Raw genomic sequence first — 288,358 nt, forward strand, 5'->3', positions numbered from 1 at the left:
TAATTAATCTCGAGCTACAAGCAATCAAAATCCAAATCTTTAAATTTATTTTCAAATTTTCCCTCCCTTTAATTATAAAAACCACCCAAAAATAATATTTCCATAACCCTGATGTTTGTATTAATTTCGCAGGTCACAAAAAATGCTACAAAAAAACATCTTGTCTTCATCAAACCCCTCAAGTTACATCCCACGAAGAACCGCGATCAATTTAAAACTTAACCCAAACAAATCGTCCCTTGATTCCAGCTGTCAAGTCTCCAGTCACCAACAATGCCATTTATTTCAGCATCAATGCTAAATACTAACTCAACTCAATACAATAGCAGACGTTTCCGGTTAGCACAAAGTTAGCCTATCGTCTCCAGAAACATTCCCCCACCTTGGGAGAAAAAATATCCGAGGTAGAGAATAAAAGAGGAGTAAAAATAAAAAAAAGTCGATAGCAAATGAGTGAACAGTGACAGTGAGGGTAAAATATAAGAGGTAGCAAGTGTAGAATCTTGAGTACAGTTTGAGCCAAGGGTGGAGTGCAGCAACTAATGAGACATCGCTAAAGGGCATACGCGTAAGGACTTCACCTGAGACTATGACCCAGTCTAAGAGTAAAAGAGAACGAGGAAAAAGTGTAAGAGCAAGAGAGGAGAATAGGGGAGACAGGGGAAGAAGGGAAGAAGGGAGAGACAGAGGATGAAGAAGAAGAAGCAGAAGATAAGAGGAAGCACAATTAAAACTGACGCTCCTAATGGCAAGTCAAACGCGACGACGCTCTAGTGGATTCACTTGACTTTCCAATGAAGCGATTGTTTCATATTCTACGTGACTCCTCTCCTCTATGACCTGGAGCTCACATGTATGTAAGCTTACAACTTATATCCATCCCCCAGCTCGAGGATTCAACTTCTAGACGCTAGTGTGACGGAAACGGGCTGGGGGAAAGAGGATGAAGATGAAGTCGAGAGGATTCGAGGGCTGATCCTGTCTGTCAGCGACAGACGTCTACTTTTTGGTGTTGGAGTCATTGCTATTCATTAGGAGCCATCGGGGAAAATGGAGGGAAAAGTTATTTTTGAAATAGTTTTTTGGGATTTAAGAAAAAATTGAGATGGAGAAAAATTTTTCAGGTAAAAGTTGCAGGAAATTTAGGGCCTTTTGGAATGAGTATAAACACCATGGGGTTGTGTGGAATATTTTGGGTTTTTGTCAAAAGTGAAAAGGAGGGAAATTTTAAAATAGACGAATTTAAGATTAGGATTTTAGAAACTTGTAACTGGAGATTGATGAGAGTAATTGCAAAAAGTTTGGGATGAAAGTTATAGAAAATTTGATGCTCTTTACAATGAACATAAACACCATAGGGTTATTTTCAATATTTTCCAAAAAATCTGTTCCGCAAGATAGGAAATAAATTTTCCATCGAAAGTTTGATTTTCAATTGCCCATAACTCGAGACTAATTAACGCAATTACAAAAAGTTTTAAACAAAAGTCGTAGGAAATTAATCGCTCTTTGAAATGAACACTAACACCATTGGTCTATCTTCGATACTTTTTTGAATATGACCTCAAAATCGTATTTTACTAAAACTTCACTTTACTTAAATATTTAAATACTAATTTAATGACTCAATTATTTAATTATTAATTGACAAAAACAAATTAAAATTCTCTTAACTGGAAATTCTAATAAAATTTTGCCATAACTAATTTTTCAAATTCTAATTAACGTTTTTTTTCTGCCAGAATTTTATTAAAATTTTTATTTTTTTTTTTTCAAATTCAAATTTCGCGCGCAATTTTAAATAACTAGAGGGCGCGGTTCAATAATTCATAATGGCGGCTATGGAACACAACTGGCAGCTGAGACAAACAAAATTAATGAATTTCACTAGTAATTACATTAATTAAAATAATGAATCAGTTAATTAATCAATTTTTTGATGAATTTGAGATAATTAATTTATGCAAACGATAAAAAATTAAAAATATCGAAGGTAAGTAATTTTTGTTTCTTTATTTTTATTCATTATTTTTTTTTTCTTTAATTAAATTCATTACTCAGTAACCGAGTAATCAAATATCAATTTTTAAAAAGAATTTAATTAAAAATCAAATTAATTTTAAAATAAAATAAAAAATTTAATTTATTTTTTTTTTAATTTCTCATTAATTTTTAAAATTTTATTAAAAATTTTCTGTAATTAATTTTTCTAGCCTAAAAACTTAATAATTTTTTTTTAATTCCGCGCGCAATTCAAAATTTTCCAAGCACGGTCTAGAATAATTAAAATTCATCAAAAATTTCAATTAATTTTCTAAAATATTTTTTTCAAAAAAATTGATAATCAAAATAAAAAAATTTTTTTGCAATTTTTAAATCCAGTCCCTGCAGTCCTCAGAGTTTTCCAAATGAATGGAAAATTAATAGAGGGTCCAACTTACCCGGTATAGAAAAAAAAACTAGAGGTCAGGAGAAAATAAAAGAAAAATTTACTAATTATAAAAAAATTGTCTAATTTAAATTAGAGGGAGAGAAGTAAAAAGAGAAAGAGGAAGAGTAGAAAGTGGATAAGAAAAAATATAAAAGTTGGATCTTATGTTATCTACAATTCCAAAAGAATGACATGAAGGAGATGGATAAAGATGGAGGAAAATAATAAGAATAAGAATAAAATAAAGAGTAAGAGGACGTTGGATTGAAGGAGGGACTGGTCGAGTGTGTACTGGACTGAGTACTGAGTACTGAGTGTGCATACTCTTGAGATGGCAAAGAATAGTTGGCACACTTGCTTCTTGCTACGATGCTACCGTCTACTTACTGCTACTGTATGTATAGATCAAAGACTATTTTTTTTAATTCTTTTTAATTTTTTATGCAAAATTACGCGATTTCGTTTTTGTTTTTTTTTTTTTTTTTTTAATAAAAATTGAAAATTTAGAGAGAAAAAAAAAAAAAAAAGAAATGGGACTAGGCTCATTTTGTAGGTGTGATGATTGGCTACAATTTTTATTTTTGGTTGAATGACTTCCGGTGATTGGTTTTCGAGATATCGAATTTTGAAGCCGCGTTCTTTTGATAAAAATTCAAATTTTTTTGTTGAAATATTTTTTTTTTAATTTTAAAAATTCATAACTTTTTTGGAAATTAAAATTAAGAAACAGGATTGGTCTCATTTTGAAGATTAGACTTTTAGCTACAATTTTTATAGGGAAGATTTTGATCTAAGATTGATAGCTTTTGAGATATCGGCTTATATAGAGAGAAATATATGAATGAAATTTGATTTTTTGATTTTTGGATTGAATTTAATTCATAACTTTTGAAAAAATTGAAAATAAGGAATTTTTAAGGTCTTATTCTACAGCTTAGACCTTTAGCTACAGTTTTAATTTTTGTTTTATTGACTTCCGGTTATTAGTTTTCGAGATATAGATATATAGATAGGGATAGATTTTACTAAAATTTAAAATTGGATTGAAAGTGAAAGTTTAAAAATTCATATCTTTTTAAAAATTTAAAATTAAGAAACGGGATTGGTCTCATTTTAAAGATTAGACTTTCAGCTACAATTTTTATTTAAAACATTTTGATCCAACATCAATAGTTTCTCTGATATTAATTATAAAACCCAATAGTAATGTTTGGGAAAAGAAATTAAATTTTTCGTCTCCCAATTTCTAAACTTCAAAAATTCATAACTTCCAAACTTATCAATATTAAGCTTCGTCTAAGGTCTCATCTGAAAGCTTAGATTCCCAGCTACAATTTTCATTTGAAAAAAATCTTGATATGACCAAAAACTTCCGAGATATCGCCTCATATACATTCATATATATTCCAAAAATTCAATTTCCAAATTTCCAATTCCATCTTCAAAAATTCATAACTTCCACACTTATCAATATTAAGCTTCGTCTGAGGTCTCATTCGCCAACTTAGACCCTCAGCTACAATTTTCATTTCCACATAATCAACTTCCGCCCAATAGTTCCCAAGATATCGCCTCATATATAAAATAGATAAAAATAAATTTAAAAAAAAAAAAAACAAATGAAAGTCTCATTAGTCTATCGCCCGCCCCTTAAACTGAAACTCACACGAGTCACTCTTAACAATCATCAAGTCACCTCATATACATATATATATATATATATACAACAACCCTTGTATTTTGCCCCAGGTTAGTCATCAGATTCATTCTAAAAAATACTTGTCCCATTTTTTGATTCCTTTTAAGCATGAAACCAACAATAACTAGACAATACACGAAAGCTTGTTAACAATGAGCACCTAGTACTCTACATGTGACACCTCAACAAGAAAAATTACAATCCAGAACCCAGTGGTAAATAAAAAAAAAAAAAATCTAAAGTTAAAGTCTAGAGTCTGGATCTTAAGAAGCTAAAAAAATCTCAGGCCAGTTTTAATCAGCCCCCAGAGCTTGAGTTTGTTCTTCATTAGCCTCTGGCCTAGGCTATATTATTGTACCGGAAACAACTAACAAATTACGTATTTACTGGGCTATTGCCGCGCAATTAGGGATCAAAAAAAAAATTAAACTCCTTTTGTTTGGACCGACAAAATTTTTATCTTCTACAAAGACCAGACTTGGACTCGGATTGTTTTCATTGCAAATATATGCTCTTTACGAAAGGCACTGAAGAAGGTAATTGTTAAGGAATTGCTAATTGTTAGACATCGTTGACCTCTGCCGGACTAATATTTGAAATTATTTTTTAAAAGTTTGTTTGATTTTCATTATTATTGTGAGCTTTTAATGTTTTTAACTTCTGGGGAAATTGAGATTAAAAAATCAGACTGCAAGGGATCGAAAGCTGAGATTTCAAGCTTTAATTTGACCTGTAAGTTGATGGAATTTTTAGGATTTAAAGGGGATTTATGGGAATATATAGAAGTATTTATATTAGGGTGTTTCAAAAAAAAAAAAAAAAAAAAAAAAAAAAAAAAACAATTTTTTTTTTTATGGTGTACAAAAATTGAAAGTATAACTAAAAATAAAAATTTTGGCACCAATTTGGGCTCCGAATAATGATATTAAGGTTTGCCTCAATCCATTTTTCTATTTTCCGTTTAAATAACATGGGAAAAAACAATTTTTTTTTTTTAGAATTTTCTAGCTCCCAAACTAATCAACGAATTTATATGCACAATGCATTTTTTTTGTAGGAAATTGAACGCTCTACAAAAAAAGTCTCTTATCATTTTTTGATAAAATCCACTGTTCAAAAGTTATTTAAGCTTCAAGTCAAATTTATAGTAAATTTTGAGATTTTTTCACTTTTTCGGGGAAACTATCAGTCTTAACAAAAAACATCAATAGAACTTTCGGTAGATAAGCTTATTTCTTACCAATTATTTTCAACAAAATTTTTCGAAATTCTGCATTGTTCACAAGTTATTTGCATTTTAATATCAAGCTCTTAAAAAAAATGGATTTCTGATTGATTTTAAGAGATTGACATTTAAATGAAAATAACTTGTGAACAATGCAGAATTTCGAAAAATTTTGTTGGTAATAATTTGTAAGGAATAAAATTATCTACCGAAAGTTCTATTGACGTTTTTTGTTAAGACTGATAGTTTCGCCGAAAAAGTGAAAAAATCTCAAAATTTACTATAAATTTGACTTGAAGCTTAAATAACTTTTGAACAGTGGATTTTATCAAAAAATGATAAGAGACTTTTTTTGTAGAGCGTTCAATTTCCTAAGAATAATGGATTTTGCATAGAAATTCGTTAATTAGTTAGGGAACTAGAAAATTGAAAAAAAAAATTTTTTCTTGTGTTATTTCAACAGAAAATAGAAAAATGAATTGAGGCAAACCTTAATATCATTATTAGGAGCCCAAATTGGTTCCAAAATTTTTATTTTTAGTTATACTTTCAATTTTTGTACACCATAAAAAAAAATTGTTTGTTTTTTCGAAACACCCTAATATATATAAAGAAATTGTGAATTTTTGAGTTTTGGGAAGTTTTAAAAATTCATAACTTCTAGGGAAATTGAGATTAAGAAATGGGGTCGGAAGGGCTCGAAAGCTGGGATTTCAGGCTTTAATTTGACCTGTATGTTGATGGGATTTTCATAATTTAAAGGGAACTTATGGGGATATATAGAAGTATATATATGAAGAAATTTTGAATTTTTGAGTTTTGGGAAGTTTTTAAAATTCTTAACTTCTAGGGAAATTGGGATGAAGAACTGGGACTAGGAGGGATCAAACGCTGATATTTTAAACTTTAGTTTAACCTATAAGTTGACCCGTTTTTGTAAATTTAAAGGCAAGTTACGGGGTTATATAGATGTCTAACTCCAAATTTTTGGTCATTATTATAACTTTTGAAATTTTAAAAATCCATAACTTTTTAAAAATTCAAAATTAAGAAACGGAATTGGTCTCATTTTAAAGAGTAGTCTTTCACCTACAAAATTCATCTAAATCATTTTGATCTAACGTTAATAGATTCCCTAATATACATTACCAAACTCAACTACAATGTTCAGGAAAAAAAATCAAAATTTTTTCCCGCCCAATTTTTGAATTTAAAAGATTTATAACCTCAAAATCGTCTTCTTATAAGTCTCATTTTAAAGATACGACTTCCAGCAACGATTTACATTTTTCTATAATCGACTTTCAATAATTACTTAAAAAAAAAGAATTAAAAAAATTTTTTACTAAAAACTAAAACAAAGAACGTGAATAATAAATTCCGTAATTTATTTCTTCGTAATAGCAGTTACAAATTATAAATAGCTCTTAAAATTGCACAATTAAGAACCGCATTTGCACGTGGAGTAATCTTAATACATAAGTGCATATTCCCTGTCTTTATCTATAGACAAAGATTTAAACGGATGATAAAAATGTCAATTTTTATTCTCTTCTCATCTCATCTCTTTTCTCAATTTTTAAAAACTCTCTTACCCCATATTTTATTATTGCCATTCTCGGCTGTCATTACCTCACTAATCTAACCGCATTAAATAAAAATATTAATATAAACGTTTATATATTTTTTTCTTTTTTTTTTTCGCATAATTAAATACGACGAAATAATAATTCAGGCATTTATTAAATTATTTAATAATACACATAATTGCTCTGAATTTAGCAATATTTCATTTGCATTTAATGCCGTTGCCAGACACTCGCTTATATATTTATATATATGTATATATTATTATCCGCATTCTCCACTGATAATTCTACTGCCATAACCGCTTGCTCTTATTTATTATGCCTGAAGTTTGAATTCGCCTATTATTCACATATTTTTTAATTACATCGAAAAAAAAGTATAGTAAAAATTACAATGCTATAGTAATATTTACCAGTTAATACACAGAAACAAAATTCTAGCAAAATTTACGATAATAATATCGTAATTTGTCCTATTAATTATTGTAGTGGTGGACTAGACTTTCAAAATCGTAATTTTTACAATGTGGCGTTGGAAATTTCATTTCAGGAGGTTCGACTCCCACATGAAAAAGCTTTATATGTGAAAACATATATGATAAAATATCTGAATATTATAATGTGATATATTGTACGATATATAAAATAATATTAATATTTTTGCCGTGTTAATATATGATAATATATTGAATAAAAATATATTGTTAGAATATATTACTAATATATTTATCAATATATAACTTTTTTATGTATGTTTTACATATATATTTTAATGTATCTTTTTTTATATTGATATATTATATTGAAAGTAGTATATTAATTAATATATAGTATTTTTTGTATTTTTTATATATGTTTTCCAGTATATTGCAAAATATATGGTTTCCAGTATATTGTAAAATATATGACACTTTTTTTACTTTTCTTAAGTTATTGCGTTAATTATTCAGTAAATGCAAGATCAATGAAAAGAGAAAAAAATAATAAACTTGACTTTTTTTTGTGGAATTGTGTAGAAATTGAAAAAATATATTGAAAAAATAAAATTTTCAATATATTGCGAAAAATATAAGTTTTAATATATTGGAAAAATATAATTCTAATATACTGCGAACCATATATTTAAACATATAAATTCTTTCATATATAATCAATTATATAGAGACCATATACCACTAATTAAATGGGTCAAAATATATGGAAGTATATATCAAGTTTATTATATTATACTTATAAATTATATATATACTATCCATATATGGCAAGAATATATTGAGCATTATATGAGATAATAGATATAGAAAAATACAAAACATTATATATGCGTAAATATATTATTATAAATTTATCATTCAATGTATGTAAAAAACATATATTTTTCAATATAGATATTTTTGCGCTATATATTTATCACATATTCACCATATATTTTTTTATATACTTTTAACAATATATAATTTTTCTTTGCGGGTACTCTTTCAATGAGTAAAAATCAATCATACTTACGAGTAAAAATTACACCTAGCGGCTGTCTAAATAAATTCTCTCTAGTTCAATTTTTACTCGTCGGTTATCATAAAAAGTTGATGATTCAATTTATAAAATTTATATTTAATTACAATAAAAATTACAATGAATAGGCTGAAATTTTTATGAAAAATTAAAAAACCATCTAATTGCCTGAGAATATGAATTAATATACATATTTTGAAAAAGAAAAAAAAATGACTCGTATTGTGTTCAAAAGAAAAGATACAAATTTTTTTTTTAATTTTAAAATAAATATTAAGTTAAAGAGAGATACAGAGATCATCTTTTTTTCCAAGCCTACGTTTGTGTGCGTAACATGTCAGTTGTCGCGAGCAAAATAAAAGGCATTTGATCGAAGCCGATATTGACCGAAGATTAACGGAGACTACTGAAATATTACTCTGCGGTTTAGAGTAAAAATTACTTCTATAGATTAGAAAATTTATTCGAGTTAGAAACAGTTTTTCATGGAAAAATTAATGGGTTTAAAAGAATGGAATATTGGAGAGCAAAAATTAATCGCATGGAGTAAAAATTAATAGATTAAGATGAGATATTCACAATAATCGATTAAATATAAGTCTTTTAAAAAATTACTCAATAATGGAGTAAAATATAGTCTAGCAATGTTAATATTTAAACAAAAAATTTCAATTTAAAACAAAAAATACCAATTTTTTGCAAAGGCCCAGGATTACTCGAAATTACAGAGAAATTTTTATCAAAAAATTCTTTCTAGAAATTTTGAATTTTATTGTAATTTAGCCTTATCTATAAAGATCGATATCTCGGAAGCTATTGATCCTAGATCAAAATATTCTGTACAAAAATTGTAGCCCAAAGTCCCTTCTTCAAAACGAGTCCAACCCCGTTCCTTAATTATAATTTTTTCAAAAGTTATGAATTTTTTAAAAATTCTATAAACAAAAAATTTGAATTTCCATTAAAAACCAGTGGCTACAAAATTTGATATCTCGAAATCTATTGATCGGAAGTCAATCACCCATGAACAAAAGTTGTAGCCAAAGGCCTCACCTTCAAAACAAGACCTCAAACGGGCCTTAATATCAATAAGTTCAAAAGTTACAAATTTAAAATGAAAAAATCAATAAATAATTAATCTACTATTAAATAATCTTAAGGTTCTGACAAGTTTAAATTAAGCGTGAAAATCAATTAACGGTGTTTAGTCACCGATAAACAAAGGAGGTTTAATGACTAGGTAATATATTGATTAATGGGTGGTTAAGGAACCGTACAAGCACAAGCATTTACTCAAAGTTTATCCAAAAGCATCTCATCTCCCAACCACTTTCCTCCCTCTTATATTGTACTATCCATCTATAAGTAACGAGACTTGGTACTTGGTTGTTATGTATGTTAACGCCTCAAACGATTATCGAGTTTACAAGGCACCTGTTAATTTAACGCTGACAATACTTGTCCCTTTACTATCACGTACTAATTAATCTCCGGCTATTATCCAAAATAATTCAAAATTTTTCAACTTATTTTTTTTTAAAAGTCGTAAGTTTTTAACTATTCAAAATTAAGGGCTAAATTTTTTTTTCAATTGAAGTTCTGACCTTCGGCTACAAATTTTCTTTTTGGGTGATTGGGTTCCGACCATTAGTTTTTGAGATATCGAATTTTTTAGTCAATCTCTTAAATTGAAATTTCAAAGTTCTGTCGATTTTTTTTTTAACCGGAAATTTGAATTTTAAATAAAACCGCCAAAAAATAATTTTGAAAATTTTTTAAAATTACTGGATTATAGAATATTTAATTTCCTACAAAAAAGGTCCTGAGAGTCTAGTCCGTAAGTCTAATATTCAAAAAGTTCCCGCCTTTTATTTCAAATTTCAAAAAAATACAAAATATTTTTTTTTGACTTTTTACATTCCGATCCCTATAACTCTCAAAATATCAAATTTATTCATTTATGGAAAAGGACCTTTTTTGTCGACAATTAAATTTCTTACAAAAAAGGTCCGGAAAGTCTAGACCCTAAGTCTAATATTTAAAAAGTTCCCGCCTTTTATTTAAAATTACAAAATTCATTTTTTTGACTTTTTACCTTCCAACTCCCATAACTCCTAAAATATCAAATTTATCAATTCGCGGTACAGGACCTTTTTTATCAACAATTAAATTTCCTACCAAAAAGGTCCTTACCCGCGAGCCCGTATCTCTGATATTCAAAAAGTTACAGCCCGTAAACAAAAAAATTAATCAAATATCAACATTTCCACCCTGCAAATTTCAATAATTATTTAAATTAATTAATTTTTTCTATTCATTAAATTCTTGAAAATTAATTCCGCCTCCAAAAAAAAAATCCTCATTGCATTAATAAACTAAATCAATCACTTAAATTGAGCCAACTTCCAATTAAGTAAAAAAAAAAAAAAAAAGTTGAATAATTTTTTTCCGACTGCGCTAAATTTTTTTCTGCATACAATAAATAAAAAATAATCTGCGAATACCATAACAATAAATCCTGTCATTTTGTCTGATGTATTTTAAAGAAAATGCTTAAAACCCATCAAAATAAATATAAAAAATTGTCAAGACTTGGAATCTTTAAATTTATTGATGCTAATTTTCTGTCACACTATTTTCTTCCTTTCATACTAGACACTACAGACTAGGACACTAGACTTTAGACTCCAGTCTAGGCAAGTGCTTTAGCGGCAACGCTGCGGAAAGCTTCTTAACAAAAAAATAAAAAAAAATTCTTTTTACAGAAATTGTCAACTATGTAGAGTTGCATGCATCTAATTCACCAGATCTTTACATCTCAACTCTGAAAATGTTGAAATACCGTTGTGACAAAATAAAAAAATAGCGACGTTTCTTGGTGAGACCAAAGCTTTTGTATAAAAGAATTGCTGAGAAGGGGATTAAGCTTATGGAAAAGCTTTTCTCTAGTACCGACGACAATGTGAGGATGAGGATAAAGATGAGGAAGAGGAAGCTGATGATAAGTACATGTGTCTTTGCAATTACTAATTTTTTTTAAAAACATTTTCTGCTTATTTTTTTTTCGCGCCAACTTTTTGGGATTCTTTTGACTGTAATGGGAAAACTAAATGAGTGGTGGAAAAAAGTTTGGGACAAAAGTTGTAGGAAATTTGATGCTCTTCAAAATGAACACGTATTTGATTGGAGAGTCTTGGATATTTTGGTGAATATGGCCCAGAAATGGGAAAGAGGGAATTAAAATGATTGAGGATTCGATTAGAGAACTTGGAATTCAAATTCCGGGTTAAGTATGAGAAATATGAGAAAAGTGTATAGTGTAAAAGTTGTAGGAAATTAAATTTTCTGTAAAAAAGTTCCTAAGAAGTTTTCAGCTCAGATGAATAGTTTGGGAGTAATGAGAGTTTAAAGATAGAAATGATTGTGGGGGAAATTTTTTTTGAGTTTTTGATAATGAAGGCGGTAAATTCGAAATTGTGAGGAAATAAGTGGTCGAAAGTTGATAGTGGACATATGAAAAATGTCGCTGAAAGTATAATCTTTTGAATGAAACCTTAAACGGCTCTTAATATTGAAAAGTTTAGAAGTTATGAATTTTTAAAGTTTGTAAAAAAAACCGCGAAATTTAAATTTAAATTTTCAGTAAAAAGCGTGTGGTTTAAAATTTTAATGTCTGAGAATCTATTGACACTAGATAAAAATCTTTCAAATAAAAATTGTAGCTAAAAGCCCAATCTTTCAAACGTGACCTAAAACGAGTCTTAATTTTCATAATTTCAAAAGTTATGAGTTTTCAAAGTTTAAAAGACAATAATTAAAAAATTTGAATTTTCAGTAAAAAGCGCGCGCTTTAAAAATTCGATATCTCGGAAACTATGAATCCTAGACCAAAATCTTCCAGACAAAATTTGTAGCCGAAAATCCAACCTTTGAAACGCAACCAATGCCGTCCCTTAATTATAATTACAAAAAAAATTACGAATTTTCAAAGTTCAAAAAATAAACCGCGAAATTTAAATTTGAATTTTCAGTAAAAAACGCGCGGTTTGAAAATTCGATATTACGGAAACTATTGACCCTAGATAAAAATCTTTCGAATAAAAATTGCAGCCAAAAGATCAATCTTTCGAACGTGACCTCAAACGAGTCATAATTTTCATAACTTAAAAAGTTATGAATTTTCAAAGTTTAAAAATGAAAAATTAACAAAAAATTTGAATTTCGGACAAAAAGCGCGCGTTTTTAAATTTGATATTCCAAAATCTCGTGATCGAAATTTCATTATCTAAAACATAAAATTTTTTTCCACAGTCTCCCTTTACCAAAATTTCCCAAAAAGTAAAAAAAGAAATTTAATTCCAAATTAAAAAAAAAAAAAAAAAAAAAGATAAAATTTATTGGATTGTTATAACTTGCAACGTAGATCCCCAATGACACTGCAGATGCAATAGGGTAATTACCGTCACCTTTAAACGTTTTCCCCACCCTCTGAACCCCACCCCCGGCACCTCGATTTTCATCCCCTCCCCTTTGCCCCGCGGGTTCAAGAATCGTCTGCATCTTGATCTGAATCCTCGTCTCCATCTTAGTCATGTCTAAATCGTCATAGTCGAGAGTAAGGATGACGGGAGGATGAAAATTGTCATTACGACAACTGCACGACAATTATCACACCGTTCACGATTCCCATTTCCAAGACTCAACAAACGCTCTGGGATTACTCAACGAATCGTCTTGTAACTTTTAACTACCACTTTCTACTACTATTTTAACCTCTTTTACTATTTCATTTTTTTTATTATTTTTTTTTTTTTATTTAATATTACCCCTTACTTACTTACGAGTCATCTAAACTCGCACTCCCGCTCGCGGTAATTTTATTTATTTTGTTTACGGATACGGAAATATATAAATATCAAGCATTTAACTGATTGAAAATTTTTATGCTAATGTATCGTGTAAATTAAAATGTCGGAAATAAAATATTTGTTGGGGTTGGGGTTGAAAAATAAACTGGAAACTTTAAAAAATTATAAGTATTAAAGTTATTAGAATTAAGGGGCGATATGGGTCGTAAGTTGAAGTTGAGACTTCGGGCTACAATTTTTGTTGGTATGTGGTGGGATTTTGGTAGATAGTTCTCGAGATATCGGCTTGTGAAGGTAGGGGGGATTTAAGAGAAATTTGAAATTTTTAGTTTTGATTTTTGAACTTTGAAAATTTCTAACTTCTTTGGATATGGAAATTAAGGGACGGGATCAAGGGGGTTTTGAAGATTGGAGCTTTAACTACAATTTTTGTATAGAAATTTTTGAAGTCAAGTCAATAGTTTTCGAGATATCGAATTTTGAAGTCAATCGTTTCAAATAAAAGTTCGAATTTTTGATTGATAATTTTTTTTCTAGTTTAAAAAATTCATAACTTTTTTGGAAATTAAAATTATGGGGCGGGGTTGGGCGCATTTTGAAGAAGAGAGTCGTAGCTACAATTTTTGTAAGAAACATTTTGATTTAGGACTGATAGCTTTTGAGATATTGTCTTATATAGATAGAAATATACGAACCAAATTTGAATTTTTGGTTTTCAATTTTCAGAATGACTTTAAAAATTCATAACTTTTTTCCAAATTAAAATTAAGAAACGGGGTTCGGCTCATTTTGAAGATTAGACCTTTAGCTACAATTTTTGTTCAGAAATTTTTGATCTCTGGTCAATAGTTTTCGAAATATCGAATTTTTAAGCCGCTGGTTTTGAACAAAAATTCAAATTTTTTTTTTTAACAATTTTTTTCAAGGTTTAAAATTCATAACTTTTTTTCAAATTAAAATTAAGAAACGGCATTCGACTCATTTCAAAGAAGATACTTGTAGCTACAATTTTTGTAGGAAACTTTTGGATCTAGGACCAATAGTTTCTTAGATATCAGCTCATATGCACAGAAATATTTGACCGAAATTTGAATTCTCGACTTTTGATTTCCCAATTGTCTTTAGAAATTCATAACTTTTTTTCAAATTAAAATTTCAAAACGGGGTTGGTGTCATTTCAAAAATAGGACTCGTAGCTACAATTATTGTATCAAACATTTAAGTCCAAGATCAATAGCTTACGAGATATCGATTTTTGAAACTGAAAACATAAAAAAATACCCAGGACCGGATTCGAACCGCGGACTTTTCGCGCCATATTGACTAGGCAGTAACTCTACATTCGAAATAAATATTCGGCGTATAGTAGTAGTCTTGAGGAAGTAAAATAATGTTAATTATTATTGTGGAGGTGGTCGGACAGAGTTTTAAGGTAAAAGTGTTGGTCTGAGTTTTAGTCTTAATTCAGCAATTACGCTAATGGAATGTATATAACAATTATAAAGTGGGTAGTATTCCATTGTGTTTCGCGACCTTCATTGCACGTGGTGGACCCCCCTTACATCAGAAAACCCTCTTACATCGTATCCTCAGAACCAACAGCTAGAGGAAAAGTACCGACTAAGTATTATGGTAATTACCAGCTGATAATTTATGTTTATGTCCCTGTATCCATCGGCTTACCCCTTTTAAACACACCCTGTCTTCACTATTATACCCCAACGCCCCCTAAGATACACCAAAAGTGTATTAGTACATTTTCAGGGACGACAAGTGTTAAAAGGTCATATTTTATATTAACAAAGTATCAAACGGGGGTGGGATTTTATTATTTTTTGCATTAACGGGCTTTGGAATTTAATATCTAGAAAAATAATCACCGGAAGTGGATTTATATTGAAATGAAAGTTGTAGCTAAAAGTATTGTCTTTAAAATGAGACCAAGACCGACCCTTAATTTTCATTTTTTAAGAAGTTATGGATTTTTAAAGTCGCTGGAAAAATTAGAAATCCAAATTTCGAAATTCATCGAAATGTTTCGGTCGATATAAGCCGATATCTAAGAAACTATTGGTCCTAGATCAAAATGTTTTTTACAAAAATTGTAGTTACAAGTCTCATCTTCAAAATGAGCCCAACTCCGTTTCTTAATTTTGATTTTAAAAAAAGTTATGAATTCTTAAAACTTGAAAAAAAAAATTGTTAAAGAAAATTTTGAATTTTTGTTCAAAACCAGCGGCTTAAAAATTCGATATCTCGAAAACTATTGACCGGAGATCAAAAACTTTTTAACAAAATTTGTAGTCAAAAGTCTAAGCTTAAAAATGAGCGTGATCCCGTTTCTTAATTTTAATTTAGAAAAAAGTTATAAATTTTCAAAGACACTTTGAAAATAAAAAATCGAGAATTCAAATTTCGTTTATATATTTCTATCTATATAAGACAATATCTCAGAAGCTATTGGGCCTAGATCAAAATGTTTTATACAAAAGTTGTAGCTATAGGTCTCATGTTCGAAATGAGCCCAACCCCGTTTCTTAATTTTGATTTTAAAAAAAGTTATGAATTTTTAAAACTTGAAAAAAAAAATTGTTAAAGAAAATTTTGAATTTTCGTTCAAAACTAGCGGCTTAAAAATTCGATATCTCGAAAACTATTGACCGGAGGTCAAAAAGTTTTAAACAAAAATTGTAGCCAAAGATTTAAGGTTGAAAATGAGCCCAACCCCGTTTCTTAATTATGATTTCCAAAAAAGTTATGAATTTTCAAAGTTGTAACCAATGAAATTAGCAGAAATTCGAGGTAAAAAAAATAGCTGGTGCTAAATAAATCGCAGAATAAATAGATTTATTGTAACTAGATCTTATTATTCTATCTTAAGTAACAGAAGGACAATAAAACAAAATAAAGTAACAAACTGTGGCCATTAACCGGTAATTAGAAACAGATGCCACCGAATCTTTTAACATAAAACAGCTTTAATTTATTAAGTACAATTATTTAATACCTACGACACTTTAAAACATTTTCTCATATATATAATAACATCCATTTCAATTATTTATCACCAAAACTTTTTTTATTTTCTTTATAATTAAAAAAATCTCGCGGATTTTAACTTTTCAATTTTTTTTTCAAGTTTTAAAAATTTATCTCTTAAAAAAAATGCCTCAGACATTCTTTCAAAACTTCCCCCTACCCTTCCCCACCCATAAAAAAATTTTTCTTTCCGTCCCCAGACTTTTAGAGGCCGCGAAACGAATCCGCGAAAAACCGCGTATTGATTTTCTCATCTTAAAAAATTCCTCAGGCCCCAGAAAATTTTTTTAAAGTTATTCTGGCACTCTGCCTCGATCCTAGAAACTGTCCCAAGAATTTTGAGCCCTTAAAAAATTTTTTACGACAATTAGAACCCGAGATATCGCGTTCCATATTCAAATTCATGGTTTTGAATTCGAGTGGTTGTAACTCGGATAGTGACCAAGCTAGAAGGTCATCATGGGTGTGTTTTGGAAACGTTGATGTCTCATTTGAAGAAGTCAAGACTCAAAATTTTGAAAAAAAAATTATTTTGGCGGCAATGAATTTTTTTGTACCGAAGATCGAAATAAGAGAGAGGATTTTGGTTAAAGGTCACGGCTAATTGGCGGTTATTTGACGTAATAAATTAATTATTGTAAAAAAATGGGTCTGTGGAATGGTTAAGTATTAAATAGACATCCGGTAGGTATAAAAATAATTAGCGATACAGGTGATTTTGAGTTATTTTATATCGATAATTAATACACTTAGTTTCGGCTGGTGGGTTTTAATCGACTATTGCAATTAGTTACGGGTTATATACTTTCACTTTGACTCCTAGGCTCCCTCTTATATATTTTTTTCACTCCTCACTTGACTGAGTCGATTTCAAGGTGAATTTTTTTTTTCTTTACACGAATTTATTGTTCTTACAAAGAGTTCATGGATCCAGGTGTCGATATGTCGGAAATTTGGGATCGAAAGTTGAACACTTAAGAACGAAAATTGTAGTTGGAAGTCTGGATTTTTAAATGAGATTTAAAACGGCCCTTAATTTCTATCACTTTAAAAGTTATGATTTTTTGAAGCTTGAAAAAAAATTGTGATTAAAAAGATTTGAATTTTCAATAAAAAGCGCGCGCTTTAAAAATTAAATATCACAGTTTCTATTGGTCCTAGATCAAAATCTTTCAGATGAAAATTGTAGCCGGAAGACTAATCTTTTGAATGAGACCTTAAATAGCTCTTAATATTGAAAAGTTTAAAAGTTATGGATTCTTAAAGTTTTATAAAAAAAACCGCGAAATTTAAATTTGAATTTTCAGTAAAGAGCGCGCAGTCAAAAATTCGATATCTCCGAAACTATTGACCCTAGAAAAAAACTTTAAAAACAAAAATTGTAGTCAATAGTCCAATCTTTTAAACGAGACTAAGAACAAGTCTTAATTTTTATAACTTCACAAGTTATGAATTTTTCAGTTTCATAAAAAAAACCGCGAAATTTAAATTTGAATTTTCAGTAAAAAACGCATGGTTTAAAAATTCGATATCTCGGAATCTATTGACCATAGAAAAATAATTTTCAAACAAAAATTGTAGCCAATAATCCAATCTTTCAATCGAGACCTGGAACAAGTCTTAATTTTTATAACTTTAAAAGTTATGCATTTTTTTAATTTTATAAACAAACCGCGAAATTTAAATTTGAATTTCTAGTAAAAAGCGCGCGGTTTAAAAATTCAATATCTCGGAATCTATTGACCCTAGAAAAAAACTTTTAAAACAAAAAGTGTAGCTAAAAGTCCAATCTTTCAAACGGGACCTAGAGCGAGTCTTAATTTTTATAACTTAAAAAGTTGTGAGTTTTTTAACTTTAAAAAAAAAAAAACCTGTACTAAAAAACTTATTTCAAAATTCGATACCTCGAAAACTATTAGTCGAATCTCCCCGACTATAAAATGAAAATTACAGCTCAAAGTCATCTTTTTCCTCTCAACTCTGTCCAATTTCCTCATCTCAGTAACCCATGAAGTAATAAATGAAAAAAGTAAATAAGCAAATAAAAAATGAAAAATAAATGAATAATTAATTACTCTGGTGATTAAATAAGGTCGTATAATCTATATATATATAATCGAGTAAATGAAATAAACATTAAACTAGTAGCTGGGGAATTTAAATCTCTTTACTATGAAATTTAACTTGGGCATATTCAGATGCAAGAGTTTGAAATTAGAGCGAGTAGAATTACGACAAATAGAAATAGAGAGAGACAGATAACTAAAAGAGGGTTGAGAAGAGGGGGTTTAGTGGGTGGAGAGAGGAGTTAACGCGTGCATCAGGTCCATCCGCGCAATAAACTACAATCACAAATTACAGAGTCAAATAGTTTCGGCGTTTTCGCGCGGAATGTCGCAATTTCATGAGGCTAGGGTTCTGCAATGTGTGGAGGGCGTGTTGAAGGTTACTGGGGGTGCAGTTGGAAGCTAAAGGGTGGAAATTAACGAAAGAGGGGATGGGTTCAACTAGTCGGGGATGCCGCTGCTGCAGAATACTTAAAGAAAGGTAACAACCTTACGCGCAAAGGCGCTTCCGAGTCTCAATGGAGGTAATGGGTTACTTGTAGCAAGTACAGACTTTTTATCGGGTGGCATGGGGATCAAGGAATTAAATTTTAAGGATCAAGAAAGGAATAATCAAGTTACGATAATTACTACCCATTGATCTATGAGCTGCATTTTTATGAGTTTAACTTTTGAAATTTACTGCGGAACTATAAGATATCAAGGAACGGAAGTAGATGCATTTTAAAGCTAAGACGTTGGGCTACAATTTTCACTGGTCAGTGATTGAGTTTTGACCAATAAGTTTCGAGATATCGAACTTTGGAATAAAAAAGGGGAAGTTTCTATTGACAAACTTTTTTTGAAACTTTGAAAATTTGTAAGTTTTTTTGGAATTATAATTAAGAGACGGGATTGGTCGCGTTTCAAAGGTTAGACTTTTGGCTACAACTTTTGTCTGAAAGATTTTGGTCTGGGGTTCATAGTTTCCAAGATATCGAATTTTTAAACCGCGCGCTTTTTACTAAAAATTCAAATTTTTAATTAACTTTTCTTTTTTAAACTTTGGAAATTAATAACTTTTGAAGTTATAAAAATTAAGACTCGTTTTAGGTCTCGTTTAAAAGATTGGACTTTTGGCTACAATTTTTGTTCGAAAGATTTTTATCTGAAGTCAATAGATTTCGAGATGTAGACGAATTTTTAAACCACGCGTTTTTTTCTGAAAATTCAAATTTAAATTTAGCGGTTTTTTTTATAAAACTTAAAAAATTCATAACTTTCGAAGTTATGAAAATTAAGGTTCGGTTAAGGTCTCGCTTGAAAGGTTGGACTTCCGGCTACAATTTTTGTTAAAAAAATTTTGATCTAGGATCAATAGCTTCTGAGATATCGGTTAATATAAATAGATACATTTTCTAAGGACTAAAAATTCTAATTTTTTTCCAAAAAGAATCCGAATAATTTTTTCAAAAATTCATAACTTTTGAACTTATAAAGATTAAGACCCCGGATTGGGCTCGTTTGAAAGCTGACATTTCACACTACAATTTTCACTTTTACAAATTAAACTTCCGATCAATAGATTTCGAGAAATCGAATTTTCAACGCTCGCCTTACTAAAAATCCAAACTTTTCATTTTGAATTCTTTTTTAAACTTCAAGAAGCCATAACTTCCAAAGTTATCATTATTAAGCTCCGTCCAAGGTCTCATTTTGAAGATCATCGTTTCCTCTACAAATTTCATCTAAACCCAATCGATGCCCCGTCAATATTTTCCCAGCTATCGACCTCCGAACTTCCACACCCAAAAATCCAAAACTCCTCAAACTTTTCTTTTCATTTTCAAAAATTCATACCCTCCAACAAAATCAAAATTTAAGTTTCTCACCCCTCCCAATACCTTCTCCAAACTTTTCTCGATTTCCCAACCCGCCAATCGATCTATTTTTGAGCTCAACTTCCCAAGATATCGGCTCCCAAATAAACCCATCGTACTTTTCCCCCTCTAATTACCATAATAATAATAATTAATATTATTATTATTATTATTTAATAATCAACATGTACTCAGGTCTTATATCCGCCCTATAATGGGTCTCGAAGCATCTTACAAGGTCTTAATTGAAAAAAAATCCCGATAACTTTTAACTCAACACAGCACTCATTGCTCATTACTCCGTAATTAGTCTCCTTCTTATCCTCATATTTTATAAAATATACAACAAATATATGCAAATATATATTTATTTACTTACCCACTAAAGTATCTATTAATAAAACCGCCATAATTAAAATTCACATTCAAATTTTTAAAAATTCCCGCGTTTTTTTTTAAATTCCCGCCATTTTAATTCCACTTCGTAATAAAAATAATTTTAAGTAAAAATTGATTGATTGGCTTTTTCTACGTTCAGTAAAGACCGGAAATAGCTTAAAAAAAATATTTATTTAATGATAAAAAATTTTTAAGAGCGAGAATGAAAAATTGCCTTGAAGGTTTTTTTAAATTTATTTAAGAGAAGGAAAGGGGAAAGGGGAGGAGGGAATAAAAGAAACAGGTAGTCATCCACCTGTTTGCTGATGGGAATTATGGGTAAGTCGGGTAAGGAGGATTATGCCAGCTGTTTTGTTACGTCGTTACAATTGTTATTATTTCGAAGCATTAGGGGGATTTTTAGGGAAAGGAGACAGGGGGAGGAGAAGTGGAATGTAGATGATGGTTAATTGATTGGGAAATAATAATAATGTTTAGATATTGGATGTCAATGTCATGGCTCTTTCAAAGGGTCGGGGATATAGGGGAAGGGAGGGGTAAGATGGACATGGAATTATATTTATGGTATATGTAGACACTGTAGTTGTAGTCATTGCTATTTTTTATGGAATATTCCGGAATTAGTGGAGTAGAAAAAAATACCATCGGTTATAAAATTTGTACATGGAAAAAAGAAAAATATTAAAAATTAATAAATAATAGTAAAAAGTGGTATCTGTTGTCAATAATTAGTACTATTATGTGCTTAATTTGAAAGAATTTTTTGATAAAAATTTTGAAACATGAGCATCATTGAGCATCATTTCTTTTAAATTTTGAAACTATCTTAAAAATTTATATTATTCGTGAATTTTCGGATTTTTTTAAAATTCGAATTCTTTGTGAATTTTCAAACAATTAGTAAATTTTCGAATTATAATAAATTTTGAATATTTTATCTCTTGTAAGATAAAATATTTATATTCAAAAATAGAATTTAATATAAAAATTTTTATTAAATAATGTAAAAATTCACGAATACCTCGAAGACAACAATCATTTGAATTTTTAAAAAAACTCAAAATTATACAGAAAAAAAATGATTTTTTTGACACCATATTTTTAATTGCTCCTACAAATTTTTTTTCGGAGCAAGAAAAAATTTCTCGTGCAAAAAAATCCTTTTCTAGTTTTGTTTTTTCTACAGAAGAATTAGTCTAGTAACTAGTCTACGGATTAATTAAAAAATTAAAATTTATGTCATTTTTAAAAATTGTTAGAAGCGCGGTATAGTTCAAAGTAAAAAACAAATACCAACCAAATAAATACAATAAATATATGCCGGCTGTTTTAGATTTTATGAAATTCAATATCCGTATTTATATATACATACATCAACATGTATATTCGTGTTTAAAATGTATATTTAGTATTTAGTAGCGACAATGTTGTCAGTTATTTGTCGGAAATTCGGGTTCTTTGCTCCAAATGAATCATTTATTTGTGACTAATAATTACAGCATTTGTATGCGCTGCTATAAATATCTATACACGGAAAGAATTTTCATATGAATATTGCCATGTTATTTATTATAAAAATTATTCTAAATCGAGTAATCTTGGGCCATTACGACTTTTTACTTTTGAATTACGAAATTTTACTCTTTCAGTGAGTAAAAATGAATCAGATTAATTTTTACTCATACTTACGAGTAAAAATTACACCTAGCGGCTGTCTAAATAAATTCTCTCTAGTTCAATTTTTACTCGTCGGTTATCATAAAAAGTTGATGATTCAATTTATAAAATTTATATTTAATTACAATAAAAATTACAATGAATAGGCTGAAATTTTTATGAAAAATTAAAAAACCATCTAATTGCCTGAGAATATGAATTAATATAAATATTTTGAAAAAGAAAAAAAAATGACTCGTATTGTGTTCAAAAGAAAAGATACAAATTTTTTTTTTAATTTTAAAATAAATATTAAGTTATAGAGAGATACAGAGATCGTCTTTTTTTCCAAACCTACGTTTGTGTGCGTAACATGTCAGTTGTCGCGAGCAAAATAAAAGACATTTGATCGAAGCCGATATTAACTGAAGATTAACGGAGACTACTGAAATATTACTCTGCGGTTTAGAGTAAAAATTACTTCCATAGATTAGAAAATTTATTCGAGTTAGAAGCAGTTTTTCATGGAAAAATTAATGGGTTTAAAAGAATGGAATATTGGGGAGCAAAAATTAATCGCATGGAGTAAAAATTAATAGATTAAGATGAAATATTCACAATAATCGATTAAATATAAGACTTTTAAAAAATTACTCAATAATTGAGTAAAATATAGTCTAGCAATGTTAATATTTAAACAAAAAATTTTAATTTAAAACAAAAAATACCAATTTTTTGCAACGGCCCAGGATTACTCGAAATTACAGAGAAATTTTTATCAAATAATTCTTTCCATGTCTATATAAATATTTATATATATATCTATATATTGAGGTGTCATAAAAAATACTCAAATAAAAATGGCAACCAATTAAATTTTTTTGAGCCAGAACGAAGACAAAAAAATTTTTTTTAATGCGAGGTATAATGGATCAATTTTTTTTTCATACTCTGGGGTAAAATTGACTTATATATTTTTGAAAGAAAAATTTTAATGAAATTTTTTTTTTGGGAGTAAAATTTTCACTTATGGGTAAGATGGGCCAAAATATTTTTTTGAACTAAAAAAAAATTAATAAAATTCACGTGTACACAAAATGAGTCAATAAAAATTATTCGAAAATTTGAAAAAGAAAATAAAAATTGAATTTTTAGTAAAATTTAATTTTAAAAAATTTTATTGTAAAACCCAGGGTAAAATGAATCTAAAAATTTTCACTTGGAGTAAAAGTGAACTCAAACCCGCATGAAAAAGCTTTTTATGTAAAAACATATATGATAGAATATATGAATATTATAATGTGATATATTGTACAATATATAAAATAATATTAATATTTTTGCCGTATTAATATATGATAATATATTGAATAAAAATATATTGATAGAATATATTATCAATATGTTTATCAATATATAACTTTTTTATGTATGTTTTGCATATATATTTTAATATATCTTTTTTTATATTGATATATTATATTGAAAGTAGTATATTAATTAATATATAGAATTTTTTGTATTTTTTATATATGTTTTCCAGTATATTGCAAAATATATGGTTTCCAGTATATTGTAAAATATATGGCACTTTTTTTACTTTTTTTAAGTTATTGCGTTAATTATTCAGCAAATGCAAGATCAATGAAAAGAAAAAAAATAATAAATTTGACTTTTTTTTGTGAAATTGTGTATAAATTGAAAAAGTATATTGAAAAAATAAAATTTTCAATATATTGCGAAAAATATAAGTTTTATTATATTGGAAAAATATAATTCCAATATACTGCGAACCATATATTTAAACATATAAATTATTTCATATATAATCAATTATATAGAGACCATATACCACTAACTAAATGGGTCAAAATATATGGAAATATATATCAAGTTTATTATATTGTACTTATATATTATATATACACTATCCATATATGGCAAGAATATATTGAGCATTATATGAGATAATATATATAGAAAAATACAAAACATTATATATGGGTAAATATATTATTATAAATATATAATCCAATATATGTAAAAATCATATATTTTTCAATCTAGATATTTTTGCTGCTATATATTTATCACATAATTACCATTTTTTTTTTACATACTTTTAACAATAGTTTTTCCATGCAAGAAATTTCACGAAAATCCAAAAAATTCTCGTATGGGTAAAATGGTGCCTGAAAAAAAAAAATTGTTAGAGTCAGTAGATTATTAAGTCACCTCTTCACCCCATAAAATGACAATACAAAGAATTAAAAGAACCGTCACCGTCGGTTGGAGTCGCGAGTAAGAGGCGAGCTAAGACAAGGGGACAGAGTCGTCAGCATAAAATAAAAAGGGGGACATAACATGTAAGTTGTAAAAGTTGTAAGTCCCACGAAAAAGGAAACGAAAGAGACGCAGATGTCGGTGAATAAGAAATTCCGTTCGAAAACTCACTCGAGCGATACACAACAACCATAAGTGGACATCCCAACTCACTTACTCCGACTAAACTCTGCCCTCTTTATTCTTCCTGCTTTATTTCTTCCTCTCTCCCCCCCCCCCCCCCTCCTCACTACTTACTACTTAAGTTACCACTTGCACTTAACTATCGATTCGTGTGCTCACTTAAAAACACTCGGCTCATAAATTTTAAATTTCAAAAAAATATCTCAAGTACCGATAACTCGATGGTCGCTGTCTTTGCTCATCAGTATCTCGGAAAGTATTCATCAAAAATTAATCAAGTGGGTGGTCTAGAAATCGACAAAAGTCTGATCTAAAACATAAGCTCACTTCCGTTGTTCAATTTTTATTTTTTGTATTAAAAAAAAATTAAAGAAACTTAAAATCGAAATAAAATAGAATTTCGAAATTTGGAGTCGAGTTTCAAATCACGATATCGAGGAAAGTTACGGTCGGAAAAGGATTGTATAATAATGAAAATTGTATAGAAAAGTCTGGGGGATAAGTTGAGACTAATTATGAGGCTTAATGACGATAAGATTTTGAGTTGTTGATTTTAGAAGGGAGTAATTAAAGATGGAATTATTAAACCGGTTGAGAGTAAGATGAATTAGTTGCTCTAGTATCGAGAGATGCGATGATTGGGCAGAGTAAAATGACTGGATGGTCAGATCGATTTGATTGGCTGGACAATATACAATCCCATTCTCTTATGGACCGTTCATTTCCCTCTCTTTCCCTCTCCCGCAGGCACGAGAGTTTGTTTTTACATTTGCAGCCTCTGTTGCATTACACGCATCATTATGTCAGCAAACAATTGCGCTATTTGTAGGAAATGATTGATATTCACTTAAATAATTTTAATTATTATGAACATAGTAATTGGATTTCGAAATCAGATTATTCTTTATTTTGGAACAGTAGGAATTTGAGTTTCGGAGGTCGATATCTAGGAAACTAAGGGTCGGATCTTGGTTGGGTAAAAAGGAAAATTGTAGCCGGAAGCCTAAGCTTTAAAATGAGACCTTAAATGTCTCTAAATATCGATAAGTTTAGAAGTTATGAATTTTTGAAAGTGGAATGGAAAAAAATAAAAGTTGAATTTTGAAATATATATGAATCTATATAAGGCGGTATTTCGGAAACTATTGATCAGATTTCGATTTTTTCAAAATAAAAATTGTAGCTGGGGGTCTAAGCTTTGAAATGAAACCTTAGATAAAGCTTAATATTGATTAGTTTGGAAGTTATGAAATTTTGAAGCTTGAATTCAAAAATTTGGAGGATGCATGTCTTTTTGGAATATATATGAATGTATATTAGGCGATATCTCGGAAGCTATTGATCAGATTTGGATTTGGTTTGAATAAAAATTGTAGCTGAAGGTATGAGCTTTGAAATGAGATCTTAAACGACCCTTAATATTGATAAGTTCGAAAGTTATGAATGTTTGAAGATGGATTTCAAAAATTTGGAAGACGCATGGATTTTTGGAATATATATGGATCTACATTAGGCGATATCTCGGAAACTATTGATCGGATTTCGATTACGTCTGAATGAAAATTGAAGCTGAAGGTCTAAAATTTAGAATGAGACCTTAAATGGCCATTAATATCAATTCCTTCAACAGTTATCAATTTTTCAAGTCCAAAAATAATAATTTCTCAAAAATAAAAACTTTCATATTTTTTTAAAATTCAACATATATATAAATATACAACGTATTCGTCAGAGCAACAATTGAAAAACTAGCTCGCTCTAAAGTCCATCCAACTTCAGGTCCAAGACCGACCGTCCAGATCCAGGTTGAAATTCGCCGAGCGCTCGAGTGCTTAGTAGCCTAGACCCGAAATAAAATTAAATTTATTCACTTGCTCTTATGTTATGTCATGTAATAGTGAACACGGTTAGATTATTACTCAGTTACTTGTTTAAATGTAGACATTGCAGTAATAGAACAGAAGTCGCGATGTATAATTCGCGAAGTCGTAGATCGAGACAGAGGTTGGGGCCAACTCATAGTTGGATTTACCCTCAGAAATTGTAATTATAACATTGGTAAGTAAATTATAATATAATGGAGCAACAGAGTAGGTGGATTTAGGTATTCATAAGATAAACACTCGGTTTTACTCAGCACTCAGTGTTATAGTTGTTGATTTGGTCAGTTTCGTATTCACAGTCTCGGCAAACTCGCGGGTCAAAACGTTTTCATAGACCGTGTGAACATTTGGTAACTAACTGCTTACCTTCAGGCATTTTCTTTACCTTTTCACTATTATTTATAAGGCTACATTCATAATATATGACAATTATTATTATTACTTTTAGTTTTTCTGCCAAATGATTTTTTTAATTTCATTTTTTCCCGCGTATTTTTTTTTATTTAAATATAAAGGACATGGAGGGGGGGAGGGTCAGAAATTTGTAATTTTTAGAAGATGGTAGTTTGTTAACCAGAGAGAGAATTAGGATATTTTATCAAAATGGAAATTTGGAATTTGGGAAATAATTTTTTGAAATTTGAAAATTAATAACTTTTGAAGGTATGGATATTAAGCGACGTTTGAGGTCTCATTGTAAAGTTCAGGGCTTCAACTACAATTTTTATTTTTGTTTGATTGAGTTTCGATTAATAGTTTTCGAGATAGCGAATTTTTGAGTTAGTCAAATTTTGAAAAATGAAATTTTTTATCGTAACTTATTTTAAAATTTGAAAAATTCATAACTTTTGAACTTATGAATATTATGGGCCGTATAAAGTCTCATTTTAAAGGTCAGACTGCCAACTACAATTTTCATTTGGACAAAATCAAAATCTGGTTAATAGTTTCCGAGATATTGCCTGATATACATTCATATATATTCCAAAAATCCATGCATCTTCCAAATTTGTGAATTCAAGCTTTAAAAATTTATAACTTCGAAACGTATTAATATTAAGGGCCGTTTAAGGTCTCATTTCAAAGGTCAGACTTCTAGCTACAAGTTTCATTTTGACAACATCAAAATCTGATTAATAGTTTCCGAGATATTGCCTGATATACATTCATATATATTCCAAAAATATATGTGCATCTTCCAAATTTTCGAATTCAAGCTTTGAAAGTTCGTAACTTCAAAACTTTTCAATATTTAGCTTCGTCTAAGGTCTCATTTTAAAGCTTAGACTTCAGGCTACAATTTTTATTTGAACAAAATCTAAATCTAATCAATAGTTTCCGAGATATGGCCTAATATACTTTCATATATATTCCAAAAATCCATGTATCTTCTAAATTTTTTAATTCAAATTTCGAAAATTCATAACTTTTTGATTTATCAATACTAAGGACTGTTTAAGGTGTCATCTCAAAGCTTGGGCCTCCAGCTACATTTTTTATTTACCTTCATCAAAATTTTTCCAAAAGTTATGACGAATTTTCCCGCAAAAACTAAAAAATTTGAAATTTCAAAATTTTTTACCAACCGAATCTTCAATTAAAATTTTTGAGAACCCAAAAAAAAACTTTTACGACACCAAAGTCACATCTTCAAGGTTAAAAAAAAAAAATTACCCCCTTCATTAAAAAGTCGGTGAACCCGAGAAATAAAATGAAGTCTCTGATTCCACGGATTTCTTCACATTCTCGCGTATATTTATTTATAAAAATATATGAAACTATTATTTCACAGTAAAGGTCAATCCTTGTCCGTGACTGGTAATTTTCTTTCTCAATTCAAGGACAACTGTCTTTATGAAAAAGTTTAAAATAGTTGAGAGTTTGCGAATAAGAAAGCAGTTGCAGGAGCAGAAAAACAGAAGCAGAAGCTAAAGTTGAAGCAAAAGCAAAAGCAATAAAACTAAAGGGATTCCCTTATAACCTTCGTATCGCAGATGTAATGACAATCCACCGCAAAGTAATTTTAACAGAAAGCGCATACTCGCCCAACTTTTATCATCCTTATTATTATGATTATTATTTTTTGCCATTAGAATCGTACGTAAAATCTGAAATGAGAAATGAGAAGGATTTGAAAATATTTATTCATTTTTTTTTATTCCAATTCTCATTTCTGTTTGTTTATTTTTTTTTTTTTTTTTTTTTTTTTTTGGAAATTAATAAAGAGACCTTAAACAGCCCTTAATATTGGTAAGTTTCAAAATTATGAATTTTTTAAAATTGAAAATAAAAACTCCAGTTAAGTCCATTCTCGTCATTGAAAAATCCATCTCACAAAAAAAAAAAAAAAAAAACTTTCACTTAAATTTCACACATATTTATAAATGATAATAATTACAGTAATAATAATCAATTACTATAGATAATTATCGTCTAAAAGTAATAACAGTAGTGTATTAAAAAAGACAATGACAAATAATAAGTGAACAGTTATTGCGCGTGACTCCGTGACTAAAAAATAATCTGAAGAAACAAAAAGATTTAACCTGATTGTTCCTACTCTCGATTATTATATATATTATTGTCCTCATCTGTTCACTCACTAGTCACTAAACAGGAAAAAAAAAACAATAATAATAAATAACAAGAGTTAGCGCGTAATAATTTCCATTCGAAAGATTTCTTGTTTATGTTGGGATATAAAAATAAAAAAAAGACAATGAGCGGACGGGAATATTGAATTATCATGTCTTCTGAGAAAATTATTTTTTTTCATTAAATATGTGAGCATTTATTTTTATTATTATCATAATTTTTTATTTTTTACTTATAGTAGAAATTTTTGTCATGACTTGAGAGTTCGATATCTCGAAATTAAATCATGGAATTTCGGTCTTGTTTATGGGAATTTGTAGCCAAAAGCCTCAGCTTTAAAATGAGACGTCGGCGAGCCCTTAATTTTGATTTGGAACCGAGTTATGAATTTTTGAAGTTTGATAAGGAAAAGAGAGAGGAAAATTTTTGACCTTTAAAAAAGGGCCAATGAAAGGTCGATATCTTTATAAGGTCGTGAGCTATGAATTTTTTAAATTTGATTGTTTCAAATAAAGTCAAATTTTGACTATTGAAATATTAAGGTCCGTTAGCGTAAGAACAATAAGGGCTGATATTGAGGTCTTGAGGTCCATTGTTAGAAGCTTCTGTTATAAGGTTGTTTAGAATAAGCTTGAGGTGACTAGGATCTTTCAGTTGATGATAAAGGTCCAATAAATCAGTTCATGGAGCTTTAGGGCCATTAGTAAAAATTTAAGGGCCTTTATGAATTACCTAGGGACCTAAAAATTCATTGACAAAGGTAATAAGGGCTTCAGGAATGACTTTATGTAATGTTAAGGTTCACTAGTTTTAGCTTAAGGATGACTAGGAGGTTAATTTTGTAAGATCGATTGACAGAAACCTAAGAAGCTTAAGAGTCATTTTATAGACTTTGAGGGTTACTAGGATTATTTTTTTAACCTGAAGGTCAATTACTTAACACTGAGCCCTTAAATATTCATTGTTGGCCCGTACATATTTTCGATAGGCACTTTAAGAGATCAAAATTCAATTTCTGTGGTTCTAGATAATTTCAGTGACCTTTGACATCACCCTTAGATACTGAAGAACTTATAACATCAAATTAAGGGCCATGAGGGCCACTCACCTGAGATTCAGGTCCATTGATAAGTCATATAGGTCCATCGAGTTTGTCAATAAAAACTTTAAGCTCGCTTATTGATATTCTAGGACAATTAGGACCACTGACTACAATTACAAACTGAGGGCCGCGAAGAAATGCCTTAAGGATACCAGGATCACTAATTCAGGTTTTTGGTCCACTTAAAGTAGCATTAAGGTCTTCAATATAAAAATTAAAAATTAAGGACCGCCTAGATATGACTTAAGGTCACCAGCATTACTAATTCAGTCTTTAGGACCATCTAAAATGACATTAAGGTCATCAATATCATACATTACAGATTAAGGGCTGTCCAGAATGGTCTAAGGTCACTTATTTAGGCTTTAGATACACCTAAAATAGCATTTAGGTCATCAGGATCATAAAATACAAATTGAGGGCCGCGCAGAAATGGCTTACGGTCACCAAGATCACTAATTCAGGCTTTAGGTCCATCTAAAATGACATTAAGGTCATCAAAATCATACGTTACAAATTAAGGGCTGCATAGAATGGCCTAAAGTCACTTATTTATGCTTTAAGTCCACCTAAAATAACATTAAGGTCATCAGGATCATTAATTAATGCTTTCGGTTCACCAAATCCGCCCTCAAAGCCATCTATAGCACGAACAGTGGGTTCAACTCTACCAATAGCTCCTCTAATTCCTCAAAACCCATCATTATCAGTTCCCCTAGGCTCAGAATCAATCGAAGCCCTCAGCATTCGAAAGATCTCGCGTTCGCGTTCAGAACCTGGCGCCCAACCAAAGTCCTCTCCAGCATTTTCGGAATATTTGACCAGTGTCCAAGTCCTTCAAAAGTCTTAGGGTCACTGCTAGCATAAAAATAATCAAATAAACATAAAAAATAATATATTTCCACCACCGTCTCTCGTTTAGTTCGTACTCAATAAACCCATCTTCACATACTCAACAATTATTCCTCGCTCACTCAACATCTTTAATTGTAATCTCCGCCGCCGTATGGAGTTGGGGAGTCCAGGAGTCGAGTTGTAACACACGGGGTCACGCGTGGACGCACTCGTCTGACCACCGATCCGAAACAACAAACCAACCAACGACCAACGATGATTGTAATCGGTCGTGAGTTTCTTCGCGCTAAAACTGATCCGCTCCACAGCTCACGTTTCCCTCTCCCTTTCCTTCCCCCTTGGGAGTCATACGTTATTTATATAAATTATAAAACTTGTGATTTTAAACATCGATATAAACATATTTACATTAAATGTTGAGGTGCCAGAGACTGAAACAGAAAATTCCGAGTCACTCACTCACGCACTCATTTAATTTTTTTTTGTTTTATAAAAAATGGTCTTTTGTTTGTAATTCAGATCCAGATCTAGGCTTTTATTTTATGGATCTTAAAGTATTTAAAAGGTTGTTTGATTGTTGCACAGTTTGATGTTCAAAGCGAGAGGATTTATCAGAAGAGATGATAGAAGCCAGGAGTTGATGGTTTAGAAATGAGCGCTCGAAAGGGGGGAAGGAGAAGGGGTGAGGGGGAGGTATCTGTCGGAGTGCAGTGTGTAGGCAGTTTTCCTGTCATTACTTGAGGAGTATTTATAAGTAGAATGGAATGATGCAGTGGTGGTGGTGGCAATGGAAATGGCGATGCCGTTGATGGGTGATCGTTGCTGTGTGAGAGGAGCTAGAAGCGATGGTGAGTTGAGATACTGCTCGATTGGGAATAAGGGTTTTGTTTTTTTATGGGATATAGCAATTTTGAGGGAAAGGGGGAGGGGTCAGTGACCCTGGGTGAGTGAGTAGGGGTCATAGTAGTTTGGTAGTTGCTAAATATTGGTAGTAATTATTGGTATTGGGTGTAGTCGTAATGGTAGTTTAGTATTTTTCTGCTCGACGGGGTAATTTAGTAGTTTTAGTACTTGGCATGACAGTATAGTAGTTTAGTAGTTGTACAATAATTACGAGTAGCTAAAAGTATTAATAGTTATTTGGTAGTTATTGTGGGAAAATAGTTTTGATAATAGTAGTTTTAGTAGTTTATAGTATTTGCCGGAGTGGTTTAGTAGGATTAAAAAATTGGGACTACCTATTAGTGCTGATGGTGGTTTAGTAGTTGTTATTGTCATTTTAATAGTTTGCATAGTAGTTTTAGCACTTGGCATAGTAATATAGTAGTTTGCATAGTAGTTTTAGTACTTGGAAATATATTTTAGAAGTTTCAGTACTTGGCATAGTGATTTAGAAGTTTGTATAGTAGTTTAGTAGTTGTAGCTTAGTAGTATTAATAGTAGTTTTAGTACTTGGAATTCGATTTTAGTAGTTTCAGTACTTGGCACAATAATTTAGAAGTTGGCATAGTAGTTTAGTAGTATTAATAGTTGTTTTAGTACTTGGCATAACAGATGTTTGATAGCTGTCATAATAGTTTAGTAGTTGTACAAAAATTACAAATAGATAAAAGTACTAACAGTATTTTAGTAGTTATCGTAGCAAAAATAGTTTTGATAATAATAATTTTAGTAGTTTTAATCGTAGTTTTCAGAGTAATTTAGTAGCTTTAAAAAATCAAAAGTACTAATTAGTACTAATAGCCGTTTAGTATTTAATATAATAGTTTTAGTACTTGGCATTGTAATCTAGTAATTTTAGTATTTGTCAAAGCAGCATAGTAAAATAATAGTTGTCATAGTAGTTTAGTAGTTTTAGTACTTGACATAGTAGTTAAATAGTTTCAACAGTCGTATGTGATTGCAGTTTAGTAGTTTTAATAACTGTCATAGTAGTTTAGTGGTTCTAGTAATTATAGTAGTTTTAGAACTTTTGATAGTAATTTAGTACTTGGCATAGAAGTTCTAGTACTTGGAAAAGTAGTTTAGTATTTTAAATAAAAGTTTGGTAGTTTTAGTACTTCCATAGTAATTTAGTAATATTTGTACTTTGCTTAATAGTTTTAGTATTTGAAATAATAGTTTAGTAGTTCTTGTACTTGGAATGGTAGTTTGGTATTTTTAGTATTTGAGATAGTAGTTTAGCCGTTTTAGTTCTTGGAATAGTAATTTGGTAGTTCTGGTACTTAGAATAGAAGATTAGTAGATTTAGTACTTGCCATAGTAGTTTTAGTATTTAGAATCATAGTTTTGTAGTTCTGGTGCTTGGAATAGTAATTTAGTAGTTTTAGTACTTGGAACAGTAATTTAGTAGTCGTAGTACTTGGTATAGTGGTTTTAATATTTGGAATCATAGTTTAGTAGTTTTAGTACTTGGGATCGCAGTTCTAGTACTTTGAATAGTAGTTTAGTATTTTTAATACTTAGAATAGCAGATTAGTAATTTTAGTACCTGGTATAATAATTTAGTAGTTTTAGTACTTGGAATAGTAGTTCTAGTACTTGGATTAGTAGTTAAGTAGTTTTTGTATTAGGAATAGTGGTTCAGTAGTTCTAGTACTTACCATAGAAGTTTCAGAATTAAAAAAAAAATTTTGAAGGCCAACTCAAACCTCCCTAGGTTCCAGCCTCCCATCATAAACTTCTCATCCTCAACAAAAAAAAAACCTCCCATACCAAAGTTACAACCCAAGCAACACATAAATGCCCATTTACTCTCCGTTCTCCATTGTCGCGATCCCCATGATAATTATCAATTAATTGTCATTATTCACCCGTACCATAATTCGCTAAAAAAAGAGTTAAGTAAAGTTAAATAATACATAAATATTCCCACCGGTGTAGATCAAAAGGAATCCATATGTTACTCTTTTCAATTATTACGACAATTAACGTCTCTTTCATTTATTTTATTTTATTAAACTTATTTTTATTCCTCGACTCCTTTATTTTTATATTCTCAACTAAACTCTTTTATATATCCATCATTGGAATTCCTTTATTTGTGAGAAATAATAAACAGATCCATCCCACTACCACTAAATTATCTCAGAATACAACCGACTAAAGACTCGCTATCATCATTATTATTATCATTATTACTGTACGGTCATACAACAGCTGGATTAAATAAAGACAGAAATCAGTAGTAAGTATAAATATAAAAAAAAAGTTAAATACAAACGGTCGATGTCCCTTCTCTTCTTTATTTTGCGCATCATCAACTTGACTACTGAATTTTTTTTTCCTCCGACCCTCAGTCCGCGGACTCGAGACATTCCAGATGAATAAAGTAATTCACTAAAATTACTCTTTATATTTTAACAATTGATATAACACATTCTGATATTTTTTTGCTAAAGACCCAGACCATGGAGAGAGATCGCGATAGGAGGGGGGGGGGGGGATTTTTTTTCTTTTATCGCGTCTATAGACTGGGTCATAATGATGGGATGGATGTTTTTTTGTGTTTTTGGGAAAGACGAGAGGAAGGGGGAGAAAATTAAATTTGATTTTTTGGGGAAGAGGCTTAGGCTGGGGCGATAATTAAGGGTGTGACCAGAATTTATTATTTTTCTGAAAATTTTTTTATTTTTAGAGATTCAAAAAATTATTGATCCAAAAACTACCTACTCCATCTACTTAATTTTCTATTCAAAAGCCTCCGGATACTTAAAAATCACTCTGAAAATTTCTCACAAAAGATTCAAATTTTCTTCCAAATGGTTGTCCCCTTTTTCACTTTCAAATTAACTTTTAACTGTTTAAAAACTTTTTTTTTAAAACTTCTTTCCCTACTCTTTTGTCCGCCGAATTTCCTATCCAACATCCTCCAATAACTTCAGAATACCTTCAGAACTTCCCAAAAAAAAAAAAATAATTCAACCCTGCCGTTTCAAAAATTTCAAATAATCCTCCTTTTCTCTCCCAAACTAATTTTTACCACTTTCTAAAATTTCTTTCTAAAAATCTACTCTCTCTACTCTCTTCTTCACTAAATTTCTTATCCAAAACCTTCCAATGACTTCAAAATAACTTCAGAAATTCCCCATATATGACATAATTCAACTCCTCTCTTTCAAAAATTCAAATTTTCCCTCCTTTTCTCCTTTACATCCATTCTGAAACTTTCTAAAAATTTTTAATCAAATAATTACCTACCCTACTTTTTTCTCCACTAAATTTCTTATCCAAAATCCTGTCATAACCTCAAAATCTCCTTAAAAATTCCCCATAAATTTATTAATTCAACTCTTTCCTTTCAAAAATTCCAAATTTCCCTCCCTTTTCCAAACTAACTTTCGATTCACTCAAAAAATTTATTTCTATAATTTACTTACTCCACACTTTTCTCCACAAAATTTCCTATCCAAAACCTTCTCATAATTTCAAAATTCCCTTAAAAATTTCTATAAAGAAAAATAATTCAACTCCTCTCTTTCAAAAATTCAAAATTTCCCTCTTTTTCTCTGCCAAAATAAATTTCGACTCACTCAAAATCTTTTTTCTAAAATTCACTCACTCTATCGTCTTTTCCACTAAATTTCCCATCTAAAACATTCCATAATTTCAAAACCCCCTTGAAAATTCCCATTAAAAAAATACTTCAACTCCTTTCAAAAATTCCTCCCTTTCAAAAATTTCAAATTTTCCTCCTTTTCTTTCAAACTAATTTTCCCACCTCCCAATTTTTTTGTCAAAAAATCCCCCCCTCCTCTCCACCAAATTCCTGACCCAAAATCCCCTTCAGCTCTAAAAATCCTCCGTAATGAGCCAAAACCTAACGAACTAATTTAGTCCGTCAGCTGCTCAACACATCGGGTGCCAGTTTGCTGATAAAATCTCTCCGCACATAAAAAAACCTTCTCCACTCACACATATATATATATCTACATATACATATATTTATACATATATATCGATCTCAGAGATCGATATATAGATTTCCAGAAGCGATTGCACCGAACTAGGACTCAAATCACCTGGCGGTCTTTTACTCAATCGATCGACCGATCGCTCCGCGAGTTTTAAAACCAGAGGAGGGACCAGGCAAGAAAACACGTCACGTTTTTATTCCATGCGTGCTCTAAAAGGGTCTTTTTTTTGCCAGTTACTGTAAATGTTTATTATTTTCTCAGGTCTTAGCTCTGTAGAGAGGGAGAGAGAGGGAGACAGTATATATATATATTGTAGCATGTGTATAGTGTATAGTATATAGTTGTTAATACGTCGTCACGCGTCTCTGAACAATGGCATTAATAGGCCCCGGCGAGTTATTAATTGCCAGTACCCGCCGGATATGACTGTCTATAGCTATAGACTCGGCTGTAGATATGTTATGTGTGGATGTGTAATGTATGGATGTATAGAGAGAGGATACCAGTCTCGATTCATTCGTTGACGAGCGATTGTTCCACCTGCCAACTGGTTCAATGTCAAACAATCCAACAATCCAACATTTTTATGCCGATTCTTAGAGTTGTTTTTATTTTTTTTTTATTCCTTCCAAGAGATATTTATTCAAAACGATCTTTCTCACTGTCTTGTACATATAATTTCCTATCTGAAACACTCCCATAACTAGAAAATTTTTTATAAAAAAAATTCGCGAACATTTTCCTGGTAAAAACTTTAAATTTTTTGTTCTTTTCAAATTTTCAATTTTTTTGTTCTTTTTTAATTTTTTGACCTGACTTGTTACAACAAGTAATTAAAAATTTTGAATTAAGTTATTTTGAGATCCAAGTTTTCACTATCAACTCTTTTTTATACTAAATACATAGCAAAAATTTTCAAAACATAAAACAAGCGAGAAACATACATTGAATTTTGTTGTGGCCCATTTTACCCCACATTTTTTAAATTTTTATTTTTAATGGAAAGAACAAATGAAGGTCAAATACCCGGCAAGGAAGTAAAAAAAAGTAAAACAAGTAAAAAAAACAGGATTTAAACATTTTTTTCTTAAGGGGCCCATTTGTCCCCCCCCCCTTTCTCTACATTATTTTTTTGCAGCAATATTGCATTTCCTTGTATACGAGAAAAGATAAATATAAAGAAAAGGAAAGTTATCAGTGCTAGGCAGCAGTAGCTGGAGTAGTTCGGTGCTCGCCACGAGATGGCGCCCAGCCACTTATATTTTCCTTAGTAAGAAAGATATTCTACAACTTTGAATACGATTTTGTTCGAGCGATATATAAGGATATTTTGGAGTTCACTAGAGTATATCCTCTAGTACACTATGATCTTAATATTTACTGTTAGCAGTTGCTTGAATAATTTTTTTCAAAATAAAGAAAAAAAAGTCGTTTCAGATAAAAAATAAATTTAATTTTTTGTGTTACATTCATTTGTTTTTTTATCCAGATTTTGTAAAATGGATCGTGTAATAAAATCATTTCTACTATGTGGTCTCAGATTGTAGTAACTTTGCCATTATTATTGTATTTATAAATGTAACTTATTTGAATACATACGAGCCGAAGTCTTCAACATCTTTCAAATCGTTAGAATTAAAACTTCTTCAAACCTTGCGGTTAACAGTTTTATATCTTCTCGTGTGGCTGTCGGTTAGAGAAAGTTTTTAAAATCCAAAAGTGCATACCTTGAGCATTCATGTGACTGATATTCAAGTGAGTTAGAAGTTTATTACATATACAACAATTTTTCATTGAAATCCTGTATATTAATTTAAATTTTAACATAGTTTTTTGTATCGACGTCTGCGAACAGATATTTTATTGACAAATCGTAATTAGTCGATTTAAAAACGGATAAAATCTGTTCTTTAGTCATTTTTCTTTGTATCGAGAGATTTTTTTGTATTATTTAAGTGTACTTATTATAAATTTAGAAATAATTTTATGTGACGAAATCGCATGCAAAAAATATTAAGTAATTGAGAATTTTTTCCGGAAAATTTCCTATCTGGAACATTCATGAAGCTGGAGCTAGCGACCGTAATAAGTAGCGACCAGCAATTTTTTGCGTAGCCGCTACTTATTACGGCCGCTAGCTTCAGGTTTATAGAACACTCCCATAACTTTGATTTTTTAGGGAATTTTCTTATAAAAAAATTGTTGCTCGCTCTGTCAAAATTTTTAAATTTTCTCCTTTTTTGATTTAAAATCGATTTATTGGATTACAAACTTTATTTAACTAAAAGTTAAGTATCTGAGAATTTTGTCCAGCAAATTTCCTATCCAAAACCCTTCTATGACTTTAAAATTTCTAAAGAATTTCCTTCAGAAAAAAGATTTTGAACTCTCTCTTAGTCAAAATTCTAATTTTTTCCTCCTTATCGAATTTAATATCGATTTTTGGGATTACAAAATTATTTTAACAAAAAATTAAGTAGCTGAGGATTTTCTCCAGAAAATTTCCTATCTAAAACCCTTCTATGACTTTAAAATTTCTAGAAAATTTCCTTCAGAAAAAAGATTTTAAACTCTCTCTTAGTCAAAATTTTAATTTTTCCCTCCTTACCGAATTTGAAATCGATTTTTGGGGTTACAAAATTCTTTTTACAAAAAATTAAGTAGCTGAGGATTTTCTCCAGCAAATTTCCTATCTAAAGCTCTTCTATGACTTTAAAATTTCTAGAAAATTTCCTTCAGAAAAAAGATTTTAAACTCTCTCTTAGTCAAAATTTTAATTTTTCCCTCCTTACCGAATTTAAAATCGATTTTTGGGGTTACAAAATTCTTTTTACAAAAAATTAAGTAGCTGAGGATTTTCTCTAGCAAATTTCCTATCTACAACCCTCCTATAACTTTCAAATTCATAGGAAAATAAAAAAAAATTATTGAACTTTCTCCTTGTCGAAAATTCGAATTTTTCATCTTTTTCAATTTAAGAATTTACTAAGAAGTTTATTTAATTCTCAATTTTGATTGCTACAGTATAATTTAAAATCAATCCCCAAAATTTGTCAAAAATTAAGTTTTCCAAAAAACCATTTCAACTCTTTTTTCAAAAGTACCCGTCATGGTTTTTATTTAACTCATAATTTAATGATCCACACCTTTCAGTCCCTCAAGAATTTTCTCACAAATTTCTCAGCTCAAAAAACCCAAAGTTTCTATTTTTGAAAAAACCCCGTCTTACCCCTCTTTCAAAAGTACCCGTCTCGGTAGTCAGTTAACTCGCTATCAAATTGTCTACTCTCTCCACTACTTAAAAAATTGGTCAAAAAATTTCCCCGCTCAAAAAATTCAAAATTTCAAAATTAAAAAAAAACCATTCTACCCTGTTCTACAAAAGTACTCTTCATGGTAGTCATTCAACTTGCCACCGGATTCCCTACACCCCCAGCTTCTAATTACCTCCAAAAGTCTCAGTTCCTAAGAAATTTTCTTCAAAATCCTGATTCTGTATCTAAAATTAGCCAACCGTCAATTTCAATTCTTCATAAATCCACCGTAAAATATAAAATAATCAGAGTGGATATAAATAATTATGAGGTTGTAGAGTCCCACGGTAACCCTTGAGTGGATGGTAATCCTCGATGATGGATTTGTAACCCTCTTAAATATAAAACTACTCAATATTAAAGCAATAGTGTCACCGCGATTGATAAAACTTGTCCCTTTATATTCACCTAGGCCAATAAAATAAATAATCCACAATGTATATTAATATCAACAACAACAAACATGATTACACATTCACATTTGCACACATACACATACACGCACGCACACAGATAAAGAGTGGGGATATGGTAATTTATTGGGGATTCACATTTATGCTAATAACTTTTATTCTAATCTCAGGACCAACCTGGGAAATATTTTTGTCTAAATTTTTGTGTGCGTGTGTGTCTGCGTGTGTGTCATTGGCACTTGATCCGGATAAAGATTTATTGGTTACATACTTTGTATTTAATGCTACTGTGCTCTATAAAATGAGATAGCAATTGAATGATTATTCAAAATACCTGGGTCCAAATTTGGGCCTCATTATGAATTTTGGTAACGTTAGGGTCTTTCAAGTGGTTAAGGGACTTAGGTAATTTTTTCTACGACTTTCGAAGTCGAATTGCTGATTTTAGGCAGAGGAATTGTCAGACAATTGACCGGCGGTCATTTTTTTGAATTTACCGCCAATTTTCGGGCCAGATTTATTTTGCCTAAACATGACAAAATCATTATTGACGTCAATTGTCAATTGGACAAAAAGATGACAATTTGTATAGCTCGAAAAAAATTAATTTAGGGGGTTTGAAATTTTTTTTTTTAAGGATTTTTAAAAAAAATTGGGAGGATTTCGAAATTTGACAAAATGATCGGAATTCAAAATTTTAGAAAATTTTTTTATTTTGAAGATTCGAAATGACTGAATTTTAAATTTACGAGGTACATATGAAATATATTCTTTCGAAATATTCATAGAAATTCATAATATAAGAAAATCAAACTCTCCCGTGTAAAACAAATTTTTAAAAAAACTTTAAAAAAGTGTTGACTATTCTAAACATTAAAACGTGACACAATGACGAAACTTTTTTAAACGATTTTCAAACTTCTTACAATACACAGAAAATAACAATTGACTTAATACTACAAATTAACATTTCTGTGCAAAATACGTTCAGAAACAACTAATTTTGAACTATTTCTGAATCATTATATTTATTGATTTTTCTCTTGAATTTTCAAAAGTTTAAAAAATGTTCAAAAAAAGTTCGTCGTTGTGTCACGTTTTGAAGTTTAGAGTAGTCAATACTTTTTTATTCTCGTTTTAACAATTTGTTTTTATACGGGCTCCCTTTCTAAAAAATTCAAGTTTTCCCGCGTTTTGATTTGAAATTCGTTTTTGAAAGTTTTGAAAATTTTTTTAACCAAAACTAGATACCGGATCTTATTCAGTGGTAAATTTTCTGTCAACATCCACCGTTTGACTTTGAAATTACCATAAAAATTTCCCATAAAAAAATTTTGAATTCTCCCATTTCTGCAAAACTCAGAATTTATCCTGTTTTATTTCTTTTCTAAAATTGATTCAACCCTTCCTAACCTCTTTTCCATCAAATTTCCCATCCAAAACTCTCCCAAAATTTCAGAATCCCTTCAAAATCCTTCTTCAAACAAATTACTGAAGACTTCCTTTTCCAAAATTCAAAATTTCTCCTCAATTTCTTTTTTCAAACCTAATTTCAACTCTTACAAATATTTTTTTCCAAAAAATTACCTACCCCACCATCTTTGTCAGCAAATTTCCCATTCAAACCTCTTCCAAAATTTCAAAATTCCTTCAAAATCCCTCTTTAAACAAATTACTGAATTCTTCCTTTTCCATAATTCAAAATTTCTCCTCCATTTCTTCTTCAAACCTGATTTCAACCCTTACAAAATTTTTTTCCAAAAAATTACCTACCCCACCTTCTTCCTCAGCAAATTTCCCATCCAAACCTCTTCCGAAATTTCAAAATTTCTTCAAAATCGCTTTTCAAACAAATTACTGAACTCTTCCTTTTCAAAAATTCAAAATTTCTCCTCCATTTCCTCTTCAAACTCAATTGCAACCCTTACAAAAATTTTTTTTCGAAAAATTACCTACCCCACCATCTTCACCAGCAAATTTTCCTTACAAAACCTTCCCACAACTCCGAAATCTTCAAAAAAATTCCTTCTCAAAAAAAAAAAAAAAAAATTCCAAACTCTCCCATATGTTCCCAATTAACTTTCTCTTCCCTCCTACTTATCTGTCCTTTTTTTCTCTACTCGTATTTTTAAATCACAACAAAAAAACTATGTACCGATACAAATAGACTGAAAATGGCTTAAAAGTAAATGGTAATTTGTTTACGTGAGCACGAAACCAGTTCGGCAAACTATCAAAGCTTTTTTTGCCTACGTGCGCTGTCTGCTGATACCCGCCAACGATTACCATATTCCCCCCTCCCCTTCTTTCTTTTACTTCTTCCCTTTCTACTCCTCCCTATTTTTACAATACATGAGAGAAATAGTACGAGACATTTAGGCGACTATTCTGATATATATATATATATATATATATATATATATATATATATATATATATATATATATATATATATATATATATATATGTTCGTTATCAAACTAAGGGGAAATAGAAGAATTGGAGCAAGTTTATTTTACATTTGAGATATTGAAATTATTCATTACATATATGTATATTTATATAAATGTATATATATATTTTTGGTATCAATTTTAACGTTCTATTAAGTCGTGGCATAACTTAATAATTAATTTTTAGATAAAAGTTTGTAAATAATGTTGAATGATTGCGCTATCGAACTTTGAATTATTCATAGCATGGTGTAGACTTTTTTTTATTTATTTTTATTTTTGTTTTGAAGAAAAATTTGTTGTTTAGTTTCCCATAAAATTGACGAAAAAAATGCACCATGGGTTTTCTATAGAAAATGGGAAAAATGAATCTGTAGAAATCCCCATAAAATATAAAAATGTTCCATAAATTTTTCGTAAAAGTGAGAATTAAATTACCCCATAGAAATCTTTCTGAAATAAAAAATGAAACTCACGTACGAAATTCCCCATATAATTAAGAATTCAACTTTCTCATAGAATTTCCTGTGAAATAAAAAGAAATTGAAATGTCCCATTATAATTCCCTATAGAATGGAAGAAAAAGTGCTTAGAATGCCCCATAGAAATAAAAATTAATTTTTCTCATATAATCCCCCATAAAATTAAAAATGAAACTGTCCCATCAATTTTTTAATAAAATGTAAAAATATCGCTCTTTAGAATTCCCCATAAAAATTCTCTACAAAATTCCCCATGTAATTAAGACAAAATTTCCCAATAAAATTCCCCATAAAATTAAAAATTTAACTTTCCCATAAAAAACCCAATGAAGTAACAAATCAATTCTCCCATAAAATTCGCCATAAAAGTACTGAGAAACTGCCCTATATAAATAAAAACAAATTTCTATAAAATCAAGAATTCAACTTTTCCACAGAATTTGCTATGAAATTATGAGAAATCCCCCTTGAGAATTCCCCATAAAAATTATCTAAATGAAATATCCCAGTAAATCAAATAAGCAGGCATCATGGAATTGTCTATAGAAGTTCAGAAAAAAATTATCCATTAAATAAAAATAAAAATTGCCACCAAAAATTCCCTATAAAATTATTAAATTAAATTAAAATTCCCCATAAAAATTTTTTTTACACGCTATTAATTTTATTTTCTCAGTCAGTTAATTTCTTTTCCAAAAATTTTATAAAAATTTTTAACTTCCCCATAAAAAATTGCAATGACAAATTCTTTATTAAAATTCCCCATCTTTTTAAATTTTTATTTAAAAACTCAATTTAAAAATTTTTTTTTTTCAATGTTTAAATTTCAAAAAAAAAATTAAGGCATTGGTACATATATAGAAAAAAAAATTATATATATATATATATGTTTTTAATTTTCAACCCTTAAAAAATCTAGATCTCAAAATAAAAAAAAAAATTCAAAGAAAGAGACAGAGAAATTTTCGAATCGGTAGAGGAATAAAAGCATTAGTGAACTATTTAACCCACAGTATAATGATATTTTATATATATATATATATATATATATATATATATATATATATATATATATATGTAGTAAGATGCCCGACACCCTTCATAAAGGAAATAAAAATAATAAAAAATGATTCAAATTGATATAAGTTGCGGATAGGATGAGGATGAGGATGCAAATGTCCGTAGCTTCCGATCGTAAAGAAATATGCAAATTATTGAGCATGTGCTCGAACCCTTTCTTCTATGTTTTTATTGTCAATGTAAGAATAAGTTGGGAAGCCTTTTTTATACGCGATCATGCCGGCCAATAATAATAATAACAATAATAATAGTAATGGGAGGAGAATAAGAGACGCGGCCTTGTCCTTGTCCTCGTCCCCATCGCCGTCCCTATTTCTTGTCCCCATAGATCGAATATTTGCATACATCCAACTTTATTTCCTCTTATTTTATTTATACAGGGGTTATTTTTATACTGTACTGCACTCTTACCACTGCGTGATTTAAGATGATCGAGTCTATTGAAAATCTTTTTTTTTTTTTTTTTGGTCCAGATGCTGGAGTGTCAGCCTTTAAGAGAACGCATTTTTTTTTTAAATTATCACGTTCCCATGACGGGCTTAAAAGTTTTTTTATTTTATTGAGAGATTCAAAAATTTTTGATAAATAATCACGTGTTAATTGATTAGCGAAATTTTGACAAAAATATTATGTACGGTTCAAAATTATATTATGGGGAATTTTTTTGACTGTTCGTTATATAAAAATTTTTTTATGGTTCTTTTTTTAACTTATATTGGAATTATTTATGTTCTCCGGTACCTCGAAAATTTTTTTTTAATTTTTCCACTCAAAAATTCACAAATTTCAATTTTTTTTAAATTAGCCTTTATGGTACTCTTTCAACTCGTCATAGAATTTTCTACACCTCCTAGTATCACAAAAATGTAAAAAAATATACCCCATATCAAAAATGCAAAAATTTCAATTTTCAAAAAATGTTTTTAAAAGCATCTTTCACGGTACTCTTTCTACTCCTCATTAAATTCTCTACCCTCTAGTACCATAAAATTCGCAATAACCCCCCCCCCTCCCACCCAGTATTCAAACAGTAAAACCTAAAATATTTTCGATAGTTAAAAAAAAAAAATGAAAAAATTTATTTAAAGGGTTGAAAAAATCTATTTAATTACAAGTATGGATAAAAATTGCCAGTGTTTGATTTTCTCATACTTAAGTATGCGGAGGGTGACCCAAATACTTGAGAAGAAGGACCCGATTGAATTCTGATCAGATGATAAATAAATTTTATTAATAAATTCAAGAGTTGCGTCGTCTCTTCTCTTCTCTTTTCTTATAAAAGTGTTTTTACCTGTAGCTATTGTCATATATCTATATATATATATATAAATATATATATTCTATTGTACACGAGGATCTATAACAAAACCCACCTTCTATTGGTTGGTAATACAATAAGCTCTTACCTGACGATCCTGGTGACTTTGTCCTCAATCTTTGATTCTATTCCGGTATCGATTTACGGACTCACCCGCACCCGCAACAACAATTCGGTATATGAGACTTTATTGTGGCCCTTTATGGCCCGTCTTGGGCTACTGCTTTAAGTTACGCTTACACAGGTATTTACAATACCTGTTTACACTTAAGATATTTTTATTTTATATATAAACCTCGAGTCATCGGTTTTGAGTTTTATTTATTTTTTGTGGGAATTTTAAGATTAAGAAAAAAAATTATTATATGTTATGGAATTTTTTAGTAAATTTTTAATGATGCCAGGGTTTTGGATAGGAAATTTGATGGAAAAAAGAGTGGGGTAATTAGTTTTTTATGAAAAAAAATTTAGAAGGGGTAAAAATTTGTTTAGAAAAGAGATGGAAGAGAAATTTGAAATTTTTGAAATGGAAGAGTTGAATTGTCTGTTTTATGGCGAATTTTCAAGGGGATTTTGAAGTTATGAGAGGGTTTTAGATAGGAAATATGATAGAGAAAAGGGTAGAGTTGGTAGTTTTTTAGAAAAAAATTTTGGAAGAGGTTAAAGTTGACTTAGAAAAGAAATAGAAGAGAAATTTTGAATTTTTGAAATGGAAGAGTTTAATTTACTTTTTCATGGGGAATTTCTAAGGAGATTTGGAAGCTATGAGAGGGTTTTAGATAGGAAATATGATAGAGCAAAGGCTGGGGTTGGTAGTTTTTTAGAAAAAAAGATTTAGAAGGGGTAAAAATGTGTTTAGAAGAGAAATTTTTTAAATGGAAGAGGTGAAATAACTTTTTTATGGGGAATTCTCAAGAGGATTTTGATGTCATTGGATGGTTTTAGATAATAAATTTGATGGAAGAGTGAGTGGGATGACTAGTTTTTTATGAAAAATATTTTGAAAGAGGTTAAAATGACTTTAGAATAGAAATGGAAGAGAAATTTTGAATTTTTGAAATGGAAGAGTTAAACTCATTTTTTTATGGGGAATTTTTGAGGACATTTTGAAGTTCAGTGACAAAACGCATTTTTTTTTATTTTCAAAAAATCATCATTTCAATGCTCAAAATTTTCCAGTCTCTTAAAAATATTCGTCAAAAAATTTTTTTTCGACCCCAAATGAAAACAAAATTCATGATCCTCAACTCAGCAGACACTTCAGAATTTTCGAATTTTATTTTCAGCATTTCATTTATAAGAAAAAAAAACTGAAAAAATGCACATGTGGAAAATTAAAAAAACTATACATGCAATTTTTAAAAATATTTTTTTTTATTATTTATCACTCCAAAAAAAATTCTAAAATAATTCCAAGGCTCACTTTACCATCAAAATTTTTAATGTTTTTTTTTAAATTATTATTCTCCCGCCATTTTACTAAAAATTACCCTGTATCCAACTGCATTTCCCATACTGAAAAATCTCAATAAATCCCCTCTATTTTTTCAAATTTAAAATTTTTTCATCCCCTAAATGAAATAACGATCTCACATACTTAATTAACATCAAATTTAAATTAATACAAACACATATATATCATCCCTTATTTATGACTATCAGAATATAAAAATAATAAATCCATATTAATTTATCCATATATATACATATATATTAATAAACGTGAGAAAAAAAAAGTAAAATTAATAATAATAAATTTAAATAATCGTTACGGTTTATTATTTTATTCTTTTATTATTTTAACCCGCTAAAACGCGTTTCCATTGAAAATATCGAGGAGGGGGTAAGGGAGTAACTAAGGGGGTATGAAATACCAGGACCCTTAAATAAAAACTAGAGGAATTATATTAAACTCATATATATATATATATATATATATATATATAATGTATGTGATCTCCATTTGGGCATAAATTATTTCCTGTATTAATTTAACGTCTGTCTATTTTACCATATCGAGAATAAATTAATAATGAGTTTTGTTGAATTAAAATTACTAGAGTGGATGTGATATATATATAGATATTTATAAATGTATATGATGTAACTAAAGAGATGGTAATGGTGCGAGTTATTATGTCTATACCCTCTGGTTTTAATAAATATATGAAGTTGGATGGGTGGTGTTTGGTTGATATTCTGGTTAAATTGGGTGCCAGTCGGCTGAGAAAATTTTAAAAGGTATTGTCTGGTAATGCTAAAAGATAAAAGAATAAACTGGTTCGTTTACTGTTTAGCATAACAGCTACCGGTTAAATTTATTAATTTATTGTTATTAGGGAGGAGAGAGAATGACTAGAGTCTAGTATAGAGAGGAGAGGAGAAATCGGAGTCGAGGCGGGAATTGATGGATCGGAAGGAACTCTTTATTTCAAGTGATATATGTATATATGTATAAATATTAATTATCGAGAGTAAGATCGATCACGTGGGAAAAATAATTTGTGAAGGTTAAATAGAAATTTTGTTAGGAATTTTTAAATTTTGGTAAAAGAGGAAATTCTATTTGGGAATTAAATAATTTTTATTTATTTTTTCTAGTTCAGTTTTTTGTTTTTAAAAATTTTGAGTAAGAGGCTTACAAAAAATCGTGAAAAATTTTTTTTAAAAGTTTGCATTTTTAGTAAGAAAAATTTTTCTGAGGATTAAAGTCAGGTCGAAAAATTTGATCTGATTTTAGTTCACGGAAAAAAATGATGCTCAAAATTTTAATAGTTTGTAGTTTATTTTCGACTTAAAATTAGTATATTCGATACTAATATCAAACCAGGATCATTATATTTATTACAAAATGGCTATTATTTAAATTTAAATTTGATACACAGAAGAGCAAAATTTGAAATTCCGTATATTAAAATTAATATGAGAAAGAATTGATAAATTGGTTTCTACAGTTATTACTATTCACATAAACATACAAAAATTTAAAAAATGAGGAACCGAAAAATTAGTAAACGTACATATTAATATATAAAGATCTAATATACGAATTTTTCATTTTATTATTTACCTCTTATTCGATTTATATATATTGTAAATTAATTTATAATGATGAATAAATGATATTTTCCCGCATGGAAAAGCTATATATTGTTAAAAGTATATAAAAAAATGTATGGTGAATATGTGATAAATATATAGCGGCAAAAATATCTATATTGAATAATATATGTTTTTTACATATATTGGATTATATATTTATAATAATATATTTACCCATATATAATGTTTTGTATTTTTCTATATATATTATCTCATATAATGCTCAATATATTCTTGCCATATATGGATAGTATATATATATAATATATAAGTATAATATAATAAACTTGATATATATTTCCATATATTTTGACCCATTTAGTTAGTGGTATATGGTCTCTATATAATTGATTATATATGAAAGAATTTATATGTTTAAATATATGGTTCGCAGTATATTGGAATTATATTTTTCCAATATATTAAAACTTATATTTTTCGCAATATATTGAAATTTTATTTTTTCAATATACTTTTTCAATTTCTACACAATTCCACAAAAAAAAGTCAAGTTTATTATTTTTTTTTTCTTTTCATTGATCTTGCATTTACTGAATAATTAACGCAATAACTTAAGAAAAGTAAAAAAAGTGCCATATATTTTACAATATACTGGAAACCATATATTTTGCAATATACTGGAAAACATATATAAAAAATACAAAAATACTATATATTAATTAATATACTACTTTCAATATAATATATCAATATAAAAAAAGATATATTAAAATATATATGTAAAACATACATAAAAAAGTCATATATTGATAAATATATTGGTAATATATTCTAGCAATATATTTTTATTCAATATATTATCATATATTAATACGGCAAAAATATTAATATTATTTTATATATTGTACAATATATCACATTATATTATATATATATATTTTATCATATATGTTTTCACATATAAAGCTTTTTCATGCGGGCGTATCATATATTTTAAAACGTCTAATTTTTTGACCCGGGTATTTCAGAAAAAGTTGAGTAAAAAATTGTAATTTTTTTTTTCATCAATTTCCAGTCTGAAAATTTTTGAAATTCATCGCTTATTTTTAGTCTAAAAAAAAAGATGTATATTTAGAGCAAAAAAATATTTTTATGACAGATAAAATATAAATCTTGTTTCTTTGGCTACTGTGGCCATAAATAATAATTTTCTAAAATTCAGTGCAACTTTTACAGATTTAATGGTCAGTTAAGTGTCATGTGGTGTCAGCTTTTCAATACAAAGACCCCGCAGTTTAAATCCCTACTCGATCCTTTTTTTTCTTAAAGAACTCAATAGAATATCCTTTGAGGTCCTCAGCCTCTGCCCTCGTCTATTATTTTTACAACTCAAGTAGAGTTTACGTCACTTTACTAGTTTTTTCTCTCCCTTTTCTCTAAAACTCAACACGTTTCCGGATACCCAACCGTTTAAATTAGTCTAGACCTTAGTCCTTTTTCTTGAATCCCTTACTCTTATTATTATTATTGTTGTATAACAGTAGCTGCTTAAGTTCACCGTTAAGTTTCTTTGTTTTTTGGAAAAAAAAAATTCAGGAAAGTTTTTTAATATTTTAATATTTTTAGCTTATTAATGTTTGTAAGCCTGTAACTTGAGAGGGACTGAAAATTTTGGAAAATTGTGCTAAGGTTTTTTGTAGGAAATTTTGTAAGCTACAATTTCGGAATCAATGAAAATTTTTGTGGAGGCAGTAGATTTTGAGTTATCAGCGATTTTTTAAATAAAAGTTGGAGTATTTTTTTGAATTTTGGGTTGGAAAATTTGACAGTTAAAATTTTGGGAAATTTTAGAAATTTTGAGGATGGAAGAGGAGGTTTTGGGTACGAAACTTAATTTCCGACAGTTTTTTATTGATTGAAAATTTTTCTAAATCCTTTATTTTTTGAGTTAGAACCAAAAAATACAAAAAATTTCTTTTTTTTCACGAATTTCTAAATATTTTTCTTGAAAATTCGATATTTCGAAAACTACTGAAAATTTTTCTATCACTCATCAGAGTTTTTTGTAGGGAATCAAATTTCCCACAATTTTCCACTCAATAAAAATTTTCCAAAATCCATTATTTTCCAAGATATAGTCAAAAAATCTAAAAATCAATTTTTTTTTTTAATTTCAAAATATTTCTCTAAAAAATTCGATATTTTGAAAACTATTGAAAATTTTCTTATTACGTATGGGTCTTTCTCGTAGGAAATTAAATTTGTCACAATTTTCTGTTGATTAAAAATTTTTCTAAATCAATTATTTTTCTCAAAAACTGAAAAAACCCGCACTGACAAAAAAACAACTGGGCCAAAAAATATAAATTGACGTTTAAAAAAATTTTGCATCTGTATAAGTAAATACGTAATGAAATCTTACGAAGGATTAAATTGTTGGTAAATTTGCTGTGATAAGTAAATATTTCGATGTAAAATAATTTAAAGAGTAAGAGTAATAGCTCAGCTAAGAGGATTTAGAAAACATGGATGTTTTTAAATATTAAATCGTGATGTGACTTGAAACCGTTGTTTATAATTATTATTAACAGCATCAGCATCAGCAGATCTCTTAAGTCATCATAGAGTTGCAATTCTTTAACAGCAATTATTTTCTTGGGCATTACAAAACAATTGGGTTGTGTTAGATATTCAGTGTAATATAGAGACTAAAATGAAACGTAAGGAAACGCGGTTATAATGGATGAATAAATTACTTTTTCTGTTATGTAACGCCTCTATTAAATACCTTTTTTAAGTTGTAACATTACATTATATTACATATTTATATATATATTTTATTTAATACATTTAATAATTAACTTTTTTTTCATCAAATTTACTCCTGTAATTTGTGCGCAATTAAAGAGGTCATTTCTCGGAAAATAATGGGTCTAAGAAAAATTTTAATCAATAAAAATTTTTAGAAAATTTTATAGGCTACAAATTCGGTTATTAGATAAATTTTGATAAGAGTGATAGTTAAGGAGTTATGGAAATTTTTAAGGAACTAGTTTCGAAAATTTTAGGGAAAATTTGAGTTTTCGATTTCAAATGGCTGTAACTCAGAAAAAATTGATTTAAGAAAAATTTTAATCAATGAAAATTTGTAGGAAATTTTGTATGCTACAAATTTGGTCTTAACATAAATTTCGATAGAAGTAATAGTTTTTGAGTTTATACCAATTTTTCAAAAAATTTCTTTCAATCAAATTCCCTTATAAAATTTTTTTTTTTCAAATTCTTGAAAAACATTACTTTTCCTTCGCTCTTTCAAAATTTCCCCCCTAAATTTTTTAAATTTTTTACCCCATTTCCCGATCGTAAAAAAAAATTTTAAATTTCCCAAAAAAAAAAAAATTTTTTCCCCTCAAAAAAATAAACTAAAATTCCACTTCCACTCCTCCATTCCTTTTTCCAATCTATTTTCTGCCTAAAAATTTCAATTTCCAAAGAATTAAAAAATTCTCAAAATTTTTAAAATAAAAATTTTTTCTTCCCAAAAAAAAATCCCTTCTAAATCCTCCTTTCCTCCTTTTACTCTCTTTCAAAAAACTCTCTCCCCTCAAAAAAATTATCCATCAAATCGCACCTTTCCAATCACCTATTGAACTCACCAATATTCCCGATAACTCGTCTCCAATATCCTTAAAGTCTCCAATAAATAACCCACGCATGCGCCACCGTCTAAATAATTCCCCAAAAAATTTAAAAAATCATACAATTCCACAAAAAAAAATTCTCCCTTCCCTCCTACTTTTTTCCCTTCTCTCCCCTTTCCTCCCCCAAAAATAAATATAATCCAAATAAATAACCCTTCTCCCCTCCCCTCAATCTCCAGAAATGACACCCCTAGTTTACTTCCCTAGTTCCCGAATTCCTCACCAGTTGGCGCCATCGCACGGACTCCAGTAAATATTTTAGCTCTCTCTCTCCAGTAGGCGGCAGCAAAATTATTGTCCAGACCCGAACTTTACTCTCACTTCTTAAACATTCACTTGTCTCTCCCACTAGTGATAAAATCCCGCCTCTTTTTTAAAAGTTTGAACTTTACGAAATTTAAAAAATTCTTATTTTTTAAATTTTCTTTCACTGGCGGGAAATTTGAATTTTTAAATAAAAATAAGGACAATTATAATGCGGTAGGAATCGTGCGTAAGAGGGATGACCCAGGATGAGGGGGCTGACAACACGCCTCGCGGTAAGCGTTAGTCTTGGCCAGAACGCAGGCCGTGTAAGAGCTAAAACTAAACGCTCTTACGTTTCTTTAAAAAAAAAAAAAATTATTTAAATTTTTCTAAAAAAATTATTTTTAAGAAAAAAATTTTTTTTTATTATTTTTATTACTGTGATTAATTTACGAGTGATTAAAGGTGATTATTTATTTATTTTGTGATTATTGTGACGTGTTGTGTTTATTTTTTTTTGTTTAAAAGAAAAAAAATGAAAAATTGTGTTTTGAATTTTGGAGTTTTAGGGAAAATTTAGAAAATTGAAAAGAAAATTATGGAAATTTTTGGGAAAAAATTGGCAGGTGAATAGGAAATTTAACGGGCTACAATTTTTATGAGAGATAAAATTTTGAAAATTTTGACAGGGAAAAAGTTATGGCGGTTTTTTTAAATTTTGAATTTTTTTAGGGAAATTCGAGTTTTGAATTAAGAAATTGAAAAGCGGAAAACGGTTGTCTTAATCGGTTATAGTCACAGGAATCTTTTTTTACGAAATTTTAAGAGCTACAATTTTTGTTTGAAGAAAATTTTTGAAAAATGAGTATTTTCGGAGTTAGGAGAAAAAATAAAAAAAAATTTCTGTTTTGACAGAAAATGATTGAAAATTGAAAGTTTGATATCTTGGGGAAATATGAAAATTTTATTGCGGCTAAAAGAAAGGTTGTAGGAAATTTAGTGAACTTTAATTTTGGTCCCGAGGAAAATTTTCGGGAAATTGCTATTTTCGAAGTTATGGAAAAAAAATTGGAGTGAAAATAAAAAATTCTGCAATTCAAAGTTTTGGGAAAATTGAGTTCTGTGGGAAGTTTTCTTTCGAAGGACAACTGTCAAAAAAATTTTCTCGGAACTTTTTCATAGAAAATTACTAAATTTTCTTACCTCCAAATTCTTTTATTTATTTTCCGAGTCCGATATCTCGGCAACGAACTCTCGTATCACAAAAATAAATCAACAGTTTCATTTTTCAAATTTCACATTCTTCAATTTCCACTCTCATGGAAATTATTTTCACTCAAATTTTCCGAGTAACAGCTCACAAACCGAAAAAAAAAAATGATCACTCAAAAAATTTTCCCATCGTCAGTTTTTTTCGAAAAAAACCGTCAGCTTTTCAACAGCTACCGACACCTTCTTTAAAATCACTCTACATTCTTCAAAATTAATTTCCCCGCAATTTTCATCTTTTTGAATTTCTCTAAACCGAACATTTTCCGAGTTATCGTCCCCCGATAAACACTCACAAATTTTTCATCAAATTTCGGACACCTGCCCGAAAATCGGCAATATCTCGAAAACTATCACTCCCACAAAAAAATGTCATCAGACCAGAATGAAAGTTTATAAAACAAGCTTTTCAACCCGGCTCCCAAATTTTAAAAAATCTTATCCCAACCCTTTGAAATCTTTGATCACAGTTCTGGAACTCTGAAATTTCGTCTCAGAAATTTTAAAGACGGAATAAAAAAATATAAAAATGACTTTGTTGTAAAATAATTAGCTTACTCATCGAATATCAATATGATTAATTATCATACCGAGTTACTTATTAGATTGTCTCATTGTTTATTTATTGTCTTTTCGATGAGTTTGCTTGAGATTTAAATCCGAGACATTCATGCGGTTCTTGACCATCTTTAATTTTTTTTTTTTTATTATGATTATTATAATGTCTTAGATAGAAATAATTAATGTGATAGTTTTAACAGTAAGATGGTTTATTGTTACAATCGTCGGCTCGTATTGTCATGAGTTGTTATTTTATTTATTTGTTTTTTCTTTTATTTTATTCTTGTAGAGAATAAAGTTGTCGCGGATAAATTTCTGTCTTTATTTTTTTTCGTGATGAGTTTGTTGGCTGGTATTTAATATTTTTTTATCGCGGGTTATGGATATGGAGAAGAATCAGAGGTAGAGAAAGAGGTAGAAGAGAAGAGAGCTATTGAGTACCGTGTGACCAAATAAAATGATGAGTTCAGAGTATTTATTCCGCGTAATTTATTCGTTACTTGAGAGGTGTATTTTTTTTTTTTTATTTGAAATTTTTTTCTTTATTTTTTATTGATTAGAAAATTTTTTTACTTATATGGGATGTAAGTGAAGTGATTTTAGTAGAGAAATAGAAAAAAATAATTTTTTTTCGGAAAATGGAAAATTTTTCGGAAAAAAGAATTTTTTATTTTCGGAAAAATTTAGTCGGAAAAAAGTGACAGGGAAATTAAGAGGGAAATGGAAATTGGAGTGTTGAGTAAAAATTAAGGATATGGAAAATTGAAGGTATAGACATTTGGAAAATGTGAAAATTTTAGTGAGGGTGAGGAAAATTTTTAGGAAAAATTAGTTTTTATTTTTGAGGAAAATTTGGTATCGGGGAAAATTTATTTTTTTGAGAAAAATTAAGGATGAGGTGAAGAAAAGAGTTGTGATTGAGGAAAATTGAGGAATAGGAAAATTTGTAATTTTCTTGGAAAATTGAATTTTCTTAAAAATTTTAATTTTCTAATTTTTGAGAAAATTCAAGATTTAAAAAATGAGATGACTGAAAATTTTAGAAAAAAGTTCGTGACTGATTTTTGGGGAAATTTATATTTTCGCGGAAAAATTAAATTTTTTAATTTTTTGAGAAAATTAAAAATTTTAATTTTTTAAGAAAATTGAATATTTTAATTCGAAATAGTCAGGTGACAGTTGCAGCTATGAGAGGAAAAAATTTAATAGAAAACGTTTTAGTTTCGCAGAAAATTTTTATTTTTTATTTAGGGAAAATTAAAAATATTTTTCATCAGCGGAAAAAATTGACAGTTGAAAGTTTCGAGAAAAAATAATGATTAGAAAAAAAATTTATAGTTGGAAAAAAAGTTGAAAGTGAATTCGTAGAGAAATTCAAAAACATTAAGAAAAAATTTAATTTTCCGAGTAGAAAAATTATTAGTAAGTTGAAAAAATATCAAGGGTTGGAGTTTTCTTAGAAAAGTTAAACGTCAACGGCCTAGAAGAAGAAAAAACAGAACAAGTTTGTGCGGAGAAATTAGTAAATTTTTTTTAGGGAAAAAATTTTCAATTTAAAAAAAAATTGAATTTTTTTTATTTTGGGAAAATTAGAAAGTTAATGTCAATTTTAAAGAAAATTATCGAGTGTCGGAAAATGAATATAATATTGTGGAACATAAGTGAATAATTTTTTATAAAAAAGTTGAAAAAATTTGTATCAGTAAAAAAATTTTTGTGAAAAATTACAATTTTCATGAAAAAGTGAAAAGTATGAATTTTCGTGAAAAGTCAAGTTTTCCGTAAAAGTAAAATTTTGTGAAAAATAAAACAAAAATTTTTACGAAAATGAAATTTCCGTACGAAAAAAAATTCAGTATTTTTTTCGTTTTAATTTTTCTTTTCGTAAATAATATATTTTAAATTTTCCACAAAAATTTTCCTCACGAAAAATTTGAATCTATAAATTTAAAAAACTCGAATTATTCGCGACAAAATAAATCTGAGTCGCGTGTTGTGTGGACTTAGAAAATTTTTATCATCCGCAGTCAGATCGTCGCCTTTTTCTAAAAAAGTTTCCAATTTTTCCAATTTTCTATTTTCAATTCTTTTCATCGTAAATTACAAGTGGGTTTTCAATTACTAATATCTCGAAAAGTTATTATACAAAATTTATCTTATGTGTGTGTTTGAGTTAGCAAATTTTCTGATCTTTCACTTGCGGCAACAAACTTCTAGCTCTCATTGCTCAGTACCAAGTAATAAATTTTTCAAACTAATTTCCTCTAATTTCAAAATTCAAAGTTCAAGTGAAAAATTACCAGACTGAAATTTGTTATTAAAAAAAAAAATATCATACATTCCTCTGTCATAAAATTTACGAAATTTCAATAGTTGAAAAAAAAAAAAATTTTTAGACCAGAAAATCAGGGATTGAAACAAAATAAAATTTTTTAGGAATTTGAATATTTTTAGCGCGAAAATTTTTTTTTTCTGTAAACAGTGAGTTGTTAGAAAATTTCAACATATATATATATATACAATATATATGACCGCAAAGTCTAAGTCCGTTAGTAATTTTGTGGTCTTGTCATAAAAATTTTTAAGTAAAATTTAAAAATACAAATTCGATTTTTTAATGAAAATTTATTAAAATAAAATCACGTAAAAAAAATTTTATATTAGTACGTGTCAGTTTATAAATATATAAATAAAAAATATATACATACAGAAAAATAAATTTTTTTTCAAATTTTCATTCGCGCACAGAAAATTTTTTGACTTCGAAAAAATTATTCTTGAAGTGAAAAGAAAATTTTCTGAGTTGAAAAAATTTTTTGTGCCATGAAATCCTTTTTTTTGTGCAAAGAAAAATTTCTAGCTCCAAGAAATATTTTTTTTCTGTTATATATATTTATATATAATAAATATTTCTCAATATCTTATTGCCAGAAATTACACAATATTATTATTATTATTAATTCAATTTACAAAATAAACGTATCGAAACATTGAAAGTGCGTGCCAATTTACGATTCGGTTACGTAAAAAAAATACATATATAAAATAAATAAATAAACTTACATACTTATAAATAACCCGGAAAAAACACACAATTTTTCATTTAATTATAACAAATATTTTTTTTTTTTTTAATCATCGAATTCCGTATATATACATAAATATATATGAAATTAGTCAATGCGTCACAATAATTACAAATTTTTTCAAAATAGTTCTAAGTGTCCTAAGAAATGAAAGGAGTGTCGGATTTCTACCAATCGCTTGAAAGATTCTGAAAATTAAATTTTCTGTGCGCGAATTTTTTTTCCAAATGTGAAAAGTTCCTTTGAATAGAAAATTTTCCGGTCAGTGAATTTTTAATTGAAAATTCGATCGGAAACGTAAGAAAAGTTCGTAAAAAATTTCCAGTGAAAATTTCATTTTGTGAAAAAATTCGCAGTCCCAATTCTAAGAAAACTATTCTAGAAAATTTTTTGAAATTCTTGAAAAATATAAAGAACGTTTTCTGCTACATTTCATTTTTTTTCAATCGAATTCTGGAAAAAAATAGTTTCGGAATTTTCTTGATTTCAATTGAAATCTCCTTGGAAATCGACTGAAAATTATTTCTGTTTTTCTCGAATATTTTCTCAATAATCTAAAAAATTTTCATCTGAAATTTTCATAAAATTCCAAATTTTTTTCAAAAAATTTGTTAGAAATTTTCAGAAAACATTTTTTATCATGAAAAATCATTTCATTAAAAAAAAACATATCTTACAATTTCTTGTGAAACTGAAAAAAATTCCCCTCATTTCTGTATAAATTTTCTTAAAAAAAAAAGTAATAACTAAAAGCGAGAAGCTTTAATAAATAAATCCATTTCCATCATCAGAATCTCTGGCCCTTTCCATAATTTTCATGATAAAAAAAAGTAAAACAAAAAGCATCTAATAGCGATTGGTAGAAGAAGGAGAAGGTCGGAGGCGGGTAGATCTTTAGACTTTTTACCTCTTTGCCCCGTAGTTTTCCTATCCCTGTCCCCCTCCTGGCTCCCGATGGTTGATCGCCCCCTCTCCTGTAGCTCTCTGGTATCCGAAGAAAGAATAATCACCTCCCTCCTAAAAAAAGGGGTTAGAAAAAAGGAGGGGGGAATAATAAGTCGAGTGGGGAAGGAAATATATCGAGATACAGAAAAGGAACCAGCCTCCGATTCACCGTCCCAATGTAACGTCTTTACCCCGATCCTTTATAATGCCAACCCGTTCAATCTCTCCCCACTACACTGAGAGAATCCCGCGGCCGCGGTATCGATGCGCCCCCTGCTGACTTTCTCTCACTGAGTGGAGGCGGATACCCCGTAGATGGGTGGGGATCGCAATGTGACGTTCATTGGTTGGTGTGCACCTCCTGGTAACCCCTACCGGTCGTTCCGACTCCTCCTTCTTCCCACCACTTTCACTGGCGCCGCCTACTTGATCTGCATCAAACCGTTGACTGGCTCTTAGTTTCAGGTTAGATGCCTGTCCGTACGGGTCACAAAGCCGTTATCCAGTTATCAAGTTATCCAGTTATCCAGTTTATTAGTTATTGGTTATCAGTTATTATCAATTATCAGTTTATTGGAAGCATCTGAACTGGAATTACATTTAAATCGTGCTGTGCTAGTGCCCAAGATAAATCCCAAGTGATTTAACAAAACAATCAGCTAACTGTCATCAATCAAACTGATGATTACCTTAAACAATAACGAGCCCTTCTGAACGAGGATACTAATTACCACTAGTTCCAAGTGTTCAACTCAAGGAATCATCACAACAAACCATCCCAAGTTCATGGCAAGCAAAAATCTGATCATCACGTTTGATCATCAACTTGAAATCAGGATTCCTACCAATCAAAATTCATTTAAATCCGCAGATAACTTCACCAAAAGTTAGCTTTTGTGCTACCAAATCCAGTGATATAGATGTTTCCATGGTTCCAATCATCTCCAATCAAAACACCATTGGAATCCATCAAATCACCTGGTTTCCATTGATGATTATCAGGATTTTGAACCGTCAAAGTTTATCTACACCTGGAACAAAGTTAGTCCCGTGGTAGGAAGCAAAAAAAAACGATTGTTCTAATCACCATTTGTGCTAGGTGCCGACTCCAGCGTTGCACAGGGTGAATAATAGTACTTTTGACGTGTTTTATCGTCAACAAATAGAGGATTACGAGTGATGGTGTTATAAACAGTGTGTGTTGTGATCAGACAGTGGTAAAATGCTACGTCATCGAGTACGTCGGCGTTTCAAAGTGTCTGAATAGTGGTTCTAAGTGGACAATAAATATATTTATTATTAGTTTGTTATTGATTTATTGTAATTATTTGAATATTTAATGGCCACGGCGTTATAAAGGCCGTCAAAGTGGCTTCGTCACTGGGTCTACAGGGGCCGTCAGCGCCTATCGGTGCCCAATTATTGGCATCATCTGCGTCCGCGGCCTCAACAAGCAATTTGACCAATTCGTTGATTAACTGCGATGATGATATTATACCGAGTTATCACGGTAATTTATTGACTGGTGTTAATAATACCATTGTAGCGACATTACAGAATAGTAATAATAATATTAATAGTGGTAATAGTGGTAATTGTGGTGGTAAATCTTCGAATCCGGCGGGATTTAAGCCCGGAACGATGCAGGCCTCGGCTGCAGAGGCCAATTCTTTGGATCTGCAAGCGATGCAGTCTATGGACTGGTTGTTTAAGAAGGAGAGGATTTATCTACTTGCTCAATTCTGGCAACAGGTGAGTCTATTTTTCATTTTTTATCTAAATTCGGTTCAAAATTCCGTAACCGGCATGGGGAGGCAGCGAAATTACGGATATCTCCGGCCGTTGTGAGGCGAAATTAAACTTGTTGGGGATTTTCAGTTAGGAAATTTACCGGGTTGGAAATTGCCGCCAAGTTTGACGAGTTATCGCAATTTGAATCGCAGTAATTCTTTTTTGTAAAAATTAGGTGATTCGGTGTGAAAATTTCGACATTTGTGAAGGAAGTTGTAAAGAAATTTTTAGTTATGAGAGAGTTTGAGTTGAGGAATTCCCCGAATGAGATAATGCCACTAAGTTTGTCACGCTGCGGTTATTAAGGCGGCAGTAATTAATTTTTAAAGTTGAGGTAAAGTTTGGAAAAAAAGTGGGAATTTGAATTTTGATTACTCCGGGTCTAATTTTCCGATTGAGCAGCTACAAAAATTACAAGTGCAGGAGAATGTCTGATCTTTCAGACGCCGGAACGCGTTCGTATCTGTCATTGCAAGTTCTCAGGTTATAAATTTTCAAAACTAAAAATTAACGATTTTTGTAAAATTACACAAAAATTGATATTTCTGACAGTTTCCGCGGTCTGTAAGTCGGGACTTGTACTTATATTTCCACCCCTCAATTTTCTAAAGTCCAAAAAACTCTAAAATTACAAAAAAAAAAATTAACTTTCCAAAAATTGTAATCTTTGATTCATGGTTGTAATTTAGGGCTTCAATATCTCGAAATCTAGACATCGGAACTCAGTCACCACAAAAGGAAATTTGTAGCTCAGGTTTTCTTCTTTGAAATGCCGGCAATCCAAATCCTTAATCTCTGAAAGTTTTCCAGTTATGAATTTTCAAAGTTTCCGAAATACAAAAATATTTGAAAATTCCTTAGTGATCCTCAATTCCGACTTCCAATAACTCAGCCCCTAATTGTCGGATCTCAATGACCAAAGAAACAAAATTGTAGCTTGAAGTCTCCTATTTAAAATGCTGGCAATCCGAATCCTTAATTTCTGTAAGTTTTCAAGTTATGGATATTCAAAGTTCAACGGTCACTATTGCCACTAGTTCAAATAGTGTATTTTCCTTTAATAATCAATCGGAAAAATTGATCAGATCCAAGTTTATTAAAAATAGTGACTCTCTGATCAAAGAAACCTCTCAAGTGTCCAATAATTTTGAACCTGGGAGTTTTTCGCGCGAAATTTCAAACTTCGAGTTTCCTCTTTGATAAATTCCCAATAAATCGGCAGGTAAAATAAAAATATTTTATTTTTTGGCAAATAAAATGTCACAGAGACCTCAAGAGGGTTCGAGGGGTGCAGGGTCTAGGTAAGAGGACAAGGGGGAGGATAAAAGTGGGAGTGAAATGAGAAAACGGAGAGTGCGCGGACATAAAATAAATAAAAGCTTAAGATTATTATTATTCGGCACTGATTGGCCCGTTTCAAAGTGCACTGCGCCTTTCGACCTTTCTTTTTATTCCTCCCCCTCCTTCCTTCCCTCCCCCTGCTACCCTAGAAATAGTGGGAGAATTTTCATTATTTCACTTATAGATTTCGCCATTTTTCTATGCAGTTTTCTTTGAATTTTCACATTCTTCTGTCTCTCTACCAACTATTCTATTGAATTTGAAGCCTTAGTACCCAGTAATTGCAATAAAAATAATTATTTTACATTTTTTTAACTCTCCCATTTTCAAGCCGGATTTTTTTCTGGCGATTATTCGAAAAATTTTTGAGGAAATTTGAACTTATCACAGGATTTCGGAAAGGAAATTTACTGCTCTTTAAAATGACCCATTGAGTTTCTGAAAGTAATAATTATTTGCTGAGTAATTGATTTTTGAAAAACAGGACAAGGAAGAATTTCGATTTTTAGTTCCGTTATTTCAATTTTGAAATTTGAATTACTTGGGCTCTAATTATCGGATCAAATTGATTAAAAAAAAACAATTGTAACGAAAAATTCGATTGAAAAATTGCCGCGAAGTTTGAGAAATTATCATAATTAGGGAGAGAGTAATAATGTTTTGAATAAAAATTGAGTGATTTAAATTTTGAAAAGTTATATAAATTTCCGAATAATTGATTTTTATTTTGATAAAATTTGATCTTTAATACAAAGTAATAAAAAATGATGTATTGTAATAAGTCGAGACATGAATTTTAAAAGTTTAAATTGTAAATTTCTCCCTTTTCCCTCTCCTTTGTCTTGTTCTCCTTCTTCGCGTTCCCCCTCCCCCGCCCATGCGCGGATTCCAACCCCCTTCCCCGTTCCTCACTACTAAAGAGAGAGAGTGAGTTGAATCTGGTGAGTTGGCGAAATTCCCATCTGGTGGCGACACTTTCCGCGGATCAAAGTTTTGTGCGTCGACGAGACCCGCGCGAGCGAGATCGCGGATCAGACCGGAGTAGACAAGAGTAATTGAGAAAGACTGTATATATTATGTATGCTAAATAAGGAGAGAGTATTCCAAAGAATCCAGTTGATGAGTCATACATATATATATTCATATATATATTTTTTTTCTTCAAAAACAAAATTTCTCGACTTTAAAAATTCATAACTTGGCTCCAAATGAAAATTAAGAAATTTCCGACCACTCAATTTTTTTATTTATTTACTCTCTACAAAAAAGTATTCTATGAATTTTTTCGTAAACAGTTTTTGAAATAAAAATTATAAACCAAAAAAATATGACAAGAAAATTTTTTTACTAAAAAATTTCTTTTATTTGAAATAAATATTAATAAATAAATTTTTAAAATTCTTTGTTCTCATTGTCAAGTCTGGATGTATGAGTACAAGAAGAGAAAAAGAATATAGAGACATAAAAAAATAAAAAAAAGGAATTGAACGAATGGGAGAAATACAGAGTTGGAGATGAGTCATCTTTAAACATGTAGATTCATTAGTTTCTTAGGAAGTACATTTATAATAATCGTATCAGCTAATAATCGTGTCAATACGGGCTATTAATAAGAATAATAATGATAATATATATCAATAATAAGCAATTATTTATATTACACATACAGGACTATTGTATTTCAATCTATATGGAGCTGTAACTTTAAAACTAAGAAATTTTACAGAAATTTCAATCAGTACTTCTTTTTAGACAATTTTCTAACAAAAAAAATGAACACCAACTGAATTTTCTAGGACAATTAGAACGGAAGTTATGAATTTTTGAACCAGCCCGCCAAATTCAAAATTTCAGTATTTAAATTTTACTGACATTAAAATAATTAATTACTTACAAAATATCAACCCTACAAAAAAATTGAATGAATATTTGATTGTTGAGAATTCAATAACAAAAATTTTGAGCGCTTGCAAAAGTCTCTAGGATAATTACAAACCGAGTTATCGATATTCAAAATTTGAAAGTTAAAAATCACAGATCCTTTCCGAAAATATCACTTGATTCAAGAAATTTAATATCTGGAAAATTATCAATTTTAACGGAAATGTCAATCAGTGCTTTTTTGTAGAAAATTTCACAACGAAAAGAATGAACTCAAATGGAATTTTCTAGGATGATTAGAACAGAAGTTATAGATTTTTAAAGAAAAAAAATCATGAACTCAATTTAAAAAATCGAGTGGAAAAAAATTACGAATTACTGTCAGACATTTTTAGAAAAAATTTGATTGCATACAAAGCGAGTTATTGATTTTAAAAATAAAAACAAAGTTATGACACGTGTCGAGTTAACTCGCGTTTATTTATAAACATGCGATTTTATTGGCAAGTAAAAAACATAAAAATTGACTTTGGAAGTTAGATTTATTTATTAAAATTGAAAAATGATTATATATATTTAGGCTGTAAGTTTTAAGTAGCGTAAGAGTAGATGTAATAAATTAAATTTGAAATAAACGTTGGCCCTAGTCAGTAACTGTGAAATTTAACTGTGAGATTATTAATTTAAAAGCGTTATTTCTGATATGAGTGATTTAATGTAGTCGAGGGAGTTATACTCTGTGTGTTTGGCTCTCACTGTCGGCCAATGATTCATCCTAATTCCAAAAATATACTCAAACACTGAGACACATTCCATAACTACTGTACATTTAACTTAAAAAATATAAATTGATTTTTAATAATAACTACTTCATACATTAACCTTTATTAATTAATATCTCGGGATCTAGTGGGCCTAGGAAATTCTGTCTAAGCTCATTTTGTTCCTCAGAAAATTCTCTACAAAAAAAGTATCTATAAATTTTTTCGAAAAACTGTTAGATTACGAGTTATTTGTTATTTACGGATTTTAGGAAAATTTTCGGAAAAAATTTCAATGAAATTTGAGTTTCAAACTTTGAAATTCGATAACTCGGCTTGTAGTTGACCTAGAGACTTCTGCATGCGTTAAAAATTTTTGTTATTAAATTTCCTACCAAAAAGTACCCATTGAATTTATTCGTAGGACTGATATTTTTTGAGTAATTAATTTTTTTAATTCCAGTGAAATTTGAATACCAAAATTTGAATTTGAAGTTGGCGGGCTGACTTTCAAAAATTCATAACTTCCGTTGTAATTGTCCTAGGAAATTCTAATAGTGCTCATTTTTTTCGGGGAAAAATTCTTTAAAAAAAAGTACTCTTACAATTTCCCTCTAATTTTCATACTTTTCCCATAATAAATTTCCCAAAATTCCTCCTAATTTTTCCGTGATCTCACAATCAAATTTTCCAAACTTTAAACCTTCATAACTTCCCTCCTAATTTTTGTAAAAAATTCTGCCGGTACTCATTTTCTTCGTTGGAAAATTTTCTAGTTATCGGTCAAAAACCAAAAATAAATCCGAAATGAAAAAAGTTTTAGTATTCCAAAAATAACAAGTAAATAAATTCCTTATCAACAACTCAAATACCTCATGTGAGTTATAATCTAATTAACGTATGCATAGCGTAGCGACATATATGAATGCTGACATTTAATCTAAATAAACATGAAAAATTAACCTAAAATTTTCTTGTTATTAATTTATTTTATTTAAATAAAATAAATAAATAAATATAAACATATGTATATATACATATATATACTATTTAATAGTAATATTAGACAAACTACAAGTATACGAGCCGGAAGGTCCGAAGTTCGCGACCCTAATGTCCCATGAAGCCACGGGTTCGCGTGTTTGCCGCATCTGTTGCGCACACGCAACACACACGCACACATATATAGTTTATCATATACTTATTTGCTCTTGGGTGTCTATATGTTCATATATGTGTCTGGGCATGTTTGTGTACGAGTGTATAGAAGGAACGAGAGAAAGGGGGGAGAGAGTATTTAACGTGCGTGTGGTCAGTGCCAATTTGCGTTCGATAAACTTACGAATTATCTTTGTTAATGTGTTTAATCTTGTAAATATATATTTTTCAAATGTAAAGTGCTCGAAACGTAACGAAATTTTTATGAAGGAGAAATTTGTTTTTCGGATTACTCAAAATTACGGCGAGGAGGAGTTACTTACTAACTCGTATCTCAGAAAGTTATCATCCGATCTGCATCAATAAGGACCCATTTTTTTCAGTAACTCAAGAGCTTTAAAAAAGTATTCTATGAATTTTTTGATAAATTCAATTGGTTCAAAGTTACGCGCATTTTAGTCCTGAGAAATTTTAAATTGTAAGAGGAGCCAACGCAATGAGGTGCAGTTTTGTTTTGAAAATTCATAAATTAGAATCTAATGGTCCAATTAACTCGTTCTTGGTCTCATTATTTTCCTTGAAGTTAGAGCTACAAAAAAGGTATTTAAAGTTTTTTTGATAAGTCTATTAGTTTCCAAGTTATGGCGGTTGTTCGTAATTAGGATCATGTGGATTTTTTACGCGAATGCAAAAAATCTATAAAAGTAAATCTCTATTGTCAAATTAATAGCTTGGACATAGTGAGTTAAATAAGGAGTTAATGATATAAGTATATTTAAACTCACAGTAATGGTTATTGGTACAAAAGTAGAGAATTTGTGATCTATTATATATGTCAGAGTAGTCAGAGTGGGTTTAAGGTGATGAGGACAAGTAGCTCGTAAGTTCGATGAACGAACGTCCTCAGGTTTTCAGACTTCTAAACTCGTTGTAAATCACCGCAAGTGCGTTTATACTCTCAAACAAACTATATTACTATAGATATATATCCCTCGGACTAAACTATAAGTTTATTTAGCTCGAGAGTTAACGGCTCACTTTGAATTCACTCGTGCCGAATCGCTACTAGAATCGCAATACATCCTTATGCTATATCTTTTTCCTCTTTATATACCTATAGACATATACACTTATATATATATATATATATATATATATATATATATATATATATATATGAGCGTGGTGAAAACTATGTGCTGTTTTAAATTTTTTGGAAACCGTCCAAACGACCTTTGATCACTTTTAAATTACTTTTACATTTAATGTCTAGAATATAATCACGTATACCTCGTACTTGATTATATATTTACTTGTAATAACAATAAAAACTTTGTAATAATATTTTTCATGAAAAAAATCCATTAATTGATTTAACGAAATTTGGTGATTTTTTATTTGGCACATGAAGACTCGGTTTGGGGACCAAGAAACTGGTGAATTGAATTCACACCAATAGGGAGTAATATTTAGGCCTTCAGCTACTGAATCATGAGCAAATGTCTTAGGGATCGATATATTTAGATCGAGATATCGAGCGCCGCAGATTAAGCACTGATTTATGAGAATCAAAGTTCCGAGGTCCATATGTCAGGTTCTATGTGTCGGATTTTGATTGCTGGGGGCACATTGGCTTCGAGAAAGAGCCAGCTTTCAAATCTTGGCAGATTTTTTAAAAAATATTTATTAGCAACAAAGTTATGGGGGTAAAAATAAACCAATTTGAAGTATGGATATTTTGGTCTTTTTCGTCCACATCAATTTATGGAGAAAAAATTTATTTAGAGCAATTTTGACACTGCCATCAGAAAATTCAGACAATTTCCGTGGGAATCATGTATAATTGATGAGAAAATTCATCAGAATTTAATGGAAATCTAATAAAAAGTCAAAATCACGGTTCCAATTTCGGACTTCCCAAAATGATTTTTTAAATTTCCGTTTCTTGGGTTCTACTTAACCGATTTGTGAATCAAGGGTCAGTTTTTGAAACGTTAAATGTAAGACTTTTAATAATCGAGCTCAAGATCCAATCGGGGAAGTGGTTATAAGTCTAAGGATAAAATAAAAAACTTTCGTAAATGGCGCGTTCGTTTGAAATTCGGTTGGGCAAGCAAAAATGCAATATATGTCACTTAAATGCAACAATGTAAGTCCATATATATGTATATGTATACATATAGATAGATGTGTAGACATAAATGCAGGCAGAAGTGGAGGAAAGAGGAGGAGACTAGTCGAGGGCCAGTGAACAGCTGTCAGGTTGTGCGTTCGCGTGACAACACACATAAAAACCCCTTGTAACCGTTTCTAAATATTTTCTCTCTTATTTTACTTCTCTTACATACCGAGTATTTACACTCATACCAGTATTACGTTAATATTCATTCACTAGACCACTAATTGCCGATACGATGACTATTGATGATTTTAACGTTTTCAATACCCATTTATTTTTATTTATACTTCCTTTGCATTAATTTCAACCGTCCACACTCTTCCTCACTTGTTTTACAGATTAAACATTTTTTCCCGCCAATTTAAAATTTTTCGCGGGAAATTTGAATTTTTCCAAAACTAAAAATTAATTTTTGCTTTTCTATATCTTATAAACTTATTATTCAATTTTTTCGTTCTTGGTCTTGTTGTTTTATTTATCAAAGGAGCTACAAAAAAGGTCTGATTAATTTTTTTGATAAGGGCCTTAGATTCCGAGTAATCAGGCCTCGAATTAGTTTAAACAAAAAACTCTTATTATAAAGTGATTTTTTTTTTATCGAATATTCTGAGAAAAAAGTAATAAACCTCAGAAAGAGACTCGTGTAGTATAGAGCTTATGGCCAGATTTATAGCCACTCAAACACTGATAATGATTTAACGATAAAATAATAAAAAAGAAAAAAAATATAAAAAATACCGATAAAATCCTCGTGAATAAATAAACTCGTTTGTATTGGAATTGTCGGTAATTAAAGTACCAAAAACTATATCACAAAAGCAATACTATTATTATTATTATTATAAATATAAAAATATAGGAAAAGAACGCACGTTGATAAGCAGCCGGATGCAAACCGCGACCAAGCGTCACTAACGGGTCTCCGCTCTATCGCCGATACAGTCCCATTTTTCGAGGATATTACATCGGTTATAGATTTTTTTTATACTCTTACTCTTCGCACATGTATAGTTGAGGTTTCAAGTATCTAGAGTACTCTCATAAGTATTTTTCTATTTTTTTTTATCGCCAAAAATCGACAGATTTTTATTTTTATGAACTCGAGGCTCCATAACTTTGGAATTTGTGGATTTATGAAAAATATCAAAGAAACCTTTTTTGAAGCTCTTAAATCAAGTAACAAAATGAATCGAAGAATGAGTCAATCGGATCATTAGATCCGGAGTTATAAATTTTAGAAATTCATGCCAATATTTCAGGAAATGTTTTTTGGAATTAATCTACTTGTTTTTGAGTACTGATAACTGAAAAACTAAAGCATTTAGGAAAAAAACTAAAGATGACTTTTTTGTAGCCCTTGAATCAAAGAAAAAAATAAGTCCAAGAACGAGTAATTCGAGCCATAAACTTCTGAGATATAACAATTTAAGTAACTCCTCTTTTTCAAAAATTTCTCCCATTGTCAACTCCTCCATTCAAAAATTCCCATAACGATAACTCCGGCCCAAATTACCCTATATACTTTTTTAACCACATTTTTGGAAACGCCAGTGTCCGCCCTGCCACAAAATTTATTCCAAGGAACAAATAACAGAAATCTGATTCGACTTTAAAATAAAATAAACGGAGCATGTAGAGCGTAATGTGTCTAAATAGACTTAGCGCCAAGTGAATCAAGTTAAAGAGTTTAATAAACTCGGTAATTAATCTAGTATTACAATTACGCACAGACAAACATAAACCAAAAGCTTGACCACTCACGCCAACCGACTAAGATCCATTTTGTGTGACTCCATTTGTCCATTAGTCTGCCAGTTGTCCATTAGGAATCTCGTACATGTTCAGGTACTGGATTGTAATCAACTTTTAATTGGCTTACTGTCTTTTCTTTAACCGGATTCCAGGATTTTCATTAGGGAAACTCCAAAATCTTTTAATTTAATTATTCTTATTGTCGTTAAAAATTAAAATTGCTCTCAATTGCTTTCGTAATTTTTTTCACCACCGATAGCTCGCGAGTTATCGATCTCAGGAGAGAAAATCCGAGTGTTGATTGAATAATGAAATTTCAATAGAGTAAAAAATGTAAAATATTAAATGGTAAAGAATAATAAACAGGAGGGAAACGTAAAAGGGCGCCCTCGAACCGTCGGCTATAATAGACAACGATTGGTACAGATGCCCTGTATGCCCGTACTTGTCACGTCACGTCCGGACGAATTTACATCCGTAAAATGATAGTATGTAAGCATACGTAGTCTCACATCCACTCAACGCACGTTATGTTCATCAAAGAAAAACGTCATTTGTTACTTACGAATTTTATCCATTTTTGTTAACTTTCAAAATTCATTATCTTCAGATCTATATATATATTTTAACTTTTTTTGTAGTGATTTTTAAAGGAAATTTTATCGGCTACAAAAAAGGTATCTTTAGTTTTTTTTCTAAATGCTTTAGTTTCCAAGTTATCAGCAGTCAAATGAAATTATACACTTTCAGAAAAATCGGCACAAATTTCAAAAATTCATAACTCCGGATCTAATTACCCGATTTTTTCGTTCTTGGGCTCAATTTTTTCCTCAATCCAAGGACAATAAAAAAGGTTCTTAAAATTTTCCTCCTAAATAGTCTACTTTCTCAGTTATTGGTTACCAAACACAAATCCTACAAACAGAAACAAATATCGCTTGATAGTGACATTACTAAAATGACAATAATATAGGACCTAATTACCCGATTTACTCATCTTAGGTCTCATTTGTTTCCCCATTTCATATGGAACAAAAAACATATAAACTATTTAGTCATAAGTCGATTTGCTTGAAAGTTATCGCGGGCAAAAGAGAACAATCCCCAAAATCTAAGAATAATATTGTAATAAAAGAATATCTTTGAGGGATTTATAAATTATATCTATTGGTCCGAAGCGATTGAAAGTAATTGAATGAAGCGGACGGGTTATTTACGAATGGAATGGAATAACGTTTTATAAGCAGGAGCATCAGCAACAGCATCAGCATCAGCATCAGCTTTAGAGCCAACACTATCTGTCCATTCATTCTATTCGTCTGTCCCTTCATTCATTCATCATTCATTTGTCCACATATATCTATATATCTATACATATATATATATATATATATATATAAGATATGTATACATATTAAATGAAGGCTGATGCGTGTATAGGCAGTAGTAGCCCATTCAATTGATCGGTGATTGTCTAAATTATAAGATTGCTATACAATGGCTCTCATCTCGACCTATTGGGGTCCCGTTTAAGGTTACGTCATCACTTAGAAGCTTTCGAGCACATATATACGTTAATATGTCATCATCATTTGAGATCACCTACACTGAGGTAATTTTATTTGTCTGTTTATTAAATCCTATCACGTTTCTTTTAAAATTTATCAATTAACGCATCTTTTTATTTTTTATCGACATTTTGGGACCTTATTTAACAAACTAGAGAAAAATCGTTCAAATAATATTTTTAGACCTTAATTTAAGGAGTAAATTGAGCCCAAGAAAGAGCAATTTGGATAATTAGATCCGGAGTTATAAATTTTTAATATTCGTGCTGATTTTTTAGGAGACGTTTTTCGGAATTTATGTCTTTTGTTTGAGTGCCGATAACTTAGAAACTAAAGCATCAAAAAAAAAAACTAGTAAAACCTTTTTTGTAGTCCTTGAATTACAGAAAAAAATGAGCCCAAGAACGAGTAATTCGAGCCACAAACTTCTGAGATATAAAAATTTGTGTGACTCCTCTTTCTCAAAAATTTTCCTATCCAAAATTCCTCCATTCGAAAATTCCAATTACGATAACTCTGGCCCAAATTACCCCCCATACTTTTTTGACCACATTTTTGAAAATGCTAGGGTGTGTTTAATTAATTCCAGCCTCTCCCATTCCGATGGATGAGTAATTTTAAAAGTTATCTTGAAAAAAGCAAAGTTAGAACTTTCGAATCGGTTAAAAAAGAATCGACGTCGATAACGAGTGTCAGCACGTGCGAGTAATTATATCGACTCTTATCACCGACTGGTAACTGAGTAGATAAAAAATTACGGTTATGTTTTACTGGATAAAAAAAAAAATATAAAAAACCAGTAAAATCAATTGAGACATTCAGATTATCAGAATTACCCAAGTTTAGTGTCTCCAAATGCACCCTAATTTAAAGAGTAAACTCCATCAATATTCACCCCGTAAGAAAATAAGGGAGTTAAGAGGCGGCCAAGTGGATAAAATCCGTAAAGAAATCACTCGTAGCAAGATCGAATTTTTATTTCTTATAAATCATTAAGTGGCTTGCTGACGTGTGATTATTGCACTAAAGGATATACGCTTCACTGCACACCCGCCATTACTGCAGTCTTTAATTTTATTTTTATTATTATTTTTTTTTTTTTACTGCCGTTTAAAACAATAATGTAATTACTCATGTGTTACTTTGTATATTTTTTATTTTATTTTCCCAGTTATTGTCTTAAGGAAGCGATATATCGATATGATCATAAGAAACTTTATTGCAGAGCAGTAAATTTCCTATCGAAATCAGCCCTGACGTCTGTAATTATTTTTATTTATAATAAGAAATCGGTAATTTGAAACAATGAGTCATGACCTTGAAAATTAAAATTAGGGAGAGTGTTAAAAGTGGCCATATCTTAGAAACTATTCATTTGGGAGTAAAATGTCACTCGACCATTTTTGTAGTCCAGAAAATTTCCTATCCGAAGTAATGCTTTACTCATAAATTTTGACAGTTTAATAATGAATAATTAGTAATTGAAATTGTGGTAACGATTGAAATGGAGGGAATTTTGGTTTTGGAGAGTGAGGGTACTAAAATCAATCATAGATCTGAAAGTATTGATTTTAGGAAAAATTTTAATGAATACTTTTTTGTAGAGCAGGAAATTTCCTATCCAAATTCTCTTTGAAATTGTAATTATTTTAGTTATATAATGAGAATGATTAATTAAAAATTCTTATGTAACTTGACCTTGAAAATGAGAATTTTGGGAGGACTTTGAAAATCGATTATATCTAGAAAACTATCGATTTGAAAGAAAAAAGTCACTGGATCTTTTTTGTAACCCATAAAATGTATCAACAAATTAATGGACAACAGACCAATTTCTAGAAATTGGTGACCCGAAATCGGTAATCGAAATCGATTTGAATAAAAAATAAATTTTTCCTTGAATTTTTTGTTATAAAATAACGCAAACAGGGTAATAAGTAATGAGAATATTAAAATTTTAGAGAGTAAATTTTAAAGCTCATTAAATTTCCTATCAGACAATGCAATAAAACATTTTGTTTTAAAATAAAGTCATTGAGATAATGGACATTGAATTGTAAAAAAAAAGACATGCGCGATGACACGCGAATCTTGAACAAAAAACTCCGCCCACTGGCTCACAACCACGCCCACACTTTGTTGCAATCTATTGTATCACAATGTAATGTTAAACACACGATAACAATAAATAATGTATCATTGTAACGTAATTATTGGTAATTTTACTTTAATTGCCTATTTTTTACCCTGATCTCCTACTTGCTCGTATTAAAACTTATGTATCTATTATTCTATTGTAGGTAATCTATCATTTAACCACGTTTCCGGTTAGCTAATTTTCTTATCTATCATTTATTATCCTTACAATTTTTTATTTAAATCAATAGTTTTCAAGAAATCGGCATTTTCATTTTTTTTATGAATATTCCCCACACCAATTTATAATTACTCATAACTCAGGCTCTAATTATTCAAAACTAACTTAAAGCCGCTTATTGGTTAGGAAATTTCCTGCTCTACAATTTTATTCTCATGGAAAATTTCTTAAAAATCGATAGTTTTTAAGATATGATCGATTTTAGTACTCCTCCCCCTAATCAAACCGATTGTCAAAGTCAAATAAAATAACAATTTTTGATCGATCATTATGTAGTTAATATAATTACATTTCCAAAGTCAATAGTAATCGGAAATTTCCTGCTCTACATTTTTTTATTGATTAAAAATTCTGAAAAAATCGATAGTTCGCGAGATATCGGTCTCTGAAGACAGAGACTTAAAAATCGGCAAGTAAATAATTTAAATAACGAATTTAAAAAATCAGCAAATGGTAAATAATAATTATAATGACGGTTGGCAGTATGTAAAACCTCTAGAGAAGGTAAAAAAAAATATCGGGTAAAACAAAGACGAAATAAAAAAAAAGTGCAGCTGTATCGGTTGCACGTGGCCTGAAGTCTTCCGATCATTCGTCTAAGCCGTTTCCTCTTTTTCTTATGACCTTTTTACTTTTATTCTGTCTCTTTTATTTTTTACAAATACATATATATCTATATATATACATATATATATATTTTTTTTAATTCCCATCCTTTCCACAAGTCCGACAGACTCCAAAGATCTTCTTCTCACGTCTAAAAATATTTTTATGGCGCCCCCGCTGCGATTTCCTCTTTCATACCCACAGGCATCATGTGTGTTTGACACACACTCGATACTATACTTCTCATATGTTAAATTTTATTATCAATATTAAACATATTTATTTTTAAAATAATATTACAGCTTTTTAAAAATCATTTAAATCCTATTTTCTCAAAACCCAACATGTTTCACTTCTACTACTGATATCTCGAAAACTATCAATTTTTTTGAATTTTTTTATCTCTACTAAATTGTAGCCTGGAAAATTTCCTAACCGGAAATATGGTTTTATGTCAACTTTTATCTACTAGGCCGGAAGTTATTGGTAATTAAAAAAATAACAGACAAAGAATTCATTCTCTTAAATCGAAAATTTATAATAAAACGTTTGAGAACAAATTTCTCAAAAACTATTGAGTTTTTCGAAATTTTCAATCAGTACAAAATTATAGTCCGGAAAATTTCCTAACCAGAAATGTCCTTAAAAGTAATTTTTCATAAATTATAACTTCGTACATATGAAATATAAAATCTATATAAAATTAAAAATTAATGAATTTATTATTATTTTTATTGAAATAATGATAATAATAATATTGATTGTATAAATTGATTCAATTGTTTACAAATGACACGCTCAATCGAACATAAATGATATATATGATATATTTATATAAATATAAAGGAAAAAAATCATAAGAGGAAGAAATAAATCGTTTCTTTTTTTTTATTACAATAGAAATAAATGTATTATTTTTTTTATCTAGTTACTAAAATCAACCCTTATAAATATATATAGATGTATAAATATATATATAGACATTTGTATTGAAGCTAGAGTAGAAAATAAAGACACTATTGGAGTCCGCGTAACATATAAGCGCAAGTGCCGAGTCACGCCTTGACAAACAGGGATCTCAAACATCTGGATGTGTCTCATACTATATGTCTATATATAAACATATATATAGTGCCCCTATACATATATATTAGACCCTCATATTTTTTTAAAATTATTTAAATAATTACTAGTCATTAATTTCGTTAAAGATTGACAGCGGAGACGCAAGAGGTCGATTTAGTTTTTCAATACTTGTGGGAAAATTATTTATCAGAGGAAAATTAAGGGAAATGATATTTTTATAAAGAAAAATTTTCAAAGAAAATCTGTGAAAATTAGAAAAAAATTGTGAGGGAGAGGTAAATTGAGAGGAGGAGGTGAAGGAAAATGGGAAATGTCGGAAAATGTTGGGGAAAATGGTAGAGATTTTGGAAAAGCCTTAGGAGTTATTTAGGAAAAGGAAGAGGTGATGAAGGAGAGAAAATTTTTAAAGAATCTGAAATGAGAAAAATCGAACGGAAAATTGAGAAAATTAATTTTCAATTTCTAAATATATTTTTGTAATTACTCTTAAAGAATTGCATTTACGAGAAAATTTGATCAATACTTTTTTGTAGGAAATGAAATTTCCTACAGAAATGTTCTTAAGAAAATTTTGATGGGGTCAATAGGTCATAAATTACAGCCGGAGGAAAATTAAATATATAAATTAAGAAAATTAATTTTTAATTACTCATTACATTTTTTATAATTACCCTTAAAATATTGAATTCACGAGAAAAGTCAATCAATACTTATTTGTAGGAAATGAAATTTCCTAAAGAAAAGTATCACACCAAATTCAATTCCTACCACTGCTTTAAAAGTTACAAGCCAGTCAACAAAAAAAAAAACTCAAACTGCTTCTTAAGTAAAAAAAGTTTCAAAATAAATATTAATTACCCCGCGAATCAAATTACTCATACAATATTTATTGTAAGAATCCAATTACCAAACTGACTATTTATTTATTTATATTTATTACTTCAAATATAATAGTCCAAGAGGTTGTATGTTTATGAATATCTAACCGATAATAACTCGTATGTTTTTCAACCGGAAGAACAATCACGATTGATTACTCGGAATGAGATTATCGTTATTGAGGACAATCAACACTACGGAAGTTTCAAAAAAAAAAAAATAAAAAAAAATTCTCTATAATTATTTTCTCATTACTTTTAAAATCAATTTAACCGACGAAAAAATGACCTCCAAATTTTAAATAATTTGTTTTTTTTTTTTTTTTTTTTTTTTTTTTTATATTTTATCTTCTATTGAATCAAGACTTAATTTATTTAAGCAATGGAATTTTTGAACATGATTCAATAATTATTATTATTAATATTATTAGTTATTTTTTGATGATATAAGAAATCAAATTTCAAATAACCAACGAGATAAAGAAAGTGGGTTTATGGTCTTGTCATTAAAATTTACTGCTTTATGTATTTGTCTATTGAATTTATATCATTGTCATATTTTTTAAACGTTATATATCTTGTTTGTATCGTGTGTTAGTTAAATAATTACTAATTGCTGATAATTATGATGATGGTAATTATTATTCTTAATAATAATTGGAAATTATTACGGAGATTATTTTATTTTTTATCTCAAGTGGCTGTAACTTTTTAAGTTATGACTCAATTCAAAGTTCATGTGGTATTTTTTTAACGGAAATTTATGCGCCTGTAAAAAAGTACTGATTAAATTTTGTCGTAAGTTCAATATTTTAAGAGTAATTATGAAAAATGTAATTAGTAATTGAAAATGGATTTTCCTAATTCATGTATCAAATTTTATACTGTCTCTAACCCTTGACCTATTAACCCTATCAAAATTTTCTTAGAAACTTTTCTTTAGGAAATTTAATTTTCTACAAAAAAGTATTCTATAAAATTTTCCGTAAATTCAATATTTTAAGAGTAATTACTTAAAATACAATTAAAAATGATAAATATCAATTTTCTTTTGTTTCTATTAAATTTTTCCATTGCCTCTAACTTTTGACCTCTTGACCCACTTAAAATTGTCCTTAATTCTTTTCTTTTTTAAATTTTGTCCTCTACAAAAAAAAAATCCAAAACTTATTCCTAAAATTCATAACTTTTACAACAAACTTTTAAAAACGAAATTTCTCATTTTTTTTTAGTTTAAAAAATTCTTGAGTAAATTTTTTATGTCTATGTTTTTTTTCTATTACTTATTAAGAAAGCGTGCGTTATTCTTTCACGCATCCGTTTCCGGTTCTCTCAATAATAATAATAAGATAATAATCACTGTGACAAGAACAATAAGCGCGCGAACGCGAACGTGCGCACATAAAGCGCGAATTTGGGATTTGAAAAAAAAAAAATTCTAAAGAATGATCGGGTTTAAATTTGAATAAAAAAATCTATTGGATTGAATTTATTGTTATCACAATAAAAAAAATCATAATAATAATTTAGTGTTTAATTATTAACGTACAGCCTGGATTAATTCGTTAATTAAATGTCAAATGGAGGCCTTTGTTTTTTATTTGATATCTGTACAATACGTAAATATATATATACATATATATATATATATATTTGCGTACGTTATTTGTCATTCATTTGCATACAATACTACGATAACAATAAATAAATCAGAAAAAATAAAACCAATTTATTAGTTTTTTTTGTATTTTATTTTTTTTCTCAAAAACTATTCAAAATATGAAAAATTTTAATCAGTACTTTTTTATTCCTCATAAAATTTCCTATCCAAAACACTACTCAAACATCAATAAATATCGATTACTCTCCAATAAATCGACTTCTAAACCACTCAATTATATTTTTTCAACTTTTCGATGTTACCCCACTGTATTTTTGCCTGTAATTCAAAAACTATTAAAAATACAAAAAATTTTAATCAATACTTTCTTGTTCCTAACAAAATTTCCTTTCTAAAACTCACCCTAAAAGTATATTTATCGCATAAACTACCCGAGATATCGTAATTCAAAGTCTCGAAGCTCGAGAACGTGAGAACTAAATTTAAAAAAAATTAATTAAAACAAGAATAATAAATAAATAAAAAAAATTCAAGTAAGGATCAATAAGACGTATGTTCACAAGGTTCGAATTACACTTAAAATTCCTTAAATTTTGTTTTTATTATTTTCTGGCCCGAATTGTTCATTATGATTTCATGAATAGCCAACTCAGCCGTGACTATTATTATTATTATAATATACTAGTCGATTTGAATAGTACTATAATTACATCCTACTTGTAAAATAAAACCATTTACATGACACGTCAACGTCTAGCCTGACTTGTCACCCTATAAGACAATTAAATTTTTTTTCCCCTTTTTAATTTTATTTTTAATTTATTTATTTTATTTTTTTTCCATACACTCGTAGGTTCTTTATCAATACAGATATTCATTATCAATTTATTTTCCTACCGGAAGTGGTATTGACTTGTTATAACGCCTACAGTTCGAAAAATATTTTCTTGGATTTTTATATTTTTCTTTTAAAAATCCATAACTCTGAAACTAATTAATATTAAGAGTTTTCATGAGTTTTACGTCAAAGCTTAGATCTTTGGCTAAAATTTTCACTACTCAATCATCAAATTTCGATAATAAGTTTCCGAGATATGAGCTCGTGAAGAGAAAAAAAATTTTAATGAATTAATTATCCATCTTTTACCTTTTAATCAATCTGTTTGATAAAAACAAGATCTTTGGGAAAGAAAAGGGATAAAGAATAAAGAAGACAATCAGAAAAACAAAAGAAAGTAAAAATAAGGGGTTAAAGGTCGTGGATAATTACCCACATGCCTGCAATACGTTTTACTTTGATCAACTTCTCTGTTTTTCTTTGGATCGGCTATCAAACTCTCCATCCCTACCCTTTCTCTTCCCTTTCCCCCATGGTTTCCTTCCCCAGCATCTTTTTATCTTTTAAACCCTCTTTCATGCTTACTTGTGTCTGTTTATTTTTTTACTGGCCTTAAGGTCCACTGTGATCCTTTTTGTCTATCCACCTTTTAATTACTTCCTCTAATTTTCTCATTCGTAAAACTCACTTTTAAATGAAAACAAACTATACTTTTATTCGTTTCTTTTTGTCTATCAGAGATAACTACTTATCATACCACATTTTTTGATAGAAAATTTTGTCATCTACAAATTTAGTATTTATAAAAAATTCCCTAGGACTCACAGGTACGAAGTTATAACCACTTTCATCAAAATATCCCTAAAAAAAATTACTCAAGTTACCACATCAATTTTTTCAATCACCACGTGTATAATTAGCACACATGAGGAGATTGCGGGGTAGAAAATTTGATTTCCTGCAGTTTTAGTCTTTATAAAAATTTTGCTAAACCCAATAGTTCAAGAGTTATCACCACTTTAACAATGACCTGATTTCTTAACTCGGACTTCGTGTTACCACATCAAATTTGTGAGCTTCTTTGAATTTGAATGTGATTTTTTCAAGTCCTATTGTACTCTCTAGTAAATTTCCTTTCTAAAACCCTGGTAAGATGTTCAATTTTCGCGAAAACTTTCCAAGATACTAGCATTTAAAGTACGAAGATTGAAAAAATTATTCTCTTCAATCCTGATAATTTCTGGTAAAGTAAAATAATAACACAGCATATAGGTTTGAAGAAAATGGATAAAAAGTATCGTCACTGATTAAATTACATAGCATGTTGAATAATCGATAGAGGATATAAAAGGTGGTTGTGTGTGTTGTGTGCTGTATCCTCTTTAGTCTACTAGTCAAGTACCTAGAGGTATATTGAGTAGTTGGGGTTGAGAAATCGTTAACGAATATTACTTTCAATATTATTTTTTGCTTCTTTTATCACCTCATACACTTTTTTATCTGTACCACAATATCATGGCAATAAGTATGCAAGAGAATTCTCAATATTGTAGAATGAAGAGTGGAAGGGGTAGTAGAGGCTGTAGTGGGGGGTCGCGGGGACTAGAAGGAGCTGGGAAGCAGGGGAAGGGGTCGAGGAGCTAGTAGAAGGGACTAAATAGTGAGGAGTGGGAGTGAGATGAGACGCAGTCAAGTGGGTACTCGACGACGATACGTATCGGTGTATTGAGTGGTTATGTAATTTATCGTACAAGTACGCAGTTAAATTGATACATTTTCAATTGAATTTTTCATTTTAATGAATGTGGTAATGAGTCGGTAATTGATATTATGTTTATTCAATACTCAATCTATTCAATCATTTTATACAATTTTTTTTATTGCTGACTTTAGAATTCGATATCTTGAAAATTCATCTGGGAAATTCAGTGAATGAATAGTGACTTCATGTTACCACATCAAATTCGTAGCCTTGCCTGCCCACGGCTGTACTTTTTTCGAGCACTATGGTATTTTCCAGTAAATTTCCTTTCCAAAAACCTGGTATGATGTTGGATTGTCTCGAACACTTTCCGAGATATTAGCATTCAAAATACAAAGGTCGAAAAAATGATGTTTTTGAATCCCCTATCTATACAAGGCGATAGCTCGAAAACTAATTGTCGGAATAAAATCTTCAAAAAAAGAAAATTGTAGCCAAAGAACGAAGCTTTCAAACGAGACCAATGCCGATAACTTATTCTCATTAGTTCCGGATTATAAATTTTTAAAGTTGAGATCGAAAATCGTTAAGGCCAAAAAATATTTAAAATGGATTCCTTTTAGTAAATTAATATTTTTTTAGGATATGAGGTTCCATATTGCTCTTTTGAGTGTATGAATAAATAAAAAAATGAGAGACAAAAATAATTAAATTAATCTGATTGAAAATGTAAATGTAGCTCTGGAAAAGGATAATAATAATAACAATATATATTAAATGAATTTAATATAATAATAATGAGATGATAAAATAGTTAAAGCTGAGTAAGGTCCAAAAGGAGAAGGTGGAGGTGGTGAGTGGGGTGAGAGGAGCAGAGAACTAAAGGAAAACCGTACGGTGGATGAAAGAGAAGAGAAACTAGATGAGATAAAAGTTAAACGAATGAGAATGAGACTGTGCTGGAAGAGTTAAAATTGTGCGATTGATACAAGGACGTAGTTTTGTCCGCATAGAGTGGGTGGAAGTGGGTGGGAGTAAGGGAGAGAAAGAGATAGTGAGAAAGAGGGATGTAGACATTTCGAAAAGAGACGGTTACCAAATGAAAAGCAAATGAGAGAAATGTTGAGAGAGATGACGATCAGGGAGGAGGCTGGAGCCTGAAGGGAGATGAGAGGAAGGGGGGAGGATGAGAAGAGGATCAGAAAGCGGAACGTATTTGGTAGAGAGTCCTAATTAGCTAAGTAAAGCCGTGGCATTATCACTCATTTTCAAACCCCTTTTCCCAACTTTATCATTCGAGCTTCTATCCATCTGCTTTTTGTATTTTTTTTTTTTGGTGTCTACCAGCCGATGTAAGTGTTTAATATTAACAATTATATTTTCAATATTTACTTTAACGTCAGTTAAAAATTCTATTTTTCCAGTAAAAAAAATTCTATTTTGGACCTTATTTAAGGTCCTCCGACCTTAAAAATGACATTTAAACCTTACTTATGATAGTCTAGTCTTTTTTTAAAGTCCCGAATCCTTAAATTAGTATATAAGGCTCGAATTGAAGGTCCTGATCTCTTATTGAGGTCTATTAGCCCTTAATAAAGGACCTCGGCCTTTAATTAGATCAGTTAATCCATCCATAGAGTCTGATGTAAGGTTTGAAACACGCTTATAATAATAGTAGACCTTATTTAAGGACATGATGACCTCAAGGACATGCCCTTTTGAATGAAATTAGGTTTTGCGCCTTATTTAAGGCATTAAGGTCTCCAAAAATTTAAGACCTCAAGGCCCTTACTCAAAAAATGAGAGCCTATTTAAGGTCTATTTAAAGTTATTATTTCGGGTCATGAAAACCATCCTAAGCCTATGAACCTTAAGGTCACGATAGCCATTAGATATCTCTAAGCCATATTTAAGGTCATGAAGTCCTTGATAAAGGTCTCAAAATCTTTTTTAAGGTCATTGAAATCTCATTGAAGGTCATATATACCTTTTTGAAGATCTTTAAACCTTCTCGAGAATTTCTAAATCCAAATAAAGGTCTCACATGCTGAATATAAAGTTGTCGAACCTTATTTAAGGTCATCGAACCTTAGTAGAGGACTCGAAGATCTGGTAAAGGACCTTTAGTTGACTTTGCATCATTTGTAAGGCCATAACTCAAAAACTATTGATTTTATACAAAAAATATATGGGACTAAAGTTGTAGAGAAATGAATAAGCTTTTCAATGCACTACCCAAAGTCTTGAAATTATTAAAAAATAATAGAGATACACCCGATCAAAGTAACGCGTGATAATTTAACGAGAAATTTAATTTTTAATAGATTTAATTAGCTTAATGTATTTTTAAACAAGAATAGTGTAAAAAACGGATGCGTTTACTTTTAATGCAAAACAGTGTTTTTATAAGGGGTAAATTCTTTCCTTTCTTTTGGAAGCGTGTGTGAAAATAAATAAAAAGGTCGGAGCCAATTTGAATGTGTTGAGCGTTAATCCTCGTGTTTCCGAGTCGTGTTTCAGATTCTATGCTTTGCGAGGTGTTTTTTTTGTGTTTTTATGTTTTTTTATGTCACTTTGACGTTCTGATTCATTGACGGGTTTCAAAGAAAATAGAGGGGCTGGAAAATATGAATAAAAATGTGGGGAAGGTGGAAGGATGAAATTGAGATTAAAAATGGTGTTTAAAAAAAAAAAGTCAAGGGGTTCGAGGATGAGATTTAAAGGCCGATGATTAAAATCGTAAAAAAAAATATTATCTATTATAAATTTTTGACTTTAGTATTTAATACCATCTCAAAATTTAAGATACTATTCACTAGTTTTTGATTAAATCTTGAAATTTACACTTATTGCCTAGTACTTGTTAATAAAATTCTACAATTTCTCTTCAATAGCCGGTAATTTTTTTATCGAATCTTTGAAATTTGAGTTAAATGGTGATTCGTTCTAGCAAAATCTAGAAATTCATGATTTGTAGCTCGTAATTTACCATAGGATTCTTAAATTATCACGAGGGACTTGATTATTTTTGAGGAAATCCTAGTATAATTGATTTGCATCTGCTAAATATTGATAAAGTTGAAAAATCTCTTGTTGGAACCTGCTAGTTTTTGATAGAATCCTAAAATTTTTTATCGGAACCTGTTATTTTTTGATAGAATCCTAGAACTCTTCATTGGATCCTGATATTTTCTGATAAAATCCTTAAATTCCTTTCTGGATCCTGCTAGTTTTTGATAGAATCCTAAAATTTGTTATCGGAACCTGATATTTTTTGATAGAATCCTCAAATTCCGCATTTGATCCTGCTAATATTTGATGGAATCCCATAATTCTCCATTGGATCCTGCTAATTTTTGATAAAATCCTTAAATCTCTTTTTGGATCCTGCTAGTTTTTGATAGAATCCTAAAATTCGTTACCAGAACCTGCTAATTTAGTAAAGAATCCAAGAATTCCTAATTAGCATCTGCTATTTCTTCATCGAATTCTTGAATTCCTCAGTAAGAGCTTCTAATTAAAACCAAATCTTTGAAATTCCCAATCAAAGCCTGCTAATTTCTGATAGAATCCTCAAACATCGTTCGCGTCACTTTGCTCTTCCCGCCCAACTCCAGCATTGACATCTCCAGCAACCCTTGGAATCCACCCTACCCATAAAACTCAGTCCCCCACTACTTCTCTAGCCCGCGAAATTCAAAATTCAAAAGTAAGCTTCTCCCCAATCCCAAGGAAACAATAGATTTTTTGACTTTCGTGTGTCCTCACCCTTCTAGCGCCTCTTGGATCGACCGGACGATACGGAAAATAAAAAGCAAACCCCTCGTTACTATTTCTCGTATGCAAAACCTTAACAATGAGTGGTAATAATTTAAAACACGAATAAAATCGATAGCCACTCAGTTTTTTTCTCTCCCGCTTACTTGTATGCTCTCGTGACGGCTATTTTTTTCTTTATTCGTTTCCTGTTTTTCCCGGTGTCTTTGCTTCACTCACCCTTCACTTTATTCACCCTTTATTTTAAAATCAAACGTCCATTCTAAATTTAGATACGAATAATAACAGATATATATATATATATATATATATATATATATATATATATATATATATATATATATATATATATATATATAATATAATATAATAAAAAATTGCCGCAACTCTATTGTTACCACCTTTTTTATTTTCATTATTTTACGTCTATTCTGCTCCGTACTTGTTATCATTTTTTTTTTATTCGTTATTTCAATAATACACCAGTGAATAAAATACTTTTTTGCAGTACCTTCAGTACTTAATTTACTTTTTTTTTTAAAAACAGAAAAAAATGGAAAAGCCGTATAGTGATCTCCTCTTTCTTTGGACGAAACTCGGGAGCAAATAAACATATTTAATTATCATTGCAGTTCGTTGGATAGGAAATTTTACTGGCTACAATTTTTATATCCATAAATTTTTTCGTAAGTCCTTTAGTTTCAAAATTATGGGCATATTTATAGAATAATGGGTAGAATTTAAAAAAACGATTTTCGTTAAAACTTCAATTTTCGATATCTTTGAGAAACATGGTCATAAAAAAATAAATAAAAAATTCATTTGAAAGCTTGTAGTCTCTAGTTTTTGAGTATACAACGATGCGATGCCTAAAAAGTTCGTGGAACCCAAAAAATTGATGTGGTAATCATAATTTTTGTTGTGGTCTAAATTTAGAGGGAGAGCGAAACAATTAAAAAATATTTATAATTCAAAATCCGCATCATCAAAGATCAAAGCATTGTTACTCAGTAGACCAAGTTAAATTGTAAATTAAATATCCCGTTTTGAACATATTGCCAACAACTAAACCATTCAAGCCTAAGTTCCCTCCTCCCTCTGGCGCCCAACTCTCCCACCCGCTTTCACTACTTTCCACTTAGCATGTGGTATTGCCATCGATTCAATGTAAATTGTGACAATGCGTTCTCATTCTGTCCTACACATCATATTTCCCCTCCCAGAATTCATATGGTCCTCGGGCGGTCTGGCGATCCGACACATCGAATCTTCTATTGTTTCGTCGCATTATCAACTTTTATCCATTTTCCCATTGTCTAGTCCCGCTGTGTCTCTTTACTCCTCTCCTCACCCTTTTCTGGCTCTACTAGCTTTTAGGATCAAACCATCACCCGTCATCAAATTACTTTACAATTATAATTACACGCAGTTCTGTTAAATTCATTCAACCGAAAAGATGTCCTCTGTACGACCTTTTTTTTTATTTTACTAAAAAATTCGTCTCGTTCGGAAATTTCAAATAATTATCATTTTGATATTTTTTATAAAAATTCATATCTCCGCTTCTATTCATCCAATTTGCTCGTTCTTGGGCTTATATTTTTTAGTTATCTATACTCTATAAAAAAGGACTCTTTACATTTTTTCATAAACTATTTAGTTTCCAAGATTCTGACGTCTAAAAATGAACCCACAACTTCCTTATCAATGACCTTGAAAAACGATGATTTCGCAATCACCATTTCTCCTAATCTAATAATCCAAATCAATCGTTCTTGGTCTCATTTTTTTCTTTATTAAATGCTCTAAGGAACAAGGCAGTAGACTTCTTTATAACCCTCATAGATTCTGAGTAATCAGTCTTTGAAAGTTGATAAAAAAAAGGGATAAAAATCATAAATATTCAATTTCTTTTGAAATAAACGAGCTCTGGTGTTAAAAAAAATGATACTAATAAATATTTCTTATCTGATAACAAAAAAGAATTGTTTTTTTTTTTTTAATTTAACGCCCCATCATCACCCTCGGAAAATATCAGCGTAAGTTCTGATTAGACGTAGAATTAATGATTCGAAAATCAATACACGGTGTTCCCAGTGGTATTAAGACACTCGAGATAAAGGAGCGAGTGAATAAGAGACCGAATGAGCCTACAAAGAGGGAGGGAAATATTGTCAGGGGATAGGAGGGTAAGGAACGGGCCTGAAATGAGGGAAAATTTGAGCAGGGCGAGATCCAAAGAGACTTCTATACTATTTTGTCACCAAACCCTTCTTCGCCCTTTGATAACTAATTAGTGTTTTACCCCTTCCTTTACTCCTTTCCCTGGTGTACCTCCTCTTCTTCCTGGATCGAGCCACCCGGTTTATCGTCCCCAATCAGTAGGCTTAGTCCCCCGTTGAAAGAGAAAATCGGAAGAAACCCTTGTGCTTCTAGCCCTTTTTGCTTTCACCGCCCGCACGTCTAACTAACGCACAATACTAACGCACTAAACGCTAAAGATGTCAATGACATCAAACCACCGTCTATTTTAAATCAAAGGATTTTCGCGTTCGAGATATACAAGAGTTTATTAGCCTGGTTATCTAAAATTTGTTTTTTTAAAATAACTTACAAAATATTTATTTTTGCTCTAAAGTCTACTTAAATTAACTTGTAGAGCAGGAAATTTCCTACAAGATCATATTCAACAGCTATTTTTCAAAAATTTTCCTCGGAGGAAAATTGGGAAAATGGGGATTTGCTTCTAGATTAGATTCCTGCAGATAACCCCAGAAGTATTGGGCTTAGAAAAAAAGTACAAAGGACTAAATTTGTAGAGCATAAAATTTTCAATATGCCAAGTGAAGCTATCAGACTAAAAAAACGGTATTTAGTCTTTTTTGTGGAAAAATCTTTGAAAAACTCCTTTGATCTCGTAATGAAAAATTAAGCCGCTTAAATATTTTTCTCCCTTCCCTGTAAACTATACCCTGAATATTAAAATCTATGAGGTATGAAAGCGTAAAAAAATGACAAGGTAATAAATAACGTAAATGTTCTTATATTTTCATCAGGATCATCATTAAAATTTATGTTTATAAATAAACACGCTCTGACACGAGTGATCCATGAACATAGGGGAGGCTCGAAACGTATCTGCAGGGAGTCACCCTCCGCCTCATAAGGGGACCACCCCCGATATTGTAATCTATGTCTATGGGGCCCAAGAAGTGAGAAATGTTGCGATATTTAGTTTTTTTTTTTTTTAAATAATGTTAGAAGTTCGCGGGTAAGGAAGAGGAGCGAGGAAGGAGGGGAAGGAAATAAATGTATGAAGGGTGCGGAATATACGGAAAACAATGACGTCTACTCTGAATCTATTCTTTTGTTTTGGGCTCGAGTATTTTTTGTCCACGGGGTGCCATTAGATCCCCGCGTCGGGCCATAAAAATATACCGGCATTGTACGGCTACTCAGGTAGCGATTTCTTTTTTTTCACTCGGAACGAGTGTGGGTAACGCAAACTGGAAACTCATTTGCATTTTCTTCAACGGCCATTGTACGGTTTATTGTATTGCTGTTCTTGCATTTATTTGTTTCATTCGAAATTTTTTATTACCAAAGATATTAATTGAGATGGAACTGAATCAAAATTTTTCGATGCTAATTTAGTTTTTTTTTTTTTTTTTAAATCGATATCTCCGAAACTAACCATCCGATTTACTCGTTCTTGGGCTTATATTCTTCTGTAATATATACACTACAAAAAAGTATTCTATACATTTTTTTATAAACTCTTTAGTTTCCAAGATCCTGGCGTCTAAAACTGGACCCAAAAATTTCTAATTAATGACCTTGAAAAACAATATCATTGTTCAAGGCCATATCTCCGGAACTAATGAACCGATTTTCTCGTTCTTGGTCTCATTCTTTTCTGCACAAAACCCTCTACAAAAAAGGTAACCACAAGTTTTATCATAAATCCTTTGGTTTAGAAGTTATGCTTCAATAAAAATCTAAACAAATAATTAGTCAACCATTCGAAGCCAATTGTAAATTATAGTCGTCTCGCGGTACTTTCCCACCATAAAGATCTTTTTAGCAGCGCAAAAAATATAAAAAACCTGAAGCTGATATGAGAACAAAAAGAAACGGATGGAGTTTAAGAAATCGTAAAAGGAGAAAAAGACGGATAATAAGAGCCAGACAAACTATTTCTACAGATGCTCATCAGTAGCATTGATCCTGTGTTGATCATGTGTTTCTATAGCTCACAATCTCCGTTATATTTGTGTGTATTAAAAGTAAGTTAGTACTTGTAAGTCGTTAGGTGCTTAAATATTTCTCTGTGTTCGTGTGTGTCTATATATGTATCTTCAGTTCACACGGGATACCCTACTCTCAAGAGAGTATTTAGGTATCAAACATACTCCCTTTCTCTCTCTAAACTCTCAACTCTCACTCACTTGCTCTTTAGTTGTGTACACACGCAACAGCTGGCGAGGATCGCCAACTATCTCGCCCTGTCAAGCTCAACATTCCTTTAATCGAGATTCTTTATATTTAAATTATTTATCCACTTTTTTTTTTCGATTTTTTTAAATCGAATTTACGAATTTAAAAATAGGCGGATGCATCTATCGTATAGGAAATTTTGCACTCTACAATTTTGTATTCTAGCATTTTTACCCTCAGATCAATATTTTTGATGATATTCTGCTTTAAATAAATTAGAATCGAAAAATCATAAATTCCGAAATTTTCTTTTCAAAATTACGATTTGTGGGAAATTTTATGGTCAGAAAAATAAACAAAGGTATATATCCTTCAGGAAATTTTACGTTCTACAATTTTGTATCCTAGCATTTTTACCCTCAGATTAATATTTTCAAAGATATCTCATTATGAATAAATTTTAATTGAAAAATCACAAATTTCGAAATTTTTTTTGCCTAATTTCGGATCGCGGAAAATTTTATCGGAAAAACAAACAAATATACTTTTCCTTTAGAAAATTTCAGGCTCTACAACTTAAGTCCAGTGAATTTAAACCAAAAATTTAATATTTCACGAGTTAGAGCCAAAAGTTTAAAAAAATCAAAAATCAAATTTTCCGTTTTTCCAAAATAAAAATAAGTGCTTTGTCATCTTGATAAATATCATTAAACATTATGTTTGTCTGTGATTACAGAGGGCGACATTAGCAGAAAAAGAATTAACAGCGTTAAAAGAAAAGTACGCGGCGAGTGATAATTCAAAGACTGAGGGACAGTTGCCCCAAAATGCATTACCCAGTACTGAGCATAATTCCACTGAAAGTAATTCAAGGAGATCACCGAACAACCTGGATAACGAGCTACAGGCCAAAGAAAAAGAGGTAATTTTTTTATCATTTTGATTTTTTACTTTCAAAAATTGAAAAAAATTTTTTTTTTCATTCTTTCATTTTTCGAATCATCTAAATAGTTCATAAGAAGAATATATACTCGACATACTTATAAATATGTCAATTAAAAATACTTGGATTGAAGCCGCGAGTTGAATTGCGGATACTGAATATTTTAATGATCGCGAATTATTAACTTGCCACTAAGCCATTTTTTATTTCAATTTTGATTCTATGATCGTTGATAATCGTCATGATAATTAGTGAGATAATTATTTGGTTAATTATAAAAAATTATTGAATTTTTATTTCGTAAAGAATTTGCATAATTATGACTTTTGCTGTGAATAAATTATTTGAGAATCGATATCTCGGAAACTAATAGTCGGAAGTCAATAGTGTCAAAAATAAAATTATAGCTAAGAGTCTAAGCATTAAAACGAGACCAAGACAGTCTGAAAATTTTAATTAGTTCAGAAGTTATGAATTTTTTAAGTTTAAAAAACTATGGAGGATTTTTTTATTAGTGATTGAATTCAAAATTATTTTTAAAAATTCATAACTTCTAAACTAATTAAAATTAAGCTACTGAGTTGGTCTAGAATTAAAGCTTAGACCCTCGGCTTCATTTTTTATAAAAACAAGATTGACTTCCGGTCATTAGTTTGCAAGATATCGCCTTGTATAGATAGGGGTAGATTTTAATGGAACTCGAAATTTTGATTTTTGGTTTTAAAACTTTAAAATTCATAACTTTCAAACTAATTGATATTCAGGCTCGTTATTGGTCTCATTTTAAAGCTTACACTTCCAGCAACAATTTTTAATTTTTTAATAATTGATCCCCGACCAATAGCTTCTGAGATATAAAATTTTTAAAGCCGATGCCCGAAAACCGGATTCAAAATTTCAGTTCTCAATTTCTACTTTCCGCTTTCAAAAATTTCTCATTCCCACACTAATACTAATTAAGGCCTCTAATTAGTCCCATTTGAAAGATCAGATCACCAGCTACAATTTTCACAGCTCAGTCATCAAAATCCCCGCATAAATTCCCGAGATACTGAACTCAAAAGTCCGGTAGTAAATTCAAACGCAAAACAGAATAAATAAAATCAATTGATCGCGTCAGAAAAAAAATAAAAATAAATGGCGTAATAAAAATGACACCCAGGTACTTATCTTTGATTTATCCCAGCAAAAACCAATAATATAATGATAAACAGACAATCAGTTCGAAGAGTTCTCGATTCCGTCAAAGAGACTCTCATTCGCTTTAACTTAAATTCTTTATTTTTTTTCTTTTCTGTAATCCCACGCCGATAATCGTCGATTCCCCTTCAAGTACCAGCTTTATTATTTTTTTTGCTCTGTTATCATCGCGGAAAAAAGCCGTGAATTTTTTTCTTTTTTTTTCTATAGATCGCTAGCACAAACAATCGAGGTGTCGATAGACATTTTATATTTTTTTTTGTTCCAACCTCCTTTTATTCTCCACTTTAAGGGCTAGAGAGAGGGGGAGGTGATAAAATGGAATATTATATTCAAGTTAATAATTGAAACATAAAAAGGCAAAAAAAAACTAAATAAAAATTTTACCCTTCATTTTTTTTAAGTGCTCGGACACTGGCTCTTCCGCTTACGAACAATCGCGTGTTGAGTGCTATTTAAATACGTTACTAGTTTTTTTTACCCTACCGCATTTAATTGATTTTTTTTATTTTGTTGATCTGCGTTTGAATTTACAACCGAACTTTAGAGTCCAGTATCTCGGAAACTTATAGAGAGATTTTTACGACTGAGCTGCGAAAATTGTAGCTGGAGATCTGATCTTTTGAATGGGACTAATTAGAGGCCTTAATTAGTATTAGTGTGGAAATGAGAAATTTTTGAAAGCGGAAAATAGAAATTGAGAACTGAAAATTTGAATCCGGTTTTCGGGCATCGGCTTTAAAAATTTATATCTCAGAAGCTATTGGTCGGGGATCAATTAAATGAAAATAAAAATTTTTGCTGGAAGTGTAAGCTTTGAAATGAGACCAAGAACGAGCCTGAATATCAATTAGTTTGAAAGTTATGAATTTTAAAATTTTTAAAACCAAAAATCAAAATTTCGAGTTCCATTAAAATCTACCCCTATCTATCTAAGGCGATATCTTACAAACTAATGACCGGAAGTCAATCTTGTTTTTATAAAAAATGAAGCCGAGGGTCTAAGCTTTAATTCTAGACCAACCCAGTAGCTTAATTTTAATTAGTTTAAAAGTTATGAATTTTTAAAAATAATTTTAAATTCAATTACTAATAAAAAAAACCTCCATGGTTTTTTTAACTTAAAAAATTCATAACTTCTGAACTAATCAAAATTTTTAAACGTTCTTGGTCTTATTTCAAGGCTTAGGCTTCCAGCTATAATTTTCACTTTGACACTATCGACTTCCGACTATTAGTTTCCGAGATATCGAAGTTTAAAACCGACAGAAAAATTTTCTTCCTCTAGTTTCCCAAAGTTCAATATTTTCTAAATTTAAATTAAAGATTCTAATCAAACCAATGAAAATAATTATACATCAAAAGAGGTCTAGAGTTAGTAAATTTTCCCAGCTACAAAAATTTATCAACAATTCAAAAATCCAACCCCTATATCAAAGTAATCGAGCTTCGAACAAAAGAATCGATTGAATTTCTGAAGAACTATTTTTATTAACATCGATTGCAGCTGATATTAAAAATCATTATTATTATAATTTTTTTTTGCGCAATATCCTGAAAGCTTTTGAAGAAAAGTTGAGCCGGGTATTGCCAGATGCGTATCTGGTCACGGCCTGTTGATTATATCGTAATTACTGTTTTAAATGTATTTCAAGAAACACGCGAGGTCTATGTCGCGTACCACCTACTGAGTCGGGGTCGGATTTGTTGTACAGCCCAACTTTATACACTCATCGATATAGTAGGCAATCTTTTCTTATCGGGTCACAAAAGATTTATAGAAACCGCCGACGATGGCGTATCGTCATGACTTTTGTTCGTGGCCACAGTCTACACACGCTATTGCGGTACATATTTTTTTATCATTATTATTATCATTATTAATATGTTTCATAAATTCACATAATTAACAACCTTAATATCAATTTATAATTCGTTGTTTCACTTAAAATTCATTTTTCGACTTATTTTTCAAAAAATGCTACTTTTTATTTTCGACGCTCTCTAGCTCGGAAAATAATCACTGCGGCACAAATTCACCAAAAACTTTTTCATAGGAAATTTAATTACCTACAAAAAAGAATCAGTACTTTAAAACTGTAACTTCAATAGTTTCTGAGTTACAGCGATTTAAACTTTAGTACTTTTGGAATTAAAGAAAAAATGAATTAACTTGATTTTTCGGAAGGAAAATTGATTTTCTGCCTAAAATATAGGAGTTAGAGGAAAAGTGTTCAAAAGTTTTTTGTAGGAAATTAAATTTCCTACAAAATTAGTCTTATGAACTTTTTTCATAGGACTGATAGTTAAGGCGCTAGAGATGAAAGTATAAACTTAGTTACTCTGAAGATTTTCCAACGGGAAAAAGAATGGAAAGATACAAGAAAAATATGTGAGCTAGAGGAAAAGTGCAAAGGAACTTTTTTGTAGGGAATAAGATTTCCTAAAAAAATTTCTTTGACCGATAGATGCCGCGATGAGAATCTGATGAGCTGGAGAGTGGTAAAAATATTTTTTAATAAAATAGTTATTCAGGTAGAGTTAAATAGCAACATGTAGAGTTGAGACTAATCGAAAGGATTCTGTGCTTGAGAGATAGCGTATAAGGGTTTTCTGTCTGGCTCAAAAAAAAATAAAAAAAAACCTGGGAATATTTGCACTCGAGTGAAAATTACGTGGGTAATGTGCCTGGATCTGTTGATAGTAGACGAAATATGGACGAGTACTTACCACAGATGAAATACAGATTGAGGTTTTAGAGATAGAGAAAGAGAGAGAGAGATAAATAAAGAGAACAAAAAAAAGAGCCAATATCGTTAGATATTCATTTCGTAAGTTTCAAGTAGAAAAAAATCCAGAAACCGCGTAATTATTACCCATCTAAAAACGAGATATATTTTACTCTGCTACTAACACACTTTTTTTTTCATATATATATCAACAGTTAATGAGCTTTTCCTCCTAAACTATACGAAATACGTCATCATTGCTCAGAAACTTTTTTTTTGTTATTTTATTTGCCGTGTAAAATTCTTTGATCGACATATGCCGCGACCGATCGTTCACTAATTACAGGCAAAGAAATTAATTACGCGGCTGAAATAGCGATAGTTATAAATTTCTATGGTTAATCGCCGCTCTTGTCTGAACTATCGATCATTTTCATGAGTCTATTAGCTGTCTTATAGGAAATTTGATCCCCTACAAAAAAGGTACAGTAAATATTTTCGATATCTCGAATGATTTTCGAGATATCGATATTTGGAAGTCTAAGAAACTGAAAAATCTCTGAAATTTGGAGTAAGCGGTTCTAAAATAATTCAAATGGCTCTAGATCGTAAACTGTCGGTTTTTTTTAAAAAAAGTATGAGACCGATTTTATAGGAAATTGAATAACCTACAAAAAAAGTCTTTTACATTTTTTCGATATCTCGAATACTTTTCGAGATATCGGTACTTTTAAATGTGAATAGCTAAAATCTGAATTAATCGATTCTAAAATTATTAAAATGACTCTAGCTCATAAACTATCGATTTTATCGAAAAATCTTAAGAGTCCGATTTGTTAGAGAATTAAATTTACTACAAAAAACATTTGACTTTTTTGTACTAGCGTCCATTGCCTCAGAGTAATGAGCATTTAAAAACAAATTTTAGGAGTTTTTGTTGAAAATTTGGAATTTTGTAAAAAAAAAAAATGATAAACAGAAGAGACGAAATTTTGTTGTTAAACTAATAAGACATCTGAAAATAATGTACGAGTATTAAACTATCAGTACACACACTTTAAATGACGATAGACGATGGCGAGCTGATGCCAATGTAAATAAAACATCAAACGTTGTTTTAAAATACGGTTTTAAACATGTTAATGTACTCTGTACACTAAAACAAGTACATACCTACATTCTTACATATATATATATATATATATATATATATATATATATATATATATATATATATATATATATATATATATATATACATATATATTGTTGATATACGATATTTATAATTTGTTATTACACCGTATTAATTGTTTTATTACTATTCAAAGTTTAAACTCATAATTATCGTCGGCCATTTTGTATCAGTTTTTAATGGTATTTATTATGTTTACACTGATATGAAGATTTAATGATAATAATAAAGATAAAGATATCTTTACGCAACATCAATTTTTTATTGTTACTTTTTTAATTTAATTTTATTTAGTTTTTTTAATTTTAAAATTTATTAAAATAGATCCACCAATTTATTAAGATTAAAAAAATCACTTGAATTTTCGACAAATTTTCTTTAGGATTTTCCATGGACTCACATTTCTTAAATTTTCTTCCAATCCTATTTTTTGAAGAAAATTTTATTTTTGACTGAAAAAAGTATCAGTCATTGATTAATTTTCCCAGAAATATTCTTAAAAACTTTCCGCGAAATTTTCCTGAAAGCCTAGCTACTTAAGTTTCGTCAAATTTTCCCATGCTAAATTTTCCCTCTATACGAAAAGTCTCAAAGTAATTGAAGGATTTTCCACAGATTTTCTTCAGAATTTTCCTTGGGACTGAATTTCCCGAGTTTTCTTTTATTCTTAATTTCTACAAAAAATTTGATCTTCTTTAAAAAGTATCAGTAATCAATTAATTTTTCCAGAAATTTTCCTTGAAATTTTCCTTTAAGTTTAACTGAATTTTTTTAAAATTTCCCTATAGGAAACTTATTCTCTACAAGAAAAGTCTCACAGTAATTAAAGAATTTTCCCCAAATTTTCATTAAGATTTTCCATGGGCCTAAATTTCCGAAATTTTCTCTTATTCTTATTTTCTAGAGAAAAATTTTTAAATCTAATTAAACAAGTGTCAATAATTAATTAGTTTTTCCAGAAATTTTCCTCAAAATTTTCCTTGAAGTCTTTGTTTCAGTTTTCTCAAATTTTCCCAGAGTTCATTTTTCCTGTACCCAAAAAATCTCATAGCAATTGTAGAATTTTCCATATTTTGTCTTGGAATTTTCTATTGAGCTAAACTCATAAATTTTCAGGTTTTCTTGAATTTTTACAGACACGGCTTTTAGGAAATTTTGTCCTCTACAGAAAAGGTCTCATTACATTTTCATTTAAAGTCAATAATTTCCTAGGAAAAGCCGAAAATTTACAGCCTTCTAAATTTTATTATTTTACAAGGTCATACAAAAAGAATTTCTTTGAATTCCTATAACTCATAAATTATTAGACCTATGAAAATTTTTTTCATACCTTTTTTGTAAAAAATTATCAGGTCTTCAAAAAAGGCCCGTATAATTTTTCACCTAAAATCAATAGATTCGTCGGAAAAGCTGAAAATAAACATCCCTTAGATTTTACATTAAAGGTCATTTAAAAAATTGTTTCAAACCCCATAACTTGTGAATTATCAGACCTGTGAAAATTTTTACTGATATCTTTTTTGTAGGAAAATGTCTGGTCTACAAAAAAGGTCCTTATAAATTTTATCGTAAAATCAATAGTTTCCGCGAAATAGGATGAAAAGCGCGAGTCGAATAGGTAATTTATCAAAGCATTGGTAGCAGATGTCATTAAAGGAAAAGACGATAAAATGTATGAGTAGAAGGAAGGGTTTTAAATATTTGAGTGACTAGGGATGATGGAAAACGAATAATAACGAAATAAGGGGAAATAGGAGCAGGAAAATGCCTTTAGTTTGTCCGTATTAACTTGCGATTGCCCAAAAGTCTGACGAATTTGTCTGCTGTCTTCTGTCTTTGTTGCGTAGCTTTTGATGCTTTTCATTTTTCGGGGGAGACAGTCCTGGGTTTCATCCCCTATTTTTTTACTTTTTTTACTCTCTCATCCTTCGTCCTCAGGATAATGCACAAACCAAAGGATAATTCTCCCTTTCCGATATACTGACGGAATCTGCGAGGCCAAAAAACTCTTATTTAAAAATTTATTTACTCTGTCTCCGTACCGAGCACTAGCGCAGGTTTTTTTTTTTTGTTTATTTGTCAACTCAACTTTTACTTTTTGCAACTGAAACTCGGGTTTTATGTTTTCTACCACAAACTGAGTTTATAAAATTTTACAGTACAAATTTTTTATTTTTATTTATATATTATTTTATCAAAAAAACAATTCTTGTTATTTTTTTGAATTAAGAGAATTTTTTGTTTAAAAAATAAAAAAAGGGGTAAATTTCGTAGGAAATTTTTTGTTCTACAATTTTATCTGCTTAATTTTTACTCAAAATTGGTAATTTTCAATTTCAAGTCGAAAAACTTTATTTTATTCTGAGCTCATTTAAAAATTTTTAATTTTTCCCGCGAAATTAAAATTCCAATAAATTAGCATTTGTGAAGCTTTGATAGAAATTTTTTTTTCTAAAATTTTGTATCCAAAAACTTCCTTATCAGATTCAATATTTTTTCTAAAACAAAAAAAAATTGATTTCTGAGCTACAGTTCAAAAATTCAAATTTTTCCCGCGAAATTTGACTTTTAAACAATTAGTCCTTGTCTAAATTTTCTTCTTTAAATGTTGTATTGAACAATTTTTATGCTAAACTGAATATTTTTTTCATTCAGAACCAAATAAAATTGATTTTTAAGCGACAGTTCAAAAATTCAAATTTTCCCGCGAAATTCAAACTTTAAAAAATTAGTGCTGCAGATTATCGTTTTGATCTTTTTTGTGTTAAATTTAGTAATTTTAAATTTCCAGACCAAAAAAAAAAAAAAAAAAACAGACAGAAATTACTTCCAAATTCAAAAATTTAAATTTTGCCCGCGAAATTTAAATTTAAAAAAACTAGAATTTTCTAAAAATATAAATTCTAATTAAACTAATCATGATCAATCGATTTTAAAATCTAAAGCTTATATATATATATATATATATATATATATATTATATAGAATAAAGACAATGAGACGTCTCACACTCGAGTCTCTTTTTCACCCTTTCGCAGCCTTTTCGCTTTCGCCACCGCCACCGCCGTTATATTTAATATAATAGACTAAAATTTATACCACCCGTTTTATATATATATATATATACATATATATGGATCGGCATTATAATAATAATAAAAAAGACAGACAGTAAGAGATAGAAGGATGTGGGTTGGGGTATGAGTGAGGTACAAAGGAAGGATTAATTTTAAATATCGTATACTTGCGCTGGCCAAAAGCTCAGCGAGACGTCCAAGAGGCTTAAAAAAGTTATACGTATTTAATGTATTATATACATATATATTTTATATAGTTAATATTATATTTAATACGGATAAATTCCTTTATTTCAGGCAATTCATTATAATAATAATAATTATTTATATTTATTTCATTCAATGGAAATCTTTTCACCCCATTGTTCATTTTTTTCGTTTTTCGAAAATAATTTGTCAAATATCAAACTTTTAAAAAAAATCCATTCTTACCAAATTGTAGAGGAGAAAATTTTCTGTCGGATAAGACCTTTATTTATTTTTTGAAAAATTTTATCAAATTTCGAAATTTTTTATAGCTTTTCAGTACTTTTTTTAGTTTTTTTGACATAACTTCTAAAATATTGAAGTTTTATAAAAATCCCCGGGAACAAAATTGTAGAGAAGGAAATTTCCTATCCGACTACTCGATCGATTTATTTTTAAAAAATTTCTAAAAAATTTTATCGAAATAGTGCTTTTTCCGTATTTTAGCCATAACTTTTTAAATTTCGAGTTTTCGAAAAAAATCATTATATAAAAAATTGTAGAGAAGGAAATTTTCTACAAAAATCACTGGTCATTTATTAAAAAATATGAAAAAATAATTTTTGAAAATAATAACGTAATAACTGTTAATATAATCCGTGAGATAGATCAGAGTAATGCAAAGCATAGAAATGAAATATATATATATATATATATATATATATATATATATATATATATATATATATATAGATGTATATAATGTATATAAATGTAACTATCAAAGTTAGGAATCGCATAGCGTCCATGGTGGCATTTTCCCAAGCAGTAGCGAGCGGCATCATCAGACCAATATCAACCACCCCGGCCCATTTCATCTTTACCCCTCTCCCTCCCCCTTGCCCTCCCACCCCAGCGGCTCATTCTCATCCACCTTTTCAGACAGTCTCAATGCCGTTACTGCCAACGCCTGGTTCATCCTCCTCAAACGGCGTCCTCTCTTTGGTCCCTCTCACAATTTATATTACCAGCCAACCAGGGCCGCCGAAGCGTAGCCCATCTCTGCTATAAGGTGCGCGCATATAATTAATTTAATTAAACGCTCGCCGTTGAAAATCGTCCTATTAGTTTTCCCCAGTACTAGCAACCTAACTTTATACATTTAATTTTCATTTATATAAATCTATTTGCATCATCTTTTGCCTCCTTTTTTTTATCGACTTTCGACTCGCAATTCGTGGTAATTTTTCTGAATAATTTGTCATCATAGGAGGTTATGAGTTAGGAAATTTTCTGGGCTATAAAAAAGTATCGCAACTTTTTTTTCTCCGATTGATAGTTTCCTTAAAAAAAAATTCTGAATGAAAATATAATTTTTTTTAAATGAAGATTATAATTAAACTAGTAGACATAATAAACCATTCAACGAGATCTCGAGTTAGGAAATTTTCTGGATTACAAGAAAGTATTACAACATTTTTCCTCTGATGAATATTTTAGTCACCATAAGCTCTGTATGTTGGTCACAACATTGTGGTCCAAACAGCAAAAGAGTACTACGAGATCCAGTCATCAGTAGTCCAGTTTTAACCGATAACGGACTGAGGTTCGGGCTTGACTAAACACCAAAGGACCACTAACCATTTACTAAAACCCATACACCCTTTCCTACCACCGATACCTCAATATGCATCCGCAAACGCAAATGCCGAAACCCCAAACCCTTAAATTCATTTGTAGTCTTAGTATAAGTGTCCTATCTATATCTCGGGATTCCGGTTCTATTTGCCCAAGATTGTTGGCCTAAGGACATTGGTCAGACAGATTGCGGTTACTTCCGGTTACGTTGAGTTCGACAAAGTCCTAATCCAACTCTTGACTTTATTGATAATTTTTTTTTAAAAATAAACACAACAATATGTTATTTTGAGTCTCTATCAATTTTATTACGTAACGAAAATATGTAGGTAGTGATCAGTTTTATTTCTGTTTATTCAGATAAATAAAACTGGCGCCAATGACCGGGATTTAAATTCTCTGATTATTTAACTTACTAGTCGAATTATTATTTATCGCTTTGATGTAATTCGATCGTCTTCGATGAGAGCTGGGGTCACGATTAGAGTTCCGTAGTTAATGTAACTGATCAGTTGTCAATAAATTGTATAACAGTGAATTTATATCACTTGTAAGTATTTTTTTGTCATTAAAAAAATTATATTAATTTTTTTTAACAAAACTATTAATCAGAGGAAAAAAAGCTTAAATATTTTTTTGTAGCTCAGAAAATTTCCTAATCCTAGACCTCCTTAAACGTGAAATTATTTTTAATAGTTTAATCAGAATTTCTAATTTAGAAAGTAGGAATGACAATCTACCGAAATTAGAAAAATTATATTTTTATTCAGAAATTTATTCTAAGGAAACTAATAATCGGAGAAAGAAAAGTTTTAATACTTTTTTGTAACCCAGAAAATTTCCTAACCCTAGACCTCTTTAAACGTCTAATTATTTCGACCAGTCTGTTGATAGTCTGAAGTATAAGAATCAATAAAATTTTTTTAAAATTATCCGGCGAAAAATAAATCAAGTATATTAGGTCGCGTGACTAAAGTCTCGCCGTGACAGAGAGAGAAATGACCGGACGGTTATTTACATAGTCGAACGCAATTGACTCTAGCCGACCTATAAATGTCCGTTGGCCGTGAGCCGAAGTAAAATCGCTATTTTACTTAAAATCTATCAGAGCTTCTCGATTTACTTTTTATTAAAAAAAAAATTTACTATTTTTAGGTTAAAGTAAGACATTTAAGGCTCTATAACAAAGAACAATAGCCCATTGGGTAAGAACACGTGTACGTGTCACGGAATAAGAGAGGGGTGAAAGCAGTAGTTTATTAACTGTGATCGAACAAGTTCGAATAAGTTGACTAAGACCTTACGTATCAAATGCTATAACCTATAACTCGCTTAAATAAACATGAACTAATGCGATCGGGCCACGTAAGCCGCTAAATATCGTACCCGATGACATCAATACGTCAATGCCATCTTTTATTAATCAATACTTACTACCATTGCTTTGAATTACGATAACGTGTAAACTACCATAGGTAGAGCAAAAAATAAAGACTTTTTTCTAACAAATTTCCTCCCTTATGAAAATTGTCCTATATATTTTTTCAATAGGATTAATAGTTTAGCCGTGGAAGTCAAAATTCAGGACCCTCATGTGGTGACCGCTCCTCCAACTCATTGCTCCTTTCAAAAAATTGAAATTTCTAGTTATCTGTTAAGAATATCAAAAAAATGTATGACATCTTTTTTTTAGCAAATTTGATGAGCTACAAAAAAGATCATGTACATTTTTCCTCTAGGATCAATAGTTTAGCCATAGAAGCCGAAACTCAATGTCTGCATGTGGTGATTGCACGTCCTGCCAATTACTTCAATCGAAAATTTGAAATTTCTGGGTATCCATTAAAAATAGCGAAAAAATGTATAGGACCATTTTTGTAGAGGATAAAATTTTTTAATAAAAAGTTCTTACAAATTTTTTCGATATTTTTGATAGATAACCAGAAATTTCAATTTTTAACATGGAGTAATAGGTTCGACCAGCAGTCACCCTACGAGGACATTGAGTTTCGACTTCCATGGTTAAACTATTGATTTTAGAGTAAAAATGTACTAGATCTTTTTTGTAGAGGATAAAATTTCCTAAAAAAAAGTTATTAGTTATTTTGAGCTAGCAGGTATAGTTTGCAAGCACGTGGGCGCCAAAAATAAAAATTTGAAATTTTGCTATTTAAAGTTTATAATGATAATGAAGCAATTGTTATAACAAACAAATCATACAAAATTAGTTTGATCTTAGATTATAGCTTGTAATATAGCCTGTTGAGAAGCGACACGTTTCTGAGCATAGGTATGTAAAGAGATTAGCCCCTTGGGGGTATAACACGAGTAACCGGCACACATGAGCCTCTATGTACTAACGTACTCACGTACAATACTATCCCTGAGGTACTCTTATAGCGGTGTTTATCGATTATCGATAGCCGCTATCGTTATAGTAAAGGGGACGGATTACCGTAAGAGCAAAAATCTCATATTCGCTTGCCTCCATGGCACCTACACCACAACTACACTTTTTACAACTCATATCGAGGGTGCGAGAACTCGCAATGAACGAACCACGATGGAAAAAAAATATAATTTAAATCAAGGGAATAATAGTGCTTCGAGAACGAGAGCTAGTCGAGTACCGATACAATGGGGAAAATCGATGTACTATAAAAACTCTACTCAAGTAGCTTTCCGATCATCCTGTCCTCTCATTTTTTCTACCACTATCAAACTTTTTTTTATAAATATTTATCTTGGTGATTTTATGAAACGGTTATTATTTTAAGATTTTTTTTGACTCTACCGGGCAAACTATCGGAGATATCGGAAAAAATGTAAAGACTTTTTTTTAGCAAATTTAATAGGCTACAAAAAAGGTCCTGTACATTTTTTCTCTAGGATCAATAGCTTAGACACGAGAGTTTAATTTAGTAATTAATTAACATTGTCATTTGCTTGAATTTGTTAAAATGGTTGTTTTAAGATTTTTTTTCGGCTTTACCGCCAATATTATTGGAAATATCGGAAAAAATGTCAAGAGTTTTTGTTACAAAATTTAATGGGTTAAAAAAATGATCTTGTAACAATACCCTCACATGATTACTCGTTCAACTGGTTACTTCATTAAAAAAATTGAAATTTCTGGTTATCTATCAAAAATATCGAAAAAATACAAGACATCTTTTTTTTACCAAATTTAATGGACTACAAAAAAGGTCTCATACATTTTTTGTCTACGATCAATAATTTAGCCGTAAAAGTCGAAGCTCAATGTCCTCATGTAGTGGTCCCTGGTGGAACCTATCCTTCTATTTTAACAATTACAATTGCCGGCTATCTATTCAAAATATCGAAAAAATGTAAGAGATCTTTTCTTTAGTAAATTTAATGGGCTACAAAAAAGGTCCTATACATTTTTGCTCTAAAACCAATAGTTCAGCCGTGGAAGCCGAAACTCAGTATCCGTATGCGGTCATCGCACGTCCAACCAATTATTCCATCTCAAAAATTGAAATTGCCGATTGTCTATCAAAAATATCGAAAAAATGTATGATAACTTTTTTGTAGCTTATAAAATTTCCTAAAAAAAAAGTCTTCTTTTTGTTGAAATCGAATAAATACTTGAGGCGCAACAAAATTCCAATAAAAATTCATAAGACATTTAAATAAACAAATTAAAATGGTGAATTAATTTGTCGCTAATTTATCGAGGCATCGGACAAGTCCCGAAGAGGGCTGCGGAAAAAAAGTAGTTAAGTAGGGTGTACTTGGGGTGTAAGGTCTCACTTACCCTCCGAGGGTGAGTCGAACCCAAGAAATAAAAAGATTTTTTTTTATTTTCAAAGTCTTAAGATCCTTAAACTTCTTGAGTGTTCTTTTACAGTTTTATTTTTTTATTTTGTACAAGCTGATAATAAAAATGAATAGATTTTATTTTAAATTTCGATTAAATAATTGACAAATAATTTAAATTGAAAGCTCGGTTTTTATAATTAATTTAACGTCAGCTCTTAAAGAATTTAACCTGTCATAAATTCAAAATTATATGGAAGATAAATAAAGATATATTATTTAATTAATATATTACTTAATTATTCTTTACATTGAAATATTGTCGTTTAACAAATCTATTAATAAAAATTCAGTTTGACGGCTTGTAAGTTTAATAAAAATTCACGGATTAATAATTTATATGTACGACGTTATTGTCAATATTATTGGATAAATTAATTGCATACTCTTGTCACTTCAATAATGAATTAATGTCATTATTTTTTATTTTTTTTTTTAGAGTATGACCTAATAAATCAAATCAATAAAAAATTTTACGCTATTAATAATCCGCATTATTTAAGCGGCCTCTAGCGGCTAAAATATTAGTCTAATGAAAAAAATATCAAAGACTTTTTTTTTCTAAATTTTGTCAGCTACAAAAAAGGTGCTATACGTTTTAACGCTACCTCAGTTAGATAACCAGAAATTTCCAATTAATTGACGGCGATAAAAAAGCATTAAAACAATTAATTAATTAATCAATTATTAATTCAACTGTCGTGTCTAAACTATCAATCCTAGAGATAAAAAGCAAATGACCTTTCTTGTAGAGGATAAAATTTCCTAAAAAATTGGCTTTGAGAGCATAGTGCCGCGACTAATATTTTCCGAGTTATGGGGAGTTGAAGATAGAGATAGCGGTAAATTTAAAAAAATAATTATTTATAATTCGAATTAAAGATTTAAAGGGAATATAAAATATTAAGCTGATGTGTAACGTTGCAGAAAATTAATCGTGTCCAATATACCGTGGAGACATTAAGCCTGCGGGCTCAAAGACATCAGTATATAGTATAAATGAGGTGGTTTTAGGGATTGGGATCGTAGCCGGTAATTTTCGTACGATTTTATGGGAATTTAAGAATAATTCAATTAGGTACCGGGGATCACTTTCCGAGATATGCTAATTCGCTCCGAGTTTCTCTGCAGTAAGAGCTCTAAAAGTCGATGAGGGTTGAAAAAAAATATAATAATTACGGGGGAGTCTTACCACCTTCCAATTTAAAAATCTAATCTTCAATAATCGTTGCCAGTGTCCACGATGGGGTGTATTAAATATCATTCTAGTCTTCGCCTTCAGTACAGGTACTGGGTATTTTAAAACCTCATTTTCATTCTCCCTGATTTAATTTTCCTAATAGGGTAAAAGTATCAATATTCAAAATTATTTTTACGCGAAAATTGAAATTTCGCTAACCCGGAAAATATTCAATCGTTTTTTCTTTTATTTCTATAAAACTATAAGAGATAGAGAAAAAGTGCCAAAAACTTTTTTGTAGGAAATTTTATCCTCTACAAAATTGATTTCTTAAGTTTTTCCTCTAGAATTGATAATTTGGGCTCTAGAGCTGAAAATCTGAATCACTAATAAAAAAATAATGGGTTATAATAATAAGTAATTTAAAATTAAAATTGGGGCTAAACTATCAAAGATATCAAAAAAATGTATAGAAATAATTTTGTAGAGGATCAAATTTTATAAAAACAACTCTTTGACCTCAAAAAGCCGCCTCGATAATTAAAACCGTAAAACGAAATCTAAAAATAGGGGTATGGATAATTTAAAAATAAGTGATTATTAACCGTCAATTTATAATTATTAATCCATGCGGGTGGCGTTAATTACAATGACCCGGGCAACAGATTACAGATCCTTTAGCTCATGAATCTAATTTTTTTTTCGTGGGTGTCTTTTAGTACAGTAGCTGTTGTAGTTGTCAATCAAATGAGTCCATTGACCTCGATCGACAACTGCCGGCTGCTTCCTCTTATTCTTTACTCGCCCATCGACTGAAATATTATTTTAAACCCACCAGAGTTCACACCAGTTTATATGTATGAATAAATAACAAGTTTTAAAAAATGAACACATTTATATTTTATTTTATTTTGTATTTTTTACCTACAAAATTACCCATAACTCGTTACCTCGTTATTTATTCATCGATGGCACAAACCCTTTTTTAGCAGCCATCCGTTTCTTTTTTAACTTCTTCATTTTTTATTGATTTATCCGGTACTATATATATTTTCTAACAAAGAATATTTCAAATGACAATAATAATTATAATTTCATATTACCTTTAATTATCCATCAATTGAATGAGTAGTAAAAATACTTGACGTTTTTTTGCGCATAACTTTTAAAATATAACTCGCGGCATATATGAGTCAAAGACTTTTTTTTAGGAAATTTCATCTTCTACAAAAAAGGTCCTATACATTTTTTCTCCAGGATCAATAGTTTAACTGTAGAAGTTAAAACTCAGTGTCCTCATGTGGTGATTGCTCGTTGTACTTATCAATCCTTGTTAAAAATTGAAATTTATGGTTACCTGTCAAAAATATCGAAAAAATGTAAAAAACTTTTTTTTTAGTAAATTTGATGAGCTACAAAAAAGGTACTGTGCATTTTTTCTCTAGAATCAATAGTTTAGCCGTGGAAGCCGAAACTCAGTGTCCTCGTGTGATGACCACTCGTCCAACCAATTATTCCATTAATAAAATTAAAATTGCCAGGTATCTATTGAAAATATCAAAAATAGGTATCAGTTTTTTTTTGTAGCTGACAAAATTTGCAAAATAACAATCTCTATTTCATTGATTTTATAATTTTCCTGTAATTGATAGACTGAAAAAAGGTGGAGTGTCAGTGGGTTGCGTGTTAACGTGAAATTGAGTCGCTGTAAACTTTACCGATTTGTAAAAAAGTTTTAACTCTTTTTATATATTTTTCTTTTATTCATTCTCGTTACCGAGGGTTGAAGTAACAATAGATAATAATATAATTTATTTAAGTTATACGTTTTTTTAAAAAAAAACAATACCCAAACTCTCGAGTTTTGTTTTAAAGTTGTTTTTCCGTTTGGATGGTACAATTATCGAATTGCGGGGTGCCAGTCTCCTTTTATTGTTTTATTTTTTAAAACACAAGACACAATCGGTCCCGAAACCGTGGGAAGACGATTAGTGTCATTTGTAGAATGTCGTCGGCACTTTTTTAGCCTGCGCTTGAAGAACGAGTTCGTTACGAGGTCACCGAAATAGTAAATTTATAAAAATTTTAACGATATATTTTTAACTTTATTGTCGTATTGGGATTATTTTAAATATTTTTTTTGTTTTATTTATTTATTTAGTCTTTCCGGTATAGTCAAGAAAAAAAATGTACATTTGACTTTTTACGATGAGACATAATATAAATCTGAGCAATACACTCTTGAGGGACCCCCGGGCGTTTGTCTCCTGCCGAGCAAACGACGCGGTAGCTGATAAAAACTCCAGAGCTTATATTCTTTTTTATTTATTATTAAATTTCTTTATGGGTTTACAACTGGCTGTCAGTGCACTCATACAGATATACATGTATATATATATATATTTATAATATGTATATACATAAAAATCTTTAACTTTAGGTTTTTAGGAAAAAACTAACTATTATAATTTTAATACGAAATTCAGACTTTGCTACTAGAGATAGAGTAAAGTAAGCATAGACTTATTTTTAGAAAATTTAATTTCCAACAAAATTGATCACATGAATTTTTTCGATAGGATCGATAGTTTGGACTCAAGAGCCTAAAATGTAGAAGCTATATTCAAGATTTTATTTTTTTGAGTGATGGGACAAGAACTGCAGTAAAAGTATACGAGATAGCGTAAAAATGTATAGAGATAATTTAGTAGAGAATAAAATTTCCGAAAAAAATTTCTTTGTGACCATAATACCGCATTCATAATTTAAGCCAGTAACTAACGTTAAAATGATTTTTTGTTACAGGTGAGTGCACTATCTAAATCACAGGTGCAAATACTAAATTTGCGGTCACGGGTAAGCGTAGAATATGAAGTCCATTTAATAATTAATCCTACAATTACCGATTTACCCGGAAATCCGGCTTAAATACCTAACTATTGAATTTTCTAAGTGAAAAATAAGTAAAAAATATTTAGTTTGGATTTAGTGTATAAATCGTGAGTTGTAAATGAAGGCGTCCCTCCAGCCCTTTGGCGCCTAGTCCTCTGCAGCCCTTAATGTTGTACTCTTCGAAATGTGGGGGTACAATATAGGGGATAGGGTGGATGGAATCAAATCGATAGCAGACTAAGATATACCTATCAGTCTAATTGTCAGTACAGAAACGGCCCTGGTGCAGAAGGGGGAGGGAGGGAGTAGCTGGGGAGGAAAGGGTGGAAGCGGGAAATATATCGAAGGGTGCGCGGACACCCAAGCAGCAAGAGGTTGGCTGGTAGTATGAGGTTAGCAGAACGGGAACCAGAATGAGGATGAGGATGAGGTTTTGAGAATGAGTAGGGTGAGGGTGGATATATCTAGCGTATAGCTTAATCACCCCCCAAGTTCTTCTTCACCCTTTACGCTCGGCCCCACCAGTCCTCGTCTCTAGACCAAGCGCAATCCACCCGTATTGGTACCTACTCAGTGAGAAAGCTCCTCCAACGGAGAAAGCTCAAACCGATAAACCAAGTGAATGAGTGAGCGAGTATCTCACTTTTACATCCCCCATATACTGACGCCCTTCTCGCCTTCTGCTTCCATACTCGAGTCGCTGGTGAACCTGATGCAAGAGCTGGCCTTCTGAAGTCCAATAATCAATAATTATACTCAAATAAAGACCGGATTGGGGATCAAATCTCCTGCCAATAGTCATGGAGTCAAACCAAGCTAATAGGGTTCGCGTGCTTTTTATTCGCGTTCTTTTGCTTCAGTAGTAAAAGGGTTAAAGTTTTTTTTGTTTTATTCAGATATTTTAGTCGTTTTCTAGTTTTCCCATGTTCTATCAACTTCTGCGATGCGACCTATTAAAAATTTACACACACCACAAGTCTATACAAATTTTTTAAACTTCTCCCACAAAAGGGTTAAAACCGTGTTCTTCGACAAAACAATATTTTTGAGTTTTATTTTAATTTTTTATATTTTTTCCATATTCCCTGCTCTTCCATAGTAATGCCTATTTACAATATACAAAAAAACGGAAGTCTGAATAATAATCAACAAGTCCCCTAGAAGAAGGGTTCAAAGCGTCTTTTTGGCCAAATTTGATTTCTTGATGTTTCATTCCAATAATTTTGGCTTTTCAATTTTTTTCCGTGTTCCCTAATCTTCCACACTGATTCCTATTGACTATAGAAGCAAACTGGAAGTCTAAAAAAAAATTAAAAAGTCCCCCGAAAGAAGGGTTGCAAGCGTCTTTTTGGCCAAATCCGATTTCTGGTCATTGTTATTTAAATTCATGATTTTTTATATTTTTTCCACATCTCCAGGTCTCTTTTTACTTGGCCTAATTATAATTTAACGTCACCGAAAGCTTATAACCAATAAAAAAATTCTCTGACAAAAGGGTTGCCTTAATGTCAAAATCTTAATCCACTCCTTCTAGCTGCTTTCAGATCTCAAATTGATTTTACATCCGTTTCCTGTAAATTGTGATTCACGTGAAAGGACTAGGGTTTAAATTGACGATGGCAATAGCCCAATCGTAGCATCGATAATCGCTAAATTACCTCTGAATGCCAATCCTTTCATCTATTCTAACGTCTCCTCGTATCTCAACATCTCTAGGTCCATCCCAATTCATATCAAGGGTTTTTGTTAAGACAAATAAATTCATTAATTATTTAAATATTAATGCCTCTAGCAACGCCATAAAAAAATCTTCATACGTATCAAAGTTATCCGCTCATTATACAGACCGGGCACCCAAAGGGACACCAAGTAATGAAACCGCAGCAACACACGTACTCTTTTTTATCCTCGTAACGAGCAAGAGCGCCTCAAAGCGAACAGATATTAAAATTAGAGACAGTCCCTCGGAAAAAATAACCTCTGAAATAAAAAAAAACATAACCTAAAAATAAATAAAAAAAAACCATATCTGAGACTAAAATGGCGATTGAAATTTTCTAACTAACTCGTGCAAATAAAAAATTTTTCTCGTGATATTACGTAACGACATTTGTGCCAATCAATGAGAAAGTTCATTAGACCGACCCCTTTTTTATTTTTTTAAATTTGATTTCTTACCCGGGGGTAGATCTCACGATAGCCAGCGCAGTTGTGTTTTCTTTAACTGATAGTATCGTTGAAAAAAAAAATATAAAAAAGCCCTCGCGTGTCGATTTTATTGTAAACTATTGATTATACTGATCAATAATGATTAAAAATGATAACGAATAAATAAATATAAATATTTAATGACCATGTGCGTGAGTGGTTACATCGAATAATAAAAAACTTTATACTTTCTATCTTGTTGTCACATCAGTATATTCCTCCATTTTACTTTTAATAGCGGCATTAAAAAAAAACAAAGCAACCGAGAATAGCATGACGTCATGAGGACACTGGGAGACCAGGACACTAACTACGACGACATATCCCGAGAGTTTAAACCACCCTATTCCTCCACCCTTTATTATTGGTATTCTCGTCGAGGGTTCCACCTCTTTTCTCATCTCTCGTTAGCCCTAGTCACCCCTCCCCCTTACCCACATATGACTACCATATCCTTCGCCTTCTCCTCCCACTGTTCCTTCTCTTACCCTTTTTTAGAAAAATAAAAAAAAGAAACCCCTATATCAGAACCTATACCCTTCATCATATCCAAGCGTAACCACGACGCTTCGACCAACAAACTCGAGTAACCGTAAGGGGACGTTATTCTCACGTATGCAATTTTTTATATTTTTTTTTATTGTACTGTCATTTGTCTCGAGTTTCTCTCCTAGCGAAACTAAGGGAAGGTGCTTTGAATATATATTAAATCACCAAGTCAAAAAGGGTTGTGACTAAAAATTAGTCATGATAAAATTTTGTAATTTTATTAAAAGGGTCATTTTATTTCTGACCTTTTTAAGCCTCCGTCAGACGACATCGCACTCATTTCTGTACCTTTTTTCGCATCAATACAATTATTAGCTTGTATTACGATTATTAAGAACGTGTTAGCACAGTAGAGATGTACCTGGGAAATCTTAGAACCAATTCAGAGTGATGTTAGGGCTACAAATCCCAGTTAGACAACTTTAGGAACTAGGATGAAACCAGAACATCGTTGGTAGACTAAAAATATTTCTAAATTAATTAGTAAAAATTAGTAACAATGAATAGACAGCGTGAAAATGATGTATTGTTGATGAGAACTTTGAGTTTAGCTGGTGGAAAAGTGGCAGCAAGTTTGTGAAGGAGCGTGATAGGTAAAATGGTGGAAAGGGTCGCGCAAAAAGGCCATCAAGCGAATGAGAATCATACAGAAAAGAGAAGCAACAGCAACAGCAGCAGTACCAGAAGCTGGAGTTTGAGTAGTAGAGCCAGAGAAGCTGTACCAGCAGTAGCATTTATTTCACAATCAGCAGCTCTCGAATCGTTGGCATTGTTGCCAGTCGCTTATTGACAGAATAGCTCGATACGAAACGCTCAGCCGCTAATCTCTGACATTTAATGCGCGCTTCTTGCGCTTATATACGCGAGACGTTTTCACATACACTCTGATCTCGTGTGTCTGATTCTCATTGTTTTATACCCCTCGCTATACATATTCCAATACATACACGTACACATATATTATCTACAATTATTATATTTTTAAAATAATAGCTTGTGCATTAAAAATATCTTAACGTCAACCTTGAGCCGATCTAACTCGCAGAATAATCTAAATTATTCCAAGTGTTCTAACACATTCCCTAGTTCTCTATTATAAGGGTTCCTATTGGAAATCCCTATAAAGATTCCCACATGGCGTTTTCAGATGGGTTCCCATATGGTTTTCTCTAGGAATTCACCGTAGATTACTATAGACTCTTTAATGGTTTCCCACAGCAATTCACACCTTGCCGAATCTATGTGGGAATTCAAGTATCCCGTTTCCTATACGGAATCCCGATAGAGGAGTCTAATCTCTTATGCTTTTCCATATGGATTTCCTACATGGAAATTCATGTACCCAGTTTCCCATATGAATTTCCTATGTGGGAATCTAATTATCCAAAGTTTCACAGATGGATTTCTTCTATGGAAATTTAGGAACTCATACTGAATCCATAGTTTTCTATAGGATTTCCATGCATTTCCATGTAACGTTTACACGGATTTTTTCAAATTCTTCTATTATGATCCAAAGGTGTCCAAGTATCCAAGCACCACCTTTACACGCAGATCTTAGACTGCAACAAGAATAAATGTATTGAAAATCTAAAAATAATATAAATGTCATAAATTTAAATACATTAAAAAAATATTAAATTAGATTACTGCGCATTAAAATATTAAAATTAATAAATGAGTAATGAGAAGCAAAAAGAAATTAACGATTTAATTCATATATAGGATTTATTATAAAATACTTTTCCTCAACTCGTCGAATGTGCCAATAAATTTTAAAACTCACGTCCGGAATATTCTTTCCTCAATAATACCTTCCACTCATTTCAACTCTTCTTTTTTAACCACTATTATTATTATTATTATTATTATTATTATTATTATTATTATTATTCTTTTATTATTTCATTTTACCCTTTTCTTTTTATCAATCCTTTTTTGGCTCCTTCTTTTTATATATATATATATATAAATATATCGGACGTTGCGGACATTGCGAATTTCATAGAGCATTACGTATGGTAGAACAGACATCTCCGGTGTCTTCTCCCCTGACGTCCAAACCTACCACTTCTCATACCTACCACTCATATATGCCTTTTTACCTCTTTCCACCATCCTATACCAACCTCTTTTACATCGTCGTATTCTACCGTTCGCTTTTCTACTCCCTCCTTTACTCCATCTCTACCACCTCCTCAACCTCCATCTACATCTCCTCCACCTCTTTCACGTCTTTCTCATACCCAGTACTCTTTACCCGTTCAATATTTCTCTCTGGTGAATATCCCAAGCTAATATATGGTTTCTACCGTGCTACGCACTCGCCGAACCATGTATATCACATATATATAAATATATATATATATATACACACTTGGATACGTATTCATAAACGCCCCGCGACCATAATGCAAATCAGAGACTTTGTGGTTCAATATTAATTTTATAACTTTAATTTACAATTTACTGTTCAATTTCCATTCGTTCAAAAATTTTTAATTGCTACCCACCAATTCATGTTACCAAATTTCAAATAAATACTTAATATTCTCGATGGTCAATTTAAAATTAGCGCCCAATTATAAGAAGAAGTAATCTTACTGCAGTGCCTTAGTCAAAATGCTTTTTATTGACATCAGTAGCACTCAGTATGGCGCCAAGTTAAAAATTGGAGGGCAGCTGCAATTATTTATAAAATTCGTTATCTGCGAGTAGAAGAAAAAAAATGTAAATAAAAACCCTAACAATGTAATATATAAAGCGGCCATTATTCCGAGGTTGTTATTATGAATATACATATTTTTTAGTAAGTTTAAACATAACGATAAGTTACACGCGTCCAAACGCGTAACAACCCCCATCGGCAAGGTGCTTCGTAATAAGCATAAATCCTCAGCGGGCTTATCTAGCCTCGCGCCCCCAGAAGAACGCTAAAATAAAATATCACAGCCTTCCCAACCACTTTTCCCCCTTAGACGGTCCTATCCCCTACCCCCAGCGGCACGATCGCACAATGCGAAGGAGACTACCCTTATGTAGATACGCCACATACTCGGCTAGGCGTTCGCTAACCCCTTACTGAAAAAAACTCCCCTCCTCAGCTGGGAGCGGTCATTTTTTTGGACCTCTTCCGACTGGTTCTATACTGAATCTCTGGGGAGTCCGTCCACTCTTTCCCTCGCTACTCGGCTTTCTGATAAGTTTGAATAAAGTGGATCTCTACGTAGTGGTCCAGGGGGCTTTAGTTAGCCAGAATGAGATGCAAAAGGTAAAAATGAAAATAAAGTTAAAAAATAAAAAAAAAAACAAACAGAAATACCAGGAGGTGGTGATGCTGGGGAGGGAGCTGATAAAAAAAGATAAAATCTGGGAAAGAAATAAACTACTCGTAATTTGGATTGCGTGGGTATGAAATAAGAGTAATAGAGAGCGAGATCTATTGAATGCGATTGGAGATTGAATGGGTAGTTTGGCTGGTATGGAAGTTGAATTGCCAGGATTTGGATATGCGGTAAGAGATTTCTCTGTGTTTTCAGATTATTAGTACTCGTAGTTTTTTATTTTTTTACGGTAATTAGTAATTAGTCGCTCGTAGATGATGGAAATCGATTTTTTCAGTCAATGCTTGGACTTATTTAGTCAATGCAAAAAATTATTTAGATCGAAATTAAGACTTTTGGGCGTTCGAGCCAGTAATTAAATTTTTAATCCACACTTGGGATTATTCAGATTTTTTATACTAAATTTTGTAGCATCTTCTGAGCTTTTTAACATCCAAGCAGACATTTCGTATCTTAAACTCAGACGATCGTGTTTGGACCTTCGAGCCTCCACTTGTAAATTTTAGCCCTCGCTTAGACTTTTTGGTACATGTTTATAAGAAGTTTCAGGGCATTGATTTTCTTGAACTTCATTAGAAATTTCCAACTCAAATTTAAATCTCTAAGTCAACAATTTCACCTAAAAGTTAACGCTTTGAACAAAAAAGTTGGCATAAAATCCATTGTGAGGATAAAATTATCTTTCGTAGTATGGAATATTATTAAAAGTAACTTGAATCCAGTATCTCCATTCAACATAACACAATTAAAATAAATTACATCCCATAACTCAAACTTGATAAAACAAACTATATTAAAAAACAAGGAACCAAAATTATAATGAGTATTGCATCGAATAAACAATAAACCCAGCTATACGCTCACACACACAGACACACATATTCGAAGCCGCCCGTAGGCCTTTTTAGATGTACGTAACTATCGAGGTGTTTGGATATCGGCGGCATAAGCCGAAGGGGGTAAAAGTTACAGCCGTAGCCCGGGAGGGGTAGAATCGGAGGCAGTACAGAGTGGTATAAGGTAAAGGGTTGGAAGCCCGATCAGTCATTAGACAAGTGGGTATTCACATATATCGAGTTGTAAAATCGATAGGGGTGTCCGTTACCCGTATCCCATAAGGGAGCTCTCTATTTCTCTCACTCCCCCTGACATCCCTGCTCTTATTCTTACTATTGTCGTATAGACTCATCTGTCTAGCTCCTTCACTCACAACGAGATATCAGTTGTTACTCTTCGTCTCCCGGTTGCTTTAGCTCTTTCTCTCGACGTGCCAGCTCGCCACCAACCTACTGATGCTTCGTATCGTTCTCAATCCTCTAGCATCTCCCATCTCCCATCCAACCGCTACCCATCTCGCAGCAACACTAGCCCCGGTACGAGTAAAACCACCCCGAAATACCTCATACCACTAGCTGGCGCCCACCGGCACCCACTACCTCACTCTCACCCGTTCCTTCGACTCCTTCCATAGCTTCTTCCTCACTCCACATCAAAATCACCCTCCTACTCTCAACTACCCGCCGAACGTATCCAGTCCTTGCATATTAATCCTGCCCATAATTCCCACTTCCAGTTTCGGGCAACCCTTCGACTCACTCTTTCTCCTTCCCTCTCTATCACCCTCAAAGCTACCGAACTATACCAACCCGTCCGACGATGCACAACATAGAATAAGAGAATGACAAAGATACAATACTAAAGATAACGCGCAGTATGAATGAGATGGAATAATGTATATAAATGTTTTAAATATATATCTACATATTTCTGCGTGTGTATGTGTATGGTGGGTATTAGAATGAGAGGACAATTGAGTTTTTTTTTATCACAATAGGGGAATGAAATATTTCGTGTAAGGATGGAATGAATCATAGAAAATAAAACTTTTATTTTTAGTTTCATTCGTTAAATTTAACCCGCATTTTGACATTTTTAGCCTAGATTAGGACATTCCAGCCTTTGTTAGGATTATTTATACCCATACTGAAACACTTAGCGGTCCATGTTAGGACACTTTAGTCCGCGCTAAGATTGATTGCACCCATATCTAAAATACTTTAGACCATGTTAGTATTATTTATGCCCATATTAGGACAATTTATTACGACACTATAACAATTTAAAGCCATGTTATAGCATCATCATTTAAAACTTTTTAAAACAAATAATAAACAAGAGCCATCTTGAATCATATAAGCATAAATGAGTTCTGACGTGATTGTAATATCACTTGGGAGTAAGACAGAGATAAAATTAATATATACCTCGTTGTTATGTATACATATATATATATGAGAATAAAATACAAACTTGCGTGGGTTCGTGAGCGACTATCGTAAGGGGGTGCCGTTCTCGGGTTACGCGTGTGCGCGCAACGGAGATTGATTATACTAGAGTAGAGAAAATGTGATCAATAGGGACGGGCAAACAAAAGCCCGGTCACGATGCAGATATGAAAAATTTTCGCTTGGGGATTAACCCAAGGGGGATGCCGATGTGCTAGCGGCCTGATATTCGTCATCTGAAACCACTGGCGACGCGGGCCACCGTCCCGTCTGTTAGATATTTGATGTTTTTTAGTTTTTTATCTGTATTCAAGTTCATGATAGCGTCTAAGAGTTGTCCAACTCCAACAAACTTGCCACTTATGATCGCACGTTAATAGTGTTCGTCATTAGTAAGCGTTATTAGGGAGGCTTTCGAAGCCTCAGGGAAGGACAGGTGGAAAATTAACACCAGACGATCGATCTTCACTCAACCACTTCCCCTGAAACAATTTGCAAAGATTATCAATATCATTTTCTAATTATCGGTTCGAATCGATTTATACTTCTTTTTTTAGATTAATTTCAAAGTTTGTGTTGTAAATGATCATTGATTTCTGACAATGAAAAGGGTTTATTTCCCAGTAGGATTAATTCTGTCTCGGGAATACTTGATCGAAATTTGTATTCGAGTTGTATATAGATTTCATCCACTTGATATCGCATCTCATTGTTCAAGCTCCAACTCAGTTAGGAACAAGCTTAGAAAAGTCTCAAGTTAATAATTTATCAAAATATATATTTTGACAAATTGGCCCTTCTTACCCCAATAGATGAAATTAAAATTTTATTAAAACTGATCCAGTCCATCTTACTTCGTAAAATACTCAAAAAAAAAAAAACTCGTAAATTAATCATCTGTCTAATAACAGACGGCCCGAGGTCCTAAAGATTCACAATTTGGCCGGCTAATTTTTTTTTTAACAAAAACTAATATCATTATTGATTCCCAGCCGTTAATTTGTGATGTTGACAACGACAATTACATAGAAAGCAAAAAAAATAACCAACATGCAATGTTAAATTATTGATTCTGTAAACTGAGGACAATCGACACGTAATCTACTGTCTCTGTCTAACTCATTTTCCTATAACACAGCCCTCACACACAGTAATATATAATTCTGCTACCTCATTTCTCATGTACTACCGTTTGTTAAAGCGCCCAATGGATAAATAAACCAACTACAAACAGACAAGTTCGTGCGTCAAGGTTCATCGATCTCTTGCAGTGTTAACCACTAATAAATTCAATCGATCAAATAAAAAAAATATCCATAAATAAATAAACAATCAGTTGATCAACTCGACCAAATAATAAGTCAACTAAATAATAATTTATCAAGATACATGTTGAATGTAGGTGGAAAATTGAGGTCCACGATTAACTCATCGAACCAAACCGAACGCGGAAATGCGAATAATAGGAGAAAACAATTGCTGCGATCGTTTACCCCAGCGCGGCATTTACCACCATCCGAAACCCGTTCACCGTTCACTTCTGACTCCTGTTTCCACTAGATCCCGAACCTCTGCTGCACCCCTCCCAACTCCCACAAACCCTCTGTTACCTATTCGCACACGGGACGCTAAACGCATTCGTGATTACTCGTGCAAATATATTGCGTATTGATAGCATTTAAATCCAATTCTCTTTATTACACTTTAACCTACATTCTAAATTTTTTAATTCTCTTCTTTCTTTTTACATCTACAAGCTTTGAAATCTGTTACAGTTCAAAATTACAACATCTTTGGTCCTTCGAGCCATTATTTTTTTGTAAATAACTAGTCGAATTTAGCGATTCATAGGTTTTTATTAAACAGTCGATACAGTCCGTTGATTTGAAGGTATAAATAAGTAGACGACGTGGCCCGTCGATCAAAGACCACGCTATACACACATCGATGACGCTATTACGTTTTTTTAATACATGATAACGTGAGAATTAGGTTTATGATATTATTTCAATCGATCGGTGGTTTCTTTTATTGTTACTTGCTGTAAGCTCTACTTAACATCGATTTAATTTACATTGTATGTATTAGAAGGTAAAGTATATATTATATGTATATAAATTCATTAAACCTTATTGTCAATAATCGATACAAGGCGTTTTAACCCACATTATAAAACTGTAAGCGTATTGCGCCCATGTTAGGAATCATTCTAACCAGGAAAATTTTTCTGCTCAATTTCAGATTAACCAATTGGTAGAAGAAGTAACGAGGTTACAACAAAACTTACAAAGACTTCAAGAAACAAGTGCTGCGACCACAGCACGGCTTGAAGAAGAGCTCGAGTCCCGACGACAGCAAATCAACCGACTGGAAGCAAAGCTTGACCGGCAGCGTGACTACGATGATCTTAAGCGCGAAATAAGTGTTCTGCGTTCGGTTGATCTCTCACAGATTCCCACGGGGGAACCGGGCAAGAGTCTCGAACACTTGCTGATGGAGCGAAGCAAAGCTCTCCAGCAGGCCGAGACCTTAAAGCCGTCGACTACACCTGATACCGTCGGTAAGTTTAAAACTTTTAAATTCATTTTCCATATTTTTCTAATCGCCTACGATTCACTATCGAGCTAACAATTCATGACTCCCAACATAAATATGTGATAACACGATCATTGATCAACTTGATGATGTATATTAAATTACTCTCTACCTTACATGTTATTATTTATGCTAGACAAGTTGATAAATAAATAAAATAAATAAACTCTCTCGTACACATTAATAAAGTTCAATGAACTAGCAGATAATTTAAAGACTACATTCATTCAATCATTTTGTTCATAGACCACTTTTTTTTTATGCCGCGACACGCACGTGAACCCACCGTTCCGTTAAAGCAAACAGATCTTTATTATTATTTTTTTCTTATTTATACAAAAGACTGAGGTTTAAAATAATAATTAAATGGCTGTTACTAATCCTGACTCTCTTTCTTCTGGTAATAAAGGGGCTGATTTTTAAAAAATAGCAATAAAATATTTATTAATAAATAAAATGAAGACGCAATCGTAAAAATAACTCGGCTTGCTTGCTCTTGTGTCACTTAACTCTATTTTTGTCTCCACGTCATTCTCACTTGATCGCTTATCCATTCTCATTCCACACTTAAATTATGTATTTACAGTACCAATCATTTATTTCAATAAAATCATATTTATTTTATATTTTTATCTTTACTCTTTTTTATATTAAATGATCGGCACTGTAATAACGCTAATGCACTAACTCTGGCCGCAATATCCTAAGTATCCCTTTGAATCCATCGATATGTTATATTTTAATTCTTTTGTCTGGAAATCGATTTCAAGAATCGGGTGATAGCAAAGAGATTATTATTTTTTTTAACCTCTGCTGGATAATTTCCTTGAATTCCTAACTCTTAAGCTCCTCAACTCCTTATTCCGTGAAAATTCTAAGCTCCTAGACCCCTTGGGCTCCTAGTCCTTGAAAGTTCCAGTTTCTTGACTCTGGAAAAATAGCCAATGCCCTGAGAGATTTAAAAAAAAAATAATATCAAGAACGAAATTTGAAGGAGAGTCTGGATTAGAATAGACTCAATTCAAATCACATAAAAAATATAATCCCCAACAAAAGCTCGAGGTGGTTTCGTGGGTATAAATTGGGAAACGGTGAATGAAAAACTATTTGGTGGTTGCAGGTGGACTCGCTTCGCCCCTGCATCGCGCCTCGACCGCGTCACCCCACGTCACGGGAGGTGTTGGTATTGGTAGTGTTAGTGGTGGAAGAAGTACAACACCTGCATCCATAACTGGAACCCATCCATCGACCACATCAACATCAACTCGCCTAACTCCAACGCCAACTGGCGCCCAAAGTATCCTATTTCCACCACCGCTCCAAAATGTTGAGACCTTTGGTTCATTTTTGGGCGAAGAGATCGTTGCCAATTGGCGTCGATCTCTCGAACGTTCGATAATGAGCCAGCAAACAAATTCCTCGACCTTAACCTCGACCACATCGACCTCTGTGGCCGTACAATCCTTAAATATTCAGCAGAGTACCCAATCCACCATTGGCGCCCAACCAATAGCTACAATAGCATCTACACAAGTTAATAACGCAGCAATACAATCATCAAATCATCATCTACCGTCTCCGTCAACAGATCCAGTATCATCAGCATCAACGACGTCAACATCCACCTCGATCAACCCAGCGCCAGCTAAGTCAGTAACTCCAATCACCAGCTGTGTTATTGATGCGTCTGAAAAAGCTCCAACGCCCATTCCGGGTCACGAGACTCCAGCTCCACCGACACCCACTTCAACAGGTGCACTGACATCTCCATCAAGTCTTATGCAGCCTTCAGCAATCTTAGAAGGCAACAGCATCAGTAGTCTCAGTCAAATGAATGGCTCATTGATCATGGCGCCCAAGAGTCCCGATGAGTGTCACAACAACAATAATAACAACAGCCATCATCTGACAAACAATAACAGTATTGGACTGAGTGTCCTTGACACACTTAAGTCACCATTTAGGTTTGATGATCGTAACCATCCGTTCCGATTCGGCGACGAGTTTGGGGCTGCAGGCATGGCTGGCCGTCTTGGAGAATCTTTAATACCAAAAGGTGATCCCATGGAGGCACGTCTCCAAGAAATGCTGAGATACAATATGGACAAGTATGCCAGCCAAAACTTGGACACTCTACATATCGCAAGACGAGTGCGCGAGTTGCTGTCAATACACAATATTGGGCAGCGATTATTTGCCAAATACGTACTGGGTCTTAGTCAAGGAACCGTTAGTGAGTTACTGAGTAAACCTAAACCTTGGGATAAACTTACGGAGAAGGGACGTGACAGCTATCGTAAAATGCACGGATGGGCATGCGATGAGAATGCCGTACTGCTACTCAAGTCCTTGATACCCAAGAAAGGTGAGTTATTAATCTTGTTACATCACCTAACCAGTACCTAAATTGATCCCTTACCCAAGTCCTTGGCAGCGGTTGGATTTTTCTTGGAATGTATCTCTTGATCTTTTAAATTACAACTAGCCCGTTAATTTTCACTGGGCTGATTTCGGGGTATTATGAATTGGGTCGATTTCGGGCAAAATTGATGTGGGCCAATTTCGGCCATAATTAAAATTGAAGCGCCATGTCATGAGTCATTATTTAACAGTTATTAATAATTAACCCAACGCTTACTAATCCAACCTTTGCCAATGACTTAGCACATGCATTTTATCATCTAATACGAGATAATATATAATTTTAATAAATAATCGTAGATAAGATTAATTGATGTTGATTTAATTAATACAAACCAGTTGGGTACCTGGTCGCTATTGATTGTTCTGCTTTTGGCAGCCATATTGTTTAGACTAATAGCTCCTGGGAATAGGCTGCAGGGTGTGAGGAAGTAAGAGATGAACGTAGTTGGGGGTTTGACGGGTTTGAGGGTTTCTATGTCTATCTCACGTTATTCTTACTCTTACTCTCTTGTTGGGTTTAAATTAAGAGGGGAGTTAATAAGTTCCGGGGTAAGATGAGCCGATTATTTTTTTAATTAAATTCTTTAAAATAAATACAAACTAAGCTTAGCTTAAATATCTACTATAAACTAGGTTAGATTATAAAGCAATCGGTAATTCGAAATATCAACATTATGATTTTTTTCAATTGCTCATTACTCGGTTTATATTGACAATAAATATGAGTTGTGGGTACTCTTCCCAGAGGATTTTCAACTCTCTACAACTTCAGTCCTTACAAATTTAGTCGTACGGTCAACCGTTTCCGGGATATTAGTAGTCGTCATAAAAACGTGAATTGCAAAAACTTGGGTTTTTTGTATCTAATCACTTTAGATTAATTTTTATTAGCATACATATTGCGTAATATATTTTTTGACGATTCATTATACCCTACATTCTTTGATACAATAAAAAATATCAGTGTCCTTGTTGATATCCGGTGGAATGTTTAAAATATGAGGCAAATATTAGTCGGGACAGCTAATGAGTACATATCGTCGTGCGTCAATGGATTGTCGGTTTCCGTTGGGCTGTAACTGATAATTTTTTTTGTCATTTATTAAAAACGGGAAGAAATAAAAATGGCCATTAATTAAAAGTAAATGATAAATTACGTGTTTTAATTTCGATTGGGCAATAAAATATCGAGGAATCAGCAATCGATGGGTTGTTATTGCCACCACAAAGTTTGTCGAGTAGAGAGTTAGTTCATAGCAGTCAAGAAGTCCCTCAGAAGTCAAGGAGCCACAGAATTGGGAATAAGAGGCAGCCGCTCGTGGTTTTCTATTATCGTCGAGTGACAAATCTCAATAACTTTTGTCTTTAAACCCTTGAAATGTTAAAAATAATAATTGAAATATTAATACAATACTCGCGAAAAAAAAATGTTTAACCGAGCATAAGACAATGAGACAAAGACTCGAATATATAAATTACAATATCGAATAATTTTTTATTATTGTTATTACTTTTTGCTTTACTCAGTTTCCTTTTATCGTTTGCGGTTTGTTTGCGCGCTAACGAGCCCCTTTATCGCGATTGAACGGCTTTCTATTTTTTTTAATTTATTTTTATTAATAGGATCTTTTTTTCTTTTTGAAGTCAACGCCTAGACGATTGATTAAATTTTATTTAATTTTATTGAAATTTTAAAAGTATCGATTTTTTGTTGTAATTTTCAATATCGATATAAATCGATTTTGTTTAAATCGATCTATCGATTTTAGGCTGTATATTGACTTTATAGATGCGATATATCGTATGTATATGATTCAATTTATCGATTTTGTTCAATTCGATTTATCGATTTTAGTCGATTCGATTTATCGATATTGTTCGATTCGATATATCGATTAATGTGACGTAATATCGATTATATTCGATTCAATAAGTCGATGTCGGTCTTATTCGATAAGTTGATGAATTTAATCGATAGATTAATATCGTGATTCGATACATAGATTGTTACCATTCGATACATCGATTGTTATCATTCGATATATTGATTTTTATCATTCGATATATCGCTTGTTAGTATTCGATATATCGATTGTTATTATTCGATATATCGATTGTAATCGTTCGATTTATCGATTTTTATCGTTCCATATATCGATTGTTATCATTCGATACATCGATTGTTATTATTCGATATATCGATTGTAATCGTTCGATATATCAATTGTTATCGTTCGATATGTCGATTGTTATCATTCGATACATCGATTGCTATCATTCGATGCATCAATATTTTTATTTAAATATAGGCGGGAAAATGTCAAAAATTTAAATTTTTTAAATTAACGGAAATTGAAATTTCTTAAATTGAGAAATTCTTCTTTCTTATTTTCTGATATCTTTGAGGTGAGAAAGGTGAAAAAAGTGATGAAAAAAATTACAAAACGACAAATTGTTTTCGTGTGAATTTTTCTATATATAGATTTTTTTTTCTTTTTTATTGAGCGAATAATAAGAATTATTTATTGAGAAATACAATTGTTACCGAGCTTAAAAAGATTGTCTATCGGTACATAAATAATATAAACATACAGTAATAGAATATAGAGTTTTAGTATCCGTGCGAGCCGGTTCGCCGCGCATTGTTGCGCACATCATCATCATCATCATCATCATCATCATCATCGTCATTATCATTATTATTATCAACTTCTTTTAATTTTCGTCTAACTTATTTCAATCATTCAGTACAATAATAACGTCTACACAAACACTGCTCACAAGAATAAGATACATACAATAAAAATAATAATAATAGTAATGAAATGAAAAACCAAGACTCGTAAAATGATAAAATCTTGTTGCTAATTAACTCAACTGTATTTGTGACTTACGTTAAGACTAATTTGTCAGAGAAATTTTATTTTATATATAATTTTTTTTTTCTTAACAATACAATTCTCAGAGAAAGATATAAAATTTTATATAATTATAATATATATTTATAAATAATTACCGTTATTAATTATTTTTAAATTAAAAAAAAAATTTATGTTATGACTGAATTTTTTAATTAAATAGAATTTTTAATTTAAATATAGACTTTTATTTGATTCGATGTTCTCTTAGATTTGGATATCGATTGATATAAAATCGATATATCGATTGCACTGTCTTCGATATATCGATTGTACTGTCAGTAGTCAGTTTATCAATTGTATATATTCCGTCTTCAATGCATCGAAAGTCGATATAACGATTGAACTGTCATCGATATGTTGATTGTACCGTCTTCGATAAATAAAAAAGATCGATTTATAAAATCAATCATTCTCGAAATTTATCAGTTCGACCATATATCGAATCAAAAAAATCGATATATTTAAAAAAATTTTTTTTTACAAAATTTAACAAAATACCAAAAAATAACGTAATCACAAGATATTTAAGCAACTTTTTTTAGTATTCAGTTTCCCACGTTAAACAATAACCATAAATAAGTCTTGCTTTATTATTCTTATTATCATCATTATTTAAAAAGTTTTTGTGTCTCGAGGAGTCTTTTGTTACTGATTGCCCAACGTGATGTTTAATTTCATTGTAGTCATTACGCAGTTACAATCCACACACATAACACATATATATGTATATACAAAAATATATATCCATACATGTATTTAAAAGACTTAGTAAGTATTTTTCATTATCCCCTTTATAGTTAAGCGTAATTCGAAAGTAATTAATGTGAATCAGACCTCGTCGAACGGACATCTCCTTCCTTTTTAAAACCAGGGCCCTGATGTTTGTTTAATTCGATCCCAGCGACGACGATCAAGGCCAATCGCCGCGGACCGAAACGACTATTTAATAAAACATATATGTATGTACACATATATATTTATACACACATATATGTATGTATATTTCATCTTTATATAACTCTCCCATTTATGATTTTTTATCCCAAGACTATTTCGGGGAAATGGTTAAAAGGAAATAAAAAAAACTACTAAACGTTGGAAGTAAAGCGAAAGACTGATGATAGAAGACCTGGCTTACAATGAAGTCTTTAATGACAAGTTCGCCTCACTCCTTACTCTAAAACTCTCGCTCTACTCCATGACTAAGAAGAGAAGAGTTTGGGCGGTTGTCTCCTAGTCGTTAAACTCCGACACACGACGGCTATTTAGTCAACTTACTGTTACTCTATTTTATCAGCGACTATCATAATAATCAACCTCATAAATCATCGATATAATTAACAAACTTTTGTGTAATTTATTATTTATTAAAACGTAGATTAATGATAACTTTTAAAACATCCAATTTTATGATGTATTTTTTCAATCATTAAAGTGGAATGTCTTAGCTCAGATATTTAAAATTGGGTATTTATATTTTTACGGTTTATGAGTAATTTTTCGGTAAATATCAAAACAAAGTATGGGTTGTCGGTATTGGTTCCAATGGAAATTTAATTCCCTACAATTTTTGTCTGATTAAATTTTTTCCTCAGGCGAATGGTTTTCGAGAAACGGGCACGTGGCATAAGAACGCGAATTGAAAAAAAATTTCTTTTACTTAAAATCAAGAGTAATTAGAATCACTAGGTATCATTTTTCATCGAACCTGTAGTTTTATCAATCCAATAAATAATATTAAGAAAACCAAAAATCAATGAGAATACACCGCAAGTTGTGCCTTACTTATAGATTATGTTTCAGGGAAAGAACAAGGAATCCCAGCATTCGCACGTGGGCCAACGGAGGGTGCGCCGACGGACATTAATGACGAGCGAATTGCCCATATGCTCAATGAGTCGAGTCAGCATCTACAACATCTGTCACGTGAGCACGATACCTCGAATGACGCTGACAGTAAGAGTCCTAGTCGATTAGGATGCCCGAGTCCCTTCGGCAAAGACAGGTACGACAGCCAGAATCGTCGAATCAAAAAGTACGAAAATGATGACATTCCCCAAGAAAAAGTTGTGAGGATTTACCAAGAGGAGCTGGCTAAATTGATGGGTCGTCGTGTTGATGATCTGCGCGGACCACGTGATTTCGCGCCCAGGTAAAATATCAGCAATTATTCTCATGTTTAAATCCCCTTATCGCAGTTCTTAAACTTTGTGACTCGTGGGTTTAAATAATCACTCCCTTAGCAGCCCGATTGAAATTCAATGAGGACAGCATCGTAACGCAATTAATCGTAGTGCGATGTTTTCACATTTTTTCAGCGCGAACCAGGGTCTCCAGGGTATGGAACGCACCCAAGATGACATTAGAATGGCCTTGGATGCGTACCACCGTGAGCTGCAGAAGCTCAACGCCGCACCTGGTCAAAATGCCACGCTGACGGGCATCCCTGGTCTGCCAACACTCCCAGGTCTTCTGGCTCTTCACCAGCAAGCGCTCCACCAAAACCACCTGTCATCCAATGGGGCAGGAGTCCAAGACCTGAGTCTTGGCAAAGTAGACTCACGTACTAAGCTAATGAATGGAGTCTCAGAGGAGGAGAAAGAGAAGATGGAGGAAGCAATGCGGCATGCGGGCAGCGCGTTTTCTCTTGTCCGACCTAAACAGGAACCTGGGACTCAATCAACTCCTGGGGGATCTAGTGCCAGCTCACCGCTTGGCAATTCTATTCTTCCACCAGCAATCAATCCAAGTGAGGAATTTGCTGGTGCAGCAGCTGCGAGTCCTCTACAGCGAATGGCATCGATCACCAACAGTCTGATCAGCCAACCGTCCACCCAGACCCACCATTCATCAAACCAGCGGCCGTTGAAAGCCGTCTTGCCACCAATAACGCAGCAGCAATTTGATCTTTACAATAATCTTAATACCGAGGATATTGTTAAGAGGGTAAGGAAATACGTAAGTTCATTTTAATAAACTAAACAGTACAGGCATTCCCTAACCTTTGTACCTCCTTGAATTACAGGTTAAGGAGCAATTGTCACAGTATTCCATATCACAGAGATTGTTTGGCGAGTCCGTTTTAGGACTGAGTCAAGGATCAGTCTCTGACCTTCTCGCTCGACCAAAACCCTGGCACATGCTAACCCAGAAAGGCCGTGAGCCTTTCATACGCATGAAGATGTTTTTGGAAGATGAACAGGCAGTCCATAAGCTCGTCGCAAGCCAATACAAGATAGCACCAGAGAAATTGATGAGGACTGGTGGCTACGGCGGCCTGCCTCGTAAGTTTAACTCAGGTCATTGTTTTATTTTTTTTATTTCCATTCTCATCACTTTCAACGCAACTCTCTCACTGTGGCACAGTTGACTAACTTATGATTTGATATTACAGCTTGTGGAACGCCAATGAAGCCGATGCCACCGACTAAGCTGGTGCAGGAACAACTGCAGAATGCTGCCAAGGCCCAGGCAGCGGCAGCGGCTCAAGCTGCGGCCCAAGCAGCAGCTCAGGCAGCTCAGCATGAGCAGCAGATGCAGTTGGGACCACCACCGAATCAACAACATCCTCAACCACCTCCGCCAATGATGCTGACGCCTACGAGTCATCATCCGCATGTCCAGCTGACTATGGAGCTGCAGAAGAAGCAAGTGGCTCAGCAGCAACAGCAAATGGGTCTGCACTCACCACATCAAATGACTTCGCCTCTACGCAGTCTCCATCCACACATATCTCCAAGTGTCTACGAAATGGCAGCGCTTACCCAGGACTTGGACACACAGACCATTACTACTAAAATTAAGGAAGCGTTGCTAGCTAATAATATTGGTCAGAAGATCTTTGGTGAAGCCGTACTAGGTCTTTCCCAAGGCTCGGTCAGTGAGTTGCTCAGTAAACCAAAGCCTTGGCACATGCTGAGTATCAAGGGTCGCGAGCCTTTCATACGCATGCAACTTTGGCTCTCGGATGCTCACAATGTCGACAGACTCCAAGCACTGAAAAACGAGAGACGCGAGGCCAACAAACGAAGACGCAGCAGTGGACCAGGACACGACAACAGCTCTGACACATCCAGTAATGATACTGCTGAGTTCTATCACGCAGCGTCACCTGGACCAGGCCCACCATCAGCTAAAAAGCAACGAGTCTTGTTTTCCGAAGAGCAGAAGGAAGCTCTTAGACTGGCCTTCGCATTAGATCCATACCCCAATGTTGCAACTATCGAATTCCTTGCCGGAGAGCTGGCGCTCTCGTCTAGGACCATCACCAACTGGTTCCACAATCACAGAATGCGTTTGAAGCAGCAGACGCCTCACGGACAACCAGAGCCTCAGTCGCCACGTGAACCTGGACAGCCTTTTGACCCGGTTCAATTCCGCCTACTTCTCAACCAAAGACTCCTCGAGATCCAAAAGGATCGACTGGGACTCGGGAACATGCCCATACCTTACTCCCCGTACTTTAACCCAAATCTGGCCACTCTGATGACCAATGCCCTCAAGGAACAGTGTTCCGGATTAGATCTATCCATGGGTTCGTTGAAACGCGAACCAAATCCAGAGTACGAGGACGATGACGGAGATGACGGAATGAGCAACGTTGGCAGTGAGGACTCGGACGCTTCCGCGGGCAGCATAAAACGCGAACCTGATCTCAACCAACCACCTAGCACTCCCGCAACCGGTCGATCCAGCCGTCGCAAGCCTGCAGCACCCCAGTGGGTAAACCCCGAGTGGCAGGAACCTGCGCGCACTGGAGACGAGGTGATAATAAATGGCGTTTGCGTCATGAAGACCGATGACTATGGAGTAAAAAGAGAGACCGAGGAGACTGTCCGCGTCGAGCCGACCCCCGTTCAGGACCGCTACGACGACGACGCAGCTTCCGAGGCATCCTCAGTCTCAGCTAACGCGCCCGAACGCGATGTCCCGACTCCTAGCCCTAGTCTCAAGTCCGGGCAGAACTCCCCGACTCAGTCTCCGCGACCGTTAGAGGTTAGCGCCGACAGTCCCAAAGAAGTTAAACACGAACCGGAAGAGACGTGGGACTACTAGAGGGTTCATTAGCTAAGTAGTCTTGCCAAAATGACGCTCCAAAAGTGATTTTTAATTTAGTACTAGCAAAGATTTATCGATATAAATATATATAAATATATATGACGTATAAATATGTGTAAGTAGGATTTTTTCATGGCTAAGCCTGTTAGATCCCTAAGTAACTTTAACTTTAACGAAACGAGTCCTGCCTACAGACTTATTGGGCATTATCAAGCTAAAGTGAGAAAACTGCATTATCGACTGATGGTATAACTTTTTTTTTACTAATCCGATAGTTTCTTTGTAGAAGAGCTTAATCAAAAGACTCTTGTAGTGTATTATAATAATGTCTTCCGAGCGGGCAACAGCGCGGTCGATTATTAAATTACTGACCGATTAATCGGGATTAAATTACGCGTTATTTAATCAAAAGTTCGACGGGGGCGTGACCCAGTTCGATACCAGTGCAATGTCTTTTTTTTTTAGGTTAAAAATTAATGGGATTCTACGAGGACCTTGAAGAAAAAATTATTATATTTTTTTTTCAACTGATGGTAACTCGTGGAATCTAATTAATTTTTGGTTAAAGTATAATTCGTTTTTTTTTTTTTCTTTGTATAAATGATTAACGTGATTTTTAAAATGTTATTGATTAATTAGATTATTAAGTCTGTTGATGTTATATATTTCTCAATCCGCCGATTTTAAAATTATTATTATTGATTTTACTGATATAATCATTATTATTATTATTATTATCATTATTATTATTATCATTATTACTATTATAATTATCATTATTATTATTATTATAATTATTATTTTAATCATTTTTGATTTATATTGTTCTTATTACTGTTCTTATTATTATTATTATTATTATTATTATTATTAATTTATAATTCAAAGAAAATGGTCCAACGTCGTCTTGTCTCGAAAAAAATATTAAAAATAATGGAATTATTTAAAAAAAAAAAAAAAAAAAAAAAGAGAGAAGACGGTGAATAATTAAAAAAGAATTAATTAGAAAAATTACTTAAGACCGTTACCAATGTTATTATCAATATTATTATTATTATTATTATTATTATTATTACTATTCTATTTTATTATTATTATATTAATATGATTATTGTCTTTATTATCAATTATTATTATTATTATTGGTATTATATGATTATGCAATTATTAATAAAAAATCAATTTCATGAGTAGAAAAATAAAAAAATAAAAAACAATTTTATTATAATTTTTTTTTATTTTATTCCTTTATTTATATTATTTTATGACTATTATTATTATTATTATTATTATTATTATTATTATTATTATTATTATTATTATTATTATTATTATTATAATTATTATTATTATTACTTTATTTAAAAAAAAAGGATAATCGTATCTGATCAGATGTAATAACACAGCCGTATGCATACGATTAAGATTAACAAGCTTTAAAGTCACGCGTGATATGATGGCATATAACTATGTGTGATCATATATGATCACGCTTAACCTAGTTAAACTTCATATTTCATGAATGTAATTATGTATGACTATTTTCCAATTAGCAGGTGATTATATATGATTATAATCAAATATATATGTTCATATATTTGTATTTATGACCATGTTTAATTATACATGATCATATCTGAGTTGTCAACTTGTATCTGACAATATGTGGTCATATATGATTATTCTAACATTCATACATAGTCACATGCGACTATATCTGATCATGTCTTTCAGGTTTTCCTTTGTCTCTTCATCGGGTTAGTTTTAAATTCAGTCATGATCACATATGACTATTCCTGAACATATATGATCACATATGACCGCATATGATCATGGATCATCATCTATATTTACGCAAGATTGTATATGATCATATCTGCCAACCTTTAATTTATGTTTGATCAGGCTGAAATGTATACCCGATCACATATAACTATGCCTGATCACATATGGTCATATATGATCATGTCTGTCAGACTTTACTTGGTATCTGACTATATCTTAACTCGCTGACATTTATACATGATCACATATGACTATGTTTGATCATATAAGATCATATATGACTTTATATAACGATGTATGATCATATATGACCACGTGTGATCATATATGGCCGTATATAGACATATGTGATCATGTATGATCATGTATGGACATATGTGACCATATATGATCATATTAGCCAGGTTTCAATGTGTGTCTAATCAGGTAGAATTTTATATATGATCTCATATGACTATGCCTGATCATATATGGTCATATGATCAAGTTCAAATTCCCTTTATCATATATTATTTGATATCAGATCATACGTGAAAACATTTGATCGCATCATAGTTTTTTTCCACTCATTATTGTTCTGATTAATAAAATAATTTCACTAATTAATTAATTTTCATCATTAAAATTTATTTAATATTTATTGTTAATGTTGCTGTTATTTATAGTATTGTTAATATCAATTGTTATAATTAATTAATCATATTTGAATTTTCGTGAAACAAAAAATTTCATTATAACTAACCTCCGAAATCGTAATCTCCCTACCGGACACTAATTGTTACTTTTAAATTCACAAAATGGCGGCGATGAACCCGTAATTTAGATTAACTACGATGGCATTACTACTGATTAATTAACAAAGCAAATAATATTTAATATTCATTGTTATTATTAACTTATTAATAGTAAAATTATTTTTTTTATATTTTGACTCTTAAAATGTCAATTTTTTTTAGAATAATTAGCGCTGTTTTACTTATCATCGATAATTAATAAAATTTTTATTAACAATCATTTATTTTATTATATTGATAAATATGAGTATGTTAATAGGCTTAATCAATTGTGATAGAGGTCATGTTATTTTTCCATTACATCTTATAATTGTCCTTTAATTAATAAAAATATAGATAATTGTATTGCTAGAAACAAATTAATTAAAATAATTTTAATTAATGTATATAAATTTTCATTCATTAATTAATCGTGATAAATTTTTATTAATTAATAGAATCCATTAAGGGGCAAAATTAATGGCGCCCAACTAAAGGCACTAGTGCTCTGGTACTAAATAAATGGCACCCATTTTATGGTATCCTTAAGAACATTATTGACCTGGTACCTATTTAAAGGGCCCAATAATAGACATTAATTACCCGGTAATATATTGATAGTGCCATTAATTAACTTAATTAATTGGTGCCTAAGTTAGAGCATTGTTAAGGTGCCACAATTATGGCATCTTTCAATTTACCTGTTTGATGGTACCCAAGAAATGGCACCCAATAGTAGGAACATTGAATTAAAGGTGCCATTAATATCACAAAATTAATAGAAAATATCGAATTGTGCCTAAGACGGAGCACAATTAATTAGGTGACCTATTGATGTCTCCTGTTTAATGGTACCTATTAAATGGCGCCCAATCTAAAGCACTACTTCGTACCAAATTATTGGTCTTAAATTAATAAGACCCGGTCACCAGAAATGATTCAATAGTTCGCAATAGACACCGTTTAATGGCACTAATTACTTAGTTCCATTAATCACTCTTAATAATACGAAGCATTATATATCGCCGTATGAAAGAAACTAATGGCACTGATTTGAGGAACTAGTGAATCAAAGCTGACTAATCAAATTCTATTAAATGGCACCTTTAATAACGACATATTAATTGTTATCATCTAATGACACCCAATGGCGCCTAATCAAAAAAATTATTTGAAAAAATTAATGCGATAAAACTAAAAATGTAACGTCTTGCAAATGGTGCGAGCTTGGTGCCATAAAAATGGCACCAAAAATGGCACTTACTGAAAAAATTGTAAAATATATATTATTTTTTTTTTTTTTATTTTATTGATTTACATAAAAAAATTTTATATCATCAGTAATAATGTGTATGTGTGATATAAATGTATGACATGAAATAAAAATATGAGAATGAAAGTATCTCCCGATGCGTGAATCAAAATAATTATAATTACGATAATAATAATATTTATAATGATAACGATTACTAAAATTTCATTAAATTGTACTTGTAAATAAATATCAATCTTTATAAAAAAAAAAAATTTAATTAAAAAATTAATCATTTTTTTTCGAAACTATTTTTCTTTAGTTTTTAAAAACTGTAAATAAAATTATCGATAAAAAAAGAAGGTTTTAGTACATCGAAAAAAAAAAAAATTCAAAATTGTTTTTTTCGAGGATTTTTTTTTCAGAAGTAAATTATTAATTAATTTGATTGAAAAAAGGGGGAGGAGAAAAAAAATCATATCGTAAATTAATTAAATATTTTACAGTAACGGAAAAACGAGCATAATTAATAAATAATAATTAATAATTAACAATTGTAGATAGTACGGAAAATTATCATTAAAGAAAAAATTATCATTCATTTTATCTACCGATTTAATTAATAAAAATATGTAATAATTAATAATAATTAAAAAATATTAATTACGACCCCTTCCATGATATTATTGAGAAATAAAATAAATAATAAGTATAATAATAATTTCAATTAATTAATTAATAATTAAGAATTAAAGATCAAAAATACAAAGGACTCTGTCAGTAGCGAATAATTAATGATTAATAAAAAAAATTATGGTTATACTACTAGTAATAATAAAAAATATTAATAGCTATAATTATTATGTAATAATGAATAATTAATAATTAAAAATTAATACTGAATATATATAAATATATATAAATTAATTTAATAAATAATGGATTTATTAATTTATTATTTTTATTTCTTCAATATAACTGTATTATATAGTATATTTAATGATGGAAGAAAACAAAATAATTAAAATAACGTAATAAATAAAATTTAAAAAAATCATTTACTTTTTTATTTATAAAATACCTTGTTCACTACCCTATAGGAATTAATATATTTATTACATGAAGAAAAAAATGAAGTAAATTTTACTAAAAAATATGAGAACAATTAGGGGAAGGGGGCAAAATGGACCCCTTGAATTTTTCGGACCCATTTTTCCCCCTTCCCCTATTAGGGAAGAGTGGGCAAAAGGAGCCCCTGGGGCAAAATGAACTAACATTTATACTACATATAAGCTCTCATTTCTTAAGGGGCCCATTTTGCCCCCCCCCTTCCTCTACTAAATTTAGACAGTTATCTTGAAACGCTTATGATTAATATGAACATAAATCCGATATATTTTCGCATTTTTAGTCATAAGCATGACACCTGGGGCAAAGTCAGATTTAAAAATTTCAATTGGATTCAATCAGAAAATAGTCCGATAACAACTTGACACCAAGTTGACAGCGAAAAATGGCATTCCCTTAGTTGGCGACAGGTGAAGGCAATGAATCGTGAAAATTTTCCGCGAAAGTTGACAACAACTTGTAGTCAACAATGACAAAAACTAAAGTTGTCATCAATTTGTTGACTCTGACTTTCTGACTAGATAGTCTTGTTATCAGGGTTTGGTTGTTTGGAATTATCGAGTTAAGGTAATCAGAAGTATAGTGTCTAGAGATAATGGAATCGTAGCTCGATTGATGGTAATTTATTGACTGTGTGTTAAGCAACCGAAGAATGATAATAGAGTGATTGTAAATAATAAACTTGACACGGGATAAGCTACCAACTGTAATTAATATGCATCCCGGTCAAACTTATACCATAATCCCGACAGCGAATTGACAGCAAACTAGCGACAATCTACTGCTGCATCTTCTTGTCAAGTTAACAACAAATATTGGCATTTCTAAATATTGATGACAACCCGATGTGAACTTATTGAGAAAGTTGGTGGCGAAAGTTGGTATTCCCTTAGTTGGCGGTAGGTTAAGGTAGCGGATTGTCGTAAATTTTCTAGAATAGTTGGCAACAACTTGTAGTCAATAGTGACAGACTAAAGTTGTCATCAACTCGTCGACACTGACTTTTTGACCAGAAAGCCTTGTTATCAAGGCATGGTTATCTGGAATTATCGTGTTGAGGTAATTAGAAGTATAGTATCTCGCGATAATGGAGAAATCGTAGCTCAATTGATGGTAATTTATCAACTGTGCGCTAAGTAACCGCAGAATAATAATAGAGTGGTTGTAGATAACAAAGTTTGTGCGGAATAAGCTACTAGCTGTTACTAATGTGCATCCCGGTCGAACTTATACCGAAGACCGTAATCTTGATCGACAGCAAGCTAGCGATAATCTATTGGTACACCTTGCTGTCAAGTTGGCTGCAAAAATCTGCAGTTCTAAAAGGTGATGACAACTGGTCGCCAACTTTCTCAAAAAGTTGATGACAAGAGTTGATTGCAACTAATTGGCATTAACTTTCTGACCAGAAAGTCTTGCTATCAGGGTATGGTTATCCGGGATTATCGTGTTGAGGTGATTAGAAGTTGAGATAATGAAGAAATTGTTGTTAAATTGATGGTAATCCATTGACAGTATGTTAAGTAACTCCTCTGATAGCAAGAATTTCTGGTCAGAAAGTTGGTGTACATTAGTTGCTACCAGCTTGATGACAACTTGTCGTCGACTTTCAGCTTTTGTAATTGTTGACTACAAATTGTTACCACTTTTCCCATAAAGTTGACAATAATCTACTGCCGCAACTTGTCACCAACTTTTGAAGAAAATCGTTGACAACTTTCCATCAACTAATGGAATGCCAACTTCGCGGAACTGGATTCCCAAATGGATTTAGGATGGTATGGATTCCTATCGGAAACTATGTAAGAACTTATACAGGAATTTAAGGTAATTTTTTATGGGAGCAATATATAAATCCATTCGAAAACGCCTCGTGGGAATCTACATCCCGCCCGACAGAAAGATGACATACAAAGCTCTTAAAGATAACATTTTTCTGATCTAACATCAGAAATAGTTATTCCGAAGATAACAGAAAGATATCAGAAAAACCTCTTACGCGCCATCTGAGGATATCTTTAAGAGCTCATCGGTTAGACGTCAGAAAGATAACATTTTTCAGAGATAAATAATGAAAATATTGACCAGGAGGAACTTCATGAGTTACTATCGGTGTTTCCGGTGTACCCAGTAAGGTCCGAGAATCAAGAAGTGGATTAATGATTTCTTCTTGATTCGATGTTTTTAATATTTTTAGGTGTTTATTCGCTGTTTCACGTGATATATTGAAATCAATCATCCACTGAGCTAGTTTCGATGACAAACTTGTTTCATTGATAGCTACCCAAGCATTCTTTTCTAATTGGTTACAGATCGATAATGTACGTGAGTCAGAATTGCCACTATTTTTTTAGTTTAGAACTGTAATTACTTATTTCATTTTCATTAAGTTTTCGCTTTTAATATTATTGTCTATATTAATATTTCTTTCATTATCAACATCATCCGATTCATCACAAGATATATTATTACTCACAAATCATGAATTATTTTCTACTGTTTCACTTTTATCACTAGATGAATTTTCAAAATAATGAAATTGATTTAAAAAACAACGTATTCGTTTATTTTTTTGGCCTTTACATAAATTTTAAAAATTTTTTCTTTTTGACATTTTGCTATTGTATTTATAATAACTAAATGTAAGCAATTACTTTAGAGCAGAATCAATAAATAATGTTTATAATCATTGGTACTTATAGGTTACAATGACATTAGCTGACGAAAGTTGAGGGTATAATAGTCTCATAAGAAAGTTATTTTTTTGATGTTCTAAACAGATCCATAAATAGTTATCATTTTGTTAACTTTCAGATTTCTTTTAAATGACCTCAACATAAAGTTATCAAAACGATAACAATTCTCTGAGCTCTTGAAGGTAACGTTTTTTAGATAACATTATGTCATCTTTTTTACATTGATGCCGGACGGGATGGGAATTTAGACTGGGTTCCGAGATTCATTTTTTTATAGGGATTACTTAAAACGATATACTAGGGTGGTTACTTCGTTGATTCTTAAAAGAAAACTCTAACCTACTGAAAATAAGAAAAATATCCAAGCACTGAATTTTTTATAAAAACATTATTTTTTTTACTATATATATTAGATACAAAAAATGTTTTCTTTCAAAAGAATTTTCCGGATTCTACTTTACGTTCTCTTGATCTCATTGTTTATTTACACGATAGTCGACGCAGTCATGCAATATAAGAAATTCACTTCCCAGCAAAGTTTGATCGATGAAATAAATAACCATCTATCGATACACACAAACATACGGACTTTCACTGTCCGTGGTGGCAACAATAATCAAACTGTCAGCTCTATCAGAAACGGAAACAATCGCAATGCCGCGTTCGATGATTCATTAATCGTCAGCATAAAAAAATCGATGCAGAATACGAGCCGTCATGAAGGAACAATATTAAATGCATCATATAATTTATCAATACCTCGTAAATATATATTCAAATATAAGAAACAAATTGACGAAATATTTGATCTGATGCGAGATAATCGTATGGAATTGGAAAAATTGTGCGTCGACGGAATCCACCGGCTTGAAGGCTACATTACCTACGGCTACGGCTTGAACAGCTTGATCCAAGTCGCGGGCATAATAAAAGGCTTCTATAAACTATTCGATAATATTGTACCCTCGCATCATCCTTACGAACTGAGACAGACGGAAAAGAAACACTGGTTCCGATTCATTGTTTATCTGACCCGATTGCTGGCAATGTACGAGTTCATCGGTAACGACAAGACGATTAAAGACACGATTTGCGTCTGGTTGATAAACAAAATCATTCCCGCGATTGACAAAACCATGGGCTGGAAAATTGAACGTCAGGAAATGGTTTATATAGCGATACCACGGTTGCTTAATAGTTTTTACTCTTCGAAAGATCGTAGGCAGTTCTTGAGTGACGTCAAAAGTGATCAATTTAAGAAGTTGGGTCCTATTATAGAGGATGTGGTTAACGTGGTGAAAGATGATGATGATGACCTGATGATATTTGAAGGATTTTATAAAAATTTATATCATACATTTTATAATTATGCATTGACAGTTTAATATTATCGTGATTTTAAGTTTCCATAAAGAATTGATTGTAATATTTTGATTTTTTTTTTGAATAACTGTCGCGAGCATGATGACGTATGTAGGAAGCTGTGACCAAACAATCAATTTATTCAGGGTAGTTATTTCTGGGAAGTGAGTCTGAAACATCTATAATCAGACAACTAGGTCTTGAACAATCCAACTGCTCCCATGAGCACGTGAGCCCTGAGCACAACCACCACGAATCTTGAATCTTCGATGGTCCAACACGTTGATCGTGGATCGTGGATCTCGGCACGTGGAGGATCCAACTCCAAGAAGAATTCCAGTTGTTCTCAGTCAAATACTGTAGGTATTTAAAACCCACTGTCCCCAATTGGATTCCCAGGATATTATTAACTAACATGCTTCATTAGCGTGTACATATAGCTGTACATATCTAAAAACTAATGACCTATGCTACTCATCGTAGTGCAACCAATCACTTTTGCAGTCAATTTGTATCTAAGTTCTACGGCTGATAATCAACTTGCGTGGTCCAACACACTAGCGCAGCTGGTGCACGGCTTAGTGGCTCATGTCCCATGGTATGATGTTTTGTGGTCATCGAACCAGTTCAGGCACTTCACTGGATCCAGCTCTTTCTTGAATAAACTCCAAGGAATCCTGCTGTAAGTCTGTAACTGACCAGCACCCAATATTTTCTGCACTAAATTAGTAACCATTCATCAGCTCATCGCAGCTCAGTTGATCTGCCGTTCATCACCATAGAACCCAATAACGTCTACAAGTATAACACCTCATGTGATCTGCGTTGCTTATAACTAATTAGACATTTCGACTAATCAAAAAATTTTTTAATTATTTATCTTTATTTATTAGTCAGTAAACAATCACTCTAATCAGAATCTTGAATCATTATGGATACAAATGAATCGTTCATTTATAAATACGAGCTCATACTCTTCGTCATGATCATCCTGATCATAGCAATATCATTTACAATTCTCTATTATTTACTATCGCAGAAATTATCGCTCCACTTTCTTGATATCGGAAATAGTTTAACTAGTATAACTCAACACGGTACGAATCTTAAAAAAATTTTCGCTTCAATGGAAAAAATAAATCAACAAATAGAAAAACATTGCGATGACATTACTGATACTTTAAAAAAATTCGAACATTCTCGTCATCTTTAATTGACAAATTTTTAATTTATTATTTTTCTTATTTATTAGTTACAGAAATTTGATTATTCTTAATCGAAAATGGGGGAAGGTGATTCATTTGTAAATCGACACAAATGGTATTTCATGATTGGATTCTTAATGATAATAACATTATTGATATTGGTGATATTTAATTTAGTGACTGCAAATTTGTCAACTCACTTTGTCGTTATCAGTACAGGATTAAATGGCATCGTTGAACTGGGCGGGAAAATGGAACATTATTTGAATTCTCTCGATAGTAAATTTTCAGAAATAGAAAAACACTTGGGTAAAGTTTCGAGAGCATGCAACGACTTTATGTCTGATCACCGTTCAGATGATAATCATCATTAAAGGAGCTTTGAATACTGATATTTATTATGAATATTATGAATTCTATGAATAATTGACAATTTAATATTACAAAATAATGCAAAGCATCAGAGTGTACTTTACGATCGAAAAATTTTTAATTTTTTTCTTATTAACCCTCGCGGACCTGGAATCACTGTAAAATCACAATGAAATCACAGTGAGATTATAATAAAAACATTGTGAGACCATGATGAAATCACAGTGAAATCACCGTGATTTTGTGCCATTCGGTCACTGTAGTTTTATGGTTATCTCACAGTGATTCGATAGTGGGTTCACAGTGATCTTATTATGTTATCACAGTCGATTCATAGTTACCTCACAGTGGTATTGCAGTGATTTTAGTGCGGTACCACAGCCAATTCACAGTGAATCCACAGTAAATTCACAGTAAATTTACAGTGAATATATAGTGAATTTCCAATGAACTTACAGTAAATTCACTGTGGAAAAAAAATACAAAAAAATTATTAAAACCTACCATCATTTTTTTTTTCAAATAAAAAAAAAACAAAAATTTTCAATGACTATCATTTTTTATTTTTTTTGTCATTCTATAATATCAAACTTAGAAGCTTTTTGCAATTTTTTCCATTAAACTTATTTCTCAAAACACATCTTGAAAATTGTTAAGTGTTCAGAGAACTTTGAAATAAAAAAAAAAGAATACAAACAAAAATTAAAAATGGCCATCATGACACAAATATTCAGTTTATTTAAAAAAAGTACATAAAAAATTTGAAGAATGTTTGAACAACTTTTTTTTTGCTATTCTAAAATCACCATAAAACTATAGGCAAATCATCATAAATTTTCTGTGGAATCATGGTGGAATCACCATTAATTTACTGTGAAATCATGGTGAAATCGTCATTAACTCACTGCGAAATCATGGTAAAAACACTATTGATTTACTGTGAAATCATGATGAAATCACCATAAATTTACTGTAAACTCGCAGTAAAATCACAGTGAAATCACTACTAAATCACAATGACAAAATCACTGTGAATTCACTATGAAATCACCGTAAATACACCGTCAAATTTCAGTGAAAGTGAATTCACTGTGATTTCACTGTGATTTCACAGTGATTCCAAGTCCGCGAGGGAATCGGGATATTTTGAGTAAGTTCGTTTATAATCATAAAAAAAATACTAATATATTAATAAAAAGGAAAAAAAAATTTAATGAAAGAAAATTGTATATATTTTAAATTTATTCGTGCTTCCCGCCATTTTTTATTATTAATGTTTTATTATTTCATAATAAATGAGCATTAAGAGTCGTGCGCTTTTGGATTTTTCAAATTTTTTTTGTAGAGCATTCAATAACCTACAAAAATATGCCTGCCAATTATTCGTATGACGCATCGTTAGCTACTTATAAAAATCAGAAGACGAAAAAAAATTTTTTTCCATGTTATTCTTATGGAAAATAGAAAAGTGCAATGCGGAACCTCTTAATGTTCATATTAAGAGCTCTAATTTTCACAGGCGTCTTTTTTTATCTAAACGAAACTTTTGAACTTGTTTGCGAAAAAAAAAAATTTATTATTTTTTGAATCACCCTAATATATTTATAGACATATATAATTCTTATTGCTAATAATAATAATAATAAAATGACATTTATATTAATATTTGATCACAAGGAGCACTAACTCCATAATCGTAAATAAATAAGCTAAACTAAACTAAACTAAGTTTATAGTTCTGAAGTATACAAATGTCGCATCCTACCTGTCCTCAACCGATTGATGGAAGAACGACAGTCATGAAGAAATTAATAATTAGAATAAGGCAATATCTTTATAAATCTAAATTATAATAATTTGGTGTAAAATTTAACAGAAATTATTAATTTAATTAATAATACATCAAAAATTCATTAATAACCGTAAAATATTTGATTTAGTTTCATAGTAAATTTTAATTAGATTGAAAGCAATCAATATATTGAAGCAATTCTGCATAGGTATACGGATGAGTTATTGCGTGAGAGTATAAATTATTTAATTACTACTAGAACACATCTAATCATAACAAAAGTATTGAATTTTACAAACAGCAAAGTATAGCAATCAATAGTCAAAATATTGAGGCAAATTTCTTTTGTTTAGAAAATAAAGATTCGCTTTTATTCAAAACCGGTTATTTATCGTGTGCACATGATCAGGAAAATTTGCTCACCTTTTTTCTAATGAAATTAAGAAGTTTTTCATTCCATTTAAATAATGTCCTATTTTGCCCTGGTATCTCTGTCAGCAATACAATGGCTTACACTATTGCACTTAAATAAGTAATATTTTCAAGAATTCTAAATTCGGCAATAATCAAAAGTTGTTTTTCTGCCTAAGCGTCGATTATTTCTTGAGTAAGAATGGCTATTCTTCTGACGGTAGACGCGATTTCGCTTCGAATTATCAATTTTCTCACTTCCAACTCTTGTGAACGTTTCTCAAAGAATGTTTCTATTTTTTTAAACATAATTTCGATACCCAAAACGAGGAATGCCCAGGTTGCGGCCAGTACCATCGCAATGTAGACTAACGCTGAATCTTCGAGATTTAATTGCTGATAATCTCTTAATGCTTTTATTTTATCCATTTTGATTTTTCTCTTCATCAAAATTCTATATAAGTTACGCTTTTGAGCGTAATCCGAAAAACCACTTTCAAACAACTTTATCGCGATTCTTTGAGCTTTTTTGATGAGTGCCCATTTTTTGTACGTTGTGAATACATGAAGTTTATGAGAAAATTCTTTCGAAATATGCAAGTCTAAGTGTGTAGCTTCAAGTGAGTCAAAATCAATTATACAAGCCATTGAAGAATTATTTCTAACATTCTTCGTGCAATACTCTTGTTCTCCCGGGAACATCACGTGGACGTATTTATTCAAAGAATCTTCATCCCATAGTTGACTATCGAGTATTATATTATACTCATAGATCGTAGACCAGTAGACGTGGTAATTATTGTCGCGAAGGTCCTTCAGTGTTTCAATATTTCTATAGTTTGGTCGAGTCAATATGGACGTCAGTTGTCCCTGCAACGCTGGATTAAAAATGATAACAAATAAAGTTCCACTTAAAAAAGTAATGCGCATCCACAAACGATTTAAAGGGGTCGTCAAGCCCATATTTAATACAAATGACAAGAGGTCTAACGCAGCTCCACCAAAATTGTACTTGTGGTTAAACAAAATTATGATAAATAGTATTACCAAAACAACAGATGACATTACTATATTTTGATAAGTAAAAAATTCTTCGGTTACTTGGCTGATTGTCGGTATTAAGCTTTGTTTTTGTGTTAGTATGACGTAACCACTATGTTCATAAAAAGAAAATATATTCATAAATGTGCTTCTGATTTCTAACAATATGGGATCCGTTGGAGTTATTATCTCAGAACTTAATATACTTCCATTATAAGCAACAGGAGTTACATTCATAGCTGAGGATAAATTCTTGTAGAAAATAATTGTTTGTTTCAAGGAAAAATCGGATATATTGGATCTGTCATATTCATTCAAATTAATTTTGTCGAAATTCATCTTATCGAAATTCAAAACTGGAAGCTGATGACCATTTAAAATCTCCGTTTTGTCGAAAGTTAAATTGGAACATATACTTTGTTCTGGAAAGTAGGAAAAATTATAATTATTTAATCAAAGTTCAACTCGATATACTCACTAATTGGCGTTTAAGGTAATTTTTTACCACTATAACTATTATAGATATATTTTTTAAATAGATACGGTAGTTAATAGAAAGTTACACAATAAATTTTTACAATAATGGAAACAGTTGGCATTTCATTAGTTGGAAAGTTTCTTGCAACTTGTGTTCAATAGTTATGAAGGCTGAAGTTGTTAGCAACTTTCCGTCAACTCGATCGCAACCAGTTGACACCAACTTTTCGACCAGAAAATCTCACTACCAGAGAATAGTTTTACATTTTCTATCAAATTTCAAAGTTGTGTTTATGGAAACCAAAAATATAAATTGTCTTACCGTTCACAAATGGCATTTTGTAGACTGTCCACTGATCATATGGTCGGTCTGTTGTCTCAACTTTGCTCCAGAGATTTGGCGCCCTATCACCGTAAGGGTTAAATATATAGATATTTGTATTGTTGTTGAATTCATTGGGGCATAGAAAATATGATTTGATAGCTTGACCTTCCCATAGCCATTTAAGTGCCTTCAAGGCATCGCTGCACTGGTTTCCGACTATTAACACTAAATTTAAAGCATTCCAAAAAGATGACCAAAAGATACCGTAAAGTTGACTTTCAAGTGGATCCAATGAATTAACAGAAATAATGTAGCACTGACATGAAAAATATTCATCGTAATTTTTCGGAATGTAGTAATCCTTTCGACTTTGATTTTCAATTCGATCAATTATAAAAACAGAATCGATGGATTGATCGTTCAGTTTGGTTTGGTCAATAATGCCTGTCAAATCAGGAGTAATCATAACATGACTCAATTGATCAGAAAAACATAATTCCAATAATTGTCGCTGCATAAAATAGATAAATTAATCAATTGACCACTTGAATATTAATTATAGAAATTAGTCATAGCCAACTTACCGTATGAGTATGAGAAATCGGAGGATCTTTCGATCCTGAAGACCGAAGAATTTTGATTTTGTCGCACACAATCACGCACACATATAATGAACACAAAATGATATATTTCGTCAAATTCATTATAATTTTGTAATATTATTAAGATATTTTAGCAAATTGTTATCTAAGTGCAATAATTATTTACTAGACTATTGAGTAAAATCAATAAGTGGATGATCATGAACTACGCGAATTTGCTCTTGGGTTTGAGCCTCGTCACTAACGCAGGAATATCAATAAGCAAATAATTCCTACTTGTGTCGTCGCAAAGGATACGTGTCCATCCGCGGTTCGAGTGTTACACGTTTCATCATCTAATTAAGTGCACATGCACTCATTATGCATTATACATATACATTTTAACGTTGGATTTCCACTACTGAACAATGTGAGTTGACGTGAAATCGATTCACAAAGAAATATTCACTGACCTTCTTTTTTTATGAAACTCCAATCTGTGCTCCGAACGAATAATAAATGGTAGATATTTTCAAACTATATTCATAGTCTTAAGTTACCTTCAATTCTATTCAAACAAAGGGATAGAATCTCTAAATAAATTCAGTAATTCGTATAAATAGAAAACAGAATATATATACAAGTTAATCCTTCCGAAGTATACAAGTATCTTGTTTTACCTGTTCCGAACGATTAATGGAATAACTGCAGTCGTGAAGAATTTAATAATTAGAATAAGGCAATATCTTTATAAATCTAAATTATAATAATTTGGTGTAAAGTTTAACAGGAATTATTAATTTAATTAATAATACATCAAAAATTCATTAATAACCGTAAATTCATTAATAACCGTAATGTCCTATTTTGCCCTGGTATCTCTGTCAGCAATACAATGGCTTACACTATTGCACTTAAATAAGTAATATTTTAAATAATTCTAAATTCGGCAATAATCAAGAGTTGTTTTTCTGCCTAAGCGTCGATTACTTCTTGAGTAAGAATGGCTATTCTTCTGACGGTAGACGCGATTTCGCTTCGAATTATCAATTTTCTCACTTCCAACTCTTGTGAACGTTTCTCAAAGTATGTTTGTATTTTTTTCAAAAAAATTTTGATGCCTAAAACAAGGAATGTCCAGGCTGTGGCCAGTATCATCGCAATGTAGACTAACGCTGAATCTTCGAGATTTAATTGCTGATAATCTCTTAATGCTTTTATTTTATCCATTTTGATTTTTCTCTTTATCAAAATTCTATGTAAGTAACGCTTTTGAGCGTAATCCAAAAAACCACTTTCAAACAACTTCATCGCGAGTTTTGAGCTTTTTTGATGAGTGTCCATCCTTTGTGCATTGTGAATACATGAAGTTTATGAGATAACTCCCTCGAAATATGCAAGTCTAACTTCGTAGCTTCAAGCGAGTCGAAGTCAATTATATAAGCCATTGAAGAATTATTTCTAACATTCTTTGTGCAATACTCTTGTTCTCCCGGGAACATCACGTGAACATATTTTTTTTATTTTTGAGGCCTTTACTTCAAAAAGAAAGATGATACGATATATGTTTTCCATAGAACCTTGTCCATGGCTTTTCTTTTATAGAAGATAACTCCCAACAATGTTAACGTGTTTGTTCCTAACAAAGTCATGCAAGCATCCGATAGTTCCCTATGAATGAAATCCATGTAGAAATTGATGTAAGAGTATACGGATTTCTATAAGAATCCATGTTGGAAACAATCGGTATCTTGATGCACATATGGGAAATCCAAATAGGACACTGTAGGTACCTGTACTTCCATATAGGAACTTGGATATAAGGATTCCTTTGTAGAAAATTCAGATAGGCATCAGGGTTTCTACACAGAAAATAAAGCTAACTTGATTCAAGTTGGATATTCTTGAACCAAGAATACTAGTTTGAAGAATGTCTTTTTTTTCTTCAAGAATTTTTGTCTTGACTCAAGGGGTTTCAGGATTCTCAAGTGATGATTTGTTTATGCTTGGTCATAAGTACGTTTTTTTCACACAAAAAATCAAAGTTTCAAACCAAGTAACAAATTTACTTCGGTGAAGTAAAAATTTTGAAGCCAAGTGACGCATTGATGAGTACAGCGATTTGCTTGTGACATTTACTCATTTCCTCGGTTATTTGAAGTTAGTTTTGAATTATTGGTTCACAATTTTAAAATCAAAACACAAATCGCGCAGTTGATAATCATTTTTGATTAATGTATATAAATATGAACAAATTTCGTTATCATAACTCCAAAAATAATAAATAATTACTGCGCTTAAACTTTAAAATCCTAGAAAAGGCATTGGTACTCCAGGAAAGCTCTTGAAAACAAACAAGCTTTTTATGGTATTTGTATCAATAACCGAAAGCTTTTAGTTACTTTTACTGATTCCTAATCCATACAATATTCCCACATGGATTTTGACGTGATGCAGATTACCATAGGAATCTTCGTAAAAACCCGCATAGGAATCCATGCTAGATTCTCATATGGAGGTGGCATGGTGTGGATACTCATAAGAATTCATGTGATAATCTATATCAGGATTTATGATGGATACCTATAGGTAGCCTTATGGGAACCCATCCAAGAACGCCATTGGAAACCCACATAGGAATTTAGATGGACCCCCACATCCATTTATTAGATATAGATTTCTTATGAGAACCTAGAAGTTTTCATAACGTTTTCTATAAGATCTTACACAGAACCCTTACAGAAATTAGTGGGATAGATAGTCAACAATTAGGCCCTAGATTGAATTCCAGATTTAATCGGAAAAAATTATCAATATAGTAATCAAAGTTCAATTTCAAATCATGCAATGTCGTACATCAATGTCTGGGGGTTTCTTTTATATTCTCTAATCTCCGTGCCCACTGTACATTTTGTAGTGCCATTAACAATACTACTCGAAGTTCCAATGAACGCTTCTGTACCATTTCGTTTTACGACATACTGTTCATTGGCTTTTGTCACCTCAATCGTATACGTGTCGCTTGGGCCGAATTGAAAGCTCATGTTACCTGCATTATCAAACCCAACATTGTAAGTATCGTTTGTCAGCATCATATTCCACCTAAAGCTTGTAACGTCTTCTTGGCTGGGAACTTCAACAAACTCTCCTGATACTGGAGGCTCAACCTTATTGTTTTCAAAGGTATGAACATTATCTTTCCAGCAAAATTTCAAATTCTTTCCGCATTTATTATCGATAATGTAATAAGCTTGCAAACCGTGTTCTGTCACTACACCAGCTTCTTTAATGATCACATCGCCGCCATAAATGTCGTTGAAATTATACGAATTCTTCCAAAACAACAAGCCTTTAAGACGTCCCACATACGAGTCGATTCCTTGACAGTGATAAGATTGAGGAATTACATTTTTACTAATGGTCAGCTTATTTAAAGGTAGGTCACCATCAAAGATAAATAATCCCGGTTCTTTTATCAACGTTTTATCGTTTAATGTGGGGTAAGTATCACCCTTGTGATAAATTCTGCGTAATTGAACCGAACCTGCAGCTAATTCAGCATTGGGGGTTTTATCCGTTAAATATGCTGCGATTCCGGGTCTCTGAACACGAACGTATGTTATAAAGTTATCGCATTTGAATACTCCCAGTCCAATAAAAGGCATCAAAGATATTTCAGATTTTTTAGTTTTGAATTTCCAAAATTTTTTCGCAGTCCTGTTATAGTTATCCCCAAGGAAACCTAGGGGAAACGAAGAAATACTCGGATGCGTTAATTTAGGAATCACCTCTGACGCGATGTCCTTGATGTTATCTGGAAAACTGAAGGCCTGGTAAACACTATAGCAAACATATTGTACGTCCATCAACCGACGGTAGTTTACGGCACCATTGATAAGTAGAGAACCGTCTGCGTAGAATCCATCGTAGATGACATCTCCATTAATTCGTGATAAATTTACGAACTCTTCAAGCTTTATAAATTCTTGAGATTTAATGTCATCCTCATATGCCGGAAAATTATAAGTGTAGTTAACACAAAGACGAGGTACCGTGGTAAGTAATAAATTTGCATCTTTCATGATTTTAGTTAGCGATGTACCAACTTTTGGTATCAGACGAATTACTTGTTGGTAACAGCCTTTTCTAATTTCCTCTGTATTCCCAATATAAACATACATTGCGAATAAACGGGTCATTCGAACCGAAAAATCCCACCAATCCATCTTCGGAATTGGTTCAGATATAAATATTTCATCATTTTTTTCATTCAATTTTGTTATTAATTTTTTTATAAGATACTCAGCTATTTCGACGGCCTTAGTTTGTTCTGGATTAACTAAATAGTACTCGAGTAATTTAATAGTATCATAACATAATAACCTCATTTTAAGTATATCAGTATCCCAGCCGGAATATTCCGACTCAACATTATTGACTGAGGATAAATATGTATTAATAATCTGTTTTGGACGGGTAAATAGAATTTCTGTCGGCGCTTTGAATGCCTCACGAATTCTTCTTATCTGTTGTTCATCTGGTTTCTGTTGTTCATCTGGTTTCTGTTGTTCATCTGATTTCTTTTGTTCATTTGGTGTATTTTGATCATTTGATTTATGTTCTTCATTTTCTACTGTGCTACTGGTGAAATCGAAGCCATTGTATGCGTAGATAATCAATATTATTACTATTATAAAAAGAATTATACTTAACAGCGACATTGTAACTAAATTGTTTGTCCTCTATAATATAGTTATTATTTAATTAAAAAAATTGATTTATTATTTTTACTCGAAGATGTTTTTAATAGAAAACTTTTGAAACATAAGCTTATAACGATTCAATTTCTTATAGAAGCTTGAGAGCTCGTTGAGCATTCGTGGGTACAGCTGATTGGAGATCGAATTTTTTTTATGATTTCTTGTAGAACCGTTGCCTCGCTCATTTTGGATGCGAAATAAACACGAGTTGCAAGTATCCTTCTTTTTCATAAAAGATGAGTATGACCCTCGAGTCTGGGACTAAACCAGAAGCCACAACAAGTCCACTCCTATGAAAATCCAGCATTTGGTTGCACTCATGCCAGCTTGGTAAGTTTTTCCGTAGCGCCGATTCCATGTATTCGTCGAAGTACCGCCAAGCTATGAGGAAACACGGTTTATTCTTTGTCTTCTTTAGAACCCTGATAACCAAGTTGGCGAGAAACTGACGTAAAACTTACAGCCGCAACTAGACATCAAGTTGGCCGCAAAAGTTGATACTTCCAAAGTTGGTAGACACTTTCTGAGAAAGTTGGTGGCTAGAAGTTGATAATCCATAAGTTGACGGAAAGTTGCTTTTAATTTTTTTAGAAACCTGCATTCCAGTTGCGGCTCCATACTGGCGTCAACTTTTCCAGAAAGTTGGGGATAACTTGTAGCCAAAAGTTGCAAATGCTAAAGTTGTCGACAGCTTGTCGTCAAATTGGCCACAAACTAATGAATACCAACTTTTGGACGAGAAACCTTGGCTATCAGGAAAGACGATCGGAAAACAATTTCTGATAATTGTTACCAGCAATCTGTAATTGAAGACATCACATAAATTTACCGACCATCGTATCACAGATTGCTCGCTCTTACCGACAATAAATAAAAAAAAAATTCAATATTCTCAAATTGTCTCATTAATAATCAATTTCTAACTAAAGTTTCTCATAAAATTATTTGCCTGTCATTCAGAGCCATGCGTCAATTAAGCTTACGACCTCGTATTTTCCATAGAACCATTAAATAGAATTTCATTATCTTCTTTAACAGTGTAGGTTTTATTCGGAGTATTGACGTTAATCGTGTAGTTCTTTCCTCTAAAGCTAAAGGTCATTAAATCTTTATTATATTTAACGTCGTAGTCAATATCACTATGAAGAACTTGCCAATGGAATTTAGTAACCGAATCAGCAGGCACCTGGTGATAATTGTTAGTTGCCTCTACTTTGTTGATTTTAAATTCCCAGTCAGTTTGATCGTCTTTGCAAATGAATTTCATATCTGTATTCGTGTGGTTCTCAATGATATAGTAAGCTTGCAACCCTTGATCAGTGACAATTGCGGCTTCAGTAACTTTGCAACCGTTTTTGTAGACATCATCAAAATCGTAAATATTTAACCAGAATAGCACTTTCTCGCTGATGTCCATACTGTGAGCATTTAACTGGCCGATGTACGAGTTTAACGTAGTCTGATTAGTTTGGAATGATTTTGTTTGATCCTCACCTGTTACCGCAAATACATTCAATGGATCTAGACTGTTATCGATAAAATATAACAGACCCGGTTGTTCCTTTAATTTTTCCCAGGTGAAATCAGTTATCTTATTACTGTTCCTTGCATAATTGTTTCGATACAGTTTACGCAACTGAACCCAGCCAAGTCCTAGATCATTGGTATTAACAGCCGAGGAACTCGAATTGAATTTCTTACTTTGAAATGCTGCGATGCCAGGCCGCTGAACCCGCACATAAAACAGGAAGTCTTGAGTTTTGAAAACACCAAAACCCATGAACGGCATCACAAAGACTCCAATTTTACTAGTAATATTTGAATACTTTTTGTAATTGTAAACTTTGCCAGATCGACCAACTAAGCCTAGCGGTAAGAAAGGAATACTTGGATGCAACAATTTCGGTAGTATTGACTTCGCGGCGTCTTCCAGTCCCGTTGAGAAGCCTAAAAGTCGATACATTCGTTCATAATATTCATCGTATTTACGTAGCTCAACATATGAAGCGACATTTCCACTGTAAATCCATGAGCCATCAGCATAACGACCTTCTTTTATATCGTTTGTTGTTATTATTGGAAACTCTAGATATCTTTTAAGTTCTGTAAATTGACGATCAGCTTGATCATTGATGAATAGCTCAGGTTCAGATAGATAGTTGGAACACAGACGGGGCACCGCTACGTAAAATAAGTTTTCACCTTTTTTGGTCGATTGAAAAGAAATACCAAGATAGGGAGTAATTCTTTTCAATTGATAGTGACATTTCTTTTGGAGGTCAGAATCGTCGCCGAGGTATTCGTACATTGAAAACAATCGAGTCACGTAAACCGAAAATGGGTACCAATTTTCGGCCCACGGAAATCTGATCAAAGGGCCATTTGTTAATTCTAATTTCGAAATTATACTCTTAATAATTGATTTTACTACTAACAGACACTTCGACATATAATCGTTTGTTACATTCAACTCCAGTAATGATATAGCAAATAATGTGAGTTCTTTCAATTGCTCTTCGGTTGTGTCCCAACCGGGAAATTTGTTACTTGGAAAGTTTGCGGCATCTTCATCGAATTTTTCAATTATGTCAAGATGATTCCGACTTATAGTAGATGAACCTACTTTTAATCCCCTTCGAATTTTTTTCACAGTCTCCGGGTCCGGTAATGATTTGCGCGTTAAGATTATCACAGCAGTCACCCCACCGATAATCAGTATAACTGCTACGACGATACCGATTATTTTAACTTTTTTTCCAATCATTGTAATATTTATTACTTTACTATAATAAGCAAGATAGTTTTGATAAATTTATTCTGAAGATAATTACGTTAGCAGAAAGCAAATGAATTCTTTACTTGTTTTACTTTACTATAATAAATGATTATTTTTAGAAAATTTTTCTTCACGAAATTTATGTTGCTCGAATAAGCGCGATTGGTCATAAATTTTACTTTACTATAGTAAGCAATTATTTTCAGAAAACTTATGTTCACGAAATTTATGTTGCTCGAATAAGCGCGATTTGTTATAAATTTTACTTTACTATAATAAGCGATTATTTTCAGAAAATTTTTTTTCACAAAATTGATGTTGCTAGAATAAACGCGATTTGTTAGAAATTTTACTGAACTATAGTAAGTAATTATTTTTATGAAATGTTTTTTCACAATAATTACAGCTATGACTTATAAATTATTCTGTACCGTTTTTAAAATGAGTGAAATATTTTTCTTTTTTATCAATTTTTCGAAATTGATGTAACTCGTATTTGTTGAAAACTCACAGAGTCAAGGTACAAAATTATAGACTAATTTTCAAAATCTCGATTGAATGATTAATATTTACTCATTCATGAAGATATCGTTGTAAGCTGTGCTCCTCGTGGCAGAATGAGGCCTGCACAACGTAGTTAAGTGGCTTTAACTTAGAAGAGTGCTGATGACCTTCAAGAAGTTGGTAATCAACGGGAGATCACTAGTAGACTGACCAATAATATTAACTAATCTAACGGAGCTGCTATATTATATTATTATAAACGACTGTTCTATGAAATAGAGCTGATAAGAAATCATGTGTAATCTTAAATACATTCACGAATTTTTCATATCTGCAAGTGATCAATAGACGAGCGTAGCAGACTACAATCCATCAGTAACAAAAGTTGAGCAGCATCGAGGTGGAACATTAATTGGATAGGTGACCCATTCTGGAAAAAAAATGTCTGATAAAATTAAAAAAAAAAAACATTTTTTCCCGGAGGGGGGTGGGAGTTGAATTTGAAGATCAAACCCCATTAGCATGTGAGATCCTACAGCCCGGGAGCCAGGCCGAACCATGGCACCAGTTCCCTGTACTAATCAATTGAACCTGTCGAAAAAAATTGTAAGATGTGACCTCACCTTATTACTAACAAATTTGCTAATAATTTTCAAAATTTTCTTCTTATTTATTAGAAAATAAAAATGGGTTCACTAAAATCTGTCCAGTCAAAGTGGAACTTTCGAAAGTATAAACTCTTATTAATACTTTACCTCCTGATAGTTGCTATAGCGACCCTATCAGTACTCATCAATGACCACATCACTAAATACCTGCAAGTTTTCAAAATCAGAGCAGCAATATTGTCCGATGTATCATTCGATGCTCATCTGAGGCTCGAGTCAAATGAAGTGGACGCTTTCCAAAATTACGTCTTCATGACCAACGCTAACGACTTTCAATCGATACCACATAAGTCATTTTCTGAATGTTGGACAACAGAAAAAGTATTCGGTGAATTGTGCGAGTTTGGTATTAAATTAATCGTGATCTACAAACGTTGGCCTCAAGATTCATCAAAATACTTACAAATAGTTGAAGATATAATACGACGCATTTTAGAAAAGTTCAAAACAATCACCCTTAGGGAAAAATTTCCATGGGGTAATAATTGGTATGCATTTAGCGTTAGAATGACTAAATTACTAATGATGTACATATATTTGGGAGCAGATAATAATCTCAAATATGATTCTTATAAACTAATTATACGTATGATTACGGAGCTCGACATATCAATGGGCCAGGTTCATTACGGCATCAATATTGTGTACTTGAGCATCCCGAGATTATGTGGCGCTTATTACTATGATAAAAAGTTATTCAACTTAGAAACTGACAAAAATAATGAAAAATTTCAGATACTGGTGGGTAAATTTAACATAAAATATAATGAAGGATCAGAAATAAAAAATGGACCCTACGCAGATGGATCTTACATTGAACATCATAAAGTTGCAACCTTTTCTTACTTTGTGACAATGTATGGTTTCTATGAGGAAGTTTATAACTCATTTGGATTTCCTTCAACTATTCAACAAGTAGCACGTAATATGCTTGATAAATTGTTACATCCTGACATGCCCTGGCTCCAGTTAGGATTATTCGGCCGAACGGGTTCTATATACAACAGAAAAAGATGGTGGAACATAACCGGAAAGAAAGGTGGATTTCATACCATTTCACTGATGCCCTTTATCGGACTGGGCGTATTCAAAGCTGATGACTTTATGATCTCTGTAAGGGTTCAGAGACCGGGAATTGCGGCCTATGAAACAGATCTAGAAGCCAGAGGAAAATTTGCTCTCGGATGGGTGCAGTTGCGTCGAATTTATATTAGAGGCAAAGAGTATGAAAGGACACTGACTTGGGATACCTTGAAAAACGAACCAGGTTTGTTGGTTCCTGATGGTGATTATAAGGAATTAGTCGGTGGGCATTACACCACTACAGTCCCCTATGTTTGTGAGCATGTTAATTCGTTCATCGGCCGGTTAATGGACCACAATCTCATGTTTTGGAAGAATACATACGACTTCCGCGCTGTTTACGGAGGAGCCGGTTGTTTGGTAACTGAAGCTGCCGTTGTTACGACTCATGGGCTCGAAGCTTATTACAAAATTTCGAACCAGTGTGATAAAAATTTAAAGTTCATTTGGAAAGATACCATCAATGACTTGGAGATCAATGACGTAAATAGTGACAGCAATAGTAGAGACTTTGTTATCAAATCGAGAGAGACAAAAAAGTTCACTTGGCGTATGCTCGTCCGAGCTGGTATTGATAGTCACGTCAAGCTTGATAGCGAAGGCACTTTAAAATTCAAATACGATAACAAAGATTACACTGTTAAATCAATCATAGATAATAAAAAGTTCGTGGTAACACGTAACGATGATCCAATACTTGTTGGCACTTTTAGCAGCGATCCAAATGATTCGACTACCTACGGTGAAGGTAGTGATATAAAATATTACACCAGAGATCCAAATACTATGATGTACAATTTGAAATAGTTGGGAACAAATATGATTAATAAAAAATTATAGCATATTACACTATTTATAGTTTATCGAACTATTAACTGATAATTTGTTTTAAAAAAATCATGAGTTTTAAAGAACTAATAAATTGAAACATTGTCGAGAACTGAGACTAAAAGTCCAAATATTGTTGCTAATTGACAGATATTTGATTGAAAATTTTAATGGTTTTACTAATTGATTTTTTTTAATATTAATAGTCTGTTACATACCAAGAGAGAAAAGTATAACGTTCTAACCCGCGGATATAATTGCCGACCTGCGTTGAAGGTAAAGCTACTAAACACGCGGACTGAGAAGTCCTTACGTCCGCTGTAGTGTGTACACAATTGTTTACCAGATTTGCATCCAACAGTTTTGATTTTGACCCGGATCTGTATGCGAAAAAACACTACATCCGCAAATTTTTTTAATTCTTTTATCATGACTGAATAGTACATCTCTCATCTCGCTAAACAAGACAGGAATTCAACTTAAGGTTCTAAGAAAATTGCAAATTTTCAAAAATTCGGGAAGTTAGTGGTTTCACCCCGATTTGTGAAAATCGAAATTCCAACAGATGTCGACGTTATGAGGTTCTAGGAAGCTTCTCTGACTAAATTCAAGATGATGTCCGAGTGTATATATGTATGTACGTACGTATGTAAATATTCTGTAACTTTTGAACGGATGAACCGATTTTGATTTTCATGGTGTCATTCGACGCGACTTTTTATTTACTATAAATATTGAAAAATTGAGCTTAATCGGTAGTGTACGTTCGGAGATATTTCAAAAATAAAATTTTTTCAAAAATGTTTTTTTTGAATAACTTTCAATTCGCTCGATGGATTGATTCCAAAATCTAATCAGCTCTCAAACTTCATAAGCCGCGTCGAATGCCACCTCAACAATCAAAATCTGTTCATTCGTTCAAGAGAAACCGTTAACGGAAGAATTAAAAAAAAAATGTTTTTGTATTTTGGAAATTTCTCAAAAACGACTCCATAAATCAATTTCAAAATCTGATCAGTTATTTTTCGAAAACAAAAGCATAAAAAAGTTTTTTCGAGCTCAAAGAGCTCAAAAATGTATCCACAACAATTTTTCGAGATCAAAGAGCTCAAAGTGGGCGGGAAGTTTTAGGGCCAGCCCACGGGGTCAATCGACAGACCGATTTTTTTAGCTTCTGGTTCAATTGACCCCACTCTCCCCTACTGAATTAAAGACAATAATTTTTAATATATTAGATTTCCTGTTTGGACTTATATTTGAGTCGAATTCAATACAAAATTAAATCTTTCAAAAATTGAAAAAAAATCTTTTCATGTTTATTAAAGTTATAATAAAGTTTATTTATCACAGTAGTGTGATATTTTCTTACTCATTTGTCTTTACATGCTTCAACTGCACTGCCATAGAGGCCTATAAATATGAGGATAGCTAACAATAAGATTTTTGTCGACATTTTCGATTATTCTCAATCTGAGCTGTAAAAATATAATAATAATTTTCATTAATCATTACGACTTCAGAAATTAAGATGATACGAATAAATTGAACTGTGACAATTTTGTAAACAATCAAATTATCTAAAAGAAACGTTACAACTTTTTCTCTAGAAACTGAATCGATTAGAAGCTAATTGAATTATTTAAAAGAAAATTAATATCACTCGATACTTTAATAAGATATTCTATAATTACCTATTCGAATTCAGTCACAGTCTGCGGCAACGTCTAATTGTTGTAATATCGAGTGAAGAATTCTTATCACAATTATAGTCAATAGATCTATTATCTGTTGACTATTGGCTGCAACGTCTACCCGTGTTTATGTATCTCACGAGTGATTCGAAGCTTTAAAGATTTTCTAGTATGCTATCAATCTCTTAAAACTTGAACTCTTTAATACGTATTAGATTTAATTTACACTGTACAATGTAAACTATAAATAATAGTTTATCAAAATTTTTTATTTATTTAATAATGCCAAGGCAGTTGCGGAGTAGCAAAATTTACCCGGGTCAATAAATTAAACCTGTTTTAAAATAAATGATAAATTTAAATATTTTTCCTTCTATTTAAGTTTATAAATCATATTTATTTTATATAGGAATTTAATCTGTTTTTGCCCGTACTATTCCTTATCCACGCTGATATCAGACTTATTTCTGTACTATATTTAGTCTTTTTTTAATCGGGTTTAGACTAAAAACAGACTTTTTTGTTATAACTATTGGTCTGTGTTCAATTGTTTCTAAGGACAAGAACAGAGTTCATTTATTATAATTTTTAGTCTGTTTTTATCGCTTCTAGATTTAAAACAGGACTTTTTACAAATATGAATAATAATAAAAATAATTGTGCGCGCATGAAAAAGCTTTGTATGTGAAAACATATGTGATAAAATATATGAATATTATAATGTGATATATTGTACAATATATATCTTTTTTTATATTGATATATTATATTGAAAGTAGTATATTAATTAATATGTAGTATTTTTTGTATTTTTTATATATGTTTTCCAGTATATTGCAAAATATATGGTTTCCAGTATATTGTAAAATATATGGCACTTTTTTTACTTTTCTTAAGTTATTGCGTTAATTATTCAGTAAATGCAAGATCAATGAAAAGAAAAAAAATAATAAATTTGACTTTTTTAACTTTCCGCTAAGAAAATCGACGATTTTCAAAAATTTCGGGAAGTTATTGTTTTCACCCGGATTTTCGAAAATCGAGTTTTCATCAGATGTCGACGTTTTGAGGTCCTAGGAAGCTATTCTGACTATTTTCAGAATGATGTTCGAGTGTGTGTGTGTAAACTCTTTGTAACTTTTGAACTAATAAATCGATTTGGATGGTTGAGGTGGCAATCGAAAGAGCTTGTTGGCCGTCAACTTTCCTGAAAATTTCAGATCATTTGATCGAATAGACTCGAAAATATTTGCGAATTACGAAAAAAAAAAAAAAAATTTTTTTTAGTTTTTTATTGATTTCTCAGAAGCGACTCATACGATCGACTTCAAAATCTAATCAGCTCTAGTACTCAATAAAACGAGTCGATTGCCACCTCAAACATCAAAATCAGTTAATTTGTTCGAGAGATATTGCGGGAGAAAGAAATGGTGAATAATGGTTTTTTCCAAATATTTTCGAAATGACTGACCCGATTGATTCCAAATTTTTTTTTTAGTATTTTGAAAGTATTTCAAAAACGACTTGATGAATCAATTCAAAAATCTGATCAGTTATAGAACCCAATAAAACATGTCGATTGTCGCCTTGAACGTCTTAATCGGTTTATTCGTTCGAGAGATATCGTTTGAAAAAAAAATCGTAAAAAACGTCTTTTTCGAAAACAAAGGCATACAAAAGTATTTTCGAGCTCGAAGAGAAAATGTATCTACAACAATTTTACATTTCAATTTAATTCAATTTACATGAGAACGTGAAATCTACTATAGAACAATCTTTCAGTTAATAAATTGTATTAAGAAACGGATAGAAATAAACTGTTAAGGTTTAAAAAAAAATCGGTCTGTCGGTTGACCCTGCGGGCCAGCCCCAAAACTTCCCGCCTATTTCGAGCTCCTTGAGCTCAGAAAATTGTTGTAGATACATTTTCTCTTCGAGCTCGAAAATACTTTTGTATGCCTTTGTTTTCGAAAGAAAACGTTTTTTATGATTTTTTTTCAAACGATATCTCTCGAACGAATAAACCGATTAAGACGTTCAAGGCGACAATCGACATGTTTTATTGGGTTCTATAACTGATCAGATTTTTGAATTGATTCATCAAGTTGTTTTTGAAATACTTTCAAAATACTAAAAAAAAAATTTGGAATTAATCGGGTCAGTCATTTCGAAAATATTTGGAAAAAACCATTATTCACCATTTCTTTCTCCCGCGATATCTCTCGAACAAATTAACTGATTTTGATGTTTGAGGTGGCAATCGACTCGTTTTATTGAGTACTAGAGCTGATTAGATTTTGAAGTCGATCGTATGAGTCGCTTCTGAGAAATCAATAAAAAACTAAAAAAAAAATTTTTTTTTTTTTCGTAATTCGCAAATATTTTGGAGTCTATTCGATCAAATGATCTGAAATTTTCAGGAAAGTTGACGGCCAACAAGCTCTTTGGATTGCCACCTCAACCATCCAAATCGATTTATTAGTTAAAAAGTTACAAAGAGTTTACATACACACACACACACACACACACACACACACACACACACACACACACACACACACACACACACACACACACACACACACATACACTCGAACATCATTCTGAAAATAGTCAGAATAGCTTCCTAGGACCTCAAAACGTCGACATCTGATGAAAACTCGATTTTCGAAAATCCGGGTGAAAACAATAACTTCCCGAAATTTTTGAAAATCGTCGATTTTCTTAGCGGAAAGTTAAAAAAGTCAAATTTATTATTTTTTTTCTTTTCATTGATCTTGCATTTACTGAATAATTAACGCAATAACTTAAGAAAAGTAAAAAAAGTGCCATATATTTTACAATATACTGGAAACCATATATTTTGCAATATACTGGAAAACATATATAAAAAATACAAAAAATACTACATATTAATTAATATACTACTTTCAATATAATATATCAATATAAAAAAAGATATATATTGTACAATATATCACATTATAATATTCATATATTTTATCACATATGTTTTCACATACAAAGCTTTTTCATGCGCGCACAATTATTTTTATTATTATTCATATTTGTAAAAAGTCCTGTTTTAAATCTAGAAGCGATAAAAACAGACTAAAAATTATAATAAATGAACTCTGTTCTTGTCCTTAGAAACAATTGAACACAGACCAATAGTTATAACAAAAAAGTCTGTTTTTAGTCTAAACCCGATTAAAAAAAGACTAAATATAGTACAGAAATAAGTCTGATATCAGCGTGGATAAGGAATAGTACGGGCAAAAACAGATTAAATTCCTATATAAAATAAATATGATTTATAAACTTAAATAGAAGGAAAAATATTTAAATTTATCATTTATTTTAAAACAGGTTTAATTTATTGACCCGGGTAAATTTTGCTACTCCGCAACTGCCTTGGCATTATTAAATAAATAAAAAATTTTGATAAACTATTATTTATAGTTTACATTGTACAGTGTAAATTAAATCTAATACGTATTAAAGAGTTCAAGTTTTAAGAGATTGATAGCATACTAGAAAATCTTTAAAGCTTCGAATCACTCGTGAGATACATAAACACGGGTAGACGTTGCAGCCAATAGTCAACAGATAATAGATCTATTGACTATAATTGTGATAAGAATTCTTCACTCGATATTACAACAATTAGACGTTGCCGCAGACTGTGACTGAATTCGAATAGGTAATTATAGAATATCTTATTAAAGTATCGAGTGATATTAATTTTCTTTTAAATAATTCAATTAGCTTCTAATCGATTCAGTTTCTAGAGAAAAAGTTGTAACGTTTCTTTTAGATAATTTGATTGTTTACAAAATTGTCACAGTTCAATTTATTCGTATCATCTTAATTTCTGAAGTCGTAATGATTAATGAAAATTATTATTATATTTTTACAGCTCAGATTGAGAATAATCGAAAATGTCGACAAAAATCTTATTGTTAGCTATCCTCATATTTATAGGCCTCTATGGCAGTGCAGTTGAAGCATGTAAAGACAAATGAGTAAGAAAATATCACACTACTGTGATAAATAAACTTTATTATAACTTTAATAAACATGAAAAGATTTTTTTTCAATTTTTGAAAGATTTAATTTTGTATTGAATTCGACTCAAATATAAGTCCAAACAGGAAATCTAATATATTAAAAATTATTGTCTTTAATTCAGTAGGGGAGAGTGGGGTCAATTGAACCAGAAGCTAAAAAAATCGGTCTGTCGATTGACCCCGTGGGCTGGCCCTAAAACTTCCCGCCCACTTTGAGCTCTTTGATCTCGAAAAATTGTTGTGGATACATTTTTGAGCTCTTTGAGCTCGAAAAAACTTTTTTATGCTTTTGTTTTCGAAAAATAACTGATCAGATTTTGAAATTGATTTATGGAGTCGTTTTTGAGAAATTTCCAAAATACAAAAACATTTTTTTTTTAATTCTTCCGTTAACGGTTTCTCTTGAACGAATGAACAGATTTTGATTGTTGAGGTGGCATTCGACGCGGCTTATGAAGTTTGAGAGCTGATTAGATTTTGGAATCAATCCATCGAGCGAATTGAAAGTTATTCAAAAAAAACATTTTTGAAAAAATTTTATTTTTGAAATATCTCCGAACGTACACTACCGATTAAGCTCAATTTTTCAATATTTATAGTAAATAAAAAGTCGCGTCGAATGACACCATGAAAATCAAAATCGGTTCATCCGTTCAAAAGTTACAGAATATTTACATACGTACGTACATACATATATACACTCGGACATCATCTTGAATTTAGTCAGAGAAGCTTCCTAGAACCTCATAACGTCGACATCTGTTGGAATTTCGATTTTCACAAATCGGGGTGAAACCACTAACTTCCCGAATTTTTGAAAATTTGCAATTTTCTTAGAACCTTAAGTTGAATTCCTGTCTTGTTTAGCGAGATGAGAGATGTACTATTCAGTCATGATAAAAGAATTTAAAAAATTTGCGGATGTAGTGTTTTTTCGCATACAGATCCGGGTCAAAATCAAAACTGTTGGATGCAAATCTGGTAAACAATTGTGTACACACTACAGCGGACGTAAGGACTTCTCAGTCCGCGTGTTTAGTAGCTTTACCTTCAACGCAGGTCGGCAATTATACCCGCGGGTTAGAACGTTATACTTTTCTCTCTTGGTATGTAACAGACTATTAATATTAAAAAAAATCAATTAGTAAAACCATTAAAATTTTCAATCAAATATCTGTCAATTAGCAACAATATTTGGACTTTTAGTCTCAGTTCTCGACAATGTTTCAATTTATTAGTTCTTTAAAACTCATGATTTTTTTAAAACAAATTATCAGTTAATAGTTCGATAAACTATAAATAGTGTAATATGCTATAATTTTTTATTAATCATATTTGTTCCCAACTATTTCAAATTGTACATCATAGTATTTGGATCTCTGGTGTAATATTTTATATCACTACCTTCACCGTAGGTAGTCGAATCATTTGGATCGCTGCTAAAAGTGCCAACAAGTATTGGATCATCGTTACGTGTTACCACGAACTTTTTATTATCTATGATTGATTTAACAGTGTAATCTTTGTTATCGTATTTGAATTTTAAAGTGCCTTCGCTATCAAGCTTGACGTGACTATCAATACCAGCTCGGACGAGCATACGCCAAGTGAACTTTTTTGTCTCTCTCGATTTGATAACAAAGTCTCTACTATTGCTGTCACTATTTACGTCATTGATCTCCAAGTCATTGATGGTATCTTTCCAAATGAACTTTAAATTTTTATCACACTGGTTCGAAATTTTGTAATAAGCTTCGAGCCCATGAGTCGTAACAACGGCAGCTTCAGTTACCAAACAACCGGCTCCTCCGTAAACAGCGCGGAAGTCGTATGTATTCTTCCAAAACATGAGATTGTGGTCCATTAACCGGCCGATGAACGAATTAACATGCTCACAAACATAGGGGACTGTAGTGGTGTAATGCCCACCGACTAATTCCTTATAATCACCATCAGGAACCAACAAACCTGGTTCGTTTTTCAAGGTATCCCAAGTCAGTGTCCTTTCATACTCTTTGCCTCTAATATAAATTCGACGCAACTGCACCCATCCGAGAGCAAATTTTCCTCTGGCTTCTAGATCTGTTTCATAGGCCGCAATTCCCGGTCTCTGAACCCTTACAGAGATCATAAAGTCATCAGCTTTGAATACGCCCAGTCCGATAAAGGGCATCAGTGAAATGGTATGAAATCCACCTTTCTTTCCGGTTATGTTCCACCATCTTTTTCTGTTGTATATAGAACCCGTTCGGCCGAATAATCCTAACTGGAGCCAGGGCATGTCAGGATGTAACAATTTATCAAGCATATTACGTGTTACTTGTTTAATAATTGAAGGAAATCCAAATGAGTTATAAACTTCCTCATAGAAACCATACATTGTCACAAAGTAAGAAAAGGTTGCAACTTTATGATGTTCAATGTAAGATCCATCTGCGTAGGGTCCATTTTTTATTTCTGATCCTTCATTATATTTTATGTTAAATTTACCCACCAGTATCTGAAATTTTTCATTATTTTTGTCAGTTTCTAAGTTGAATAACTTTTTATCATAGTAATAAGCGCCACATAATCTCGGGATGCTCAAGTACACAATATTGATGCCGTAATGAACCTGGCCCATTGATATGTCGAGCTCCGTAATCATACGTATAATTAGTTTATAAGAATCATATTTGAGATTATTATCTGCTCCCAAATATATGTACATCATTAGTAATTTAGTCATTCTAACGCTAAATGCATACCAATTATTACCCCATGGAAATTTTTCCCTAAGGGTGATTGTTTTGAACTTTTCTAAAATGCGTCGTATTATATCTTCAACTATTTGTAAGTATTTTAATGAATCTTGAGGCCAACGTTTGTAGATCACGATTAATTTAATACCAAACTCGCACAATTCACCGAATACTTTTTCTGTTGTCCAACATTCAGAAAATGACTTATGTGGTATCGATTGAAAGTCGTTAGCGTTGGTCATGAAGACGTAATTTTGGAAAGCGTCCACTTCATTTGACTCGAGCCTCAGATGAGCATCGAATGATACATCGGACAATATTGCTGCTCTGATTTTGAAAACTTGCAGGTATTTAGTGATGTGGTCATTGATGAGTACTGATAGGGTCGCTATAGCAACTATCAGGAGGTAAAGTATTAATAAGAGTTTATACTTTCGAAAGTTCCACTTTGACTGGACAGATTTTAGTAAACCCATTTTTATTTTCTAATAAATAAGAAGAAAATTTTGAAAATTATTAGCAAATTTGTTAGTAATAAGGTGAGGTCACATCTTACAATTTTTTTCGACAGGGTCAATTGATTAGTACAGGGAACTGGTGCCATGGTTCGGCCTGGCTCCCGGGCTGTAGGATCTCACATGCTAATGGGGTTTGATCTTCAAATTCAACTCCCACCCCCCTCCGGGAAAAAATGTTTTTTTTTTTAATTTTATCAGACATGTTTTTTCCAGAATGGGTCACCTATCCAATTAATGTTCCACCTCGATGCTGCTCAACTTTTGTTACTGATGGATTGTAGTCTGCTACGCTCGTCTATTGATCACTTGCAGATATGAAAAATTCGTGAATGTATTTAAGATTACACATATTTTCTTATCAGCTCTATTTCATAGAACAGTCGTTTATAATAATATAATATAGCAGCTCCGTTAGATTAGTTAATATTATTGGTCAGTCTACTAGTGATCTCCCGTTGATTACCAACTTCTTGAAGGTCATCAGCACTCTTCTAAGTTAAAGCCACTTAACTACGTTGTGCAGGCCTCATTCTGCCACGAGGAGCACAGCTTACAACGATATCTTCATGAATGAGTAAATATTAATCATTCAATCGAGATTTTGAAAATTAGTCTATAATTTTGTACCTTGACTCTGTGAGTTTTCAACAAATACGAGTTACATCAATTTCGAAAAATTGATAAAAAAGAAAAATATTTCACTCATTTTAAAAACGGTACAGAATAATTTATAAGTCATTATCCACCATTTCTTTCTCCCGCGATATCTCTCGAACAAATTAACCGATTGAGATGTCTAAAACGGCAATCGGCGCGTTTTATTGAATTCTAGAGCTGATTAAAATTTGAAATCGATCGCGTCAGTCGTTTCAAAAATATTTAGAAAAAACCATTTTTCACCATTTCTTTCTCCCGCGATAACTCTCGAACGAATTATCCAATTTTGATGTTTGAGGTGGCAATCGACTCGTTTTATTGAGTACTAGAGCTGATTAGATTTCTAAGTCGATCGTATGAGTCGCTTCTGAGAAATCAATAAAAAACTAAAAAAAAATTTTTCTTTAACTTCCCGCTAAGAAAATCGACGATTTTCAAAAATTTCGGGAAGTTATTGTTTTCACCCCGATTTTCGAAAATCGAGTTTTCATCAGATGTCGACGTTTTGAGGTCCTAGGAAGCTATTCTGACTATTTTCAGAATGATGTCCGAGTGTGTGTATGCATGTGTGTGTGTGTGTGTGTGTGTATGTATGTAAACTCTTTGTAACTTTTGAACTAATGAATCGATTTGGATGGTTGTGGTGGGAATCGAAAGAGCTTGTTGGCCTTCAACTTTTCTGAAAATTTCAGATTATTTGATCGAATAGACTCGAAAATATTGGCGAATTACGAAAAAAAAAAAAAATTTTTTTTTAGTTTTTTATTGATTTCTCAAAAACGACTCATACGATCGACTTCAAAATCTAATCAGCTCTAGTACTCAATAAAACGCGTCGATTGCCACCTCAAACATTAAAATTGGATAATTCGTTCGAGAGTTATCGCGGGAGAAAGAAATGGTGAAAAGCAGTTTTTTCTAAATATTTTAGAAACGACTGACGCGATCGATTTCAAATTTTAATCAGCTCTAGAATTCAATAAAACGCGCCGATTGCCACGTCAACTATCAAAATCGATTGATTAGTTCAAAAGATATCGGCGTTGAAATGTTAAAAAGAAACATTTTATGTTATTTTTTCCGGATAAATCATAATATAACGTAACAAAATGTGCCTGATATCATACCAACTCATCTTTTTTATGGTTTCTTTTGATCATATAATGTCATCGAACTTGGTTTTTTGTTTAAATCATATTATCAACAAAAAAATCGATAAAACGTAGTTTTTAATATTTTTATCGGATATTTCATATTTTATTGTTTCTTACATGAGTCAAAATTTATTTAAATCTTGATTTTGATCCCCGACATTGATTGCTGCCTCAATACACTTATTTCACTGAACATAATCAGGAACTAAATTTTAAAAACCGCTTCATTGATGATTTTCGATTCTTAAATTTTCAAACTTCAGCATAACAGGTAACTTGTTAGAGCTTGAAAAGATCATAAAAAAACAATTGCACGTGATAGCATTTTCGAGCTCGAAGAGCTCGAAAATATATCTACACTAATGTTTTCGAGCTCTTTGAGGTCGAAAACAGCGGGAAGTTTTGGGGCTGGCCCGCAGGGGCAACCGACAGACCGATTTTTTTTTTCGTAATTCGCAAATATTTTCGAGTCTATTCGATCAAATGATCTAAAATTTTCAGGAAAGTTGACGGCCAACAAGCTCTTTGGATTGCCACCTCAACCATCCAAATCGATTTATTAGTTAAAAAGTTACAAAGAGTTTACACACATACATACACACACACACACACTCGAACATCATTCTGAAAATAGTCAGAATAGCTTCCTAGGACCTCAAAACGTCAACATCTGATGAAAACTCGATTTTCGAAAATCGGGGTGAAAACAATAACTTCCCGAAATTTTTTAAAATCGTCGATTTTCTTAGCGGGAAGTTAAAAAAAAAACAACTAAATTAAATCGAAGTAAAAACGCACACGCACACACTCGAACACGTGGACAGATACTCACACATTCGCACACACACTCACGAACATTCGAAGACACGTACGCACATATTTGCACACACGTACACACACTTATCCATGGATATATATTTTTATGATACCATATTTTTCATCTTGATCTCATTGCGTTTAGATTAAATCGACATTGGTTGACACCAAAATCATTATTGATTAATTACAGAACATGCATAGTTTAGGACAGGAAAATATGGATCATGTCACTCTCGCGCCGAGTGCTCTTCTAGTTGAGTTATCCGAGCCTATGGTATATTTCGATCAATTTATCTATTATTTATTGAGCCAGACTGTTTATCGTACGGTAGCGTTTTTAAATATTTTTAATAATACTGTTAAGCAAAAAAGTATGTTTCCATACACGCACATACGGAACTGTATACGTGAAGCGTTAGTCACTTCTGTAAAATGAGAAAGGAAAATTAGGATAGGAAGGGATTGGTCAGGATAAGAAAGAAACCTTCTCAATGAAAAATTTATGAATCAATATTTCATACAAAGTCACCGATGCTCAAAAAAAATCTACGATCAACCGAGGCTCGGCTACCAATGCTCGGTCGAGTGTCGCTGTACACTATGATCAGCTTATGGCTGGTACACCATCGGCCACCCAACTATATTCATAGCAATGAAAATATCACATCAGCTATTTTTAAACATTATTTATCTGTATATACTTTTCATAAGACAGGATCAATCCTTACTGAATATAATAGAAAATAAATTGATCATTGTCATTAAAAAAAATTTTGTGGTTTATAAAACTATTTCTGACCGTGTAGAAAAATATCGGGGATTAAAAAATACATAGATAATAAATCCCAACCGACTAATATACGCTCACTGTTAATTGTTAATGATCATATTACAAATGATCGTGATCATAGACTGTTTCCGTAAAAAATTTTATGAATTAAGATTTTATGTATTTAATACCTTAAGATTAGTGGTGGTGATAAGGACCAACATGATAAAATGTAATTTGAATGATTAATACATTAAAAATTACATTTACACTGTGAAGATTCGCGGAGTAAATGCGGATTGAATCTGGAGTGAATGGATTTTTAACTATTCACTCCCTCCGGAGGAAAATTTTGAAAATATTATTAAAAAAAAAAAAAAAACAACTAAATTAAATCGAAGTAAAAACTCGCGTATTACGTTACTGTTCAGCTCATAGGCGAACACATACGCACACACCCGAACACATGGACACATACTCACACATTCGCACACACACTCACGAACATCTGAACACATGTACGCACATATTTGCACACACGTACACACACACACCCGAACACACGCACACACGTGAAAAAAATATATATGTAAAAAAAGATATTTACAAATTAACACGATATCTGCGCACGTCATTTCTTCACATGATGGAACAAAGCCCAGACATCTCGTGGCTTTTAGAAACTGGCTGCATCACTCGCAATTGTCTCCGCTGAAGATCTGGCTTCACTTGCTTGGGAACAGTGATTAGTTCTACTTCCTTCTCGACAACGACTGGTTGAGGCATCCGAACCATCTTCTTCTTGGGCACCATTTTTGTCTTTATGTTGACGCTAATGGTCGTTTTAACTCGTTGAACGTTCACTGGACGAAAGTTTAAATTACCATCCAGTCCACATGTTGGCAAAGAAGTGTTAGATGGAGTCACTTCGCAGAATTCTTCAATTTTAGGTTTTTTGTATTGAGCATCATGCTCAACATCAAAAATATCGGCGCACCGTTTGAATCCAGTTGCAGATTGTGGACTTGACGACACTAAACACTTCACATCACTCATGATGATTCAATTATGAAAATTTGGAGTTTGAATTTTCAGTTATACCCAGAGACAACTTGGCTAGAGTTTGAAACTCAATGATGTTGAAATTTTAAGAACCGACGTTCAAATGCACTGCAATATTTCAGGGAGGGGATTTTGGATCCAATGGGACATTTGCACCGTAACATCAGTAATTAGATCTTTATGGTAAGGGTCAATGGCTACTTTACATCGTTCATTACTTTCCCATGTAGACTTATTTTAATATTAATCCTAAGGATTTGTGCAGATAAGGTAGGGGAATATCCGGCGACATAATTATACCTGTGTATGTCAGCTGCTTTCTCTAGGAAAAAATACATTTTATTTAGGTACGGGTATAGAATATTTCGAGTAATGACATTTTTTAAGCATTAAATATTTGATACATTGCTTATACGATATTACCTATTGACCAAAATACATGTATACTTATACACAGCACCCTTATAAATAACTTGAGTACTTTACTTGTCTGGCGTCTATAATGAATAATTGGTAACAAAGTTAGTATTAAAACGTTTATGAAAATCCATTTCGTGAGAAAACGATTTTATAATATTTTGTATGACAAATGGGCTGATGAAATTCCATGATAATGGCTTTTTAACTTCCCGCTAAGAAAATCGACGATTTTCAAAAATTTCGGGAAGTTATTGTTTTCACCCCGATTTTCGAAAATCGAGTTTTCATCAGATGTCGACGTTTTGAGGTCCTAGGAAGCTATTCTGACTATTTTCAGAATGATGTCCGAGTGTATGCATGTGTGTGTGTGTGTGTGTGTGTGTGTGTGTGTGTGTGTGTGTGTGTGTGTGTGTGTGTGTGTGTGTGTGTATGTATGTAAACTCTTTGTAACTTTTGAACTAATGAATCGATTTGGATGGTTGTGGTGGGAATCGAAAGAGCTTGTTGGCCTTCAACTTTTCTGAAAATTTCAGATTATTTGATCGAATAGACTCGAAAATATTGGCGAATTACGAAAAAAAAAAAAATTTTTTTTTAGTTTTTTATCGATTTCTCAGAAGCGACTCATACGATCGACTTCAAAATCTAGTCAGCTCTAGTACTCAATAAAACGAGTCGATTGCCACCTCAAACGTCAAAATCGATTAATTAGTTCGAAAGATATCGGCGTGGAAAAGTTAAAAAAATAACATTTTATGTTATTTTTTCCGGATAAATCACCATATAACCTACCAAAATGTGTCTGAAATCATACCAACTCATCCTTCTTATGGTTTCTTTCAATCATATAGTGTCATCGAACTTGGTTATTAATTTAAATCATATTATCAACAAAAAAATCGATAAAATGTAGTTTTTAATATTTTTCTCGGATATTTCATAATTTGTTGTTTCTTACATGAGTCAAAACTTATTTAAATCTTGATTTTGATCCCTGACATTGATTTCTGCCTCAATACACTTATTTTACTGAACGTAATCAGGAACTAAATTTTAAAAACCGCTTCATTGATGATTTTCGATTCTTAAATTTTCAAACTTCAGCATAACAGGTAACTTGTTAGAGCTTGAAAAGATCGTAAAAAAACAATTGCATGTGATAGCATTTTCGAGCTCTTTGAGGTCGAAAACAGCAGGAAGTTTTGGGGCTGGCCCGCAGGGTCAACCGACGCCCAGATTTTTTTTTGTGGAATTGTGTAGAAATTGAAAAAGTATATTGAAAAAATAAAATTTCAATATATTGCGAAAAATATAAGTTTTAATATATTGGAAAAATATAATTCAAATATATTGCGAACCATATATTTAAACATATAAATTATTTCATATATAATCAATTATATAGAGACCATATACCACTAATTATATAGGTCAAAATATATGAAAGTATATATCAAATTTATTATATTATACTTATAAATTATATATATACTATCCATATATGGCAAGAATATATTGAGCATTGTATAAGATGATATATATAGAAAAATACAAAACAATATATATATGGGTAAATATATTATTATAAATAAATAATCCAATATATTATGTAAAAAACATATATTTTTCAATATAGGTTTTTTTGCCACTATATATTTATCACATATTCACCCTATATTTTTTTATATATTTTTAACAATATATAGCTTTTCCATATGCGGGATAACTTTCATTTTCTTTTGCGTTCGATAATTATGTTTGTTAAAACGTATATTTAATCGATTATAAGTGAAAATAAGGATACCGTTGTACCAAAAAATTGACTCTTCACTGAAAACTTCGAAATCAGTTGTGACCGGAAAGCAAGCCTGTGCTCGGTAGAGAGAAGATCTTCATTCATTTCTTAAGACCCTGCAACCATGGGGTCCGGTTCTAGGTAGTGGGTTCTTTTTAGTGCATTACATCGCACGAGATGTCCCGTTGACACAATTCAATATACGTCAATGCTAATTGTGGGTGCCCGTATGAAAAAACAATATATGGTTAAAATATATGAAATCATATATGTTTGCAACAAAAAAATGTATGATATGTTATATTGTATATTATAAAAATTCATATAGAAATTTTCGCCGATTTAATATAAAATTATATAAGCTAAATGTCCCAATACCGGAACAAGACCCAATACCGGAACGATTTGATAATCATTATATTATATTTCAACTCGTACGCGATGAAACTAAACAAAACTTACTTTATTTGAAACCTTAATCTATTAGTCAAAAAATAAGATATAAAATAGATTTTAGAAAATATTTAAAATATGAAAAAAAAATGTTAATTAGAGCACTAGTCTCGGATTCATGACTTTTTCATGTCTCTTAATGGTTTTGCTAAGAAATCAGTCAATGGTCTTAAGCTTATAGAAAATGCATAGAATTACTTTTCAATAATTTTTTTTTTTGTATATGCATCTTGAATGACATAAAATTCAAGAAAACATATTAAAAATATGAAAAAAATAGTATTATTATATTAATTTTACTGTTCGTCTATTGGTACACCAAAATGAACCCGTGCCCAGTACCGGAACAGCCAATCATATTAATGTTATCGATAGACATTAACGGTGAGTTTTATTGACTGGCTAAATCAAGTACAACATTAATTATTACTGGAACCCTAATATTTAATGCAGTATGTATAATTGTTATACGAAATATATTAAGTATAGATAAACTCTAATTTAAATCATAAAAAATAAATTTTTGTTTTCAGTTTTTTTTTTTAATTATTTTTCTAGTATAACCTCAAATGATTTATTTTGTTTCTATTCTTTAGTTCAAAATATTTATTTTCATTGAATATTCAATCATTTTTAAATTTTAAATACATTTTACATTATGGGTGTGATTTAGCAGACATTAGACAAATTCAAAATTATTAATAAATCGAGTAAATAATTAATAATATAAAATTTTAAAAAATGCAAATTCAAAAAATTTTAAAATTAATAATGCTTTTTTTGTAAATATTCTTCTTTTAATTATTTATCTTATTTATTTATAATTTTAAAGTTCTCTGATGTCTGCTACATTCATACTCGTTTTACATTAATATTATTTAATAATTATTTATATTTTCACCATGAATAAATGCAAAAAATAACTTATTTTATTTACTGTTCCGGTATTAGGACACTCGAATTCCCGTATTGGGACAAGGCTATTTCAGCGTTCCGGTATTGGGTCTTTTGGGTGTCATAGAAAAAAATTTTTTTTTTATATTAAATTTAAGAAGAATGAACTAATTTGATTATTTTTGAATTGGTAAATGTCTATTCTATATGATGTAATAAATTATTTTGGTTTATAATTTATTTGAATATTTTTAAAACGATAAAAATTAGTCATATACCCTTTGTCGTTCCGGTATTGGGACATTTACCTCACAGTAGTAAATATATGTATTTCATATATGTAACTTATGTTTTTATATTAAGCCAAATATACATTTACATTTACCATATTATATATTGTATTGATATATTTTCGTTTATATTAAAAAAATATAAAATTATTAAATGAAATGAAATATATGGTAGCATATAATTTATATTATATATGCCACCATAAATTTTCTTTGTTAAATTTAAACATATATTTTATTCGGTGTATGTATATGGGTATATTATATATTTGCTTAAAATTAACTAATTTTGATAATTTTATCTGCAATTTAAAGACTATATTAAAATTTATATCTAATTTAATTGGAGTGGGTCTTACGAATAAGAAACTTTTTTTTCCATACACAATATAAATATATCTTTTTATATATAATCAGAGTATATTTTTTTGTATATGATAGAGATATATATTTTTATGTATGATAAAAATGTAGTTTTGTAAGTGACAAGCATATATATTTTCATATATGATGAAAATATATTTTTTGTATATGATTGACATATATTTTATATATGCGAAACGAATACGGACTCATATATGATGAATATTATATTTTTTAATATAAAAAAAAATATATCAGAAAATATAGTTAAATTCGCCACATATATTTTCTGATATTTATCATATATTTTGACCATATATGTTATTTTCATACGGGTGTACCACGCATCAGACCGTCTTAAAAGAATTAGGTGAGGAAATGAGGAAGATCAAGAGAATGAGAGACCAAGGAAATTTGGCTTTTTTTTTTTCCAAAATCGGACTTAACAAAGATCTAGTATACGAACTTTTTATTTTATTATTTACCACTTATTTGATACATGAATGTAATAAATCAATTTATAATAACGAGTAAATAACATTTTATATTAATTATTAGTCAATGGAATAAAACAGCTTCCACTTTTTATAGATTCCACTTTTTATAGATTCCACTTTTTACTATTATTTATTAATTTTTAATATTCTGTTTTTTCCTTGTAGGAATACAATTAAAAAAAGAAAAGGAAAATTCAAATTCAAAAATTTAAAATTTTACCGCCAATTGACTCAACTCCGCGCCACTGCATCCCAAAGTCGCCAACACTGATTTTTTAAAAATTTTATTATTTAACCAACAGAACACGTGTTTAAATCGCAAGTTTATTAAAATCATAACTTAAAGTCTATTTAAGTATATATAAATTACGCAATTAATTGCTAATTATTTATAATTATAATTAAAATAATAAAAATATTAGTGAAAATTTCAAAAATGTTGAAAAAATCGGAAACTTGTGAATTAAAAAAATTAAATAATTTCGAAAATAATATTAATGATGAAAATAATTGTAATGACAATCAAGCGCAAAAAAATATAAGTGAAGTAAAAAAAAGAAAAAGAAAAATTAATAATTCGGAAAATAGTTTTGAAAATAAAAAAAAGTGCGAAAATTTGGAGGTTAAACACGTGAGTACAGAAAATAATAATGACGATGTGGGAAGTGAGGGGCAAGGGGAGGGGGAAGAAGAGAAAGAGGAAGAGGAAGCGGTAATTAGTAAAGATGATCAACAATTGACAGTTAAATATTTTCGAAATAGTTTTTCAAGTGAAAATGCTCTGGGCGCTTTGAAAAAATTTGTCGCGCTCTGCGATACCAAAGGTGGGAAAAAAAATTTTGCCGATGAATATTTAAATTCTGGCGGGAACATTATGGAAATTTTGAAATTAATTGATAGTGTTGATAAGAAACATTTAAATAATATTGCTTTGGTTTTTAATGCCTTGTATTTACTAATTATGAGGTGAGTAATTTTTTTTTTTTTGAATTTTTTTTTTGGGATTTATTTTAAAAATTTTTATTAGAAATTTATTGTTATGAAATGATAAAAAAATATAACAGATCTACTGACATCTGACACAATGGCCAATTTCAGATCTAGGATTTATTGGGATCCAAAATTTTTTGAATTTTTTTTTAAAAAATGTTTATTTAAATTCAAAATTTTATAATTTTTATTCATTTTAAAATTTTTTTCTCTTAAATCTTGACGCTAACAGTAAAATTTAGATCTAGAAATTTAAAAGGATCTAAATCTCTGTTGTCTAAATTATTTCATTTTTTTTTTTTGAAATGTGAATTTTTTTTTTTGCAGATGTTAAAACAAAATTTCAATAAATTCATAAATTTTAAATGAAAGTTTAAACTAATTGCTATTTTTTGTATTTATCGTTAATTTTAAAAAATTAGTTTCGAAGTATTAAATTTGAAAAATTATAAAAATTTGAAATTTCCAATAGAAATTTTTTTGTGGATCTAAGATAAAAGACTCAGTTATTGACCCTGACCCAGTTTCTGACCTTCTCAACTTTTTTCTTACTCAAAAAACGATAACTTTAATAAGAAAATTTATTTTTTCTTAATTTACAGTCATTTATTCTGAGCCTAATTAATGGTAATTTAAAAAACAAAATATTAATTGAATAAAAAAAAAATATTTTTTGCCATAAGTAGTTGAGGAAGACATTTTTTAAGCAGAGCCTAAACAGTTTATGTTAGGAGGTAAGACAATTAAATCTGCGCAATAATTATCATGTAAATAGAAAAATGAGAATGCCGTAAATTTTCGGCATTTATACACATGCCGTAACTTTGCCGTAATAATTTAGTATTAATATGGTTATATTGGCCAGTTTTTTCCCTGTAATTATGCCATATACTTACTGTACTTATGCTATCGAGTTACCAGATTACTACAGTAATATTATTATAAAAGTGTCAAACTTTTACCAAAAAAATGCTGTGTAAAATCTTTAATAGATAATGTTGTATGATAAAATGGTTGTTTTTGTGATAATAATACCGTCAGTATCCTGTTATTTTGCCCGATTTACGCTAATAAAATAGAAAATTGTAAAAGATATGGTTTTATTATCACGTTTTTATTGACTCGCTTTTATGTATGTCTGTCAGGTGGAATTTTGTAATTGATTTTAAAGTAGCTTCTCGATCAGTTAGAGACTTCAAATTTGGATCAAAGCTCAAAATTAGATGACAATGCAAGAAAATGAGAAAAAATTTTTTAAAAATGAGCAGGAGAAGCACTAGAAGAAGAAGAAAAAAATTAAAAATTTAGAAACAAATAAAAAAAAATCGAATAAAAAATTCATATTCGTTTGTTTGTCTGTTCAGTACGAATTTTTCATAATTAATTTAAAACTAATTTCTGGATAAGGTGCATTCTGGAATATAGCTCACAACTGGATGATAGATAAACAAACACCATGTAATGAAAATATAGTGAAGGAGATGGAAAAAATATGATGACTAGGACCTCCAGCACCATAAATAGAAACATATTCAAAATTTTTAACTAAAAAGAATCTGGCTTTGATTTGTTTTAATATTTTGAAGTATAAATCTTATAAAGAATGAGTTTGATATATTGGTAGGTAGAAATAGCGATTTTCTGTTTTAGATTTTATTAAGTGAAAAAAAACTGAAATAAACCTGAACTTTGTCGCATGTCTCCGTCAATATCTTATTCAGGCCTTTAAAATCGATTTCAAAATTTCACTCACACAATACTAAAAAGCAAAAAATAATTATCGAAGTAAAAAAAACTTTTAATATACCAAGTTTTTAAAACGAACTAAAAAGTGTAAAATAATATTTCTTATTTTCATGAAGATTTAAAACCACATGCAAATTCCAAACTTACAGACAGTCCTGAAAATTTGTAATTGTGAATTTTTAATAGTTATGAAAATACTTGTAAGATTTAAAACGAAAAACGTGGGGCGCATGCAATATATAACTATAAGAAGTGTAGAGAAGAGCTGTCAATGAAAAAACTTACAAATCAGTCCATATTATTTGCAATGCATTAAAATTGTTAGTTGAACTATTAATGCATCAATTATCTGTTGCATGCGCCCCACGTTTTTAGTAGATTTTATGAAAATCTAACTGTTGTATTGGTCCTCATGACGCAACTTTATAAAAATTTCAACATTTTCTATCTATTTGAGTCAAGTAGGTTCCAAAAATACTATTGGTGAAAAAGTTTATATATATATATATAAACGTCTACAATTCTGTACCGATATTAATCTCAACATTAAAATATACATAAAATATTTTTTTAAAACTGACAAGTATAAATATAATTGATCTTATAAGCTTTAGATAAATCTTTAAACGTCACCGCCTACCTTACAGAATTAAATAATTTAATAAATAATGAAAAATCTACTTCTATTTCGGCTGCCGAATGGCCTTTTTTCGTTTTAAATCTTACAAGTATTTTCATAACTATTAAAAATTCACAATTATTAATTTTCAGGACTATCTGTCGAAGTTCGGAATTTGTATGTGATTTTAGATCTTAATGAGATTGAGAAATATTATTTTATACTTTTTAGTTCGTTTTAAAAACCTGGTATATTAAAAATTTTTTTGTTTCGATAATTTTTTGTTCGTTTCTGCATTTAAAATCATCGAAAATGTGCAAAATGTAATATTTTTTATTTTATTCTATTGGTTCACACAATTCTTATTCAAACAAAAAAATGTAAGTGAAAATAATTATTTGGGAAATTAATGTTTTAAATTTTCTTAAGTTTGTATCCATATGAATTCGATTAGTAACTTCTTTCAAATAAGTGATTTGGCATAATGACTAGCAGATCAGACTTTAAATAAATAGGTCTCGGGATCGAGTCCAGGAGTTAACGGTTTTTTTTTTTTCATGACAGTTATTGAATATATAACTTTATAAAGTTATATATAATTATATAAAATTATATATAACTAAATAAAATTTTATATAATTTTTTTCCCGGTAGACCGGTTTGATGCTGCAAAAATGCCGAAAATATGCTATAAACATGCTGTATAATTACAGTTTTAATGCTGTGAAAATACCGTATTTTTTCTGTTTTATTACCGTAAATATTCTGAATTTATTTCGTAAATTTTTGGTAATAATGCGGCAAAAAAACTGGCCAAAAAACTCGCGTAATACCATATTTACGCAGTTTTTATACCGTTTAATTGTGGTATTATTTCGGTAGTCCTAAAAACGCGAGGGAATTTCATCAAAATTTATTTTAAAGAGGTTCGACCGAAACTAGTGAGTCAAAGTAGTGTTTGAATTTTTTAGTTTGCTAAATTCTCCTCATACTTATAAAAATTTATTATTTTAATTTGTAATAACAAAACAAATTCATAATTAATATTTATTACTTACTTCATTAAAGAAAGAAATGAAATTATTTGGTTATTTTTGACTAATGATTTAATAAAAAGATTTGGCATCAGCGTGTTTTAACTTCTTACACATGAATATTCAAATTAAAGCGGGAAACATTTATTTCTAATCTCGTCTCTTTTACTAACGTATTTCTATCTTTGTTTTTTCTCTCAGCTGCTTCCGCGGCGTTGTTAAACCCTCAGTAATATATATCTCTGTCGATGAATAGATTAAAAAATAAAGTTTAACTTGAATTAGTCAAATAAATACAACGGTAATACTATATTGTTATAATCTTATCATATTCTAAAAATATTCAAGTTTATGGCATGTGGTTTTTTATTTCTCAAACTTGGGAGGTTTATAATGAAAAAAATCGAATAAGTTACGGCGGAAGCTTGTCCGCCATAAAAGTCTGTGTAGAAGATCCTTAAAAACGTCATTTTTAATAAATTCATAGATAAAGTACTTTTTTACGTGTATACTAAGTTTTAAATCTTAAAATTGGAAAATCCTTTTTACATTAGATTTAGTCGAACTTTATTATTTATATTTTGAATATTGAAAAACTATGTTCTTGCTATAATAAATATTTAATTTATTTATCTAAATAATAATTTTAGTTTATTGAAACTGAGTAAGTACTTCATAACCTAATCATAGTTTATGAAAACTAATGAATAAATTTTTTTAAAGTAAATCCCAAAAAAAATTCTGATTAGGTCCAATAAATTAATAAACTTTCTCCTCTATCAATTTTTAGGATCATAGCAAACCATCCGCAGCAGCTGTCAATCACAATACAAGCCTGCCGACATATTCTAAACAACCATATTTCCCTCCTCCACTCGCTAATGTCAAATTCCAGCACCCCGAAGCAGCGTAAAATTGTCCTGAAACTCCTGACCTCTATTGTGATGCTTGGTGACTCCTTACCCCGAGACCTGCTGACCCACTTGTCCTTCCACAGCCAAACAATCGACCTCTTAGTCCAGCAAACGAAGCCCACTGACCCTGATAGCGTACGAATCTGCTTCATAAACTTCATCCTTTCCTTCCTGATAGACAATGATTCCTGGACCGTGAGGAGCCTGCTTGAAAAACGGGGCCTACTCGCCTCAATATTCCCGGACCTGATCTACGATCCCCCGCACATCGTTCACCTGGTGATGAACGTCCTAAAGAAATACGTGCTGGAGAATGTCTCGATTTCCAAGACCCAAAAGTTCCATATTTTTACTACCCCAACGATCCAGTCTCTCGTTCGTCTCTACAACTGGCGAGGACCCAAAGCCTGGCCCGGAGCATCTAAACGCAAGTCCCAAGATTTATCTGACCCCACACCAGCTCCACAGGACAAAGAAGTCGCAGTGACTGCAGCCCATGAGTTTCTGACCACACTCCTGACCTCAACTCGCCACGGAGTCATTTTTAATGACCGGAGTCTAGGAACCAAAGGGAAACATAACCAGCGAGTAGCTTCAGTCATCGAATCTCTAGACCGACCATGGGAACACTCCCGTCCCCGTGAATTGATCACCAAAATCCTGTCCTCGTGTCCGGATTTAATAAAACTGGTTCTGACATCCTGCGAGCCCTTCTTCGAGCCCCGTCTGTCCCTAAAGTGGATCAACATCATTTCTTTCTACCGGGATATAATTTCAGCAGTTGATCTAACATATTTACAGCGTTGTCTAACAAATTTAAATATCTTGCAATGCATTAACGTTTCTTTAACACTAGCGACACCTATCACTGTCCTAAAAAGCGCGATTGCTCCTTCCATCAGTTCAGAACACCTCGTAGTACGTCACCAAGCCCTTCTGATTCTCAGCGCCATGTTGAATAAATTGCGTGCGCTATTCAAGTTAGTACACGAGCACTTTCCGACGCGGGACTACTTGACTTATCGCTTATCAATTCAGAATTACTTGCTCAAGCATTTACCGCCACTAGATGTCATTCTCAAGTCCTGGAATGATCTAGGCAAAGATTACGTTGGTGAATCGTCAGAAATAGTTGAATGCTTGGAATATATGCCTGGAAAAGTTGAGCATTTGGAAGCAATTCTAGAAGTTTTGGAAAATTATCGTGATATTCTAGATAATTTCGAAGTGGGCCATGATAGTAAGATCGATTATGACTTTAAAGAAGGGGATGATCAGATTGAAGTTAGGGTCAGAATTATTGAAATTAATTTTTGGTTGAATTCGAAGGCTTATGATATTAATGAAAAATTATTTAGTGATTGTTTGACATTTCTGATTAAATTTATTGGGCATGATCAAGCACATGATCAGGGTCAACCTGATCTGGAGCAGGATCAAGGTCAACCTGAACAGGGAAATGATGGTCAAGTTCCTGCCAATCAGAGGAAACCTGGCCAGGCACTTGGTCAGGATCAGGTACAAGGTGATCAGAATCAAATACAAGATGATCAAAGTCAGAAAAATTTGAATACCCGTTTAATAAATACATTAAAATTAATTCTAACCCCACTGAAAGCCTTCCAAAATTCGTCTGATCAAATAAATATCTGGATCCAATCATTTTCACTGATACCTAACCCCCAAAGAATACAATTAGCTGAATGGTTTGTCAAGTTACTCAAGAAAATAACGAAGTGTCCTGAAAAATACCAGCAGATCGTCAAGGACGCAGAGAAAGCATTAAAAAAGCGGGATAAGAACGTTGAGGTTAACTCAGGAGCGATTCCGATCATTTTCACAGCTGGTGTGAATTCATTGCGTGAAAATTACGACGAGGATGTTAACACTTTCATGAGTTACGTGACAATTTTGACGCTACATTGCCAGAATGATGCGAAATTGCTAGGACAGGTGATAGAAAATACCGATCTCAGGACTAAGTACGTAGTTAGCTGGATAGAGGGTCGCTGCAGTAGTGTAAAAAAATATTTTCCGTGCAAGTTGATGGGCAAAGTGAGCAAAATAGTCCTGGGTAAAGAAAAAATTGAGATTGGTGACTTGGATATTTACGAGACTGATAAAACGGATTTTGAGATTGAAAACTTGTTTAAGATGATTCTGTTCTATTTCACCCAAATGGTAGGGAATGAGGACTATGAAGTGAGAGTACATAATTGTAAAGTTGCTCTCTTGTGGATTTTCGATCGCGTCAAACGTCGGAGTCAAGCGCATGACCGTAATTTGGAGTCTAAAATCAGTCATCTAGAGCTCGTGGCTGATAAAACAGATCTGAGCATTGGAAAAGAAGATTTCGTTGCCGAAGATTCAGGATTAATTGACAACATCGATTTGGCTGACCACAAAATGGTCCTAGATGTCACTACTGGCGATGGTTCTACCGATAAATCAGTTTTAGGTGTCGGTGCAATAGAACCAGCTGCCAAAAACTCTTTAAATGATCAAGTAAACACATTCTATAAATTCTCTAGACTTTTTGTCGACCATCCAGCAATTTTAAACAATTTTTCTTTTATCGAAACCGGCAATTTCTGTAATAAAGTCATTAGTGTTGATTGTTTCGATATTTTCACCTTAATATCAAGTTCAAATGATTCCTCAATTTTTTCCGCGTACAAAGAAAAATTGTTGAGCGATTTAATCCTGGCTATCGATGAGAAATTCAGTAGTATGAAATTAATTGACAGAATTGAATACTTTGAAGTTTTTGAATTTGGCGCCCAAAAAATTTATGATTTGATTTCTAAAATTCTAGATTTGAGCTCAAAAAAGTTCTATTCAAACTCTCTGACTACTGTTGGTAAGCTTGTGAGCAAACTAATTCACCTTTTGGCTGAAAAGTCCTCAGATTTCAATCCGGAACCAATTATATTTGAAAAACTTTGGCGCCATTTGTCAAAATTAAAATCTAAGACAATTGATGTCAGCGCTTGGGAAGACGCGGTCTTTAATTTTTTACTAAAAAATGAGATAAAAATTGACGAAGAACGTTTTGTAAACATTTTAAAGAATGTAAAAGAATCCACAATCAAACTAATTAATTTGATCGTGAAACAAAATGGCGACTTGTTTTCGCCGTTGACTAAATTCCTGTCCGCTGGAGAGTTCAAAAATCCCGACGTCTTATTTCCTATTTTGTCATCAAATTTAACCTACAAATGGGATCCAGATTTCCTGACCGCCACTTTCTCCCACTATGCCCCCACCATTTTGTCTTACTTTGACCACGCGACTGAAGAGAACGATTGGATTGCTCGGTACCCTGACGTAGCCTCGTTCTTGATCACCAATAACTTCACCCGAGAGTTATGTCAACTAATTGCCGATAAATTGCTCGCGAGTCGCGATAAACTCGAGAGTATCGATTGTAATTATTTGACACTGGTGCGAATCGTTTGGGAAAAACGCACAGAATTTGAACCAGCAGTCGATACAGTAGAAGAGTACGTGCAGATTTTGTTACCGATCACAGTCAGTGCATTAAAAAAGTCAAAGAAAGATGAAATGAGATTAAAAATGGTTATAAATTATTTGTCAGATGCGTTAGATAAATTGAAAAATTTAAATACTAGAGATTATTTGTTCGAAAAAATCATTAAAAATAATTCATTCAAACAATTTATCAATTTTTCATTGAAGTATGGAATGAAAATCGAGCCCCCGAATCCTCAGATTGAGACGTCGAAATCGACAACCGGTATCTCGAAACCGACAGTCGACGTATCGGATCTGATCGATATCCCATACTTTGATTTCGATTTGTCTACTAAAAATATAAATTTCAATAACGCAACGAGAAAAATCGATACATCGGATACTAAAATTGATTCGATATTCGAAGCCTTGAGTAAACTATTGAATCTTACATATGGCGATAATTCACCAGATAATTATATTGAACAAATTTTTGAAATGACCAGAACGAATCCAAATTTCGATGAAATTCTTCTGAGCAAATCACCAACGAAAACTTCATTGTTGCGTTTATTTTCGACACTTTGTCGTAAAGTTCCTTCGAAAATCCACGCAGACGATCTGAAAGTTCTCTTATCAGCTTATGAAGCGACCATGAAACCGGCAGACCAACAACTTCTGGAGATTTTCCAATTCTACGAGTCCCGAGGTCTTCACTTGAACCCGCACGCACTTCTCTGGGGTAGGGCAGCGGTAAATTATCACTCGAGTGTGGGTAATGTGGACACTGCTCTCTGGCGGCAAGTTACCGGAAGCCAGATCTTAGATTTGCTTGACGCGGACATGGTAGCACGGACAGTGCAATTCTATCCCATAGACCGTGGACTACAATCTGCGAGCCTGGTTGTCGATAATGCAGAAATTTATGACCCTGCGTTCTACCTTCCGCTTTTCGTGACTTTATCGACGACAGATAAGTTGGTACCGACCCACAAGCTGGTCAAAAGTGGCGCGATGGCTCTCGTGTTAAGCGCATGCGCAAGTACGCACTCAGAAGTCCGACTCGCTGCTTTCACTGCGCTCTCGCAGTTTTACTTTCACTTGGACGCTGCTAAAAGTAAAGATAAGCTTTTGTGGATACGTTGCATCGACGCGTTGCGCAACGGAATCAACCAGTTGATGGAGTCCAATAAAGAAGACTTTAGCAAACTGGAGAACGTACGTCTGAGTAGTATAATAACGACATTTTTGGCTCGGGCCTCGTTGATTTCCGCAAAAGAGGGAAATTTGATGTTCGCGCCAATCCAGGGGTACTTCATGGCCAAGCAAGCGCTGGATCTTAAAACCATTCCGGAGTTTCTGACGCTATTCCACAGCGCGGATGTCAATCACAAAATTCATCGTCATTGGATCCTTGAGTGCGTTAGAGATGGACTCAAATGCTACGATGACGTCAAATTGGCTTTGAGGATAGGGATTTTTAAAATGATCATGGATTTCTATGGCTGTGTGCTTGCTGATAATGAGACTAAAGTAAGTTTTTTTACTTTTTTTTTTGTTTTAAAGAAATTTATTGACGGAAATAAGTTCAGAAACAAAATTTTAAATTTTTGTAGAGTTTATATGACTGTAACTTGATCAGTTGTGGGATGAATTTGATAAAAAGTATGGGTTTCAGATAGGAAATTTTCTGGGCTACAAATTAGTTTTCATAGATTTTATTGATATTTTTATTCGTTATCGAGATATTTCAAATTAAAGTCAGGATATGAGGATTTTAAGTTCTTAATTTTGTTGTTTTCAAGACTATCTTTAACTAACTATGGTATGAACTAAAAGGGTTAATTAGACTTCAAAGTACAGCTTCGGATAGGCAATTGATTATGTAGAAAAATTCTCATATTTTTTTTTGAAACTTCCAAAAGCTTCCAAAATATTTGCCATTAATATGATACTGAAAATATTGACATTTGTTGAGTTTAATTGGATCTTTGCTTTTGATCTTATCAAAGTCAATAAAATCGATTAGATCATATTTTGAAAATAAGTCTAATATTGTAATTTGATCTTATGTCCGAAGTTAGATCTAATATTTAAATTCGCTCTGATGTTTTTATGGAATCCAATGCACTAATTAGATCTAATATTAGAAATAGATTTTTTTCTTAGATAAAATATCCTAAGTAGATCCAATATCTTTATTGAATGATTTATAATTAGATCTGATGTCAACATTAGATCTAATAATTGCATCAGACTTCTTTTTAATTACATCAGATCCTAGTTAGATCCTGTATTTAAATCAGATCTATTTCTTTAATTCGATCTGATGACGCAATCAGATTCAATGTTCTGATTAGATCTAAAATTTAAATTACATTTTTTTAAGTAGATCTAATTGTTTTAAATAAGATATTATGTCTTTATCAGATCAAATTTTTAAATCAGATCTAATACTTTGATTAGATCTGATGTTATTATTAGATCTAATAATTGGATCAGACTTTTTTTTGACTAGATCAGATCCTTTATTTGAATCAGATCTATTTGATTAATTCGATCTGATGCTGCAATCAGATTCAATGTTTTGATAAGATCTAAAATTTAAATTACATTATTTTAAGTAGATCTAATTGTTTTAAATTAGATATTATATCTTGATCAGATCTAATTTTTAAATTAGATCTAATAATTGAATCAGACTTATTTTTGACTAGATCTAGTCCTGATTAGATCCTCCGTTTAAATTAGATCTAATACTTCAATTAGATCTAATACTTACACTTAAATCTAACAATCAATCCGACCAAGTTGTTTTGGTATTGGAATATTAAAAAAAATTATTAATTTTGTTGCAGGTTCTAATTCTCCAAATCATTGAGGCAACTGTTAAAATTCCTCGTTCCAATTTTATTCTAATTAAAAATTATAGTCTGTTTGTTTGGCTCCATGAACTAACCTTAAAATTAGACAAACGTAATCGGCAGATTGTTAACTTACTATTTAATATTATTAAACTCGTATTGGATAATAACAATAATTATAATAACAATAAAAATAATCATGAAAGTAAAAGCCAGGAGGAATATGGAAAATTTATGATTCTGATGATTCTGAAGAACTTGAAAGCTCTTCCATCTCAGTGTCATCAGAAAAATCATCCGATTCATCAGTAGAATCATCAGTATCATGATCGGCTTGATGCTCAGGTTCATTTAGTCTGTAAATATTAAATAAATTATTTAAATAATTTTTTAATTTAGATTCTATAGGTTTTTTGATTCCATTTATATTTTATTAGATCTAAATATCAAATACATTATAATACAAAATTCATAAATTCTAATAAGAAATCTTGTAAAATTAAAAAAAGTTCATACCGTTGCGATAATCGATTTGTAAATCGATACATCGAATCTTACAAATTCGATACTTTGTTGCACAATTTTTTGTCTCGAATAAAAATTAACGAATAAAAAGTTAATTTTCAAAGATACAATTTCGTTTTATCTGTCAAATACTTCCCAGTTCCACGTCACAGTCAAAAGTATCGAATTTTTCTTTCGATTTATCGATTTATTATTCGATTTATCGGCTCCTTAATTTATTGTTCCCCAAACAAAAATTACCCTCTCAAAACGGGATAAAACGTATGGACGAAAACATCATAATCGGGATCTCTTTGATGACCCGCGTGATGCTGGAGCACCAGGACGAGGTCCCGTATCTCCTGGACCTGTCCCCTGCGGCCATCATTAAAATGCGCACCCTGCGGTAGCTGCCCTTCGACTTCTGAGGCGTTGACCCTCACGACTTGTCTAACCCCTCCAGCATTCAATGCCTCCATCGCTCTTTGAACTTGCCGCGTCCTTAGAACCCTATTCCCTACATCATCTTGGTCCTCTGGCGATAAGAACGCAGTCTTCCATCCATTCCTCGAATAGTTCTCGGCACTATCATCTGGTCCAGTAGCTGAGGGATTTGATGCATGACCTCTAGGATGACCATGTGCGTGGTTCGGGTGTGAGCGCCCTCTCTGCGAATTATCTATAACTCGTCCCGCATCTCTAGCTGTGCTTCCATGGTACCTTGCACCTCCGACCATCAAGACAATCCTGTCACACTCTTCCCGGCGTGCTAGCTCTCGAATCCTATTGGCCACGCTTCTGATATTCGTGCGCATGCGTGCAACTGTTATGTCCCTTAATTCGGAGGGTTTGTGACCCGTCTGAGCAGCAATCGCATTAAAGAGGCAGTCGTTCAACCCACTCTCGGTACCTTGTGGATCTTCATTGCCGACCAAACTCCAATGACCAATGACATCTTCAGGTTGGGAATGAAATTGTACATTAATTGGGTCTCCAGGTCTACTGGAACCTACTTCATGTCTTAGAGTCATTGAAGAAGACCAAACGCAAATCCTACGATTTATTTCCCTGCCCAAAGCACTGACGGAAGTCAGATCACCAGGCCCAGAGTCTTCCAGCTGAGCGACATGATTTTCAGCAGCTTTCAAAGCTGAAGCAGAAGCATTTGAGTCGTTCCCTGATCCTATTGATGGTAACGAATACTTCGAAGGTTCCGCGGGATCATGGGGTCCTTCTGTAGGATCTTGGAAGCCTTCTGTAGACTTCTGGGACTTTCTTTTAAACAATTTTGACCAAAACCCCCTGCGGCTATCTGTCGACAAAATGGACGGACTTTCATGTAAACTGTGACTCGTAGATGGCGCTGCTGAGTTAGTAGGAGTCGATTCCCGGACTATTGTCTCTATTAAATCAATAACTGGATCTTCGGCAGTTGCTGGGGGGATTAGAGGTCCAAACTCCATTAGCAGGTGGTGCAGATCATTGGTCGATCCCGTCGAAGAAACGTGCCTTGGATTGTGTAGTGCCCGTAAAACATGATTGATGACGTCATCAACAGATTCGTCCCTCACGTCTCGGAAATCCATTTTAAGGGTTATCAATTTATTTTATGACCAATTGAGATCTAAAAAAATGAATATTTTGAATTTTTACTCCGTATTCAATTCGAAAACTGACTCACCGACGAAATGAAAATAAATTTTTATTTTGTAAAAGTCACTTGATAATTTTATAGTTAAATTTTGTAACCAAAAAAGCAAACGGTTTTAAATTTTGTTGACGAAATTGTTTTTTTTATTACTGACAGTTGATTGTTTTTACTCATTTACTTATTATTTTTTTTTTATTAATTTTCAAATGCGTTCTATAGTTCTTTGTTATTCAATAAAAAAAATTTAAGTTGTTTTGAAATTATTGGCGGATGTCTATGGTAAAAATTCTGATGATACAGATTCCTATTACACTGATTACCGATGATACAGATCACGATATCACAGATTCACTTCCTTCTTTACTAACCATAGATCTTAGAAAAATTTAACTTTGAAATTCAAATAGATGGCGCCAAAATATAAAATCCATAAGTAGAAAAGTAAATAATAGAATATTTGTAGAGTTTAAAAATTGATATTATTATTATAAGTATCATAAATCAAAAGCCATCAACGTTTTTTGACTGAAAGTCGATTTTTAAAAAAGTTTATTAAAAATGTTTAAAATATTACTCAATTATGTTTACAAAAGTAATTTTGGAATAATTAAAAAATAAAATTTTTTCTCATGAAATTTTGGGGGTATCCCGTTTTACCTAACATACCCCTTTTGCGCCCCCTTCCCCTACATGGGTATATATATACATATATATAACATAATGTGACAATTTTAATATTAATGTCATTAAATTTTTATTTTACCAACTATTAATTAAACTTAAATCCCCATTACTTGAAAAATATTCAAAGGTTTCGGAAAATTCAAAAGTATAAATCGATATCGATTAATATATGGATATTTATAAGTTTATAGATAAAAAGATGTAATCATATATCTATCTGATGAATTCTATCGTAATTTATGTACAAAACTAAATTCATCATTAGGTGCATTATTTAAGTAGGATATATCAATTTGATTATTTGAGTTAAGTTATACCACAAACCTTTTTTTTCTTGTTAGTTTATAACAGACTACCAACCAGCGATTACCAAAGTTAAGCAGCATCGACGTGGATCAATAATTGGATGGGTGACCTTACGGTTAACGGACTTAATTAATAATTTTCAAATATTTTTAATGAGCTTTTAAAAAAGACTATATTCGTTCATGCATAATTATATCTAATCATATATGATTATATATGATCAGATCTAGCCAATTTTCAGATCTGATTATATATGAACTCATATATAATTATATATAATTATACGAAATCTTTTTTTATCGGGATAAGAAATCTACCTTTCCACTCTGGGTAAGACCGGATGGCTCTTTTTTATATGAATAAAAGTAAAATGATAACTTTTTTTTTACGAAATTATAATTTATTATATAGACTATCATTTCTCATAAGCACATAGCTTAATAAATGATGAAAATTGTAAATAAATACGAAATTGTACAACTGCATCAATTGATTCAATCGTCCCTCTTGTGGTAGAAATTGAACCACTAGTCGGGGACAATTGAACCAAGAGTATTAGAACCATAAACGAATGATTTTAATGAATAGTTTACTATTTATTACAGCTTAAAACTAAAATTAGAATACTTCTAATAATATTTATTATTTTATACAACATTATATGTTATAACATTCACTTTTAAAACTTCCGTCAATATAATTATTTTTTTTCTTGGTTAGTTTAGCTCGTTTTCACATTCTGTCACGATGCGCGCGCATGTCTGATGCTCGAAGTGTGATTCGTGTGGTTCAACCGTCCCTGAGAGTACTGGTTCAATTGACCCCATATAATTTTATTGAAATAATTAGTTTAGAAAAAAATATTCAACAAATATTTTACTAGAAGTAAAGTTAAAAATATATGACTAATGTATGTAAGAAGGTATTACAAAATAAATTTTAAAATTACATTTGAAAATTAAAAAATTATTAAACAATTTGTCAAGAGCTGAAAAACCATGTTCAGATGCCTAAAAACACAAAAACTTGAATTTTTTAAAATTAAATCATCATACTGGTTCCAGATTTGGGTCAGACTAAGGTTTAGTGTATTAAAATATAATTCCAAGAGGACGACTCATTTTTATATTTTTTTCGATTTTTTAAGCTTAGTGGTTCAATTGACCCTATTCTCCCCTACTAAAAAAACGAAAAATTTGCGAATAGAATATACACTAAATGATTTTATAATTTAAATTCTCTTTTTTTTTTTAGTCTATTTATATTTTATCAGATCTCAATATTATGTATAGTACAAAAATTGGTACAGTGTAGTAAAAATAGTCTTAATTTCAAATACAAATTCAGAAGTGTCAAATTTTACTTTCGATTTATTGATTTCTCAATCGATGTATCGAAAGTCCATTAATTTTTACACCCAAAAAATTACCCTACTAAAAGTGGATAGAAGGTATTGATGAAAACGTCAGCATCCGGATCATCCTGACACCCCTCAAAATGCTGTATTATTATAACTAGTTCCCGTATTTTTTGGGGATTTCCTCCTACGCCATCATTAAAATGAAGACCCATTGGTAGAGGAACGGCATTTGGATTTACAGTTTGATCCGCGTCGATATCTGCTGGAGTGACTCTTATCAACTCTAATGGGCTGCCTGTATTCAGCCTGGTCATGGCCGCTTGGACTGGATCTGACCTCAGGACTCTATGCGCCAATGCGTTTTGATCACTCATTGAAATGAATGCAGTCTTGCACCCGAATACCGAATAGTTCTCGGCACTATTAAACGTTCCATAAACTTCAGGCCTTGACACGTGACCTCTGGGATGCCCTAACTTGCCTGTCGGGTGCGAGGGTGATCTTTGGCATCTATCTAGAAGTCTTCCTGCATCTCTATCGTCACATCCATAGTACCTTGCACCTCCGACCATCAAGACAATCCTGTCACACTCTTCCCGGCGTGCTAGCTCTCGAATCCTATTGGCCACGCTTCTGATATTCGTGCGCATGCGTGCAACTGTTATGTCCCTTAATTCGGAGGGTTTGTGACCCGTCTGAGCAGCAATCGCGTTGAAGAGGCAGTCATTCAACCCACTCTCGATAACTTGTGGATCTTCATTGCCGACCAAACTCCAATGACCAATGACATCTTCAGGTTGGGAATGAAATTGTACATTAATTGGGTCTCCAGGTCTACTGGAACCTACTTCATGTCTTAGAGTCATTGAAGAAGACCAAACGCAAATTCTACGATTTATTTCCCTGCCTAAAGCACTGACGGAAGTCAGATCACCAGGCCCAGAGTCTTCCAGCTGAGCGACATGATTTTCAGCAGCTTTCAAAGCTGAAGCAGAAGCATTTGAGTCGTTTGCTGATCCTATTGATGGTAACGAATACTTCGAAGGTTCCGCGGGATCATGGGGTCCTTCTGTAGGATCTTGGAAGCCTTCTGTAGACTTCTGGGACTTTCTTTTGAACAATTTTGACCAGAACCCTCTGCGGCTATCTGTTGACAAACTGGACGGGCTCTCATTGAAACTGTGACTCGTAGATGGCGCTCTTGAGTTAGTAGGAGTCGATTCCCGCACTATTGTCTCTATTAAATCAATAATTGGATCTTCGTCAGATGCTGGAGAGATCAGAGGTTCCAACTTCTCCAGCAGATGCTGCAGATCATAGGTCGATCCAGTTGTGGAAATGTGCTGTGGGTTATTCAGCGCACCCAAGAGTTGATTTATTACGGCATCAACAGTTTCATCTCTTACATCGCGGGAATCCATCTTATTAATTATTTATTTGATCCAAATAAAATCTAAAAAAAAAAATATTTTTAACTTTTACTATTTATTTAATTTAAAAATTGACTCACCAACAAAATAATATTTTTATATTTATTGTGAAAAATTACTTGATAATTTTAACTTTTTAATTTTGACACCCGAAAATTTGATGATTTAATATTTTGTTTATCAAACTATTCATTTTTTTTTTTCCGACTGCTAATTGTTTTTATTCGTTTATTTTTATTTATTTACTTTTTTTTAAAATAATAATTTTTTGTTTCCATCATAGATGGCGCCTCCGTATCCAAGTTTGATAGATGAAAAGTTTTTGTTATCGTCAAGGGTAAAGTTGCTGAGAAAGTTTACCTCCGATCCAACAGATGGCGGTCAATTGCTTGAAATCGTGAATATTCAAAAAAAATATAAAATTTCACTGAACTTTCGCTGTCGCATTATAAACATGGAAACTTCAATATTTCAGTAACTTATCGATCAAAGTTAATATTACAAGGGTTTTGCATAGGAAATTTAATTTTTTTAAATTTTGTTACAAACTAAAATTTTTGTAAATTTGTTATTTTAAGAATAATGATTCTTTTCAATTAAATTTGAAAAATAATCAGTGTTTTAGATAGGAAATTTAATAAGCTTTAATTTTGTAATCTTAAAAATTTTTCGTATACTGATTATTTTGGGAGTCATAATTATTTTTGTACAATAAATGCTTTTTTTCAATTTTTCTAGTTTTCTTTAAAACATTAATATTTTCGTAAGTTATCAATATAAATAAATAAAAAACCAGTGTTTTGGATAGAAAATTTTATGATCTTTAATTTTGTATTTTTTAAAATTTTCCGCAAACCCATTATTTTGAATGTTACGGCCATTTTAATTGACAGATTCATTTCTTGAAAAAAAAAATTAGTATTGTTAATAATAATAACAATAATTCATACTTTAATATGTGATTTTTAAATGTCAGGGCCCGAGCAATAATTAGCAATGAATTTTCCTTACAAAAAAAAAAAAGTTGTACCTAAAAAGATTTTTTTTTACCAAAAGCGGGAAAGTTTGAATTTTTCTGATTTCAACGTTTATTGTTTATGTATCCGAATTGCCCCAGTTGTAGTCTCAAATTTTTTTTTGCATATGTTATATAAGCCGTAGAAGTCAACTCAGTGGCTGAGGATAAGAAAAATCGAGCAGCTGAATTTGAATATTTAAAAAATAATTTTTTACGCCTGAAAAAGAGGGAGTGAAAGGCCGTAAGTCCCAAAAGTGGGGGAAATAGAAAGAGGATCGGAGGAAAGAGGATCGATTATTGTATAGATCCTCAGTTGGGTCTCGACCGTTGAGTACTTTCACAAGCGTGTTATTTGCTGTATAAATCGATTGTTGATTAAAATAAAATTAAAAAAAAAAAATAGACGCTGACGCCGTTGGAAATCGACCCAGTTTATTTAACACTTTATTTATTTATTTTTGTTTTTTCATTGTGGTCGTGTGTGTGCGTGTGTGATGAAGTGGATTGGGCATGAGAAAATAAGTTTTAATTGATATGTTTTGTGTTTATGTGTGTAACGGACGTGAGATCATGTTTTGATAAGAAAAATATTTTTTTAGTGATTTGTGTGGTGAGATTTGTGTGTTTGTGGTGATAAAGTGTCGCTGGATTTCTTGTGGATGAGAATTTGGGATTAGAAAAATTGATCGGTAAGTCTGGGGGAATTTTAAGGCCCATTATGGTCAGGTAAGGCCCGTAAGGCTCGTAGATTTGGGCCCGAAAAGGCCTGAACTTGAATTTTAATGTAGAAAAGCTATTAGATTCTAAAAGTTGAGGCCCGATGGGCCTTATAAAATACTGGGCCCAATAAGTCCCAAAAATAATTTTTTTGGTTTAGAATATGGGAGAAAGAGTTTGGGGGTGATGGTAAAGGTGACTTGGTTCTTTAAGTCCCAGAAAAATTATGGTATGTAGTAAGGGCCCATAGAGTCCGTTAGATTTAGGCCCAATATGTTCTTAACTTGAATTTCAGGGATTTGTAAATTTTCGGTGTGAGTGGTGAGGTTTTCTTATATTTGAAGTTTAATAGAAATCATAATTAGTCCCGCCCAATAAGACCCAAAAATAAAACTTATGGTTTTGACGTTTCAAATGAAAGTGAAGGATTTTGAAGTTATAGTAAAGATCAGTAAGGTTCACTAAGGCCCAGACGAATACTAAGGCCAAAAAATAAAATTTTAACGGCTTTAGTTAGAAGAGTAAAAAAATCGAGAAATTTTAGTTCAAGGCTCATCAAAGTACATAAGGCCCAAAATTAATTTTGAAATATTTTGCTAGTTCTCGTACATTCTACAATCTATAGATTCGATTAACTTTTAAAATCAATTGATTCAAGATCAGAGTAAAATCCAATAATATACATAAGGCCCAAAATTGCAAATGTTAAAAAGTAGTATATTTTTTGTGTTCAGTGCTTAAAATATAGCATAATTGATTTAAAGTTGTGCGTAGCGGAATTTAGTGTGAGCCCAATATGGCAATAAGGCCCAAAGTTTAATTCGTTCAAATTGGCTGTTTTTTTTTATTGTTCCATGTTCACATGCCGCGGAATTGGTTTTAAAATATTTTAAAATAATGAAATTTAATCTTGAAATTCAATAAGACCCAAATTTTTATATTAAACCCAAAATCAGTTAACTAAAAAATTTCATTGTATTTATGACTTCTCAGTTTGTCTTCCCTAATAAAAAAGATCAAACAATTTATGAGGAGCAAGGTTCCAAAAAATAAAATCTTAACAATGTAAGGCCCAAATTTGAGAGATCTAATTTTTCTCGAACAAACACAATGCAGGATTTATTCATATAAATATTCTTATGTTAAAAGATTATCAAAATAATTTGAATAAGGCCCAAAGTAAATAATGCCCATTTTAATAGCATGTATCATTGTCAGTATAAGATAGCGTTAAATGTGAATTAAAGAATAATAGTAAGATAAAGAGTCTGCAGCTTTGAATTGTACATCTTTGGGTCTGATGTATAAGGCCCACAGTGTATTATTCTTCTTCTTCTCCTTCTTAGTTGTTTTTATCTTTGTTAGTTTTTTTTCTTCGTAAGTATAGAACGTGTTCCGTGTGTATACACTGTACTGTTGCAATTTCTAGCTGCTTCCTTGTCTGACACGCACGTACGCACGCAATGTTACTACAATTCAGCCAACGGCCCTGTAAGGCCCCGCTAAAGCCTGTAAGCATAATTATCCACGCACGATTTCCGTGACCGTGTGTACGTCGTCTAAGGTGTTATCAGACATGGTCCATGGGTCTTATTTTTTATTACTTTTCTTTATTTTAAAATATAAGGCCCATTTTTCTGGTGAACAATTTCTTTTAGTTTTTTTATATATATTTAATTAATTAATTGGGAAATGAGTAATGAAAGAATGTTATGATAATTAACGATCAATTATTATACTGATGACTTAATACGTTATTTTTATATTCCGGGGCCTGTTATGAGTTTTATGGGCCTATAAAAAACGTTTTTTTATAGACATCTTTTTTAATTCAGGTTTTATTCCGTAAATACGGTAATTTTGTGATAAGACTCAAAATATGTAAATTATTGTGTAAGGCCCATAACATCAGGATGAATGCTTTACAATCATTTTTTTGGAAAACTACAGACGAAGAGTATAAGGCCCCAATTTTCGAATTTGGAAATGTTTGGTCCAAATTGTAGGCCTTGTTGAGGCAAACGAAAATACAAAGAATTTAAAATTTGGACTAAATGTATAAGGCCCGAAAATACAATCTTTGAGTAAGGCCCAATTAATTTTTTAAATTATTTATTTTTAAATTGATTCTAAAAATAAGTTAGTTTTTTTGGATAAAACTTTGAAGGGACTAAAGAATAAGGCCCAAATAAAATAATTTGACCAATTAAGGTCCAAAAAGTGATGGTCAGTTTCCATGAATATCAAGTATTCATAAGTTTCTCTTTATATCAATAATTTTGATAAGGCCCAAAATGACTTCTAAAAATTAGACTTAAATTTATGGACTTTATTATAATTTTATTAAAAATAACAAGATAAATATTTGTGTTAATAAATATAATTTTAATAAAGCCTAAAAATAAATCATAATATAAGACCCAGGGTTTCGGGCCTTATGTTTTTTTGCGACATAACGATATTTATTATTATTTATTCAGTCCCTCATAAACTATCCTCGACATCCACCTACGCTCGGTTTCCTCCTCTATCTTCTCCAGCCAAAACATTAAAAAAAAAAACTATAAAAAAAAGAAAATAATTCCACTGAATTGATAGAAAACGTGAATGTATTCCCTAGAAAAAATATAATAGATAAATCTAAACTTTCTCTCGCCACGCAATTTTAAAATACCTTCGATTTAAATGAAAGTAAAATTTTTTAACTAAGCCAATATTTTATAGACTCTGCTGATAAAATAGGCCAGGAAAATATCGGAAAAGGAAAGGGTTTAAAATTATCAGCGTAAGATGGCAATAAAAATAATAAAAATGTGCTTACCATTATGGGAATGGACAAGCCGGCATATGGCGACGACGTTGGGAATGTAAAAGAATGTACTGTAAAGAGAGTGGACCTAACGTGTTCATGTAAAGAACAAGATAGAGAGAATAAGATGGAGAAGATGGCGAGAGAGAACGCTAAGAAGGGATGAGTGGATAATTGTTGGGTATTTCAACCGTTCTGCAACTAGCGACTCGGGCCTTTGATCCGGATGCTATAAATTATTCAAACTTGAGTACGTAATAAAATGTGATGAATTTTCTTTACCGACTGTTGATATTGCAATTTTTATTTATTATTTTTGGTCCAGTCGTTAAATTCCTTGATAAGACAACTATGGGCCTTACACATTAAGAAAGTCAATTTGGGTCTTAAAATCTAAATACTACTTTTTTATTTTGCAGACTTTTTGAGAAAATGTAAGGCCAAATATTTTTGGGCCTTATAACTTGACAATTACTTTTTGGGTCTTACTCTGCCACAATCCATGATTGGGTCTTATGTTTAGTCAGGACTATAGTTTATAATCACAAATTTAAAAAACCAATCTAATTTTAATTTATTAATGTTAGGCCCAAAAAATGATGGACCTTATTTTTATATAACCATGTTTTGGGTCTTATTTAGGTCATTGTTTCCGTTTTTATTCTCAAGCTTTTAAAAGTAGTTTTCAAAATATATTTTTGACGCACGAGGCCCATTATTATTTGGGCCTTATTCTGTACGAAATACGCTGCAAGCATTATTTGTATTGATTGCGTAGTTTTTACTGTAAAGTATTTCGTAAATTCCGAAGTACTAACTTTTGACATATCAGGCCCATAACCTTTTTTGGGACTATATAAACACGCTTAATTTGGTCTTTATTTTTTAAAATAAACAATCGGGTACATGCGTGATAATTATTATATTTTTCTCGACAATGCAAATATTTATTTTTAAAGGAAAATTCCATTTTCATGATAAGGCCTAAAAATAATTAGGCCTTATGTCATAATTGTCAAATCCAACCTATTATCATTTTTAGAATACTTTTTACGCTCAGGAGTGCTCTCGTAGCTGAATTATTCATTATGCAATATAAGGCCCATAAATCCAGTCTTTCTTCAGTACATTTGTTTTGGGTCTTATGTAATATATATTAGTTTGGGTCTTATGTAGTATATATTAGTTGTAATATATATATTTGATATATATGGTAGTTTCTTTTACAAGGAAACGATCTACTTTTTAAGTCCCAAACATATTGGGCCTAATATGCCATAATTTTTAAACTGTTAATTGAAAAATATAAGGCCCTAGTTGGGTCTTATATAAAAATCAAACAAGTCTCATCAAACAATTATTGCTCTCGCTTAGTGTTTACTTCTAAAAAATCATTTCATGATATAAGTCCCAAAAGAATTGGGAATCATTTGATAAAAATATTAATTCGGGCCTTGATAAGATTTATATATTATGTACCATATATATTTTGATTCGACGTTCAAACAAATAATTTGAAATCATGAGGCCCACAAATGGGGGCCTTATTTTTTAAAATGTTATTTTTTGCCTTAAATATCAATCCCATGTATTTTCCAAGAAAATATTAATATATGACTGGCGCACAGATAATTTGTCATGATGAGGCTCAAAAAGTTTGGGCCTTATTTTTGTAAAAAAAAATATTTGGTCAGCTCATATTTCATCTCAGCTCGTAGTCTTGAAGATTTATGACCCATAATAAAATAATTATAATTATTAAAAGAAAAAATTCGAATGTCACGATAAATCAATTTGTATTCGATGATAGTAAACACTGATTATACTTTTATCACCAATTAATATCATTCAATGTTACTGTGCAGTCGTTAAGATAGTCCGAAGGCTTTAAATGTTTTAATTACCGACACACAAGAGAGGATACCAGATGGTTAAGATGTACACGCATACTTTCCTCTTAACATACACTGATTAACGCTACACACTCATATCGACTCAACTCAACTGCAGTGATGATGATAAAGGACTACTGGCATGTATAGTCTGCGCTCTACGCTGTGTTTATGGTACATAAGATTGTGAATGAGGTAAATCACGAATGAGGTAGCTTAACGTTAATCGTATAACAGCCGAGCCGAGTCCAAAGAGCCACGTAAATTCACATTTACTGAACCCTCCTTATCTTCATTCGTTCCGTATCAAACTATGTTAGTTAATGAACCACGTATTTACTTCGTGATACATTACCATCACCTTGTCATTTTTTTATACTCTTATTAATAATAATTATATACACTTGTACAACAAACTAACAAGGCCCAGAATGGAAGAAAATTTTAGGGCCTTATGGCGGTAAACTACTTAGAAATTCTATAGAGAATGTACACTGAGGTAGGGAAGTTAACCCTATAAGGCCCAAAAATAAGCTAGTGGAATATGAGTCCCAAATAATGTTGGGCCTTATGCCAGTAAATTATTTATGGTTTCTATAGAAAATGTACGCTGAGGGAGGGGATAACTCGATAAGGCCCAAAATAGGCTAATGGAATATGAGTTCCGAATAATTTTGGGCATTACGAGATGAAAGTATAAATTTCATATAACACTTTTAGGTGAAAGTATTTACAATTAAATAAGGCTCTAAAATAGTTTAATGGATTATAGGCCCAAAAATTTTGGGCCTATACTGAAATATGGAATTCTTTATAACAATATTTAGTCCCGAGATTGGTATTTTGCTAAAAATTTTGTCATAAATTCCCAAAAAGTGGTACAAGAAAATTAAGTTCTAAATACTTTGGGCCTTATGATGTGCAATGTCCAATTTAGTAATACCATTTTTATTTTGAGATAAGAAATACGAAAATGGATCGATACAGTCCAATATTTTTGGGCCTTATGATGAAAATTAAATTTTGTGTTGTATATGTAATATATTTGTGTAACAAAAAATTTGGTCAATTATTAAATAGGTCCCAGAACAAATATTACTATGGATAAGGCCCAAAAATAATTTTTATAAAATTAAGATCTTATTTTTCTGGGTCTTATGACTCGCAATTGATGTTTATTATCAAAAGGTGTAATTTGATACGAAGCAAAACAAATAATGAGGCCCAACAGTTTGATTTGCACATAAGGCCCAACATCATTGGGCATATACTATTAAATCATTCTTCATGTATAGTATTAATATTATGCATGCAAAATAAAACAAGCAAATAAGGGCCAAAGTAATGAAATTCGCGATTAAGGCCCAATTTTTTTTTTGGCCTTATTGTATCGAAATTTGTCAAAGACTAAAAAAAGGGATCTAAAGAAAAAGTAAAAACTAATATAGCCTATGATATAAGGCCCAGATCATTTATGGGGACTTAAATCTTCTAACGATAATATCATCGGACATTATCTAGATTGTAAAAAAAACTTAATTATACCCGTTTTTTATAATCTAAGTGATTAAATATTTTTTTATTACAAATGAATTGACTTGCCATTAAAACAAGGTAATAAATTTCACCATTTACTCATTGAATTTCTATCTGTAAATAAATCCAAGTAATAATACAAGAGTAGGGAAGTAAAAAAAAGAGTTTTTATTTCACCAAATGACACGTTGTAGAATTTTAATTTTTATTTGTTTATGCGTGTTTTTTTTAATGTTTTATATTAAAGGTATCGATGGATAGTATGCAAACTGTATCCCATTTCCCGTGTAATCGAATAGTCGTGCACGACTGCATGTATATATTGAAGAGCGTTATTAAAATCAAGGATGAAAATGTTGTGATGTATGTATATGTATGTATGCTACTGATGATGGTTGATGCTTCGAATAACTACCGGATATCGGGGTGCGTCTATCTTTTATATATTACCATCACCACGGGTTTGTCTTCAGTCATACTTTAGACGCCTTTACAACCTTATTATTTTACAGTTTTTATTTAAATGTTATTGAGTGAATTTCTTACGTTTTTTTTTTTCATAAAAAAATTAATAATCTATAAAAAAAAATCTGGAAGCATAAAAATTTTTTTTTTAATATTATTTATATTTAATATCCGTAAAAAAAGTGATAAATTATTTCTTATAAAAAATTTTACTTAAACTCCCATAAAAGTATTTTATGTAAATTTGAAAAAAATTATTCCCATGAAAATTACCCTTTGAATTAATATAGTACAATTTACTACATTATAGGTTTGAAAATTCCCCATAAAAAAAAATTCTTAAAAATTACCCATAAAAATCCCCATAATTATTATCTATTAAATTCAGCTCATAAAATTAAATATTAAAAAATTTAGTTTCAAAATGCCCCATAAAATAAATTCTTAAAAATTACACATAAAAATCCTCATAAAAATTATCCATGTAATTCAGCTTTTAAAATTGAATATATTAAGGAATGAATTTTGAAAATAGCCCATAAAATAAACTCTCCAAAATTACTCATAAGAATCCCCATAAAAATTATTTATTAAATTCAGCTGTCAAAAATAAATAATAAAAAATTTAGCTTCAAAATGACCCATAAAATAAATTCTTAAAAATTACTCATAAAAATCCCCATAAAAATTATTCGTAAATTCAGTTCTTTAAAATAAATAATAAAAAACTTTATTAAAGACTTTCAAAATGACCCATAAAATAAAATTGTAAACATTTCCCATAAAAATTCTCACTTTCATTCAATTCTACAAAGAAACATTATAAAATTAATTTTTAAAATTCCCCATAAAAAAATTTTAAAAAATTACCCATGAAAATTTTCATGAAAATTTCCCATAGTGTTCAATTCTTAAAAATATATATCAAAAAATTAATTTTAAAAACTCATCATAAATTAAATTCATAAAAATTACTAATAAAAATTCTCCATAACATTTCACCAAAATAAATATACTACAAATAATTATGTAAAAAATTCCATAAGAATTCTTCGTTATATTAAACCCTTAAAAATGAATGCCAGAATTAATTTTTCAAAAGTCCCCATAAAACAAATTCATCAAAATTACCCATAAAAATCCTCATAAAATTTTTCATAGTATTCAACTCATGAAAATAAATATCAAAAAATTAATTCTCAAATTTTTACATAAAAAAAATTTATAAAAATTCCCATCAAAATTTCCCATAATATTCACTTTGAAAAATTGATTTTCAAAATCCCCGTTAAAAATCCCCATCAAAACTAACCTTGGAAAAATAAAAAAAAAACAATTTCAAAAAATCTCTGTAAAATTCCCCATAAAGAAAATTTCTCATAAGAAAAAAAAATGCCAGTATTCAAATCATGAAAATAAATATCAAAAAATTAATTCTCAAATTTTTACATAAAAAAAATTTATAAAAATTCCCATCAAAATTTCCCATAATATTCACTTTGAAAAATTGGTTTTTAAAATCCCCATTAAAACTAACCTTAGAAAAATAAATAAAAAACAATTTAAAAAAATCTCTATAAAATCCCCCATAAAAAAAAAATTTCACATAAAAAAAAAATGCCAGTATCACGATCAGAAGTGCTATTAGACATGTACGGTGACGAAGATAATGGCATTACATACTCTTACCTCTTGTAAGTATATTAAATATATAAAATAATAATGATAATATTAACCATAAAGAAAAAAAAATGAAAATAACAGGGCATGGAAAATAATATTTTGGATAAAAATAATTAATAGAGGTATTTATTGAACACGATTGACTTGACGATAATCTTCATTTAGTTCTCGTACACGATGTAAGTAAGCCTGAGGTCTTATTACAACAGTTGAGTGTAGGGTTTAGTTTACTATGTTTAAATACACACATATATACATATACATATATATGGTTGTGAGAAGAGTAAGAAGACAAGGGAGACGTGTGCGGGACACAGTGTACTTATAGCCGTAGGATACTTATATGCACCTGCAACTTTTCTCAACTCATACCACTGGTTGTATGGTATCGTGAGCGTCACACTCTTCTTCTTCTTCTTCATCTTCATCTTCTTGTTCATATACAACCGCTGGTATCGTATGGTATCGTATATAATACTAAGCTCAACTCAACTCAACTCTACTCAACTCAACTCGAGTCGACTTATCGTCATATATATATTACTCCTGCATCGGACAAGTAAACGAGTTAAGATGAGAGTAGCTGGTGGTTCTTGTACGTGGTCATTTCTCTTGATACAGACCACCAGAGATTTCATATATATACATATATATATGTACTGTGTGATGAAAGGTATTCTAATCGAGTTGAGTTTAATATATCACGCCGTTCATACTCTCGTTTTTTTTTTTTTTTTTTTTTTTTTTGATACACATAATTATGCTTTTTAGCTGACAAGGACATATGGAAATTTTAATATTTAAATTGCTGATGAAATATATTTGGTGAATTAATATTAAAAGTGACGGGAAATTTATTGTCATTAAATTCTTTTAATTTATCATGAAATTCACACTTGAAGTTTCTGGAAAATTTCAAATATAAAACAGAATAAAAGGGCATGAGAAATTTTGTACTGAAGTAAATCATGGAAAATTATTTTGCATGGTCAGAAAAAGTAATGCAAGAGAAATTTCTCACAATGAGTCGATCGTTTTTATGAGAATTTTTATTATGAGTATTTTTGTCTGGGTCATTTTTATGAGAAATTTATAAGTCACTTTTATTAAAAATTTTAGTATTGGGATTTTGTGTAGATCATTTTTATGATGAATTTTTTATGAGAAATTTATGAGTCATGTTTATGATGAATTTTCTATGGAAAATTTATGAGTCATTTTTATGATAATTGTTAGTATGGGTAATTTTGTGTGGGTCATTTTTATGATAAATTTTTTATGGGAAATTTATGGATCATTTTTATGAGAATTTTTAGTATGGGGAATTTCGCGTGGGTTATTTTTATGATAAATTTTTTATGGGAAATTTATGGGTCATTTTTATTAGAAATTTTAATATTGGGAATTTTTTGTGGATCATTTTTATGATGAATTTTCTATGGGAAATTTATGAGTCATTTTTATGAGAATTGTTAGTATGGGGAATTTTGCGTGGGTTATTTTTATGATAAATTTTTTATGGGAAATTTATGGGTCATTTTTATTAGAAATTTTAATATGGGGAATTTTTTGTAGGTCATTTTTATGATGAATTTTCTATGGGAAATTTATGAGTCATTTTTATGAGAATTTTTAGTATGGGTAATTTTGTGTGGGTCATTTTTATGATAAATTTTTTATGGGTCATTTTTATGATGAATTTCTTATGGGAAACTTATGAGTCATTTTTATGAGAATTTTTAGTATGGGTAATTTCATGTGGGTTATTTTTATGATAAATTTTTTATGGGAACTTTATGAGTCATTTTTATGAGAAATTTTAGTATGGGAAATTTTGTGTGGGTCATTTTTATGATAAATTTTTGGGGAGGGGGGGCATTTTATGATAAAAGATTTATGGGAAATTTATGAGCCATTTTGATGAATATGTTTGTCATAAGTCATTTTAATGAGAATTTTTAGTATGAGAAATTTTGTGTGGGTCATTTTTATGATAAAAATTGTATAGGAAATTTATGTGTCATTTTAATGAATATGATTGTTATGAGTCATTTCTACGAGAATTTTTAGTATGGGGAATTTTGGGTGGCTCATTTTTATGATAAAGTTTTTATGGAAAATTTATGAGTAATTTCTTAAAATATTTTATTATGGACCATTATTTTGAGAATTTTTAGCATGAGGAATCTGTCTACGTCATTTTCATAAACAATTTTTCATGAAGAATTTATAATTAATTTTTTGAATTATTTTCTTCCGAGTAATTTTTAGGAAAATTTTTGGTATTAGGAATTTACAGTGAATCATTTCTATGATAAATATTGTATGAAAATTTTACGAGTATATTTTGTAAATATTTTTATCTCTTATTGTTAAGACACTTTTATGAGGATTTGACGGCTCATGTAAAAATTCCCATAAAAATTTTTTTTTCTATTAAATAAAAAAAAATTACTTATACAAATAAACCATAGAAATTAACATCTCAATAATAGAAAAAATATTTTGCTATCATTGTACGTAAAAAAAAAAAAAAAATATCGACTAATATCAATAAATTATTTTTTTTTTAAAACAATAATACTAACCAGATAAAAAAAAGTAAAAGGGCACAACAACCGATTTACGCACTATTATACACATCTATATTGATATTGAACCGGAGTTACGCCTCGTTGGCAATCCCATCTTACATATTTCATATATATATATATATATATATATATATGAAATATGTAAGAGGGGATATATATATAAGATATCCCTTACGCCTTTAAGTTTCTTATATGTAACTTGTCCGTAGAATTGAGTTTACAACCATCCAACCGTACTAATAATGCGATCAGACATATTGCAGCATGCTTTATAATATAATAATAATAATAATGACGATAATATTAAGTTAGTCAGACAACCGAGACCCACTATTGTCAGTAACATTAACGCCATCAAAGTAAACACATCAATTTGATGCATCATTTCACTTATCTTACTATTAATTACATTTATTACATTTATTTATACATTGTACATGACCATTTCGATTTTTATGGGTATGGCCTATTTTTATGATAAATTTTATGGAATATTTTGAATATAATTTTAAAAAAAAAAATTCATGGTTAAAGAATGTTTTTAAATTATTTCTTCTAATTGTTTTTATGGGAAATTTCGAATTTCATTATTATGAGGATTTTTATCTGGGGAATTTTTAAACAGCCATATTTTAATAAAGAATTTTTTGTATGGAAAAATTTATGGTGTATTTTGTATGGGAATTTTTGATGTGAATTCTTATTATGGGGAATTTTAGCTAAGACATTTTTATGAGGGTTTTATCTGGGGGATTTTAAAACAGCCATATTTTAGTAAGAATAATTCTGTATAGAAAAATTTGTGGTGTATTTTGTATGGGATTTTTGATGTGAATTCTTATTATAGGGAATTTTAGCTAAGTCATTTTTATGAGGGTTATATCTGGGGAATTTTTAAACAGCCATTTTTTAATAAAGAATTTTTTGTATGGAAAAATTTATGGTGTATTTTGTATGGGAATTTTTGATGTGAATTCTTATTATGGGGAATTTTGAGTAAGTCATTTTTATGAGGGTTATATCTGGGGAATTTTGAAACAGCCATATTTTAGTAAGAATAATTTTGTATAGAAAAATTTGTGTTGTATTTTGTATGGGAATTTTTGATGTAAATTCTTATTATAGGGAATTTTAGCTAAGTCATTTTTATGAGGGTTATATCTGGGGAATTTTTAAACAGCCATTTTTTAATAAAGAATTTTTTGTATGGAAAAATTTATAGTGTATTTTGTATGGAAATTTTTGATGTGAATTCTTATTATGGGGAATTTTGAGTAAGTCATTTTTATGAGGGTTATATCTGGGGAATTTTGAAACAGCCATATTTTAATAAAGAATTTTTTGTATGGAAAAATTTATGGTGTATTTTGTATGGGAATTTTTGATGTGAATTCTTATTATAGGGAATTTTAGCTAAGTCATTTTTATGAGGGTTATATCTGGGGAATTTTTAAACAGCCATATTTCAATAAAGAATTTTTTGTATGGAAAAATTTATGGTGTATTTTGTATGGGAATTTTTGATGTGAATTCTTATTATGGGGAATTTTGAGTAAGTCATTTTTATGAGGGTTATATCTGGGGAATTTTTAAACAGCCATATTTTAATAAAGAATTTTTTGTATGGAAAAATTTATGGTGTATTTTGTATGGAAATTTATTATGAGAATTCTTATTATGGGGAATTTTGAGTAAGTCATTTTTATGAGGGTTTTATCTGGGTAATTTTGAAACAGCTATATTTTAATACGGATATTTTTGTATAGAAAAATTTGTAATGTATTTTTTATGGGAATTTTTAATATATGGGAAATTTGGTGGATTATTTTTATAACACAGTTTGTTTGGGAAATTTATAAGTAATATTTATAAATATTTTCGATGGATAATTTTTATGAGAATTTTTAGTATGGGTAATTTTAATTTGTCCATTTTTATGATAAATTTATGAGTCATTTTGATGAATATGTTTCTTATGATAAATTTTTATGAGAATTTTTAGTATGGGAAATTTATAAGTAATTTGTATAATTTTTTTATTATGGGTCATTTTTATGTGAATTTTTAGAATTGGAAGTTTTGAGTTGTTCATTTTTATAAGAATTTTATGAGTTATTTTCCTAAATATTTTTTTTATGGTAAATTTTTATGAAAAATTTTGTATACAGTATTTTAGAGTAATTTTACATTAAGATACTTCACAAGGTATTTCTTATGAGGAAATTCAAGTATCTAATTGTCACAATAAATTTTTGGGCGTAAGCTTATAAAAAAATTTAATTTTTATTTTGTATATTTTTTTTTTTAAGATGCATCGTAGGAATGGCAGAAAAGATAAGGGAGGCGTCTGCACGCGGAGAAATAACACGTTTAACAAGACTATTAGATGATGGCATTAAACCATTGCCAGACGAGGTAAATAAATTTATTTTCAATTTAAATACAAATAACCATATTCCGGTTTTTTTTATAAATCTTGATCTACAGAGATTATATCACTATTTATATCTTTGAAGCTATTGACCCTAGATCAAACTTTCTTTCACCAAAAGTGTAGCCAAAGTCCACTTTTCAAAATAAGTCCAACCCTGCCCTTAATGTTCATAAATTTTCAAAATTTTAATTCTTATCAAAACTTCAAAATTTTATTCGAAAGAGTTATTTGAAAAAAAGTAAACTTTCACCCGCGAAATCAAACCGCGGAATGATTTATTATCTCAACTAATTTAACCAAATTCTTTACACTAGTATCCTCATATTTTACATAACCCAGCTTAGCATTACGACCATAAACATTTCTCTATCTCACCCAATAAAAAAAAAAAAAATCATGAATTTTAAGAACAAAATTAAAATTTCTTTCACAGCACGGTCGCTCCGCGTTATTTATTGCCGCCGCTTCTGGGCAACTCGACGCTAGTGAAATATTAATAAAGTACGGCTTAGATGTCAATACACCAGATAACGTAAGTAGATTTAATTTTCTCGCATGAAAAATTAAAAAAAAATATTAATAGGGTTAATAAAAATAATAATAAACTACTATCTATCTAATTGAATATCTTCCATATTTTTTATATACATTTTGACTCAATAAATTACTAGATAAGCAATTAAATTTATTTATTATCTGATTTAAATATTTTTTGTAATTTTAGTCATTTATATTCAATACAAGTTTATGACATAAATATACATGTATCCATTTGTATATATGCATGTATATACATGCAAATATATACTGATATATGAGGAGATCGCGAAAAATGTGACACTTCTGTTTAGTTTGAAAAAAAATTTTTTTTTGTTAAAAATTGTGTCACTGCTCACTTATTTTTTTACTTTATACATATACATATATGTGTCAAGGGTTGTCGTTAAAATTTGTATTTTTTCAGGCGGTCCTTTAAAATTTTTACTTCAGTATAAAAAGTGAAAATATCGTGTGCTGCAGGACGTCTTTTTTTTATTGCCCTGCAGTTTTTTTTAAATATCTCTAACAATACACAATTTTTGAAAAAAATGCTTAGAATGTTTTTTATAGAGTATAAAATTTCCTATAAAATCATTCATGTGAATTTTTCATTAATTCTGCGTATTTTATGAGTTATTTAAAAAAAACTACAGATTTAACAAAAAATAAACTTAGGACGTCATGCGACACGCGTTATTTTTATTATTTATGTAAAAAAAAAATGTTCCTCGTGTTTCTAGACAATAACCAAAGTCTGGAGGGGGTGTCAAAAGAAATTTAACTTGTAACTACTACTAATGATGGAAATAAACAGTGCCGCACGACGTTTATTTTTTTTCTTGTTATGAATCCCTAATTTTCAAAATACCTTCAAAAATACTCATTTTTTTGAAAAAAAGCTCTGAATATTTTTTATAGAGCATGAAATTTCCTATAAAATCATTCCTGTGAATTTTTCAATAATTCTGCGTATTTCATGAGTTATTTGAAAAAAACTGTGTGCTTATCTAAAAATAAGTTAAGGGCGTTTTGCGGCACGCGTTATTCTTATTATTGATACGAAAAAAACTTTTCCTCGGGTTTTTACACGAAAAAAAAGTCTGTAGGGAGTATCAGAAAAAATTTAAGTTTTAACTACAACCCGCAGTAATGAAAATAATCAGTGCCGTCAGACGTCAAATTTTTTTTTATAAATCCCCAGTTTTTCTTAAATATCTTTCAAAATACAAATTCTTTTGAAAAAATGTCAAATACATTTTTTGTAGAGAATTAAATTTCCTATAAAATTGTTCCTGTAAGTTTTTGTCAATTCTGCATATTTCATGAGTTATTTGTCAAAAACTGCGTGCACATAAAAAAATAACCTTTAGACGTCTTGCGGTACGCGTTATTTTCATTTTTCATGCAAAATGAAAATTTCCCTGGTTCTTTTACACGAAAAAAAAAACTTTTTAAGAAGCTCTTAAAGATATATAATTTTTAATTTCCATTCTTATATGTATTATATACGAATACTAATGATTTTATGAATAAAAAACAAGTTGAAGAACAAGAAATTTTTTTTAACAAACACGTTAAATATAAATGTATAAATTGTTTATTACTATTATGTAGACATGAGAGGTGATTTTAGTGCCCAGTAATAATAGGTTTTAAAGCACGTGTCAAATAAATAGTCGCGATAAATGATTTGTTGGGTATACTTATATTTTTTTTCTAACCTTGGCACCGATTTAAACCAACGAATTTTTTCTCTACGCTCTGAGTTGTGGAATCGAAGGTCCCAGTGGTAGTCAGCCTCAGAATTCTCTAGTTTGTGTAGTAAAAATATTACTTTTTCTTTTGGAAAATTTGCGAAGTTAAAAGAGAGGCAGCTCCCCTTAGAGTTTTCATATTCACGCTCTAAAATTCTAAACTTGAAAAAAACGTTTTTTATCCACGTGCCGTTAATTACCTGGTCTCAAGAAGATCCGGCAGATCCCCCCGAAATTCCAGAGTTAAAAAAAAAATAAACTCGCCGACCCAAAAATTGCCTCGTAAATGACGGAGTCAATTAAATCGGTAATTTTTTGCCGTGATGTTAAAAAATCCCCACGTGCCTGAAAGCTCAATCTACAATTAATTTACACCTAGCCAATAAATAACATTCTTTTTACAGCCTCGACTATACGCTATCAATTGGACACGTGTAATTTGTCGTAATTACTAGAATCAAGATCTAAGATCATGATTTAGCTAAATAAATTCTATAGTTTTAAATTTACGGATTTAATTCTACTATTTAACTTCAATTATTTACATTACCAAGCTATCAAACCACTTAACATCATTACTTATTATTTAATTATCTATCAACAGTAACTATTTTATTACTTTACTTATCTTTTTCTTATTTTCTTTTTCCCGCAATTTCCAGTCATTTTCAAAAGGCCATAACTCGGAAACTTTTCAACAAAATTCGACGACTAAGCTGTGAAAATTGTAGCCAAAGATCTGACCTTTATAACGAGACCTATAACGACCTTGATTTTCTTATATAATTTGAATTACGAATTTTTAAAACCAAGAAAACTAAAATTTATATAAAAATTTCAAAGTCAAGATTCTTATGCTGTCTTTAATGATTAATATCTCGACAACTATTAATCAAAAATCGATCATTGATCTATGAAAATTGTAGCCAAAGGTCTGACCTTTAAAATAAGACCAATCACGACCTTAAATCTCAATTAGCTTAGAAGTAATAATTTTTTTAAGTCAAAAACTCAGATCCTGTAAAATAAAATCAATTATTTTGCAAATTAAATAAATAAAAAAAAAGTAAAAAATGATTTGTTGTATTAACGGATTGACTTTCGACATCGATTGTACGAGACTGAAAACGCATACGTGCCCAGAACAATGATACCAGTTTGACTAGATCTTTCTTTCTCTGTCTGGTTCGTTTACTCGCGAGTCGCGATGGCTCGCGGTGTTGTAGCAAGTCTGTTAAAAGTCACAACACGGTTATATCGGATGTGCAGTAAACGAAAGATACACACCAATACTAATATTACCAGCATAGTAAACCAAAGTGGGGATCAGGGTGTGGAGAGTAAGGAAGGTATGGAAGGGAGTGGAATCGAATCGAGTCGAGTCGAGTAGAGTGTAGATATATAGAGCCGAAGAATACGTCGACTTGTTGTTTCATTTTATACTTTACTGTATAGTATATATACCTGCACTTATATCAAGCCTTTGGGTATTTCCATGTGCGTTTTATATTTCCTTGTATACCCCCAAGCATTATCATGATCTCTATGGGTTAAAGTTTCTTTTACATATAATTTATTACCATCATTTTTTATTACAATCAAAAATAAAAAAAAAATTTTTGCAGCAAAGTTTTTTTAATGATCTCATACTATTTTTATTGACTGAGTAATTTTTCATCGATCTTCTGTCCAATTTGTTTTACCGGCCAGAGAATATTTTCATCAACTGTATAAATATTGTCGACACTATATGGCAGGCTGTGAAATTTCTTATCGACCTTACTCTACTGTATCTACTGTCAAATTTTTTCGTCTGGCCCAGAATATTTTTATCGGCCGTGTAATTTTTTATCGACCTCACTCTACTGTATCTACTGTCAAATTTTTTCGTCTGGCACAGAATATTTTTATCGGCTGTGTAATTTTTTATCGACCTCACTCTACTGTATTTACTGTCAAATTTTTTCGTCTGGCCCAGAATATTTTTATCGGCCGTGTAATTTTTTATCGACCTCACTCTACCTTATCGACTACCCATTTTATTTTTACCAACCTCAGATTATTGTTAGTGACCATAAATATGACTACAGTAAGAACAAGAGCCACTGCTCTACTTTGACCGACAAAATTATCAATTGTATCAATTTTTCTACCGAATACTTCATTTTTCCGATAGTTTCAACAACTTGGACCTTTTTTTAATCGATCCCACGTTATTTTTACCAGCTATGATTTTTTTTTACTGACCTCACTCTACTTTATCGGTTGACTGATCGTCTAGTTACCGACCTCAGACTATTTTTAAAGAGTCAGCGACAAGCATAAGACTATTCTTACTGACCTAGAATAATTTTTTATCGACAGCACACTTCTTTACCGACATATAAAATTGGTTGCAGGCTTCTGTGAGCCCTCAGTGATTTCTTCATTCGTATCACAAAAAAACTTGATGTTACCGGTAAAAAGTTGAATAATCAATTGGTAATTTTTTTTTTTTTTTTTTTTTTTCATAATTTCTAGTCTTTACTTATTCGTATTCAAAACGTCTTTCTCGATCGGAATCTCTCTGACTTAGAGTTACTATAGCTACGAAGCTAATCACCGGATTTCAATCACTAAAAAACGAAAATTATAGCCGAGAACCCACTCTTTCTATTTAACTCCACCCGATTTCTCTAAAATCATAACTTCCTAAGTTACGAATTTTCAAAAAAAATTTCTGAAGAACCAGAAAAATAAGGCGATAACTCAAATGGTTTAAAACTTAAAAAAAAAAATATATAAAAACTTGTCTATCATTTGAAGAGTGGTCGTGTGATAGTTGTCTCGTTATTTATATTCTATATAAACCAACATGAGGAGCAAATAAACGATCAAAGACGAGTATGAAAAAGGAGTTCCAGTTTTTGCGGTAACGCCTTTGCAGCTCCGATAAAAATATTTTTCCATTAACCACTTAAATAATATATATATATATATATATATATATATATATATATATATATATATATATATATATATATATATATATATATATATATATAATTATAAATCAATAGTATCATTATTCTGGCGTATAAAAACTATTTTTATTTATTAGAGCCTGGTTTTAAGCTAACGGTTAAATTAAATCGCGAAAAATAATAAAAATAAATTGAGAGGAAACATCTGCACACTTTGCACCTGTCCATGGCATTTCCGGTTAACTAAACATTTCTCCAAGCTCACAATATATAAATCACTCAAATTACTCTACATCCACAAATTTTTTTTCGCAAATTATCGGCGAAACTTTTTTTCTGGAAAATTTTTTTTTGTTTTGCGATTTTTTCCTACTTATCGAAACCTGGGAGTAAAAACAAGGGGTTCTTTAAAAAGAGCAAGAAATTTCCGATTTCCAGGACTGGCTTGTCGTCAATTTGGGAAAAATAGAAGCTGAAATATTTCAAGTGGAAAAAAACAGAAAATTCGAGGCGAAAGTGAAAAATCCGTTTTTGGAAATTTTCGAATCTTCTGAGGAAATTCCGAGGACAGGGAGGTCTTTCTTTGATTTTTTGACATCAGTGACTATCATAGACGGATAGAATATGTAATCCTGGGTAAAATGGCCAGCAGAAGTGTCAAAAAATCCTGAATAGATCCCGTAAAAAAAAATCTAAAAAATTGCGAAAATGAAAATAACAAAAATTTTGATAATTAAATAAATTTAATGAATTATTTTAACGATTATATGAATAAATGCATGGAATGCCGTGTAAATAGCTCAAGGATGAGTGCAACGAGCATGAATAATAATTATCGCAACTCTTTCTCCCATGAAATGAGAGGGGTTATGGTGTTGGAATCCGCAATCCAGACGTTAACTCAATTGTCTATAGACCGTGTCCCCCTCCCTCTACTCCCTCCCTTCCACTCCTTCCCCTCTCTTATTTTAATTACCTCACATTTAATTGTCTTTTGAAAAAAAAGAAAATTTAATTTCTATTAGGTTTTAAAAATAATAAAAAAAAAAAAAAATATGTTTGCCGACCGTGACAGGATTCGAACCTGCAATCTTCGGATCCGAAGTCCGACGCCTTATCCGTTAGGCCACACGGCCTTGTTGGGGATGAACTAACCCCTTAGATACATAGAGTCTATTTTAACTACTGACTATTGATTTTGCATGGGATGGGAGTTTATATATTTATATACATCAACATATATCTTATATATTTTAACACCTAGCCAGGTCATTTTGTGCGGAATTCAATGTTCTATAAAATGCGACAGCTTATTTATTTTTTTAAAATTAATATTCATGGTAAAAAAAGTTTTTTAATTTAAAAATGAGGAAGAATTGCGGACTTTTTTTTGTTCTGAGCTAAAAATTAAAATTTTTGCGTTATTTTACAGAGAATGCAATTCTCTACGACACCCCAACCTTCATTTTCTTCATAAATTAAATTACTAACCTCAAAAAAATTTTTAAAGCCAAACAAATAAAATTGCACTAAAATTATTTATTAACTAAAAATTGACAAAATTAATCAAAATTATCTGGTACACAGCAAACTTTAGGTTGATTATTATCATAAACTCCACACTTGGCATCTTTCAAGTAATTAATATCCTTGTCATAGAGCGGGACCGTTAGAATTAAATTAATCAGCGCCGGACACTCGATAATTTTAATACAATATCCGTTTAATCCAGTTGGACTAATGCAGTCAAAAGTTTTATTCTGACTTCCGGTCATTTCTAGACACAAAAAAAAAAAATTATTTAACTTAAAAATTAAAAAAAAAAAAAAATTTTACATACGTGATTGGGGAAACCCGTAAAAGTTTTGAATAATAGACAGTAAAAAAATAATTTTAATAAAACTTGAAGCTTCCATGACGATGACTGATAAAATACTGAGGATTTCCCGTGACCGCAACTAAATAAATGCTTGACAATAATAATAATTATGATAAACAACTAAAAGGAAAAAAAAGTTCAAGAAATCCCAAGGCTAGATTTACATTTATTTATGACTGGATCTAGTAAATTGACTTTTGAGTTGACACTTGAATTAATTCTATGTAAATAATACTGATAATAATGATAATATATTATTAATATTTTTTTTTTCTTTAATTTTATGTAGAAATTGGCGGTATATTTTTTGGGTCACGTCGAATCTGATATCTTGGGTCGGGTTATAAACAAATGGAAAGTCAAAAAATGAGAATAATTGCCGAAAGTATGACCTTTAAAATGAGACCAATTTCATTATTAATTAGGGGAGAGTGGGGTCAATTGAAATAGTGAGCTTAAAAAATCGAAAAAAGTACCCGAGTCGAAATTCAAGAATCGATTTAATCGTAACAGTTTCCAATCACTTTGATGTCTTATTTACCGCCTAAAAAGACGCGCGCCTGTTTTGACCACGCAAGATGAAACATAAGAATAAGTACGATCAAATCCGGCCTGAAATAAAAATAATAATCACCATCTTTAGTAGTATCTAGCGAGCGTGGGTACGAATCCTACTTAGAGTAATTCTTTTTTTTTTCCTTTTTATTCCTTTGAAATATCTCTTTAATAATCTGTAAGAAAATGAACTAAAATTACATAAAATTTTATAAAATTTTAGGTTTTTTTTACAAATTTTTACACAATCTCATAAAATATTTAAAAATTTTATGATATTTCTTATACGAATTTTACACTTTTTTTTTTTATTAAAATTCATGCTATTATTTTATTCCAAATTGATTTTTTTTTTTATTGAACTTCATACTACACTACTGGAAAAAATTAAAGGATCAAAAAAAAAACAATTCCAAATTTTCGGGTGATTTTCAACTGACCATAACTTCGAGAGAAATAGTGGTACAAGGAAGAAAAAAAAAGTAAATTGTAGCTCCAAATGTCTACTTTTTGGATGACAACTTCGAAAATTTTTAGCGTTGCGATTTTTGAGTAATCTTAGAAAAACCAGCGACAAAAAAATTTTCAAATTGTTTCTACTTTTTTTTTTGTCTACGGGCGTGGGAAAATTTTTTTTTTGCTTAACTACTGTAAGGATCGGATACCTTCATTATTCAGCTTTAATTTCATTTTTTATAAACCTTGATACGTCCACTTGTTGCCGAGATATCGGACTTCAAATGGAAAAGGATCCTTTTGTCTTTGATTATCGATATCTCAGCAACCAATGATCGCACAGAAAGTTAATGATGGGTGTCAAAAACTTAAATAAATACTCTTGAATAATTAGCTATTGTTTTTTCGAAAAAAATTTTTTTTTTCTTTCGTCACATGAATTTGAAAATGCAGCAAAAAAAGGGCTTTTAGTGGTTTTTTGAAAAATCAAGCGCTCGATCGAAAATTTTGTGGGAATCGATAATATTGAGTGTGCATTTTACAGTTCAATATGCTCACAAAAACCCTACAAAGAGCCAAATTAATCCAACCAGCCGTTTTTTTGTTTTACTCGATCGAATTTTTGAAAATTAAAGGATCACGTTTTTTGCTCCGAAAAGCTAATAATCTTCAATAAAATGAAAAAAAAAATTTTCGAGCTTTGTCCACTTTTCATTCCAAACAGTGCTGAAATTTTCAAAAAATAAAAAAAATTTCAAAAAAAAACAAAAATTAAAAAAAAAAATTTTTTTTTTTTAATTTTTTTTTTTGAACAACTTTAAGAAATTTAAGAGACCACGGAATGCAACCAAGGAAACGTGTTAAAAATAACTAGTCGTTAGTCTCTTAAATTTCATACAGATGTTAAGAAAAAAAAATTTTCCAAAAAATTTTTTTTTTTTTAATTTTTGTTTTTTTTGAAATTTTTTTATTTTTTGAAAATTTCAGCACTGTTTGGAATGAAAAGTGGACAAAGCTCGAAAATTTTTTTTTTTCATTTTATTGAAGATTATTAGCTTTTCGGAGCAAAAAACGTGATCCTTTAATTTTTTCAAAAATTCGTTCGAGTGAAACAAAAAACGGCTGGTTGGATTAATTTGGCTCTTTGTAGGGTTTTTGTGGGCATATTGAACTGTAAAATGCACACTCAATATTATTGATTTCCACAATATTTTCGATCCAGCGCTTGATTTTCCAAAAAACCACCAAAAGCCCTTTTTTTGTTGCATTTTCAAATTCATGTGACGAAAGGAAAAAATTTTTTTTCGAAAAAACAATAGCTAATTATTCAAGGGTGTTTAATTAAGTTTTTGACACCCACCATTAACTTCCTGTGCGATCATTGGTTGCTGAGATATCGATAATCAAAGACAAAAGGATCCTTTTCCACTTGAAGTCCGATATCTCGGCAACAAGTAGACGTATCAAGATCTATAAAAAATGAAATTAAAGCTGCATAATGAAGGTATCTGATCCTTATAGTAGTTAAGCAAAAAAAAATTTTCCCACGCCCGTAGACAAAAAAAAAAGTAAAAAAAATTGTGAAAATTTTTTTGTCGCTGGTTTTTCTAAGATTACTCAAAAACCGCAACGCTAAAAATTTTGGAAGTTCTAATCCAAAAAGTAGACATTTGGAGCTACAATTTACTTTTTTTTTCTTCCTTGTACGACTATTTCTCTCGAAGTTATGGTCTGTTGAAAATCACCCGAAAATTTGGAATTTTTTTTTGATCCTTTAATTTTTTCCAGTAGTGTATTTTTTTGTAGTGATCTCAATTTCATTTAAGCGTAAAATTTAATTGATTTTCATAATAGTCCCCTAAATGTTACGAAATTTTAAAAAATTTTCAACGCCCAGCAAAAAAAATCGTTATAAAAATCTAAGTTTTGAGACATTAGTATGAAATTTTTTAAAGTTCGATAAACTATTAAAAAATCATATCAATTATTATAACAATATTTGAACTATAAATATTATTAATTTATTCTATTTATAAATTTCCCTAAATGATAAATTGGACTACAGGCTAACTGCAGTTAGGCTAACCATTACTTAATGTGCTCAAAATTAAGGAACGGCCTTGATTCCAACCCGGGAAAAAAGATTTAGATCTACTCAGATCGAATTAGATCTGATGTTTCAGATCTGAACAGTTCTGCATTTTGGCCAGATCTGTAGATCAAATTAGATCTACTCTGATCAGAATAGATCTGCTTGAATCTGAACAGATCAAAGTAAATAAAAAACACTCTTAGATCTGCTCAGATCAAACTTGATTTAATTCGCTAGATCTAAGCAGATCTGTTTTTTTATCTCCTTTCTAATAGAAATTGATATGTCTGATTAAAAATATATTAAATATATCACAATAATATAAAATATAAAGGATTGAAGCCATTGAAATCAAAAGTAAACGTTTCATATTCCATATGAGATCAGCTTTATCTTATCCTTTAAATGACACAATTGAAATTTAACTTGATAAAGATTCATAATGAAGATCACTCTTCTCCAAACAATACAAATTAATATATAATTAAGAAGATACTAATTTAAATAAAACAAAATATCCAATAGTTATTGATCTCGACGGTAATATAAAATTAGTATAAGTAATGAAATATTGTCATAAATCAGATTGATTTTTTGTTAAATAAAAATGATTATAATCAATACGAAACATTTTGCATAAATATAAAGAATCACTTTTTTATAAACAATAATGAAAGTAATCTCATTTTAAGATACATAAAGAATTTTTCCTTAAAGTATTTTATACTTATTTACCCAAGAAAGTCATGTAACGATATATATGAAGTACCTATATGAATATCAGATAAAATCGATAGAAGATTATTATCATGTTTATATTTTTCATGATAAAAGAATTATTAGCTGAATAAACAAGAAAATGTATTTATTTTAATTACGATAGACTTTTTATAATTATCAACATTTAGGTAAATGTGTCAAAATTCAACTAGTTAATCTTATAATTATAATGTAATGTGAAGAAATATTTCTTTATAATCTGTACAGATCTAATCTGATCACAGCAGATCTGAACTTTTTTTCTCGAGAAAAAGTTATATCAGCTCAGATCTGGTTTGACCCGTACAGGTCCAATCAGATCTATTTATATTTACTTCATCAATTGATCGTTTAATCAATGTTGATCTATTTTGATCTGACTAGATCTAGGTTGATCTAACTTGATCTGACTTGATTAGAATTGATCAGGATAGATCTGGACTATTTTTCCCCAAAGAAAAATGTCATATCTGATCAGATCTAGTTTGATCTGAACAGATAAAATCAGATCTACTCTGATCTGAGTTCAGTATAAATTATGATCAAATTTGATTTGAGCTGATATAATTTAACCAGAACAGATCTAAATTTTTTTTCCCGGGTGATGTCCATGATATATATATTTTATTGAACTTTTTTTTATTATAATATGTATCGGGCAACTTAATGAAAGTATCAGTCTTATTAATTAGTGTTTCCTTTTTAAATTAATGTGCTGTTTATAACGTGTAAGTGTGATATGAAAATAATATATACAGTTCAATGCGAAAAATTCGCCTAACCTTAACAAGTCCATTATAAATAAGCACAACTTCACTTCGTGTTTGAGCCGTGCAAGAATATTCAATAGTTAGTTGAATAATTGCTACATATTAACTTTTCTATGCTTGCTTCTGACGCAATACCTATTAAGTGATAACATTACGATTATTTATGATGTTAGGGGAATTGAGTTGAAATATTTTTCGTATATTAAGCAGTCGCTTTTCCACCGATTAAACACACAAGCTTTTAGAGGATCTTGCATAGAAACCTTACGATAATTAGAGGCTGAAAATATTATATTATTTCTCACAAAGCAAAAAACTAAAATGTCGAAAATAATTTTATTGTATACAATCTTTATTCTTTTTGGTCCCTTTGTATATGCGCAAAGTTGTGAAGGCCACTGGGTAAGTAATTATTGTAATTTAGTTTGCAAAAAAAAAAAATTTTCTTTTATTTTGACTTACAATTCGAATTTTAAAAATCTAAAGCCATTCCCACATGGAAAAGCTATATATTGTTAAAAGTATATAAAAAAATATATGGCCAATATGTGATAAATATATAGCGGCAAAAATATCTATATTGAAAAATATGTTTTTTACTTATATTGGATTATATATTTATAATAATATATTTACCCATATATAATGTTTTGTATTTTTATATACATATTATCTCATATAATACTCAAGATATTCTTGCCATATATGGATAGTATATATATAATTTATAAGTATAATATAATAAACTTGATATATACTTCCATATATTTTGACCCATATAGTTAGTGGTATATGGTCTCTATATAATTTTATTATATATGAAAGAATTTATATGTTTAAATATATGGTTCGTAGTATATTGGAATTATTTTTTACCAATATATTAAAACTCATATTTTTCGCAATATATTAAAAATTTTATTTTTTCAATATACTTTTTCAATTTCTACACAATTCCACAAAAAAAGTCATATATTGATAAATATATTGGTAATATATTCAAGCAATATATTTTTATTCAATATATTATCATATATTAATACAGCAAAAATATTAATATTATTTGATATATTGTACAATATATCACATCATAATATTCATATATTTTATCATATATGTTTTCACATATAAAGCTTTTTCATGCGGGTTCATTTAGAATCTGCGGAAATGCTTGAAATTAAATTATTTTAGATTTTTGAGTTTAATGTTACATAACTGGAAACAGGACGGTTTTTTTATTATATTTAACGAATAATTTTGGTGGACTGTTTTAAGCCTCATTATATAATGAAATTTCAATAAGCTAATTCCAGAAAATTTTTGGTGGTCTACCTTGCCCTCTCCTTCCCTAAAATAATCAATTTTTTTTTTATTTAAATAATTTCTTTTTTTTTTAGTGTGATCCTTCTGGTGGTTATTCTTGTGGTTGTAGTGATTATATGTGTAATAATGGCAATGTAGAGGGCACTTGCATACTTAAACCAAATCCTTTTAAAGACTTCATGTAATCATTTCTGAACTAATAATTCTAAAAATAAATTTATTTAATGTAATTTATGTACGTGGTTAAAATTTTGGCTATTTAATTCGTTAATGTTATTTCAAATTTTATCTACATAAAAATAAACTTATTGGTTTTCAAAACTTCTATGCTAATAATTATTTTAATTACTACAAATTAAAAAATTTTCAGTGAACAGGGAGTGAACTCCAAAATTTTCATGTGATTAATTTATCATGTACATAATATATTATAAATACCCTAGTTGTATCGTCATAACTTATGACTCATAAGCAATTTACTTGAAGAATGTTTTTTAGCTGATTAGATCTAATCATATATAATTGTTTATGATTGTATGTAATTATATAAAATTTTAAATTTCATTCTGTACAAATATGTATAATCGTTCATATGCATATATTCGGTCAAAATATTTATATGATTATTATTCATATCATTTCAACAGATTACAATTCTTGATACAAAATTAGCAGCGGGAGAGAGTGGGGTCAATTGAACCAGAAATACTGAAATTTTTTTTTATATGAATAAAAGCAAAATGGTAACTTTTTTTTCTACAAAGTTATAATTTATTATATAGACTTTGATTTCTCATAAGCACATAACTTAACAAATGATGAAAATTTTAAATAAATACGAAATTGTACAACTGCATCAATTGATTCAATCGTCCCTCTTGTGGTGGAAATTGAACTACTAGTCGGGGACAATTGAACCAAGAGTATTAGAACCACAAACGAATGATTTTAATGAATAGTTTACTATTTATTACAGCTTAAAACTAAAATTAAAATACTTCTAATAATATTTATTATTTTATACAACATTATATGTTATAACATTCACTTTTAAAACTTCCGTCAATATAATTATTTTTTTTCTTGGTTAGTTTAGCTCGTTTTCACATTCTGTCAAGATGCGCGCGCATGTCTGATGTTCGAATTGTGATTCGTGTGGTTCAACCGTCCCTGAGAGTAATGGTTCAATTGACCCCATATAATTTTATTGAAATAATTAGTTTAAAAAAAAATATTCAACAACTATTTTACTAGAAGTAAAGTTAGAAATATATGACTAATGTATGTAAGAAGGTATTACAAAATAAATTTTAAGATTACATTTGAAAATAAAAAAATGATTAAACAATTTGTCAAGAGCTGAAAAACCATGTTCAGATGCCTAAAAACACAAAAACTTGAATTTTTTAAAATTAAATCATCATACTGGTTCCAGATTTGGGTCAGACTAAGGTTTAGTGTATTAAAATATAATTCCAAGAGGACGACTCATTTTTATATTTTTTTCGATTTTTGAAGCTTACTGTCCCAATTGCCCCATGGTTCGATTGACCCCACTCTCCCCTAAAGAATGCGTAGGTATAGTAATTTAATATGAAATATGATTTCTTTTTTTGAGGAAACATTTACAAAAAGCAACGATTTTTTTTTTTTTACAAGATTCGTATTCCAATGAACTAAACAATCTAAAGAGCATCCAAGTCGGCCCTCTTCATTTAACTAATCATTCAAATATTTTCTCTGAGATTCTTGTATGCAGAGTAATGAGCTGAGAGATGAGTACTGGTGTCGGGCTCATTGAAAAGCAGCACTTGGTGGGGAAGAGTTTTGACGATAATTTTCCGATAAGTATATAAAATTTTATATACTCGATTTTTTTAGACACTTCCGTAAGATACCCTGAGTAAATTTGTAGTAATTCTAGCTGAAGACAAAACCTTGCTCAACGTGTATTACCTCAGACTTGCCCTACACTTGCTTGAGATACCTGGCCATGGCTGCCCTTTTCGTTAATTGGCGAGCCGTCTATTTAGCATCAGTATAGTAAATTCAGTGGCGCCCACTTAGTGTTCAATATAATGTTATCTATCAATAATTTGACTAATTTGTAGCTTTTTGAATTGAAGTGAGACCCACTGGGTTTGCTACAGGTACTACGTGAGCTTTGAGAAACTCGGAAAAAGAAGCCCAATATCTTGAACAATTCTGCAGCAACTCTGACCTAGCATTTCTCTATAGAACGTATATTGTTTAAGAATTGCTGCGGGCTGTTCTTAAAAATTTCCGTAAGTCTTCAAGAAGATTCTTAAGCAAGACTTAATGAAATATTTGACAGGAATACTTATGAAAAACGTCTTACTCCAGTCTTGCTTAACTCTTCCGTAAGAAACCCGTTGAAGCTCCGTCACAATAATTAAATTGATCTTCATCTATTAGGTTACCACATCATCTAACTAGCAATTTTATGGTCAATATAATCCCATATTTCGCGGTCAATAGACTCTTCTTTTAATTGTTTCTCGTACTCGGAGATAACTTTCCAATCAGCACCTTTCTCTATTAGATACTTAACTACTTCAAACATATTCTGACGAATCGCTACAATTAAAGCTGGCTCATGCACTGTCTCATCATTTACATCAGCGCCGTTGTCTATTATATATTTTATTATTTCAATGTTCCCCTTTGACATAGCATGCATTAATGGCGTAGGATCACCATACCAATGTAGATCCTGGTTATCTACGTTGGCACCAATCTTTATCAAGAACTTAACCATTTCGAGGTTATCGTCATCGATAGCGATATTCAATGGTATTTTTTTACGATAAAATGTAGCATTTACGTTCTTACCACCCTTGTTTACCAGATATTCAATCATTTTGGTTTGATTATGATGGATAGCAACAGCAAGTGGTGATTGAGGACCACACGGTGAATCTATTTTAGCATTTGTCTTCTTTAGATATTTGAATAATCTGATTTTACCATAAGCAAGAGCAACATAGAGTGGTGTTTGACCTTCGTGTCTAGCATTTACATCAGCACCATTTTCTATTAGCTTAATGGCCAACCCTGTGTCACCATTAGCAATAGCTTCGTGCAGTTCTGACATGGCTGCAAATTCGATTTATGACTTCATAGAGAGTAACGGATTTACTACTTATTTAGCGGTATAATTATAGTTTTTAAATTATTTACTTACTGATTACTGAAATAAGATTAGCCAATGTTAGTACAGCCACTGATTTTTTTCTTGCCTTCGGATCTCAATACGTTCCATAAATTCTACAACTGTTATAAATCATAATAATGAAATTTATGTAAATTTTACCCAACCGGAATAATTAATGATGTAATTCAAACAAATATAGTAAGCGACAATTAATAAGAATTATATAAATACATACATTTATTGTAGTCAATTAGAAAATTTAAAATAATTATATCAATCCAGTTGTTATTGATACTCTATAGTGAACAAACTTAATGATCTGATGATTAGCCAGTCGTTTGTTATATAGTGATTTAAGTGGCTCAAAAAAATAATTTTTACTAGATCAAGTAGTGGGAGAATCGAACAGCATTAATCAGAATATGAGGCCAGTAGGATTGTAATCTTGGGATGATTGCAAGAAACTTGAACCAGCTGTCCCAATCTCTACTTCAATGACATTAATTTGATCGTTTGATGTTTATAAGACAAGAAGTCATTAAAGTGCTAATTACTCAAAGAAGATAATAGTAGTGGGTCTAAGTAGATTTAGATAAATGTAAATAGATCTAGGTTAGTTTAAGTAAATATACTGTAAGAATAATTTCTTAATCTTCAATAATATTCAAGTTGGCACCAGATAGTCACAAGTGCCACTTTGTAAGTATTGACTACAATTTGACTTTACACGGAGAGAAAATTATGGTAACTGTTCCTAGTACGTGTATGAAATATCATCCCATACCGTTATGGTAATGATTACTTGGGATTATGGGATATAGACCCATACTTTCTGGGAAGGTTTCCATAAATATGGTAACAATTCCTATCATTATGGTAACAGTTCCCATATCGCATGTGAAAGAATCATAGTAATGATTACCATACTCATAAGAATAGTTCCTATAAGCAAATAGGAACCAATCCTATAATCACATTGTAATGGTTCCTAAGTATATATGGGAATAAGCCCTATATATTATGGTAACTATTCCTATAATATTATGGTAAACATAACCATCATATTATAGTAATAGTTACCGTAATATTATGGTAATCATTGCCATAATGTATGGAAATTATTATCATGATATTATCGTAACCGTTACCATAATAGTATGGGAATGGTTACCATAATGTCATGGTAATCGTTACCATAATATTATGGTAATGGTTACCATAATATTATAGTAATGATTACCATAATGTATGGAAATTATTACCATAATATTATGGTAATCATTATCATAGTTACATGGTAACGATTACCATGATTCCATAGGAACTATTCCGATACCATATGGGAACTATACTCATAATTATAGGAATGATTACCATAATATATATGGGTGCCGTTCCTATAATCAACATTTCAAAAAAACCGGTTACTATGTAGTATGGAAACCATTCCCATAATATATTGTAACTGTTACCATAATTTTCTCTCCGTGTAAGTATCACAAAAAGTGAAAATCGACTGTCGCAGTACACCGACCAATTGACACTGAAAGTATCGATCATTTTTCAGGCTTTCAATAAAGTACAAAAAATGCTCAGAAATTTACCATCAAATTGGCACTAACTAATAGGGTAATGCCAGTTATTGGGCCAGTTATCAACGTGGTGACAAGTTGTGGCAGTAATTTTTCCCTACTCTATTAGCATCTAACGAAAGTATTTTGCCTCAGACCTGTCCAAGACTGGGAACCCGCATAGGAATCTAAGCTGGATTACCATGTAGATTTTTTTTGACGAAGATTGCAAAACAGTTGATTCTGCGGAAAAGCTCAAAAACGTTCCGTTATTTTTAAGATCTAAGAACTCAAAAATACTTTTTCTACGCTGCATATTATTGCAACAGGCGTATAATTAAGTCTTCCTGTTTTATAATTTTTCTAACTTCCCGCTAAGGAAATTGAAAATTTCCAAAAAAAAGGAAGTTATTGGTTTCTGTCCAATCTTTTATATTAAAAGTGTTTTTTTCGAATAAAAGTAATTGTCGTTTTTATTTTATTTATTGATATTTATCACTTCTAATTTTCTTGAATAATTTCCAATTCATCAACTGCCACTACATAATTTTTTTAACTTTCTTTTTTCATTTTATATTTATTCAAAAATAATTTCTTAATGTAATTTCCTGATTTGATCCAGGATTATATTGATTGTATCTATACCTTGAAAAACAAAATGAGTTTGAGACATTATTAATATTAATATTTATTTATTGACTTACATCTTACTGTTTCTCATTTTTTTTTCTAATTTTGCTCGAGATAAACAAATGGTATCTCAATCAGATTGAGTTCTAATTGAATAAAATTTTCTATCTTAAATTAAATTCAAATCAACTACGAAAATTTGATTTATATTGGGTTCGGTTTGAAAATTCACCGCTAGGTGGAGTTTAGTTTGAAAATTCTCGTTCGTGAACGGGCATTCTGAGGTAATAAATTCAAATTAGAAATTAAAAATTTATTTCTGAGTGTATCTAATAATTTAGAAAACAAATGGAACTGTGGCATTTTAAATTAAATTGAAATAAAAATTAAATTCATTAATATCTTCTATAATTACTCATGATATAAAGTCGTAACTCAAATTACAAGTTCTCACCTAATTACTAGTCTTTTTCGTTTATTTGAATTACAATACACGTCAAAGTATCGTTTTTGAAAAGTTTGGTAATTTCAAAAGTTTACTTTGAAAGCTCATTTAATCGGAAAAACGAAAATATCTTCTAATTAATTTTTTATAAAGCTACAAAAAAAAAAGAGTCGTACAAATAAAAAATAAGAAAAATTTACAATAAAAGTTTTTATAGTTTAATAAATATTTTAATGCTTCGCATTAAGAGTCGTGCAATTAGTCTTGAAGGTCACAATTTCGGATTCTGTGTCATTCAAAAATAGTCTAATAAAAATTCAATTTTTAATTCTGTTATTATCAAAATTCACCAGAATTTTCTACCACAAATTTTTTTTGGAGTAAAAAATTATGACTTTACTACTTTTTCTACCAATTCATTTTTCAGCCGCTAGATGGCGCAAAGTGAAAAATATTCTCGCCTATGCTTTGGCTTCTCTAATTAATAAGTTCCCGAAATAAATATTCGGATAAATATGAAATGTGACAAAATATTTCTTTATAATTTTAATTTCATCAGTAAAAATTTCAAAATTTTGTAGTTTTATTTTCTCGTACTTTTTCTAGAAATTGACAAAAAAATTTTGAAATAAAATTAAATAATTCGGTCTATTAAATTTTGTCATAGATTTTATCAAAAAATCTAATTCTTCTTTGATTAAGTTAAACTTGAAAAGTTATTTTTTTTCTGATTAGTTTTTCTTTTAGGACATCTATGAAATGATCAAGATTTCCTCATAAAAGTTATTGGTGGTCTTACAATTTTGAATTAATAAATCTAGCTGTTTCGAAATTAATATTCATCATATACATCTTAGAAAACATTCTGAAATGAAACAATTCTCGCATCTGAATTTGAGATCGATTGGCTCGAAATTGCTTTTAAATCGCGACAAAGTTTCAGCAAAAACACAGAAACAGTTTACCTTTATTTCCACACCGATAAAATGCCATTTATTCATCATTAAAAATTTATTCATAATATATATAAATTAATCAAGTTGTGAATAATGAAATGAAAAATTAAAACACTAGATACTGATTGTTTTTTCATAAAAAGACCCAAAATTGTCATGTCTTTTTCTGTAGATTCTATCCTACTGACTGCTAATTAAGATTCGATCTTATTTATTCGTTATTAGAATTCAATATACAGTATTCAAATAATTAGTCAATAGTTAGATGAAAAATTGGTCTCTACTAGATACTGAATTTTCTTTAACGTCTCATGACCTCTAAGTCATGAATTCGATCGTCACTTGAAGATCTGTTAGTAGCTATGCTTCTTCTTTAGTGAGAGTCTACAAACAAATAAGTATCGAAACGTTGCCATTATCCAAGTTCAACCTGGCATAGAAGCGTCTAGTTGTTATAATAATTTTGAATGTATTTTATTTTTTTATCACTTATTTTCTTATTTAAGTATGATCGTACATGACGATTTTTCCCGGGTTGGCTGAACGCTTTCAAGCAACATTTCTTTGTCGTTTTTGTAAAATATAGCGAAAAGATAAAGATATGATATACAGTGAATCTGAATGTGAACTTAGAACTAATGATAGTTATGACTAGGATCTTCTTTTAAATAATATAACCTCAACAGGTGTATCGAAACCTAGTCAATTTAAAATTTGAATGATTTTCATTTTATGGATAATGTTGCAGTAGATTTTATGCATGACTTATTAGAAGGTGTTTGCCTACACGATTTGAGTAAAATTTTTTTATATTTTATATCTAAAGAAAATCCTTTTTTTTCTTTTCGCGAATTTTTCTAAATTCACTAATCCAAGGTTTCAATTATAAACTAATTGACAAAAAATAATCCCCCTGAACTCTTAGATTCTCATTTAAAAAGTGGACGGTGTATCATGACTACATCAGAAATGCTTACTCTAATCCGAAATTTGTCTACACGGAGAGAAAATTATAGTAACAGTTACATTATATTATGAGAATAGTTCCCATACTGCATGGTAACCGGTTTTTTTGAAATGTTGATTATAGGAACGGCACTCATATATATTATGGTAACCATTCCTATAATTATGGGTACAATTCCCATATGGTATCGGAATAGTTCCTATGGAATCATGGTAATCGTTACTATGTACCTATGGTAATGGTTACTATAATATTATGGAAATAGTTACCATAATATTATGGGAATGGTGACCATAATATTATGGGAATGGTTACTATAATATTTAGAAATTATAATAATTTTTTGTTCTATAGAATTTTCCAGTGTAAATTATTATGAAGTTATTTATTATTATTATTATTATTTACAAATTCATTTTTATCTGACCAAAAATAATATTTTATTGTAATATAGTTTCACAAAAAGATTGAATATACAAAAAAAAAAACGCTTATTACAAAAAAAAAAATTATAATTTCTAAATATTATGGTAACCATTACCATAATATTATGGTAACCATTACCATATACGCTTAGGAACTGTTACAATGTGATTATAGGATTGGTTCCTATTTGCTTATGGGAACTATTCCTATGAGTATGGTAATCATTACCATGATTCTTTCACATGCGATATGGGAACTGTTACCATAATGATAGGAATTGTTACCATATTTATGGAAACCTTCCCAGAAAGTATGGGTCTATATCCTATAATCCCAAGTAATCATTACCATAACGGTATGGGATGATATTTCATAAACGTACTAGGAACAGTTACTATAATTTTTTCTCCGTGTATGATAATAGGTCATTTAGTTTCGCCAGAATGCGAGCATTGACAATTAATCATTTTATTACAGCAAATAGTTCTTTTCATTATAGAAAAATTTTGTCAGTTTGGATCTGAAGATATACTTGACAGTTTAATTTTTGATTATTTGATTCTGCTACAAAAATTATTTCCCAATTCATTCAAACCGAAGCATCATTTTTTAGTGCATTATCCTCAAGTATTGTGATTAATGGGACCTATCTACCATATAGGGGGGATGTCGTTTGAAAGTAAACATCGACCAGTAAAAATATCAGCTCAAGTTTCGATTAGTAGAAAAAATATATTTTACACACTAGATTTAAAAAATTAATTATCTTTAAATTATGAATTTTTGCAACCCCCAATTTATCAATAATTTACAGCAGGTCCAAGTAAAATAATAAAAGTTATAAATTTGCAATACTATAAAATTTTCAATTTTTCATCGAATGAAATATCTACAGTAAAGTGGGTTATAATTTTGAGTCAAAAATAAAGTACAAACTATTAAAATTTTGAGCATCATTTTTTTCCATGCATGACTTGGATGGACCGAAACTCCACCGTCGAGCTTACAGCTTGATTTCATCCCAAGTTACTAATTTAGTTTTTAGATTTCAGATTTGTTTCTACATTACGTGATATTTTATAAAAATGCTATAAAATATATTCTTGAAACTTTCCAAAAGTTATATATATTTAGAACCTTTAGCTCCTGTTCTAATTTCTGACCGTCCGATGCCTGCTGCAGTACAGCGAGAAAATGTCATTGAAATTTTCCAACTCCAGTTGACTAGAATTGAAATACAATGGCAAGTTCGGCTCCAAAATTTATAGAGAAGTTTGAAAATTTACCGCCAGGTGGCGTCAGGTTTTGAAAATCTCGATTGTGAACGGGCATTCTGAAGTATTAAACTCAAAGCAGAAATAAAAGTTTATTACCAAGCCTATGAAATAATTTGAGAAGGAATAATCTGACATTTCAGATCGAATTTAAAAGATTATTTTTAACAATCAAATATTGGGATTATGTATCGTTAAAAAAAGACATTCTGATAAAACATTTAATTTCTGAATTTCGGTTACAAGGGTCTGGAAGTCACAAAGAATTTTATTTATTAGAACAGTTTTTTCGTTGTTTAAAGAAAAACAATCTTTAAATCCGAATTTTATTTTTATCATCAATAAATTTATTGCTTCGATGATTTATTGCAGTGTGTATAAAAATCTAGACTATACCATTTAGAGTTTGATTAATTATGATTGTTTCAAAATTCTTGCAATAAAAATTTTCCATTGGTGTTTTGAATGTCGTCGTCGCATTAATTATTTTGTTGAATGTAAATGTACTGACTTCAAAAATGCGCCCGCTAATTACCTATGACGGCTTGGAATTTTGCAGATAAACCCCATTTATGTACCCTATATAAATATATATGAGAATATATAATTCAATTACTGAGCCATCAGTAACTTATCGAAAATAATTTTATAAAAATTTAAGAATTCTAAAACCACCTGAAATAATTTACTTAAATTTTTGTTATTCTTGTCCTTAAAATATTTTATGAAGAAATGAAGTTACGTAATTACATGAAACTACTTTGGGAAGCAACAGGTCAAATAGAATTTAGAAAATCTAGTTTGAAATTCAGTCACTAGGTGGCACAGGCGTTTAAAGTTTTCACATGTGCGGCAGTCACACGCGTTAATAAATTCTTAGGAGCGAGGAAAAATGTATCACATACTTAATTTGGACTTTTGAAATGTTCCAAGTTGTAAAAACATTTTTGAAATCAATTTTAATTTCTTTAATGTCAGTATTGTTTACGGTTAAATACGTGTGTATATATCAGGATACACATTAGTAATGTTAAGTGTATACCAAACAATGAAGATTAGAATGCAAGGTGCTTGAAGTTGATGAATTTCATTTCTTGATCTTGAGAATTTACCTATTCTTGCTTTACAATTGAATTAGAGGAAAGTATGAACAAATAAATCGACAAAATTCTGAGCAGTACCCCTATAAACATATTCAGACTATCAATTAACTGTGACGTATAAACTTCCGAAATTGGTAAAACAATTACAAATTTATGAAATTTCTATTATAAACTTTTGGCTGGGTTAGACCACGTTGCCCCTAAATTTGTTACCAACCAAAATAAATAATTTTATAGAGATGTTATAATCGATATACATTTCCCGTATATTGTGATACGATAATAATCATTTTATTTCTTCAAATGTTTTATTTGGTACATAGTTTTAAATTTCGCCACTAGATGGTCTAAATTATGAATATTTTCGCACATCCTCCAGTACTTAAACTTGATAAAGTCCCGATTGAATACAATATTTATGAGAAAATTTGACTTCTGGGCTTAGAATTCATTTAAATAAGGATTAATTGCTCATTTTTTAGTAGTGAAATACAAAAAATAACAAAACTTACAATATTGTTACAATACTTTTTTATCCTTTCAGTAGAGGAAATACGATTAAGCAGGTTTACTATTTTTCATTGTCAAATAAATGTTAGTATAAGCAAGTGCTGACGACTGAAATTTTAATTTATTTAACAGAATAATTCACAATAATAAACTTAACTCTGACGAGTTTTGGGAAATACGACTTTTAAAATATTACTGAATACAATACTTAAACTAAAGAAAATTAAAAAATTCTTCCAAGGATCATATAAAATTACTGTAAAGACTTATGATACTCACTGTAGGAATTAACTAAAAACTTTCAGCTGTTTTCATGCTCACGGTGCATTTCACCACAATTTCATTCATACCTATAGTGCTTTTTTATAATTTTATTAATGCAGAAGCCATCCACATCAACATAATATCTTGGACAGCACTCCTCATACTTTGAAGTCTAATAATTAAAAATAATAAGCAGTGATTATTGTAAACTTGAATTATATAATTCCTTACTTACTCTTCCCTTCGAAATGCAATAAGCTTCTGTTGCAACAAACCCAAGTATTGCGATTATGGCGAAGATAAGCAAGACTCTCAACATTTTAGATAAATCTGAGCTAGAAAATCAATTTCTAATTATTTTAGGCAAGAGTGGGGTCAATTGAACCAAGAGTATTAGAACCACCGCTCTATAATGGCAGCTACTTGCTATCCTTAAAAATAGCAAAAAAAAAATAGTTCGTTGTTCTGCTACTAGGTGGCGCACGCTTTGTAGATTCTCGCACATAGTAAAGCATTTATAATTAATATATTCGAAACTGTGTCACAATTTTTTTGCAGAAATTAAGACTTCTTCCCGATTCATGCAATGAAATATTTTTAAAAATAATTATTTAAATCTCAAATATTCTGTGAATGCGTGTTCAAATTTTATTTGTCTTTTGACACTTCCAGATATTCTCTTGTATTCTGATAAAAACTGTTTCGGAAATCTCAAAATATTATTCTATTTAATTATAATAAAATTACATACAACATATTATGATATACGGATTAGTTTTTACAAATGAAAAAATTATAAAATTTTCAGTTGAATATTCACACAGATAAAAATATGAAAAAAAAACTAATTGTCATATAAAAATCAAGTTGATTTATTCTTCGAATGTAATTTTTTTACAAAAATCATTCTTTGATGGTCTAGCTGTTCCTTGATAAATTGCCGCCTTCTCTGACCCGATATCTAGTCCAGCTTGCTTAATATAAATTTGTTTATTCATGAAATTTTGATGGCTAGAATGCATTATTAAGCGTTTTCAAAGTGGTTGGCCATAAATTTTGCTTTCTAAAAAAAAATAATAAGTTTTCAATGACAATGTCAAGGTATCAAAACGAACAAGCTGATCAACGACTTAAATAACATCAAAATCATGGAAATTTTGAAATTCATTTCCCCGACCATTCCAGGGTCGGAAAAAAATACATGTTTGATTATTGCGGTTGAAAAATGAATGATATTAACTAATGAATCACGTACGGTAGATGACAGTAAGGCCATATCGAAAATCCCAAAATATTTTGGTGTTTCAAACAAAACGGAAAACTTGAACTATCTATTGGAATGTGAATTCGCAGTAATTTTTCTGTATCGTAGTAAATGATATTTTTGAAATTTTAAACGTGGTACATTTTTTTCTGTTTATTGTGAAAAATTTTTTAAATATAAATTCACTGTCATTTACAAAAATTTTTATGAATTCTAATTTTTTAAAGAATTTGAAATTGATTTTGACTGCAGAATTTTCATAATTTTCTCTGCTGGTTTTTATACCAGTGTTCGGCAAAAAAAAAATTTTCATTATTAATTATTTAATTTAAAAAAAAATAATAATTAATGGTGTAATTATTACTAATTTTTCAATAAATTAATAATAATTCAACACAAAAAAAAATTAATGAATTTAATTAAAATTTATGCATAGATTTATTATTAATTGAAAAAAAAATTATTACTTATTGAAGATCGATTACTAATTACAGAAAAAATCTATCTTTTAAATTATGATTTTACGAACTTATTCAGAGCTTAGAAATTAGAAAAAAAAATTTTTGAATTTTTAACAAAAAATAGAAAAGTGTACAGGCTAATTATTTAATACCCAAACACTTAACAATACATGCGATGCATTAATAATTTTTTTTTTCTAATTAGAAAAATATGTTCGCTAATTAATAATTTTTGTCAAAAAATTAGAAAAAATTTTCAGCAAATTACTAATTTTTCTAAAAAAATTAGAATTTATTTTCAGCTAATTACTGATTTTTTTTTTAAGAATTTAAACTTATTTTCGGCTAGTTATTAACTTATCAGACAAATAAGGAGTTTTTTTTTCTGCTCATTGTTTAGTTTTTCTGAAAAATAAGACATTTGTTTGCATTGAAAAGTAAAAAACTTCCGCAAATAATTTGAAATTTCTTCCGCGTACTATTAATCTTCCACTTGAAATGAAGTATTTCCTTCTGTAATAACAAGAACAAATTTCTATATTGCGTTGGTATTTCCAATTTTGGTTAATATGTCTATCATAATGAATTATTATAATAGTTAAAAAATAGTATATATGTATAAAATTTATACATATATATATATTTGTTTGTCATTCAGAGTTCATTAAAAAATAAAAATTTTTGCATAAGATAAAAACCTCTATTTTGATAACAGATCTAGATCATTGAAAAATTCGATTCCCATTGAAATAGCATCGGAAAATTTTTTTCACAAGCTTTAAGTATTTCTTAGTCATTAACAGATCAGAATATTAAATAGACATACATATTTTTGTAAGGAATTGCTCTACAAAAAAGGTATTCTATCATTTTTTGATAAATCTACCCATTCATAAGTTTTTTCAAGATAAAGTTTGAAACATAATAGCTTTTGATAATATTTGACTTTTCTCGCGGAACTATCTGGTTTGTAACAAAATTGTATAAAACGTTTTTTGTAGATTATTTCATCTCCTACAAATTATCTCTTCAAAGTTTTTCGAAATTCCGATACGCTCTTTAGTTACTTGCATGTAAACATCAATTTCTTTTAAAAATCGTCTTCTGATTGTGATTAATTATAAAAATAAAAATTATTGATTTTCTTATTTGAATATTTTCAACTTCCCGCTAAAAAAGTCAAGGATTTTCGAAAAATTCGAGAAGTTAGTTTTTTCGCCCCGATTTTAGAAAATTGAAATTTTATCAGATGTCGAGGTTAAGAAATCCTAGGAAGCTATTTTGACTATTTTCAGAATGATGTCCAAGTGGATGTAAGAATGTATATATGTGTGTTTATGTATATATGTGTGTGTATACATGTATGTAATGAATTTGCAATAGTGTTCATCACTTTTTTCCATGAGGTTAGACATACAGATAAACAAAGAATCAAAAATTGGAAAAATATGGTTTAACGGAGATCAATAAGTCATAAATTGAATTTTCCACAAAAAATTTTATCAGTAAGGCAAATTTACAGATAAATTTACAGATTTATATAATAATATAAATTTACACTTTGAAATTTATAGTGGAACTGTCGTCATTAATTTGCTGACATTTTTTGTAATTATTTACTCCAGCGTTCTCCAATTTCTCCATTAGGTACACATTTACCTTGGCTGAAGTATGAATTGCATGCATAGTAGGGACAACAACCATAGCCTTGTGAAGGATGACACTAGAAAAAAAAAATTAATATAAATAATTTTTTTGTTTATTTGCAGTAAACCCAATAATTTTGATTTTTTACCAATTTAATAGAACAGGATTATAAAAGATTTATTTCTCGACACAAAATATGCCGAAACAAAAGTCCGTAAATTCATAGTTCAAGAAATTTGAAGCTTCAAAGTCGTAATTTAAAAACCAAAATTTCTTAATTACCGCAGTTTTAGTTTTTTGATTGCAAAATATTAAATTTTGATTCTACGAGCTCGCGGGTGAAGACTTTTTTTTATAAAATTTAATTTTGTAGAAAAAAGTCTTGTACCGCGAGCCTGTAAATCTAAAACTTCAAAAGTTATGGTAGGAATAGAATTTTTATAAAATAAAAAAAAAAATATTTTGGAGAATTTTATTAAAATTTAAACAATGGATCATGGAGAGAAAAAAATAATTGTAATTCCTATGTAGAATGGTAATCATTACTATGTTACATAGAAACGGGAATTTTTAGCGTCAAGAGTCACCGGGCAGAGTGATCCCCCCCCCCCCCATTTACCATAGTAACGGTGACTATGCTAGCATAGAATTGATTACCATTCTACATTGACAAGAGAACTGTGTAAATAGACATGACTGCAATGGTACCTAGTAACGTTTACGATGTTCTATTTATTTCATTTTTAGTAAATAAGGTTATGACAAAACAACTCAGGTTACTATAAATAGATATATGTTGAAATTAAATTAATCAATTGAAATAATTAAGTTATTGCTCAAAAAGAAACATCGTTTTTTGATAACAGATAAATAAAAATTAAATTAAAATATTTAACAATATGCATCGCACATATACATGCATACATACATACGGGTTACTGCGCAAACGCCCGCGCATGTTAACCTCATGTCTCACTTATTAAACTGTAACAACAACTATTCCAGCATGGGACTGAGTAGCATTCTATATAGCCCTGATTCCTATGCTAGATACCGATTTTTACCATTTTTGTTGTTTCAATGTAACATAGTAATCATTACCAGAAAAATGGTAGAGTCCTATTCTACATGGCATTATTTACCATTTTACGAAAAATGAGTCTGGTTACTATTTAGCATAGTAATCATTACTATTCTTTTCTCTCCGTAATTAAAATTTAAAAATTAACTATTTTGAATTATATTAAGAACGGTTTTCAGATAATTTTGTCCCAGCTTTTCTCTGAAATAAAAGCTCTAAATGCAAAATAAAGACACAGACCCGATGCTTTACTCTATGAACTAGCGAAGTGCACTTGAATTTTTTGATAACTTCCATTTGTTTACGAGAAAAGATTGGACAAAGTTCCTATTTAATGTACAAGTGCAACAGAGATAGTACCGTTTATCCAGTTGAGTGCGAATAGAGAAACAAATGAAAACGCGTCTTAAAGTAATTACTTACCCATTTGCCTTCACATCCGGCAGATGCACTGGCAAAAATGGCGAATAGTACGAAAATAGATAATAATAAAACTATCTTCGACATTTTAAGTTTTTTCGTTGAACTGGATATAATAAACAATAAATTTGAATAAATTTTCTTGCTTGCACATAAACTGAGAGTATTTATATGATTTTCTGATTATTTAATTACTCAGACAGGTGACGCAAAATCTGTTTTTTATTTACTTTATTGAAAAAATGTATAAACAAACTAATCCTGTGAGTTATTCAAAGTTTTTCTATAAACAATAAGACCAGAAATAAAAACAATGAATATGCTGTTTGTTTATTTTTTTATTAATATCAGTCTTAATATTATTTTATCAGTCTGATTATTCATCTCCTTCCCAGTCTCTTGTACCTGATGTCTACCCTCGCGGACCTGGAATCACTGTAAAATCACAGTGAAATCACAGTGAGATTATAATAAAAACATTGTGAGACCATGATGAAATTACAGTGTAATCACCGTGATTTTGTACCATTCGGTCACTGTAGTTTTATGGTTATCTCACAGTGATTCGATAGTGGGTTCACAGTGATCTCATTATGTTATCACAGTCGATTCATAGTTACCTCACAGTGGTATTGCAGTGATTTTAGTGTGGTACCACAGCCAATTCACAGTGAATCCACAGTGAATTTCCAGTAAACTTACAGTAAATTCACAGTGAATATACAGTAAATTTACAGTGAATATATAGTGAATTCACAGTGAATTTTCAGTAAACTTATAGTAAAGTCACTGTGAATTTACTGTAAGTTTACTGGAAATTCACTGGGGAAAAATAATACAAAAAAATTATTAAAACCTACCATCATTTTTTTTTTCAAATAAAAAAAAAAACAAAAATTTTCAATGACTATCATTTCTTATTTTTTTTGTCATTCAATAATATCAAACTTTGAAGCTTTTTGCAATTTTTTTCATTAAACTTATTTCTCAAAACACATCTTGAAAATTGTTAAGTGTTCAGAGAACTTTGAAATAAAAAAAAAAAGAATGCAAACAAAAATTAAAAATGGCCATCATGACACAAATATTCAGTTTATTTAAAAAAAGTACATAAAAAAGTTGAAGAATGTTTGAACAACTTTTTTTTTGCTATTCTAAAATCACCATAAAACTATAGGCAAATCATCATAAATTTTCTGTGGAATCATGGTGAAATCACCATCAATTTACGGTGAAATCATGGTGAAATCACCATTAATTTACTGTAGAATCATGGGGAAATCACCATTAATTTACTGCGAAATCATGGTGAAATCGTCATTAACTCACTGCGAAATCATGGTGAAAACACTATTGATTTACTGTGAAAACACTATTGATTTACTGTGAAATCATGATGAAATCACCATAAATTTACTGTAAACTTGCAGTAAAATCACAGTGAAATCACTACTAAATCACAATGACAAAATGGCACAAAATCACTGTGAATTCACTATGAAATCACCGTAAATGCACCGTCAAATTACGGTGAAAGTGAATTCACTGTGATTTTACAGTGATTCCAAGTCCGCGAGGGTACAGAGACACATTTACATAAAATATCCCTATAAGTAATTGATCTATTATATACTGATGTACACTATCAAAATAATGGGTATATTTGTACTTCAATTTCCATCCTGTTTACTTGAAAAATTTCTACGTTGATTTCCGTGTGCACTAACGCGGACATTGAAAATTTTTTAAACTGAATATATAAATTTTAATGAAAAAATTTTCATTTAATATTTTGGGAGTGTATGCACATTTTATGACGATATGACATTGAACTATTTTCTCACAAAATTTTAATTAAAAATTTTCATTTGCAATCGGCAAACTTTTTTAAATCAGTTCACTTTTTCTCATTGAGAGTCGCTGAAAACTCTAGTATCGATTTGACTAAATCATCAATTTTTCACTTGGATCCATCATTGTTCTTTATCAATCACTCAACCGGTGAAATGAATAAATATATAGAGACATTATGGTCAATAAAACACTTCTCACATATTTTAATGCAAAAAAATTGGTTTGTGAGGTGACATAAATAATCTATCATCAAAATCATAATAATATATAGCTAAAAACCTTTTCGTATTCTAACTTATCAATACTAGAGAAATTCAAATTGTAACTGGTATTTACCAATTTGTTTATTATCATCATTCTCTACCCGAAAATTTTCAAAAAATCTACCGGTGATTCTAGTAGTCAGATGACATTTTTTTTATAAATCACTATTGTTTTATATTTTAAACTAAATACAATACAATGTTTCTTACCTTAGATAAAACAAAGGTTTAAAATTTTGCTGACGGGAATTTTCAAATGTTTCAAAATAAAATAAATTTAATTTAATTTATTTTAGACTTTAATTTATTTTTCAGCCGCTAGATGGCGCAGAACCGAAAACATGCTCGTCTATGCTTCAGCTCCTCTAGTTGATAAATGTAGAATTTAACAAATTATTTCTTAATAACTTTAATTTTCTTGATATAAATTCAGAAATAAAATTTTTGAATATTATTCTTTTATTTTCTCGTACTATTTCTGTAAATTAAATTCAAAAAAGTTTTAATAATAAGAAAAAAACTGATAACATTCTACAAAATTAAGACGATATTTTAGTCGATTTATGAACCCTGCGTGAATGTATTTGATGACAATTTTTATAAATCAAAATATATGATAGGAAATTTATCTTTTTAATTCCTTAATTCAGCGAAAGTTTTTTCCATCCAGAACTTTTAGCTTCTGATGAAATTGTCTACAGTCCGACATTTTCTGCAGTACGACGCGAAAATGTAAATTATGGATATTTTAAAAATTTCTCAACTTCAGTTGACTAGAATTATAATAAAATTACATGATTTGCTTCAAATTATGTAGTGATCAAAATTGGTTTACAGAATATTGAAAAAAAAAGGCAGTTTAAAAAAATTCCATTGACGAAACAAAAGCGACCAAATTAATTTCATTCAATATCTTTTTTGACTCCATACTTCACGTATATCATTCCAGAATTCTTATATATTCAAAACAAATTTTTTTTTTGTAGAAAAACATATCAAAAGAGGTTATTCAGAATCTTGTTTGAGATTCAGTCGCTAGGTGGCGCCAGCGCTCAAAAATTCTCACATGTGCAGCAGTCACCGGCGTTAATAAATTCTTGGGAGGGGAAAAATATTATTACGAACTTTTTAAACTTTTAGAATATTCTAAGTTGTTAATTTAAGGAAAAACTAATCTTATTCGATTTGAAAAAATTTTTTGTCGCTGACACATAAAATTGAACATGTGGGATTTTAATTTCGATTTGTTTAAGGCGATAAATTTTCTCGTCCATTCCTGTGTGCACTGACATGCGCATTGACATCTTTAGGCATTAATAATCTTGACGAAACTTAGTTTCTTTCTAATTGTGTCAATCTTTTTATGGATTGAAATTTATTCATTTGCCAACAAAGTGTTGAGGGAAAATTTCAAACTGTGACGTTTAAAGTGTCTGAAATTTGTGGCATTTGTCGTTTTGAGATCACTTAAATCTTGAATATCGTCAGCGCTCCTGTTTGTTTACTTTTTTTCCTGTAATTGTATTTTAACTGTGAAATTCAACCTCAGCAATTAGTTTTAAATTTTTTGGTCAAATCTGGACTTATCTAAATATTTTACACTTATTTAGATTTAGTACGCTCGTTGAAAATTAGTTACCACTAGCGTTGAATATAATATCAATTTTGAAATTATAATTTATAAAAAAAATCACTGAATATTTATCCACAAAATTTAAATATATTCCAATTATCCCGGAAAAAAAAGTTTTTATATGATCATATATAAACATATATATTCATATACAATTTATATATGATCACATAAAAAATATATAAAAATCATATATGATTACATAAAAGCTTATATGATCTTATAAAATTTTTATAAGAATTCATATACTCTTGTAAGGACTTGATGAAAATTGATATAATTTTATATAAAGGTATATAACTATATTAAATTACTAGATAAAATTTTATATGCTTATATAAAATCATATATGATATAAAAGCTCACATGATTTTATAAAATTCTTATAAGAATTTATATAATTTTATAAAAGTTGATGTGATATTTTATAAAGTTATATATGAGTTTATAACATTACCAAATCAAATATTATACCATATATAAAGTTATATATGATTATATAAAAACTCATATAATCTTATAAAATTCTTATAGTAATTCGTATAATCTTATATAATTTTTATAAAATTCCATGTTACTTTATGTTAAGTTATATATAACATTATGTAATTACAAGAGCACGTTTTAGATGGTGATAAAAAACCATGTAGGATCATATATGATCATATGAAATCTTATATGACTTTATAAAATTCTTATAAGGATTCAGATAATTTATAAAAATTAATGTGATTTTATATAAAGTTATAAATAAATTTGTATAATTACAAAAGAGTTTAATAAGGTTATATAAAATCATATATGATTATATAAAAGTTTATATAGTTTCATGATTTTTATACATAAATTTCTATGGTCTTATAAGCAGGTTATCTTAAAACACCGTATAATTTTGTATAAAATACATATCGCGTTAATAAAACCAAAAGGGCGTATCTCAAAATATACGCCCTTTTGGTTCTGCAGAACCAAAAGGGCGTATAAAATTTTTTTTTTTGCTCCAATCAATGTAAAAATATTAAAAACATTAAAATCTATGGAAAAAACGAAAAAAAAAATTTTTTTGTTTTATGCCCTTTTGGTTTTAAGCAAAAATTTTTTTAAAGTCATAAGGGCGTATCCTATTGTCTCGGTTTATTATTAATTATAGGTCAGAGTAAGAAAAAAAATTGCAAGGGTAATAAGAATTATCACTCCACAACTTAATTTATCTGAACAAATATTTATTTAAATAAAAAACCAAATTTCTTTATTTAATTTTGATCGAATCTTGTCACAATTTTTTAAATTCAACAATTGATGTAAAAAATATGTATCATTCGAGAACGAAAAAAATTCATCTAAAAAATTCTAAATTCTATGAGTGCTGTGAAATTTAATTTAATCAAATTAAAAAAATGCACATTTAGATTGTTCAATTTTTCAAAGGAGCATTTTTTCATTTTTCAATCAAGGTTTCATTTTCTGTTTCCTGTTTTTTTTTTTCTTTTTATTTTCAAAAATCAATTGCCGCTGTTCTTAAGAATTGTTATGGTTCTAGAATACCAATATATTGAAGTAAGTTTAATGACCTAAATTATTTTTGTGCATCAGGCACCGTCCCACAAAAATATTATCAATATTATTAAAAATTAATTTTCAGCGATGGTAATAGTTTATAAATTTTTTTATTATTGTCAAGTTATGTTCTAAAAAAAACAAAAAAAATTTTTTTTTATACTCTTAGGTACAGATGATCCTGAAGATGGAGACGTTATAGGACTAATACCCTAATGAATTTATTTTTTCTCTATTTTTTATTTGTTTTTTCACTTAAATAAATATTTGTTCATATAAATTAAATTGTGGAGTGATAATTTTTATTACCCTGGCAATTTTTTTTCTTACTCTTACCTATAATTGATAATAAATCGTCCGGGTAAGAGTAAGAAAAAAAATTGCCAGGGTAATAAAAAGTATCACTCCACAATTAAATTTATATGAACAAATATTTATTTAAACGAAAAAACAAATAAAAAATAGAGAAAAAATAAATTCATTAGGGTATTAGTCCTATAACGTCTCCATCTTCAGGATCATCTGTACCTAAGAGTATAAAAAAAAATTTTTTTAATTTTTTTTAGAACATAACTTGACAATAATAAAAAAATTTATAAACTATTACCATCGCTGAAAATTAATCTTTAATAATATTGATAATATTTTTGTGGGACGGTGCCTGATGCACAAAAATGATTTAGGTCATTAAACTTGCTTCGATATATTGGTATTCTAGAACCATAACAATTCTCAAGAACAACGGCAATTGATTTTTGAAAATGAAAAGAAAAAAAAAAACAAGAAACAGAAAATGAAACCTTGATTGAAAAATGAAAAAATGCACCTTTGAAAAATTGAACAATCTAAATGTGCATTTTTTTAATTTGATTAAATTAAATTTCGCAGCACTCATAGAATTTAGAATTTTTTAGATGAATTTTTTTCGTTCTCGAATTATACATATTTTTTACATCAATTGTTGAATTAAAAAAATTGTGACAAGATTCGATCAAAATTAAATAAAGAAATTTGGTTTTTTATTTAAATAAATATTTATTCAGATAAATTAAGTTGTGGAGTGATAATTTTTATCACCCTTGCAATTTTTTTTCTTACTCTGATCTATAATTAATAATAAACCGAAAAAATAGGATACGCCCTTATGACTTTAAAAAAATTTTTGCTTAAAACCAAAAGGGCATAAAAAAAAAAAATTTTTTTTTTCGTTTTTTCCATAGATTTTAATGTTTTCAATATTTTTACATTGATTGGAGCAAAAAAAAAAATTTTATACGCCCTTTTGGTTCTGCAGAACCAAAAGGGCGTATATTTTGAGATACGCCCTTTTGGTTTTAGTAACGCGATATTTATTACGATAATTTCTGCACAAATTTTCTGAAATTCTATGGGTTCCTCAAGTCTTCAATAATTCTGAATAATTTTTCGTGGAATATGAGAGTCCATCATGATTGTATTGATTGAAAACCTAGACTGAGATATTTCAATAGGAATCCTTTAAGATTTTTTTCATCCTGTGAAAAATATCTTCATGGATTCCTATGGGTTCTTATAGATTTTTCATGGTTTTTTTTTATTCCAAATTTCCATGAATTTCTGTACAGATTCATAGAATGCTGGATGTTGTATGAAATTATTTTAGTACTTTCTTGTCGTATTAAGAGTCAAGTGAAGATAATAATTTTTATCAGCTCAAGTCCAAATTTAGTTAAAATGTTATTATTATTTTATACTTTGTCGTTAAATACTCAACAGAAGACTTGACGATTGCTTATTTATTCAATTACTTTAAGTGATTGCGTCTATTTATTCTTCTTATCGATATATATAAAAAAAACTAAAAATTTACATTGTATTGAGCAATACAGTATTTTAATTGAGTCATATTTACAATAAAGGAATCACAGAATCAATGGGGCGGAACTTTTCGTCATAAACTTTTTAATAATTTTTTATTTATTTATTATTCTCTGTCATAGCAGGTCCTTTCAGTGAAATAATTGCTACATCTACACCGGAACAACTGTTGTAATCTTAAATGGATGACACTTCGCATCCTAAAAAATGTGACATAGCGTAACAAAGGGGGGGGGGTCCAAAAAGGTACAATTGCGTTAGAAAGTTCCCACATGAGTGGAGCACTACTAATGACGTTTTAGTAAAGTGAGAGACGATCTGATTGAGAAATTCATGTAGGAATCCAGCTTAGATTCTTATGCAGATTCTCACTTGGTGTTTTTGTTTTTGTAAAGGTAGCCATAGGAATCCTATAAGAAATACTTATAGAAATGATACAAGTTAGACAATAGGGTGATCAACAATAAAATTGAAAAACAGTTTCAATTCGAGATTTTTTTATTTAGAGCACTGTTGAAAGTACATGACTTTGACAGTTTATAGTTCCTTATAAACTGTCTACCATTGTATAGCGCAACCCCAACCTCCACTTTTGAGGTGCCCGATACACTTATAGGGTGAACAGCAATCATTATGATAATTACACTGAAAATAAAAAAAAAATAATAGTTATGACAATAAGCAGTAAATGTTATTTCCTTGAAATATATTATTTATTACGTACTCTTTCACCATAGTCGCTGCATGCTTTTGTTACAGCTGCGGCAAATATTGCGATTATGACAAAGATAAGAAAGAGTCTAGACATTTCTGACAATCTTGGGCTAGAGAATAAATTATGAATTATTACATTTTGTTAAGTTCATTATTCTGGCGAAACTTATCACCGTAGGTAAAAAGTCGAAAAGAGTTTCTTTATGGGAGATTTAATTCACTACAAAGTTGCTGATGATTATTTTTCCCATATCTAATAGATAACCCATAAATTAACATTAAAACATTTCAATATTGTAACATAATCTATGGTGGATTCTAATTGGTACCCATATGGGAAGTCATCCGAAAAGATCATAGGGAAATTTACATGGGAGTCTAGGCTGGAATCCCATAATGAGTTGGCAATCCATAAAGATCCATACAAGGATATATTATAAGAAAATCTATGGTAGACTCTGATTGACCACCGTATGAAAATCCATTAAAAAACACCATAGAAGAAATTCACATGGAAATTGATGCTGGATTTCCATATTGATTTGGCATGGTGTTAATTACCATGGAAACCATGCAAAAGAATAGCTTTATCAATAATGAATTCCAAGTAGTATTCTTATGGGAATCCATGCGGAAATACCATAAGAGGATCTACACAAAAATCTAAACTGGGTTTTCACATGAACTTTTTAAATAGAGAATTTCCTCTAAATCTTTCTGGATTCCCATAAAGAATATCAATTCCCTTAAAGACCCAGTCAAAATCACCCTACAAGCTTTTCTCAAAATCCCTTCCAAAAGATTAATATGGATCTTTAAGAGTAAGAATTTACTATTCTAAAAAATAACTTGTTCTTATTTTTGTCGAATTTCTCTTAGTCAATCTACTAACTGCGATAAGATAAATCGATAAAGCTAAGTACTTACCACGTAATATCACTTACAATGAAAAGCAACTGAAATAACTATTATTTAATTCTCATTGTGACCCGGGTATTTATATAAATCGTTATTTATTTAACCACTCGAACTAATGACGTACAATCTGTTTTTAATTTATTTTAGTCGAAAAAAAAAAATAAATAACCAAATCCCTGAGAATTATTAATAGTATTTCTGTAAACAATGAGACAATGAAGTGAAAACAATAAATTGATTGTATTATTCAATGATTTATTTTTATTGTAATATTTTTTTTATTGTTTAGCTGTTTATCCCCACTCTCGTCGACTTACATTAACAGAAATGGTCATAAAGTTAATTGTAAGAGCAATTTTTATGTCCGTATAGTGTAGAAAATATTTCCATAATTTACAAAAATGTTTTTTTATCATCGTGGGCGCCACTTTGTTATTTAGAGCCCCTTTTCGATTAACTTTCAATCGAATTCATTAGGAACTCTAATTAAATCCTATTAGAATTTTTCAATCGGAGTTTTAATCAGGGTCTAGACTACGCTGATTAGCAGCTAAAATTTGAAGCTTGAATCGAGATTCAGTTTCTCGACCCTGAAAAATTACCAAGATTAGAAAAATTTATTGTCTTAATTAAGAAAAATGTAATAGCCTGTTTTATTTTAATTGGAAAATGATAAAATTTAGAAACGCGTCAAATGATAATATTTTTATTAAACAGAATTGTAGAAATTACATGGCATTTTTAGTTTATAAAATGTTTAAAATATTATAACACACGAATCCGATCCGCCATTACTGAGTATCCCACTACATGACAAGCTTCCGCAGCAGTTATTATTATTATATCTATGACACTGTAAAAAAAAAAAGAATATAAAATAATAAAGGCAGTAATCATTAAGAACTAGAGAAATATCTTTTTCTTGACTTACTTTTCCACCGAGCTCAATACAAGCTTCTGTTGCAATCAAAGAAATTATTGCAATTATGACGAAGATGAAAAAGATTCTCGACATTTTAGGTTATTTGAGCTAAAAAAATAATTTCGAAAAATATTATTACATTAAAGTTATTATTGTGGCGAAATTTATCATTTTGAGCAAGAAGTCGAAAAAACTTTTCGTACAGGAAATATCTGTCGATTAAATAAACTTTGTTGTTACGTCAATATTAGCATAAGTAATATTACACTATTTAATAGGAGTATTCACCAGAATTATTGCAGCCCTCGCGGACTTGGAATCACTGTGAAATCACAGTGAAATCACAGTGAATTCACGTTCACTGAAATTTGACGGTGTATTTACGGTGATTTCATAGTGAATTCACAGTGATTTTGTCATTGTGATTTAGTAGTGATTTCACTGTGATTTTACTGCGAGTTTACAGTAAATTTATGGTGATTTCATCATGATTTCACAGTAAATCAATAGTGTTTTCACCATGATTTCGCAGCGAGTTAATGACGATTTCACCATGATTTCACAGTAAATTAATGGTGATTTCACCATGATTCCACAGAAAATTTATGATGATTTGCCTATAGTTTTATGGTGATTTTAGAATAGCAAAAAAAAAGTTGTTCGAACATTCTTCAACTTTTTTATGTACTTTTTTTAAATAAACTGAATATTTGTGTCATGATGGCCATTTTTAATTTTTGTTTGTATTCTTTTTTTTTTATTTCAAAGTTCTCTGAACACTTAACAATTTTCAAGATGTGTTTTGAGAAATAAGTTTAATGGAAAAAATTGCAAAAAGCTTTAAAGTTTGATATTATTGAATGACAAAAAAAATAAGAAATGATAGTCATTGAAAATTTTTGTTTTTTTTTTTATTTGAAAAAAAAAATGATGGTAGGTTTTAATAATTTTTTTGTATTTTTTTTCCACAGTGAATTTCCAGTAAACTTACAGTAAATTCACAGTGACTTTACTATAAGTTTACTGGAAATTCACTGTGAATTCACTATATATTCACTGTAAATTTACTGTATATTCACTGTGAATTTACTGTAAGTTTACTGGAAATTCACTGTGGATTCACTGTGAATTGGCTGTGGTACCATACTAAAATCACTGCAATACCACTGTGAGGTAACTATGAATTGACTGTGATAGCATAATAAGATCACTGTGAACCCACTATCGAATCACTGTGAGATAACCATAAAACTACAGTGACCGAATGGCACAAAATCACGGTGATTACACTGTAATTTCATCATGGTCTCACAATGTTTTTATTATAATCTCACTGTGATTTCATTGTGATTTTACAGTGATTCCAGGTCCGCGAGGGAGATATTGCCGACTATAGTACGGGCCTGGCGCCCACGCTTGCATTGACTCAATTGCTGTTACTAACCCCTACACTTAATCATCTATACTTTCAACTTTTCAACGAATGAAAATTTTCAATACAATATAGCGTTCACGACCATACTAACATAGTGATATTTACGAAAAATTTTTCACATATCTCTGATATACTATCCGAGATTTCGATTTACGGACTTAAATATTTTTATACTGATAATTTTTTATCTGAATTCGAATCGGAGGAAATGAAAGCTATAATTTTGAATTAACTATCAAAGATCCCATAAAAAAGTACTTCATGGAGACATGTTCGGTATTGAATGTCTTAAGCTTTCTTGCCACAAACCTAAATTATGTAATAGATAATATCCACCATAGAGTTAAATGAGCAGTACGCGAATCAATCGAAAGTAATCTATGATATTAAATAGATTCATTTTTATCATTTCTATGACATAGTCATGTATGTTTAATTATAAACTACGATTCTATGGAAATCTACTTGGCATCTAAGACCGATTTCATGAAAATCGATATGGACTTCCCCGTAGATTCTGATGGGACTCCATAGAACTACTCCTTTAAATATTTATAAATACCCATGGAAACCTAGATGGATTCCTATGAGGATCTTGCTAAAATTACCATAGAAATCTATGTCTAAATCCATCTGGAAACCCATGAGAATTAACACGGATTCCATGGAAATCTACGTGGACTTTCCCATAGAATCTTATGGGAGCCCATTTTGCAATGATTGCCGCAATATTTCCGAATGTCATAGTTAATCAAATTACCATAAGTAACATATACAAATTCAAGTACTTACCAAGTAATATCACTTGTAAAGGAACGTAACTGGAGCAAATATGACACAATTTTCACGGCGTCCCGAGTATTTATATGATTCTTCAATTACTTAAGCATTTGGACTGGTTAACTACATTTTGTTTACCTTCTATTGTATTCGAAAAATAAATAAATAAACTAACTCTTGAGAGTTATTAATATTACCTCGATAAACAATAAGACAATGGAAGTAAAAGCAATAAACATATTGTATTGTTCAATTGTTTATTAATATCAATCGCGTTATTTTTTTATCAGTCTGCTCGCTCATTCCCTTCCTAGTCTTGTGGTTCTACCAGATGTCCACAAAGAGACAATCTTATGAATTATTCCTATAATTTGCTGATCTTATATGTACTAGTCTAGCAAAATAATGGTTCCAACTAAATCAAGCCCTGATCGATGGCGCCAGATACCGTTGGGACCAATTGACATGAACTCTATAAGAGAAGTGCAAATTAGTTGTCAGATTTAAAACTTTTTAAAAATCGCTAGTAGATTTCCCAGTAGCATTATTTTGGATAATTGACTTGAGGAATGTCCTTTGGAAATCGCTTACAGAAAATTTAAACAAGACTTGAACGATGTATTTTATAAATATACTTGCCCAAGATTTCATCCAGTCTTGCTTCAGATTCTTCTTAGAAACCTACGAAAATCTGTAAAAATAGTCTGCACCGATTCGCAACATACATTCGAAAACAACGAAAGGTCAGAGTCGTTGCAGAATTGGTTTTGATATCGGATTTCTTCATCTCCTCGTTGCATGTTCAATGCAGTGTCTGTGGTAAACCCAGTTACCCTTTTTATAAAATAAAATTTCATCGAAAATTAAGTGAGTGCCACTGAATTTACTATACTACTGCCAAATAGACGGTTCGAAAAGTAACGAAGAGGCCAGCCATGGCCAGGTATCAAGCAATTCTGGAGCAGGTTTAAGCTAATGCATCTTGACCAAGTGCCCTGTCTTCAGCAAGTGACTACGGATTTCCTTGAGGTACATTTCGGAAGTAGTTTATCTCAGACTTGTCCAAGACTAATGATGCAGACTGAAGATATAGATTTACCGAAGACTTCCTAACAGTGCTACTAATGTTAAGTAAATTGAACTGAGATTGAAATGTCATGAAAAATTTTTAGCGCTGTCCCAAATATTGTTTCGAGTCTTTTATAAAAAAAATTCTAATTTTTTATACAAACCTTGTCATTTTTCATTTGATTTTAAAAATTAGTTTAAAGTAAATTACAAAAAAAAATTAATTATTAACTCAATTTAATTTTTTTTTGTTATTTTAAATTTTTCGTTTTTTCTAAATTATTTTTTTCGGAATTCTACATTTTGTACGAAACCTGACAGCCCATCAGGTAAATGTTAATTTTTTTTTAACACGGTAATGAAATTTTAGTTTGAAATATTGCCACTAGATGGCTTTGGATCAAAATATTTTCGTACATGCTTCGGTATCAGAATTCAATAAATTTGTAAAAGAATTTAAAATTTATGAAACTTTTTCTCTTTTCCACTATAAATAAATTATTTATTACGTAGATATAAATTTATTTTGTCTCTTCATTTTTATTCGATTTCCGAAGCAAAGAAAATATTTCCCATTGTTCACATTGTTTACTCTCGTTATCGATAGGCTATAGATTATTTTGCATATGCTTAGAGATTGAGGGTGTAAAAATTGTGAATTTATTTCTTCTTCTCAATAAATTTTCGTAAAATTAAAAAATTAAAAAATCAGGTCTGATCAGGTATGTTCATGTCCATCCGGGAAAAAAAATTATATATAAAAAATGGCCCTATATAATAATATATAATTATGTATAACTATATTATATTATATATAATTATTGCTATAAAAACTTTTAAAAAATAAAAAATTCGGGCGTGTGCAGGATTTGAACCGTGGACCTTGCGCTCGTAAGTTTGAGACGCTATCCACTGACCTAAGAGATTTAGTTGATAAGTGAGTTTCGTATGAACTTTAAGTAATAAAAATCTTATACGCGAAGGATTCTTGGTCAACAAAATTTTATATCTATGAGCAGACATGAACTGACATGAACAGCCATGAACAGGCATGATCATGTCTAATTTCAGGCCTGATCATACACGTACAGGCATGATCAGGTCTGATCATTTTTTCCCGGGTTATTTATATGTTATTTCAACGTACGTCGTTTGTTTTGAAAAAGTACACTCCTGTATGTTAAAAGTAACACGTCATAAGTGTAAAAATTCTTGAAAACATAACCTTCAGTTTTAACACACTCATATGTTATTTGCAACACGTGAAGAGTGTTGAATTTGACATACGCTTTTGTGTTACTTGGACACTTCTCAAAAATATGTTTTACATTATTTAATGTAAAGTTAAAATTAATGAAACAACTGTAGATAATTGATTCTTCAGCTGTGAAATATTAAAAATAACGATAATATTAGTAAAAATAAAAGAAAAATAATAATAATAATATCATGTATTGTTCAATATATATACATACAATCATTTATTATTATTTTCTTAAAATGTTCTTAAAATTAATCCAATAAAATTATAAAATGAAATGAATAATAAAAAATGCCAGCCGATCATTACAATAATGTGGTTACATGATGGGTAGCACGTCGTACCCCCCCCCCCCCCAAAAGACACCCGAGGCAATAGTTTTAACTTTTTACTTGAAATTATCCGAGAATTCTTTGGTTTCGGTCGAGATTATTTTTAACACATTTTGTGTGTTGATTTCACAGTAACATATGAAAAGTGTTACTTTCGTATAAAATAACATTTTCGTGCGTAAAAAAATCAATCGATTGTGACAGTTGAAACAAGATAAATATTGTATGTTAAATTAATACACGAAAGTGTTGAAAAATTAACACTCAGAATTTTAACATACGCTTTTTTTACACTTTGACGATTCGTTTTTTACTGTGATATGAAGTAAAAATATCACTTTTGAATAGTTAACTATCAACAGATGCTCATGTTTGATGTTATATTTGTTCAGTAAAAACAAGATTAATATTAATGTGAATAATTTATTTCGTAAATTTTTGGTTTCATTATCGACTTGAACGAATTCTTAAGATAAAAAAAAATTAATTACTTTAATTGAGCTTAATATTTATACAAGTTTTAATTTAAAATTTAAGTTCTGCTAAAAAATCTATCTTATCATTTAATTCTTCTTGACTTTTTATACAAAAAATTTTTTCAGAACATAAAGTGATGAATTTATAATTTTTCCCTTTTATTTGGCCTTTGACGGCTAGATGGCGTAGAATAAAAAATTTTTTCACATACGCAACGGCTCTACCATTTGATAACTTCCCGAAATAAAAACACGGATAAATATAAAACTTTGATAGAATTAATTTTTCATAATTTGGATTTTCTACATTAAAATTAAGAATCGAAAATTTCAAAATTCCGCAACACAATGTTTTGATACAACTTTAAAAAATTCCTGAAAAATTTATTAGTAATGGTTGATAACAAAAGTCTTATAAAAAAACACTCACATGTAATCTTCTATTATCTAATTTTAATCTAGTTTTTGACATAAATCTCATTGAAAAATTCAACTTCTTTTTAATTGAAGTTCAGTTGGATGGATTTAATTTTTTCTATATCACCTCTATTTACTCTAATTACTGATTTAAACCCAAGTGATTCATTTAGTTTAAGATTTCAAACTTTTTTTAACAATACGTGAATTTTAAAATATCTGCATTTCTTTAAATATTACAGTATTTATATTTTTGCAACCTCCCAAGTCTTTTCTCTGAACTCGATATTAATAAAATTTTTAATGACTTGTTATCATTCAATTCCTTCATGATTTTCTACTGCTAATTTTTTTCTGAATATAGAATTACAACTCTACAATTTTTTCTGGTGATTCATTTTTCAGCCGCTAGATGGCGCAAAGCGGAAAATGTTCTCGCTTTTGCGATGGCTTATCTACTTAATAACTTTCCGAAATAAAATCACTGACATATATAAAATTTCACAAAATATTTTTATATAAGATTAATTTTGCAATAGAAATTTATAATCGAACATTTTAAAAATTTGTGATTGAATTTTTGTTGTACGATTTCTAGAAACTAAATTTCAATAAAATTTTTCGATTCATGAATTGAAAAAAAAAGTCTACAAAAATTCCTAAGGATATTTTTTAGCAACATCTGGCTGGGTTAAACTTGAAAATTCAATTGTTTTAATCATTTCTCTGGTTTCCAACATCTTCTATTTTATTGGTTAATTAAGTTCTCGAAACTTTTCATTCAAATTATAGATTTTTACGGGGTTATAACAATAGTTTTATCAGCGACCTTGAAAACAACGGGAAGTTTTGGGGCTGGCCAGGGTCAGTCGATACATAGATTTTTTTTTACTGTTGATCTTTAGTCAAATAGACATTAGGGAAAGTAGGGAAAAATAAAAATACAAAAATTTTCATAACGACATAAAACATCCCTTTTAATTGAGCGGCAAATTTGAATAACAGACATGAGAACTGAGCAAATGATGAAACTCACAATAAGATGTAAATAAAAAAAAATTAATATTCAACATCTTATTGTAATCAGAATATTCACAGACTTTTTTATTTGTTCAAACTGATTACTTATGTTTATTCTTATCAACGCATGTCAAAAAAAATAACGAAAAAATTTTCTCAAATTTATATTATTATTATCATCATCATTTTTTTTTTATTAATGTATATTTATCCTTGTATAGGGTAATACTGATAACAATAAAAAGATAAATATTATTTAATAATATATTTAATGTAAAAATAATATAATTTAATGTGAAAATTTACTGATTTTTTTAAAGGAAAATTTGGAAATTCTAATAAAAAAATAAAATTTACAATTTTCGCGGTTTTATTTTTGGGTTGACTTTCATCTTCGATACTACGAATCGCTTTTCCGTAACATTTTTCTTCTTCTGAACGTTGGAAAATAATATTGACAATAGTAATGAGTGATTTTTGTGCACTAAAAAAGTACATTTCTTTTTACTTACGCTTTCGCCGATGTTACGACAAGCTTCTGTTGCAACCAAAGAAAATATTGTGATTATGACGAAGATAAGACAGATTCTTGAAATTTTAGACTATTTGAGCAAGAAAATTCATTATTAACGATAGTCTTATGTTATGTTCGTTATTCTGGCAAAAATTATCATTTTAAGTAAAAAGTCGAGGAGATCATTTTTGTAGGAAATTTAATTTACTATAAAATTCCTCATTGTCAATCTTCACGTTTCTCCGACAGATCAGCCAAAATTTCGATTTACGGGTTTAAATATTTTTGCACTATAAGAGTTAAGTTGATTTAACTTTGCATAAGACTCACATGAGATCCTTGTAAGAATATTACATTAGATTTATGTTAGAATTTTACACGAGAGTAAGAATCTTACAAAATTGCTTTAAGAGTCTTTCATCAAATTTCTGTCAGAATTATAAAAATCTTCCATATGATTTCTGTAAGACTTTTATTTGAGATTTCTGTGAGAATATTATCAAATTCCTGTAAGAGTCTTACAAAATTTCTGTAAGACTCATATGAGATCTTTATAAAAATTCTATATGGCATTTCTGTTAAAATCGTATATAAAATTTTCGTAAAAATTATACAAGATTTATGTAAGGCACGTTATTATACTATTTGATTTATACAACTGTTTATTTTTAAACAACCGAGTGAATAATAATATGACATATATGATTTCAGATAAAAATATTGTTATTTTTATAATTATTTAAATTACATAATTTTGAAATTTCATAATTATTTAATGAATTATCTAAAATAATATAGCGCATCTTGTAGCACCTCCACGGATAGTACTGCAAAGGGCTGGACCACAACATTGGTCACTGTCATTACACTAAACAATAATAACAATAATGATCCCGGGTCGAAAAATTTGATCTGTTTTTAATCAACTAAAAATTTTAAGTTATTTTTATTCAATTTTATTTTTTATTTACATTTAATTAATATGTGAATTATAATCTAGTTTTGCCCTTACTATTCCTGATTTAGACTATTTTCAGACTTATTTTCAATAATTTTTAGTCTGTTTTTATTCTTATCTAGATCAAAATCAGACTTTTTCTGTCAATTATTTTTAGTCTGTTTTTATTGTAATCTAAATCAAAATCCGACTTCTTCTGTTTATCATTTTTAGTCTGATTTTAATCTATATTCGATCAAAAACAGATTAAAAATTTTTTTTATAATGATAATGATAAATAATAAAAACAAAAAATTAATGAGAGTTCGATATTTTTTTATACACTGATATAAAATGATATTTATTTAATAAATAAATTAGCCTCAATTAACATATAGACATTACTTAAAAAAAATTTAACTTCATCCTCCTTCTTTTCTTTTGATAGTGCATCCTAGTAACTGAGACTTTCTTTGAACATACATTCTGAGAAAAATCAACTATTTTCCTCTGGCTTCTTCTACCTACAACTCATTTAGTTCCTTATCATCATCTGTTAGATATTTTTATAAATACAGAAATTTATTATTATAAGTTTATATTCAAAATGAAAGAAAGAATCTTAATTTAAAGAATAATTGGTGAAAAACCTTACCATTAAAAAATGAATTATTCTAAGAAACTCAAAGATTGTGTGACACTGAGTAATCTTAATTTAAAAAAATAAAATTACGTGATAAAATTTTTTTCCAATTCTTTGCTTCATTAAAAGCGTTATATAAAAGCAATAAATTTGAATTCAAAAAATAATTTAAAAAAAAAAATTAATGTTTCCATTTATGAACAAAATTAGTTACCACATGATTTATTAAAAATAACAAGAATGAATAAAGTTCAATTAAACTTACTGCTCATGGAAAGTGATTCGCGAACATCTAGATATAAAGGATTATTTAAATTTTCTTGATATTTAAAACGTGCTGTTGCTATTTCGTATTACAATGTTACAGAGGAATATTTTGATACGGTTTTTAATGTCAGAATATTTTTCGACTTTATTCAGTGAATTGAAGAAATTTTTGTTGAGATTTTAACGGCAATTTTACTACTTTCGTTAAATATTATTAATATTCTATCAAGACAACTAAAAAATATAGCTGTCAGATAATCATTAACTACCGGCATTTTTAAACAAAAGACACCAAGTAAATAGTAAACAAAAAAAAATCCATTCTAGATCTTAGAATACTTTTTATAAATTTTTTCTAGACATAAATGAAATTATTATGTCCACGATTTAATCTAGTTTTGTCCTTGCACTATTTCAGAATCAAAATTTTTCTAAGTTCCAGAATTAATCTAGTTTTGTCCTTCTGGATCGCAATTGTTTTTTAAAACAGCAGATCAAAAACAGCTTAAAATTTTTATAAAAGATCAAAAACAGATCAACTAATTCAAATACAGACCAATTAGTCTAAATGCAGTGCAGTTAGACTAAAATCAGACCAAATATTTCGACCCGGGATAATAATAAAAATGAGTTATTATTAGGGGTTTGAATTATAAAATTTATTACGTACAAGTCCTCCTGGCATTGTGCAAGCTCTTACTGCAACTGCAGCAAATATTGCGATTACGACGACTATCAAAAAAATTCTCGACATCTTAGATGATTTTGAGCTAGAAAATAAATATAGATATATATTTATTCGGTAACGAGAATTTAATTTCGTACAAAGTTATTTTTTATAATTTTTCTCGAATTTTTTCTATAATTTATTTACAATTTATATAAAGAAAAATCAATAAAACCAAGGACTTACTCAGTTATGTTATCTCACTTACAAGTTTATGCAACTCGAATTGCTGTGATTAAATTATCATCGTGCCCCGATCATTTATATAGTTTTTAATTCATCTAATCATTCAAACTGACGACACATGATTTGTTTATCTACAGTCCAATAAAAAATAAAAGATTTAATAAATAAATAAATAAACACTCTAGAATTATTTCTCGTATTTGGAATAACAGCATTTCGGTGAATAAAAAACATTGAATTATTTTCTCAGTTGAGTATCAGTTATGTTTTTTACGGGAAAAAAAAAAATTTCGATACCACAAAGGTAAAAAAAAATTATTATAATCGTTGGAAATTTAGGTATGGTATTCGTGAATGGAACAAATTAATTTATTAAGCGAATGAAAATTATTTCTTTTTCATTAAAATACGCGCTCCAGGGTATGCCTTCACTCGTAAGAGATTTAGTTTAGATTAACTTATTCTTTTAATATTATTTAGCATTGAGGTCTAACAACCTCTTTTCTTTTTGTATAACAAAGATGTCTAAGTTCAATATATACATCTACATAAGTGAGTATAAATGTAGAGAAACAAATTGCCTTGCATTTACTTGGGACATGGGCCTCAATTTTTTGTCGACCCAAGTACTTAGGGTCATAAAATTTGATCCATACTAGCTTTCTTTTCCTCAAGTAAACATATACATATTTTCAAGTCGACTTAAATATTATATTTATTACGACTTCAATGTAACGCTGTTCGAAATAATATTTCGAACAGAATATTTAGTAAACAGAAATATTAAATAAAATGTATATCGGAATAAAGATTGATTTTTGTACAGAGAATTCAACAACAAAGATTTAAAATTTTCAAAAGAAAATTTCGTACTTGAAATATTTCATTAAAAAGTTATTTGTGTAATCATAACAAATTACTATTTATAGAAGAACAAATCAAATAAGATTCTTTAATAACTTCTTGAGGTTCCGTCGCTAGATGGCGCTGGCACTTAAAAATTCTCACATGTTCGGCAGTTATCCGCGTTAATAAATTCTTGGGAGCGGAAAAATTTTATCACGTACTTATTAGACTTTTACAGTATTCCAAGTTCTTAATTTGTTGAACAAAAAATATCTTTCACGATTTGAAAAAATTTTTTATCGCTGACGCATGAAAATGAACATTTGGGAATTTAATTTCAATTACATTTGTCATGTGATATAATGATAGCTACAGTTTTGGTGATAATGATTATTATACTCATTGAACACCCGACTCCGAGAGACTTGAATTTTTCATTTCGGAAGATAGTAGAATAAAATTTCCAGCGAGCCTTTCTCAACTAGCCCCAAATGAGGCAACAAAGTAAAAGTTAAGATGTAAAAAAATGATAAAAGTTAAAAATAAATAACCATATATAATCGAAACCAGATGATTATTGATAATCACGCAATGTGTTTTCCTCCCGTAACCCTTTCTTTTCACCAGTGCAGCCAGATCGTAAATATTTTTGTCCCCTCTCGTGGTAAAATAGCATGAAGTGTAATGCTAGGAGGGAGTAAAAATATCGCACGATTTGGCTGCACCTTACCATTTAAACTTTTTTTGTAAGTTGCTTAGTTTTCGAGATATTCCGATTACAATACTTACCCCAAAGATTAACCAGCCCCTTCCTATCCTTTAACTACAAAAATTTTTATGACCAGTCTTATCATATCTCTACTAAATGAGCGGCAAATTTAAATAAAAGACATAAGTACTGAGAAAATAAATAAACTCCCAATTAGATGTAATTAAAAAGAATTAATATTCAATTTCTTATCGCAATCAGAATACTCACAGACTTTTTTATTTATTTAATTACTTAAACTGATTACTTATATTTATTCTTTTTATCAGCGCACACCAAAAAAAAAATGAAGAACTTTTTCTTCAATTTATATTGTTATTACTATCATCATTTTTTTTTCTAATGATATATTTTTATCCTTGTATAGGATAATCCTGGTAAAAATAAAAAAGGAAATATAATTATATTTCACCGTCTCGTCCTTTAGATCATTACGTTTTTCTGTGTGGTGTGAGTACAACCAAAAATTTTTTCTCTTGCAAAAAAAAAAAAAAAAGGAAAGTGCATAGCAGAAACGTGCGTGAAAGACATCGGGGGCGATCAAGAACTCAAAGACGCTCAAGGAGTAGATCGAGATATGATCACTTATTGAAACAACTAAATAATTTAACACGTGAGGTTAGAGACCAAGCAAGGCGTCGCTACAAAAAGAGAACCAGGTGTTCATCGAATAGCTCTGCTTCTAGCAGAAGTGAAAAACGCTCCAGGTATTCGAGAAGTTCATCTTATTACAGTAATAGTTACGATGGTGGTTTATATGAGTCCGCTCATCAGAACGAGGCATCCTATCATAATCGGAAAAAATCTAAGCGTCGTTATCGCGGCAACGGAAGAGAAAAAGATGCTCGTCCGTTGTCCGGAGAAAATAGGACTCAGATTCCGGAAGGAAATGACAAAGATGCACCACCAGGTAATAATGAAAACACCAGTGTAGTAGATTGTGACAAGAATACACAACACACTACAGGCAATCAAGATGGTGACAAAGACGCACCATCTTCGATTACAAAAGATGGTGACAAAGAAGCACCAGCTTCGACCTCAAAGGATGGCGTGACAGGGGTTGTTAAGAAAAAGTTATCATTTTCTATCATCTTCATATCCTAATCTATATAGATCGATATCTTAGAATTGATTGATTCTAGATCAATAAGTTTTTAAACAAAAGTTGTAGCCAAAAGTCCACTCTTCAAAATAAGCTGGATCTTATTCCTTAACTTCAATTACTTTGGATGTTATAAATTTCTAAAATATAAATGAAATGTCGTAAAACAAAATGTGGACATCTTGTTTTAATTTACCCATTTAATTGCAAACTAACGTCCCGGATAATGATGTCAGTACAATTGTTACTCGTAAGTACCATTTAAGGACACGTGTAAGTATGAATAAGGATAAGAATACGAATAAGTAAAAAAAAAATATGTGAAATAAATAAGAGATAAAAGGGAATAGATCGTAAATGTCTTGCTTAAGTGTATTTTCTTTTAAAACCCACAAATAATCCTTACTTTATTCTATTTATTTAGACCTGTTTATCAATCTGAGAGTCTGTATGAGCCAATTAATAGTTAACTAAATAAATACCTTCAATAAGACCTAATTAAGTAGGAGAAGTTGCTTTCAATGCCCTTCCAATCTAAGTAATTTAATGATTTTATTTATTTTTGTTACAGACCGGAGTCACTCCGTTGCAAAAAGCCGCTGCCGAGGGACATCTTGAAGTCGTTGAGCTTTTGCTGAAACATGGAGCTGACGTTTCGAGGCAGGATAATGTTGTAAGTTTTTGTTTTTCTCATTTGTATGGAATTTACTATTTTTGAGGTCTGTGCTTTTGAGATTGAGTGCAAGAATTCGATCAACGAGGTAGTTAAATTGAAGCTCAAGGTCTAAATTTTGATATAAGATCAAGTAATAGTCTTAAATTTGATTAGTTTCTGAGTTATAAATTTTCAAAGTTCACAAAACCAATTTTTACCAAAACTAAATTTCTTTCATCAGATCATTCGAACTCTATAGGTAACCGATTCCAGACTCTCATAGCACTAAATATCATAAGCGACTTATACTTAGCTGTTCTAAATAAGGTAACTCAAGGAAATCGTGACATATATCCCCCTGCGACCCCTCGGCTCCATTTAACGTAGCTCATCGCTAAATAGCGGCTTTCGAAGCAAAAGGAAAGCTTTATAAATTAAACTATTGAACAGACTAGAAAGAATTCACGCTCAACACTAAATGTTAGTCACCTCAGGTCCGCATAATACCCCGTGACATTCATACTAAGATATTTTAAATAAGGTACCGGTGGGTAATAAGGCCTAGCTAAGGGAGATTTTGAATAGAATCGAAAATATTGCATTTAATTATCGAAATGCATCATTGATCTTTATTTCAATATATTAGCTGTAAAATATAATGAAGTAATGGTGATTTTTGCCATAAACAAACAAAAAATTATTCTTTTACAAAAACCATACTAATAGACCTTATTTTACTACAATAAGGTAATAAGACCTACAGCTCACCCAAACTGGAATAGTTTAACTATACTTAATAACATTGGTATTAGAGATGAATCATCACTTAAATTTAGCAACGATACTTTTTAAGAGTCAGAAGACTAGATTATTTTTTATTATTTCTTCTGCGCTACGACAGCATATGACGAATAATGAAATATAGAAGACAGGGAACGTAGGATCGGGACTCTATAAATTTGCCGTAACATCTCTATGTAAAACCCTGCTACTAGAGTAACCATTAATGGAGGCGGTTATTTTAAATATAATTTCTGTCACTTAGGCCTTATTACCCGACAGGCCTTATTACCCGTAGGTTCCTTATATAGCGTACACAAGCATTTAGTTTACGCTGCAGCCTTATCTGCCACTGACCCGAGATACCTGTAAACACAGCAGCATCATACAATCAAAAATGGAAAAAACTAGTGTAGCAACCAACTTCTTCTTAACTTTTATACTGAACACATCACCATTCATCTTTAATTGAGACAGAACTCTCATACTGTCTTTACAAACTTCAGTAGTTTTCAGCTACCATGACAAAGTATTATTAATTGTAAGAATAACCCCTAAATATTTAACTGACTTGCAATAGTTTATGGTACGATTTCAAACACCATTCTAATATTACTTTAATCTCTTCATTTAAACACATTTATAATGCTTACAATATCATTAAGCTTATAATACCTCAATTTTTGCTAAAACTTAATTTATTTTACTAAATCATTCTATCTATATAGAGCAGTATCTCCGAAACCATTGATCCTAGATCAATATTTTTTTTATAAAATCTATTGCTAAAAGTCTGCTCTTTAAAATGAACCTAACTCCATTTCTTAACCACTATCCATTTCAAAGTAATAAATTATCAAATAAAAAAAAAATTTTATCGATAAAATTTCTTGATTTCCTTCTTAAAAAAAAAAGTATCAACTGTAATTATAGAATGAGGTAAAAGTGGTAATGCTCAGGTACACGTAACATGAAAACGTCACATCGCGTGTTGTATAAAATAAATATAGCAAGTATGTATATGTATGATGTATACATATATATAATATAAAATTACATTTAACCACTTGTTTTTATGATAATTTTTTATTATATTTCAAGTTTTCTCAGCATCCTAGCCTGTAGTAAACTCTACAGTAAATTTGAGCTGTTGAAGGTGCGATTTCCAAGCGAGACACCCGTCGTCGCATTTATTTATCGCTACAACACACGTAATATAAATTACATTCGCCGGTGGTCATTTGTGTTTTAAATATTTATTATTTTATGATTTATTTTCTCAGAGGTGGCCACTATATCAATAAAACAATTTAATTATATTGTCATTTATTTTAATAATTATTAAAGATTCAATTTCAATGTCTATGGACTTGCTATTTACTTTTTTTTTTACTTAATTTATTGAACAACAACTAAACATGATGTCAAAATCCGGTTATGATTCTATAAAAGATTGGAACATTGTTTACCATTTTCATTTTTTATCAGATCGATTTCGATCATTAGTTTTTGGGTTATCATCATTTGAAGATGAAGCTTTTTTGGGAAAAAATCCTCTTAATCAAAACTTTGGCTCTTTAAAAATTAATAACTTCTGACGGAATTAAGATCAACGAATGGCATGATGCACATTTCAAAGCTTAGGGCAGTGGCTTTAAATTCATTAATGAGTTTATAAGGTTTTGAACGTAAGCTTTTGAGATATCGAGCCAAAAATGAGGGATTGCAGTGAAAACCTTGCTCAGTGTTCATCTTAAAAAATTCATAATCTCTCAAGTAATCAAAATTAACCCATAACGGCCACACCTCATCCAGGTCACATAACGGCCACATGGGGTAACTTCCTTTTTTTTAAAGTTTTTTGCTGGTGTTTGTTTTAAAACTTAAACTTAGAGCTTTAGTTCCATTACCACGATAATAAGGTTCTGATTATTAGTTTCCGAGTTATTGGCCCTTTATAGAGGCGAAGGTAACGTGGCTTCTTACCGCTTTCTGAAGGAGCCCAGGGACCAATACAGGAAATTAAGAGCTTGAGGAAACCTTCTAAGCTCCACCCTGACTAGAGTCTCGCTATTTTGTAAAATAACGAGGGTGTGGGCTCAAGGGTTTGGACTTACGATGGTCGAGCTGATGGGCGTGTTGAGACACGCCTCCAGGAAATGCCAACCCCTAGTCAGCCAATCGATTGTACGTGCAGACTAGGGTTGTCTAGGTAGACAATAATGAACTCCAGTGTGAGCACTGTCCATCTCACATGGAGAAGACATCGGCTTCCGGAGGACTGGTCTCTAAAATCATTGGCTTTGCTAAAATGACCAGTTCCCTCTGGACAAATAGTTCCCAAGGATGTAGTCAAGAATCTATAGAATCCTGCCACGTTCATGTAGAACTTGATATCACGTAATATCGGCCAACCACATCCAACTAATCCAAGGTCAACCCGAGCCAATGGGCAAGTTTATTTAATATATGCTTCGTCATCTCATTAGCGACGTGACAAACTCGCTGGAAAATGGACATCGCTGATCAATTGATCGTATGTACAGATAGGGACCGTCATCTGAGTAGAAAAAAAACTAGCATAAGTTTCCCAGTATGGGCAAGATATCGGCTCTGTACGAAAATGACATTGAATGTGCGAGCTCTAAAAAGCTAGCTTTGCTTCATTAACTGACTTATAAGCTATAGCTATCCCTCAACTACATTTTATGCCTTCTTGGTATCAACAGATGATAATTAGCATAATGGAAACTCTAATCCAGAGTGTTGGCTCGAGTAGTCTCTATTCGTGTGATCTACAGTTCGTAGACAATCGAGCTGTCATTGATAACTTCCATTATGTCTTATTTATCAAATTATAAACTCGTAATGTTGGAGGTTTTGGTTTTGGTTCGAAAGTTTTGGGATCGATGCCGGCATTTTCGGTCAGTTTTTGACCCCTTAGCGCTACGGATGTTGGATGCTTACCATCTGAGTTCGTGAATTCTATTTTTTCAACCAGACTTTTTCTGTTCCATGGCATCATCTCCAATAAAATTAGTCAATTGTAATCCGGATTTAGATTTCAAAGGCCAGAAATGGATGCTGAATTATTTTTGAGCGGGAATTTTTTACAATTAGTGATTGCTTAGCCTAAGCTTCTACTTTTTTGCTTTTATGTGAAGACTAAAGTTAATTCGTAGACTTGCTTTTGAATCTATATTGCATTTCGTTGAGTTTTAGTAGTGATTTACGGTGTGGTGCCTTCTGGCTCACTCTAAAGTAGCTTTGAAAATGCTCAGTTGGTTTTTTTGGTGATCATCGGTTACAATGATAAGGGAATAATCTTGAAAAGAAGGCGTCTAACTGTTTTACAGCGAAAAGTTGAATTTTTTGATAAAATCTAGTTGTCTTTGAAAATTCATAACTTTCAAGCTAATCAAGATTAAGAAATCTTTATGCACTCATTTTGAAGCTTAGACTATAAGCTTTGATTTTACTTTGATAATCATAGACCTCCGATACGAAGTTTTCGAGATAAAAAATTCTAAACACAATTTTTAAATCCAGTATTGGAATAATTAGAATTTCTTGTCCCCAATCTTTGAAATTTAATAACTTCTAAACTAATTAAGATTAAGAAACCTGATTGCGCTCATTTTAAAGCTTAAGTCTTAAGCTTCAATTTTATTCGTATAATCATAGGGTTCCGATCATAAATTTACGAAATATCGAATTTTTAAGACAGATAACTTTCTATAAAAAAAATTAAATTACGCTTTTTCCAAGTTTCAAAATTCATAACTTCTGAACTAATTAACACTTGAAGTTTTACTTGCGCTTAATTTGAAGCTTAGGTCTTCAGCTTTAATTGAACCCACATATTTATAGGGTTCTGATGGATAGCTTCTGAGATATCGTGAGGGAAAGGCAAACACATTTGTTTGTTTTTATTAAATTTAGTAGTAAAAGAACGTTTTTATTAATTTCTGACTATCTTAACACTAATTACTGCATAAGTCAATGAATTTATCGTGTTCTGATCGATAAAAAAATGATAAAAGCTGCCTATGTTCATATATGTTATTACAAGTCTGGAAAAATATGTCAGGATGGCCGAGCGGTCTAAGGCGCCAGACTCAAGGTTAATACCTTGTCCGTATAACGGATTTGAGGCTTCTGGTCCTCTATGAGGGCGTGGGTTCAAATCCCACTTCTGACAAAATTTTTTTTTCCGCTCAATTTAATTTTTTTAATTTAACAATGCAAAATTGTTAAAATTTTTTTTTTTTTTTCTTAATTTTGTCTATTTTAAACTTCTATTTCTCAAAAGTTAGTTATGGAAAATAGATCAAAGTGTTGTAAAAATTATAGTCAAAAATCCGATCTTTACCCTATAGCATTCCTTGTAGTATCGATAAGTTTAAAAGTTAGGTTTTTTTTAATAGATTTAAAATTTAAAAAAAAAACAATACGGATTTACTTTATTAGACTGAAATTAAATTATCAATATATTTTAAACTTAATCGTAAAATTATAATCATGCACGGAAAAAACAGAATATTAAAAATTAATAAATAATAGTAAAAAGTGGAATCTGTTATTAATAATTAGTACTTTTATGTGCTTAATGCAAAGTACTTTACTAATTTTTTTAGATTCCTAAAAACTACTATCTAAGTCGTAATGGCCCAAGATTACTCGATTTAGAGTAATTTTTAGAATAAATAACATGGGAATATTCATACGAAAATCCTTTCCGTGTAGTGAAAGTTTATTAATTTATGGCATAATCTGTTGAAAAGTAATGATGGGTAAAATTAAGAATTGCTATCTTAGATACTGATTTTTCCAGCCGAAAATTCCAAAATTTACTAACTTTTATTTTATAAATTCGATATCACTGATCAATTATTTGCTTAAAATATCATTTGTTCATCATTATAAATTAATTTACAATATTCATAAATCGAATAAGTGATAAATAATAAAATGAAAAATTGGTATACTAGATACTGAATTTTTGCTCATAAAAATACCCGAAAATTTCTAACTCTTATTTTATAAATTCTATCTCATTGAATAATAATTAATATAAAATGTTATTTATTCGTTATTATAAATTAGTTTATTATATACATATATCGAATTAGTGATAAATAATAAAATGAAAAATTCGTATACGAGATCTTTATATATTAATATGTACGTTTACTAATTTTTCGGTTCCTCATTTTTTAAATTTTTCTGTTTATTTGAATAGAAATAACTGTAGATAATAATTTATCGATTCTTTTTCATATTAATTTTAATATACGAAATTACAAATTTTGCTCTTCTGTGTATCAAATTTTAATATAAATAATAGCCGTTTTGTAATATGTATGATGATCCTGGTTTTATATTAGTATCGAATATACTAATTTTAAGTCGGAAATAAACTACAAACTATTAAAATTTTGAACATCATTTCTTTCCGTGAACAAATCTACAATTAAAAATGTGATCAACCTTAGCTTAATCTTGATAATTTTTAAAGTTATGAATTTTTGAATTTGAAAAAAAAAAAAAAAAAAATTTTTTGTCAGAACTCACTATTTTTCTGTAGATCAGCCTATCTATACAGACCATAATATAACAATCTATTGATCCTAGATCTATTTGTTCAAAACAAAAAATGTAGCCAAAAATCCACTCTTCGAAATAATCTCAACCCCATCCCTTAATTTTCAATATTTCTACCCTTACACAATTTTGAAAATATAAAATATAAAAAATCCCAACTACTTAGCATCCATAACCATATTTTTATACCTGAGAAATATATAAATATAAATACATAAATAATCAGCTAAGTCGTAAGTGTAGGCGTAGGAAATAATTCCAGTGTCACTTCCACATATTTAAGATTAAATTACCCATCTCTCGACTTCTTTCTCTTTTGCAATCTCACCAGCGATTTATATTTTTTTTTTTTTTTTTTTTTATTTTATATTTCTTGTTTAATTTTAATTTTTATTTTATCCTTCACACATTCTGACATTTTTATTAACATACTATTTTATCTCATTATAATAAAACATATATATATATATATATGTATATATATATATATATATATATATATATATATATATATATATATATATATATATATTTTTTAAATATCTAGATTAACTTGATTTTAAATCCTCATAAAAATAAATAACCAACAAAATTTTTTTTTTTCTCCATAATTTTAATGAGATTTTAATCGGACTTTTTTTTACTCTATATAATTATGATACTACTTACGTACATACTCTCCAATGGACTCGTTATAAAACCATTAGCTTGTTTTTTTCGTCAATAATAATAATAATAATAATAAGAGACGACGACACATTAAATTCTAATGTAGACAGAACGAGATCTGTTGTAAAATAATAAATGAAAAAAAAAATAATAAAAAAAAAAAAATGCACATGCTGATTATTAAATCCTGTACATATGCATTTTTTTATTTTTTGTTTTATTTTAATATTTTATTTATTTATTTTAAAATTATTAAAATTTTCGATCGTCTGCTGCTGTGACATTTCGCACTCCTCGAGATCTTGGGATAGACTAAATTCTATTGTGACAACGGACGACTAAAAACTTAAGGTTTATTTCATATGAGACGTGAGACAGTTAGAGGGCTTCCTAGAAAAATTTACTTCAGTTACAAAGTAAAGGAGAAAGGGCAAAGAAGGGGGGGAGGGGTAGTAGTAGAGAGAATGTGTTTGTTTACATCGAGTATTTTTTTTTATCGTTTATGGGGTTCAAATTTCATATGTTTTGAGAATTATATATATATATATATATATATATATATATATATATATATATAATGAAAACGAAGTAAATTTATTTTAAAATTAAATTTGTAGAAAAACTAAAGACTTAAGAAAAAAAAACTTGAAACAAAAATTGTAGGGAATTAAATTTTCTGCAAAAAAGATTATAAGACTTATTGACGTATCTCTGATAGTTTTAAAACCATGGCGAAAATTGATGAAAATTCCATTAAATAAAATTGATCCTGGTCAGCAGACAATTAGTAATTTTTGAATTTTTTTCTAAACAAATAAATTCCAAAAAAAAAAAAAACTAAAAATATGCACTTGTAGAGAGTTTAAAAAACTACAGGTGCAATTTTTTCAAATATTTTTTTTTTTAATAATTTATTGCGTAAAAAAAATCCTAAAATATTAGACGTCGGCTAACTTCAGTATCATAAATAAAAAATAATATTTTTAAATTTATTTAATGACTTAAAAGCTACGATTACGGGACAAATATCAGACTTATGGAAAAATGTAATGAGACCTTTTTTGTAGAAAATTTAAAGAGCTATAAAATTGATTTTATACATTTTTTTGTATATTTGATAGTTTAGCTGGAATTTATATTTTTTCTTCATAGCTTTTGCATGCTAATTTACAAGTTCGGATTGGGGAAAATTTATTAAAAAAAAAAATTTAATTGACTTCAATACAAATGTTTATATATATATATATATATAAGCCCTAATTAACACATTTGTTAAATGGGTTCATATGAAGGATTTTTAGAAATTTTTTCCGAATATGAAATTAGTCTACAATTTGTAGTTTTTTTTAAAGCAAAAACCATACCTAATGTCCAACTAAAAGTTAACATTTATAAGTTTTTAAAAGACTACTTTATGGTAACAATTTGTCAACTTTTTGTTGACAAATAGAAATTATTTTTTTGATACCAAAAAAGTAACAAGTTGACAACTTTTTCATACATGGATCAAAATGGCATCTTTATGTTTACAATTTAAATATTTTTATGTTGACTTAATGCTAGCAAATTGTTAAATTTTTGAGAGCTTGTGAATAGGAAAAATGGTAGTGGTGAAATTTAAAAAATATATAGTCAAAAGTTATTTTGAGGCATTTATTATTTTTTTGAACGCACTTTGATGTAAAACGACATGTTAAACACGCGGATGACAACATTAAAAAAATTGCAGCGTAATTAATCATCAAAAAGGTAATAGAATGGCCCTGATAGCACAGTTTGCTCAGCAAAAGTTTACTTACTAAAGTTTCGTTGAATTTTTCGTCAAATCTCCGTCAATTTCGGAATTTTCCGTTTTTGACGACAATTTGTATGCAATCTGATGTTAATTTATTGCCCAAATCATGATACTAATTCACTTCAAAAGTTGACTAGAAAAAAGTTGTCATCAATTTTCACACAAATTTTAACTTCAATTTATGGTTAATTTTACTTAAAAAATTGTAAAGTATTTTTTTACCATCAAATTGTAAACAATTTTATGCACAAATTTGTTTTCTTTCTGAAAATAGTAAGAATGAACAGTATCGACTTTTTTTTCGTAAAAAATTACCTTTATATTGAAGAAAAATTAACTGAAAATTTTTGTTTTTAACTTTTGCTGTCAAATTGACTGCAAAGTCGGGCAGTAAATTTCAGGTAATGTCAACAGCAAATTACCGTTAATTTAAAGCTAAAGTGGCTATTAGGGTTGTCTGTAACTTGAATTTAATTTGACGTCAAATATTACTGTCAGATAATGACGTTAAGTTGATTGAAAGTTTCTTTTTAAATTGACGGTAAAATCTTCTGTCAAATTACATTCAGATGATGGCCGCAGACTTACATCAACTTGCACGCAATTCAGGAGAGGCTTGCTAGAAAAAAGTTATCGTTAAATTGAGGAAAAATAAACTGCAAATTTTTATTTTCAACTTTTACTGTGAAATTGTCAGCAAATTCGGACAACAAATTTCGGTAATTTCAATTGCCAAATTATTGTCAATTTCAAGCTAATGTCCCTAATAGTCATTTTAACTTGAAATTGACGGTAATTTGCTGCCAGAATTTGCCGTCAATTTGACAACAAAAGTTGAAAATAAAAATTTGCGTGAAAATAAAATTGTTCATTCTTACTATTTTCAGAAAGAAAACAAATTTGTACATAAAATTGTCTACAATTTGACGGTAAAAAAATACTTAACAATTTTTTAAGTAAAATTAACCATAAATTGAAGTTAAAATTTGTCTGAAAATTGACGACAACTTTTTTCTAGTCAACTTTTGAAGTGAATTTGTATCCTGATTCAGGCAATAAATTCACGTCAGATTGCATACAAATTGTCGTCAAAAACAGAAAAGTCCGAAATTGACGGATGTTCGACGAAAATTCAAGGAAACTTTTGTACGTAAATTTTTGCTAAAGCACCCTGTGCTATCAAGTTAACAAAAAGCGAGTCTGGCCACTAGAACGTAGTGGCGCCACAGATCCTTATTTAAGCGCGTTCTCGTTCAAATCTTACCCTTAAGTCTATTTCGGGGTCTTTCAGAGCCCTACTGTCTGATTAGGATTAAACATTTTTTCAATATCATTCTAGAATCTCATTTCGAAAAATAAAAAAAAAAATAATCCAATTACTCCAATTCTACAAATCATAATTCCCAATCTTCCGATACCCATTTCAATTCATACGATAAAAAAAAATTTATAAATACCATCGATGACTAAAATCTCGATCGCGTCTCATCTACTCAACTGGAATAAAAAATCGCCAGGTATTCTTTAGCTCTTACTCATTCGTTTAAAAAGTAATTCTTATTCTCTCCTGGGATCTAACCCAGCATTATTCGAATCCACACAAAACATATTTATGCATAACATGTACCCCCCCTACCCCTCTTCCATCTCCACCTGCCTCCTCTGTTCCCTAGCAGTACTTTCCCCTTCCTTTTCACCCTTCCTGGCCTCATTTCCCCCTGTCTCGACCCCCCCCCCCCCGCCTCTCCTTCAATCTTATCCTCAACTTGTCGCGTTTATTCTTCTTTAAACTCTTAACTCTTGATTCTTTAGTCTTCACTTGTATTCCTCTACTCGTGCATACAAGTACACATCCATAAGTACCTATAACTCATACTTATACTCGTAAACAAAATGGCTGCCTTTCTCACTCGCTCTTTAAACTCTTCATACACTAGCATGCACAAGTATTTACTTCGCCATGTATTTATTAAATTCTTAAACTTCTGGAACTTTTTTAAACTTCATTCCAATTAAATCGTTACTTCAAACGTAAATGGCTTATTTATTTCTCCATAAGGTCATAATTATTTTTATTTTTATTTTAATTCCAACAAATTTTTTTTAAGTTAAAAAAAAATTTATAAAAATAATTAACATCAAGACATTAATTTATGGTCTGAATTGTTTAATTTATTGAATTATTTTCTACACGGAAAATAAATTGTAGTAATGGCAACAACAACTGGAGTTTCATTTACCACAGGCTGTAGTATGACATGAGACAACTCCAAATTGTGGTTAGATTTACTACAATATTGTAATTAAGCGGCAACTATCCAAAAAAGTAAGATATAACACAGCATGCGGTATTTGTAACTCCAATTGTAGTTCAATTTACTCGATATAAGGTTACGTAAAAATAAACGCTATATAACCTTAAATTTTTATAAATTATTTTTAAAAATCACTTATTGAGTTATTTGTATATACTAAACATGGTAATTATTTACAAATAGGGTCCATCTATGCTGGGTCATGTTAAATTTTTTTTTATCAAATTGATCAATTTTTTTTTTAATTGTTCATTGTTTTATGTACTTTAAAAAAAAAAAATACATCAATATTATCAAAAAAGATAAAATAGAAATTTTATCCAAAAACATGAAAGCCAATTTTTTTTCCAACTTTTAAAGGCAAAAAAGCTATCGAAATCTTTCTTTTTTTTCTCACGACATTTTTTATCATAAATGAGCCGTAAGAACATGCAGAATAAAAAAAAAACTTTTAAATTGTTATTTTTTGGGTTTTAAAAAAGTCAGATGATTATTTATGAGACGCTTTAATAATTGAATATACACAACAGATTAACCTCAAAATGGCGAAATGGCGGGAAGTGCTTTTTCTGTAGTACTCTCAACTCCCGCCTGGAGTATTTGTTACTGCAGTGTGCAGTAGAATTAACCGCAAGATAGGAATAAATTAAACTTATTAACTTATTAAAATTTGTCGCATATTTAGTAACTTTTATCATTTCTGTGGTATTTTTAACTACAAACACATTTACTGCCACCTTGTAGTAAATGATACTACATATTATTTTCCGTGTAGCCTTATTATTTTGATTAAATAAATCGCTGAAATTATTTTTTTGGACTATAGTCATGTGGGTACTCGTTTGAGAAGAAATTTCACGTATAATCAGAAAATCCAAACTATAATCTCATTAGACTTAGATGTCATGACCTTGAATCATGTGTGAAATTTCGAAAAATTAGAAATTTTGTGTCTGAACTAAATATATTGATGTGGGTACTCATTTAAGAAGAAATTGTATGTAGATTAAGAATATATATGACTTTTTTTAAAAATAATTATTTTTAAGTAATCAAGTAATTACTATTTTGTAAAATTCTTTGAATATAGTGATGTGGGTACTCGTTTAAAAGGAAATTTTACGTACATTCAGAAACTTTCAGTGATTTTTTTTATTGAATACATATGTTATGACAATTAATCATATGTGATATATCAAACTATAGGAAATTGTGCATCTAAACTAAATGTGAGTTGTGGGTACTTATTTTACTCGTAATTGCAAGCTTTATCTATAAAAAACACAATTTCCTCGAAAAAAAAAAATCAGCATCAATAAATTCAAAAGACTCAATTTTTATTTTTTTTTTTGCTCATTTAATTTTTTACCTGCACTGAATGTGTTTACTTGACTATGACGAGTCAGTAAGTATGTACGCATAAAAAAAAAAAAAATGAAAATGAAAGATAACTCGAGAATTGTTCGACCGCAGACTAACAGCACGTAAAGGCGTGGCCTCCTACTGCGTTGTGGTTTCTCCTCACTAAACATTTCTTTACACCCAACACTTCGTTTGAATGTACACTAGACCCACGTTGGTTTGCAAAAAAAAAAAGTCTGATTTTTTTTTGTTAAAAAATTTTTTTCGCGGAGGCACTAGAAACTTGTCGAAAAAATCCAGTAGCCTTCAAAATGGGCACGTAATTTTAAATCTATGAATCTAAGCTTTCAAAAAATTTCGACAAAGACATTATTAGATTCTCGGAGCAAGAAAAACATGTGATTTACTAAGGACAATACAGAGGGTTAACCTTACAATAAAATACCCGAGTCATAATTAAAACAGTAGTTTAAGCCTCTAAAGCCTCAGTTCTTTTGTTGTTGGACTTGCCGCTGAATGTAATATGTTATTTAAGTCCTCGATGTCCTAAAAGTAGCGTATGGAGGAGTAAATCACATTTTTGAAATGGTATTTTAACCCTCTAAGGTCTACCATATATTTTAAAATGCTATTTAAGTCCTCAATACTCTAAACGAAGCGCATGGAGGGCTTAATCGCCTTTTTAAAAAGATGTTTTAACCCTGCAAGCCCTACATACTTTTAATCTGTAACTTCGAACGAGCTCAATTCTTTAGCATGATATTATTGTTATAATAATATCTGCGTTCTGAATACATAAAGATATTTCCAACTGATCGTGAACGTCCGAGTAGCAGGGCGACAGTGGTTGTGCTTCATATTCGTTAGGTCTTGGTTTCGAATCCCGGCAGCAGCAGATTATTTTTCAGTAGTTTTTTTCAATTTCTTTGACAGTTTCCGTTATCCAATACATTATTCGTATTTATTGTTCACATAAAATAATTAATTAACCACAACAAAACATTTATTACTAAGAAATTATTTTTTGAATTTTTAAATTTCAAATTTTTTTCGATCATGGCGCCCATTTCTAATAAGTGATCCCCTTTTTCCTTCTGTTTTTTTACCAATTTTACGCGATCCAATGAGAGTCTTTCTCGATCTATAAATTTAGGCTTTGAAGGTTTATTTTACCTTTTTAAAGAGATGATTTGAAAAAATCATCTTTTAAATCACCTTTCTAACGATACTTCTCTTGATACGATTCTTTTAAAATGAAGATTCTATTTGAATCACAATCCTATTCATAACTTCATACAGACACAAAATAATTTTTATTTATTTTAAACCCGATCTCAAAGTCCAAAATTTTTTCAAATCTCCCGGTTTTATTTTTTCAACTTCGAAAATTTGTATTTGTAAAAAAAAACCAAAAGATAGAGTAATTTTTTCTGTTATATCTAAAAGATCTGACTCTCAGCTATAAGATACAATTTTTTTTAACGTCCGGTTCAGCCAATTAGTCACTGAGTTATCGTCCGATTTGTGATGACCTTGAAATTGATTTTTTTAATTTTGCTCATTTATTTAAATTAAATATCAATTTCCTTAACGTCCACGACTTGAATGTATATAAGAGACATATATCGCGTGATATACATCATTTAGATCGCGTGCGTATATTTTATATCTATATATATAACCAAGTTGTTAAAGTCACATTTAACCGTGAGCAATTTCGAATAAAATAATAAATTTTAACTTTTATTACGATCTACACTTGAGTAAAAACATAAAACCATTAAAATTATAATTTATTTAATCACTTTATCCCTTTTTTTATTTTCATTACAAATTATTATTTAAAAAATTTTTTTTCGCTCACTTTTGAAATTTATAACCTCCAAACTAATAATCATAAAACAACGCGACAAGTCTCCATTTATTTTCCAGACTTTTCTCGATCTCCAGAGCCCCCTAGAAGACAATTTTCGTCTTCTAGATTCCGAGATATCTCTACTCAAAGTTGAGCCCTAAGAAAAAATTCAAATTTCAATTTAAAAACTTTGACCGCCTATTAAAAATACATAATTTTTTTTTTTTCATGTCTTCACCTGTGGGAACAGAAAGTCGATAGTCTAAGCTTTGAAACCCCGCATTATTTTTTTTAATTACCTCATTATTTCTTTGTCTTTCCAGCGCTCCCAGGACTGAAGAAAAATATTTTTAAAAAAATTAATTTTATTTTTTTTTTTTCAAAGCATGGAAACTCGGCACTACACGAAGCCTGTTGGCGAGGATACAGTCGCACAGTGTCGGTACTAGCCAAAGCCTTGGGGACACAACGAGGCCCTCTGCACGCAAGAAATTTTTCCGGATTCGCTCCACTGCACTTAGCTTGTCAAAATGGACATAATCAAAGTTGCCGTGAGCTGCTACTGGCTGGTTGCAATCCTGACCTTCAAAATAACGTAAGTAATAGCCGTAGGTGTCTTAGTAAATTATAATTTTATTATTAATCTCAAATGGAGATATTTATTTTTTATTTTTATTCCTTTTTTTTTAGTGTGGAGATACTCCTTTGCATACTGCGGCACGCTACGGCCATGCAGGTGTTACCAGAATATTAATTTCTGCGCTTTGTCGTGTTTCGGATCAGAATAAAAATGGCGACACTGCGCTTCATATTGCATCGGCAATGGGCCGTCGTAAGCTGACCCGAATCCTTCTGGAAGCCAATTGTGACCGGACGCTTCGTAACAAGCAGAATGAGACTGCCAAGGACATCGCGCGACGTAAGAACCTCGTAGAGATTCTGGAGATCATCAACAAGGCCAAGTCTAAGTCTCGGTCCCATTCCAAGACCCGGTCCCAAGATGGGGTTGACTCGGTTCCCAAAAGTCCGCTACCTCGGGACTCGCAGCTGAATGCTTCCAAGCGTAAAGATTCTAAGGAAAACAAAGAGTCCAAAGACAAGGAGCCGAAATCAAAGGATCTGAAGGAAAAGGTCAAGGAAATTAAGGACAAGGTAAAGGAATTCAAGGAGAAGGATAAAAAACCCAAAGAAAAAAATAAAGTCCACTTTGAATCCCAGAGGCAGTGGTCACCTTACGGCTGTCACTATTATCCTGACCCTGAGTCATTTCCTTCTCCGAAGCTCGACTCCTTGCCCTCGGACCCTCTGGCACGAGGAGAACAGTATTATCTCGATTTGGCGGGAAATATTAGAAAGGGACCGGTTGGTGTGGGCTATACTTGCTACTGTGCGCCATTTTTCAGGCATATGGAAGCCAAAATGAAGCGTGACAAGGCTGAATTGAAGGCTCACATCGAGCAGGCCCACGAAAGGCTCGATCTGAAGGTGGCGCATCTGGAAAAACGGACACGAGGGCAAATTTCAGAGCTTACGCGTCATTTTGTCGCTGAAAAGGCTCGTTGTGAAGACAAGCATGCGCACATGCGACGTTGGCTTACGCGAAATGGCGCTGGAAGACATTCGGAACGACCTGCGCAGCCCGCGCATACACAGAAACGAACTGCGCATGGTTCGGGACCTGTGAGGGCGAGGTCAGTTGAAGATTTGTTGGATGAGCGACCAGCAGACAGGAGTTTCGAGATTCCTGGAGAAACTTCAGGCCAGAGATTGGGAAGTCTGGACAATTTGGACATCCCAGCGATTCCGAGATTGAGTAAAAGCTTGAAGGATCTACCGCATGAGAACGGAAGAGTTCTGAGAGTACTTGACGTTGCTCCGAGATTAAATGAGACCTTTGACGGCGTGATTGGCCGAAACCGATCTCAGGATCACGCCTGGATGGAAGAAACGAGCCGGCTCGAAGGACCAAATCGGACGGAAGCCGAAGAAGATCTAGAGCTCGCTAACAGCCGGAGAAGTGTTCACGAGATGATCAAAAGGTTCCAGCAGATTCCGGGGATGCACAAGGGCCGTAGGCCCAAGAGTGAACTCGCAGACTCTAAAAGTCGGGCCTCAGGCAGCTGGAACGCCAACGACAGTGAGAGCAGCGAAGTCGACGACCCGGCCCCGAATAAAAACGCGGGACTTTTGGGAGGAAATAGCCAACTAGTGGATCAGAGTGCGATCAATTTGACTGGGGGTAATAATTACGAGACTATTGCGAGGATGCCCTACCGCAGTCGCAGCGCTGTCTACAGCCCAACGCCTTTCCATCACACCATGGGGGCCCATGGGCACGATGATGTCCACAACGACTCGGGCTACAGCACACGGATGTACGGCTCCAGTAAAGGAGCTTCGCCATCTTTGTCAGGTATTTTTGAACACCTACAGTTTGAGACGTCCTACAAAAAAGGTCCTCAGGAACTAAGCAATCAAACCTAAATTCAAAAAGTTATGGGACTTTTAAAAATCCACTCGCCGTAAGATGGATGGGAAAAAAATTTCAAATGCCTGTAACTTCTCAAGTTTCACTTTGTTTGATTTAGTTGTAAAGACCTTTTTTGTAGCCCTTTTCAAGCCCTACAAAACCATGTATCTATTGATGTAAAAAAAAAATCCCTAACCTCTGAAATGATCGATTAAAGTTAGAAACTGAAATTTTAACCTCAAATTTTCTGTCTAGGGCAACTGGACTGCGATGTTCTCATGCAGTCACGTAATTTTTCGAGCCGAGAGCACTTAGCAGCCCTCTTGGAGCAGCCACGAGTCAACGCGTCATTAAATGCGAGCAATGGCATCCACAATGGCCACGAACTGACGGTTTTTGAACGCAGTTCCGATAATATGGTAATTAATATCGGTACTGCAAGTCTTGTTTAATTGAAATTATTATAAGAAAATTAAGTATTTGTAATAAATAATTGATAAATAAAATATATAAATAAGACTTGAATAATTTTTATTAATTATTTACATTTTTTTGCTATTTACATTTCACAAGTAATCCGTGTGCTCAAATTGGGCACTTTTACTATCACTATTTTTATTTCTATTCTCGAACTCTGCAATAGATGAATGGTAGAGAGGAACGCCGGTCAGTGAATTGGAATTCGATTCGCTGATTTGGACTGCAATGTAGTCACCCGATTTTATTTCTCGGGAATAATTCGCCGCTTTGTCAGGAATAGAGTGTTTAGGCACCAGGACACGTGTGTTGCCGTCCGTTCGACCCTGGAGAACTGAATCCGACCGCCGGCTTCGCTGCAAGTTAACAAAATTCATTTTTATAGTAGAAACTCGTTGAATTTCGAATTAATCTACTTAAATGGTGATATTTTGAGCGTACAGATTATTTTTCGAGAAAGCAATGATGATTATGGATAGGAAATTTAATGGGCTACAATTTTGGTCCTTAGAAAAATTTTCCTAACTCCATTAGTTTAAAAGTTACGGCCCATTAATCAAAAAATTAAATTTTTCCAAACTTTAAAACCGCTGTGATTAATCTGCCTGTAACTCCTAAACTATTAGTCCAACTGTAATTAACCTCAGGACCAAAATTGTAGCCCAGAAAATTTCCTATCCACCAAAGACTCACAAAAATTTCTAAACTTACTCCTTCGATCAAAACAAGCTGCCGCGTTCCAACTTGGAAGCTGTTTAATTTCTCAGCCTGAGTACGGAATAAACTGGCCATCTGTTGAAGTCTCGCGAGCTTAACTTCCGGTGGTACGTCATCTTTAAAGCGTCTGTGAGCTGTTGTTTTCTAAAAATAAATTTGTTTAACCATTATTTACTCTCGATTAATGATTAATAGGTATTAATTACCTCTCTCATACTATATTGGAATAAATAAGCCATGTGATATTGAACTGTATCGATTAATGTTATAGTATCCTCAAACTCTTTGTCAGTTTCCCCACAGAAGCCCGCGATGAAGTCACTAGATAGTTTAATATCCGGAATAATATCACGAATGTGTTGAACAAGTTCCAAATATGATTCGCGGGTGTAGCCGCGTCTCATGCGTTCCAATACGTCCGAATTTCCAGACTGCGCAGGCAAGTGAATTTGCTTGCAAATATTAGGCTTCGATGATATTAATTCCAGTACTTCATCTGGAAAATCTTTTGGGTGTGGTGATGTGAACCTATTTTCATTAAAAATATTAATTTATTCTACGATTAATCTGTTGTATTTTTTAGTAAATACGAGGTAAGTAAAAATTATTTGTCGGAGTGTATAGTGGACGTGATGACGAGTTGAATGAGTACCCACAACAATATATTTAAAAATATTAGAAATTAGTTAATTGTTAATAACAATTAATTAGCATAAACAATTAACAAATATGACTTTGTCAAAATACCAGCTTGTGGGTACTCATTTTTCGTGAAATTTCCTCCACATTCTAGAAATAGTAACCAAAATTACCTAATCCTCATCTCAGGATCAATATCAGCGACTTTTTCCAGCAAATCCGCGAATCTTTTACCCCCAAGCTTCGTCTTATAAACGGTTTTGAATCCCTTGGCCATTTCAGTCTCTTTTTTGACATTTTCTCCCATCGCGACAGAGACCTCAGACAAATCGCGATAGCTGTTAACATTCTGGCCCAGTAGCGTGACTTCTCTGATCCCTTTGTCCGCGAGATGTCGTACCTCGTCCAAAATACTCTTAATTGGTCTCGATCTCTCCCTTCCTCTTACGAAAGGAACGATACAATACGTGCACATATTATCGCACCCACGCATTATCGTCACGAAAGCAGACTTCGAGTCCTCGTTGAGCCTCACGGGATTAATGTCCGCGTAAGTTTCATCGAAGCTCAACGTGACATTAATCGCAGTCTGGTTCGATTCCGTAATCGATAGAAGACGCGGTAGGTCTCGATATGCATCGGGCCCGGCGACCAGATCGACATATTTGCTCTCTTCTAGTATTTTAGTTTTCAATCTCTCCGCCATGCAGCCCAAGAGTCCGATTCTCACTGGGACCTGGGCGCCCATAACTTGGCGCCGACGTCTCAAGTCATTGAGCGACGCCAACCGGCCCCAAATCTTTTGCTCAGCGCCCTCTCTTATTGCGCAGGTCACTACCAGTATTACATCCGCTTCCTCTAATTCCATCGTACGGCAGTAACCGGCTGTTTTTAGTACAGAGTATATTATCTCGGTGTCGCTGACGTTCATCTGACAGCCGTAGACGTCAAAGTATACTTTTTGCGCGCGAACTTTTATGGGTTTCAAATATGGATGGTCATCTATTTTTATAGGTTTTGTTTTTATTTTTATATTCGAAAGTATAAAATCTGCTAGATCTGGTCCTGATGATACGTCACGTTTTTTTAAAGTTTTTTTGGCGCTATTTAAATTTAAATTTTCTTGCGATTTTAGATTTAAATTTTCAATTTTAGAATTTGAATTTCCGGTTTGTATATTTGAACTTCCGGTTTCTAAATTTAAATTTTTTAGTTCATTTAAATTTTCCCACTCATTGGAATTTAAATTTTTTAATTCATTAAAATTTTCCCGCTCACTGGAATTCAAATTTTTAAATTCAAAATTTGAATTTCCGGTTTGTGAATTTGAATTTCCGGTTTGTAAATTTGAACTTCCGATTTTTAAACTTAAATTTCCATCATCCAAATTTAAATCATTTGAATCTCCCGCTTTTAATTTTAAATTTAAATTTCCCGCCTTTGAATCCAAATTTAAATTTCCCGCGTTAGAATTTAAATTCGAACTATCAGTAGATAAAGTAGAAGTTACATCAGTAGATAATTTATTATTATTATTATGGAATAATTTGATTTTATATATAAAATTTTTGGAGTTATTAAAATTAATTATTTTGTTAATTCGATTCATTTTTAATTGATTTTCAAAAACTAATTATTATTAAAAAAGCGAAAACTTCTAATTATTATTTTTATTTAAATTTCGAGGTTAAATCACCCGAATTTTTATTTCATTTTTAATTATTAAAATTTTTTTGAAAAATTAATTTGAATTTTTTTTCAATTTTTTAATTTGGGTCACTGCTTATCATTGTCATTGCTAATTAAATTATTAAGAGAGTAATTACAGATGTTTTTCTCAGTTATTTAATCACAAATCACACTCACACATAACCTGCACTTCCACAATTAAAAAAAAAAAAGATGGCGGCAATGAAAAAAAAAATTGAAAGCTCGGTGATCGAGTCTAATTAAATTTTTTAATAAAAATTGTAGTAACTTGGTAAGTATTGAGTTTAGAGGAAAATTTGCAGAGACATTTTTTGAAGAAAATTCAATTCTCTACAAATTTATTTCAATACACTTTCATCGTATCTTCGATATTTAAGTCATAAATTAAAGATATAGTAAAAAAAAATTAATATTTTTTAAATGTCAATTTTTGGAGTAAAGCTTAAAATTTAAAATTATAGGAAAACTATTAGATTAAAGTGAAAATGTAATAAGAACTTTTTTGTAGGAAATTTAATTCTCTACAAATTTATCTCTATACATTTTTATCGTATCTCTGATAGTTAACTTACAATTCCATTTTAGAGGTAAAAAAAAATAATTTTTGATAACTAATCATTTATAAGGAATTTAATTTATTAATTAATGATTACATAATTAATTTAGTTTATAAATTTGATGATTAAACTATCTTGAGTGTTATGATAAAATAATTATAGTTCATTTTTATTTAATTATCTACACTATTGACCAAAAAAACAATTTTTTTTTTAGTCAACTCAATTTCCCAACTTGTCAATTTATTTATCTTTAATCTCCTTTTTTACTTCCGTTGATTTGCTCTAAAAAATAAAAATAAATTAATATTTGATTTTCACAATTAAAAATTAAAAAATTTCTAAGTTTTCAATTCGGAACCAGGAAAAATTTGAATGGATCAATTCAGGGACTTGGAATTTCTTAAACTTAAAAAATCTATACCTCGGAAACTTATAAAGATTAAGAGCCGGGATTGGGCTCATTTTAAAGCTAAGATCTGTAGCTATAAATTTTACTTCTCATTTATTGAGTTTCGATCGATAGTTTTCGAGATATCGATATATATAGACAGGGTAAATTTTTATGAAATTTTTTATCCAATTTTTTATGAAATTTAAACTTTGAAAATTTGTAACTTGAAAAGTTATCAAGATTAAGGAACCGGGCTGGTCTAAAATTGAAGATTAAACCTTTAGCTACAATTTATATTTATAAACAAATTGATCTAGGATCAATAGTTTCCGAGATATCGATCTCTAAAGATCAACTGACCTAAAGAAAACTTTCTAGATGTAGAACAAAAATTATTTTTTCATTTTAAAAATTCATAACTTGAAAACTATTCAAAATTAAGAAACAACCAAGGTCTCATTTTAAAAAGTGTTCCATTACCTACAACTTTTATTTAAAACAAATTGATCTAGGATTAATAGCCTCCGAGATATCGATCTATATACAAGTAGATATTTTCCAAATTTCAAGTTTAATTTTTCTAATCTAAGCTTTAAAAATTTATAACTCCGAAGCATATGAATATTAAGAAATGAAAAAGGTCTCATCTTAAAGATTAAACTTGTAGCTACAATTTTCATTTAAAACAAATTGATCTACGACCGATAATTTCCGAGATAACGAATTTTAAACACAAAAGCAAAATCACAAATTCGTATTTTTTAAAAATATTTTTTTTTTTCTACTTTTCAAAAATCAATTACTCCAAAGCTTATAATTATTAACACTTCTAATTAGTCTTAAAAAAATCCCCAGAATATTTCCGATCTCCAGACCACCCTATTGATTAATTTTCGATCACTAGTTCCCGAGATATTAATTATTTAAGTGACAATTTCATTAGGAAGGTAAAGGAAAAAGGGTCTCAAGGATCGAGAACTAGCAGAATAAATTATTCCTTTACCTCATTGTTTAAAATATCAGTAGAAAATGACCCAATAGATGTAATTACACTACTTCCGGTGTCTTTAATTAACACCAGAAAATCACTAAAATTATCTGGTAATTTAATCGACGGTAATTCGGGCCATTTTATTTCTTTTTGATTTTCATCCCCTGGTTTTACTAATTAATTCATTAAATATTACTTATAGATTATTAATTAATTAATTACTTGATTAATTAATCAAAGTACTTACCGCCATAGATGAAGTTATATCCAATATTAATGTAATGTTTGCTAGAAGTTAAAGAATCTTTAGCTTTATCTGGATAACAAATTGCGCCCATTACCCCAGCACCGGTTGTCGAGTAGAAAATACGTTTGAATTTACCACCGCGGATGCCAAGCAATAAGCCTGTAAGTGCGCCGCCGATAATTGTTCCGATACGTGGAAGTAAATTTTCTTCTTGATGTAAATAATCGATTGTTCCTGGAATAGAAAAAATTTAAAAGTTATATTGATGTGGTATTTGAGTTCTACGGTAAATTTCCGCTAGCTTGAGTACCCACATCCCTAGTTTTTGAACAAGTCAGCCCGAACCGCGAAACCGCGGAATTTAAATTTTCCAATCCGCGAATTAGATGATGGAAATTACTTTTTTAAACATGGGGTTGTGGGTACTCGTTTAAGAGGAAATTTAATGTAAAATTCAGAAAATTTATTAATTTTCTTATTTTCAAAATTTTATTTTTCAAAAAATTTTGAATTTCGATTTAAAAATTTTTTTTTTATTTATTTCTGGAATTTACAAATATGAGCTTCAATTGGAAGAAAAGTTTTGTTGATTACACAAAAAAAAAAAAAAATTGAATTTGTGTATTTTTTCTTAAGATTTAAAGGACAAATGACTTTTAGATTTATAAATTAAAAATTTGACAAAACTATTGATGATACGGAAAAAAGCATAGAAAGCTTTTTTGTAGAGAATTCGATTCTCTACAAATTTATTTCAGTACATTTTTATCGTATCTTTAATCCTTCATTTCTAATTATTAATTGAAGTTAAAAAAAACAACCCATACACCATTTTCTTCTTTTAAAATTTTTTAATATCCAAATTCAAATAACTTGTTAACGATTGAATTTACGAAAAAATTTATAAGGACCTTTTCTGTAAAAAATTCAATTCTCTACAAATTTATTTGAGTACATTTTCATCGTATCTTCAAAAGTTAACCCGCAATATAAACTTTTCTTTTTTTAACTTTCAATTTTTTTTTACCTTTACTATGTGCGAGACCGGTATTATAAATATGACTAATTCGATCATGTATTGCTTGATATTCATTTGTTACACTTGATAATGTTTTTCTTACTGTTCCAAAACCGTCTTCTAATTGTCGTCTTATGCTATTGTCATCCCTAAGAAAAAAAAAACAAAATTAAAATCTTTACACAGAAAAAAAAATATATATTTTTTGTATAAATATAAATTTAAAAAAATCACTTAGATATTTGTATTCGTGATTTAATTCCACGTAATTTAAGTACCCACATGATTATATTTCGATAAATTCAAAATTTCATTTTAATTAACCATTAGTTAATCAAGAAGCTAATTAATTATTAATTGAATATAAAATTAATCAAATTTTTTTTTAAACCTAGGGTTGTGGGTACTCTTTTTACTGGTAATTCAATAAACAATTAAAATACAAGGATCAATACTCCATAAAAATTTTTATGTAATTGCATGTTAATTAACTATTAATTAATTAATAAGGATATGATAATTTTTTTTTTTTAATAATAAGGTTGTAAGTACTCGTTTCACTCCAAATCCAACGCACAATCTAAGTAAAACTCAGTCGATAGTTAATCAATTATTTTTTATTAATTAATTAGCTGATTAATTAAAAATAATCTCAAAATTTTTTGTAAACCGAAGGTTGCGAGTACTCATTTTACTCGTAATTCAATGAACTGTTAAAATATATGTATCCGCATTGAATATAAAATTCTTTTTTCGAATTACAACAAAAAATTACCAACCCCCGAAACTACTCCGTAATAAAAAATTACTACATAATTAAGATTTTATTTTTTAAATGAAAAGATAATTAACTTGCAAATAGTACCCCGTGATAGCACTCAGATCTTACCAGTTTTTGTTTTATATTAAAAAAAAAAATTGTGTGAATAAATCAGACTATAAATTTTACTATAAAAAATTTTTGAAATTTAAAAAAATTAACAAATTTTTTAAATCAGTACATGCACTCAAATTTTGAATTTATAATTTTCAAAATTTTTTTTTAATTCACACTTATAAAAAAAATGTTTTCTTTTTTCCTAAAAAAAAAATTATCGACATGAAATTACTTGTATATTTTTTACCGTGTCTCGGTTTTTATTTCAGATTTATGTTGATGGTGAACATAAATTGGTAATTCCGATGGACGAATTAATCTAGGCCCATTATTATTATTATTATTATTATTATTATTAATATTATTGCTGCAATGTACTGGCGCGTCTGGTGAAATAGGTTCTGGTTTAATTACTGGTACTGCGCCACATAATCCACCGGGTAGTAAAAATTTTTTAAATAACTTGGAAAATAAAAAAATTTATTAATGAATTTATAAAAATATTTAATTATTATTTATTATTGAAAAAAAAAAAAAAAAAAAAAAAATCATAACCTTACCTTGAGACCCTGCATGTTGCTGTCAATAAATAATTGGATAGAAATAATGTAATTTTGAAATTATGTTATGTTATTTTTTTTTTTTAATTAAATTAATTAATTGATTAATTAATCATAGTGACAATTATATTTATTTAAATAACAAACTGTCATTCGTTAGAATTTTTAATTTATCGTTCGTCAAAGTCACAGTCGAAAAATCGATTCATCGAGATATCGATTTATTGAGATATCGATTTGTCAAAATATCGATATATATTGAAGGTGATCGAATTTATTATGAATTCGATCTATCGATTGTTTTTGTGTCGGTGTGAAATATCGAAATTTTTAATGATCGATAAATCGAAATTTCGATACATCGATTAAATGAAATTTAATTTAAAAAAAAAGAAAATTATTAATTTTTGAAATATTTTATATAAAAAAAAATTTAATGATATTTTTTAAAATTAAATTTTCTTTTTTTGTAATTTAATTAGTGTATATAATTTAATGAAAACATAGATAGCCTAGTTGAATTCGTATTAAAATTTGCTGTAATTTGAGTACCCACATCAATATAATTTAAAAATGAAAAATTTCGATATATTTATTAATAATTAGTTAATAATATAAATATATAAAAAGTTTTTGTAATATGGTCTTGTGGGTACTCATTTCACTGGGAATTTCATGAAACTCAAGAAAAATTTAGTCATTAAGTTAGTAATTAATTTTAATTCTAGTACGATTAATTGTTAATTAATAAATATATAAAGTGCTAAGATTTTTTCTCTGTTATTTTGTTTTTGTAAATAATTTAATGGAAAAATAACAAGTCTAGTTTGATTCGTAGTGAAATTTACTGTAGTTTGAGTACCCACATCAATATATTTAAAAAAATAAAAAATTTTCATATATTTATTAATAATTAATCACTGATATTAATATATAAAAATTATGTAATTGTAATATGGTGTTGTGGGTACTCATTTTACTGGGAATTTTATGAAACACAAGAAAAATTAAGTAATTAATTTTAATTCCAGTGCGATCAATTGATAATTAATAAATATATAAAGTGCTGTGATGTTTTTTCATTATTTTGATTTTGTAAATAATTTAATCAAATGATTATATGTCTGGTTTGATTCGTAGTGAAATTTACTGTAATTTGAGTACCCACATCAATATATTTAAAAAAATAAAAAATTTTCATATATTTATTAATATTAGATTATCATATAAATATATAAAAATTATGTGGTCGTAATATAGTGTTGTGGGTATTCATTTTACTGGGAATAATATGAAACACAAGAAAACTTTAGTCATAGATCTGATAATTGATTTTAATTCTAGTACATTACTGATTAATTGATAATTAATGAATGTATTAAAAGTGCTAAAATTTTATTTTTTGAATTATAAGCTTGTGGGTACTCATTTTACTCGGCATCGAGAGGAGGATGAAAAAACAAGAATGAAAATTGTAAAAAAAAATTCTGTTATTGATTACTTACATTTATTGCTGTGCGCCCAATTTCTACTAGGACACCAGGTTGGTAAAAATCACAGGGTTCGACGGGTTCACGACAAGTAATATCTCTGCCAAATAAATTTCCAATTGTGAAATCTAATATTCTGTGTACTGTTGAATCCATTATTATTATTATTAGCAGTATGTAATTTTTTTGGAAATAAAAGTTAATTAATGACAGTGAAGGTTATAATTTAATTAGAGAAAAAAAATTAAACAAAAAACAGTAAAAAATAAAAATCTATAGAATTTCAAAATTTCAAATTCTTTCAGTTGAAGAAAAAGATTTTTTTAAGCTCAAATTCTTAATTTTGCATTCATTCAAAATTCAAAAATTATATTGATTACATAAATTTAAAAGAAAAAAAAATGAAGTATTTAAAAAACAAAGTAAAAATTTTGAAATTCTTCACCTTTGCTTAAAAAAATTTCTTAGAATTAAAATTTTCAAATTTTACATTTGAATTTTTCCCGCCGTCTAAAAAAATTTTTAGAGAACGAAACTGTTAAATTCTATAGTTCAAAAATTTTTTGTCTAAATGAATAAAATTAAATTGCAAGATTGAAATTTCAAATTTTCGAATTTTCCCACTCCTTTTACAAATTTTTAAGAACTCTCAAGTTTCTAATTTTGAATTTAAAGAAAAAAAATTCAAAAATTTTTTAATTACATTTAATTCAAAATAAAAGAAAACCCAAAACTTAAAAATTCAATTTTTGAATTTTTTCTGCCATTTTCAAAAATTTTTAAAGGACGAAACGAGTGCCATAGACTGAGCTCAAAATAGATATCATATCCTGTAGTAAAATTAAAAAAAAAAAAGTTGTTATGAAAAAATGTTAAATCCAAGGACTGAAAAAAATAAATATATCATGCTTAAGTAATAAATTTTATACACATACGAAATCATTGGTATCAGAAATTAAAAAACCTCAGCTGTTAAAAATTTTGATTCATTATTTATTTTAATATCTTATTAAAGTTAATACAAAAAGTTATAATTTTATTCAAAGAAACTTTATTCAAGTTTTGATGCTGGTATCATTAAAAACTTAATAATATAAAAATTATCATTTTTTACTTAATTTCAACAAATCTCCATCACTTAAATATAAGGTAACAATATCTCTTATAAAATCATAACCAAGTTCATTTTTGAGAATATTCAAAAGAATATTTTTAGCATTAATTATTAATTTTTTTATTTTTAATGCTTTTTTCAAGCGATAGAATATCATTCTTCTATACAATGGAAAATTTTCATGGAATTCAACTCCAGAAATTTCACTGTCTTCAACCCTCATTATTCCTAATGCTAACATACGCTTAGATTTATGCAAGAGGCTGTAATAACTGAAGTTGGTACCAGCAAATTTTGAATTTTTCAAAAGTTCTATTTCTTTATCACACGTTTCACGAAATTTGTCAAATTCACTACCACTTATACTTTCTAAATTTGCTAAAGATAGGTTATAATTGCAAGCTATCATTTTAACAAGATGTTCTTTTACCATCGGGGTAACTTTATTCGGGGTGCCCGGAGGACACCACGGCTTGACTGTAACTGCGGTGGTGCTCCAAATCCTATATTGACATCAATGCCAGCATCCAAAAGATATCTCACCACGGTCTCACTATTTCCCGCTACCGCAGGATGGAGCATAGAGTAATGATTTAAAAGCCATAATGAATTCACTCTTACTTTACCATATCTGACTATAGAATTTATATCAAGAGCATCTTTTTCTAAGAAATATTCAAGTAATTCAATTCTATTGTCTTCACATACCATATTTAGCATTCTTCTCGCATAATTAGCCAAGCTAACCGATCGACGGTAATATGGCCAGATAATCTTCACAATTTCATCAGTTCACGGAAAAAAAATATTAGTAAATAATACTCAGATTCTCACTATTTTTTACTGATTGAAATAGTAACAGCGCGCCTAGACCGAATATTAGTAAATATTATGGAGTAGAACGAAAGAAATTAATAAGTCATAAATAAAAATATGTAACTGTGGAACAAGAAAAAGTATAAGCATAAAAGGAAGTTTTTCAAGTTTAACTCAGTAAAAATTGTCATTCTTAATAATAAAGTTTCTTATAAGGATCAGTTGTTTGTGAGAGTTACAATACTAAAAATTCTTATTCAAACTATACATTTTAACGCGTCACTCAGTAAAAATTATCAAGTATAACATGTATAGTTCTACGAGGTAGAGTTTAATTTATATTCAAATGAACGATAAAAAATCAAATACCAAACATTAAATTTTACTGTTTTAAACAATAAAATAAGATAATCATATAAATCAAATTTTTCGATATAAAATCATATTAATTGATATTAAATTCAATACTTTTTAATAAAGTCAAAGTAATTTTTGATAATTGTTCTATTAATGAATAAAATTTACCGCTTTAAATTTTGATGAAGCTAATAATAAAGAGTAAAAGTTAATTAGGATGAAAAATAATGCTCTGAGTATTTATTTTATATTAATTAAATATTTATTAATTAAATAAATGAATAAATTTTTTTGTATACATACAATGTCTTATCACCTAAACAAAAATTTTTTTTTTACATAAGTTGACTTATTATTGATGGAAAATAATTATGAAATTTTTTCAACATCACCAATAATTTATTACATAATTTTTTCCATTTGGTTGCTTAATCATATATGAAATTCCATCAATATCAGTCAAAGAAAAACAACAAAGTTCATGGCTACTTAGATCAACGCAGTAGGCTTGGAAATGTGAATCGAAGTATAAATATTTTAGTTGACGAGAAATAAAGTAAATCATTTCATTTTTATTAAATAATATATATTCAATTTCTGAAAATGATGGATTTGTATCTGTCAACATCATAATAATATCACTAGGATATATATTTTTTCCTAAGCAGCATACCCACTTTAAACAAACAAAGTCTTCACAATCTAATTCAGAAGGTAATAATTTGATGACTTCTGTAAAATTTTTTAAGTTATAAATTGAGCCTTGCTGAATAGGACCTGGTTCTGGTAGACATTTATCAACGGACTTTGTGCATAATTTATGGTGGAATTTTAATTGATTTTTCAGTGCTAATGTATAGCAAAGGTTTTTTCGAGAAGTAGTAGCTCGAGCAATTAGTTTATTACCCCGATGAAAGCTTTCTCCTCTCATTGACGAAAAATGAATCACTGGACCTGCCAACTCCATAATTCTTGCATAATGGATTAACATGTGGTGCTAAATAATTAAAAAAAAATACAATACAACTATGATTGTCTATTTAACAAAGAAGTATTATGAAAAAAAATAATGAAAAAGTGTTAAAAACAATAGAGAAAAATTTATGTAAACATCATGTATGTGTATGTGAGTATAATCGTAGTCTTCGAGAATGCGAAACCATTATGAATTAAATAAACATCAGAAACAAAGACAGTTGAGTTATAATTACCCTGGTTAAAAAAAGTACTCAAATATATTGGTTTTATCGTCAATTCAATACTTTTTAATACTTTTTCCTTTGTCTCAATACTTTTTTTTAATCAGAGTAGGCATATATAGGATGGAAATGTTAAATTATAATCAGTATATATATACTTACACTTAATTTTATATGTATTTTTTATGATTTATTTTTATACTATTTAAATTAATTGCTCACCTGTTTAAATTATTCTCCGGTATATATATTATTTTTTTATTTCACCACAAAAATGTTTTTGTTTCACTACTAACTACTGCTCATAACTGATCGCACAAATTCGCTGGTAAAACTCATCCGCGTTGTTGCAAGCCAAGACTCAAACAAAAGAAATTTAAGTAGCTGCGCAGTAAACTAAAGAAACGAAAAAAAACACGTTCGGACCAATTGTTAAGGGCAAACGGCAATGATTCATATAATAACGTGACAATATACTAAGTCAAATAGTAAAAAGTGCTGAGATTGAACTACACTTTTTACTGATCGGAGATATTCAATAAATATAAAGTGTATTTTCATATACTACATAAAGTTTATATTTTTGCTTCGTAAATTTTAGTAAACTTGAGTGAAAATATTTATCATTTACATTAATAATAAATACGTTCTAAGGGTTATTTATTCGAATTTATTTCATTAATTTAATCTGCTGAGAATTAATAAAATATGTGTAACTCAATTTTTAAAAATTACCGTTTAAACAATATTAAACATTAAAGTTTTCATTATAAATATTAAACTAATACTTTGTTAATTTTGTTATTTAAAAAAGTCATTTTTCGTAAGCTGAACATCATTTATTCTAGTTTCAGCTGCTAATTATTACAGATGCATTTTTTTTGACAAGTGTCTTGTATTTTTTTAAGGTTTAAGTAGTAATTTTAAATATTCCAGCAGTATATTTCAACGATTAACTGTTAATTATAGCAGTTTAAACATTAAAATCATAATTTTACTGATTGAAACGACATAAGTTGTTGAACATAACTTAAATAATTACAAGTTGAACTACAAT

General features: G+C 30.5%; 12 protein-coding genes, 2 long non-coding RNA genes and 2 other non-coding genes across 22 annotated transcripts; 6 read left to right on the forward strand and 10 right to left on the reverse strand.

The window, feature by feature from the left end:
* The first annotated feature begins 2,447 nt into the window (after window positions 1-2,447).
* LOC103577302 (homeobox protein cut) lies at window positions 2,448-128,969 on the forward strand. 6 transcript variants are annotated; one of them, XM_014444687.2, is made up of 9 exons: window positions 2,448-2,825; window positions 58,551-59,843; window positions 88,581-88,766; window positions 117,355-117,673; window positions 118,829-120,073; window positions 124,845-125,205; window positions 125,348-125,999; window positions 126,079-126,352; window positions 126,448-128,969. In XM_014444687.2, the coding sequence occupies exons 2-9, from the start codon at window positions 59,733-59,735 to the stop codon at window positions 128,106-128,108; spliced, it is 4,809 nt and encodes a 1,602-aa protein (XP_014300173.1). In that variant the 5' UTR covers window positions 2,448-2,825; window positions 58,551-59,732; the 3' UTR covers window positions 128,109-128,969. The 6 variants fall into 6 exon arrangements, with proteins under 6 accessions (XP_014300173.1, XP_014300176.1, XP_014300175.1 ...); XM_014444690.2 differs by having other exon boundaries at window positions 125,372-125,999; XM_014444689.2 differs by having other exon boundaries at window positions 124,857-125,205.
* A 7,181-nt stretch (window positions 128,970-136,150) lies between these two features.
* Odv-e66-8 (putative envelope protein ODV-E66-8) lies at window positions 136,151-137,185 on the forward strand. The gene has a single exon (NM_001414847.1). The coding sequence runs from the start codon at window positions 136,168-136,170 to the stop codon at window positions 137,128-137,130; it is 963 nt and encodes a 320-aa protein (NP_001401776.1). The 5' UTR covers window positions 136,151-136,167; the 3' UTR covers window positions 137,131-137,185.
* An 8,660-nt stretch (window positions 137,186-145,845) lies between these two features.
* Window positions 145,846-148,043, reverse strand: LOC103577300 (uncharacterized). The gene has a single exon (NM_001414802.1). It carries the CDS (start codon window positions 148,030-148,032, stop codon window positions 146,152-146,154), a length of 1,881 nt encoding a protein of 626 aa, NP_001401731.1. The 5' UTR covers window positions 148,033-148,043; the 3' UTR covers window positions 145,846-146,151.
* A 903-nt stretch (window positions 148,044-148,946) lies between these two features.
* On the reverse strand, window positions 148,947-151,189 carry Odv-e66-6 (putative envelope protein ODV-E66-6). The gene has a single exon (NM_001414801.1). The coding sequence runs from the start codon at window positions 150,833-150,835 to the stop codon at window positions 149,051-149,053; it is 1,785 nt and encodes a 594-aa protein (NP_001401730.1). The 5' UTR covers window positions 150,836-151,189; the 3' UTR covers window positions 148,947-149,050.
* An 842-nt stretch (window positions 151,190-152,031) lies between these two features.
* On the forward strand, window positions 152,032-154,144 carry LOC128668730 (uncharacterized). Its single transcript, XM_053742278.1, has one exon. The coding sequence runs from the start codon at window positions 152,038-152,040 to the stop codon at window positions 153,907-153,909; it is 1,872 nt and encodes a 623-aa protein (XP_053598253.1). The 5' UTR covers window positions 152,032-152,037; the 3' UTR covers window positions 153,910-154,144.
* Window positions 154,145-160,791: 6,647 nt separating this feature from the next.
* Odv-e66-5 (putative envelope protein ODV-E66-5) lies at window positions 160,792-162,919 on the reverse strand. The gene is given in 1 exon segment (NM_001414800.1): window positions 160,792-162,919. A coding segment is annotated over 1 exon segment (1,872 nt). The 5' UTR covers window positions 162,909-162,919; the 3' UTR covers window positions 160,792-161,036.
* A 9,495-nt stretch (window positions 162,920-172,414) lies between these two features.
* Window positions 172,415-184,250, forward strand: LOC103573023 (uncharacterized). The gene is made up of 3 exons (XM_053742360.1): window positions 172,415-173,089; window positions 177,303-182,433; window positions 183,759-184,250. Exons 1-3 carry the CDS (start codon window positions 172,560-172,562, stop codon window positions 184,074-184,076), a joined length of 5,979 nt encoding a protein of 1,992 aa, XP_053598335.1. The 5' UTR covers window positions 172,415-172,559; the 3' UTR covers window positions 184,077-184,250.
* Window positions 184,251-188,239: 3,989 nt separating this feature from the next.
* LOC128668750 (uncharacterized) lies at window positions 188,240-189,866 on the reverse strand. The gene is made up of 2 exons (XM_053742340.1): window positions 189,780-189,866; window positions 188,240-189,722 (listed from the first exon to the last, which is right to left on the reverse strand). Exon 2 carries the CDS (start codon window positions 189,688-189,690, stop codon window positions 188,335-188,337), a length of 1,356 nt encoding a protein of 451 aa, XP_053598315.1. The 5' UTR covers window positions 189,691-189,722; window positions 189,780-189,866; the 3' UTR covers window positions 188,240-188,334.
* Window positions 189,867-191,044: 1,178 nt separating this feature from the next.
* LOC103573025 (ankyrin repeat domain-containing protein 6) lies at window positions 191,045-274,590 on the forward strand. The gene is made up of 7 exons (XM_008551876.2): window positions 191,045-191,406; window positions 204,723-204,828; window positions 205,281-205,379; window positions 257,205-257,306; window positions 272,054-272,263; window positions 272,359-274,081; window positions 274,394-274,590. The coding sequence occupies exons 2-7, from the start codon at window positions 204,736-204,738 to the stop codon at window positions 274,588-274,590; spliced, it is 2,424 nt and encodes an 807-aa protein (XP_008550098.1). The 5' UTR covers window positions 191,045-191,406; window positions 204,723-204,735.
* On the reverse strand, window positions 211,168-211,240 carry Trnar-ucg (transfer RNA arginine (anticodon UCG)). The gene has a single exon. It is a non-coding gene; the product is annotated as a tRNA-Arg (tRNA).
* On the reverse strand, window positions 219,657-221,406 carry LOC103573018 (alpha-latrocrustotoxin-Lt1a). 2 transcript variants are annotated; one of them, XM_008551867.2, is made up of 3 exons: window positions 221,349-221,406; window positions 221,144-221,232; window positions 219,657-221,055 (listed from the first exon to the last, which is right to left on the reverse strand). In XM_008551867.2, exon 3 carries the CDS (start codon window positions 221,051-221,053, stop codon window positions 220,388-220,390), a length of 666 nt encoding a protein of 221 aa, XP_008550089.1. In that variant the 5' UTR covers window positions 221,054-221,055; window positions 221,144-221,232; window positions 221,349-221,406; the 3' UTR covers window positions 219,657-220,387. The 2 variants fall into 2 exon arrangements, with proteins under 2 accessions (XP_008550089.1, XP_008550090.1); XM_008551868.2 differs by having other exon boundaries at window positions 219,657-221,074.
* Window positions 243,618-247,330, reverse strand: LOC103573017 (uncharacterized). The gene is made up of 3 exons (XR_549146.2): window positions 246,078-247,330; window positions 243,860-243,958; window positions 243,618-243,781 (listed from the first exon to the last, which is right to left on the reverse strand). It is a non-coding gene; the product is annotated as an uncharacterized LOC103573017 (long non-coding RNA).
* Window positions 251,953-253,958, reverse strand: LOC103573016 (uncharacterized). Its single transcript, XR_549145.1, has 3 exons — window positions 253,914-253,958; window positions 253,671-253,770; window positions 251,953-252,021 (listed from the first exon to the last, which is right to left on the reverse strand). It is a non-coding gene; the product is annotated as an uncharacterized LOC103573016 (long non-coding RNA).
* On the forward strand, window positions 262,154-262,269 carry Trnal-caa (transfer RNA leucine (anticodon CAA)). The gene is made up of 2 exons: window positions 262,154-262,191; window positions 262,225-262,269. It is a non-coding gene; the product is annotated as a tRNA-Leu (tRNA).
* A 62-nt stretch (window positions 274,591-274,652) lies between the features above and the next one.
* On the reverse strand, window positions 274,653-277,862 carry LOC103573026 (CDK5RAP1-like protein). Its single transcript, XM_008551877.2, has 4 exons — window positions 276,145-277,862; window positions 275,539-275,860; window positions 275,327-275,476; window positions 274,653-274,971 (listed from the first exon to the last, which is right to left on the reverse strand). Exons 1-4 carry the CDS (start codon window positions 277,578-277,580, stop codon window positions 274,705-274,707), a joined length of 2,175 nt encoding a protein of 724 aa, XP_008550099.2. The 5' UTR covers window positions 277,581-277,862; the 3' UTR covers window positions 274,653-274,704.
* A 456-nt stretch (window positions 277,863-278,318) lies between these two features.
* Window positions 278,319-282,524, reverse strand: LOC103573019 (apolipoprotein O-like protein). The gene is made up of 6 exons (XM_014444682.2): window positions 282,326-282,524; window positions 282,013-282,227; window positions 280,898-281,037; window positions 279,871-280,104; window positions 279,636-279,796; window positions 278,319-278,523 (listed from the first exon to the last, which is right to left on the reverse strand). Exons 1-6 carry the CDS (start codon window positions 282,338-282,340, stop codon window positions 278,482-278,484), a joined length of 807 nt encoding a protein of 268 aa, XP_014300168.1. The 5' UTR covers window positions 282,341-282,524; the 3' UTR covers window positions 278,319-278,481.
* Window positions 282,525-288,358: the final 5,834 nt, after the last annotated feature.

The sequence above is a fragment of the Microplitis demolitor genome, chromosome 10, assembly GCF_026212275.2.
Source record: "Microplitis demolitor isolate Queensland-Clemson2020A chromosome 10, iyMicDemo2.1a, whole genome shotgun sequence".
In the NCBI taxonomy this organism is placed as follows: Eukaryota; Metazoa; Arthropoda; class Insecta; order Hymenoptera; family Braconidae; genus Microplitis; species Microplitis demolitor.

Coding starts and splice junctions, on each gene's coding strand:
- Odv-e66-8 (NM_001414847.1), top strand. CDS start 136,168: ATGTTTTCTTTCAAAAGAATTTTCCGGATTCTACTTTACGTTCTCTTG.
- LOC103577300 (NM_001414802.1), bottom strand. CDS start 148,032: ATGTCGCTGTTAAGTATAATTCTTTTTATAATAGTAATAATATTGATT.
- LOC128668750 (XM_053742340.1), bottom strand. CDS start 189,690: ATGGATTCCCGCGATGTAAGAGATGAAACTGTTGATGCCGTAATAAAT.
- LOC103573023 (XM_053742360.1), top strand. CDS start 172,560: ATGTTGAAAAAATCGGAAACTTGTGAATTAAAAAAATTAAATAATTTC. Junction 173,090..177,302: donor TTGTATTTACTAATTATGAG/GTGAGTAATTTT, acceptor ATCAATTTTTAG/GATCATAGCAAACCATCCGC. Junction 182,434..183,758: donor TTGCTGATAATGAGACTAAA/GTAAGTTTTTTT, acceptor ATTTTGTTGCAG/GTTCTAATTCTCCAAATCAT.
- LOC103573025 (XM_008551876.2), top strand. CDS start 204,736: ATGGCAGAAAAGATAAGGGAGGCGTCTGCACGCGGAGAAATAACACGT. Junction 257,307..272,053: donor TTTCGAGGCAGGATAATGTT/GTAAGTTTTTGT, acceptor TTTTTTTCAAAG/CATGGAAACTCGGCACTACA. Junction 274,082..274,393: donor AGCTTCGCCATCTTTGTCAG/GTATTTTTGAAC, acceptor TTTTCTGTCTAG/GGCAACTGGACTGCGATGTT.
- LOC103573018 (XM_008551867.2), bottom strand. CDS start 221,053: ATGTCAGAACTGCACGAAGCTATTGCTAATGGTGACACAGGGTTGGCC.
- LOC103577302 (XM_014444687.2), top strand. CDS start 59,733: ATGCAGGCCTCGGCTGCAGAGGCCAATTCTTTGGATCTGCAAGCGATG. Junction 88,767..117,354: donor TACAGGCCAAAGAAAAAGAG/GTAATTTTTTTA, acceptor GCTCAATTTCAG/ATTAACCAATTGGTAGAAGA. Junction 126,353..126,447: donor GCCTCGTAAGTTTAACTCAG/GTCATTGTTTTA, acceptor TTGATATTACAG/CTTGTGGAACGCCAATGAAG.
- LOC128668730 (XM_053742278.1), top strand. CDS start 152,038: ATGGGTTCACTAAAATCTGTCCAGTCAAAGTGGAACTTTCGAAAGTAT.
- Odv-e66-6 (NM_001414801.1), bottom strand. CDS start 150,835: ATGATTGGAAAAAAAGTTAAAATAATCGGTATCGTCGTAGCAGTTATA.
- LOC103573019 (XM_014444682.2), bottom strand. Junction 280,105..280,897: donor CGGTCTCGCACATAGTAAAG/GTAAAAAAAAAT, acceptor TTTCTATTCCAG/GAACAATCGATTATTTACAT. Junction 279,797..279,870: donor ATATAACTTCATCTATGGCG/GTAAGTACTTTG, acceptor TGAATTAATTAG/TAAAACCAGGGGATGAAAAT.
- LOC103573026 (XM_008551877.2), bottom strand. CDS start 277,580: ATGAATCGAATTAACAAAATAATTAATTTTAATAACTCCAAAAATTTT. Junction 275,477..275,538: donor TCCAATATAGTATGAGAGAG/GTAATTAATACC, acceptor ATTTATTTTTAG/AAAACAACAGCTCACAGACG. Junction 274,972..275,326: donor AGCTTGTTTTGATCGAAGGA/GTAAGTTTAGAA, acceptor GTTAACTTGCAG/CGAAGCCGGCGGTCGGATTC.